The sequence below is a fragment of the Emydura macquarii genome, unplaced genomic scaffold (genome assembly GCF_026122565.2).
Source record: "Emydura macquarii macquarii isolate MOO-44397 ecotype Brisbane River unplaced genomic scaffold, CSIRO-AGI_Emac_v2 contig_1146, whole genome shotgun sequence".
Lineage (NCBI taxonomy): Eukaryota > Metazoa > Chordata > Testudines > Chelidae > Emydura > Emydura macquarii.
Window position 1 is genome coordinate 22,404,764 of NW_027131283.1, and position 261,426 is coordinate 22,666,189.

At 41.2% G+C, this 261,426-nt stretch overlaps 1 protein-coding gene and 1 long non-coding RNA gene across 2 annotated transcripts; both read right to left on the bottom strand.

Annotated features, from left to right (window-relative positions):
- Positions 1-106,705: 106,705 nt before the first annotated feature.
- Positions 106,706-160,694, bottom strand: LOC137152238 (uncharacterized). Its single transcript, XR_010919499.1, has 3 exons — positions 160,573-160,694; positions 115,052-115,159; positions 106,706-107,106 (listed from the first exon to the last, which is right to left on the bottom strand). It is a non-coding gene; the product is annotated as an uncharacterized lncRNA (long non-coding RNA).
- A 4,108-nt stretch (positions 160,695-164,802) lies between these two features.
- Positions 164,803-240,991, bottom strand: MOXD1 (monooxygenase DBH like 1). The gene is made up of 12 exons (XM_067546798.1): positions 240,700-240,991; positions 226,930-227,076; positions 225,487-225,654; positions 225,275-225,358; positions 205,088-205,267; positions 197,200-197,302; positions 192,967-193,133; positions 190,923-191,114; positions 184,624-184,683; positions 180,646-180,788; positions 172,035-172,203; positions 164,803-165,288 (listed from the first exon to the last, which is right to left on the bottom strand). Exons 1-12 carry the CDS (start codon positions 240,955-240,957, stop codon positions 165,124-165,126), a joined length of 1,836 nt encoding a protein of 611 aa, XP_067402899.1. The 5' UTR covers positions 240,958-240,991; the 3' UTR covers positions 164,803-165,123.
- Positions 240,992-261,426: the final 20,435 nt, after the last annotated feature.

The window sequence follows — 261,426 nt, forward strand, 5'->3', positions numbered from 1 at the left end:
ACGCCAATGGGCTGGGATCAGTCACTGGAAAGTTTAATGAGATTTCTGTCCAAGATGTCGGGTGCCAAACTGAAAACAGAAATTGCACAGAATAGCATAAAATATTCATATTCAGCTCTTCAGTATTCACATGTTCTTGACTCACAGATCTGACAATGACTTAGTAGATTAATTATGGTGTCTAAGAGTTTTCAGTTGACCCTATCCATCTTATTGGGTCTTAAGAGACTTAAAAAGTTCAATCTATTTTTCATGAGCCAAGAGAAGATTAAGAGGTTATTTGATCACAGTCTATACATGGGGATGAGATTTCCCACAGCGGATGGCTCTTTAATGTAGCAGAAAAAGGCATAACAAGATCCAGTGGTTGAAAGTTGAAGCTAGATAAATTCAGACTAGAACTAAAGAGCACATTTTTAATCACTGGAACAACTTACTTAGAGATATGGTGGATTCTCCATCACTTTAAGCCTATAAATCAAGCCTGGATGTCTTTCTAAAAACATATGCTATAGCTCAAACAGAAGTTGTGAACTTGATGCAGAAGTAGCTGTGTTACATTCTGTGGCCTGTGTCACAATGATTATGCTGCCAGATTACCTGTTCTATGGAAGAACAGGGTTTTAATTTCTATATAGATATCAGTCTATCACATTTCATGAGCTATAAGTTAACACAAAATGAAAAGCTCAACTTCACTTACTGATTAGACTGCAAACTACTATTTGTCTCAATATATATAGTTTTTCACTGAGGTCCCAAATCACAAAGATAATTTAGGCAACTAAACCTGGGGTTTAGGCACTTTTAAAAGCCAGTTTTAGACTTCACTGCAATCCACAAAACTCCTGCCGAACAATGAAGGTGCCTAAAGTGCACACGTTTTCAGGGTAAAAGGCCCAGACCCCACAAAGGTATATCAGTAGTCCGTTGAAATCAATGGACTTCAGGAGCCTAAATACTGTTGTGGATCTTTGTGAATCTGGACCAAAGTTCTCTAGATGCCTATGTTTCTGGAAAAGGGGGGAAATGAACCTAGGTCTCCCACATCCTAGGCAAGTGTGCTAACAACTTAGAGAAAGATTATAAGGCAAGAATTTCTGCTTCTTCACGCCATTTTGTGTGGAGCGAGACAGGCACCTAACTCATTGTGACAAGAAACTACTTAGATGCCTAAGCCTCCTGAGTCCAGGAGACAGGTTCTTGTTCATGGATCGTCAGCAGAGCTGCATGGATCATCAGCAGAGCTGCAGAGCTGCAGTGAGGACTGAGGCACCTATTTCCAAGAAAGGTGTGGGGCTTAAGACATACCACTGCCATCAGCATCTCCCATTGGCTAGCATAGGCAGCTTCCCACCTAGCAGGCTGGCTTTTGTGGATTGCATTCTAAGACACCTTTCTCTCCCCATTCATTGTACAGAGTCCAACTCAGACATTGTGGGTCACAGTAGTGTTACTCTGATTTTCTAGGTGCCTGGAAGTTAGGCGCTATGATGCTGAGCATTGTTGCAATGCCTAAGTCCCTTTGTGGATTCAGGCCTAAAGACCTGGGATTTGACGTGAATTTTGCCATTGATTTCAACTGGAGTAGGCAGAGGTTCTGAACAAATAAGAAGTATATCTTTTGTTGAAATCATGCATTGCATCACGTGGTAATTCACATCTGAACTTATAGCACTTTTCACCCAAAGATCTCAACAAACTATGTGGCTGGTTAAGTCCTGTTATCAACATTTCACAGCTGGCAGGAGCGGGGCCAGGAATAAAATCTCACATTTTTTGATTCTGAGTCTACAGCCCTGCTGAGAAGATTCAGCTAGCCACATGAGCATTATGCCACTAGCTCTATGGAATCAAGACAAAGGTTATTGCAAAAGGAAAAATATTCTAAAGAGTTCAGCTGCTGATTTACTGTGGAAACTTCTCTTCAATGGGTGGCCTCAGTTTTTCACATATGATAGGGCTTTACTGGAATATATGTGTTCTGTCTTCAAAAATACAAATATCTTTATTTTAATATTGAATTATTTTGGTTTTTGGCTGAACTCGCCTGCCTGAGACTGTTGGGATACGTGTGTACATAAGCCAGAATGCTGTACACTTTCTGCCACATAACCGCAGCCAAGAATTCTAGTGCATCTAGGTATATTTATGAGCCGTCTCGTGTAGTCAGTGTTAATATTTACTATATGAAAATCAACAGGAAATGAATGCTAACCTCAGCAATTGCCTCTACAAAGATGTCATGTAAATGACTTGTACACAGCCTCCTTCCCTGGGGCACCAGGAAACAACTCTCTTCACTGCTTGAAACTTTAGCGGGCATTATTGTTAAATTGCAGTAATAGAGGCTTTTATAGTTGGAAAGGATTTGCCTTTTGCCAAATTCATATTTGAAGCATAATCTCCTCCTTTGACCCTATCCCACAGCATGATTTGCTATGTCTTGTTTGCTCAGTGTACATAAAGATACAAAGTCTGAAATTTGCTGTTACTCTTTGAGATAAATATTCATGTACTTAAGAACCCTAAAGAACACTCAAAATTATATACCTTTAATGTCAATGTCAGATAACAATTCCTTCAAGAACTAAAATGTTGAAGACAAGTGCTTTCATAAGATTACAGCCTGACACTCATAAAACACAGGGTTGAAAGTTTACTTAAGATCTGGTCAATGTAAATTACATGCTTCATGGTGTGTTGTTTGCTGAATTCTGAATAAGATACATTATGGCATTCATGTGGAGGGTTACCTTTAAGTTCCTTTGTTGCACCTTAAGAAATAAAAGGAAAGTATTGTGAAAGCTGCTTATTTCTCATGTGAAAATCAGTTTAAACTGAAATGGAAGCCATTCTATATCTTAACTGAACAAAGAGATGAGAATGGAATAGATAGAACATCAATAGAAATGAAACAATGAGGAGTCCTGAAAAATCTGGGGGTGAACAGGTCCTATTAGATGTCCCAAGTTATTGAAGAGAGTACATGTGGCATTGCCATAAGTTACTAGCATTTGGTTTTACCACCCAACAACAGATCTCATGGAAAATTGTGCAAGACTGTATCTATAAAATTATGTTTTGACCCCACTGTACATATGCGTGCTGAAAATAATTATATGAATTTGTCACATTACAGTATGGATCTTACACCTCTACATTTTTCATAGGCACCTTACACAAATATTTTTCAGTGGACATATGCATTATGATACAGTCTTTAATTATATGATCACATACTGGTTTTTTTCCACAGAACACAGGCTGGAACGAGCTTTGGAGGTGAATCATGGTTGTATAACGAATGAGGTTGTTCTGTGCAGGACCCTTGCTTCATTTGTTGCAGAAATTGGAAGGTGTGCAGTGTGTGAGGTGTGGTCTACACAAGAAAATTAGGCCTGTTTAACTATGTCAGTCAGAGGAATGAAAAAGCCACACCTCTGAGTGGTGTAGTTACGCCAACCTAAGCCCCTGTGTAGAATTCTTCTGTCAACCTAGCTACCACCTCTCAGGGAAGTGGAGTGCCTACATCGACAAGACAATCCCTCCCGTCGCCCTACATAGTGGAAATGCTACAGCTGTGCTACTGTAGCATTTTAAGTATAAACAAGCCCCGAGGCAGGGGTTCACAGGAAGAGAACAGATGCTCTCATGGTTAAGGCTGAATGCCACCCTGGAGAAATGGATTCTGTCCTTGCCTCTGCCACAGAATGCCTGTGCGATGCTGGGTAAGTCATTAAACCAGACTTGTCACAGATGGTCACTAATTGTGTGATCATTTTCTGTGCCTGACTTGAGGCCCTGAGGTCTGATTTGCAGAAGTGTTGAGTGCTCACAGCTGTAACTGAAGTCAGTGAGAGCTGTGCTTGACATGAAGTGCTCTATAAGGATAAAACTTTGAAAAATCAGCTCCTCCATATCTCAAATTGGTATCCAAAATTAGGGGACATTTTTGAGCTTAATCTTTCTGTGCATCAGTTCTCCCTCTATAAAATATGGGTAATGACACCTCCTTACCTCACCAAGAGTGTGGTGAAAACAAAAGCATTAATATTTGTGAAGCACACAGATGCTGCAGTGATAAGCACTATAGCAAAGCCCATGAAGAAATGAATCATTTGAAGTAGGAATTGAATCGTGTGCAGTAAATGAGGTCTGGGGCCCCACATTTGAACAATCAGAATAAAATAAAATATTGACTAGCGGCTCCTCCAGTGAGCACAGTCCATCCTGTGCCCTGAATGAAGCAAGGATCCTGTGGAAGAAGTAGTATGTGATCAAGCTTTTGATACGGTTTCTCACAGTATTCTTATCAGCAAGTTAAAGAAGTATGGGTTGGATGAAAGGACTATAAAATGGATAGTGAACTGGCTAGAGCATAGGGCTCAACGAGTAGTGATCAATGGCTCCATGTCTAGCTGGCAACCGGTCACAAGCGGAGTGCCCCAGGGGTCGGTCCTGGGGCCGGTTTTGTTCAACATCTTTATTAATGATCTGGAGGATGGGGTAGATTGCACCCTCAGCAAGTTTGCGGACGACACTGAGCTGGGGGGAGTGGTAGATACCCTGCAAGGTAGGGATAGGATACAGAGTGACCTAAACAAACTGGAGGATTGGGCCAAAAGAAATCTAATGAGGTTCAACAAAGAAAAGTGCAGAGTCCTCCACTTAGGAAGAAAGAATCCCATGCACAGCTATAGACTGGGGACCGACGAGCTGGGCAGCAGCTCTGCAGAAAAGGACCTGGGGGTAACGGTGGATAAAAAGCTGGATATGAGTCAGCAGTGTGCCCTGGTTGGCAAGAAGGCCAATGGCATATTGGGCTGCATTAGGAGGGGCATTGCTAGCAGGTCCCGGGAAGTGATTATTCCCCTCTATTCGGCATTGGTGAGGCCGCATTTAGAATATTGTGTCCAGTTTTGGGGCCCCCAATACAAAAAGGATGTGGACAAGTTGGAGAGAGTCCAGCGGAGGGCAACAAAAATGATTAGGGGCTGGAGCACAGGACTTATGAGGAGAGGCTGAGGGAACTGGGCTTGTTTAGTCTGCAAAAGAGAAGAGTGAGGGGGATTTGATAGTGGCCTTTAACTACCTGAAAGGGGGTTCTAGGGAGGATGGGGCTAGGCTGTTCTCAGTGGTGGCAGATGACAGAACAAGGAGCAACGGTCTCAAGTTGCAGGGAGGGAGGTCTAGGTTGGACATTAGGAAAAAGTTTTTTACTAGGAGGGTGGTGAAGCACTGGAATGGGTTACCTAGGGAGGTGGTGGAATCTCCATCCTTAGAGGTTTTTAAGCTGCGGCTTGACAAAGCCCTGGTTGGGATGATATAGCAGAGGTTAGTCCTGCTTTGAGCAGGGGGTTGGACTAGATGACCTCCTGAGGTCCCTTCCAACTCCAATATTCTATGATTCTATGATTCTATGTAACATAACACATACACACAAGGGGGCTAAAGAGAAGTTACAAAGGAAACCTTAATCCTGGTATTTCCTAACTTCTGAGTGCTTAACTTTGGAACCGTAATGTACTTTTAATGGAGTGTTTTTCATGTAATATATATATATTACATATATAGTATAAGTTCATGTATCATATGTCATCTGTTGTTAGCTGCATGTATGTTCTCGCTGTTTACCATCCCAGCTCTGCGCAGATAGCTGACACAGCAGACCTCAATCAAACTTCCCAATAAGTCCACAGACCCCGTTCAGTAGCGAAGGTGCTTGGCCAGGTTTATTGCCAACAAATCACGGTATTAGTGCCCTATACGTGCTATAAGTACACTTAATACATGTATGCCTGTGACAATGGTCCAGCTCAGTGAACGGCAGGACTTTCTGTTTCTCCCTAGGCCAAACAAAGGCCCTTTCTTTTATGCACTGATAAAAACAAGTTACATATTGTCCCTTTGAGATGATTAGTTACTGAGGTGGTACAGTTTACTTTGTACAAGTCAGTTCAATTAAAATATCATTATCACTATTGTCACTATTCGATCACTATTAAAACAACACATTACCCTGTCATCCTGACCTTATCTTTAAGAGGAGTGAGTGTGTCCCTGAATATCTTTGAGGAGTGTGTTTACACCATAACCTTGTATGGGGGTGTTCTGGTACTACCCTTCTGGAATGTGCTTACATGAATACTTAGTGCCTCAGAATACTAGTGCTTAGTGCTTGTGTTTTTGCAATGCCAGCCCCGTTCTTGCCAAGTTCATGTATCGGATAGTGAACCTGCCAGCAGGCATCTGCTTGGTAGGTGGGCCTGACTTTTGCTGATAGCTTGACTCTTGCTAGCTTTGCTTTATCTCAGCAGAGCCTGACTTTAGTTTAAGACTTAGGCCTCATAACAGGCCCCTTATAGCAGGCCTCATGTCTCAGGTTCTCTCCTTTTACTGCACCATATATTTTGGAACATGTAGAACTTCTATGTGTATAAACATATGAAAACCTAAGTAAAATACATATTCCTTCCTGATGGGTGTTATGTTTGCTTAACACTTTTGGGCCCACAATGTTATCTATAGGTCTTACTGTGGTACTGTTCTAGAGGGAAGATTGCAGCTTTTCCTATGCCCTTGATTTATGCATTAGCTGTCACATTCACCTTTGCCTCTATTGTGAGAGCAAAGATCTGTTCCCCTTAAGAGTATCAACTAATATGTTCCCCAGATATAGTAGTAAATCCCAATTCAATTTACATTAAGCAAATTAAGTATGTACTGGCAGTGTTCAGTAGGAAAAAACAAAAACAAAAACTGGGCTGGTTTTCGAGGCACACATTAGCTTTTCTCAGGAGATGTCACTTGTGGAATGCTAACAGGAAACAGCTGAGGCAGAGATTTAGGGTTTGTCTACACAGTGGGGTAATGCGTTGAATGGGGATGTGATAATGTGTTACACTTTGATTGATCTGTATGAACTCCACTCTGAAATAAGAAGAATATAGATGATAAATATCTGAAAGGAGACAATATAATGTCCCTTCTAACCAGCCTTATACCTAAATGGCAGAATATTTGTATATTTGTATTTGGTTCACTATCAAATGGAAAAATCTAAACTTTCCAGCAAGCTAAAGGCTGGTCTGCATGGTGGGGTAATGCCTATGTGGGGATGTGATTTCTAAAGTGTCCTAAAATGTTGCGCATTAATTAGTCTGTGTAGACCTGCTGGTGTTCTTAAAGTAGTGCTGTTTAAAACAGTACTATGATGTAGTGTGCTAGGGACCTTTAGTGAGCATAAGCAGAGTCCATACAGATCAATCAAAGTGTAACACATTAGTGCACTTTGGAAATCACACCCCCATTCAGCGCATTACCCCACTGCATAGACAAACCCTAAATCTCTGCCTCAGATGCTTCCTGTTAGAATTCCACACGTGACATATCCTGAGAAAAGCTAATGAGTGCCTTGAAAACCAGCTCAGTACTTGCTCATCCCCCATTTGATACAAAAGCGTCACAATCTCTAAAATGTGTTAGTTCATCTGAGGTGTATTGAAACACTTTTTTTTTTTTTTGACTAAAACTTCTTTTCGTTTGAAGAATCTCAGTCTAAAAAGTTACCCTTTCCTTGCTGTTGCAAAATACATTGCTATGTGGTGATGAGAGCAATTTCATGAAAGCAACAGCAGCAGTTGGCTGAAGTAATATTGACTCCCTGTATGAAGGTGCTCATTCATCATTTGCTATTGAAATTCATGATGTAAGGATCTGGATAAATTCCCAACTGATTTTAGACAATCAAGCAGCAGCAGTGACCTATCTAAACATCTGAGATTTCTGTCCATCTACATCTGGCCAAGACATTGTATCCTTGTCTCCCAGATGTAAAATGATGATCTTTTCTCACTCCAAGGTTAGACTGTTGCAATGTGCTTTACATGGAGCTGCACATCAAAACATTTAGCAGCTGATCCTCATAAAAAACGTGGCACACACCGCCCCTGCTGGCTCCTCCCCAGAACTCACTAGAAGATTGTCTGGTTGCCTTGTGATGTCTGCCACTTTCACATCTGGTAGGCAAGTCACCAAATGGTCTCATATTCAGTTACTGACATTTCTAATGATCTAACACCTTAACCTCGCAGCCTGTCTGTGTCTCACAGTGGTGTCTGAATCTTCTGAAGAGACTTCCGGTGCATGAATAGCAGTCAGTTTCTGTCACAGTCCAGGGCAACCGCACCTGCATTTTCCCTTAGTGGTTTAGCAAGGGCAATCCCTCTCAGAATTCCAGCTCACTAGTTATTGCCTTTTTTGGGTGGAGACAAGCATCGCTCTCCCTTCTGACCAGGATATCTCCAGTCTGAACAATTCCCAGCCTTCACTGTGTACTCCCTAATAAAAGACAGACAGCCTAAGTTGACTTGCTTGCTTTCTCTTCAGGGACTAAGAATGCTGTAACTGTCCACAGTTAAGTTACCACACAGTTCTTTTAAGCAAGCATATTTTTAGGCTGGGCAGGATCTGATTTAAATTGATAGGCGTCAGGAAACGTCAATTTCAGCTGATGCACTGAAATGGACAAAAAGTAATATCAGTCAGCAACAGTCACTGGGTGTGAAGCCCCCCAACTACACCTTGCGCCTGCAGGGATCTGGTGTCACCAGCCCTGCTGCAGCTCACAGAGCTGTCTGCAGCCCTCCTGTCATGGGAGGGAGTGAATGGAACCGGGATAGTTGAACTGCAGAGGACTTCCTGCATGGCCAAGGAGACACGAAATCCCTGCAGGAGCAAGTGCAGGGAAGACCACAGTTCTGGCAGGGCAGAGACTCCTGGCCAGGACTGCATCAAAGAGGAGAAGGGTGATCCCCCAGCCACTAGGGAGGCCACTCTTTCATGGGAACCATCATGAAAAACTTAGTCCGCTCTTAATACAGTTTGGAGATCTTTGAACTGGAGTTTTCAGGAGCAGGCAATCAGTAGAAAATCGGTTTCTCTGCTCAAAGTGTTGTTTCAAAAGGATAGATTTGAAGTGGGTCATTTGCATTCCCCACACTCCCAAGTATTTCCTAGGACATCCACTTCACATGTCTTGTCCCAGAAAGCCCTTTGAAGTTCCTTAAGTCTCCCAGAGATTGCATTAATCCTGTCTTCCTGCTAAAAAACATTCTGTACAATCCCACAATAGTACATAAACATTTGCATTGTTAATACAATGAACTCCAAAGATGTTAAATTAAACTGTACTGAATTAAGTTTAATTCAGTAAGGTTTGCCCAGGATGTTACAGGATATTGCCGTAATTGTCTAAGCCTCCTCTACCTCTTTCAGAAGGTGAGTCCCAATCTAAGACAGTGTGTTCCCTCCACTCCACCATGTTCCCTGCTATCATGAGACTGGTTATAACTGGAGACATGAAGCTGCCACTTCTGAGGTGGACTAGCTCCACAATCTTACTATATGACATCTCTCTAGATAATTCTGCCTCTCTCTGTTCTTCCAATTCCTCAGATGACCTCAAGGTGTTATACTTAGTTCTGAGGACATGAGCTCCTTGCACTGGGTTACACACACATCCTGAACAATGTGTTACTGGTCTTCTACATGCATTTGTTTTACTGGACTTTTCACTCTGTGCTGGAGTATGACTTTAAACTAGGTTTTATTTCTGAGATGTCATCTCAGGTTGCTTACAGTGAGTTCTGAGCTTCCAGCATGGGTCCCAGCAGGTTCACAGCTGGACCTTGATGCATCCCATTCACTGCAAATTTACCATTACTCTGGGACTTCTCCATCGCTTTCAGCCCAGAATACATTGCTCCACTCTCCAGGACCACTCAGTGACTTCCTGTCAGAAGTTCGGACTTAGTGGGAGAGAGCAAGGGGGACATTCAGAGGCTAGGTAGTCCAAGTTATTTTAGAAAGACTCTCCCAACTCCTCTGCTTCCACAATGATGGCTCCATTCAGGGATCAGTGTATGATCTTACTACCATACTTATGTGTGCAACGGTGCAGGAGTTAAAGTACTAGTACAAGGCCAGATTTTCAGGCCTTAAATTTGAATTTCTGTAGCAGTTCACACTGGACTTTGCCCATTACTTACAGTGAATATAACGTTGTTTGTAGTTCAATACGTGTAATGTTAGGCATCTTTTCAAAGCTGCTCTGATCTGCCTACACAGAGAACACCATGCAATGCTATCTAACTCATAAGAATAAACAAACCATTCAAGTCTTTTGTTTGTCTGTGAGTCATGAAGGGGCAGCTCACTGGAGTATTAAGAAAGATAAACATATGGCAAAACTCTAAAGCCTATTTCTGGAAACCTAACTGGAGGGAACAGCTAATCCATTGTTCAGAATCTGCAAAGTATTAGAAGACTGCAGTGGGAAATGGATGTAGGGAAAGAACCAAAAAAACAAAAATCCAAGAGATCAAAAATTCAGAGTGGTTGTAATTACCCACATAGGCATAGGAATTCCTGGCAGGTGGTGGAGGATAGGTGGCACAAAGGAGTTGTGTGAGGGGGTGGAAAGTGGAATAGTGAGAGTAGTTATATCACTATGTTTGGCAGAAAGCAAAGAATAACATACAAATATTTCCCATTGGCCTGAAGGAAAGACACATTGGCTAGACACATTACCAACATTTTGCTGATTTCAGTTATCAAAAAGATAGATGCTATAATGTCATCAATAGATTTCAGCGATAGGGCCAGGGGAAAATTTATACATGGAAATCAAAGTTCTCAGAGTTGGGCTTTTTGACTCATCCTGTAAAAAAATATATATATATTAAAAAAAGGACATTCCTCTCCCCCCTCCTTTTTATCTTTTGCTGCTTCAGCAGTTCCATTAGTTTTTGCTGTAAATAAAAGGTCGTTTCATAGAAATAACTGTAAAATTCACAGCTGTGAAATTTAATTCAGCATTACCCACCCGTGTCCTCTCTGCAGGGTAACACTGCGGCTGACTCAGCATTCTCTCTTAAAAAAATACCTGATCTCTCTTCTGCTCTACTCAAAAGTCTTGAAGGCAGCCCTGGGACAATACAATACATCATTTTACTGCTGCAAAATGACTCTGATCACCATATACATTTGTGCTTGACAGCTGGTTTATATTCATTTCTTTGTTGCATTTAAGTGTAATATGAGTTACAGAAATAGGGGGAAAGGATATGCTAATAAAATAATTACCAACATTAACGGGAACAGTATGAGTTCAAATCTTTCACTATTTTTTATTGTATCACAAAAAGTCGGAGAATCTAGCTGCCAAACTCCAACAACCCTCTCCTAGGCATGTGTCAACTAAGCTTTTCAGGGGCTTGTGAATGTGGTCTCCAATCCAAATCCTCACTTGGGATCACCTACTGGCCTCAGACCTTAACCTAGCCCAGCGCTGACAGCAAGCACAAAAACCCCACATGCACACACCTAACCTTAGGATGGGAACCCCTACTGGCAGCCACCTGAACTCGAACCCATTGACCCCTACCAAGCCCAACCCTAACCCTAGCCATTAGCACCCAAACAGCAGCAAACCCAATCCTAACTTGGGGACCCCTAATGGCCCCAACACTAATCCAAGCCCAGGGCCCCCTACTAGCTACAACACTTATTGAAGCACAGGGGCCCCTACTGACTGCAAACCTATTCCTATTGCGGGGCTCTGTGATGGCCATAAACCTTACCTTAGCCCGGGGTTTCCTCCTGGGAATAACCACAAACCTAACCATAGCCTGGCCCCTCTGGAGGCCACAACCCTAATCCAAACTGTGGACACCTTGCCAGACCCAACCCTAACCCTGGCCTGGGGTGCCCCGGCCAGCAGAAGCCATAACCCTAACCATAGGCTGGGCCCCCTACCAGCCATTGCCGCAACCCTAACCCTGAGCCTGGGGTCCCCAGGGACCCAAACTCTGGCTCACTTTGAGCTGTAACAGTTTAAGCCTCTGTACATAGGGTATCTGGAACCTTTCTCTTTCCTGCCAGCCCTACTAAAATACCTTTTCAGTTAGCCATGTTTCTGAATAGTTATTGGGACCCACCAGGGCTAGGGCCTATGTGGTACCTACAGTGTTTGCATCCAAGTCAAAATACACCTGGCATGCTACTAACACCCTAGGAGTCTGGGGGTACTGAACAGCCCCAATAATTACACAAAGAAGCAAAGGTGTCATGGAGCAAAGTAGGGGAGGATAGTAATATCTGAAAGTGGAGTCACCCTTTCCTTGCATGGACATAGAGGAGAGAGCAAAGGAACAGCTGGGACAGAATTTTCCTGCACCTTTAACTCCTTTAGTGCACAAAGGGAGGGGTCCCCCACCTCCTCATTCTCTCCACATGGCCCATGCGGTCAGGATTCTTCACTTCCCTCATCTCCCTCCAAAGAGCCAGACACGCTAGTGACAATAGGAGGCAGCATGGAGCGTTGACAAGCTCTTTATTCCCCAAATCTCTCTCCCAAACAAGAGTAGCCCTGAGCTGCAGCAGAAGTGGGTGCAATTCTCTCCCCTACCCCCTTCTCGGAGTTCTTGTGATCCTAGCGAAATAAGGAGAAAGACCAGGGGGTGACGTGGCCCATGTGCTCACCCGCCAGAAGCGCTCTGTGAGGGTCTGCAGCTGACAGGGGCACACATACTCTTTGGTATTATGGATAGCGATTGTGAACCCCCAGCATTCAAAAATCATGAGATCTGTTTAAAAATCTGACATCTTTTAAAAATGATATAATATGTTTTGTATTCTCTTGATTTGCCTTTTGGTTTCTGAGCCTTCGGGAGACACTCAGGTCACATTTTCAAGATTTGTTCCACCCACAAGGGCTGAAAATGTACCTCTTTTTATGTTCTGGAAACGAAAGCTGAGAGTCTCAAGTAATCATGTGACTCCAGGAGCTGAAACTTTAAGAAAAATACCCAATATTGTGAGTCATGATAAAATCTCAAGAGCTGGCAATACTGTAAGATGTCTGGGGGCAGCGATGTCTTTTCATCATACATGTATTCCGTGCCTAGGACAATGGGGCATCATTCAGACCTTCATGGGAATGTCTACACTGGAATAAAACACCTGTGTCTGGCCCGTGTCAGCTGACTCTTGGGCTGCAGGGCAATAATATTACAGTGTACACGACTACACTGCAGGTTTATAGCCCCAAGGCCCAAACCTGAGCCTGCAGCTGCAGGTGTTTTATTCCAGTGTAGACATAGCACATAGGGTATCTTTCTACAAAGAACAACAACAGGTGGGTGCAGGCAGCTCTTTCACCACTGTCTCCACAATCACCCCACCAGGCCCTGGGATGTAGTAGCAGCAGCAGCAGCAGGAGGAAGCAAGAGCAGACCACTTGCCCCTTCTTTCAATGAGGCTGGCATAGCATGGAACTCAGTGATCCAGTTCAGGCCAGCTGATCCTGCTGTCAAAACCAGACAGGCTCCCTGGTTGCAGTTTGTTTGGGTGGCAAAGAGCAACAGGGTAGAGTAAAGCAATCTTTCAAAGGGGAAAAATGCCATTAGAAAAAGTAGAATTAAATGCGGATGGGGGCCAGCTGGGGAAGGAACACTTTACAAAATTGCTTTGATGTCACTGTGGTGAAACTGACTAAAAGTTTCATGCTGACAGCATCCCTTTAACTGACAAACTCTGATACTCGCAGTGGCTTACTCTTTGTAAAAAGTGCTCTTGGCAAGGTTCTTCTCTCTCTACTAGTGACGATGATTTCTTCAGCGTTTTCATTGGGCTGCTTGTCATCAACAGTGTCTGCCTTCCTCGCCTGTGGAAATAAAAGATATGGGCAGGAGAAGAGACATATTTGGTAATGTTTCAGTTCAGAACTTCCTCTTCACAAGGTTGCCTCAGCTGCAGAAAGTTAAAGGGAAAAAAAAAATCTTGGAAATAATTCCAGACAGACCCTAATGCCTGCAAATTTTTATAAGTAAGCCAAGTCCAGAAAAGCAGAACATGAAGAAGGTTCATTATTTGACTGCTAGGGACACTCAAATAACCAGACACTCCAGCATTTATGATGTTCACATTTCAGACGGATCGTCTTTCACATCACTCCCCCCTCATTCTCACATTCCCCTCAGTCTCCAATGCTTCTGCCACTTTTAAAATCCTTTATAGAACATACAAAAGGAGAAATATATTCTTTAAAGTACTTATAGGGAAACAGTCTGTTCACCCAGTACTTCACTCATATCAGGGCACTCGTAGCTCCTTTGATTACTCCAATCAGGTGGTTTGTGCGATTAACAGAGATCTCTGCCCCAAACAGAGTAAAACTCCTCAGTTAATCACATCATTATTGATTGGCTGGGATTTCATCAAATTCAGGATATTAGGTAAAGGTCCCTGATTCATGGGTCCATCTGAGCTGCATTCGTGGCATGCCCTGGAGTGGCTGTATCCCTGATTTGGAGGCTGCTGGTGGTTAATTCAGCACCCAGCATAATTTAGAGCAACATGAGGGCTGCTCTATTCTACACACACCTACAGTGGCCACAAACAGGGCACAATTGTGGCAACTGGGGAATTGATGGAATACAGTATTACTCTGGTCACATCACCTCCCACATCATGCCCCATATATTGGGCACTGTGAGGGAGGGTGGCATCTTCAAAAAAGGGAGGAAAGAGGATCCAGGGAACTACAGACCGGTCAGCCTCACTTCAATCCCTGGAAAAATCATGGAGCAGGTCCTTAAGGAATCCATTTTAAGGCACTTGGAAGAGAGGAAGGTGATCAGGAACAGTCAACACGGATTCACCAAGGGAAAGTCATGCCTGACCAACCTGATTGCCTTCTATGAAGAGGTGACTGGCTCTGTGGATGTGGGGAAAGCAGTGGATGTGATATACCTTGACTTTAGCAAAGCTTTTGATACGGTCTCTCACAGTATTCTTATCAGCAAGTTAAAGAAGTATGGGTTGGATGAATGGACTATAAAATGGATAGAGAACTGGCTAGAGCATAGGGCTCAATGAGTAGTGATCAATGGCTCCATGTCTAGCTGGCAACCAGTCACAAGCGGAGTGCCCCAGAGGTCGGTCCTGGGGCTGGTTTTGTTCAACATCTTCATTAATGATCTGGAAGATGGGGTAGATTGCACCCTCAGCAAGTTTGTGGATGACACTGAGCTGGGGGGAGTGGTAGATACCCTGGAAGGTAGGGATAGGCTACAGAAGGACCTAAACAAACTGAAGGATTGGGCCAAAAGAAATCTAATGAGGTTCAACAAAGAAAAGTGCAGAGTCCTCCACTTAGGAAGGAAGAATCCCATGCACAGCTATAGACTGGGGATCGACGAGCTAGGCAGCAGTTCTGCAGAAAAGGACCTGGGGGTAACAGTGGATAAAAAGCTGGATATGAGTCAGCAGAGTGCCCTGGTTGTCAAGAAGGCTAATAGCATATTGGGCTGCATTAGGAGGAGCATTGCCAGCAGATCGCAGGAAGTGATTATTCCCCTCTATTTGGCATTGGTAAGGCCGCATTTAGAGTATTGTGTCCAGTTTTGGGCCCCCCCACTACAGAAAGGATGTGGACAAGTTGGAGAGAGTACAGCGGAAGGCAACAAAAATGATTAGCGGGCTGGAGCACAGGACTTATGAGAAGAGGCTGAGGGAACTGGGCTTGTTTAGTCTGCAAAAGAGAAGAATGAGGTGGGATTTGATAGCGGCCTTTAACTACCTGAAAGGGGGTTCCAGGGAGGATGGGGCTAGGCTGTTCTCGGTGGTGACAGATGACCGAACAAGGAGCAACGGTCTCAAATTGCAGTTGGGGAGGTCTAGGTTGGACATTAGGAAAAAGTTTTTCACTAGGAGGGTAGTGAAGCACTGGAATGGGTTACCTAGGGAGGTGGTGGAATCTCCATCTTTAGAGGTTTTTAAGCTGAGGCTTGACAAAGCCCTGGCTGGGATGATATAGCTGAGGTTAGTCCTGCTTTGAGCAGGGGGGGTTGGACTAGATGATCTCGGAGGTCCCTTCCAACTCTAATATTCTATGATTCTAAGTCCATCTGGCTCTGGCTGTATGCCACTTGGGGATTCCCTGAGGTGAGAGAAATCTTCATCTTACCACTTAGGTCAGGTTTAAATCTGCTTATTTGCCCCAAAAAGATGCAAAGTGGAGTTGGTTGAGAAATGAAACTTACTTTCAGGAAAAAAAAGGTTGAAATTTAAAAGTTGTCTTCATTTTTCCTTTTATTTTTAATGTGTGGGGGGATTTTTTATCAAAAGATTTGACCAAATGTTATCAAAATGGTAACAGAATATTTTGTTTACTTAATTTTTAGTGAATGAAATACTTTGATAACTATTTCCATAACATTTTTGACTTTTTTAAAATATCAAAAAGAATACTTTTTTGTGCCTTTTTTTTTTGTTTCCATAAAAGGCAACTCAAATATGAAATTGCAGAGCTGCTAACTGTGGTATATAACTTATTATTTAAATCAGCTTCCATACCAGATGACTGGAGGATAGCTAATGTGATACCAATTTTTTTTTAAAAAAAGGCACCAGATGCGATCCTGGCAATTACAAGTTGGTAAGCTTAACATCCGTACCAGACAAACTGGTTAAACCATAGTAAAGAATAGAATTATCAGACACATAAATGAACATGATTTGTTGGGGAACAGTGAACATGACTTTTGTAAATGGAAATCATGCTCACCAATATATTAGAATTCTTTGAGGGGTCTACAAACATGAGAACAAGGCTGATCCAGTGGATGTAATGAAGCTGGACTTTCAGAAAACCTTTGACAAGGTGGCTGTGATGGGGTGGACTAGACCCTGAGGCCCCCTGCTGGCAGCCTCATGGCCCTGCCACACCGCACCAAGAAAAGGGCAATGGAAAGGGTCCTCCAAGCTGCCTAGAGTGGCTGCAAGGGAGGCAGCCAATCAGGAAAGAGGGAACAGGGAGCAGCCAATCAGGGCCCCACAAGCTCATATAAAAAGAGCTACAAGGCCAAAGTGAATTCAGTCTGCTGGCAGGGACAAGGGGAGCAAGATGTGCTTCTGGTTGGCTGCAAAAGCTGGACAGATCATTTGCAGGTTGGGACTGGAGGAGCAAGGAAGGAGCTCCTGGCTGGTTGCTGGGGCTGAAGCAAGTGGTTTCTGGGGCTGAAGCAAGCAGTTGCTGGCAGGGACCGGGAGACCGAGAGACTAGCTTCTGGCTGGCTGGCTGCCAGTACTCAGCTGAGACAGGCTATGGGGAAGAGACTCGGGGACACATACAGCAGCAATTTGTAAAAGGACACAGCATGAGGCTGCTTTACTAAAAGTTCCCTGGGTTGGGACCTGGAGCAGTGGATGGGACTGGGTCCCCACACCAACCACTGGGGGAAATGGCTATGCCCTAAGGAAGGGAATTAGAACTGTGGCAGCCCAGGGAAGGGCTGGGGTCAGGGAACTGAGTGCAAAAGGGATGGCTCAGCAGGAAGCTGGGCTCACTGAAGACTTAAGTAGAGGCAATGAGTCCCCAGGGAAGAGGAGCAGGAACCTTTGCAAGGCAGCCAGACCCCAAATAAGGGTGCCGTGATGGGCTCTGTTGGATTGACTGACTAAAGACTGAGCTCAGGGAGGGTTACAGAGAAGGATATGCCCATCTGGGGTACCATGATGGGCCCTGTTGGACTGATAAAAGACTGATCCCAGGGAGCACTGCAGGACATTTTGGATTTATACCCCAGAAGGGGTTTGTTTGTCCTGCAGACAGACTGCGTGTGACTTGGCCGGAGGGCTGAGTCACCAAACACAGTGGCTGACAGGGGGCACCATGAATGGAGGAAATTGGAAAACTGAAGGCACTAACACACCTGACCAGGAGATGCTTGCAAGTGGTGTATGCCACACCATTACAGTCCCTCACCAAAGGCTCTTAAGCAAAGTAAGCCATGCTGGGATAAAAGGGTAGGTTGTCTGATGGGTCAGTAGCTGCTTGAAAGATACAAAAGAAAGGGTCAGTTTTCACAATGGAAAGAGGTGAATAGCAGAGTCCCCCAAGGATCAAAACTGTGAACAGTGCTGCTCAACATATTCATAAATGCAAGAAGGTGTAAACAGTGAGGTGGCAACATTTGCAAATGATACAAAATTACTCAAGACAGTTAATTCCAAAGCAGAATACCAAGAGTTACAAAGTGATCTCTCAAAACTGGGTGACGGGGCAAGAGAAAGACGGATGAAATTCAATGTTGATAAATGCAAAGTAATATACATTGGAAAACATAATTCCAACTATACCTACAAAAGGGGGTCTAAATTAGCTGTTACCACTCAAGAAAGGTCTTGGAATCATTGTGAATAGTTCTCTGAAAACCTCTGCTCAATGTGCAGTGGCAGTGAAAAAAATCTAACAGAATGTTAGCAACTAGTAGGAAAGGGCTAGATAATAAGACAGAAAATATCATAATGTCACTATCTACATCTATGATTGCCCACATTTGACTACTGTGTGGAACTCTGGTCACCTCATCTCAAAAAAGATATATTAGAATTGGAAAAGGTACAGAAAAGGGCAACAAAAATGGTTAAGGGTATGAAGCAGCTTCTATATGAGGAGATATTAAAAAGACAAGGACTTTTCATCTTAGAAAAGAGATGACTAAGAGGGGATATGATAGAGGTTTATATATTAATGACTGGTATGGAAAAAGTGAATAAGGAAGAGCTATTCACTCCTTCACATAACACAAGAACCAGGAGTCACCCAATGAAATTAATATGCAGCAGGTTTAAAACAAACAAAAGGAAGTACTTCACATAACGCACAGTCAACCTATGGAACTCGTTGCCTGAGGTGGTTGTGAAAGCCAGAACTATAATGGGGTTCATAAAAGAACTAGATAAGTTCATGGAAGATAGGTCCATCAATGGATATTAGTCAAGATGGTCTAAGATGCAACCATGTGCTCTGGGTGTCTATAGCCTCTGATTGCCAGAAGCTGGGAGTGGACGACAGGGGATGGATCACACAATGTTTGCCTGTTCTAGTTCAGTCCCTCTGAAGCACCTGGCATTTGCCACTGTCAGAAGACCAGATCCTGGCCTAGATGGATCATTGGTCTGACCTAGTATGGCCATTCTTATGTTCAAAAAAAGCCTTTCAACACAAAACATTTTCAGTTTGAAAAAATGTGAGCACATCTAGTGGAAAGTAGACTCACTAAGGGCCAGGATCTGTCCCATTAAATTCTGTAATACACTGGATTGCCCATTTTTGCATTCATTGACCTCAAATAACAAGAAGGAGAGGTCAGAATGTAAAACCAGTTTGTCTTAAAATTTTTATTTTTATGACTTACTAGATTTTTGAAGCTTCCAGTGTGCTGCAGTTTGTCAAATCACTGCTTTTTGTCATTATATATATATCAATATTTGTTTTTTCCCCTCCAGAACTGCTACCATATTCTGTACACATTTTTAAAAAATTCCAGAGCCAGAAAAACTGGCACTCTTTTGGGTTATTTTTTTCCCTATCATTGCTATTTAGCATTATCTTCTTACCCCACCTACCACAATTAGAGCACATTTTCTTTTGATTTCTGACTGGATGACTTATGGAACTAATCAGCATGAATTTCATATTCTAAAAAAAGAACATGCAATTTGAACTTTGTTTTCAGCGACTATTTTAGTGTTCAGTTATAACATTCACTGCCTTTAGTCTGGCTGTAGCAAAGCTTGACTGATTGAATGTTTATCAAAAGCAAACAAAGTAGTGAATACAATCAAACAAATGGGTTTTTGAAAGTGAATACATAATTGCAAGAATTTTTTCCACTGTTTGTTCAAATCTTCTTTTGAAGTCCACCTATACTTATAAATAGATTCCCGATAATTGTCCAAAGTGGAGGTTATAACAAGATTAGAAAAATAAGTAGCACCCTTTGCATCTTACTACATTGCATGTGTCCTATTACCTCAAGTGACTTTCAGTATAATGAGTTACTCTAACAGAGTAAAAATGTACGGCAGTAAATAATGTTAAATGTCTGTATACTAATGCAAGAAATAGGTGAGTAAACAGGAAGAACCAGACATACGAATGGATAATAACAATTATGACAAGTGGCATCACAAAGACTTGGTGGGATACTTCACATTACTAGAATATTGGTATAAATGTTGTTCCGGAAGGACAGACAAGGGAAAAAGGAGAATGTATTGCCTTGCACTTGCACCGAAGCTGAGACAGAAGTGGGAGGCAGACCTATTGAAAGTCTCTGGGAAAGGACAAAAGGGGTAAAACGAGGATGATTTCATGATAGGGGTCTACTACGGACTACCTAACCAGGAAGAAGACATGGATGAGGCTTTTTTTTTTTAAACTAACAAAATTATTCAAAAGCACAAGGGCTTGGTGGTGAGGGGAGACTAACTATCCAGAGAACTGTTCGGAAAATAATACTGCGGCGGTTGGGAAAATAATACTGCGGCTGTTGCTCGATGTGAGAATGATGTCTGCCAGGAGAAAGTCATTGAGCCTTAAGACAGCTGAGGACTCCAATTCATGCTCTACAGGTTTCTCCAGACATGTGACAGGTAGTTGTTTGGAGAGAGCAAAACTGCTGGCCAGGAAGCTGTACACTTTCCTTCCTCCTCTGTCATTTCTCAGCGTCTTGAGCAAGGTGATTCTCTTCAAAACGGGCTGAGGCAGGAACAATCAATTGCACAAATACAAAAGTGCTGCAGAAAAGGATCTGGGGGTATAATGGATCACAAATGAGACATAAGTCAACAATGTAATGCTGTTGCAAAAAAAAAAAAAAAAAGCAAACAATATTCTAGAACGTACATTAGCTGTAAGCAAGAAATGAGAAGTTAGTTCTACCACTCTGTGCAGTACAGATAAGGCCTCAACTGGAGTTCTGTGCCTAGTTCAGTGCATCACACTTTGGGAAAGATGTGAACAAATTGGAGAAAATCCAGAGGAGAGCAACAAAATGATTACAGGTCTAGAAAATACGATCTATGAGGAAAGATTGAAAAAATTGGTTTTGTTTAGTTTGGAGAAGAGAAGATTGAGGGGGACATGATAATAGTGTTCAAGTACATAAAAGCTTGTTATAAAGAGGAGAGTGATAAATTGGTCTCCTTATCCACCAAGGACAGGACAAGAAGTTATGGGCTTAAATTGTAGCAAGGGAGGTTTAGGTTAGACATTAGGAAACATTTCCCTAAGTGTAAAGGTAGTTAAGCAATGCAACAGATTACCTAGGGAGGCAGTGGAATCTTCCATCACTGGAGTTTTTTAATAGCAGGTTAGAGAAACACCTGTCATGGATGGTCTCGGTGCTACTTAGTCCTGCCTGATTACAGGGGACTGGACTAGATGACTTATTGAGGACCCTTCCAGTCCTACATTTCTATGATTCTGTGATTCTAACCAGCAAACTGTTTTGCTTTGTATTTGATGACTCTGTTTATACTGCTTAAATAAAAGGTTTTTAAAAATAGATTCATACAGTTTAAAGTCAGAAGTGACCAATAGATCATCTAGTCTGAACTTCTGCATAACACAGGCCATAGAATTGGATTCTTTGGCCAGTGAGTAGCAAAGTTTTACATAATGACAGAGTATCTCTGTCTGTAAATGTGAAGTTAGACAAAATTCAGCTCGTCTCCCTCCTCCTCCAGTAGGCCGATGAAGAAACTGCAGTCTAGAAATTATTTTGTAAGGAAACTGTTTATGTTATGAACAGAACAGATAGAAATACAAGAAGACCTTTGGGGCTGACAAAAATCTCAGTTTTTGAAAGCTCAATCCTTAGGTTTTGAGAAAGTACTGTAGGAAAAAATGTTGTTTAAATGAGAATTTCTGTCTCACCAAAAATAATTATTCCCCAACATAAAATATTTAGCGGAACTCCCTGCAGTCCTCATTGTTAGGGATAGTCTATGTGGCACCCCCCTCTTCTGTCTGGTTGTGTAAATTCTTTTCTTTGACCCAAATTCAGGAGTTTGTGAGGCAGATGTAACTCCTAGGTTACTCTAGAATATTTACTGCTCTGTGACTAGGCCTAAATCCAGCCCTGTTATCCTCCCTAATTCACCCTTTTCACAAACATAAAATGCCTGTGCATCCTGAGTTGTCTCTTAAGTGGCTTGATCATTGAAGGTGCTGAGCACCTCTTGCAAGGCCCAAATACATCCAGCTCCCATCTACTTCATCTTACAGGCGATGCCTAGAACCTTGTAGACCTAAATCTTATGTGATAACCTCAAGAAGAGTATTTTGTTTTCAGTAGTGAGCATCAATTAATGAGCATAAGGTTAAAAACTCCTTTATTTTAATGCTGTCCTCAGAGATATTGGGCCATATCCTCATCCAGTATAAATCAGCATAGCTACACTGACTTAAATAGGTCTAGGATAGCTTAAAGTAACTGAGGGTATAGACCCCTATCTCTCAATGGAAGAAAATCATACTTACAATTCTCAGAGGCAGCTCTTCATTTCAGATCCCTCTGCTATCAGAACCACCTCATCCTTAATTTTGGGAGGAAACGGACTTTGCTTATTTCCCCTTTAAACTGCTTACCGCTATTGTTTTGTTCTCATCTTCACATCCATCTAATACATGAGACAGAAGCTTGGGTGGCTGAAGGGAATATATATATTTTCCCGTCAAGCAGTAGTTTTTTTATATACCATGGGATGAGCCTCCCATTTATTATATGTGTTACTTTCCATTAGCTCAATAGAAAACAACTGGTGTTGGTTCTTCCCACAATCAGGACTGCTCTCTTCCCCCATGGAGAGATAAACAAGGGGGAACAAATTAATACAATCATGCACATATGTTTATGCAATTAAAACACTATTTTATTTCCAGAATATTATTTACTTGAAAAAGGAAGACATTTAAATGATGCTTAATATTCCCTTCCTCTGTTTTATTACCTCACTCATCTTCCTTTTACACTGATGTTCTCTGACTGTTTGTGGGCCAGATTCTCTCACACTTTTGCACACTGAATACTGCCTTATTTAGTGATTAGCTCCTTTGAAATCAGTGAAACTTCTCAACATGAATAAATCTGGCAGAATCTGGATATATATTAGCAGTATGTAATAGACTGTAAGCTTCATGGGAAAGGGCTCTTATATAATTTTATACAGGTACACACCTTTATAGGTATTTAATAAAGAGGCATTTATGACCTTGGTTATGTGTGACTATGATACTACTGCATGGGTAAAGTGGTGTGTGGGGTGGTATCTAGAAGTTAAAATTTGAGTGACCTTCAGGTGTGTTGCAAGAGGTGGATGTGTTTATAAGACAGTAAAACGTTATTGGGAGAGAAATTCCCTTAAGTGACTGCACAGAGTCAATTATCTGAATATTTTGAGGATTTATTGGGGATCAATTTGGATAATAAAGGTAACTGAAGGAATTATCAGTGGGCTTAATATTCATGGATGGACATGTATCTCATTAAGATAGTAGCAAGTTTCCAAAGACTGAAGCATGGATAATCAAAACTGTACTGTATATGTCATGTTGCTGTATGGAAGCTTAAACAAAATGTGATGTGCAGTACATAAAAAAGCAAACAAGCAAAAAACCCACTCAGATCTTGCAAAGGAAGTTTCCCTTAGCAGCTTGACTGCTTCCTGAAGTTCAATAGACATTCAGGTAGACTCCACCTGCTGTGTTGTTAAAATACTACACCTTCTTCATCCTACTAGTGATTAGGATGATCAGAACATCAAAAAGTCCTGCAGTTTGGATGATCACATAAATAGCGTGGTTGTTTAGTGAACTTATCCAAGACTGTTCTAGAATTTAGGCTTGCCATTTCTCACCAACAGACATAAAAAATTACAAAATTGCTCATAACTATTCTTTGTATCAAAGCCACAAATACCCCCTAAAATAACTACTTGTATTTTGATACTTAGGCTTCTTGGCTACGCTAAAAAGTAAGACTATCTGAGGCACACACAAATGGAAAAGTTAGGTGAACTCTTTTTAACCTTAAAAATAAGTTTGGTTTTAGGTCTGGGTGAAGGTTCACATCAGTTTTTCTTGTAATTGAACCAAACAGGTTTGCTCATCTGCTGCCCTAACATTTAGTTGATTACAACATCATGTCAGCAAAGCAGCAGGTGCTAGGGAGGGTTGACAGTGAAAGCATTAGTGAGTCAGGCGTTGCAAGAAAAATCTAGTCCCTAATCATCAAGGGTTCAAAATAACCTTTGAAAACAAAAAATACTGGCCATGACTGGGAGACTTTTTCTTTTTAGAAGCACTTAGGCAATGGCATCACGGGTACATTTATAGAGGGATGTGGGACAAATTAAAGCACACAATCTCTAATAACGCCCAGTGTACAGAATATTTGCCCCAAATGGTCATCAATTTGAGACTAGTGTAAGAGAAGAGATTAAAATGAATCATTGAGAAGGAAAGGTTATATTCCAAAAGGTAAGCATGCTGGAATCTGAATTTACCTGTTGTACATCTGTACCTAATGGACCTAAGGTTTCCCAAGAGCTCATGTATACCGAATAGCCCGATCTTTCCAAGTCATTGTGTAATAGGTTAAACCGCTGAATGAATGATGGCTGTGCTATGCCCAAAGAATGCTTTGAAGGTGACAAATGGTCTTGTCCTTAACCCACTCAGGTCAATGCAATGGCAGCCAAGACTGTATGACACTGTTACTAGCACTATTATTAAATTTATATGAGATGTCTGTTCGAAAAGAAGCAAGATAATCTCAAATTATGAGACCCATGATAAATCAGCAGACAGCTTCAAAGCAAAGCAAAACAAATACAAGAGATTTTCTAGTCTGGTATTTGTTTACCTGCGTAAGGAAGGTCTGAAAGCCTTATGTATTTATTACACAATTTGGCAGCATTTGGGGGCAAACATGGAATGCACTGAACTTTCTAACTTTTATCATACAAAGACAGCCTTTGTCCCTTCCTCACTCCCTCCTCTGTCTCCTCACTCCCTAGAGTACAGAGCTGTTCCGTTTCTTTTTTCATTCATTTTTCTTCCTTCAGTTTCTTTTACCCCTTTGCACCTGTTTTCAAAATGCTAAGAGAAGTTATTCCTCACCCCTGGGAAACACAGATGGACTCAGACAGTCCTAGTCATGGAATCTTCCTTAGTATACGGGGATAGAAATAGCTTCCTCCAAATAAACTGTAGCTAAACACAAATGGCTTCTTCAGAAGGGGACCTGATGACTTCAGAAGATGGGCAGTACCGCACACACACTGGATGAGTAAATCTCAGACTGTGAATCCTCCTGCAGGATGTCATTACATTGAAGACAGCCCTTCTGTAAAAGCAAACTTTGTTCAGCCATCAGCCTGGGGTATATGGCGTAACTCTCTGAATCATCTCAATTGCAAAAGCCACAGACCTTGCTAAAAGGGGCTGGAAATTTTCTGCTAATTGTCAATGTGAAGTTCAGCAAATTTTTGCCCCTGAATTTATTCATTTTAAAAGAAATCATTCGATTCTCCTATAAAATGTATGTTCTGGTTCATACAGTATATTTATATTCTATTTCCTAATGTGAAATAACTCTCCTTTGTTTCTTTTTGTGTTTAATTGGAGAAGACAAAGGGACCTACACTCTCTCGTGGAATGGTAGCAGATACAGCTGTAATTCTTGACTTTCTTATTTTCAGAATTGTGTTTAGCACTTTACAAAGACGAGAAGGAGCAACAAATAACTCTGAGATAATGTCCTCAGTGTCTGATATCCATTCAAAATGCAAATAGAGACACAATAATGATATGCCACAGAACCCAGTTCAATGTTTGTTTCACAGTTTGCAAGTAGTCTAAAATTAAATGGTTTATTTTCCAGTATCTGTTGTTGTCACATTCTGGAGAGCAATCCAGATAGGTAAGGGGTTGTGTCACCACCTAACCTGAAATCATGGGTGCCTCAAATGCTTTACTGCTATGGCTCGCAGCCTGGACACCAACAGCCAGCAGACAAGCATGCATTGAAGCTATGAGTCAGTAACTCTGATTCCAGTGGTCTGCTTGTTACACCCCAGCCACGCTCTGGTATCTACCAGCCTTGGTCACTGCTAACCAAATGACACCAATGCACTCCCACTTCTGAATTTTCCCAAAACCATATGCTCTGCAATGTCCAGCCCTTTCCTGGACCATTCAGAAGAATATAAAGATTCATTTGCTCCTTTAAAGAGTCAATACCCAGAGGCTTGCCACGTTAAGTGGAGTTAACAATCACTTCAATTCAAATGCAGCACTGGATTGGTTTAGATTAAATGTAAAACAAGTTTATTAACAAAAGGAGATAGGATTTAAGTGAATTCAAGTATAAAGGATAGAGTTAGAAATGGTGACAAGAAAATAAAGTGAAAAACACTTCCTGGTCACTATGACTTAACAAAACTACAGTCTTGGTTCAAGGTCAGATTCTTATCACATTTCCTTCTCCCAAGACCCCCTTGGTCCGGATCTCCATAATGCCCACATCCTTTGACTTCTTAGGTGAAAGATAACTTGAGGTTCTTTCTCCCTCTCATTTATAATCCAGTGAACCTTTGAAATGGATTCTTCTGAAAGGTACCCCCAAAGGAAAGTTCATTCAAGCTGTGAGGAAGGGGACATGGAGTCTGGTGGCGAAGGAAGTTCCATGTTTGTTTCTTCTATACTGGCAGCTGCTATAATGCAAATTGATCTGTTCCTGCTGCAAGTGAAGCGCCACTTGACGTGATTGCCAATCAACTCTGATGACACCTGACTGTAGGTGTTGGCTTGTCCCTTGACGGTAAACAGGGTTCTTCAGACACCTCCCATTTCTCTGGTAAACACATTTTAGTTCCACATTTCCTTCTTATTAGTATGGTACCATGTATACACCACTCAAGAATATTCATGATCAGTGGGTTATTAGTTTTCCAATGATACCTTACATGGGACATATTAGATGCAGTTTTTGATATTAATGAATTGAAGTACACTGAACTGGTTAGGCCAGCTGAAACGCACTACCAGATACCAGTGAGTCCCTTGCCCTGTTGCACTTGCACTGTTGTTAGGGTCACAGATGGGAATTATTCACTAAGAAAAATAAGATGATTGATTACTTATCATTAATGGTAGTGGTTAGAATAGGTGAATAGGAGTCAAATCTTTTGGGATCTATTCTCAGCTCTGTCATTAGCTTGCTGCTACAGCTGTGTCGAAATCACCTAATCTGTCTGTGCTTCAGTTTTAACAATCAACTTGGCTTAATATATCTACCTCCCAGGTGTACTGAGAGAAGTACTGAAGTTTGTAAAGTGTGTTGAGGTTCTCAGAGGAAAGGCATGATAGGAGCACTAAGTATCATTAGATAGTTGGATTTATTGTTGTGGAGAATAAGAAGGTCCATAGAAATTGTCTTCAGTGAAGCCCATAAATGCATACTTCCTATAAATATTTAATATCTCATTTGTTTTCCATCTTTGGAAAAAAACAAACCCTACCAAATCATGCAAGTGGTTTGCTTTTTTGGAAGTGAGAAATGCACTTGAAAGCTCACCAATTTTAAGACCCCACATACATGCCCATGAACAACTTACCAGATTCAAATATGTGCAAATAATTAAAATTTGGAGGGGAAGGGTAAACTTTCTTTTAGTATATTTTATTACTGCAAAAAACCACAACAATACATGGGTAACTTAACATGCACACTTACCTAAGAGAGGGTCACTTGAAGTTCCGAAAAGAGCCAGTTTTGGAATGTGGATTCAAATGCTCTGATATGTCTTTTCAAATACTCCTTTTATCCTGCAACGCATCCAATAGAAGATATACACATCCTGAGTTAGAGGTCAGCCTGAGGGACAGTGTGTGATTCTTTAATAAACCTCTTGAACCTGTGGATAAATATTTTGTTCATAATGAGATAATCTGTTTAAGCCATCACTAGCTGGGAGAGAGACTTCGACTAGCATAATGAAACAAGCAAAAGAATTGTACAACTTAATATTACTTGTTTAGTTTTATATTACAGATAGTTGTCAGATCCAAAACTGTGCAATTAATTTAGTGAGGAGGTTTTGAGGAATGATGAGAGTATTAATAAACATGGCTGCATTTATTATACATGGAAATAAGCTAGGCTGTATGGAGCCAAGACAGTTGCTTATACTCCCATTACATATTGCCTTTCTGAAGCACATTATAATTTGTCTGTGTTTGAACTACTGACCCTCAACCAGCATGGAAAACGTAGCAGCAAACCGTGAACAAAGCAAAGGTAAATGAGGAGTGGAGGGCAGCCATAGAGGGAAGATTCAAAGGCAGACTGCCCAGGAGATGCAATACAATTCTAGTTAAGAGTGAGAATTTAGGATGTAACAAAGGGAAATGGAGGAGATAAAAAAATTACAGTTCCCCACTTCTCACATATACCATGACCTTCTGTGAGAAAAGAACCAAGGAAGCTAGTCAGAATAAAGCTCTCTGGGGAAAAAGATCCATTCACCCATCCATTTACTACAGATAATCTGTATGATGCCTTTGTTGTACACTGAATGAATAGTGTGGAAGTTGTTCGGTTACTTTAAGAATGCCCCTTTTCAGAAGTTTCTTCTACCTCACAGAACCTGTGTAAAGCCCGAATGACCAACAGGTTGGTAAGGGATGGATTGAGGCTGACTGGGCCAACGACTGACATTTGAAAGCTGGAAGGAAGCTGGAATTAAAAGTTGAAATGCATTTAGATGTTTGTCTCTGTATTATTTTAGGCTCACCATCGCTTACACATACAATTGAGTCAGACACATGTCCAAGATCAGTTACAGAACAATTAAAACTCAGTGAGACCCCATCCACACTACCCTGATTCCGGAAAGAATTTAAATGTGTGCTTAAGTCCAAAACAAAGCAGGAAAGAACGTGCTTAAAGTTAAGTGTTTCGCTAAATAGGGATACTTTCTTGAACTGAGGACTCTAGGAGTGAGTGGTTTATATATCCATATTTGTTCCATCCTTGGTCTCTTCGCTGAATCTGCCAGCAATTATGGTAATGAATGCCTGCTGAGGCAGTTTCTGTGATGCAGACACCACTTGGAACCCAACTGAGACTAACAACTCATTTCATATAAGCCACGAAACAACTGTCATCCCAGTAACATATCCTGGGATGTTATGCTGTCACATTTACCTTTCTAACTGAAATTTTGCATTTGAGCAAAGTCATTTCTCCCCACATCCTCTTATATTATGGCCATCAAAGGCTTTGCTGCAGTGAGAGTGTCTCTGTAAGGATATAGAAAGTCCAGGGGAAGTGGGTTTATTTTTAAATGTTGTTTTCCTAAATATTTCTCAGACTGAAGCAAATGAACCTCAGTCCTTCAATGAATACAGGCTTCCTGAGGTTTTCCCATTCCCCTGCCTCTAAAATACCTTTACGTACCTGTAGTCAAAAGGGAATTGTTTTTGAGGTATAACCATCATTTTAGGATTTTATTCATTGACTGATGTTTACAGTCTTCAAATTAAAGTCAAAGGAAATATGTATTTATTTTTGGAAACAGAAGTTAAGAAATCATCATACCAGGAAAATGACTTTTTACAATGAATCAGATTATTATGATTGACTATACTTGTTTGTTCATTAAAAAAAGGAAGCCGAACGATCAGTTTCTGCCAAGTAAAACACTTTCAGCCATTTCAATTACTGTTTTAATTGGCCAGACCTGCCTGCCAGATTATCCTCTAATCCGTACAAGAATGTTGTTTGGAAAAGATAAAGTATGCCCAATTTCGAGGCTACATTCATCACTTGAGCACATTCTGGTACGAATAACTTTCCCTCAGCATGCTGGAATCACACTGGACTGAAACTGGCAATTCTTGGATCCAGTTTAGTCCATTGATCGCATAAAAAGCCTAATTTGCCACCATTTTACTAAAACGTCTGAAAATACAGGTGGTGTCTTGATTCAAGGTAAAGAAGAGTGAGAGAACTCTACCCCCCAAAAAGGCTGGTTTGAATTTGTTTATACATCAATCACAAAGCTGTCACGTTTGAGTTTAATTAATATTATGTTAAGGACTAGAGCCAAGTGGTCTTTGTGAGAGTTCACAGCTCTTAAGATGACCTTCAAAGCTTTTGAGTTATTATCCAGTATTTCAATTTCTATATCTAGTGGCTGTAGATTCCAGAATCCCCTCTATGAATAAGCACAGAACTTGGGGTCGTAACTGCTTTCAGTTTCCAACTTTCAGAAGAACCAGAGTACGTGCTCACACTAACGTGAGGGCTGCTCTTTAATCCAGTGGTTTTGTTTTCTTTGCACATGCCTGAATCATTTGAGCCTGAGCTGAAGACAGAGGTTTGTTTGTTTGTTTGTTTGTTTAAAGTCAAACAATGTTAAGGAATTTCAAACTATTCTTGTGGTTAAGGAACAAGATGGGGGGACTAGGAAGATTTGGGTTCAGTTCCCAGCTCTGCCATAGCCTTCTTGTCTGATTTTAGGCAAGTCACTTAATCACGTCTTGCCTCAGTTCCTCCCCTGTAAAATACAGACAATGATATTTCCTTTGTCCAGCTTGTCTATTTAGATAGTAAATTCTTCACTGACACTCATTTAAGAAGACCTGTAGAGCTAGTCTTAGGCCTAATGACCTAGCCCTACTATTGCAAGTTGGGTGACCAGATAGCAAGTGTGGAAAACCAGGACAGAGATGGGGGGCAATAGGTGCCTATGTAAGACAAAGCCCTGAATATCGAGGCTGTCCTTATAAAATCAGGACATCTGGTCACCCTAATTGCAAGCGCCCTGCGCCGCCACACACCCTGATTCATCAACTAGTGTGTCATTGATGTGGACACAGAAGCAAAATGAGGACAGACACGTGCATGGAATTATGCGGCAGACCACAACTTTTATTTAATTTTAACGCAAGGGAGGGCCACTGGTTGCCCATCACCCATATTCTCCTGTACCAGGCATTTAACCGGTTCTAGTGCAGGGGTTAGAGGGCTCCTTACCATATAATCCATAACACAGGATATGCTATCCTCAGACTAGCCCCAAGGACTCAGCTCTCTCTGAGTCCTAGAACCTCCCCCCCACACATGCAGGATACAGAGGGTGCAGCAGGTTGGGGATCTCTGCCTGAGAAGGCCACAAGGTCTGACTCTGTCCCATGAGCCCAAGGCCCATCATCAGAATTCCAGGTATTTTATCTCTGGAACCGTTTATTTTATTCTCTTAACTGCACTGGAAACCAGCCACGAGTTGTGACGAGTAAACAACATCACCCCATTACCTCAATCAGGTACCATGAACCTTCCTACTTTATCTTCTGTGGCTTCCAGGTGCTGCAAGGAAGGCAAAAAGTTCCCTGGCCCTCTGCCAATTGGCCCATGGGAGAAAAATTCCTACCCCTAAACAGGTGATCAGCTAGTCCCACAGCATCTATCAGGCAGGGTTCCCATTCCAAATTCAGGTGGGTAGGGTGGGCTGCTGGAACAGAGCCCAAAGAAGATCTACATGGCCCATGTGCTGGGCTAAATCCTGGGAGCTGGGGAATGCTGGTCAATCAGCACCCTTCTCTCCCAGCTGGCCAGTGGATGCCAGAGACTCTCAGGGGAGAAGCTACCTTTTGTCCCTTGGTGACTATCTCCCTCCCTTGTGCTGGGACTGTCCCGCTTTCACCACTGGCCCCATAGTTTTCCCTACCCATTGATGCAGGCAAGTGGCATTTCCCAGTTGCTTGGGTCCCCTCCAGCCCAATTTGACACTATCTCAGGAGATTGAATTCCCCAACTTCCCTTCTGTAAACTTGCTTGCCAGCCTGGAGAATTATTGGCCACACCCAGATCAGTTTTTAGCCCTTGCATCTAGGCTCCATTTATATCCAAACAACCAACAAACTCACAAAAGGAAAAACAAAACTTTCACCTGGGGATTTCTACCCAGCCACGATTCCCAGGGCTTCCCACCTGGCATCTCTTTTCATAGAATCATAGAATCATAGAATATTAGAGTTGGAAGGGACCTCAGGAGGTCATCTAGTCCAACCCCCTGCTCAAAGCAGGACTAACCTCAGCTATATCATCCCAACCAGGGCTTTGTCAAGCCTCACCTTAAAAACCTCTAAGGATGGAGATTCCACCACCTCCCTAGGCAACCCATTCCAATGCTTCACCACCCTCCTAGTAAAAAACTTTTTCCTAATGTCCAACTTAGACCTCCCGCCCTGCAACTTGAGACCGTTGCTCCTTTTTCGGTCATCTGCCACCACCGAGAACAGCCTAGCCCCATCCTCCCTGGAACCCCCTTTCAGGTAGTTAAAGGCCGCTATCAAATCCCCCCTCACTCTTCTCTTTTGCAGACTAAACAAGCCCAGTTCCCTCAGCCTCTCCTCATAAGTCCTGTGCTCCAGCCCCCTAATCATTTTGGTTGCCCTCCGCTGCACTCTCTCCAACTTGTCCACATCCTTTTTGTAGTGGGGGGCCCAAAACTGGACACAATATTCTAAATGCGGCCTCACCAATGCCGAATAGAGGGGAATAATCACTTCCCGTGACCTGCTGGCAATGCCCCTCCTAATGCAGCCCAATATGCCATTAGCCTTCTTGACAACCAGGGCACACTGCTGACTCATATCCAGCTTTTTATCCACCGTTACCCCCAGGTCCTTTTCTGCAGAGCTGCTGCCCAGCTCGTCGGTCCCCAGTCTATAGCTGTGCATGGGATTCTTCCTTCCTAAGTGGAGGACTCTGCACTTGTCCTTGTTGAACCTCATTAGATTTCTTTTGGCCCAATCCTCCAGTTTGTTTAGGTCACTCTGTATCCTATCCCTACCCTCCAGGGTATCTACCACTCCCCCCAGCTCAGTGTCGTCCGCAAACTTGCTGAGGGTGCAATCTACCCCATCCTCCAGATCATTAATAAAGATGTTGAACAAAACCGGCCCCAGGACCGACCCCTGGGGCACTCCGCTTGTGACCGGTTGCCAGCTAGACATGGAGCCATTGATCACTACTCGTTGAGCCCTATGCTCTAGCCAGTTCTCTATCCATTTTATAGTCCATTCATCCAACCCATACTTCTTTAACTTGCTGATAAGAATACTGTGTGAGACAGTATCAAAAGCTTTGCTAAAGTCAAGGTATATCACATCCACCGCCTTCCCTACATCCACAGAGCCAGTCACCTCATCATAGAAAGCAATCAGGTTGGTCAGGCATGACTTTCCCTTAGTGAATCCATGTTGACTGTTCCTGATCACCTTCCTCTCCTCCAAGTGCCTTAAAATGGATTCCTTAAGGACCTGCTCCATGATTTTTCCAGGGATTGAGGTGAGGCTGACCGGTCTGTAGTTCCCTGGATCCTCTTTCCTCCCTTTTTTGAAGATGGGCACTATATTTGCTTTTTTCCAGTCGTCAGGGACCTCCCCCTGTTCCCACGAGCTTTCAAAGATAATAGCCAACGGCTCTGAAATCACCTCAGCCAACTCCCTCAGCACCCTCGGGTGCATTGCATCCGGCCCCATGGACTTGTGAATGTCCAATCCTTCTAAATAGTCTTGGACCCGTTCCTTCCGCACTGCGGGATGTTCGCCTCCTTCCCATTCTGTGCCACCCAGTGCAGCAGTCTGAGAGCTGATCTTGTCTGTGAAGACAGAGGCAAAAAAGACATTGAGTACCTCAGCTTTCTCCACATCCTCCGTCACTAGGTCGCCTCCCTCATTCTCTAAGGGGCCCACACTTTCTCTAATCTTCCTCTTGTTGGCAACATGCCTGTAGAAACCCTTCTTGTTCCCCTTCCTCAGGGAATACTGCAAGAAACTATCCTTTACTTTTAGCCAGTTCATGCATATCTTCCTAGGGAACACCTGGCTCCCCAGATCTCTGGCCCTTAAAGGGACAGGTCATGCTATTATACCTCCCCACTCTACAGCCTGGAAAGCTGTGCTTCAGCTCTCCTTCAGGCAACCTGAGCCATGTAGGTGGGTCACCAATGAGCCCTGAGCTCAAGAAAATGAGCAGGGTAGAGAGAGGCTTGCCACAGCCAAAGCAGGGAAAGCAGGAAGGAGATTGCATAGGTATGCAGAAGAGGTTCAGAAGTGCCTGACCTAGGTGCTCAGATCATAATGACAAGGAGAGAGCTACTAAAAAGCTAGCCTTGAAGATTTGTATTAATCATTCCTGACTCCATCACTTGTGGCAGAGAGTAGTCATCTCTCTCTTTCATTTTATACGTGCGCGCACACACATATTTGGCTATGTGAAAGTATAAAATCAAATACAGGGTTGACAATACTGATCAAAGAATCATAGAAGATTAGGGTTGGAAGGGACCTCAGGAGGTCATCTAGTCCAACCCCCTGCTCAAAGCAGGACCAACCCCAACTAAATCATCCCAGCCAGGGCTTTGTCAAGATGGGCCTTAAAAACCTCTAGGGATGGAGATTCCACCACCTCCCTTGGTAACACATTCCAGTGCTTCACCACCCTCCTAGTGAATTTTTTTTCTAATGTGCAACCTAGACCTCCCCCACTGCAACTTGAGACCGTTGCTCCTTGTTCTGTCATCTGCCACCACTGAGAACCGTCTAGCTCCATCCTCCCTGCAACACCCTTTCAGGCAGTTGAAAGCTGCTATCAAATCCCTCCTCAGTCTTCTCTTCTGCAGACTAAACAGGCCTAGTTCCCTCAGCTTCTCCTCATAAGTCATGTGCTCCAGCCCCTTAATCATTTCATTGCCCTCTGCTGGATTCTCTCCAATTGGTCCACATCCTTACCTGTAGTAGGAGGGTCCATATGTGCCATCATAGAAACAATGTAACTTTACCTTTCCATTAGAAGTACTTAGGGAAGGGGAAAAGTATGCAAGGAAAAATTACAATGACAGATAAATCTGATCTACACACATAAATATCAATTGTATTTTATCTGCTGTCCCTACCAATACCAGGAGTGTGGCTATATCTAAGCCCCAATCCTGTAACTGACAATGCATGTGCACAGCAAACTGACATCAATGGGTACATGTACACTGCGATAAAAGAGCACCTGGCCCAGGTCAGCTAACTCAGGTTCACGGGGCTTGGGCTGCAGGGATCTAAAATTGCAGTGTAGATGTATGGGCTTGTGCAAGAGGGAAGGGTCCTAGAAGCCAAGACTCCAGCCCAAGCCTGAATGTCTACACTGCAATTTTTTATTCCTGCAGCCCAAGCCCCGTGAGCCCGAATCAGCCAACTGGGGCCGGCCACATGTCTGTTATTGCAGGGTCGACATACCCAATGGGGCTCTGGTCCCCAAGGTGTGCATTTTCACTAACAGTTGCAAGATCAGGGTCTTATAGTATGCCTCACTGCTGAAGAATGATTAGATCTAATTGTAATCCACACTAAGAATTCCATAGGCAGGAATATTAAGCAAAGATTCTGCATTTATTATCCTGTAGAATACTAAGTGAGATAACCTAAAATTTAGCATTTTGTTTTTCTCTGTCTTTAAAACCATATTTCAATTCCAGACTGAGCAACCCCACAATGAACGATCTTTGAGCCCCTAATACAGTGACTACAGAAAACAGATTACTGTGCAGCATTCAGTGTAGTCATGTCAAAACATAGGTAATGGAACAACCAGTGCCTGACGATAGTACTAAAGCAATAAACAACAAAAATACGCCAATAAACTGAATAGGCAAAGGGCCAGAAAGCCTCATGCTCATCTTCTACCCTAATGATATTTATATTAATTTGCAACCATAAAGCATGAAAGGATTTTTTTGCTAATCCAGTAATAAATTATAGAAAGAGGTTTTTATTTTTCATACTTTATTTAATTTGAACTGGCCTTTTAAAATTAATCTGAAATCCCTCTAAGGAAGGCTACATTTAGAACTGTTTTCCAAATAACAGTTTAAACTTTAAGCCAGATTCAACATTTCGTTTAAGTCTTTCATCTTTTCTATGACATTAATGTTCTGAAAATAAATCAGGGGATTTTTTTTAAGGAAAAAAAAGTAATCATTTCCCAGTAAATCACCATACCAATCCCCCCCCCCCCCACTTCTTCTGCCCACTGGGCACATATCATATGATAAGAATGGCTGAGGATGTGGAAATCAGGAGCAGCAGAAAAATAAATGAAATTTTTATCTTTTAACCATTTTTTATTTTTAAGCACTAAAAAAATTTTAGTTTTTATACTGTCGGTTCAATGTTCTTTCTTGTTTACAGACCATATGTTTGAGGATTCCTAATTCTAATGGTTCCAGGAAGACCCCATGAACCAATTTATGCTGTACTTTACTCCTGGATTTCAAGATCTGGCAGTAGAACCTAATGTATATATAAAATAAGAAAGGAAACAATTATGTGTTAAAATTGTATTTGATACTCGTTTTCACCCATTGTGCTGAGACTGTTTTCTCTGCCTCTCTCTCTTAAGAGTTCTATAGTTACACCCATCATTGTAATATCTGCAGACCTTTTATGAAAAATCAATTGTAAAAGCAAATTCCCCCATGGAATCTCTAGCACTTCTCCTTTTCCAGGGGGAAACTGCTTGGGGAAGGGTTTTTCGGTTTTGATATTTTAAAAAAATGTATCAATCTATATTTATTTTATTTTTCGGGCTAATTAGTTTCAGGATTTTTTTCCTTTTGATTGGTTGGTTGTGTGGTTTAGGGTAGAAGGGCATGTCAGTGTTGTGAGCACCATTCTTATGGTGCAGAGGTCTTTCTGAAAAGGAAGATTTTGCAGCCTTTCTTAAAGATGGTCAGAATCTGGGTTTGCCTAATGTCCTCTGAAAGTCTGATGCATAGCCAGATCCCTCAACCAAGAATGTTTTCTAAAGACATAATCACAGCATCACCTATCCAGTGGTCAGGGATGCAATGATTAGAGCAGGATTATTTTTATTATTTCTACTGTGGTAGCACCTGGAAGCCCTGGTCAGGAAATTAGGGCCACACAGAGCCTGACAATGCATAAATGAGTACAAAAAAGTCAGTTCTTGCTCTAAAGAGTTCATAGTTAGGAGATCTGGATTTTATTCCCAACTCAACCAGTGACTTGCTCTCTTATAGGAAATTCATCTAGTTACTCTGGACCTACTTCCCCATCTCTATAGTGCAGATAATAATTTTTACTGATGGTCATAAAGGGCTTTGAGATCCTTGGAAAGAAGGTGTTTATAAGCAAAAAGTATTGATAGAAATGGTAGCAATTTGTGAAGCTAAGCTTGGAGACACTTTGTTTAGGGAGGGTAATTGCCAGCCCCCCCTCCTCCCCAGCAACAAAAATTGAGCTGTACTATCAGAAAATTGGGATGGAAAAAAAATTATTGGGAATAAAAATGCAGTCAGATCCCTTCTCCCCATCCCCCTTATTGTCACTCCTGCCACTAAAAGCATTTTTGATCACACAACACTTTCTCAGCTGGACATCCCTGGGGAGCATGTGGGCAGACTTTCTACAATCAGAGTCTATCAATCAGAGACTCAAATTGTTGCAATTTCACCTTTTGACCTGTTCAGCCCAACAATGAAAAAAAATTTTCTTTCATGAACCATTGCACAACTTTTTTTTTTAAGCCAGTTCAAAGATTTTTTTCTTCCCCCAACAAAGAAGCATTATGAAGTCAACAGAACTGTTCCCACATCAAGGACAGACTTCCTTGGCACAAGATTTAGTAAAAAATAGGCCACTAATCTTTAATCTTAACTGTTGCAAGTGTTTCATATACATTGTACAATGTCTAAAATATACTAAAATACAATCCTCAAAAGTGTGCTGAGACTTCTACAGATAATAAAAGGACAAGATCTTACTATCTTAATTTGCATATATGTAACATATGAGAGTTACAAACAATTGAAGGGATTGGGATGATGAAGAACAGGGATTACAATGAGACCATGTGGTTACTGTTTGGATACATGCATATCTTGATGATTCCATTATTATTATTGTTATTGTAAACCCGCTTCTTGCAGGTGACACAGAATTATGATTTTAGGAGGAATTTTATTTTATAGAGTTTGATGGTTTAGACGCTTATTAAGCAAAGCACTAAAATTAAGCACATGCTTAAACAAGCCAAGGCTCAAGATATAGGCAGGGACAGAGCTGTGCAGTACCTTGAATTCCAGAAAAAAAATTGGAAAATGTGCATCTATATAGAAAGACTGGATAATTGATATGTTGTGGAAGAAGAAGTGGCAAGTTTTGGTCACAGCCAGGAAGTGAGGGGAAAAGGAAAGAGCGGGTGTAAAAGAGAATGACAAAGCTGTGTGTCTAGGTGACAAGGAGAATGGTATTGTTGTTGGCAATAATGGAAAATGGAAGTGAAGAGGTTTTAGGAGGTAAAATAAGGAGCTTGGTTTGATGATGTTCATAGTATCTTTATGACGTGCAGGCCAGTGTCAAGAAAAACCCTTTATCAGGGACTAGATACAGAAATGAGGTAATAAACTTTCTACTATTTTGTGTAGCTGCAGCCTGCAACTGCCCCATGCTTGGCTTCTTTGTTTTTGCCCTGGCAAGAAGCATGTCATGAATGGGAAACCAAAGACTACATCTAGAGTATATAGAAAATGTGGCATCTCTACACTTCTTGGAGGACTTACTCTATAGCACAATGTTGAGCTTGAGCTGACATTGAGTCATTCAGGATGAAATGTCAGAGAGAGCGAAATGTGAGGCTGAACAGAGGGAGACAGGTTTAGAGTGGAGAAATAGAATTGATATAGAATTGTCAGCATAGCGATGATAGCTGAGTCCATGCAAATGGTTAGGATCACTGTAAACGTGCCCTTCTGGGGACAGCGCCTGGGGTTCCCCTCTGAATCCTTTCTAGAGGGGGACCGCTCCTCCTGACTCTCCCCTGCGGGGAGATCGCCTGGTCCTTCGCCCCGGCCCTAGGCAGGGCGGGCGAGCCAACAGTCTTCCGCCCTGGCCCGTAGGCAGGGCTGGTAAACAAGCAGTCTAGCGCCTGGGATGGTAAGGAGGGTAAGGTTCTCCCGGGGTGGCTCCTTCCTCCCCATACCAACAGGTACCTGATTCCTCCAGGTCGCCGGGATGTGGTAGTCCCATCAGGCCCTCCTCATCCACTGGTGGCAGCTCCGGCAACTCCATGGGCTCCTCCTCAGAGGGGAGCTCCTCCAGGTCCTCCGGCCCCCAGGCCGCTGGTAGGACCGGTAGGTTCTCCGGGTCCCAGGCTCGGTACTGCTCAGGTCTATCCTCCCTGGCAGCGGGTAGCCTGGGCGGGCCCTCCTCCGACTCCCAGGCAACGGGGGACTCAGGTAGGTTCTCCGTCAGTCCCCAGTCTGGGGTTAAGACGGGCCTTTCCCCTTCAGCGTGGGCCTGGTTCTAGCATGGAGCCTTCAGGGAGAGGCATCCTTCTCCCTCGGCTGTCCCCACCTGACTGAGCTCGCAGGCCGGGGTTTTAAAGGCCTGACCCCGCCTCCCTGCTTCCGGTCAGGTGATCTTCTTCTAGGCTCTAGCAGCCAGGGTGGGTTCAGTTCTCCCTCTGGGTCCCTCTCAGAGGGGAGCTATCCCTCCCGGCTACAGTCACCTAAGGATAAGGTGCAGAGGAAGAAAAGGAGGGTAACAAAACCATATGGGGACTCTGCATAAGGGTTCACAGCTGAGACCTAATTATGAGTTAAACCCATCCATTCATGGTACAGAAATTCCATCTCACTTAAGCAAACGATCACAACTAAGAAAATAATTTGAATTTTGAATATTCAGAATCAAACAGAGGGAAAAAGTGTAAACAACATTCACAACAAATGTAAAATAATGAATTCAAGGAAATTCAGATCACTCTGTTGACATTCCTCAAATGGAAAAAGAGATACAATTCATCTAATTCATTATTTGTTATGATTTATTCACTCAGCTCTAATAAGTATTCACTTCGAAGAAGCTGAGAAGCTTAATTTAACATGCTGAATGGGGTCCGAGATCTTCATATGAAAGACCCTAGACAAGAAAAAAACTAAATTATATGACTTGTGACTATGGAGTTGTAAGGCAACAGCCATTGTATCCACCTTATGAAATTAAGGCCTTTATTCAGGAAATTATTTATATTCAGGACAGCATTTAAGCATGTACTTAAGTTCCATTGGCTTAATTCGGTCCCATGTGCCTTAAGCACTTGCTTAAATTTAAGCACATACTTACGTGCTGTCCTGAACTGAGACTGATTTGGGTGCTTAAGTGCTTTCTTTGAACCAATGCCTAGGCCCATACATTAGAAACAAAACTGATTATGAACAAACACCAGATTATGTCACTCATAGCTGCAGTGCTTTACTCAGCAAGTAGCCCTAGTGGTTTCACTAGGATTCCTTGTGTGAGTAACCGCTTGTTAATATTATCTAAAGGCTAGGAAGTCACAGTCTAGGTCAGCATGCTAGAAGATCAATATCTTTTGAAGCAAAATGCTATCAGACTGTTACATTTTAAAAATGACATCTGGGAAAAGCATGCAGGGAGTGGCTGGTTTATTAACACTATTTTTGTGCATATGACACGTGCTGTTTGGGAAACTGTACCCATTAATATTTTTTTACTTTTTTTTTTATACTAGAGTTAAAGATCTTAACACTATTTATAAAGCTGTATATTTTAGCATGCAAAGCAGTCAGGAACATTCCATAGACTTCTGCTGGGCTATGGATTGCTGGATTGCCAGCTTTCTGTGGGTACTATTTTTTTTTTTTACTGCAACGAAGAGAATTCCTTTGAAAAGAACAGGCAAATATGTGTGTGTAGTTTACATACTTTTGCGGTTCACATATTTTGTGGCTAAAAAAAGCCCATATCCCACCTTCAGATTCAGACTTGGAAGCAGACCTAGTCGCAGAGTACAGTTCTTGCGTGCGGCTCATCTTTTCTTGTGTCTGAAAATAATATATAAAAAAAGAAATCTTAGACCTTAGAATCTGACTTGGCATGAGCATTCTTTTCTCAGTTTCATTTAAAAAGATGATTGGTCCATCTGTCTCTATATAAGGAAAAACATGAAAGCTTGGATGGTGAAAAAAAAAATCTGAATCTGAAGACTTCCTCAAATCTGATATTTGAACTGACCAAACAAATAAATATATACATTAGCTGGCATTAAAGATTGCAACCTCACAGGAACAGACTTTTCTGGCTTGTTGGAAGGTTAGCCTTCCTTGTACGTACTTTGCCACTGTGAGTTTCCCAACAAAAAAACAACCAAAACATTTTTACTGTGGAGTTTAACAAGAGCTATGGTGAAATTCCTGCAGTGTTTCAATTGGAAGAAGGGATGGATTAAGTGGTCAGTCAAGACCTTCATTCTCTTTGTTGCCAGTTGGAAAAAGTAGGTGAGGATGGGAAGTGTAAAAAAAGTTAAGAAAAAGTTAAGAGATAATATCCCTTTCTGGGAGTCATACCGTCACTTCTCTGCCAATTTGAGCTCCACAGCCATAAAGGGGTCCTCACCATTCACACTCAACCTCGGATATTCAAACTGAGAACATTTGATTCCAAGCACCCACATTTAGGAACACTGAGTTTACCATACCAGATTAGATCATTGATCTATAAAACCTAGCAGCTACTAATACATAATGCTTCAGATGAATCAAAGCACATGGTAATTCATGTAGACAACTGTGCAGTGCTAAACATACAGGAATAATTCCTCCCTGAACCACATGGCAATTAATTACCTTACACCCTGCAACATATGCTCCTATGCAGAGAATTTAACCTGCTTTCATATGTGGCTTTCCAGAAATAGCCATTTTAATAGGTGGTTTGACCTATCATTTGCCCCATGAAGATTCAGGCAGGGTGTAGATTTTATTTTAGTTTACATATCTGAATCTCACTTGTCCAAGCCTGTATTCAGGTGAAGTAGTGGGTTCATCCACCTCTTACAGACATTGACCATCAGAAAATAGGTGGTGCTGGATTGGAAAAGGAAAAAAATCCCTGCCTGAGCTATGAAACAGAAATGTAATTGTCATTGATTTTCCCTTTGCATTGGTTAAGTCTCCCGAGGCTTTACTTTCAGTAAATTTCTTGTGCTCATCTATCTGACACTCTACTGCGGTTGCATTTTGCAGGGCTGGATTGGCATTTCCAATCTATCACATTTTATGGTCGTTCAGCATAGGACGTGACTTTTCTGTGTAGTAACCAAAGTAAAAAGCTGCTGTCCATTGGATAAATCTTATCCACTATTCCCTTGCCATCGGAGACCTCTGGCTGGGGAATAGGTGCATGGAAATGACCTTTGAAGGTTCTTCCACAGAATCAGACTTAGTAAAGGAAAACTAAATACTAAACATGTGGCCTATCCATGATCCCAGGAACCCCCAAATTCCCTCCTGAAATGCAATTCAATTAATGATGTGACAGATATATATGTTAAAAGTACAGGCATGCCCTTATTGGAGGTCATCTCAGCTCTTTGGGAGAGGGGGAGCTGAGTTAGCAAAGAGTGGCAATGTTGGCAAGTTATGGTTACAGGATGGATTTATTGTTCTCACTGTTCAGTATTTTATATTTATGTATGAAAACCACAAAAAAATATGATATTGAGATGGGCCAGGTGGTATGACCTGTAGAATATTCATAGCCTTTTGTACCAATACAGGTGACGTGTATTTGTGTGTTCCTGGCACACAGAGAGGTGGGGAGGGGGTGTTCCTGTGGAATCCGGAACCAGTGGGGGGGAGATTAATGCAAAATCTCAGGACTGGCTATGCAGAAAGGCTCCAAAGGCTGGGTAAGCACCTGGGGAACGGGGGAGAGATGGGCTTTACCTATTTTCAAGAGGGTGGGAGGAAAAATTTTGGGGGATATAAAGGCTGAGTTTAAACAGACACAGGGGGCCTTCTTTCCACGCCAGCAAATGGGCATGATTTTTTGTGCAAAAAAGAACGCCAATCTACTGGGAGATTGCAAAAGCAGGAACCGACAAGAGTCTCCCTAAGATTGATGGAGGGCTACTGGTAAAGTGGTTAAATACATTTTTTATAGGTTTTCTCTATATGTTTTTTAAACTTGTACTCCTGAGAAAGAGCTATGGGCTAATGGCTGGCAGAGCCCTCGCAGAGAAAGCAAAGCACAGGCGCTGGCCTCTAGGCAGACTGGCTTGCTGGGGATATCATAGAGAACTATAGGCGACTGCAGCTTGAAACCTCGCTCTCAAGAGAGAAGAGATGTGGGTTCCTGGGTAGAGAGAGGTGAACGCTAGAGACCTGAGATCTGGACAGCCATTCCTAGAGTAGCCCATGGTGGAGGTTAAAGTTGCAGTTACCCTAAAATCTTGACAAGCCCTGTTTCCAGTCTCTGCCAGTAGTCACTCTGTTGCTTCAGAGGAAAGTTAAAAATATATATTTTGAAAAGCCCCCACATACAATGTTCCTACCCAGTTGTGCAATGCTGTACATGGAGAAAATAAAATTAAACAAAACAAATTCCTTCCTGGCCTCTGCAGGTGATCACCTTATGCCATCAAGCATGAGATTTCATTATCCTTATCATGGTTTTAGCTTGCATAACTAGAAATGTTATGAATGATCATAAAATTATCCAATCCTTGTTCAAATCCAGCCAAAGTATGTGCCTCAAAGACCTCCCGTGGTGGTGAATGCCACAGGCTGCCTCACTCCGTACTGCCTAAGGAAATATTTCCTTTACTTGTTCTAAATTTACTGCCCGTTGATTTAATTGATGTCACTTTGTTCTGACAAATTGAGGAAAGGCTTTTTCATAACACCTGATGTTCTGCTAGTAAAATGTGATTCATGTTTCTTTATCAGGTTCTAAGAAACGTCAGGCCCATGACCTATTCTCACCTCAGTTTCTTGTGAGAAGGCTCCCTGAATAGGAGATTGAGTTTTGGCCTGGCTTTGGATTGGAGGGAAAACCCCAATAGATCTTAGTACCTAGTAGTTTAAAAAAATGAATTATCATGCCTTAAAGAAACTGAGATAAAGGGGATAAGTAGAAGAGAAAGAAGGGCAAGGATTTACTTGTGGCCTAAACACAATACCACCTATTGCTGAGGTTGAAGAGGAAAATCTTTTCTTTTCTGAAGGGCTTGGAAAGGCTTCCCAGCTGGCAATGCTTAATTTGTAAAGGAGGGGGTGCTGGGACTCTAGCAGTTAGGCACCAGGACTCAAGCAATGTTTTTTACATTCATAAGTGATGCAGCAAGCCCAGGGGTGCTGGGGCCATGAACTGGCAAGCCCTGGCACAAATTAAGCACTGCCTGTTGGTAAGGCAATCCAGAGGTGGACTGCTGAAACATCTCCTTTTAGAACCTGAGATGATGTTCTGTGAGGAGCTGATTGAACCAAATCCCAGATATCTGGCTCTGGCCAGTTGATTCTCTAAAACTTCATCTGCCTCAGAACTAGAGATCAGTTCTTTCAAAGGGCAAATCAATTATTTTCACTTGCACTGCTTTGAAAAGACCTAAATTCCAGAACCAAGAGTGTCTCATGAGAGATACAGCTGTGGCCAAAAACCTCAGAGCTATGATAGATATATAATAAGAGGTCCTCAGCAAATGATTAAAGACCCCTTGGTAAAGATTTGGAGGACTAACTATCTTGAGTACTTATATGGCTCCCATCAATGTAATATTTGAGTGCATTGCAATCTTTAATGTATGTATCCTGACAACACCCCTGTCAGGTAGGGAAGTGCTATTATCCTCCTTCCCAGATGGGGAACTGAGGCATAGAGAGACTAAACAAGTTTCTCAAAGGTCGCATAGGAAATCTGTGGTAGAGCAGCTATTTGAACTTGGGTCTCCTACGTCTGGAGCTACCACCCCAATCACATCCTTCCATTTAAGGAGCTGCTGTTTTTTGTCTTCTGACATGAGTTGGGACCAAGAGGGAAGCTTAGACTACAAGGACGAGTTTTATGGTGCCATGATAGCCTTGCAAAGAGTGTCTGCCAGAAAGGGTGCTGCAGAGAAATGAGCTTTCTTACCAAACTTTTCCATCTTTTTAGATTCCAGGACCTCTGGAGTAGATGCCATAGCATTTTCTAACTTCACTTGCGGCAGAAAACAAGCAAGCATGTGAGAGGATGTTCCATGAATAACACAAACCCCATCCCTTGGGACTTAGTAGAGAGAATACAGGTACGTAGAAACCACCCCAGCAGAATGGTCTGGAGGAGTGAGCACAGTGTGAGGAGTCAGGGACCTCTGAGTGTTATTCCCTACTCTGCCACTGATTCATAATATGGCCTTGGGAAAGTCACTTCGCCTTTGTGTTTCACTTTTCACATCTGTAAAATGGGGATAATGATACTTACCTCCCTTTGTAAAGCACTTTGGGATCTACTGATGAGAAGTGCTATATAAGAGCTAGGTATTATTATCCACCTACCTCACAAAGGATTAGCTATTTAATGTCTGTATCATGCTAATATTATTATTATATTATCAATGGAAAGGCATTACCAGACCTCTTTGACTGGTTTTAATACATCCCCTACATTCATAAATGAGGATTTTTTCTTTGTCTTGGAAATCCAAAATACCAAATAATGTATTTGGTTTCCTGATTTAAAACAAACAAACAAAAAGCCTAAATGAACCTCTAGAACTTCAGCCATCTCTTAAGCCTTGCTTTCCTAGCTAAGTCTGTCATGTGGGGCAATGCATGAGGCCACCCCAAAACAGCAAAGGGTTTGACAAACAGTCGAAAAACTACAACAATCAAACAGACTCTTGACTAGAGTTTAAACCTAAATGTAAACTATCAACAGCGATTTACAGAAAACTAACATGATGGAGGAAGGCAAAGAATCCTTTCATAATATCCCTGGCAGCTGGACAGCGAGGAGCTGAAGGACCACTAGAACAGGTGAAGTATTTATAACCTCACCTATGGAATGTAGAACTCAAGGGAATTGAAACACGGCCCCAGCTGGCAGCCGCTGTTTCATAAAGCTTTATGGCCACATGGCTAGGCCTAGAGTGAGGTTCTGTGGAGGCAATGTCACTCTATATTCAGTTGTTATTTTATGATAGTCCTTTTGTTCCATTTTCAACTCTCCTTTTCTGCTCCAAGATCTGTTTCTGAAGTAATTTTTTTTATATCCTAAAACAAAGAATAATCATTAATGACAGCAAGGTCAAATATAGAACTTCAAGCAACATTTTGCATAAACATAACTTAGGAAGGGTTTTTTTTTCTGGTCAGTTCAGCATGCTAGAGGCCAGGCACATGCTTCTTCAAAAACAACTCGGATTGTACTAAGGTTATGTGAACAGTGTCTGTGTTTAAATGATCAAATGTCATGCAGTGTGGGATCACCATCTGGTCCACTGAGCAAATCTCAGGCTGTTCCATTCATATACACCTGTGGAATTCACTGTCAGAGGAGGTCATTGGTTCAAATATACCATGGTTGCATTTATAAAAGGGATGTGTAACTTTATGATCAATAACATCTGTGTGATACAAGCCATGACAAAGTGAGAAAAAAGCTCCTTTTTCAGAACAAAAGATAACTGCTGCTCCCAGTTCAGCCAGTCAGAGCATTTATTTTATCAATGTAAAAACATGCAAGAAAAAAAATATAGTTTGCTAAAGGTTTGGCAAACCCTCCAAAATGCTGCTCCTATTTTTCATAGTTTGAAACATCATCAGATTGACTAATATGCATGATATAAATCAATTTGGTGACAAACACAGGACAATAAACAAAGAGAAATTAGCTAACAAAAGATTTGCACAGTTTCTAGCCTGCAATGCTTTAAAGTTATGGCAATAAAGCCTCTTGTTTTCTTTCAGTTAGTCCCCCAAATAACTGCCCAATGAAGACTGTGCTTCATTCAGGAATGCTTGCCTGGAAAGCCCAGACAATAAAATGTCATGTTTCTAGCACAAGCAGTAGCAGAATTTAGCATATCAGCAGCAGATCAAGGAGATGACATGCCATTACTGAAAAAATTCTCTCCTATGGCTACTCTTCACTCTCCCAGTGGGATCCTTCCAAGGGTAACAGCTGAAAGCTGTTTGTATATTAACTGCTTCCCTTTTAGCTCAAGCAGGCTGACAGGAATCATTCCTACACTAAAGACCAGAAAGTAAACTGAGCTGATCTCTCTTGGAGTGCAACTCACAGCTTTGCTATAGAAAAATGGCCCTCTAAAGAGTGGGAGAGAATAACTTTCAAATATGCACACATCTTAAATACAACAAAATTGAGTCTGCATTCAATGCAGACATGGGAACAAAATGCAGTGTACCATTTATATGTGGTAGTGGGTGTACGGCTTAATAATGCTGGCACAAAACTGGGTAGAGAATGGGAGCACATGGTACACCCTACTGCATTATGTGCACTATTTTCAATGGGCAGTGTGTGCACAGTTTACAGACAGGTGTACACATTACACATAATGTTCAGAATGTAACAGGATTTGCTCAAATACATTTGAAAATGTAGGCTTGAAAAACTGCCATTTGTTTCACGGTGCTCTCTGGCAAACTGATTTTGAGCCAAATATTGGCTTATCTCAGGGAGAAGTTCTGAAGAGAGGAGAAGATGCACTGTGGCAACCCAAGCCATTTTATCTGTCCAGAATAGTTACAGGCGGAACGGCTCAGGAATCCCAGAGCATCACATTAAACAGTGGTGCTTCCTTTTGCTTCAGAAATTAGAGCCGTGCACTCTAAACCCCTGTTGCTGGAAACCAGTAGGTGAGTAGGGAAAGGAGGAAAGAGTCCCAGTGCACTAACCAAGTGGCTGACCAATTACTCAGGAAGTGCCAGCAGAAGTATTCTGCTTGTGTCTGGTGAAGGTATGCAAAGGAGACAGTAGGTTCTACTTCCTCAGTAGAGATGGACAGGACCAGTCAGGCAATGTGGTTTAATAGACAGGGTCCTGCACCGAGATGAAGAAATCCTGGCTCTGATTAACTAACTCGCTGTGTGACCTTGGGCAAGTCACTTCACCCCTCTTTGTGCACATGATGGAGCCTTTAAGTGCTACTGTAATATAAAAACTTTCTGCTTGAGATTCTTATAAAAAACTACACCTAATCCTGAGTATTATCAGTTTGAAACTCAAACCACGTTCTACATCAAATTTGCTGTTGTTTATTTATTTATTTATTTATGTATTTTTATAAACATAAGCCCAGTTCTCCGGAAACCTGGCTCATTTTACACATTTGTTTAAAAAATCATGTAAATATGTGAATTTTGCATGGTTCTGAGATGAAACTTGGCAATATCATTTGAGTTTTGCTTTGAGATTTCAAATCAATTCAAATGTGAAGCTCGAAATGCCAATTATGGGATGGAAACCAACATGAGTTCAAAAATGAAACGAATGAGTTCCCATGAATCTCAGTGTGAAAGGCTGATTTTCATACAGGTCTAGTTGTGCCTCATTTTTACTGAAACATCAAGCAATGCTTTGTCTTCCTGAAAAAGAAACATGGTAAAGATACATATAAATCCCATCGTTTAAAATAGTTCCATGATGGACCAATATATTGTACATAGAAATGCAAGGCATTGTGTTTTAATCCACACCAAATTGGCTCTGAAAAAGGCTATATATCAAGACCATGGTGAGTAAACAAGATGGCTTTGAAAATTCAAGTTGGCAGCACAGAGTTCATGGAGTTGTGTTGCTCTTGATGGGCCAAATTTTACACAATGGTCAACTGTGTTTCAGGTGTATTCAATTGTTTTCAAGGAACAAAATTCCCCAGAAAATAAAAGCTTTCAGTATACAGAGTGCTAAGCATAAAAAAAAAAGACATTCCAGACTTTTCTTGGGTCTTTGATGATTGTAAGAGGTCTCTGTTCTATAGTTATTGATTTTGCTTTCTTTGTCTAATTCCTTTAAAATGCACTTAATGTTTTGTAACACTTCAAATTCTGATGTGTGATTTGTGCTAGGAGGTTAAGAAAACAGAGAAGGCAGGGAGATCATAAAACAATCTATGTGGTGACACTATCTAAAATGCCTGTCAGTTTGTCTATTCTCTGGGTGCTGGTTTTGTTGCTTTCTCTCTGTTTTCAAGGGAAAGGGTTTTACAAAGTGAAGTATCTTAATGCAGCTCAAAATAACCACTTATTTTGGTAAAATTTATAACACCAAATTCTACTTTTAGCCAGGAAATGCAGACAAAGCTTGGAGACAGCTTGTTCCCTGACCCCAAATTCATTCCATGTTGCTATAGCATCACTCCTGAGAAAATGGGACTAGCTCTTTTCCTCTCCTTAGACCTACTCAATGGGCTTTTGTCAGCTGTTGAATTATAGCATTAAAATTTAAATACTAGGGATTTAATGGAGGATTATTATGATACCCCAGTGCATTCTTTGTGTTGCTAATGGCAACAAAACCAAGGAATAAGTGAAAGAAATAAAAACGAGAAGCTGTCCTTTTAAAATCATGCTGGTGTTACTAGATATTTCAGAAGGAGACTGGTTTCCCACCTTTGACAATTACTATTATTGTTACACCCAAGGTGAACATATAGCAAAATGGGTCACAAGCTCTTTTCAGTCAGTAAGCATCAATAACAGCTGGCCTCTCCTCCAAAGCTGTTATCATTCCCTGGAAGACTGGTTTCCTTCTACCTTGTGCACAAAATAAGTTCATCATCAGCTGGGAGATGTGCTAGCGCTAAGCAGCAATGCATCATTTACCTTCTCCCCCCTTGCTGGCTGAATAATGAAACTGCTTTAGAAATACTGGGTTGTCAAAAAAAAAAGGCAAAGTAAATTTTTTTAAGCAGCAGCTGAGTGTTTTGGCCATGTATTCCTCATGTCTGTACGGAAAGTCTTCAGAAAAATAACCTTTTTTGATGAAACTCAGAGCAAAAACTGCTAAGCAGAAATGAAAATGATGTACTAAGGTCTATAGATTTCATGAATTTATGTAAAAAGGAGTTCTTAAAATGTATTTCTTGGGGGTGAAAGAGACATTTTGCTTCTTTGTTAAATGACTGTGATGTTGCTATAATGAAAGTGTTATTTTAGGTTACCATTTTGTGACTGATTAGCTTTGGATTTAGTGGTAAAATGGTTAGTACTAGACTATATAACCAGGTCGGCTTAGAGATACATCAAAGGACTCCCATGTGGAGTTCACCTTTTATCTCTTTTTGATCTTCACCACTCCCTCAAAACTATTAGGGTCAAATACATTCCTGATGTAACTATACTAACTTCCATGGAGTCACACCAGGTATAATTCTGACCCATTTTCTTTTTCTAATTATATTAAGTGTGTAAAAGTGTGAGTAACATATAGAAGATTAGAAACGTCACTTAATTTAAAACGTTCTGCGACAATACTACTTTGACTAAAAGATTTAGACAGCAACTCAGCATATCCTTACTATACCTTACAACAAAATACTTAAATTGGTATTCAAGTGACCTGGCAGAAGCACATATCTGAGACAAATTCCCATACAGTATTTTAGAATGTAATTGCAGCTGGGGTGTAGTTATCTTTAACTCATTTTCATGGGACAATGGAAATAGGACCAGGGCAAGAACATTAAACACTGCACTAGTCCACTTGTTTTGGCTAAGAAGATTAATAACAAGTCCCCCATTGGTGAACACAGATAGAACGAAGAGGGTAATAGAAAATAAGAAGAGATAGTCAATAAATGTCATCAACAGCAACAAAACGTATGGGCAGACACACTTATTTTGGAATTCAAGAGGACCTAAGAAAATTTAGTGAGGACAGGGTCTGTTAAAGGGGTCACTTTGGTGTTTTGCATTCATGAACAAAAGATTTGAGATACTATATCTGACCCTGTTTTAAAATACTGTCTCACACACAATCATGCAATCTCAAAAAGCTACCAGTCATGGGTGAAACATAAAACCAGAAGAGATCATTTGTACTTGATTACAGCAGACTGGGCATTAAAGGAACTGCTGCCTGTGGTCATATCATATCCTATAATTTTGTATTCTTGTCATTATTTTAAGTGCAGAATCTTCCAATTTCATGAGGAACAAATGCCTCACAGATTACTGATCTCTTCTGCTCTGCTGGGTGACCAAAACTGTGCCAATGACAAACTGTTATAAACTGACATGACTAAGCACAAAACCATAATGGATAGCAGAGCTTACATAATACCCTCTGGAAAAACATGACATATTCAGAAGAAAATATGAAGATCTGGCCCAATGATTTAACAAGAGGCCCTATTTTTTTAATGGTCATTTTTCTGCAGAAAGGGAATGTCTGAAAAATTCAAATAAATTTGGGCTGACTTTGTAGAGGTCCATGATTAACATAGATCTTGAAGATAGATATATTGCTTCCCCTGCCCTCCCTTTATCCTAACTCTCTTTATTTACTTTGTGTATTCTAATGAATCTGGTATTTTAGTATATTTGTTGTATTTGGAAAAAAAATATAAATAAATGGATCATTTGGTCAGCATGAGATGGACACACAATTTCTATCACTGGCAATGTGAACATTGCTACCTTCCCTTAGACACCTAGCTGGTGTCTTTGTGAAACTGTATTTATTAGTAAAATATAATTGTTGACTGATCTATTGATTGTTTATTGATTAGATTATTGATGTAAAATACTCCAAGGCTACTCTAAACTGGTACAAACTGCCTTTTTGCAGTCACCTACCAGCAGTTTGTAATACTTGTGATTATTACAAAACAATAAACAAAGTTTTATGCCATCTTGTGACTTAAGGTCACTGTTAGTTTACTTACTTATGCTAACTTATTAATCAAGTACTCCTACTCAAGTTGTAGGGCCTTATATTTATGCTAACTGCTTATGCTAGTTTTATTAGTCTAGGCCGATAGGTGTCTTGTATTTCTGCTATCAGTTGCTTACCCCTTTATCTTATGATTACGGCTATAATGACTAGATGGCTACACAATGGATCTGATCTTGCCGACAGCTCAATCACTGGAAGCAAGAGATGGCCAATAATGAGAATTCAAAGAATAAAAACAGCATTCCCAGTCTGCAACTGAACTTTCATTCTCCCTATGGAGATATTCTCCAACTTGTTGGTCACTAGACTTGCAGGGAAAGGTCCTTTCAATGCACTTTGTGAATTTGGTATCAGTAATTTTCTTAATGCATTACCATTAAAATAATTAGGGTAAAATGGTGTCCTTGTCTCACTAGGGAGTTTCATCTGTGGGTCAAGGACACAGTATGGCCCACAGGCTCTGAAAAAGTGTCAATTTCACATGTTTAACAGCTGTTTATTAAATCCCATTAAACCTCAGGCTGCTGCTATGATTTTCCCCCTTTGTATCCACAATATGGTTGAATGCCCACAGATATTCATAGTGCCAGGATCTGTTGTGACCACAGGGCCTACAAATTTACTCCACTTGTGAGCCTAATTGCGGGAAAGTGGATAAAAGTTTATAAAGTGTCACAATAACCTATATAGATAAATGTTGATGGGGAAAGGTGCTAAAGGTAGACAAAGGGTGAATGAGTCTAAACAAGTAAGACTCAGCAACAGAGACAGAAGCTGTATTTTCTATCTTTTCTGTTCTTATCTTCCATTTTTGTGTGTTTGTCTTGCCCTCTACAAGACAGAAAAGGGACTTTAACAACAACAGCAACAATGACAGCTCCAGCCCATCTCAGCTAATGTCTTCCCTTTTCTCCCAAGGACTGTTATTACCATCTTTTATAAGATCTAACAGGCTTCCAGAAAACTGAAGTTTCTTTCTAAAAAAAAATCCAGCTAAAGGGAAAGGGACCAAGAAATGTTGTTAAAATGAAAGCCTCATTTAATACTTCACATTTCAAATGTTTTAACTGTTTTTCCTTTATTTTTTCCTGTATCTTTAATATAACATTAAGAGGATTTTTTTATTGGTGTGTTTGCCATGGTACTAACCAGGCTGAGGTCTCTGTATACCATCCCCCGAACCTTGTTTGACACTGTTTAATGTTGGACAATGACTGGGTTATGTTAACGCCTTTGAGTCTTTGGGCCCATTTATTCCATCTAAATTAATACAACAGATGCCTCTATTTTGAAAACTGTGTGTGCGGGTAGAGGGGAGATGAAATTAAGAACCACAATTCCCACAACATACCTAAGAGTCCCTTAGCTACATATACATTTTAAACCAGATTCTGATCTCATCTACACCAATGTCAATCCTGGTTAACTCTACTGAGATCAGTAGAATTATTCCAAATGAGATCAGAACCAGGGCCTTTGGCTCCATTACCAGTTCTGAAGGAAGAGACATTCATGCTGCAAAGTTAACAATCCTCCTTCTTTCAACAAGAAACAAAAGAGAACAGTGTGAAAAATATCTCAGTTACCTGGCTGACCTCACAGAAATTCTCCTGGTGAGATGAGAAAAAATGGCGGTTTCTGCTGGTGAGACTCTTTTCCTCTTGTCTTCTCGGAATGTGAGGTGTTAACTCTAACAGGTGCCACCTGTGAAAGAAACAAATCAAATCAGTTTTTAAATACAAATCTTTCTGTGGGCTAGAAATACTTTTAGTCAGAACATGGGTTCTCCTCTGCCCTTCCTTCATGAACAGAAACAACCAAAGGAAGACAACACCGACAGGCGCACCTTCTTGTCTTGTGAGGAGGTTTTCACCTGAACCCAGTAGAGTCCACACATTGCAGAATTAATGGGGTCATTCTGAAAACGAATGGCAGCCTACAAAATGCTCCCTCAGCTCTGTGGGGTATTAGTGCATTTGTTTTAAATTGACTCGGGCTAAATTCTGTTTTCACATATGCCCATTAAATTCACTGGGGTTGCCCAGGTGTCAACGATGGGAGCAGAAATCAACCCATTGTCTCTTGTCATCCCCAGCTCTGCCTCCATTTAATTTATTTACAGGCATGCCCTGCATCATGTAAATGCTCTGACTAGTGATCTCATCCTTCTGCCCACCCTCTGCCTTCCTTTCTCAGTAGCCATTTGCTTCCTGTTTCTTCCAGTCAATCAATCTAGGAAGACGTCAGTTCCACGGTTAGTACCACTCCCCCTTTACCCCTTCAAATCTGTCCTCTCTGAACTACAACACATCTCCCTTTCACAAATAATTACATTTTAACTGAACTATTTACTGGCCATTTTCTCTGCATGGCGCCATAACTCAGCTTTTAAATGGTTTACAGTAATTTGTCGTATGGACAACTGCCCTGTAGTATTAGTCAAAAAAGAATTATTTCCCTTGTGGAATTAAACCTTTAGGGTTTTACATAATAATGAAGAATATATTAGGTACTGTCATTTGTTATTTTGTACCACAGTATTGCCATGAAATCCCAGCTGCCTGTTGAGGAGCCCATTCTGTGAGGCTCATACGAACACATAAGAAACCCTCCCTGCCCCAAAGAGCTTAAATTGTACACAGACAAGACAGCAAAGGGTGAAAGAGAAACAGAGGCACAGTGAGGTGAAGTGACTTGCCCAAGGTCACACAGCAGATAGGTGGCAAGCTGGGAACAGAATCCAGATCTTGTGTGTCAGTCAGGGCTGGTTGAAAAACAGGGAAACATTTTCATGAAAAATATCATTTTAAAATTGTTTCCATTTCAGTTGACCCATTTTCTGCTTTTTGTGTAATTTTTTTATTTATATTTTTGTCAAAATTGTTTTCTATTTGTTTGGTTTACCAAAATCCTGCTTTTCAGTAAAAACTCAGTTTTCAGTAGGCCAAAAGGGAAAAAAACCAACAAACAAAACTCTAATGAGTTTGAAAATGATTTATATAAAAATCTAAGTAAAATGTTGGTTAAAAATGTCACAGAAAATTTTGTGAAAAATGGAGAAAAGAATTGATAATGTCAAAAAATTGATAAGGGGCCATTTTTTTCCAAATGGTTAGTACAAAAAATTTGATCTGGTTCGAGTCTCAGTCCAGAACCCTGTCCACTGGACCATACTCCACATATTTCTGCAATATAGCTCACAGAATGTCACAGTAGGTAGGGTAATCTGTTCACTATTAATATGTTTGTTTGAAACCACCATCTGTTTGTCCAAAACTAATATCTGGTTCTTGCTTATCCTGTTTGTAAAGTTACCAAAGATCATTCTGTAAAACTGTTGCTATTATTGAAGTACACATTTTAAAATCACTGCTTAAAGTCACATCAGCAAATGTTCTAAAACAAAAATATTCAATGTTAAAATAAGAATGTTTTGTAATAATAGTAAATGTTTTAAATAAAAAAAAGCTATTGTTTCTGAAGAACACTTGTGTCTTCCAGTTACAAGTTTTAAGTAAATGTTAAAAAATTAGGGTTTAAATAAATAAATATGTAATGTGGGTATTTAAAACCAGAGAGTAATGAAAAAAGGCACCAGCCTCGAATGTTCAAAAAAGTAAAAATACCAACTTTTACGATCCAGACGGCTGAAGACGGCGCACCCTAATAACCCTGGGATCCACCTCGAATAACAAAAACAAAATGAACTATAAAAAATAACAACAATGGTCATGCTTGCAAAACATGGGTGATTGATAATCACAGCAGGATGCAGATGCAGCATAACGAAGGAGAACCCGTGAAGTGGCATAAGAGCTTACCCCTATAAAAAGGGGACAAAAAAGAAGGACTTTGGGTTTGGTTCTACAATCATCCTTCAGGAGCATCGGAGTGCACCGACAGACCCCTGCTCCCTCCCTAGTGCTTAGCCACCTGAGCAACTAAGGCTAGTAACTATACTCCATCTTTGTAAAACATTGTGTGTGTACGTGTGTAGGCAATTGCTTTTTACAATTTTTGTATTCACAATAAACATGGCGTATTGCCTTGTCCCCCTAAATAAGATCCTGCTGTTTATTTTATAAGCATAACATGTTTTGGTCTTTCCATACTAGGAATCCATTTAAAGCATTTGATGTATCATGCTTTTTGCTAAGAAATGTCCTAGAATGAAATTGTGCCAAATAGCATTCTGAGAACTTTGTCTTTACTAATGTTTAATGCCATGTGAACTGCTATCTTTGTCTAATCTGACATGACAGTAAAACCACTGTATCTAAAATGCTCAACCCAGTGGGCCAAATTCTGTCCACGAGGGCAGAATTTAGCTTGCGGGCACTTCAGAAGTTGTATAGCAATTTGTAATGTACTTGCTTTGACTTTATTATGGTCTCTTGGGTCTTAACAGAACCTTATTTTTTCTGAGTTCTTTTTAACAACTGTATCTGCTACTGTTTTTTCTACCTTGGTGATAGCTTGCAATTCTTGTTCGGAATTCATCTCCAGTTTTGGTAGCAGTGTCAGTGGAATGTTTCTAGGTAAATGCATTGCTAAATACTTGCTCTTTTGAAACTGCATTTGGTAAGCCCCTGCTAATAATCCAAGCCTTCAGGGGGGGAAATAAAAGCCAGTTTCCTGCTACAATAATGTTTTTGTGTAAACCATTTCCTTCTGCTGAATTAAGAATGACTTTATCTGTGACCCATTCTTTGCTCGTTTTATAACTTAGGTCTGATGTAATGTCAGCATCAACAATATAAATACTTTTGGACACTGGCTTTCCTTTGCATGAGCAAATTGTCTAGTCTACCAAGGATAAGTATTAGTTATTTGTCAAAACAGCTTCATTTTTATACTCTTTTATGGTGTAGTAAGCATTTCTTTAGTTTGGCCCATCTACTGAATTATTTACTCAGTTCATATTCAGGCAAAACTCCCATTGATTGTGTTTTAGAAATGACATATCTCACCATGACTCAGTGCCTGCCACAACAATTATATATTTCACAGTCATTTTCTTTTGCACAGTTTTCTTCCAGTCTAGTGCAGCTAATTTATTCCACTCATTTTGTTCTAGTTAATCTGATTTTACATACCCTGACAAATTTCCTCTCCTGTCACAGACCAGGCATATCTTGTCTAATACGGAACATTGCCTGCCATTGTCATTTAGCCTACCACATCTTGTATAGTTTCCCACCTTGAAATTTCACAGGCCATTACTATTGCAGTCTTTAGCACATCACTGATTGGGTGTGAGATCATAGCTTATTAGAGAAGACTATGTCTTCTTTGTTTCTCATCTTTCTTCTAACAGCACGTTTGTCTTTGCTAATATTTACACAATGTATTGGCACATTTCATGTCATCTTGCTATCTTTAAAGTGGAGTCCCAGTTTGTGATGTTCCTTTGCCCCAGTACACAGCTATATGGGGGTCACTATTTGGTCCCTGTGAACGTGATGGATCCCCAAAGGAGATCCAGCAGTATATTAAAAGGCCCTGGCCCTTTCCAGAATGGAAGGACCAGAAGAAAACACAGAGATCAACTGATTCCAGGGAACAACAAATGAAAAGCAGGCGAGGGGGTGAGAGTTATGGGCAGGTCCCCAGTGGGGAATACTGAACAGAGAATCTGGGACAGTGCTCTCTGCTCCTTGAAGGAATCCAAGGACCTAGTTGACACTGCCCAGTGGAACACCGCCCGCAGATGTGAACGGTTGCTCCGCGGTTGCAGGGATTCCCCACATCCAGACCCCTACTCCTAGACTGATAGATGGCCAGGCTGGCCAGCACCAGGAGAAGGTTGGCAAGGAGAACCTGTGACTTTGTGGGGCTGCGGATGGGGAGTGTGTGAATAAAGAGGTGCAGGGAGAAGTGCAGCCAGAATTTCAACAGGAAGTTCTGGAGAAGGTGGAGTAAGGGCTGCAGCCTGGCACACTGTAAATATGTGTGCGCCAGGGTCTCCCTCTCACTAGAAGTAAAACAGGTATCAGGGGAGTCTTGACAACTGCATCACCAACATGCCTGTGCTCATGGCTTCATGTAAGAGCCACCAACTGGTATCCCCAGCAGGCTGTGGCACCACCGTGGAATAAAGGCTGGCCCACTGGGGTTCCTCACCCTCCATAGATGGTAGTAAGTCCCACCATTTCATAGCAAGATGGGATGTAAGAGCAAGGAAATGAATAGTATGGAGCACAAGCGCGTAGAGCTGTTCTCATGATGTGGCTTGGAAGCGAACCGGCCAGATTATACTGAGTTGGCTCACATGAGAGGTTCTAAGAGGCTGGGGGGGCTCGTGGGACATCAAGCACAGGAGGGCCAGGAAAGATGAGTGGGCGGGGAACCCCCTGAGGCAGGACTCGCTCAAGGAAAAACTACAGAGGCTGGGGGCCAGGCACCCTTAACCTACTGAATCACATGGCAGGGGACGTGTGGGGTAGATAACCCAATTTGCTGAGTGAGCAGCTCAGGTTTCACCCAGTCCCACCAAGTGAAATCCAGGAGGTCTTTGACTTTGGTGACACCAGTCAGGACCAATCTCCGGCTCACTGAGGGGGCCTCCACCAACTGTGTCGCGAAATGTGGATTGTGGAACAGGGGTTCAGCGAGGAGGCTCGTATCCTCCGTGGCTGTGATAGACCTGACCACAGAGATCAACCTCCAGGTCCTGAGGAGATCCTGGTAGAAGACCGGCAGCTCAGAAAGCTGCTGCTCATATTGGAGCCCTCAGAGGTGGCAGAGGAAGACGGTTCCAGGCTGGACTACAAGCACTATAAAGGAGCCTCCACAGAGCCTGAAGATGGAAAGTAGGTCCTGGCTGTGAATGCATACCAGGCTCTGCCCTCCCTTTTCCAGGGGAGGCTCAGAACACCTGAAGAGACCCAGTGCTTCCCTAGCCAGAAGAACTCCACGACCTTCCTCTGCAGGTTGGTACATGTGGGCGGGTTCAAGGTGTTTAGCCAGTGCCAGAGCATGAACAGGACTAGTTGGTTAATAACCAGCACTCTCCTCCGAAGGGAAAGGCACTAGAAATACCCCATCCACTCCGCAACTGATCATACACCCTGGTCTCCAATTCAGCCCCTATATGGGGTCATGTCCTACAGAATGGTTTGAAACTCTACAATAATTTGATTAGAGTCTCATTCATCTGCAGAAGTAAATAGGATTGTGAAGAGGTGCCACTGTCACAGGAATAAGAGAAAGGGAAGTGTGACAAAAACTAAGAACATTTATCAGCTTCAATGGAGGAAGATACAGCAAGGAGCAGTGAGCTGCAAAACGGCCACTTTAAGGGCTGCAGCTTTTGGTCTCTGCCACATTTAAAGGCACAGCTACCAGTAAAGCATGCTGAGAAAGGTCCTTCCTGTTAGAGGATGAGTCTACACTGGGAAGTTTGAGTAGTAATCAGCCAGTCAAAGAAATATGCACTTAGGGAAAGAGCTATATTACTGCCTCTCCCAAGGTCCAAGGATTTAGTTTGAAGACCTCCCAGTGATTTTCAAAGCTGTAGCCTGATGTTTGGAATAGTTAAGGTTTGTTTGTTTTCCTTTAATATTATATTTCAGAGGTGAGGTATTTTGGGGGGACATCAACTGCTTCCTGTATTTAGCATGTCTCCACTAACTCACAGACATGTTCAAAATGAAGGCAAGGTCAGTGGTTCAGGTCAAAGCACCAAGGTAAAAATCCTAAGCTCTCTGACATTCCTGCCACCCCCATTTATTTCCATAGGGTGGCATGGGTTTAACTGAGGTTAAAGTGTAGCCACTAGAAAAAAAAATACAGAAATGTATTAGAAACAAGTTGGAGTGTTACTGGAGTTGCATTGATGTTTTGCTGGATTAATATGCAGTGCTCAGGGTAATTCCAGATTTTAAACTTTCTCTTGTCCAAATTATTTCTAGCCAGACTTAATTATTTTTAGTGAGCTCATTTAAATATTTAATTTTGTTCTCCAATTCGCAGACTTCTGGAATATTAAATTTAAATTCAGCTCTTATTTTTCTTTCACTAAAAAGTCCATGTTATTCCCAGCCAGATAATCTTGCAGAGATATGCAAGAGACACTTTTCTGCAGACTGGAAAACACTCCTCCTTTTCCTTAGTAAAAAAATACAGCATAGTAATATAGGTACTGCCATATTAGATCAAACCAGTTATCTATCTTGTCCAGTATCCTGTTTCCAACAGTGATCAGCAACAAATGCTTCGGAGGAAATTGCAAGAAACTCCAGATTTTTATTTTTGCCCAGAATTAGGTTTAATATCCCTTTTACAAACAGCTTTTAAATCTTATCTAAGGCCCCAGTCCTGCAAACATTTATGCACATGCTTAATTTTACTACAATAAACTGTGTTATTCATTGTAATGGAAATGCTCATGATAGTAAAGTTAAGCATATGCAGAGTATTTTCAGGATCAGGACCTAATGTAAATGTTCTCATTATCCATACAAATGTCTATTTTTTTTTAATCTTTCTAATCCATTGGCCTCAACAATAGCTACTGGTAATGAGTTCCAGAGGGGTAGCAGTGTTAGTCTGTATACAGCAAAAACAATGAGAGTCCTGTAGCACCTTAAAGACTAACAAATTTCTGCAGGCATAAGCTTTCGTGGGCTGCAACCCACTTCGTCAGATGCATGAAATGGAAATCACAGATAGGAGGTATATATATATATACACATCCATGGGTAAGAAACAACAAGGGGGAGGGCAAGTGCTAACAAAGTCAGTTCAGTTAGGGTAGATGAGGCCTATTCACAACTGTTGATTGGAAGGTGAGGATGTGTGAACAGTGACAATTACTTCTTGTAATGAGATAACCATTCCGAGTCCCTATTCAGACCCAATCTGATTGTGTCAAGTTTGCTATGAGTTCCAGCTCTGTATATGAAAATAGAGCTTTGGCCCTGGTTAGACAGCAGAAAAATAAATAAATCTAAAACTTGACCCTGGGTTCTGTACATGTTCCTTTCCTCCACTTTTGGAGACATACCAGTCTACCACTTCCATGATTTCTAGAGTAAAGGAAAGTTCTATTTGCATGTAGTAGGCTGAATCTGCCCCTGCAAGAATAGGTAGGTGCAAACTGCACTTTCTGAGTAACTAGGGTCTACTGTGCCAGGGGAAGTGTAGGAGTGGGTGGAATAAGTCCCTCCTGGTGGGATCAGATGTTTTTTCTCCTCCCTCAGGAACAGGACAGTTTTAAATTGAAGTCCAAATGTCACAGGAGGTCGTTGGGAGAGGATGTGCTGAATTAGCACATTCCCCTGGCCACCACCATCTACTTTAGGCTAAGAGTTCTCAGGTAGATTCAGTTTTGAGTTGTAATCTGTTAGTTAATGAATGATTGAAGTGTTACTCCTTTTAACTATCTGAATGGTAAATAGTACTGGGCAAACCTCAAAAGGGCTGAACTGAACTTCATTTTTATTTGGATAAGCACCTCCAAGTTCCAGAGAGCCCATTGAGTCTGAAAAATTGATCCGGAACTCTCACAAATTTTGGTGAGATTTGTGCTATGTCCTTCTGGCAACAGCGAAAATACTGCAAGAACATGCTGTCTTGCTGTATTCTGTCATTTCCAAATATAGTTAAAGTCAGGAAGCACAGAACCAAAAGAAAATCAAGAGGAAGGCAAATTAGAACTTTACAGAAGGTATGTTCTTATTTTATCTAAATTGATTTTGCTTCCCTCTACCACTAAGTGATTTCAAAACTACTGTACCTTTAAAAAAAGGTATTGCTGCTATTTCTAACACTAATCAATGCAGTTAAAGTCATCTGATTAAAGTAGCGTAACTTGGGTGCTACCTGCACATGTTTATTTCTTAACGACACGAATTGCACAAAGTGCACAAACTCCTCATTTTCCTGACCTGAAATCCCAAAATAGGACCAAAAACACCACCGAAACCTGAGTTTGGCACTAACCAGTCCAATAATACATCCACTTCAAAACCACATGGACTTAATAATAAGTTCAACAAGCTTCTTTAGTCCCAGCTTGCTCTTAGCAACAAGCACTTCGAATCAGTACATGCTGTTACGGATGCAAGCAGGATAATTGAACCACTGACTAAGATGTCAACTTTAGAGTGAGGATTAGGCTATGAAGAAAATAAAAATATTAAATGAAGTGTCCCTGATAAATATTGACTCTCTGGCAGGTTTGAAGCCCTTAATGCTAAATAAAAATATGTGGTTTCTTAGTGACACTTGACCTATGAAGTCATCCCCAGTAATGTTATAATACATTGGAACAGGAACAAAAAACAAATGAACCACTTACACTGGGCCAAATGATTACAACAGCCTTTGACTAATTCTCTCCACATTACCTTTTTCTCTTGCTATTTACCACCCAGTGTCTGAACCTTGTCTTCCTTGTTATAAGTGTTTCTCTGTTTCCTTGTTGTAAGATCACAGAATAATAAGTGTAACCAGACATAATGGTTAAATAGCAACAAGAAAAAAGCAAGTAATAAAGCAATGTGAAAAATAGAGAGGGGGGAAAAGCAATAATACAGTATATCATTGAAACACTTTCCAAAAAGCAAAAAATTCTTTGTGGGTATTTTAGCCAGGACAATGACTATGTACCTTGTGTAAGCAAGCAAACTCATTATCTTATTTTGGTATAAAACTGCTTCCTTCACCCATACAGTTACTGATGTAATCTCTTCCTGTGAACTGTCATGAGATACAGCGGTCATACTTACAAAGCTTATTTTGTCTGAAATGATTCTACAGGTTGGAGAGAGAGTCCAGCTGTTTAAAAGGAGGGAAACTGGTTGAAAAAGTAAGCTGCCTCAAACCAGCTGAAACTTTGTAAATGCTCTCACTGCATCTAACCCTGAGCTCAATTCTGCAAACACTACCAACCTGCAATGTTTACAGTGGGCCCATTTCTGCCATCCTTACATTTACTAGAACCTCATTCTGTAAGCAGTACCATTGAAACTAATGGGACTAGTTGTGGAGGAAGGTATTACTCAATATGAGTAAGGTAGAATAAAAGTTCCTTGAGGAAGGGACTGAGGGACTATTAACCACTAGGTTACTGCAGTTTTAAACCAGTGTAACTCCACTGATTTTTATTGAGTTTCACCAACATAAAATGGGAATGATACAGTGGTGATTCAGTCCCCTTGCCTTTATTCTCTGTTGCTAAAATTGTGATTTAAGGTATGTGCCCATGCAGGAGTTTAAGAACCGCACCCATTATGTCCTTTTATGGGCTACCTGACTGATAATCTCCCCTTGAGAAAATGGCTAGGGAGTGGCCAGAATTTGGCTCCACCTTCCACTGGCCAGCACAGCTGAACTGGTGGGGAATGTCATGTCAGCTGCAAATTACAGCCCTTCACCCACTTGAAGCAAAGGGGAAGCTAGGCAGGAATTGTGCTTCAGAAGGATGTCTGAGGCACAATGCTCTCCAAAGTCTACCCTATGCTCAGGACTGTGGCTCAAGGTACAATCTATCCCTAAGTAAATACTAGAGTAAATAACAGAGTAATAATAACAATGATCCAAATTATGCTATTACCTTGGGTGTTTTGTACCATAAAAAAGCTGCCAATTTGGCCTGATGCTATGGTATATGACCTAGGGCAGTCCCATATATACTACTGATTATAAGTCATAGATGTAGTACCTAAGACTATACCGGGAAATTCCATTGTGTCCTAAGCTTTCGTTTTTTCACATAAGCACAATTTCTGCAAGTAACTGTCACAATAAAAACCTAACAACTATTAGTTAAAAAATTTGAGTAGAGATCAGAAACACTTCCCACTGGAAGGAAATGGTTGATAGAACCAGCAAAAATAATCTCTATAAAAATACTCTTTAAAAACAGGAACAAAGAAGCAATTTGGAAAAAAAAAAAGAAAAGAAAAGAAAAGAAAATGGTGCCTATTTCAAACATTCCATTGTCATGGAGAATCCCTCTTAAAACCTGAAGAGTCACACAAAACAAATTAAATATTAATAAAAAGGATATTATCTGTAAATTAAGCAGAACGGTAAGTACTTAATAGACTACAAAAGGAATTCTCCCCTTGACGCCAATAAAAAGCATCAAACACTATTGGGCCAATGTTCATCCCTGACCTTTTTGGGATTAATTGCATCCGCTTTTTCGCTCCTACTAGTATTTGCAGGCACTCAGATACTATAATGGTGGATGCTGTATAAGTACCTATATATATTATTATTGCTTGTTTCCTGTAGCATCCACAGTGCACCAGGTATTGTGTAAACATAAAGAAAGCCACGGTCTCTGTCACAGAAAGCATACAATCTAAAACAACAAACAGACAGATTTAAAAAAGGGTAGGTGAAAGATATACAAGTTGCCAGTAAAGTGGTCAGATGATATTTGACCAGGTGTTGGTATTCCATGTTTTAAAATTGGATACAGAGACTATCTCCAATCAATGTTGCCATTATTAGTAAGATAGTTTCTCATAGGCATCATGATAGAAATGGATCTTCAGGAAGGATTTGATTGCAAAGATTATAATGGATGGATTGGCAGCCAGACAAATCCTATCCTTTAGACGTAAAAATACAATTCACTAAAAAGGATGCCAAGTTTAGGCCCATTTAGAAAATCAGGCCTTGCGTACAGACAAATGTCACAAGTGTCCTATATTTGTTTTCATTTGTTCTGTGTTGGTTAATGTATAGTATTAGAACGTCAAAACTGCCACACTGGGTCAGACCAGTGGTCCATCTAGCCCAGTAACCTGTCTTGCAACAGTGGCCAATGGCAGAGGAATGAACAGAACAGGCAATCATCAAGTGAGCCATCCTGTCATCCACTCCCAGCTTCTGGCAAACAGAGGCTATCGATGTCACTGGTGCCTGATCTTGCTTTCATTGAAGTCAGTGGCAGTTTGGAGGGATATTATAGAGGGCTCCCATTTTCCTTTTTAGAATTACAGCTCATGCTCACTCCATTGCTGTTTTTCACATACTAGCAGGTCCTGTCATCACCCCCAATTTGCTTATTTATGTCCCTACTTTGAGTTGTCAGACTAATGACCATTACTAGCTATGGTAACCACACAGGGATCACAGTGGTCTCTTTTTGTCTTATAACCTACAAAACCAATCTTTCTCAAGAGTTCAAGAACTGGCACTGTAGCTTCCCCATGTGTGGCTGTAGCATGGAGGGGGGAAAGGCTTCCAGCATGAGGACAGAGAGAATTTAGCCCTTTAAGTGTAATATAAGCCCCTGTTTAGTTAAGAAAAGAAGCCTGAAACCACCAAGACCCTCCTGCTGTCCTGAATGATCTGAATCTAAACAAAATAAAATAAATACATAATTAATTGATTTATGCCATTAAAAAAGAATGTGCCTCAAGTCTAAAAACCTGTCTGCCAAGTTTTCGCCTGACATGAATTAAAATGTCTGGGTTATAAACTAACTGCAAAACAGGATTTATAATGGAAATAGCAATTGACTCTTGGCAATTACAGCACTAAGCGCTGTTGCTACAATATTAAGTTACAACTCTGCTCCCTGGGCACAGCCCTACAAGTTATATAACAGTAACTATTGCATGATTCCTCAATTCCTTTACCTAACCCTAATTGCATACTGGACTTGTGGTTCCCATAATAGTTCTCTTCTATGACATGCTCAGAGAAGATGTCCCTGATGCCATCAAATCCAACTGTTTCTGCTTTTAAATAGACCAATAATATGGTGCTTACTAGTACCACCTACCTTAAAGGACATTATTTTGTTTTCTCCCTCTCTCCTTTCCTAGCTGGCAACAGATTCTGACCAAAATGACCTAGTCCTGGAAAAAATTCTAACAAATAATAGATGCATAAGTTACAGGTACAGTACATACTGTACTTTAATTCTTGGCATACTTGTGAGACAACCATCCAGCTGGAGAAGCAGAGAGAACAAACCATATTCAAATGTGTGAAACAAGGCTTTATTTTTACTCAGGGTTTCTGGAAATAATTTAACCATAACTGCAAATCGTGTGTGGTTTTTATATCTCACTAGATTTAAGACACAAACTTGTAATATTCACAATCTGAGAGGATTTACGCCAATATTTTCAAACTTGGCTGCCTAAAGTTAGGTTTCCCCATCCATGTTTAAGTGCCTAAATAATGGTCCAATTATAAAAAATGCTGATCATCCTGTAACTTCAATAGGAGCTGCTGAGTCCTCAGCGCTTTTGAAAATAAGGTCACTTTTTAAGGTACCTAAACAAAAGCTTAATTTTCAGCACCCATTTTTGAAAATCTCAACTCAGACTTTCAGAGATTCTGAGCATCCACAAACTCATACAAACTTCATTATTAATATTATTGCTTAATATTTACATTGCAGCAACACTCAGAGGCCTCCAGTCTGGACAGAGGCCCCTTATACTAGGCAATGTACAAACAAAGAGCAAAAGGCAGGCCCAATAAAAAAAATCTCTCTCTAACCAGAGAAATCTGGCTAAACACTTTAAAATCCTCAGTCTACTCTCACAAGATACCTTATAAAGAAAGAAAAACTTCTGAGTACCAGGTTGAATAATAAGAATGCAGATCACTGACAGAATAGAGACAACAAGGACCCAGAAATGGAAAAGAGACTCTTTCTCATTTCATGGAACTAAACAGTTCAGTGCTCATCCTGAAAGCAACCACCTTGCAAGACAAATGCAAGCGCAGGAGAAATTTGGACCACACAATTTAACACATTGAATACAGATTCAGCTTTCTAGCAAGTCAGAATGGACAAAGAATTTAACTACCTCATGACATTCAGCATGTCTTCTGTCAGATTGAGATTTCTCATGGTGCTGTTTGGCACAAATTCAGCACAGGAAACATCTGAGTGGAAGGCACTGGATAAGTTCAGTGTTCTAATTATTATCTATGAGAATGTCAGAAATATATGGTATTTTGAGAACATACTGCTACCCCTTTTGATGCAAGCGGTTAGCCAATAGTGTGGATTGTTTCCATCAGAGGGAGAAATTGATGATGGAGTCAGGTATCTTTCTGTTTACTTACAAAAACTACAAACAAATTCCTGTTTCACGATAAGAATCAAACAACAAGAGGCCATTCTGTTGCCTCTTTCTAGCTAGCACACTATCCAAAAAACTCTCTTTTTGTTTTCTCTCAGGGTAATGTTACCAATGCCTTTCTTTCTTCTCTCTGCCTGCCTCTAGCTGCTTCTGGCACACAAAACTCCATCGAAAAATACCCCCCAGTGAAACCCTCCACCCACACAGCTCAGTTTCTGACAGTCTTGCATGTGGCCTGCATTTTGGATGGTGGCTCCCATTGATCCAGCTATCTCACTCCAAATAGGATCTTAATTGCTTTTTTTGTTTGTTCTGAATAAAAGGTGGCTGTCACGCATGCAACCTGCATCATAACAATACCATTTTTTTCTTTAAAAATTGTAGGGTGAACATTGTAAGGTAGACAGGACTCTGGAAGAGCTGCTGATTGAATCACCACAAATATTGTAGTGTGTGCAGTCAGTGAGGCAAGGCATTTGCCTCATCCATTGAGCATCTTGTATATAAATGGCATTCATGGGCTCTGTTTCTTGGGTATAGATGGGGCAAAGATGTGTGAATCTATTCTTCCATCCATCTAGCTGCTGCTATGTCACTAATCATTGTATCATCTGAACACCTATAAAGTAATGAAAAAGTAACAATACTCATTACAAATTCTCTTTGTCTCCCTTTCCCACCTACTGGAGTAAATTAATTTATGAATATGTTTAAGAGGGTGAGGTTGACAACATGTATGTGAGTGAAACACTACTAAGGGAAAGCTATGTTGAAGACCTGTATTTTGCAGTTAGTTCTGAATGTTGTGAGATCCGTGGTCATTCTAAAGATGTAGAAAGAATACTGTAGTATTCTATTGGATCATTCAAGAAACAGTATGTGATCATGTAATTACAGATTGTTTTCTAATGCATACACACTACACCTGCACAGTTAAAGTTGCATATTTAGCATTACCTTTGTTCACCAGGCCTAGTAGAGTATTTGGATCCAGGGGGTATAGCCAGCTGGGTTGGGCATGTGGGGATGGGCTTGTCTCTCTGTGTGCCTGGAGCCAGTGGCAGCACACATGCTCTTTTTAAAGAAGTAGCATGAGAACTGAATTGGCCTACAACTATCCTTTGCTCAGGGAATTAACACTGCCCGTTACAGTCCTCTACTCACCTCTCTGTCAGCTCTTCCACTAGAGCTGGGCAAATTATCCATGGGGAATAATTTATCTGAGGGATTTAGCTCTACTTTCTGTTCACCGATTACCTGAAATAAACTTCAATTGTATTAACTTACTTGTTATTAACAATAATTGATGAGTATGTTACACAAATTCTGTACTCTTCGCTAAATATTTGCTGGGCGTATTGCTTTGAGCACTCACTCTTCATAATTTGCTGTTCATAATAATGGTTGGTCGACTAAGTCATATGGTATTGCTCCTGTGGTCTCATTGGATGACTCACTTTTAGAAACAGGCGAAAGCTTGAATAAGTTACAGACTGCTTAAATTGGTTTAGAGATGGCAGCACAAACCTGTGATGAAAATATATTTGTCCAAGTATTCATGAGGCTTTCCTTTTGTGAGAAGAGTCCCAGAAGCAAGTCTAGCGTGGAACTATGATAATTGACCCCATCTGCGGATTGACCCTCATATATTTGGTCCTAAATGATGCAAGGGCAGTGAGATACACGTATAGTAGACCCTCAGAGTTACAAACACCAGCGTTATGAACTGACCAGTCACCCACTCACCTCATTTGGAACCAGAAGTACACAATCAAGCAACAGCAGAGACAAAAAAAAAAAAAAAGAAGGCAAATACAGTACAGTACTGTGTTAAATGTAAACTACTAAGAAAACAAAGGGAAAGCAGCATTTTTCTTCTGAATAGTAAAGCTGTATTAAGCCAATGTTCAGTTGTTAACTTTTGAAAAAACAACCATAACGTTCTGTTTAGAGATAAGAACAACCTCCATTCCCAAGGTGTTCGTAACTCTGAGGTTTCACTGTATAATCATCAGGAAAGGAGTGACAAGCAGGAAATCTGATGGTAACCTCTTCAAGAGAGGGACTGTGTCTACCAAAGTGCATTGTGGAGCCCTGATCCCGACTGGAGCTTTTGGGAACTGCTGCAATACAAATCATGGCTAATAACCGCAGCAGGACAGTGAACACCTGGGAATCGGGATTTACACTAATGAATGCATTGCTGCATAGGTGCCAGGTTACTTCTGCCACATAATGTAGCAGGCATATGATCAAAGGAGAGAAGGCATTTCTTCTTTGGGTCTTCTAGGAGAAAGCAAAACGGCAAAAATACAAAGATAATAAAATCACAGAAGTCTCTATAAGCTTTTGGAAAGTTAATGAGATTTGTTTTCTCAAATGTTGGTTTATAAACCTCTCTGGTAATAGCTAGGATTGATCTGATAATGATACAATAATGATAATGATAACTGATGATAAAAACCAAGCACTATTAAAATGTCTGTGCATGCCAGCAGCCTCAACCAGCATTCACTTGGTTAATGTTTGTACAATACCTTGAAAATAAAAAGTACAATATAAAACCTAACATTAAAAAGAGCAACTGGATTTGAAGGGGCAAGGCTTGAACTCACCTCAGCTGTCATCAGTTGCAATTCTGCCTTTGCTGGCTCCTGCAGCATCACAGGGCTAGATCCTCAAGTCCTTTGTTTTTATTCATTCTTCAGACAGGCAAACTTCCCTTGGCTTCGGTGGAAGTTTGCCTGAGTGAAAACTGAGTAAGACCTCATTATTTTGCTCTTAGAAATTAGACCTGTTAGGTTATCTGACAGAACACTGTACCTTTTGTCTATAAAGGTTACAATTAGAACTAGATCGATGAGTACGGAGCTACAAAAAAGAAGCCCATCTCATATGAATGATTAAGCACAATCAGACTGTCCATACAGAATTCACGCTTTATGCTGAATTCATATCCATCATCTCTGCACTGCAAGAGTGTAAGTAAGCTCCATTGTAAGAAGGTGTTTACTTCAACCCCAATCTCCATTTCTAAGTGCTTCACAGAAGCATTACTTCATAGCCTAGATATCTACTATCAAGCAAACAGCTTGGCCACCCCTCGAGACATACATAGTACTCAGTCAATAACTGATTGCAGACATCTGCAGTGTGCAGGAGCAGCATTCAGTGATGTTTGTATTAAAAAGCTTTTGTGGCTAGACAGCAGGACTGACTTATTTAGAATCTGTTACCATAACAGTCCCTCAAGGCAATGACGCAAAGCTGTAGAGAGGAAGCAGGTTCTCTCATTTGTAAACCATGCTCTCCCCATTAATCCCTGCCAAACAGCCTGAGTGTCTAATTGCACCTTATAAAAAAAAGTCTCTATAAGAAGAACAAAACAAAGTTATTCATACATTCAGATTGCAGTTTACACAGCTTCATGTGTTTGCACCTTCTGTGTTCTGTTGTTGACTTGCACTTTATGGGCCAGATTGTGGCATTTAGCCGAGTAAAGGACAGTGCAGACCCACATTACCCCCACAAAGAGCTCAGAAGGGGATTGGGCTTCAAGGCGACGGAGTCCTTTCCACAGCTCTCTGGAGGCAGTTTTCAGGCTGCACCATCCTTTAGCACTGTACCCTTTAGGATGGTGGAAGCTGCTTCCATCAGCGTGTCTGGCCCAGGGAAGGGTTGTTGGGGGCCTCCCTGTCCCCTTTGGACTATTTGAGCTCAGGTCTCTGCTTTGCACCAACCAACATGTGGTAAGTTTTTGTTCTCTGACCAACAGCAGCAGAAGGACTCAGGGGGTTCCATCAGACTCTCACAAGCTGGGACCTTAGTAGGGGGCCAGATTCTGATCTCAGTTACACTAATGTAAATCGGGTAACACCAATGAAGTCAAGGGGGACATGACAGTGGTCTTCAAATACTTGAAAGGCTGCCATAAAAAAGATGGAGAAAAGTTGCTCTCTCTTGCCATAGAGGGCAGGGCAAGAGGTGATGAGTTCAAACTACAGCACAGCAGTTTTAGATTAAATCTCAGGAAGAACTTCCAAACAGTAGGACAACGGAACAGAGTGCCTAGGAAAATTGTGGAAGCTCCTTCCCTGGAGATTTTCAAAAAGAGGCGGGATAGCCTTCTGTCTTGGATGGTTTAAACACAACAAATCTTGCATCTTGGCAGGGGCTTAGACTAGATAACCCTAGCAGTCCCTTCTAAATCTATTGTTCTAGGAGTCTATGATTTGCTTTGGATTTGCAATTGCAATTTGGATCAGTGTAAATGAGATCAGAATCTGTTCTTTTGTCTCTTTACAAACGCAGAGTTTGAGCAGAGCAGATATGGCTCAATCTGCCTGTCGCCTGGTGTTGCTTTAACGACTCCATTTTACAACGGTAGCACAGCCATTACCTGAAACTAGGAAACAAGGTGAAGAATTTAATTAAGAGGTCAAATGTATTTTTTTTTTAAAGAAAACATAAAAACAATGGAGGAGGACCTTTCTGATCTTGGATAATTGTCATGTGTCCCTGTCTTTTCTGGTTTAGGTCAAAATATGAAAGTTTCAAAATAGCAAAAGTAGAGTTCAGTGAATTGTATGTTGCAAATAAAGAACTTTGGAAATAATTAGTTGAAGAATTTTGTTCTTTTCATGAATCTTTTGCAGTTGATCTTGATTTCTGCAGGTGTATTTACAAGTAGTAAATATTAACCAAATCGTTGGCAGTATTATTCATCCGAATAGGATTTTTGTGAACTGCTCACTTTGCCAATTCAGTGTTCACTGTTGTGGTATGTGACTGGTCCGCTAAATCGTGTACGATTCGTTTTGTTACCTGATTGGATGACTGGAGTGTTCTATGCAGTATCACGTTACTCCTTTTTGACCAGATTGGCTAGTCAAAGTTTGGGGCCTTGTAGTTTGTTCTAGTTGGGAGTAGAAATTGATGCAGTTTTGTTTATTTACAGGGAATGTACAAAGTCCTTTTTCTGTAAAAGCAGGAAGAACCAAAAACAAAAGGAGTAGTTCATTAGCTTGCAGGCCTAAGCTTCTCTCAACCAGCATCCTTGACCAAGAATTTCTCTCTAGGCTTCTTTGAAGACCACACTGAGTTTCCAGCTGCTGCTTGGCTTTCTTACTCTGCCTGAGTCTCAGTTTTTTGTATGAACCCCAGTTTGTCTTTTTCACACACTTAGTCACATATACAAAAACAATACCCACGTGGTGCTAGTTTCTGGACAGATGCCACTATGCCTTGTTTTATTGTGGCTCCTTAACTCACTCTGACAGCTCTCTCAGTTGAAGGGCACATCCACACCCATCAGTTTCAACAAAGTTATTAATTCAGCCCATAACGAGGTTTAACCCAGCTCATAATAATCATAATGAGTGACAATAGCAAACATTCTTGTTTATGCACAGGTAGCTTTTCTCACATGTAAATATGACTAAGAACCATTTCCCAAACACTGAGGGGAAGAATATCACTGGTGTTGAATGTTGGTGTACGGGAGGCTGTTGGCCTCTTACTGAAACTTAGTGGGAGGTGGGGTTTGGTTGGCCCTCTCCCAATAATACCAAGAGAAAAGTGAAGGGCCGAAGAGGAGTCATGATCCTGAGACTGACATTCCTCCAGGACAATGGGAAGAGGACACAGTTCCAAATCAGCCAGATTGACTTGGTGGGCAGGCCAACCAGGCAGTCAAGAGCCCAGTGGGCCCATCCTCTGTGTGTGTGACATGGGGTGGCCAGAGTACAATAAAGCAGAGCCAAGGCGGGAGCGGCAGTTGGAGATGAGCTGGGGAGAGAGCAACAGGATGGAGTCAAAGGGGCCAGAACAGAGCTGGAGAACTGGAGCAGCAGAGACCAGTCATGCCGACAGTGAGCCAGGGCCAAGCTACAGTGGGGAGTTGCAGGGCCAGAGCTGGCAGAGCAGAAGGCTGGCTGCGTCACATGTAATACTGGAGCTGAACATGGTGAGCAGCTGGAGAGAGCAAGGTGTTACTCCGAGCACCAGGGACCCCGTGGAGAGAGACATTGCCAGACAAGAGGGCCTTGAAGGCCAGATTTGGAGGAGGGATGTGAACCCGACAGAAGGCCTCATACTGGGGAGAAGGGGCCTGCCACCTAGATCCTGAGGGTATGTAGCCTGCCACCAGAGCAGGTGTCTTACCTGCAGTATCTCCACAGTGCAGCCAGGGCCTGGGAAGGAGGTCTGGCATGTGTAAGGAATAGACTGTGAATCTCCTTGAGTTCCAGACATGACTGGCTCCAGTGTCCCCCTGCCCATAGGGTGTGGTTCCTGGATCCTTTAATCTTTTCAATTTTTCCCTTGTTTACAATTGCTGTTTAATAAATTGTATGTGTTTTAAACACAACGTAGTGATTGCTGGGTCATGGAAGTAGCCATGGGAAGGGAGTACCCCAGAGTGGGGACACCCTAGCCCTGAGTGACCCACAACAAGGCTGGGGATTAAGCCCCCCCAGGGATGCAGGGACCAGCCTCATTGGGGTTATGAGGATTCTGCTGCACAGGAGAGTGGAAGGGGAGTCCTCGAAGTCAGACAGGTATCTGGGTAAAGGGAGTTGAGGCAGGAACTCAGATTCTTTCGCTATCCAATTCCACTGGATAGCATAAAAACCAGGAAAGTTTCTGACAATCATTCCCCTGCTCACACTGGCAACTAGTAAATAGAAAGGATTACAAACTTGGTCAAATTGAGCTGTCTGGAATGTGAACAAATGTTGGCAAACTCTGTGTTTGCAGTAGTCAGTCATCTCTAACCCCTAGAAAGGCAATCGCGCCAGGATGTACTATACTCACAAGTCGGATCTGGCAAAATTTCCACACCAAATAGGTTCACATAGTTCGGATACATTCTGGATAAGCATCAATCTTCTGGATGCTTATCCAAGACAAATTTCGGGAAACGTTTAGCGGCCCTCATTGCTACTAATTAATCCTTTGAGTTAAAGCCAGCACAGCTGGGTTTATGTAATTTTGCAAGAGAATTATTATATAACAAAGGGGGTTATCAATAAGTGATTTTTAAAAAAAAGAAGTAAGAGTGGGACAGACTTATTTAATGATCATGTTTAGTTTTCTGAAGTTGTGGTTATAATGAACTGGAATCACTATATCCTACCAGGTTAAGTACTAGATTAGAAGGTGTCTGCATAAACTTGAGCTGTTCTGAATCCAAAAGGTCAAGCCTTAAATCTTGCTCCACTTTATGCTAAAATTATATACTACATGTGATGATAATATACCCCTTCTTCTTTCTGTTTGGCAGTGAAGCCCTGCTTTGAGAGGGCATGTGACTCATAGACTGTGAGATCAGAAGAGACCATCATGATCATCTAATCTGAACACCTGCACATTGCAGGACACAGAGCCTCACCCACCCACTCCTGTAATAGACCCATAACCTCTGGTTGAGTTACTGAAGTCCTCAAATCATGATTTAAAGACTGCAAGTTACTGAGAATCCACCATTTACACTAGTTTGAACCTTAAAGTGACCTGTGCCCCATGCTGCAGAGGAAGGTGAAAAAACCCCAGGGTCTCTGACCTGGGGGAAAATCCCTTCACAGTTCTTGAGGATACCCTGCAACTTGTTGCATATTTGCAAATGAGGCATTCGTTTGGCACAATGGCTTTTTGAGAATTCTAAATTTACTTTTCTCTTATTTATATGACTTGATTTTGAAAGGTTGTTCCTTAGAGCTTCTGTGTTGCTATTTTTTTTATCATCATCAGTGGAGGTTTCCCATTTAGTGCATGAATGCCACTCAGAGTTTAGCTACAGGGTGTCACTTTCGAGTGATGCAAGGTACTCCTTTTCCAGGGAGTGACTATGCTGCCTTGACAGCCTTCTGATATCCTCCTTGCTTGAGGAGCCAGAGAATAGGCCAAGAATAGATCCGAGATAGAATTCTCTGAAGGTAACAATTCCATTTCATGGAAACTTCCAAGATTTTCATTCTGGACTGAAACAAAAACAAAAATTTTTAATGAAATGGAATTGTATGAGTCCCTGCTATGCCTGAATAAGAGCACAGTTCTTCATCCCAGATCACTCCAAATCAGGCAGAGCAGGGACTCACACCGGTATCTCCCACATCCCTGGCTACAGCCACAACCAGCATGCTACAGAGCATAAGAGCCTCTCAACTTCATGAAATATTTTGGCTTCAACAAACGGACCAGTTCCAATCCCATGTGTCTCATGTTGGACCATTTTCTGATCAACCAGCCTTAGTGTGTCTATATTTCTGAAGAATAAACTAAACGTAGTTTGTATCCTGGGGCCAGATTTCCAAACTTCTGTACTTCAGTTGTGTCTGCAGAAGACACACATCTACACCATCACCTACAAACAATTCTAGCTCAAGAAATTCCAGAGTCTGGAAAAAATAAATACCAAATGACTTGCAATAAGAAAAATCACTATCATGAACTTTTTCATAAAGTCATATATTCCAAGGCCAGAAGGGACAAATGTAATCATCTAGTCTGACCTCCTGTATAACAATGGCCATAGAACTTCCCCAAAATAATTCCTAGTGCAGAACTTTTAGAAAAACATCCAATCTTGATTTAAAAATTAGCGGTGGTGGAGAATCCACCATAATCCTTGGTAAATTGTTCCAGTGGTTAATTACATTTGTGTCCAATTTATACCTTATCTAGCTTCAACTTCCAGCCATTGGGTCATGTTATGCCTTTCTCTGCTAGATTGAAGAGCCCAATATTTGTTCACCATGTAGATACTTACAGATTGTAATCAAGTCACCTCTTAACCTTCACTTTGTTAAACAAAATAAATTGAGCTCTTTGACTCTATCACTATTTTTCCATTCTCTTTTATTGTGTATCTTCTAGGTATACTACACGATGAAACATGAAATCATTTTTATTATATTTCAGGAGGTTGTATTTTCCTCAAGCCAAATCCCATAGTTTTTATTCACGTCATCGTCAGACAAAACAGCATTGTGCAGATGGGGAAAATGAGACACAGAGAGGTGAACTGATTTGCTTGAAGTCACACAGCAGGTCAGTATCATAGCAGAGATAGAACCCAGCTCTGACTCCCAGTCTAGCACCCTGTTCATTGGGCTATGCTGCCTTTCATGTACTAACATCCCAACAATTACTTATCTCAGCTCTCATATACTTCCATGAGAGTGTTTTTTTTCCTCTTTTAATTATTTTTCTTCATGATAATCAAAGCTTATAAAGCTATAATAAGTAGAGGTGTGCCCAAGCTGCAAAATTTGCATCTGAAGTCGGGACTGGACTTTAAACTTTCTCACCCCTTAAATCTGTGGGTGTCTGGACTCAGGGTTCCAATAGAGCTGATGATAAAGAAAGATCCTAACTGTGCCATTCAGGTTCAGGTCTGGGTGTGGATTTCAAAACAAAAGATTCGGGAGTATTTGGGTTGCGGTTTCTAGGTCAAAGCCATCTCTAATACTGAGGCAGGATTTATGCACATAACTTACCCTGTCATGGCTGACTACCGTGTGAGGTTTCTACCCCAAGTCCGCAGGAAGACTCAAGTGATTTGGACAGTTTCAGAAGCATTGGATAAGCTTCCAAAATGTCACCTGAACTCCCAACTTTTCGTCCATCAGTCCTTTCCTATGATTGTTGGCTAAGTTTGCAAGGCCTTACACTCAACTCAATGGCATTTCTCTGTCTGTCTGAAATGCGGTAACTTTTGAACGCCCATCTGACCAACTCCAAAATTTCTGGGAATGTTCTAGGCATCAATGGGCAGAGCCCTATTGATTTGGGGGGAAATCAGAAAACCAAAAGAGGGAAACGGAGGACACAGGGTGTCCATGCCGTCTGATTAGCACAAGCAGCAGCTTCAACCACCTTGCCAATTGTCTGTAGATCAAAGAACCGGTTGATGACAGCCATTAATGCTTTCCATCATAACAGTACCGCATCTCAGCTCTGCTCATCTTCTCACTAAAGTTTAATGTTGGCACCTTGAATGACTCATCTCCCAGACAGAAAGAAGAAAATTAATAATAGTGGCCTGGGGAGGAGAATGGGGAAATGCACACAGTCCCTGGCATAGGGAGGAAAATGGGGGACCCTGGTATGGGGGAGAGGCAAATAAGAAGACACAGCCACTGCAACAGGGGAAAGGGAGGAATGGGGAACACACAGAGTCCCAGGTGTGAGAGGGGAGGTGGGGAAAGTTGCCGGGAATCCTTGAAATGGAAGGGGATGGCGCACAGGGAGCTAGTGGGCAGTGGAAAATGTAGGGATGCAAAGAGCCCATGGTGTGTACAATAAGGTTGGCCTACAGAAGCTATGAAGGGTGCAATGGCCCCCAGTTATTGTGTCTAATACTACTAAACGTATGTAGCGACAGGCTTTATTGATGACAGTCTGTTATGAAACAGTCTAGCTAGACCACGACAGGCAAAAGAGATACTGGTTTGGTTTCAGTAAAGACCACCGTTTTGTGTAGGCAGGCAAACTGAAACCCAGTTAATCAAAATCTCACTTTTCCTGCATTCGCTTGGCTGTAACACTGTGATTTACATGGGCTTCCAGCTGCCTTGTGTCTCTGCAGCTAATTAACATGCATACACACAGGAGTACACCTCAAATTAAACCCTTACAAAAGCTGCTTGCTGAGCTCTGAGATGACGTGGAGGGAGTAAAATCTTTCTAATGCTTAAATTCTCCTCCTGATTCAGACATTCAGCAACTCATTAGCTTGAGCTGTTTGTTTGATAGAAAGTGTCAGTTCACAACAGGAAATCTAGCACATCAAATGTGAGGGAGCGTCTGTCTCCATCTAGTGTTCATTATTCTGCATTCACACCCAGCTGTCCTACATAATGTGCAAGTCAAATGTTCTGAACAGAGAAGAGGGAGGCGGGGGCATGCTTTTCCATGTTAATTAGCCCTCAAATTCTAACCGCTAATGTGTGAGACATCAGAAGAAGGGCACATTTACTCAATGCAGAGATAACAACTGACAATTAAATCCTGTTAACATGTTGACACAAAGCCAGGAAATTCAGAAGGATACTGATACTTTCTTTAACTTGTGCAGAGTGGGGAAAAAATGGCTGTGAGATACGGAAAGTTGTTTGGATTCACTTTGAGTGTCCTGGCTTTTCTTAGTTTGTGCATCTGACCTTAATGTCAACACTTCTTTTTTCTCTTTTAACGCTGAGCATTTCTCAGTTTCAGAATGGAAAATTTTAACAAAGTGGAAGTGTGTGAAAACTAACATGCTAAATAAATAATAACAATCACTTCAATAGATTCTTTCACCAGTAACTTCCAAAAAGTACTTTAAAAAGCATTAATTAATTGAGCCTCGCAACACTCCTGTGTGGTAGTGAAGTACTAGTCCATTTTGTAGATGGGAGAAGTTGGGGGGGGGAGACATTAGGTGACTTGACCAAGTTCATATAGGCAGTCTGTGGATCAGTTGAGGACAGAGTCCTTCCAAAGCAATCCTCCATTCCACAGATCTGATTCTCCATCTCCTTGCACCTTGTATGGTCATCTACAGCTGTGGAAAGTGGAATTCATTGCTTCTGTTTGCTACCTGAAGGAGAATATGTAACTCCAGGATTACCAGCCTAATGTTGTGTGCTCAGAACTTTGCTGGATCAAGCTCATAGGGCACGTTTCATCCATATAGCTAAGTAGTGCTATATCCATTTCACAAATGCAGAAACTGAGGCTGTGAGGTGAAGTGACTTATCCAGGTCATCCACTAGCTCAATGGAGGTAATAAACCAGAACTCTTGGTTCCCAGTCCAATGTCCTGTGTATTGGACCACACCGCCTCCCGAAAGATTATACAAATATTGCTATCTTTTATTGATTCCTTAGTGCCTCATGAATAATGGCCTCCTTTTGTGCCCCTTCTCCCCACAGCTGAGGGGATGGTGAGCTACATTAGAGAGGAGAATCTTTTCCAAACAACACCTCCTACCATGAAGGGCAGAATCTTCCTGAAAGCCCCAAGCCAGTTCAGGAATGCAGCTTGTCGCTTTGATCCTGACCTGCTTGCAACTACAGTTCTTCCTTTCCACCTACCTTTTTCCCAACTGCTGGCATGAATATATTCCCTGACAAGGTGGTTATCTATATAAAGACACACTGAAAACCACATAAAGCACATGCTACTGTTTAAGAACTGCACCAGATGACAAGTTAGTGAAATTCTTGCACCTGAAAATGAGACTGGTGGAATGTATAAGAGGAAAGGCCCAGACAAATCTCATTGGCTGCTGGCAGTTTCCTTAAGTCTGAGGAAGCCTTAACCTGCGCTAACTTCTGCCTGTGGTGTAAGTCCAAAATGCCAAAAGGCCACTTTAGGATCAGCCTAAATGTCTGTGCTGGCAAAAATGCCCATTCTTCATCTGCTCCACCTCCGCTAAAAAGGCCCTGCATCAGATGGAGGAAGACCTGACAGCAAAGAGAGTGCTATGGTGTCTTGTAGTCCTCTTCATCACAACAGGATTGGACTGGGAGCCGCCTGAACTTGAGATAGGTCACTGGCAAGATTATAAGCAAATATTACACCATATGGAAGGTGCAATTTGACCACAGTACACTCTAAGACTGAGCCTACTTTGCACAGGCGTAAATGTCTACACACATGGTGCAAAGTGATGGAGAATCAAGCCCTTCCACTCTTGCTATATCTTTCATGACACCCTCAATATTAGATACATATATTTACAAATATTTTAACACACATAACTGTAGAACAAATACATGAAGACGGTACCTACAGGATGCGTGCAGAGCAGAGTTATGTGAATAACCAATTTTTTTGTTCAATGGTTGAACCAAAAAAGTCAAATTGTTTTGGTTGAACAAATCGCTTTGTTTGAGTTCTGCTACCTCTTTTCTAAAAAATAAATAAAATTGAAGTAAAATTTAAAACGATATGTCATTTTTGAATGAAGAAGTTGAAATTGTTTAGACTTGGACTAGGAAATGTTTAGACTTTTTGGATTTGTTTTGGTTTTTTTACCAAAACAATTTGACAAACACCACAAATTTGCAAAATGTTTTGGTCAGCCTGAATCTGCATTTTTCAGTGAAAAACAGTTCCATCTGAAAAATGTAGCCTAGCTCCAGTGTCTTCAAAACTTTCACTCTGACCATCAGACTTTCCCCTACGCTTAGATGCATGCATGCTTTGTCATCCCCGGCTATGCTGGGACCTGCCTTTCTGGTTTGTTTATGAAGTGAAAGTGCTATGGATACCTAAAGCACTAAAAGATTAATTGGCTAAGCAAGCCAAGGTCCTTCTCTCAACTTGATGTCATGTCTCTGTTTCTCTGTTTCTTTGTAACATGATAACTTTTGAATATTGCATCCAGTCAATTCTAAAATGTTCTAGACATCAATGGGCAGAACCCTATCGATCTTGGTGAGAACTGGAAAACCAGAAGGAAGAAATGGGGGGCACAGAGCACCTGACATAGGGGTAGAGACCCAGCAGCTTCAACCACCTCTGTGATTGTCGATAGATCAAAGACGCTGATGATGGCAGCCATTAACACCACAACAGTGCCTCCCCCCATCTCAACTCTGCCTATCCATCCAATTCTTTTTAATTTCTTATTCATTTTAAATGTTTACACCCTGACTCCTCTCCTAGGCAGAAAGAAAAGAAATAAGGATGGTGGGTGAAGGAGGCATGGGGGTGCACACAGAGCTTCTGGCATGGGGGAATGTGGGACCCTAGCATGTGAAGGGAAGGGGAAAAGGAGGGGCGCACAAGGCTTCTGGTTTGAGAGAGTATGTGTTACAGGGATTCCCTGAAATAGAGAGGGGTGGGAGGGTGCACACAGGGAACTTGTGAGGAAAACAGAGAAATGCAAGTAGCCCCTGGTGTGTGCAATGAGCTCAGCCTACAGAAGCAACAAAGCATGAGACCCTCTAGAAAATAAAAATATTCTAGGTGCCCTGATTTATAGGTGGACTTGGAAGGATTCGATTAGATTGTTATTGGTAAATATTGATTTAACCAGAAACACACAAATAAAGATATATTTCCATCAATTATAATCAAAATTTACTGATAGGCCAGGGAAGAAAAATGTGATTTGAGAGTTAATTAGAGTTTGATTTCAGGATATTTACTTTGTATGTTTTGATGTGTTCTTGACAATGTGTTTTAACATTTATAAAGCTTTAACTTTTTAAATCTGTGTCAGTCATTTAATAATTCTTGTCTGACCTAGTCTATTGTCTGACTCCCCCAATAATTTTCTACAACTGTGAACATTTAAATCTATAAAAATAAAAAACTGCTTAAAATAAATGTTGATATTCATAGGTTCCAAGGCCAGACGGGACCATTGTGATCATGTAATCTAGTCATTGAAATAATAACAAAATAAAAATCCACTTCTGCCAAGCCTTCTTACAGCCCTATGCTTTTAACTCCAGCCTGTCCTTGATCTGAATCTTTTGAATCAGTCTATCATATATGTATTTTTAAAGTTACAATAGACAGAAATATACTAAGGCTAAGTATTGACATAGAGTTGTGTGAAATTCAGTATTTGTGGTTTAAAAGGATTCATGCAAAACTTTCCTTCAGTTTCAATTCATAAGGGTTCAAATCCCTGAAATTTACTTTGAATTTAGGGTTTGAATGAACCACCAAAACTTGGTTGAAACACTTTCACTGGGGTTAGGACTAGATTGTGCTGTTGGGCACAGTCCTGCACTAGGGGTGGTGCATAAGCTACACCTCCTCGGGGGTAGCCACAGGAGGCTTTGGTTACTTGAAGCACAATACCCCTTTGCCTGCGGGTTGAGGGCAATGCAAACATTAACAAGCCCTTCAATGAACAAGGGCAAAATTTAAACTTTATGACAAAACCAGATGACTTTTTCATAGTTCTGGGTTCCACAGCAACAGTTTCACACAGTTCTGATTGTTGGTAATGGAAAAGAAGTTCAATTAGGTTAAGCATCTAAAAATGTGGATGCTTTTATGAACCCCTTTGATTTGGATTTGGAAATGGGCAAGCATTCTTATCAGAAACGGGTTTCCTGCAAATCTCTCTGTGCTCTTCAGTTTCAGCCAGCCCAGAGATGGTGCAAGAAGAACCCTTATGGCATTTTGATTTCACGTCCCTGGCTGAAAACAAGAACACATACATATACAGAGGTGATTTTTTGTTTTTATTTGCGTGTTTACTAAATGTTTCCAAACCTCTAAATGTTTGAATTCTGCGTCGGTCATTATTTATCTGAACCAGTTCACTCACTGTGAGGCATTATTTACCTAATGGAATAATAATAGCTTTGTTGACTGGGTAAACACATAGTTGGTGGTGTACTAATAATTTAAAGTGAATGTTGTGTTGAGGAAAAGCAGCTGTTAAGTCCTTTATATTCGTGGAATGGTTACAGCACATGCACCAGCAATGCAAGACTCCTCACATAACCCTGCTAATATGCCTCAAGTCTATTCTGGAGGGAGTACTTTTAGGAATCAGTTTCCACGGCCATTTAATTCTTAGTCTCTCTACTAAGATCATCAGGAATGCCACTTGTGGTATCAATGCCCTCAGCCCCTCAAGTTTCTCTGAGACAACCCGCTCTGGGTGATTACAAGGGCAGAGACAAGAGATCCTGAAGTTTACATCTCACCTCTCTTGAGTGGAGGGAGAATCCTCAGGAGGCAGAGCTCAAAGATGGGCTAGGGAATGGGGACAATAGTTCTGGGGCACTCAGAAATCAGAGGGTCTCAGACTCTCCTCCTCCTCCCCCACGATATTATAAATCTTAGTATTGTAGCTCTTTTTAATCTACTTTCCCCACAGCATCTTATTTAGCTTAATTGCAGGCTGACAAGTTTCATTTGTAAGCTGATGCCATTTTGAGTTAAACCAGTAAAATTCTGGTTTTTGCAGTTATATAAAATAGGAACCAAAAAATTGCCTTGAGTCACCTTGTATTTTAAGATTCAAGCAGTGATAATGCAGTTTTAAACCCCGAAAAGGGTGTGATGGGGTTGTCATTTCAGTTCATCAGCAGTTATGCAATAAGTCACTAGTTTACTTAAACTGTATATTATCCACTTTAAAAGTAAAATTCTGCCCTTGAATGCATGCATGTGAATCCCAATAAAGGCAGCTGTGATATTTCAGGGCAGACTTTGGCCCTAGAGAAACAGTTATGAGATAATGACTGGAAACATCAATGATCTTTGGGAATTTTACCCAGGTCTGTAAAAACTGCTGGCTCCTTTCCCCACAATAATGAACACCAGGTAGGAAAAAAAAAAATCTCAGATGCCAGAGGCAAGACTTCCTGAACTTATGGTACCATGTCTCCTGACCTTGTTTCAAGCCCATGGGATGGAGGGTTAAACCACTGCACAATGCTGGCAAATTGCACTGGAAGCTACCTCTCATTGACTGGCAAATATCAGCTTGTGCTGTGAAAGAAGGCTTGAATGTTTATGGACTATTCACAAAGTTAGACTAACAAGAGCTTGGATACAGAAAAGCATCTGGGCAGACATCCCATAACGTTGGTGGTACAGCAGCGAGAGTAGCTGCCTTCAGTATTAACACTCTCATATACACATGGGTACTTCACATGGAGATAGTCTGCAGAAGCCTGAGGACCTCGATGCTATGGTGAGAACACTTTCTGGCAAAGAGCGGAGGCAATATTTCAGGGAGTCCAAGGAAATCACAGGCACCCTTAGTCATCTCAGATTTGTTGGCCAGAATTCCTCTCCCACCCATCAGTGAGGCCAAGGAGAAATACTAGCCAAGAAGCAAGTGTATACTTATAGGTGCCTGGCTTTCAGTGGCATAGCATATGCCAAGTTAGAGTGCTTGGCCTTACGCTGAGCAAAGCCAAACACAAGCTGCAAAAACCAACAGGCTATTGTAGGGTCCTGACGCAGAGAGCCGTCCTGCCAGTATACTCTTTGGAAAACCTTGAAACTAGGGGCATTTTATTCCCAGTGGCCCCAGGTCCCTTCACACACATGAATCCTTAGCATGATTCACCAAGGCTACAAAACACTTTTCAGAGAAATTCCTTTCAATTGTCATCCCTCAAGATTGCCCTTGATTTGGCCATGGCAGACGCCAACAAATTATTCTGAGGAGAAAGAAGGAATAGCAGAGGACATACCACAAGCAAGAACGGTGCTTTCCATCACTTCAGAGAGAGTCAGAGTGGTTTTCAAAAGACTGCCACACCACTTTACATAACAGGATAGCAAGGATCCTACTGCATGATCTGGATGGTAGATTTCCCACTACCTAAAAATCACTCATCTTGGAAGATCTGCAACAGTTTCCAAATCACAGAAAGCCACTTTAGCCATCCTTCAAATGTTCTGGGGAAAAAGTCAGATCTTCCTCCAAACCCCTTCTCATCTATCTAGAGACTTATATATGGTCTCTCTCATTACGATGCCTCACAAACACGAATGACTTCATACTCACAACATCCCCATTTTGCAGATGGGAACTGAGGGACCAAGTGACTTGCCCCAGATCACACAGTAATCATTTGGCAGAGCTGGGAATTGAACTCAGATTCCCCAAATCCCATCCCAAAGCTGAAACCTCTGTAGTAGATAAGCATTTTGATTCAGAAAAATTGCTATTATCCTCCATATCCAAGTGTCGAGTTTGTTTTACCTTGTGAAGAAGCTAGACAGATTATCTGATGTATTATCGCCAGTGCTCTGGGGCCTACAATAACCAGAAGCATAAAGTGGGTGTTCCTAAGAATTAAGGACAGCATTGGCTGTGAACTGGGAGTCAATGGGTCCTTTCTCAGCACACACTAAGACTAACACTTCAGTGGAGGTGACGCCCCTCCTGAGAATGAGTCAGTGCCAAAGATAGTCAGCTGCTCACAATAAAGCACAGGGAGCACCGAAGCCTTCAGCTTGTCATGGTGAAATCCATGCAGAAAATCTGGCTGATTGCTTTAATTTGCTAGAAACAGAGCCTCTGGGACCACCGTGGCACCAACACTGAGTATCAATACCTAGTGTAGGATCTTGATTCTGGCTTGTTTAAGGATTAAACCTCTCAGGACTTCTAATCAAAGCCCATCCTGGATTTAGCAGAAGTGTCAGAAAAGGTCATGAGGAGTTTTAGGTGCTCCCTTACCCCCCAGAACATTATATCTCCCAGTGACGTGTGAGCTTACTCACAGCTTTGGCAGTCATGGTCCTTACTGAGGCAAAGGGCATACAATTTCTACCGGTTTATAAGATATACTATTGCCTTTGGGACATACTAGCTACTAGATAGTTCTCCGTCTGCAAAACAAAAACTGGAGGGGAAAGAGTTATTTTTTAAAAAGTTGGTACAGGTTGTAAGACTGGTATAGCCCTCCTGGGTGGGATCCTGTTTTTCACAATGATAGGTCTGAGAGTACTCAATGGCCTTTAATAGTGAGAGACTGTCTCATAAGAAATCTGGCTTGACCCTGTAACAATCCGCTCGGAAAATATGCAGCATCAGGGAAGTAGCCAATTTTCCTTCTAATTTACATTTGTCTTTGAAACAAACATAACATCTCTGCCACAGTGGGAACATGTGTGAATATGAGCATCTTTGCAGGAAGGCACAGAATACATGGTTCAATGGAGCAGAGTTTTGAGAGGGCACACTACCTTTTATTCTTACAAACTGGGAAAAAAAATTCAAATAATTGTTTGAGTGCAATTATACTAAAGAAATTTGCTGACACATTTTCACTCAAAATGTTCCCTTCTGCCAATCCCAAGTGTTCATTAGAAAACACTCTTGTGATGCCAACAGATTGTTTGTAGGAAGCTTTAATAGAAAAATATAATTGACGTAAAAAAAACCCAAAACCCTTTTAATCAGTTTCTCATGCCAAAGATTACCAGTGATCCTATCATGTGCAACATAATCAAACAGTTATAATCAAATCCTAGCAAGGGCATTAACTCAAATTATTTTCCCATTAATTAGCCTAAATTTATTTTTTTCCATTGAGTGCTGATGGAATAGGCAGAAACTCGGTCAGTTTATTGTGCACTTGTCTTCAGGAGCCCGGTAAAACAGATAGTGGCAAGTTTGACAATGGAACTCAAAGCAGCAGCAAGTGGGAAATTCAAATGGAGACTGGACTTCAGGTTTCATGCTCTCAGGTGGAAAGCTTGCCTGCCTCCTCCCTGAACAGGCCTTGGCCTCTAAGGATTCACAAATGCTACAACCCTGAAAAGATCGGAATGGTTCGGTGCACAGCCACCACATGAAGGTTTGCATGGTTACACACCTGCTCCTTCCAGGGCTGCCTGCAGACTCATGGGCTGACCCCTAGGTCGCTGAAGTCAAAGGGAATCTTTCCATTGACTTCAGTGAGCTTTGGATCAGCCTCTCAAAGTGCTGTCCTGCAATTTGTTTCCCCCTCAGCATGGTGGAAGCATAGCAGTTTTGTGGGCCTTCCATGGACCTTACATGCCTCTGGCATTGGCTGAGACAAGATCCGGACCTGTGGCAGGACGACTCTAAAACTGAAGAATAACTTTGCATTTAACCTATTGCATCCTCCAGTTTTAACAGCATTAGACATGTCCCACACTGAGGATTATTTTCTTCCATTTTACTATTCATGTGCTCTTAGCTAATACCTTTATGAGAAAGTCTTTTAGAGTTTAATGGAAAATAATAGCCTTTCTATATAATTTTTAAACTGTCCTCTAGAATTTAATAGAGAATTATATAGATCACTATATAATGTCTATAGAACCCTATTCAATTCTATAGGTATTTCCCTAGGGGGTAAATGCCATCCCATTTCTCTTTGGCTTTTCCACAACCATGATAGCTGACTAAGCCACTTGCAGAGATCAGGTGGCTTGATCTTCTGGAATTCACTATCTTTTCTAGTGTGAATACGAAACAGGTCCTCCATCCTACCACCATAAAATCCCTAACACCGAGGGTTCTGGGGTCAGAACTCTATAAACCTCACTCCTCTGATGCCCCAGCAGAACCGGGGTGGCAGTAGCAAAGAGAAGGCAACATTACAGCCTCCTGACTTCAAAATCTACCCCTTTGATCTTTGAGTCCTCCATTTAGTGGACATTTTTGGTGCCATTTTCAGGTATTACTTGTTCTTCTTAGTGATCCCAGCTCTCAGCCTCCTGAGAGGCTGACCTTTCTCTTCCCATGCCTACATCCTTTGCTTCATGCCTCCCTGTCTTCCTTGTCTTCTCTCCTTCCCACATGTTCCATATTTTCCTCACCAACTATTAAATAAAAAAAAAGAAAGAAAATAGAAACAACTGGATCTTTAAAAAGAGAAAAACAGGCACCAGGATTAAAAACCTCAAAGAATATCATGGTTTAAAGATTCAAGTCTTATCCACTGTTAGACTAAGTGCAGGATCATATGAATACTAACCACATCCTTCACCGCAAACTCATTTGTTACATCTTGCATCAAACTAGAGTCCCCACCTGTTTTACCTGGCACTTTTTATCAACCATTTTGTGGATCTCAGACTAAAAAAGGTTGAGAACACTAAACTGGACTGTAAGCTCTTCAGAGAAGGGTTTCTTATGTGTTTTTACAGCACCTCGTCCAACAACACAAATGCCTCTACATGCTCCTGGAATATAAATAATCAATGTGTAATAGTGAGAACATGCAATCTATAATGGGTTCATATTAAATATCTGTGAATTTATAAAATCAAATATCTGTGAATTTAGCTAAACACCAGGGAAGCATTGTGGGAACAGCAGTTCCTGAAAGGAACCAAGCCAACTACTAAGTCCCTTTGCAAGAAATTTTATCCCAAGTGTTTTTCAGCATAAAAAAAATTGTTTATCTCACCTGGTGTTAAATGTTCACAAAAATGGAAAGGTAGACATCCGGAACCTGAGACAACAATAACTTTGCCTCTGCATGACCACCTATGCTCTACCCTAGATCATAAAACAAACTTACACCCGCACACTACAAGTCTTCAGCACTGACAACATGAGCCACATATCCTCATTAGACTGAATGTTATTTAATAGGGCAGCATACACACCATACTCCTACCGAACAAGTGTCGCTGAACAATCACAGACTATCATCCAACTCACCTTCATTGATAAAATAACTCTAACGTTCTTGCCCCTCACACTTCACATCCACCTCCATCCCACCTTCCCAATATAGTTCTTTCACTGGGAATTTCATAACTATTTAAACCATTACTGTCCACCACAGTCAAAATTCTTGCATCTTAAACACTGAGGTTTGACTAGTTATACGCTGAGACATATCACAATGGATGTGGTTAAATGTGTCAGCAGCTTCAGGCTTCATTAAGTCCATATTGTATGTGACCTACCAAAGTACACAGAGCGGAAGGTCCTTAGCACTCAGGGTTCATGGCCAAACTGTCAAGATACACAGGAAACAATATACCACGTAACATGTAGGTTGCAATCACCAGGTTGTAGGAATACTGGTGCAGAGATTAAAAAAAAAAAAAAAGGACAGCATTGTTTATATGTAATAAAATGTTCCTATTTACAATCACTAAGAGTATTTTCAATTACTCAACAGCAAAACGCCTCAGCCATTACTGGTAAATGGAAACAAAACACCCCCATCTCCACCAGCCCAATGCCTCTCAATCCCCCTCACAGAAAGACTGGCTGAACAGATAGATCTTGTAGAATGTCTTGGAAGTGAACAAACTTGTTCTTTTGGACCCACAGGGGGAAAACCTGAGAAAACCCACATACCCAACATATAAAAATCCAGGACCGAGTGTACCAGCCAGGGACCCCACTTGATGGGGGGGAAAAGCGTACACTTTACCAGGGCCTGGAGGGGCCCGGCCCAGGCTGCAATCCCCATGGGTATGTGTGTCAGAGGGGACCCGTGTTACAAGTTTGTACTGGGCTGGAAAAAATTATGCTTAGGCCCTGGTACCAGCTGATCTCAGCAGCTGATATGAAACATCCCCTTGCCTTTAAGATACACAGGCCCCAAATCATATAAGGCTTATAGGTCAAAAATAAACTTGAACTGCACTCAGAAACAAAATGGAAGCCAGTGTAGGCTCTGGCATGTGGATGTAATGTGCTCCAAGGGCCTGAATGCTAGGGCAATAGACAGCTGTGTGCTGGACCAGCCAAAGTTTCTGAATAATCTTCATGTCTTTCCTATGTAGAGGGCATTGTACTAATCCAATCTGAAGGGGACAAAGACATGGAAAACTGTGGCAAGGTCCACAATTAGAGAAAAGATTGCAGCCCTTCTGTTTGACACAGCTCGAAAAATGACACACTGTTACTACTGATGTAAGAGCATCCAGAAGTGATGAAGCATCTAAGGTGATCCCCTGGCTGGATATGAATTATAACTCACAACTAAGCACACACACCCTCCATCAAGGGGACACATATCACCTCCACTATTTTGTCCAGCCTATCAATATTACTTTGTTCTTGGCAAGAGATAGTATAGATATCTTCCAGGGATGTGGTGTGGGTTTTATCTTCCTCTAACCCTAAACAGGTTGATGGTATCCTTTCAAACTATACATCTGAAATGGTGTGACAATTACCATGCACAAAAAATGAAGTATGCAATATTTCTGGCACGATGCAAGCTACTTGGTCCTGGATAGTAGTTCCCATAACAGATGCAGAATGGAGTGAGTCATGCTACACAATGCAGGCACCCATGTAGAGAAGGGCAATTTTTCCTGAATGCACTTTTCTGCTTCCACCAAACAAACCTATACATTCATTCCCTTGATATTATTACTCACAGTAACTGATGATGGTACCACTCAAGTCTGGCTATTAACATGTTTCCTCTGCTAATTTGGCAAGAACACACACACATTCTGAGGTTCAGTTTAAACATCATCTTGTGTAAGAGGATCATCAGAGAATGATTTGCAGTACACTTCCTTTGTTTTATGAAGCGTCCTTCTAACAATTAGCATCTGTAAGTATGGTTTCCATTTTGCTCTTGAAATGTGGTTCAAGCAATCTTGCCAAGACATTCTTTCCTGTCACACCCTGCACTTGTCTGTAAATGGCGTATGAGCACTACCTTCTGTTTAGCGCCACTGTATGATTGGGTAACAGCAACTGTCAAGTAAGTATTCTTTAACACAGCTCTTTCTGGTTCAGCAAGCAATGATTGTCCCTTTCGCAGTTTATTAGAACAGCTACCTGCAAGACCACAAGGATCACACATCAAGTCTCGTTTGTTTGTGTTTCGTGCACACAAGTTTAGCCACCATAGGCCTGGGGACACAACTCATAGGCTAAATCAGTGGTTCCCAACCTGTGGCCCATGGGCCAAAAGGGGCCTGTGTGGTCTTTCACAGTGGCCCACAGCTCCTCTCCCACTGGCTGCAGAGGGGAGCCACTGCATAAGTACCCAGGTGGAGTGTGTGGCTGGTGCAGGCCCTTGCTGCAGCCAAGAAGACGGGAGATCAGTGCTAGCCTCTTCTTGGCTGTAGCAGGGAGCACGGCAAAGTGCTCCATGTGGGTTTCTAGGCACTGGGTCCCTGCTGGAGCCAGATGGAGGAGAGCACTGATCTCCTGTCCCCCTGGCTGCAGAAGGGAGCCACTGCCTAGGGACCCAGGCGGAGTGCACGGTTTCCCTGCTGCATCCAGGAGCAAGGGAGATCCTCCGCGCTGAACTCTTTCCCTCTAGCTGCAGGGAGGAGGGAGAGGACAGCAGCTGCTGGCAGAGACTTGTGGCCCTTCAGGGTTGTAAAAATTGTATTTGTGGTCTTTGAGCCAAAAAAGGTTGGAAACCACTGGGCTAAATCCACTCAGAACATACATCCATTGGTAGGATAAAGAAAGCTCACTTTGCTCTTTATTTATTTATTTTTGCACTGTACAAGCCAGAGATACAGCAGAGAAGTGGCAACACATCTTAAACTTGCATCATCGACACTAAGTTCTCTATAGTCACTGCTGCACCACATCATGCTCTTTATCCCCATAGCTCAAAGAACTTGTAGATCTCCCTGTTCATGCCACCACACACACTAAACTCTAAAAAATAAATCAAGGTTTTCAGAGATCTATGGGTTGGCAAAATAACCTGCTACCTACTTACTGATGTTTCTCAGCATGGGCACAGCTAGGTTGTCTCCAGTTTATCTGATCTCCTGTAACCCTAAGACCTTAATGCCTATTGGCATAGGGTACACTGTCTGTCATCAGACCCAACCAACTCAGTACATCCAGCATTCTGTTGTCATGGTGTTCATCCAAAAGTTAACAACATACTGGCTGTTTATCATTTTAAAATGCATATGATAACATTGTATGTAAAGCTATTAATTCCCTCTGTACGATGTTACTAGAACATGTTTAAGACCAGACAGCCTAGGCTAGGTAAAGGCGATAAACAGGTCTGACCAAGACAAAGGAGTGTGGTTTACCTCAGCTTACATATTATAAGTAAACAAACTCATCAAGCTAAACCAGCAGGGGTTATCCTGATCCTGAACTCAAGTGACAGAGAATTAACATAGCTCCTGCACCCCAAAGAGACACAGGAGACTGAATTCCCAGGAGGCCTTCCTAAATTGTGAGACAAAGACATCCCTTTGGGATATAAGGAACAGAAAGAGACACCATCTTTATCCTTCACCTTAGGAGACAAAATAACAAAGAGAATTGATCTCTCTGATGTGTCCTGTCCAGTAAAAGCTGGACAGAAGACAGCGGGTGAGAAAAATCATCTTGAACAAAGACTGTATCTTGCTAGATTAAGTTTCAGTCTTTTAGATGCATGTTTTCATGTTTGTTTGCTTGTAGACATCTCTACCTTTACCCTTTTATGTGGTATCACTTAATCCATGTTCTTGTGTAAATAAAATCATTTTGCTTTCATTGTAAATCCTCGGTGCCATGTAAGTTCAGTAAAGTGTGTGCATCTAGAAAACTGACAGGTTGGAGTGTTTTATTGTCTCTATAGAGGCAGTGAACTTAATGCTTTCTCTGTGAAGGTCCAGTAACAGGGAGGGTCACTGCAGTAGGACCATTTGGGGGCAAATTCAGGGTTGAAGGGTACTAAGGTCAGTCTGTAAGGAATAACCAGGTTGGGCAAAGCCAGGGTGAGGCGTGTGGGCTGCTGGCAAGCTGTTGGGGTCAGAGGGCTAGACCAAAGCTGCACAGCCCCAAGACACCCAGATGTTGACCGAACCCCTTAATGGCTTGGATGAGTCCCAACAATGTCACATTCACATGTAACATCCATGTGCTACAGGCAACATACTCAATTACTAGCTGAATCAGAGACGTAGCTGGGTAGCAGGGATTGGAACCCTAGTACTTCAGCTCCATAAAATTCACCAGTGCTACTTGAACGATCAATCTGCCACAGCTGCATGGAGAATAGGTCTATCATCCTCTCTGTGAACCAGCTGCTAGGGGGCAATATGAACATGCACATATAGAAACATGAAAAGATAGTACATTTCTGTATGTGCCCATAGAATAGGTGCATACTTCAGAAGAAGCCATAGCTCACTGATGTATGCTGTCTCTCTTATCACTGAAAACATGAGTCAAAAGTTCTCACATTTTTTCACAGTGGGGGCTACATCTTAATAAAGAGATTGTCTCATGGACCACCTCTTCCCCCATTTGCTACCGCACAGAGCGCCTCCTCCCATTCCCGATCACATAACATTCCTATGGTAAGTCTAGCAGCTGCTTACATGAAAAAGTAATAATAGAAAAATATTTCATAAGTTTTTAATTTCTTTTTATGTGATTCAGCTACTGGAAACAAAGAAGAAAGCTAGCACCTTCGGACCAACCAACTCTCTATGGACCACCAATAAGGACTTTGTGGCCTAACAGTGGTCCCCAGACCAGAGTTTTGGGAACCAATGATATATGGAATAACTGGGTGTAAAGAGTAAAGATGCCATTTTATCCCATGAATTATGTTACTATGTTACAACAGGCTGTGTAGTGACTAGGAAAGTGGTGGAAATCAAATTACTTGTTGCATTTAAAATTAAGCAAAACTAAAACAACTAACAGTACACCAGTAAATATAAAATAAGGAATAATCCTTCATGGGCAGCAAGATGGACTAGATGAAATAATAAATCTCATCCCATACTTCTATAACTTCTTAACTCACAAGTGGTGAATTCAGTGGTGAGTTTTAATAGATCATAATTAACAAAATGAAAAGGCATATCCATCACTGCTGAGGTTCTCAGATAGGATTCTCTTTATATTCACACCATACAATGCACAGTGGGACAAATTCTACTCTCAATTTGGAGTAAACTCACTGGAATCAACTGTTCTAGACTGTTTGATGCTGATCAGTATTTTAAACTTAACTTACTATATTTAATGTTTGAACTCCCTCGGCAGGTGAGGTGGCAAAATTTGCAGACAATTCAAAATTAAGATAGTTAAGTCCAAAGCTGACTGCGAAGGCTTACAAAAGGATCTCTCAAAACTGGGCAACAAAATGGCAGATGAAATTCAATGTTATACGTGCAAAGTAATGCACATTGGAAAATATAATTCCAACTATACATACAAAATGGTGGGGTCTAGGTTATCTTGGAGTCATTGTGGATAGTTCACTGAAAACATCCACTCAGTGTGCAGCGGTAGTTAAAAGAGTTAAGAGAATGTTAGGAAAGGGATAGGTAATAAAACAGAATATATAATAATGCCATTATATAAATCCATGGTACGCCCACACCTTGCATAGTGTGTGCAGTTCTGATCACTTCATCTCAAGAAAGATATATTAGAATTGGAAATGGTACAGAGAAGGGCAACAAAAATGTTTGGGAATATGGAACAGCTTCCATATTAGGAGAGACTAAAATGACTGGGAGAGTTCAGATTAGAAAAGAGATGACTCGGAGGGGGGCGGGGGGGGGGGCGGAAGATTATAGAGGTCTATAAAATCATTAATGGTATGGAGAAAGTGAATAGGGACATGTTATTTACCACTTCACATAACAAGAACCAGGGGACACCCAATAAAATTAATAGGTAGCAGGTTTAAAACGAACAAAAGGAAGTATTTCTTCACACAATGCACAGTCAACCTGTGGAACTCTTAGTACCGGGGAATGTATGAAGGCCAAGAGTATAACTGGATTCAAAAAAGAATTAGATAAGTTCACAGAGGCTAGGTCCATCAATGGCTATTAGCCAAAATGATCAGGGACACAATCCTATGCTTTGGCCATCCCTAAACCTCTGTGTACCAGAAGCTGGGCCTAGATGACAGGATGGATCACTCGATAATTGCCCTGTTTTGTTCATTGTCTCTGACAGTGGCCACTGTCAGAAGATAGGATGCTGGATTAGGTGGTGCAGTGGTCTGATCCACTATGGCCATTCTTACGATCTTATGTACAGCCTTCCCTGCCCCCCACAGCAGGCCCCTTTTAATGTTACCTTTATAAAAAAAAAACCCAAAGTTCTAACATGTGTATTTTAATAGACTCTTTTGTTAAGGGTCCCCCAATATGAGGCAGTTTAATCAGCATGAATAAACGGTGGATTCATTAATTGCTGGCTCACCATCATTAATGGGCTCAACAGATAGAGCAATACTGGTTCGTGGTTTGATCATATTATGCATTGTTTTCCAATTAGTTGTAAAAGGAATGGAGGATGAAAATGAAGTCAAAGCATATGTGGTAGGAGAAGTCAGTGAAATCTTTATTTACTGTTCTCCAGCTCTCTCTAAGACCATGTTAATGAGTCAGTTTAACTGAAAAAAGCAACTAAAAAGCATAAATATATATATCCTATTGAAAGATCCTGTACTGGCAGCAGGCTGGACTAGATAAACCAAGGAGGCTTTTCCATCTCTAACTTACGTGGGCCTATGACTTCAGGCACATAGGTACAATGTTGGGTAATGCTGTATGTGAGGAATCTCAATCCTATTTACAACTTCTCAACCACATCAGCAACACAGACAAAATTATTGACCGCCTGCTCTGTGTAGCAGGTGTGCCAGTGGGGAGGGAGAGGATGCAGGGACACTTGACTTCCCATCTTCATCTGCATAGGAAGCAGCCAAAATGCAGCTGCCTGTGATCTATAAACAGAAGTGTGCTGCTCTTGAAAGAAGCACTGCTGGCACCATTGCATGCCAGTGGGCGGGGGACATAGAAATGGTACTTTTTGTACAGGTGTAGCAAGTGCTGTTCCTGACTGTACTTCCTTCAGGGGCTCCTTGAGGTATTATGCTTTATACAGGCATGATAGCTCCCTGCACTGCTGTTCAGTGCTATAGTCCCCATCCTTAGCACTCCATTGGCTCTAAGGTACAAACTATGTGGAAAACATCAGCTGAAATGTATCATACAAATTACATAATGCATAGGGGAACCCCATGTAAATTATATTGAAGCATTACCTTTCACCACACTGGAAAAAAAAAAGTTATTTGTTGCAGTTTTGCCATTTTTCTTCTCAAGGTGTATGTATCATGGACTGAGATGTAGGCAGTCTTGCCTAGTGGTCAAAGCAGGTATCCAGGTTGGATAACAAAGCCAAGGTCAGCACCAGAGTTAACTGCCAAAGGTCAAGCCAGAGCCAGGAATCAAAGCTAAGGATCAGAGCCAGGGTCAGATACCGAACGTCAGAGCGGAGGGTCAAGCTAGGATCAGAGGCAGGACTGGTAAGTGATGGTTAGAAGCAAGGCATAAAGACAGGAACCAGAGGAGATACAAAGATCAGGCACCGAGAAGCAGCACAGCGGAGACAGCAGCAGAGGCAGGACTGAGACAGGAGCAAGCACCAGACACTACAGGAAGTCACCTAGTTGCTCAGACAGTTTCCTGTGCTGAAATATTGTAGTTGGACCAATCGGTGGAGCCAGGCAATCTTCCAGTCAGGGGTCCCATAGGCAGTGCCTTGGCTGAGGTAACAGTCCTACTAGCTTCCTGGTTCACCCCCTTTCAGTAGAGAGTGGGTAGAGGCTAGGATATAACAGCTGTGTTGTAATGCAAGGCCTAGGTTCAAGACATGAGACATCATAGTATCTAAATTTTACATTTTGCTTATCTTTAATCCAAAACCAACCCAACTGACAAACAAATGTTTAGCCAGAAAAAAAATCACATCTGGAAATTCAGGAGTATGTACATTGCATGATTCATGTTTATTCTGTACTATTGCAAAAGAAATAGACACATTTCACATATCTAATATTATATACATCATGACTGATGTGGTTCTCATGTTGTTCACAAGATGTTTATGTGGACTTGATGTGGTTCCTGTATCACTGATGTGGTCTACCTGAAATTTAAAGGAGTTTTTCATTTATTTTTGTTCAGGGAGGGATCCATTTGGAGTTCCTTTTAACCTGGAGTACTATATATTCATCAATACTGGGAGTTCCTAATAATATCCCGGCGTATTAACAACAGTTAGCAAAACCCAGATATATTTTGAAATATTTCTGTCCTTGAAGAATAACTAAAGACCAACTTGTCCATTGAGGTTATTTTATTACATGGCCTTGCATTCTCAAAAGCACTGTGAGACCACCCACATATATACTGAAACATACAATTAAATCTGCATGAGTCAGGTGAGAATACACTGTACACTGTGATCCAGATGTATATCTTGCAGACTCCCTTTGGGCTGGAAAGCAGCCTACCTGAATGCATGCCCATCTTTATTTTTGTGGAGAAGATGAGTTGAAACTAGGGCTGTCAATTAATCACAGTTAACTCAAGTGATTAACTCAAAACAAATAAACATGATTAAAACTGCAATCAATCACAATTAAGTTTTTTAAACAATTAAACAGTTAAACAATAATAAAATACCAATTTAAATTTATTATAAATATTTTTGGATTTTTTCCACATTTTCAAATATATTGATTTCAAATACAACACAGAATACAAAGTCCACAGTTCTCACTTTATACTATTATTTTATTACAAATATTTGCACTGTAAAAAAGATAAACAAAAGAAATAGCATTTTTCAATTCACCTCATACAAGTACTGTAGTGCAATTTCTTTATCGTGAAAGTGCAAGGTATTTACATGCCAGATATGCTTAACATTTGTATACCCCTTCATGCTTCGGCCACCACTCCAGAGGACACGTAAATACCTTGCAACATCAGCTACAACAGTGCCATGTGAAAGCCTAGTCTCACTTTTAGGTGATATTGTAAATAAGAAACAGGCAACATTATTTCCTGTAAATGTAAACAAACTTGTTTGTCTTAACAATTGGCTGAACACGAAGTAGGACTGAGTGGACATGTAGGCTCTAAAGTTTTACATTGTTTTGTTTTTGAGTGCAGTTATGTAACAAAAAGTCTATATTTGTGAATTGCACTTTCATGATAAAGAGATTGCTCTATAGTACTTGTATGAGGTGAACTGAAAAATACTATTTTATCTTTTACAGTGCAAATATTTGTTATAAAAATAATATACTGTATATTTTGTATTCTGTTTGTAATTGAAATTCCTGTTGAAAGTCAGGATACTAGGTTAGATGGACCATTGGTCTAACCCACTATGGTCGTTCTTATGAAATCAATATATTTGAAAATGTAGAAAACATCCAAAATATTTAAATACATGATATTCTATTATTTAATAGTACAAGTAAAACTGTGATTAATTGCACTATTTTTTTTAATCTCGCGATTAATCATGATTAATTTTTTAATCATTTGACATCCCTAGTTAAAACCAAAGCTTTGAAAAAATATGGTATAATCAGAGCAAATTTAAAAGAGCCATTTCTTTGCCTATTGGTTAACTGATTTCTGAATTCCTACAAAGAAAACTTCTGTTGGATTGAAAAACATTGGGCAAAATCCATGTTATATGATACTGCAATTCCCTGGAGCAGAGAAAGGTGAACGATTCAGCTCCCTATGTTATTCAAGTGTTTTCATTAGTCACCTGAGAATGTTTGTGCAATGTGTTTTAACCAGTTCATTAGAGACTCTTTTCATCTGCTCGATATAACCAGTGTAAGTCAGTTTGAGTTGGTTTAAAGAAAGCATAACTGTTACAATATGTGCTGTTCTGCACATTTCTACTGTAGCATATAGCTAGATATGTTATGATTATGTATTAATTTTCAATATCAAGGATGGGATACTTCAGTTCATTTGGCAGAAAGAAACCAGAAAGTGGGTTTAACCAGCCACCTGCAGATTCCCTCTGTGTGTCTTAAATCCAGAGAACCGCAGAGCTGATACTACAGGTTCTAATACTAGCATCTCCCATTCCCCCACATACAAGTCGTGGGCAAGGCATTCCTAAGCCTGGGTAAACCTTGGCTTCAGGAAAGATCCATAGTGGCTGTGGGCCGCTGGGTTTTAGGTAAGCCCAGGCTCTATTTTACTTGTTGTTGTTTGTCCTTCGAGTTCGAAAATGACTACCACATCACTGATTGGTTTGGTTTCTGTGAACACATGAGTTGCTGATCAGGCCAATCTGAGCTTTGAACTGTCTGTGGCACACTGAACAAGAGATGCTGCTATGGGTTGCTTGATTAACAGCGGACATGCTGCTGTTAAGAGATTTACGCTGCTGGTGCTTCTGCTCTGCCTCAGTAGTTCTCCTCTGCTCATACACCATGGCTCCAGTATGGATGAGACTTGGCCAGGTAGAACAATTTTGAGAAAGATCTTCCCAAAACTCTGGCTCTAGGTTGAAACACCTCCAGGATAACTTGAGGGAGTCTTTGAAACGTTTCTTCTGGCCTCCCTGAGAGCGCTTTCCCTCCTTTAGCTCACCACAGAAGATCTACTTTGGCAGTCGCTCATCTGACATTCTGGTGACATGGCCTGCTCATCTCATCTGCGATTTCATCAACAGAGTATGGATGCTTGGCATACCTTCCTCTATGAGAACCTCAGTATCTGTAACCTTGTCTTGCCATCTTATCCTCATCAGTTTCCTCAGACAACTCATGTGACAGTGATTCAGCTTCATAACATGGCATCTGTACACCATACAGGCTTCGCATGCATGCATCAAAGTTGGCAACACGATGGCTTTGTAGACCTTTTTGTTTGTTGACTACTGCCTCTGCACTCCCACACATTTGCACATAGTCTGCCAAAGGCCACACTTGCTTTGGCAATTCTAGCGCTGGTTTCATCATCCATGTGAACTGCAGATGACAGTGTACTGCCGAGATAGGTGGACTTGTCCACTGCCTGGAGAATTTGGCCATTCAATGTGACAGTAGGCTCTACATAAGGCTTTTCTGGTGCAGGCTGGTACATCACTTCTGTCTTCTTGATGTTGATTATGAGACCAAAATGGTCACAAGCTGAAGAGAAATAGTCCATACTCCGCTGCATATCAGACTGAGATTTGGGAAACAGTCATCAGGAAACAGAAGTTCACGAGCAGTCACTTCCTGTATCTTCATCTTTGCCTGCAGTCTCCTCAGATTGAAAATCTTACCATCAGCCTAGTAACTGATGCCAAAATCAGTGTCACAGTCACAAAAGGCATGTGTAAGCATGGCAGAAAACATTGTACTGAAGAGGTGGGGGCCAACACACAGCCCTGTTTGACTCCATTGGTGACTGGGAATGGTTGAGATGACTTACCATCATCCATAACACAAGCGAGCATGCCATCATGGAATTGCCAAACCACTGAGATGAATTTCTTTGGGCAACCAAATTTTGTCATGATCTTTCAAAGGCCCTCCCGACTGACTGTATCAAATGCAAGGAGATTAGAATAATTTATTAATTTCTCTATTTTTATTTAGATATATATAACTACTTAAAATAGCACAGTCACCAAGCAGTTAATGTCCTGACGTTATGGATTAAATACTCTTTTAGGATGGAAAGTAAGCAGATAGATACAAGCCAAGACTTCTTGAGCAATTCTTCTTCTTCAGTGGGAATAGGATTAGGTTTTCAGCCCCCGATACAGGTGCATCACATGATAAACAGATAAACTTGATCCTGGGCCAAGAGTAAATAACAAAGACCTCATTAACTAAGATTTTGCAAGTTTCTAAATTTTACACTGCAGCCTTTCACTACTAAGTGGCAAAGAGAGCAAAATGCAAACAGTCTGTATTTTCAGTGTGACATACCTAACATATCCCTTATACCTCAGCAAAGTTTATGAAAATATAAGCAAATCTTTGTTAGTCAGGTCCAATTAATTCAACCTGATTCCTTTCTGAGATTTTTTTAAATAATAATCTTGGTGCTTTCCCTGGGAAATTCTTGCTCAGATATGCGAGTGAATTATTATTACTTATACAGATATGAAAAGTGTACACAGTGCTTTTCAAACCTGTAAAAAGACAAGCTTTCTGCATGGAAAAGATTGCAGTTTAACTTGGACCAATATGATACATAAAATAAGGCCGAAATCCAGCAAAGCATTCAACTTTAAGCATGTGTAACTTTAAGCATGTGAGTAATCACTCACTTTGGCATGCCTACATGCTCTGTTGGACTGGGGCCTAACAGTTCAGGAGCAAGAATACAGGCTTAAGTGCTTTCATATCCTCCTACCAGACTGCAAGGAACACCTCTTTCATTACACTAACTCACACCCTTGCCCACATTCTTAGACAGCCCCTATCACCTAGGCATTCCCTGAATTGTCTAACCCACCTGGAGATACCAAGTTCCCAACAGAAGAGAAGATCTTCCCTAAAAGCTGAGGATTGAGTCCCAGATAAAGATGAAGGCCAGTTTGGCAGAAAAATTCAATATCCCTGAGACAATTAAAAGTGTACTCAATGCAATTTTATGCAAATACATGCCAAGATATACAATTATACTATTTGCCGCCCCTCATTTGAGGATGCTGGCAGGTGTGAAAACAAGGGGAAAAAGACCTTTCTAAGGTCTATTTTTACAACAGAGAGCTTTCTAAGGCAAAAAGCAAACACCATAGCAGTTTCTGTTATTCACTGTACCTAAAGCAATTGGACCTTGACAAACCATGTGAGTTCTCTGTCACTCCTGTTTGCATGGAAGTCTGCCTTTAGAGACCTGATACTGTGTCCCCAATTATTAAAGAAAGGAGAAATTGGTCTTGTGAAGATCCTCTTCTGATGAATTTTAAAGGCTTTGAGGACTCTGGGACAGACACACAAGAGAGAGACATAGGGCTTTTACTTTACATATCCATGTAGAATGGAAAAAAAATCCACCTTTGTTATAAAGTGATCTGGTATAAAATTTTCTTAGATGGAAAGGCCTGTCGCTGTCGGACTGAGGGAACTGTTTTAACATAGTAAGTGCTCCTTTTCAGTGTTGTAACCAGGAAAATTTACTTCCCTCTCCCCCAAAAGAAAAATGCAACACACAAAGAGGATGACAAGGAGACACTAGAATAATAGTGAGGATCTAAATCTTACTCAGCCTTCAGACAAGCCTGGGTGTCTAGCTGTCACTAGGTACTGTCTCTCCCCTCATGCTCATTATCTCTTTTTCATTTTCCACCTCTGTTACTAAAAAGTATAGAATAAAATTATGATTATCTAGGATGACTCTGGAAGGACAGAGATCAGAAGAGATTGGGTTCCTCAGATGACAAAGGCAAACACAAATTCAGATCCAGGCTTAGTCTACACTGCCGGCAAAATACGTAGAATAGTTTGCGTATCTCCCGTCGACTTCCTAACTTCTACATAGTGCAGCTTCCCTGCTATGCTGCACTGACGCGAAATGCCCTCCCAGTGACACAGCATTAATCTTTTTGCAGGGATGGATTAACACCGTCGACTTCCGGATTGATTAAGCAGGTCTCTACTGCTGCTCAATCGATCCTGCAGAATCGATGCGTCCCAAACTTGCTGATTTCACCTATAAAGTAGGAATGGGATACTGGAGCACAGGTCTCTTCAGAGCCAACTGTGTGGGGGCTGGCCTTCTCCTCTTTCTGTAACTCAGTAGGGTGATGTCAGATAATGACACAATATACTGTGCTGTAACAAAGGGGCAACTCTACTGCCTGATTTTACAATCCCTCCATGCACGGAATTCTCATGGTCTGCAATGGGACTTCTGTGAGCAAAGGATCTTCAGGATTAAGACTTATATTTGTTCAACTTCATAGCATCTAGCTTCTGTTTGCAAACTCAAATGTGGCTGATTTAGGAGCTGTCTCCAACTTTCACCAGAACAGTTCATCCAGCCCTACTGAATTCCCATTCATCCCACTTGTTAATATGGCTTAGCTCACTTTCATAAATGTTGATCTAACTTTGGGAAAGATAGTGGGAGATATCCATGTTTGTCTTCTGCTTCTATTCTTCTTTTTCAGACACTGCATTCTTGTAAACAAGAATAACATCTTTCTTAACTCCATTAAAGCTCTAGTCAATCATATGTATCTCTCACTTAGTACCAAGACAAGCTCCCATCTCAGTCACCAGCATGTGTGTGTGTATGTTGAGAAATCTTTGTTTTAATACCAAAACCTATGTTAAGTTCATTGCACATCAGAATCTTAGCCCAGGATTGTTTCAAACTTCTTTTAATTGGGAGTGATTTACTGTGTGACACAAATGACTACATTAGATTTCAAGCCATAAAAAAATAAATAGAAAGACTAGCTGTCCAAAGACCAACAGGTCTTTTGCTTAGTCCGAGAATCAAGGCGGCATGCAGATTCTGCTATAGGATTTCATCTTGCTTTAGATATACCATTCTTTTTTATACAGACATACTTTCTAAAGACACAGATAGCATTCTTTCCTCTTCCTCCACAAGAAATTTGGGTAATATTGTTATAGAGTTGAAAACATGCCTGAGTCATCTTGTTTTCTATCTCTTCCTGCTTCTGGATGATCTAGGTCTGGTAAGTCAAACTGGCATATCTCTTCCTTGCCTTTATCTATCTGCTCCTGGAATGGAATGGAAGATGAGAGTATACTTGGACAAACAAAACAACCAGTAGCAATGAATTCTACTGTGTTGGAGGTCTTTTTGGTAACCTTTTCTCTGTTGGGCCATTGATTAAGACTAGCGTTACTAAGAAAATCAACAACAGCTCTTGGACCTGCTCCTTGAAGATGGCATTTCTTCAATAACTGCAGAAGAATAGTGGAATTATTTTCAGAGGCTGGCTGAAGATACTGTGGGTTTAAAGTTTCAGCCAGTGAAGAATCTGTGATGAAATTCCAAGGAGCCTCTTCCAAGCATTCTCCTGACAGATGTGCCTTCTATAAAACATTCCTGGTGAAGTTTGAGGCCACAATCATATTCTAAGAACACTTTGAGCAGTTCCAAACTAGACCTGCCATAAGTTTTATGAAGTATTTTACAGGAAACAAGTCTTTTCGTGTGCTGAAGTAGGTCTAATTTTGCAGCCAGAGACAGAAGCATCTGGAGAAAAAACACATGCCCAAACAATTTATTTACTGTTATATACAGGAGGTGCCACTAAAAAACATTCTGAGCTGAGTAAAAATTAAGGATTCATCCCATGTAGTGAGGTTTTCTGTGAACTGTCTCCCCCTTTTTAAAAAAAGAGCAAGGGATTAATAGCACTGGTTCAAAACATGGAAAATGTGAGCAGACAATGTGCAGTATTCTCCATATCAATTTCATTCAGTTCTTGACCACAGAATTGTTCTTAGGGTTCGCAAAACAAGAAGATCAGGTTGTTGCCTATGATAGTAAATTATTAAGAGCAGCAGCATAGTTAGTTACTTTTCCCATTGGTGCCTTGGTTCTGAGAGGATTGAGCGGTTTTAGTTTTGCCTAAAACCTTAATAAAACCTTAACAGCAGCAGTGAATGTACCAGATTGTTTAATGTGTTTGTTATCAGGACATATTTCATCAGAAACAAATTGAGGTTATTAAACTCTCATGACTTGTGACCATAAGTTAGGCCTCTAGACTTTCCTATTTCTATGAACAGCACTTCATTAAGAAAAAAAATGTTCAAAAAGTTTTTAGCAAATTATTATTAGATTTGCCTCAAAGAGCTCTCCATCCCGCCATATACAGGCCCTCTTCCCTGGCACTTATAAGTACCTAAATGTTGACTATGTATTTGAAATGAGCTGAGGCATCATGATGGCATTCTGTATGTGGAGTATCCTTAGTCTGCTTTTACAGCATGAGGACAGGTGGGGTCAGGTATGTCATTTTTACAACTGTTTTCCCCAGATGAAGGATTGTCTGGAAGACAGTGTTTATGAAAACATTCCTAAGCTGACTGTCTGTATCCTGCACTGGGCAGGCATTATCCACCAAAGAATTTAGGAGACTGATCAGTGAATAAATCTCTTCTTGGCACTGTTGAGCTCGCTCCTCAATAAAGTGACTATAACCTAGGAATTGGAAAGGGATTTGATGGCCTCTGCTCTGTTTGGCAGCATTTACTCTTATGATCACAAGATCCAGAAAATGACAAACAATCATATTTCAGGCCAAGGTAACTTGAATTGCCACGGCAGTGTGGGAAGCTGAAAATGCAAGCCACACAGTCTTCTACCCAGCCTGTGAATAAACAAATTTTTGCTTCCGGAGTTAGCCGTCCCCACGTCACCTTTCAGCAATCCAGAATTCATTCTTAATCTCTCAGTTAAAAATAAGAAAAGAATACTCTTTAAGTGGCACATTACCTGTGTATTTGTAGGGTCCCATATTGACAGCGAGGACCTGATTTTGAAAAATAGGCATAGGCATGTTTCTCCTTAATTTGCATGCACAATTAATACAACTTTACACACAAGTAACAGGCCTTTTGTGCATCCAAATGTCCACTTGCTGTGTGCAGTCAACTGCTATAGGTTTATGCAAATGAGGCACATATTTGTAAACACATTTTGTGCACACAAATGCACTTGGACGTTCTTAAAAAGGTTCCTTGAAATCTGCATAGCAGCTATTTTTACAACAGTAAGAAAATCACTTTCATTTACAAAAAATGTACTTGTGACCCAGCCACAAAGATTTGGTACAACTTACCCATATTCACAACCCAGAAATGTGCAAAACTAGTGCTACAAATATTTGCACATTACGTATAATATATATGCGTCACTTGCATAGGCAAGTGAAATAGTACAAATTGTTGACAGTGTCATGACAGACGCATATGAATGGAACATGATTTACATGGCTCACAGCTTAATGTCAAAACTTCAGAGTAAATACTGGAAGAGCTATACGCTCAGGCAGCTATTGCATCTCCAGATCTCTCTGTCCCCTGCAAGACTGGCTGTAACTACCAGGGGAATTCAGACTAATGATGGGTGAAGTCTAAAAGTGTTTAAGGATTCAGTTCTGGAAAGCCTCAAGTCCAGATGCTTAGTTAAAGTCTAACAGGACTCAAACTCCTGTGTCCACAAAATTGGGCTGGAAGTATCACAGGAACTGGCACTCCCCTAAGAAGAGCTGGTCGATTTATTTTAAAAAATATCTGTTGCAAACTTAGATCTTCCTAAACCCACTCCTTCCCTATTTGTGATTCTCCTATGAACCCACACTAATTTTTGCAAATGTATTTGTTATTCATGACTACATGCTGGATTGTTCGGACTAGAGATGGAGGAATAGTGCTTTAAAAACACACTCATTTATAACTATTCTCCCAAAGAAGAGTGCCAGGTTTGGTTTGCTACAACTTTTGAAGTTGTATTATTTGTTATTGGCAAGTATTTTGGTGACCACTAATTATTCCTGAAAACATCTGTGATTCCTGAATATTTCATGTATTTTAGCAAAAATGTTTATTCATCCAAAATAGGTATCCATAGTTTTCATTTTCATCTTTTTTTTAAAAAATGGAAAAACATTTCACTTATCCAAGTCAGGAGAAGGAAAAATATCATGTAACTTCAGTGACCAACCGCCTAGCACAAATAGTGAAAGTCAAAGTGAACATAAGCTGAAAAATGGTTGAGTGGTTGCACCTGCAATCTGCTATTAAGGGCTGTCAGCAGAGGGGACATGAAGCAATGGCTCCTATACAATATTTCCAACCCCAAAAGTTAAAAAATCTTGAGTCAGACTCCCCAGAAATGTGAGATTGGCCCCAAAACCATGAGATTTTTTAAAAAAGCATTGCATGATGGTTTTTGCTGTGTCTTCTGACTTTAACTCCCCCTGCACACCTTCAATGTGTGTGCGCCAATTAGTGCTGCCAGCTCTTTCACAAATGTATGCAGCACAGTGATTTTGATTCCCGCTTTAGGATTTGTATAAAGTGCTGCCTGATGGCACGGAGCTTCTCCCACAGCCCCAGAATGCCAATTAATTCTGTTCTTCCATCTACTCCCACATCTGCCCCAGCCCTCAGCCTCCACGTTCATTAACTTTTTGCCCCCAGCCTCACATCAGCCCCTTGCCCTTCAGCACACTTTTACTCTTGCAGCACCAGGGACTGTTGATGCCGGTACTCCAGGCCTGTTAGGGCAGTTCCAGTGAGCATCCTCTTCCCCCTCTTCCCAGCCTGATGTTGCAGGGAACAGAGGAGCAGGGTGGAAGGATGAACATCCCACTTTTTCCAAGAGGGGAGGGAGAAGAAGGGAGCAGAGCTTCTGGGCTCCTGCAGCTCCTTTCTTCTTCCAGCAAACCCTCTTGTGAAAATGGTACTGGCTGCTTCCTCTCGCCTACCTAAAAGTTTCTGTCTGACTGAGGAAAAGAGAAGAGAACTCAGTCAGCCTTCTTCAGCAGCTGAGATTGGCTGTTCTTCCCTGCGAGGCAGGCAGCCAGTGAATGGAGGTTCCTCTATGGAGCTCTCAAAATAGAATAAAGGCTGCAGCTTCCCAGGTCAAGATGAGACTGCCTGAAGCAGGGGCCAAATTCAGGAGGACCTCCCATTCACCTCCCCTTAGTGAGAGGGCTGGTTCTAGCACTTCAGTTTAAAAAAAAATCACAGGGCATGATTCAGAGACCACATTTTAATTTATAATCAAATACACATTTTATCTTAAAACAGGGCCCTTTAGGACAACAATTTAGAGTCTCGAGGGTCACAAGCCATCCTTGGGCCACAGGTTGGCTATAACTGGCTTAGAACCTCCCTGCTGCAGGGATAAAGAAACAGAACTCATTCTCATGTGTCAGCAGGATGCATTTACATTACTACACCACATAGCATACTATAGGGCCTGAATACCGGACACCTGAAAAATACAGAGCCTTAGCTGTGACCGCCCCTCTATTAGCATCATCTGTTTGTTCTGACACAGAGTCAAGCTTCCAAAACAGCAATACACGGTGGGGCAGATCTGTGCAGACAAATTCACAGGTGTCATCTCTTTGTGTTTATCTTCAAGGATTCCATATGTTTCTGTAAGTATAAATGTATTACATTGAGTTCTTAGCAGTTCACACAAAACATTCCCATAGGTAAAACAATTGTGAAGCTGCAGGTTTAAGCTTTCTTATAAAACACTGGATGACACACTTTTCCTCTTTAAACAGTGCTCACAAAAAAAACGGACCTAAATTCAAGTTCAAAAACATTTATCTGTTGGAGATCTTTCTGTCAGTGGGGCAGAACACTTTTCAGAATATTCTGTTCTATTATAATTCCTTTGGTTAAGCTGTTTTTATTGGATAGCTCGTGGGCGATTGGAGGAGAGTGTTCATGGTCTGTCAGACCATGAAATGAGACTCCTATAAAGTTACAGACCTCCACCCACTCAATCCCACTTGCTAGTTCAGTGAGATTTTATCACAATTCCCAGCTCCTTTTTTCCTCCCACAGAATTCTGAGGGCCAGATTGTGCCATTTAGCTATTGGTTGACCCTGAGGGTGGTATGAAGACATATCGCCCCACGGGGATTTCTGGAAGGACTGTGCCTCCGCCCAGAGATTCCCCAGTATGTGTGTGTGTGTGTGTGGGAGGGGTGGACTATTACAACATTCCTTGAGATGGTCCTCCCTTCTCCTTCTGGGGTGATTTGCAACCATTGGGCAGACAGAAGCTGAAGTTCCCATGTTTCCTGGAATGCAGAGACTATACTTATCCACAGCCTGTGTGCAGGTTGGCACAAGAGGACGAAAGCTCTTTGCACAGTCACTTCTCCCCTGCAAGTTCCATAGACAACCTGCCAGGGTTCAGTTTTCAGATTTGGGTGCCTGAATCACATGGCCAAATCCAACCTGCTGACATATAGTTTGACACTTGATCGATACATGTTTATGCACATCGGTATCAATTTGATTGTCCTGGTGCAGGGTTTAGGGACCACATTTAAAAATGACTTTACAGAAAGGAAAAAAATGGTATTCAGCCCTAAGTATGGCTTGTGGCTAAAGGACAGAACTGAGAGTCTGAATATCAGCGTTCCACTCCTATCTGTGTCACCTTGGGCAAATCATTTAAACTTTCCTTGCCAGGAATATGCAGTGTAGATTATATCATTACAATAACATGCTATAGATATGCAAAGTATTATATTATTATTATTATTACTACTGTTAGCTGCTATTAAAACATCTCCCTTTACTATCATTTAAAAAAAATAATCACCCATCTATACAAAAAAGTCAAAATGATATAGTTTTGACACTAGTTAACAGAATTGTGAGATTGTATATCATTATAAGAAGGTTAGCGAGGATATGGCTTCAAAAATGCTGTGTCGGAGGAACAATGCTATACAAATTCAAAATATAAAATAAAATCTGGATTACCAAAGTGATGGGCAAACTTCAAAAAGTGCAGCAGTTCACATCAGATAGCTGTCTTCCCTGGACTATTCAAAGCTCATAAATTTGTAAAATTGAGCTGGGAATCTCATGGACACAAGTTTTCTCATCCCTAGTTAATACATTATGCAGAACTTCTTCCATTTCAAAAGAAACTGACACTGACCACAGCAAAACAGCAACAACAATTCACCTGGAGGTAGCATCAAATACATATTATATTTAATTGCAAGGTTAATAAAGGGCATGTAACACTCATGTAAAGGATAATTTGTGAAACTACAGAGTAATGTTTTTTCTGCCTTTTAAAATCAAATATAAGCCCTGACTTATATTAACTTTTCCTGATGCTGTGCACAAGGCCATCTCCATATGAATGAACAGCAGGTTGAGAAGCAAAGACATCCAGGGAATTAAATTTGCTGTACTTCCCCAAAGAACCCCACACTGTTCTGAAATGCATCAAGAAGAATGAATAATCTGGAAAGAAAAGTTGTTGATGTCTCTCTTCCCTGAAGGTACTTCAAACAGTAAATGAACACACAAGATCTGTGTTTATTTTCTTTTAAATATATTTTTGAAAATATTATGGGGTCCAAAATATGTGGTTTTGATTTTGCGTGCCATCGCTCGGCATGAGTGATGTATTTTATCCATATTCATAACAGTGTACAAACTTTCTATTCATAGCTCTCCCCACAGTATAAATTTTGGTGGGCATGCTGAAATGTCGTTCTGAGGCATATGGTGATCCTTTACCTGAGGGCTTGCTCCAAATAAAAGTTTACATTCCTGTGACAGCTCACTTCAGATGTAAAGGAACGAGGTATGTGTGTCTTCCATTAAATAGCTGACTACATTTACATGTTCTAAGGAAGACAGAACATAGTGTTCTTACACTGTACTGGCTGCAGGAATGTCCAACCCTATTTCCTCTCATAAATATTTCATAATAGAAAAGACTTTAAATACATGCCAGTTCAAACTGTGGCGTGACCCTTCCGACTCCAGGTACGGTAGCTAGGAGAGATTGAAATAAACACCACAAACAAGTGGTTGCCTACTGGTGAGATGTCATCTATAGCAACCACACCCTCCTCTTTGGTCTTAGGGAAGATAATTTCATTTGGAGGCTATTACAAGAAGGTGTGTGGTGAGAGGTAAAGGGCAGACTTCAAAAGGTGTAAAGGAAGTAGGGGAAAAATTTTGGATGAAACTTCCAGGTCTGAGACTCAGTTTTATTTTACTCCACCTACCACAAACAAATAACTGCTTCCAATGTCTTCTTTTTTCTAAATGTGATGAAAGAGTACAACACCAATGAAAGTTTGCTGTGGGTAAACTAAACAAAGTAGTAAATAGGATAAATGCCTCTAGAATCCTGGACTATGTATGATATCTAGCCAACATACTCGATATGCCATGGCATCTGTGCCTCTGGCACGTTTTGATGATACTGACCCATCACACGTGTTTAACTTTTAATAGTTATTCATATCAGAGTTTTTTCTTTGGCACAGTTACCCTGAATTGCCATCAAGCTGAAGCTGATCAGCTACCAAATATCCATTAGAAAGAGCAATGTAGAAAAACTGGAATGGGTTTGTTATTCTGCTGAAACCCAACGCCAGTTTTGTCTGGATATTCCTTTCCTCCTTCCTTGGCAATTTAGCCCTAAGAAGATATCCTCTTGGTGCCTTTGATTTCCTTTTATGAGGAGACATGTTGTGTAATCCCAGGAGGAAGCTAAATCTCAGAAGACTCTTTCTCTTCAGTAGTGCTAGTGACATTCCAAAACAATGAAACGGCAGATGTATTTTTCTCTCGTGTTTCCCATAAGTGCTTGTTAGGAGGACCATATTTTTTACCACTCCTCCTGACTTCCATCAGAGCCACTTGTAACCCTCTATTAATGACCATAATGAGCATGTGCAAATTTGACAAGTATAAAATTAGTATGTTCAATAATTATCACAACAATACTTTTTCACTACATAGTATCTGTTCTCCGGGGAACTTACATTGCTTTTATAAATATTAATTAATTTAGCCTCCCAATACCCTTATGAGGCATATGTCATTACTATCTCCATTTTACAGTTTTGGAAACTAAGGAACACACAAGTGATTTGCTCAATGTCAAAGAGAAAGTTGGTAGCAGCATTAGGAATAGAACCAAACAGAGCCTGAATTTGGCCCTAAGTTACCTGACTCCTAGTCCTATGCCTTAAACAAAAACTCATCCCACTCTCAACTTTCTCACGAAAAGCCTGTGAAAATAGATAGCAACGTGCCCTGAAACCCTTCTGCCAGGTATTGATGGCAGGAAAAAAAAAAAAAAAGAACTGGGTTCAATTTTCCAGGGATTTCCTTAAAGATTTAATTAACACTAGCTCAAGTCCTTATCAAGAAACACGGGAAACTATATCTACCCTCCACTAACAAGCAATACTTCCCCACTGGCAAGTAGTCCAGGGATTAAAACAAAGAGAATTTTATTAAAGAGGGAACAGAAGAAACTTGGGAAAACCAGCAATTAATAAATTCTATGAGGTAACACTCCCACCCTAACAATAGTCCCAATCCTCCAGGCAACTGGAAGTGGCTACTCACTTCCCTCCTCCCCAGCTCTGACTCATGGTTAGCTGTCCTGGGTTGGAGATGTCCAAGCATTTTACCAGGTCAGTGCTGCTTGGGCCATTTTGGGGGCTTTGCCACCCAGCTGGGATGATTTCAGCTTTAACTGCTAGGTAGGGAGGCCCACCCCAGAGTCCCGTAGGTAGGCTAGTCTCTCTCTTACTTTAGCCCAAGCTGCCTCAGCTCAGCTCCAGCCACTGCTGCTCTGCACTATCTATTGCTTCAGTGCTGTCCTCAGCTCTCCACCATTCTACAGCAGTCTTAGCTCAGATTTTTATGGAGAGATCAGTAGTGTCCAGACCCCTGTACTGAGTCCTCACCACCAGAGAAACACTCCCACCAAAAGTCAGGAGCTTCTTCCCCCTCTCTCTCTTCTTTTTAGTGCCGTCCCAGCTCCCTTACATAACTGTGTCAGACAACAGTCTTGGTCAGAGTGATCCCAGGCACATTCAATACCAATATCTTGTCCTTGTATTTCCCAACAAGTTCCATTGCGTTTTATTGCCACCCAAGCTCAAAATGTAATTGTACTTTAATGAAAAATGCCCCAAGCAGTCACATAACTAAAATACAAATGAGGCCTGGCCCATTCAATCAATTCCCTTTATTCTCCAAAAGACGCTGGCAGAGAGTTCTCTCCCATCTGCAGTTCTTATAACACAGCTCTGAGCCGCCCATCACGCACGTCACAAACAGGCCTCTCTCTCAAAGGCTTCAGGCCACAGGGCTTGCAGTAACATGCCCTGAAAGTCAACAAACTTGGTGTCTGTCACATCAGTGGGGAAGCAAATTATGGAATGGAAGGCATCCATGAAAATACCTGGTACATTGAGAGAGAAACCTACACTGAAAGTTTACTTCCTCACTCGAGAAAGATCAAAGCCTTGGTAGGGAAAAAGTCCTCAGACATCATCTTTGAGGTCATAATTTTTTGCTGGTGCTACAAAATAGTTCCAAGAATTACGTGAAATAAGCAGAGTAGATTTTCATGGCAAGCATTAAAAAGATGAAAATCTCATCTATCAGATATTAACATTCTGTATATTTTTCTACAGAAAACAGTAAAACAAAGTAATCCAGATTTCCTTTTCTAAAACCATTAGTAGATTTAGTTACCTTTGATCCAATGTTAAGCTTTTTTGTACAGAAAGGAGATGGCGTAATTAACTGTGTGTTGAATAATTGACACATTCTAATTCACTATTTGAATTACTTAAAAATTTAATGGCTTCCTTGAAAAGTTCAGAGACATTTAGAAATTGCCACACTGCAAGACAACAATAGTCCTTCTAGTAGAATATCTAGTCTGTTACATTGGTCAGTGCCAGATGTTTGAGAAAGGTACAAGAAAGACCATAATGAATAATTACGGAGTAGCCTGCCTATAGAGGAAATTTCTTCTTAACACCAGTTAGTTGTTGATTTATACCCTGAAATATGAGAGTTTATTCAGTTATTCATATCATATCTAATATTCTTGTGGATGTCCTCATTAGTCATACATATAAATGTCTAATCCACTTTTGAATTCTACTAAGCTTTTTGGACTCAATGATCTATTTTGGCAGTGAGTTCCATAAATTAATTAGACTACGTGCAAAAAAATGTCCTATCAGTTTTAAATTTATTGACTTTCACTTTCTTTAACTGTCTTCCTATTCTTCTATTATGAAAATGGATAAACAGAAATGTTCAATTTATCTACTCGAAACCATTCATTATTTTGTATATAAGTGTCTTGTTGTTGCTCTTTAATTCATTTTGCTCCAGCAACCCATCTTTTCACACCCACTTCTGACTGGCACATTGATTAACTGGATCAAAAGCATAAATACCAAACCAACATTTTTTTCTGATTTACAGGAAATTTTCCCATTTGAAAATTTGTTTTCATTCCAATTTAGAAGGCCAACATTTTGAAATTTCCTGTGAAATGAATTTTTTAAAATTGTTTGAGGACAATTAAAACATTTCATAACATTTTTTTAAAATATATTTTTATAATATGAAATAAATTTTGAAATGAAAAGTAATTTAAAAAAAAAATTGAAACATTCCATTCCAAAAAATGGAAGAATAGAACATTTTGACCTTATTGAATCACTTTAAAAAGAAACCTAAACAAAATTTTAGCATCAATACGTTATCCCACAAATTTCAGTGATCCAGCATTTTCAGACAGACAAAACATTCCATCAAATACATTTCAATGAGCTGTAATAAATACATTCGCATATTGTCACTTTGCCATTGACTGCAGTGAGTTTACATGTCATAAAGTCTGGTTATTACACTAATACCTGAGAACTATGATGTGTTACTGCAGCAGTTTTAAAAAAATGCGGATAAGTACCTTTTCTCTTCATTATAACTGTATTCTTGAGCACCAAACGTGTGTTGTTATTTATTTTATTTTTAAAATACACTTAATCATCACTCTAGGCATATCCTAAAAACATTTACAAGTCACATCAAAGAAATAATTAATTCCCTCTTAACTATTCTGCCATTCAAAATTAAAGAAAAAAAATCGTTTCTTCCACCCCTAGCTTAACACCCTTTATTCAGAAGCCTGAGAAAACAAATAATCCTTGCAGTGTGCCCTGAAAGTCAACAGACTCAAATTCTTAACTTTGGTATTTCCTGATTTACCACCTTAACATTCTCAACGTCAATTTTTTTAAAGAACTTTTTTTTTTTTTTGGTGGGGGGGGGGTTGTAGTTTAAAGAGGAAAAAATAGAAAAATGAAAACAATAAAACCATAAAAAGCAATATCTTCACTCTCCAAATCTGAAGCTCTTCTGGGAGGCCAAAACTGACAACAGCACATGTAAATTTCGTAACCCCATTCTACCCACACACCTTAGAAGGCTTGCAGGAGGGTGCACCTTTTCTGTGAGCTTTAGGAGCTGCACAGCTAAGACCTGGTCTACACTGCCGGTGGCATCAATGGGAGATGCACAAGCTACATAGCTTGTGCATCTCCTGTCGACTTAGTAACTTGGACTTACCACTGCATCTCCACTGTGCTGCGCCGACGGGAGACGCCCTCCAGTCGACGTAGACTTATGCTTTTCATGGGGGTGGATTTACAGTATCGACTGGAAAGCACTTCCGGGATTGATTGAGCGGGTCTCCACTGCCCGCTCAATTGATCCCGCGGTATCAATCCGGCAGTGCCGACACTGCCATGGTAGTGTAGACATGCCCTAAGATAACCCAGAGGGAAACTCCCTCCCATGTACCTTACAAAATGCACACAAGCCCACCCTCAACTCTATGCCCTTTACAAGCTGTGCAGAAACTGAGGAAGAGCAGCCTATGTGCATCAGTACTACATTTTTACTGCTAAGTGAAGGGGTAGCGGGTGACCTAGGCTCAGAATTTAAACATTTACAGGCGTAACATCAAACTAGAGCTGGTTGAAAAACAATACCAATGTCATAGGAAATTTCAAAACCACCTTCAATACAAAATGGAATGAAAGATCACAAATGTTGAAATTTCCTATGAAACAAAAAGTTGTGATAATTCTAGATAGGAAAAGTGTCCTTTAGTCAAAAGGAAAAATAGCAATGATGTTCATTCCAAAGGGAAAAAAATGTCAAAATTTCCATTCGAAATGTTGACCCAGAAGAGGATATGCAAGGATGGCCATTTTGCATTTATTTTTCAGTGTGGCAGTTAACCCTTGTTTATAACTAACAGCTTTTCCACTTAAGCTAAACCCAGCAGAAAATATTAACACAATAGACAATTAAGAAATCAATAAACTTGGGAGGTACCAGATAGTAAGGCAGTATGCTACATGCTGGATACATCTAACCCACAGTTTTCTATTGTCCAGATACAGAACTTTCTGTGAGGAAGTTATTTTGACTGACTACAGTGGGAGCTTTGGGCAGAATTTCTTCCTTTATCATTAAAGATTATACTTACTGTTCTTGAAGCATAGTACAATCCTGGCTGTAGATTAATTCTACAAAATAGCCAACTGGGATCAATGCCTCTCTGTGAAACCGAGCGCCTCCCCAAAACTGCAGGTACCTAAGAATAACAAGATATTTTGTTCACAGCATGATCTGTTAAAAAAAGAAAGGAAAAAATACTTTTCATCTCCAGAAGTTTCCCAGCAGCATCCTTGTATTGATATGTTTGGATTTAGATTATATATTGAAATAAATTCTGATCTCATTTACTTAGTTGAAGCCCTTTTTAAGATAATGGATTCTGTATGCAAAGTCAGAAGGCTTACCAATGAAGGAAGAGTTATAATCTGTTGCAAGATACTTCTCATAATGCCCAATCCTGTGATGCGCTCAGGTGCTCTTTGGGGTTGCTGGACACCCTGACAGTGTCAGGCTCAGAAAAGTGCCAGTCAGATTCCTGTACTTGAACTTTATTGTCTTCCTTCACACTTTCCAGAACATGAACAGCTTTTTTTCGAATCCCCAACAATAGGCCTATTAGCCATTGAGGCTAGAGAGCGAGTCAAGATGTTAGATAACCAGGCTCAATCAATTTATTGATCAGAAGTAAAGTCAACAAAAACATCAATATGTTAACCAGTGTGGAGAACAGTCTTGCAGAGGTTACATCTTCACAATATTCCAAATTATTAGCTCAATTTTGCTCATATTTGTATTCCCCTTGTTTATGACAGATGATTTAACAGATCCCACTTTATTACCACAGACCTTACACACCTTTTATTATCTGGTTTTGAACATAACATTCCAGATGTCAGTAGACCATAGAGACATCTGCACTAACTGTTCCAAGCACACAGTTCATATCTGGCAAACCTCGACAGAACATACATCTTACTCTCATAAATTCTACATGTACAAGGAACAGAGATTACAACAATTCAATCACTAGTAAATTTCAACAATAAAGCTTAACAATACTACAAAATATTCTGGGAGATTTTAACTAGATCAGTGAGCTAACATGCCTTTACGCTCAAAATAATCCAAACTTTGAAAGGAAATATTACAGATGCCTCAATCCCTTCAACTGCCAAAATCTTGCCAAATATTCCTAAATTTGCTCTTCTTTGTTTGAGTTGGAGGACTGAAGTCAGAGATGACTAAAATGTTCATCTTCCATATTCCAGCTCCTTTGAAAAATTTGATACCTACAACAGTTTCTTGTGGTTTCTGACATTGAAATAATAGTTCCTTCCACCTCCCCTATACTATTTTTTACCTAACATGGAGAAAGTAACTTTTTTCAGCATGTAATGGGGTCATCCATTGAATTGATCCCCACGAGTTCCAGTAGAAAATTTTCCAAAAATACTGTTAGGTATAAGTCCTGCTGGGATTCCAATGATTCTTTTGTTCCACGATCTGAGCTAGTTCAAGACTTCAACCTTCTCTCCAGAACAGCACCAGTCTTAACTAAAGCCTGAATATAGGATGCTGCACATCAAAGACAGCCATTGAATCATTCATTTTAAAAGAAACTTTTCCTACATTAGAATATAAGAACACTATATTGTGAGGTGAACTTGGTAATTCTAGTTCTACCAATTAATTGGTAGGTACTTCCAAGTCCTCAGATACCAGATTTTATCTATAGGAAATAAAGATAAGTCAGTAAAGTACTGAAGTTATTTGCATACGTGTAAATCTCAGTTTCCAATAATTTTCTCAGAATCTATAACCCTTCATCACTTCATTTTACAAATATTGGAAAAGTTCCCCACTCTGCTGAAGACAAGGACGTTGTGCCAGCATACAATTTGGCCAAAATTCTGTGCCCATGGCCTTATTTTCACAGTCCCTCATTTTTTTCCTTCTCTTTCCTCAAATCTATATTTCATCATTTCATTGTTACATCTCCTTTTGCAACTCTCTCCCTGTCCTACCCATTAACGACCTTTTGAAAAATATATTTCTCACTCTGTCTTTTCACCAAGTTAGCTAAAAAGATCCCATTACTTTCTTATCAGGTGGAAGCTGAAGGACAATCATGAGTCAACTTTTCTAAGCAGATGATTTTAACTCTCTGGAATTTTAATGGATCAAGATCCATTCTGTAGTTCATTCAAGCTGTTGTATGAGTTGGCATTAAAGAGCAGACATCACTGCTGGTGGAACTAGTGATCTCATTTACAGTGACAGGAGAATCACAACACCCGGTGGCCAAGGAAGCTGGGAGTTATGAATGTGCTGTAATTTTTAACTGAAGAAGACCACACAACCACACAACACACAACCATTCCTGCTGGCTGGAAAAATAGCATTTCTGCTTACGTATGTATATTAGCTTGGGGAAAGTTCCACTACTAAACAGAACGTGTATGGTTTTTAAGAGAGCTAAATTATCTTTGTGCCTTATGATGCTCTCTCTATTAATTCACATTGAATTAAATCATAGGAACTTGTGGCAGGGCCCATAGCCTGGACAGTAGCCTACAGTATTCAGAGCTAGCCATCTCTATTCAAACAGATGTTTCTGTCATTATAAAATGTTAGAGGGATCACGAAAAGACACATCCCTGTGCCTTCATCAGCTAGAAAACCATTCCTCTATAAATACAAAGGAACCTAGCAGGATCTCAGATACCATTGAACTTGAATAAGGATATAGAAAGTCAGAAGCAAGCACAATATGCTGAGCCATTATAATATCTTTTCTGTTCACTGTGATTCAAGAAGCACCACATATTACGTTTGCATCAGTGGGTGCATTTTCATGGAAAAGTATATTGCTGACTAACCATAATGTATGAGAAGTAGAAAAGAATTCTCTGTGCTCTGTACTTTTCTTGAGGAGATCCTCACTATGACGACAAAGCAGCATTTTAGTCTTCCAACAGACAGTGTTCTAGCATTTGTGACAGTTGTGACAGTGACTTGTTTTGCTAAAGAAAATGCTTTGGGAAGGCATTCTGACTCAGCCTGGCATAAAAATCAAGTGCCCTAATTCCTGACAATAACAGAGGTTAGGTGTGTGGGTCTTTCTGGTTGTGTGTTTATCGCACCCATTCTGCACTGCAGAACGTAATACACACAAACACCTTAGGGAAACCACTGGCTTGAACTATTTGACTTCAAAGTGAGACAACATTGTTCCAATGGAAAAAAAACCTCAGAACATCAGAATGCCTACGTGATCTGCAACACTGTGTGTGTGTGTGTACATATCTGCTGCATATTCATGACCTTTTTTTCATGTTAGCATTTAGCCAAGTTTCTATTACAAACTCCAGATACAGCAGCTTCCTGTATCTGATGGATCCCAGTTCACTGTTAGTTCTTCGCTGTGGTAAAAAAGTAGATTTACACTACACAGAAGCTTTTGTTTTGCACAGCCGTGGATTAAAATAAGGGATCTGTAATCTTGAGAAAATATTAAATTAAAAAAGTTATGAAAATGAATTCATCACAGGCAGAAAAACACAAAAGTTATGGAAATAGCAAAAAAAACCCAAAAACAAAACTTTAAATATTTTGTGGGTTAAAAAGAAACTTGCTATAAAACATGAGGTGCCAAATCCTGATCCCGTTGAAGACAATGGGAATTTTGCCTTTTCAGTGACTTCAGCATCCGCAGGATTTGGCTATAGTGGCTTTGTTACACCTCTTGCCACTTTGAGCTATGGTGCTTTTTGAGAGAAGGTGCCCTACCTCAGCAGAGGTGTCTCTAACCATTGGGCCACATTCTGCTCTTTGCTAGATTGGTGAGAAACCCCCTCGCTAGTCCCACTGCAGTCAGTAAATGAGAACTATGTGGCTCAGATTACTTGAATCAATTCTATGACTCAGATTACCACCTGTGAATAAAAATGCACTTTAAAACATTTGTTTTGATCTGTTCTCTGGAATTTAATCAGATGTAAATCTTTTGGCAGTCACAATCATTGTTTTCCCCACTAAAATAGATGGCAAATTACTTTGGAAATATACCCTCTTAGCCTAGCTTTAGTCACAATTTATAATGTATGCAGTCTTGCAAAAACAGGAAAACAATCCAGAATGGCATATATGAGAATCTGAAATGATATGGAATTTCCTCTTCGTCATTCACTTTTGGGCTAGATTGCAGGGAATCTGCTGTAGCCATTCTTCCGACTCCACGCTGCCTCGTGGGTCTCCCTGATTCCATTTGATTCCTGAATAGTGTGGTTTATCAACCAGGGACTCCACTGCCAGCCCCAGAATACCTCTCAGGCCCAAAAGGAGTGGACTGTGGGCAGAGGCCACAGGCAGAAGAGGTAGGATGAGGAGTTAGCCTCCCCAAGGGGAAGCTGTCACCCTGCCGCCCATAGCCTGGGCCTCTTTTAAAGATCACCAGGCCCCTGGGCAATTGCCCCTTTTGTCCCCTCTCCCCGCCATCAGTAGGCCTGATTACAGGCCAGGCAGTGACAGGACACCTACTGATCTGGGCAATCCCCAAAATATCAGAGGGTATGCAGAGAATTCAGTGCTGACTTTCTATTACTTTTTGAGTTGAATCCCCACAGGTTTGGTGAGGGAAAGATGAGTGGAAAGCATGCATCCATCCTAACCTTTCCCACTCCCTCTTCCCTAGTCTATCCTCTTCCCATCTGTGGATCAAGATCCCTCCCCACCCTCAGTGTCTACTGTTGGACCAGGGGAATTATGAGGAATAATCAGATAGAGTTGACATTCCACCTTCTGCTAACCCCAGATAAGCATCAACCACGTTTTCATCCCCTCCACCTGCCGAGTCAAAGGATGATTTGGGCCTTAGTTCCTTACCGGGAAATACTTTTCATAGCGGAAGGGTACATTGTATAAATAATTAACTTTATCCTAATCTCAATAAGCCATTCCACTGGACGGTGTATGTTAGTAGCCTATTAACCTTCAACTTCATGCCTTGCAATGCATTCAAAGTATGCATGGGCCGCTTATGAATGTACACACGGTTGTGACTTATTGCTATAGTGGATCCTACTAAATTTAAAATTCCAAGAATTCCATCTAGTGTTTAAGAGAAGGAAGTGAGCAAGGGAAAGGAATGAGAGGATATCTCCTTTACTGCTGAGGGTATAAACTTAATTTTGAATAACACAAGTCACCAATAAATAAATAAATAAATAAATAAATAAATGATAATCAGGAAATGGACCAAAAGTAAAATTAGTCATCAGCCTTAAAACTGTACAGTCTTCAATAGTATGTATTCATTGTACGCTTCCAACAATCTGCACAGTTAGTCCAAACTAATAATCACCAGGCCTTACACAAATATGACTGATATGGACCGCTCCTAAGTGTAAATGAAACAACAAAAAATTTTTTTAAAAAATACCTGGAGCATAAACACATCTGCTTTGCCAGCAGCCACATCTGACTCTTTAGCAACCTCTTCTTTTTCTGTTTTCTTAACTTTCTTTTTATTCAATTTTTAGAAAGCTTCATACAGTAATGTATTCATCAGTTAGACCATTACACCTCCAGGAATTCTTAGTATCAATATAAACAGTTTTAAGTTATACACAGCTTGTTCCCAGAACAGGGAGCGACTTCCTCATTTCACAGCTTAGAATGAAAGAAATAGGACACTAGAAAATGGAGCTCAGTTAACAATTTCACCTATACAAACATCAGCATAAAGAGATGAAGGGAGGAAATGTAAAACCCAGACCTCTTCCTCTATGTTTTAAAGGGTAAATTTCACCTACCCATGTTTTTTACAGAACTTGGCCAAATGTCTTGTATCAAGTAAAATTTTAATAATTCATGGAGCATGTAACCTGCTTCAGAATATTTCAACCTTGATAGCGCCTGAGATTTTCACTAGCTGGTTATCAGTACTATATAGAGTAAACTACGTGCCAACAAGAAAATAATCCTGCCTGTAGTCTCAATGTATCATGTGTGTTGCAGAGAGAGAGATCTTATCACCCTCCAGTAGCTGGCTTAGATAGGGATAATTTCCATTTGCCCAAGGAGTAGATGTTCATGTTCATGTGCACGTGTGTGGTTTGCAACTCGTGGATTCATTCACCTCTTGTGCTCTCATCCTTCCAGATGGGCTCCTAATGCGTAAGATCATCCACAGCAACATCCAACATTGTAATATTCCAGTCTTTGCTCTGAGCAATAAAGTTATTTGCAAATTTATCCATTGCCACACTTACACATAAACAAGAGTAAAACAAAAACTTGGAACCATATTGTTGACGCTATCTTGTACCTATGTTGACAAGCCTCTAGCAGGGACAAAAGTAAAACAAATCCTCTACCAATCTTTTCTGGGAGTAGTGTTTTAGTACCTTCTTGGACTTCAGTTCTCTTGGCAGCCATGAATTTGCCAGCTTCCCCTTCTTTCCATCTCAGATTGGAAATTCAAGATAAAGGGTTTAAACCTGCTCACACTGAAGTCAATGGCAAAAGGTCCCATTGATTTCAATGGGTCACAATCACTGCCAGGCCCTAACGTTTTGCTTCCAGTTCTGCTGCGTTAGCAATACTGTGACTTTCACGTCAATCCCATATGATTCTTCACAGGAACCAAGGGTGCATCTGCACAACAAAAAAGACTGCGCAGCAGTGAGTCTCAGACCCCCAATGGGCTCGCAGGGCTCACATTGTGGGGCTAATAAGAACAGTGTAGATGTTCGGGGTAAAGCTGCAACCCAGGGCCTGCGACCTCCTCCCCTCACCCGGATTCAGAGCCTGGGCTCCAGCCTGAGCACAAACATCCACATTGCTGTTTTTAGCCCCAGAAGCCCCAGTCAGTTGACCAGGCTTTGACACTCGTTGGCATAGGTGTTTTTTTGCTGCTTGGACGTACCACAAGAGGCCTAATTCTGAGGTCAGATTGGTGGGAATCAGGAGTAATTTCTCTGAGGTGACACCAGTGTCAAACAGATATAAATGAATGAAAAATCAGGCTCAAGAGACTTATATGACTGAAATCATACTTGCTCATGGCCACCTTTGTCTGATCTCATCAGCTGCCCTAATTAAGCATGGTCAGGCCTGCTTGGTAAAGGAAACTGCAGATTCTGCATAAAGCCACATTGATGGGTGGTGCTGTTGTAAGACCCTGACTAAACTAGATTGTGTTAAGAAACTACTTTTTTGTCCAGTGTGGAAAGGGTAATGTGATTTAAAGGTTTGTCACAACCATTATGGCGATTAAGTAAATGTACTCTCCTGTGCATTAAGACGGCAGTTTTACCAGTTTACCCCCTCTTAAGGGGTATTGTACCTAGGGCTTACAACAATGATGTGACGGTATTAGACCACATCTTAGCAGTCAGAGGTTGAAACTGTTCCATCAACACTACCTTGTTGGCAGTACTTCCATTGCCAAAGATGAAATAAACTGGTTTGGCAAACTTTGCGTATTCATTCATATCATTAAGTTTTTGGAAATTGTACAGCTTTTCACATCCTGCCTGGCATAGCTTCTCACTCGGTTTTCAACATCAGTTCCTGTTATGAGATGAATGTGGCCCACACCCCGATGGGCAGCAGAGGAATTAAATTCGTTCACTGGATAAAGGGCAGAGAATCTGCTCCACCAAAGAAATGTTGCCTTAGCTGTCAGGTATGGAGGGAAGGGGCTTCAGATGTGATTCCAAGAAGCAAAAGGTAAAACAAAAGGAGTTTGTTTTAGCAGTCGGCTTCTAGTTAAAAGTAGCTGAGCTTCATCTTTACAGACAAAAGAAGATTTATGACTATATGTCCTGAAGCAAAGGGACCAGATTTGGTTTCCTGTACTCGATCAGAAAGGGGAACATTTTATTATTATTAAATAAAAGGACCACAAAGCCTTTATAACCCTCACAGACCCCCTATTCCATTCATTTCAATAGAATTGGGCCCATTGGTTATTTTTACTGAGTTGCAGTCACAATGTGTCCTCGTGAAATCAAAGACTCAGAGGTAAATCCATATAAATCCAGATGTAAATCCACAGTTCCATAAATAACATCCCAGGAAATAAAACCTCAAGGAATGAGGCTGCAGTACTTAAAATGCTGATTGCTAGTCTCTGAAGTACCGGGAGCTGACATGTAGCTTGTTTTTAACCCTTTCCTTAGTTCGGTCTCCTTTTCTTATTAAAAGCTGGTTAAAGCTAAGCAAAAAACCAACTTTTTATTTCCTTAACTAAGAGATCATGATAAAACCTACCCTACTTTACATTGTACTCCTGGAAAGACAAAAAGCAAGTAGTGGGAATAAGGTAGTCGAGACCTTTTATCAACTTTTGAATTTTTTGAACATAAGAATGGCCATACTGGGTCAGACCAATGATCCATCTTGCCCCATATCCCATTCTCCAGCTGTGGCCAGTGCCAAATGCTTCTGAGGGAATGAACAAAACAAGGCAGTTTATTGAGTGATCCATCCTGTGTCATCCACTCCCAGCTTCTGGCAGTCAGAGGCTTAGGGACACCCAGAGCATGGGGTTGTGTCCCTGACCATCTTGGCTACCAGCCACTGATGGACCTATTCTCTGTGAAACTCATTTTAAACTCATTTCTAGTTATTTCAATATATAAACCAGATTTGAGAAACTTAGTTAAAACACAATTCTCCTGTTCTGTAGGATGATGAGTCACTCCTGTGCTAGGCTCCAGCCAGTCCAAAAGACAGGAACTGGTCTGGTGACTCTCAGGGCAAGTATATAAGCCCCACAAGAGGAACAGTAGCTCAGTCTGCTCAACATCATTCCAGAGCTTGTAACTCTCTCCTGCCTGACAGTGGCAACCATCTTCCTAAGCTTAGCCTGTTCCAGCCTTGCTCTTGCTCCCACTCTGTTCCTAGACCTGCTCAGCCTTGCTCTCACTCCACCCTCACTCCAGCCCTGCTCTGCTCTGGGCTCCTGATGCTGGTGCTGATCCCTGGCTCTGACCACTAGGCAGGACTGCCATGATTCTAACCACTAGGCATGACCATCTCCATCATAGTTTGTGACATGTACTTATCTGGACTCCATCTAGCAATGGCCATTTTTAGTTATTTTTCTCTTTTTAAGAGAACAGACTAAAGTGAAAATCATAGTCATAGAAGTGTAGGGCTGGAAGGGACCTTGAGAGGTTTTCTAGTCCAGCCCCTGAACTCAAGGCAGGACTAAATATTATCTAGACCATCCCTGACAGGTGTTTGTCTAACCTGCTCTTAAAAATCTCCAATGACAGATGCCCCAACCTCCCTAGATAATTTATTCCAATGCTTAACTACCCTGACAGTAAGAAGTTTTTTGTAATGTCCAATCTAAACCAGCCTTGATACAATTTAAGCCCATTGCTTCTTGTCCTATCCTCAGAGGTTAACAAAAGCAATTTTTGTCCCTCCTCCTTGTAAAAATATTTTATGTACTTGAAAACTGTTAACATGTCCCCCCTCCGTCTTCTCTTCTCCAGACTAAACAAAACCAATTTTTTCAATCTTCCCTCATAGGTCATTATAAGCTGGTGGCACGGTCCAGCCAGGGCATTGCGACCTTTCCTCGGGCCCAGGCTCCAAGGAAGGCCACAGCACCTTGATCTAGGGGAACAAGCTTAGCGAATTACCAGTCTTTAATCCCAGCCACAGGCAGGGCGGACTTCTCTCACAGTCTGTAGCCCCCTGTCCCTCCCGTAGGGCAGGGCTGGTAAGGAGTCTGGTGCCCCCAGTCCTCAGACAGGGCGGGGCAGGCGGAGGCATCTATAGCCCCTGGCTTTCCAACAGGCGAGGCTGGCAAAGGAGTCAGGTGCCCTCGGTCCTCAGGCAGGGCAGGGCAGGGAAGCAGTCGATAGCCCCGCCTTTGGGAAGGCTGGGGGCTAGCAGCAGTCTATTGCCCTCAGGCGGGCAGGACAGGCGAAGCAGTTAACAGTCCCTGGCCCACAAACCGTGCAGGGCTGAGGAGTCAGTCAATGGCCCCCAACCCCCCAGCAGGTGGGGCAGGCAAAATAGTCTGGAGCCCCCAGCCTTGCAGGTAGGCGGGGCTAGTAGGGCTTGGTATCCTCTGCCTCCAAGCTCAGAGGGTAACAAGCACTCCCAGGGTGGTTAGGAAAAGGGGGAGGGTGATGCAGGCCCACCCAACTCCACTGCGTCCCTGTCCAGGGTCCTATCAGTGGCAAAGCCATTTGCCACTGAGTCAGCAGGGCTCCAGCCATAACATACTGACAGGGATTAGCCCAACTCAGCCACTTGCTAGTTGGCTGTCCCTGGGCCACTTCCTCCCACCCTGTCCCCAGGTACCTGCTGGTAGCAGTCTCCCTCCAGGTCACTGGGGTACACGGCAGACCCACAAGTCCCTCACCATCAACTGGTGGCAGGTCTGGAAACTCCTCTGCGTCATCAACGAAGGGCAGTTCCTCCAGGTTCACAGGGTCCAAGGGGTTCCTCCAGTCCACAGGGTTCAGTCCACTCCAGGGGGTCCCCAACATCAGGCAGCTCTTCCAAGTCAGGGCTGGCCTCAGGGGGTTTTTCCCACCCAGTAGTCTCAGGTGGCTCATTCTAGCTACTAGGGCCCAGCAGCCCTCTCCAGTCACTCGGGCCCAGCAATCCAGGCAGGCTTTGTAGGCTCCGGTCAGTGGGTCGATTGCTCCAAACAGCCGCAGGACCTGGGTCAGGCCTAGACCACAGCCTCTAGGAAGACACATCTGCCTCCAGCAGTAGCTTACCCCGACTGAGCTCCTGGGCCTGCCTTTTGTACTGGCCCTTCCTATCCTGGCTCCGCCCCTTTTCTCCTTGGTTGTTTGGCCTGCAGGGCCTTGTTCTGTCCAGCAGGGGTGTCGCAACCCTTCCTCAGGCCCAGACTCCGAGGAAGGCCACAGCACCTTGCTACAGTCATGTTTTCTAGATCTTTAGTCTAGAGAAGAGCAACAAAAATGATTTTCTCCAATTTGTTCAGATCTTTCCTGAAATGTGGTGCTCAGACCTGGACACAATACTCCACTTAATGCCTAATCAGGGCAGGGTAAAGCAGAAAAATTACTTCTTGTGTCTTGCTAACAACACTCCTGCTAATACATTTCAAAATGATTGCTTTTTTTGCAACAGTGTTACACTGTTGACTCATATTTAGCTTGTGATCCACTATGACCCCAGATCCCTTTCCGCAGTACTCCTTCCTAGGCAGCCATTTCCCATTTTGTATGTGTGCAACTGATCCTTCCTAAGTGGAATACTTTGCATTTGTCCTTCTTGAATTACACCCTGTTTATCTCAGACCATTTCTCCAGTTTGTCCAGATCATTTTGAATTTTAATTCTACCCTCCAAAGCACTTGCAACCCTTCCCAGCTTTGTATCGTCCACAAACTTTATAAGAGTACTCTCTCTGTCATTATCTAAATCATTGATGAAGATATTGAACAGAATCAGACAAACTACTGATCCCTGAGGGACCTTACTCAATATGCCCGTCCAGCTTGACTGTAAATCCCTGATAACTGCTCTCTGGGAATAGTTTTCCACATTATAGTACCTCCAGCTAGGTTGTGTTTCCCTAGTTTATGAGAACATCATGCAAGACAGTATAAAAATACCTTACTAAAGTCAAGATATACCGTATCTACCACTTCCCCCCTCTCCACAAGGCTTGTTACCCTGTCAAAGAAAGCTATTAGGTTGTTTTGACATGATTTGTTCTTGACAAATCCATGCTGACTGTTACTTATCACCTTATTATCTTCTAGGTGTTTGCAAATTGATTGCTTAATTACTTGTTCCATTATCTTTCTGGGTACTGAAGTTATGCTGACTGGTCTGTAATTCTCTGGGCTATGCTTATTCCCCTTTTTATAAATTGGCACTATATTTGCCCTTTTCCAGTCCTCTGGAATCTCTCCTGTCTTCTATGACTTTTCGAAGCTAATCGCTAATGGCTCAGATATCTCCTCAGTCAGCTCTTTGAGTATTCTAGGATGTATTTCATCAGGTCCTGGTGACCTGAAGACATCTAATCTCTCTACATAATTTTTAACTTGTTCTTTCCCTATTTTAGTCTCTGATCCTGTCTAATTTTTCCTTGTATTCATTAAGTTAGATGTCCAATTGCTACTAAACTTTTTGGTGAAAACTGAAAAAAAAAGTCATTTGCACTTTTGCCATTTCCACATTTTCTGTTATTGTTTTTCCCCCTCATTGAGTAATGGGCCTATCTTGGTTTTCCTCTTGCTTCTAATGTATTTATAGAATGTTTTCTTGTTACCCTTTATAGCTCTACCTAGTTTAATCTTGGTTTGTGCTTTGGCCTTTCTAAATCTGTCCCTATATACTTGTGTTATTTGAGAAGTTTGATGTGTTTTTACTTTATAAAAAAAAAAAAAAAGAAAAAAAAGTGGACGCTAAAAGCAGTGTAACTGAAAGGGAATTTAAATTATCACTGAAATTTGTGGCCACTTTTTTCAAAAATGAGTGTCTAAAGTTAGGCACCTTTCGTAAGTGTTGAGCACCTACCCACCCTTCGATTGACTTCATTATGTCACACAAACCAAGGAGAGGGGAGAGGTGCTGAAGATTCATGAAGATCAGGCCACTTATATAGATACCTCGCATGAACCCTTAGTTTCCAGCAATCTGGTGTTTAAAATTACCTTGAACTAGCCTGCCGCACATTCAGGGTATGTTTATACTACAATGTAAGCCCAGGGTTAGTGGAACTCAAGTCTGCGAACATTGGGTTTGCAAGCCCAGGGCTTGAGCATCCACACTGCATATTGACCTCTATGGTTAGAATTTCTGAACCCACATCCATACCCAGGGTTCCTGTGCCCCCACTGCACCATGCAGACCTGAGTCAACCCACCATATCCCAGGCTTTCTAGAGCCCTCCCCACCTGTGGCTCTCTAGCTCTTGGTTCATAGTCAGTGTGGTAAAACTTGACTGCCCAACCTGCATGGTACAGGCAGTTGTCACAGCCTGCCAACTTCCCAACAGCTCCTATGGAGCCATCTTTTACATGCTCCTGGTAACTGGAGCCAGCAATATGGAAGAGTTGTCATTTAAAGTGCTTTTCTTGCTTCTGCTTTCATTCCTGTTTCGGCAAACAGGAAGAACTTCCAAGAGACATGGGTGGAGATTCCAGCTGACCTGTCGAAGGCACCTGACAGAGGAGGAGGAGAACCATTCAGGCATGGAAGACACGGACATATGAGGATGCTGATATCTGTGCTAAAAGTTCTGTTGTGCACTTTGCGCTACTCCGCTTTTAATGGGAATAGAATAAAGCATAGTATAGAACTTGTGTGGGGGAGCAGAGTCCACATAGACACAGTGCACAGATTTACACCCTAGCTTGCTGCACACTGAGGGTATGTCTATACTGACGGCGGCAAAGTCGCTGCCGCCAGATCGATCTTTCTGGATTGATTGAGCGATCAGTGGAGACCAGCTCAATCAATCAGGAAGTTGACTAAGTAGTGTAGCGCTGCATTGATGGGATCCCGTCAGTGCAGTGCCATGAAGACGGCGCGCAGAAGGGAAACAGCAGTCGATGGGAGTTACGCAAGCTACTATGCTTAACTCCTATCGACTGCCACCCAATCTCCAGGTAAGTGTAAACCAGGGCTGAGTGTTCATACAGAATAAAGGAGCCTAACTTTAGGCACCCATTTTTTAAAACTATTGGCCTGTGAAAAGGGAAAAAAAATTGGAAAGGGAAACTTTAAACATTGGTTCACTTATTTAAAAAAATACTACATTAATCTATGTTAATGCGTCAAAACACCAGAGTTTACTACAGAATTATTAGCATAAGTTTGATGATTGTGACAAAATCCTGGTCCTACTCTCTCACCCTGAAGAAATGTTGTTCTTATCAGCTGGAACCCTTCCCCCTATCTGGGAAAGATCACTGAGAAGGTTCAGGGTGGGTCAGCTCCAGCCCCCTCTGACATCTTCCAAGTTTATACAACGGAATCTTTCAGGCTTCAGGCCTGCTCATAACAAGGCAACGGCTTCAGTCGTTGTGGTCAACCATCTCCCTTGAGCAATGCACAAACGTGTGCCGTCCTTACTGATTCTGTCAGCTCTTTCCTAGCATGTATATTGAGAAACTTCTGAATCAGTCAGGAATGGACAGAATAGCTTTATAATGGTGCTCTCTATTCTCCTCAGAGACCTCCATCAAGGTGGGGAGCAGCAATTATTCTTCCATCTTGAAGGTTCTTGCTTGTAAATGGTCTACAAGTAGTAAGGTCCACATTGTCTTCTATCATCATCGTCCACCTCCTCCTCTTTTGTCAGGTGCCTTTGATAGATCAGAAACTGCCACTGGACTACACACATGAATAAAGTTAAGCACATGCATAAATCTTTGTGGGATTAAGATCTTAGGCCTTGATTCAAGCAGTACTTAACTTTATGCACATGCTTTGAATTCAGTGGGGCTATACACTTGCTTAAGATTAAGTACTTTGCTACATTAAGAGTAATATTTTCAAACGCACCTAAGTGACTTAGGAGCCTATGTCCCATGGACTTTCAATAAGTCCAGGTCACGTTGGCACTTTTGACAATTCCACCCTACAGCCTTAGATTGTAAGATCTTCGGGGCAACAGACATTGCTACAGTACACCACTGCATAAGTAAAACAACAACAATACATACCATTTTTGGTCAGCCCCCTTACTATTATTAAAAATATAACAGTGCATATTTTGAAAGCATTTGTTTCTTTTTCAAGCTTCATCACTGTTCCAAGCTGTTACATTTATTTTTCAGTTTGTTGAGCAAAAAGTCACATCACTATCTCCCTCCAATGGTAAACATTGGTATTTTTTTTTTTTTTTTTTTAAAAACACAAGAAAACCTCTAAAGGAGATTTTTAAGAGACATTATTTACCAAGACTGTGTGTCTGGTCCATTGAGTAAAGAGAGGTATTTATAATTTTAAAAAGGTAAATACTCATCATAACATGATGCAACATTTTAAAGAATTTTAGTTTATTTGAATATGCATTTATATGTTACTTATACTTTATTAAAAATATTAGTTAATTATGTGCCAACATTTTTCTCAGCACTATATTAATTTATAAGGAGACATGATCTCTGCTCCAAGGAGCTTACAATCTAGCACAAATGCAAAGAGAGCAGTTCAGAGGCATATAGAAAAGTAATCATGTAGCAATAGTATCAGGTGATAGTGAATATATTACATGCAAATCTACATATGCACTGTAGGCCAGCTTTTCTTCTGTACCAAGATCCACCAGGCATGGGAACTATGGTCCTCTTATCCTCAAATAGGACACTGCACTCTGTTTTAAAAGGAATAGATGACACTAGAGAAGGTGAAGAGAAAAAGAAGAACAGAAAGGAGAGAAGGTGGAAAGAGCATGGGGGAGGAAATGAAAAACATAACAATTAAAGAATCAGGACAGCCTGCAGGCAGGTGCTGGCAGTCTGGGAGAGGATAAGGACAGCCAGACCTTGCAGCCTTTAGTTTGTCAGCCTCCAAAAAGAAGGCCAACATCCTGAAGGGGACCACTTTATTCCTTTTCCCTGAATGTCTGTGACTTGTAACTTGCAAACTCCTTAGAAGAGGGACTTCCTTGAGTGAGTTGTGACAAGGTTTTTTAAGTGACTGTGTTGGGCCTCCTTTACCCCTTCAGACAAACCTCACAACAACCTATCACATCTGTGGTGTCTAAACACAAGAGTACAGAGACTGCTCCTCTCTGTTCTGCCAAGGAATGTACTCCGTCTCAAAAGGGCTCAGAGGTGAGGACATTGAGACCATGGTCCTTCTCTGCCTTGTAAAAAGAAATTTCATGATGTTTGAAGGTAGTAGCAGCTGGCATGCGCTCCCAGGGGCCCTGATCTCTGCAATGATCCTAGTGTAGGCCAGTACCTAATGGTACATCATTATGGCTTGAATAGAAAAAAAAGTGATATACTATTATTTTATTAAACTAATTTTAAAAAAAATGTCTGAGCTTGCAGACAGGCCACTGCTTTTGAAAGCTCAAGGTATTTATTTAATATTATAATAGCTCCTTATTTAATACACAGTTAATTAGCAAAAATTATTCCTAGAGATGCCTGGTCAAGGTACAGCATAGGAATGAGGTAAACACGTTCTGAACATTTTGGAACTAATTAAATATTTGTAATTTTAGGGCTCTGAAGATAGTTTTGAAGTGTGGCAAACTTTTACGAACTTTGTGGCTAGAACCAGAATCTCTCCAGTTCTGCCAACCCTTTGGTTAATTCCATAGTCTGTTAGTGTCACATGACTGCCTCCCTTCTGTGACACTTGAGTCCGAGAAAAGGAAATAAGCCAAAGTCCAAAAGGATCGTTATTTAAACCTAGTGGGAGTATGAAATGATATCTGCCTGTTGCAATAGATTGTACCAGGGGTTTGCTGACCCCTCCTGGAAGCCTGGCAGTCTCAACACACCTGCCTACAGAAAGTGTCCTTTTGGGGAAAAAAAGAGCACGGAATAAAGCCCTAGACTACACTACAGAGTTAGGTTGATGAAAGGCGGTTTACATGGTCTACCCTACAATGCTCCTTCTGCCGCTTTAACTCAGTTATTATGCCACCCTAATAAAATCACCTTGACAAGGGGCGTAACGCATGGGTTGACAGTTGGGGTGACACGGTGTCAGTGTAGACACTGCGTTGTTTACATCGACCTAAGTGGCCTCCAGAAGGTGTCCCATAATGCCCCCCGTGACTACTCTGGTCACCATTTTGAACTCCACTGCTCTGCAGCCAGGTACACATGTATACACCCCTCCCCTTTTATAGCCCTGGGAAGTTTTGAAATTGCTCTTCCTGTTTGCTTACTGTGGAGATCTCCCCTAGCAACTACCCAGCTGACCATTCTGACTCCATGCAGCAAACGCGCTCCCGCCTGGAGAACACGAGAAGTGGTGGATCTCCTGGTTCTGCGGGGAGAGGAGGATGTGCAGTCACAGCTCCACCCCAGCCACAAGAACTTTGACATCTGCAGCCAGATAGCCCTTCTCCTCCCTCCCCTGAGTTACGATAGGGACATGCAGCAGTGCTGCATAAAAATCAAGGAGCTGCGGCAGGCGTACCAGAAGGCAAGGGAGGCAAATAATTGCACTGGTGTGGAGCCACAGACATGCTGCTTCTACAAGGAGCTGCACGCCATCCTCGACAGCGACATCACCTCCACCGCCAAAAGCCCCCTGGATACTTTGGGGTGGGGGACTGGAGTCACAAGTCACATCGGAGTGAACCCTGAGGACAAGGAAGAGAAGGATGGGGGACAGGCGATAAGGAGATCCAGTAGCATGGCAAGCCAAGAGCTCTTTTTGTCACCTGAGCAGTTGAGCCATTCCCAGTAGTTCAGCTCTGGTGAGCCTGATGCAAGAGAGTAAATCTCTGGTAAATACTCATTTTGCTTCAATACTGCAGGGACACATCTGTGCATGTACTACTTTTTTAAATCAGGCTAGAAGAGGTAGTGAAATAACCAATACAGGTACAGTTGCTATTTGCTTCTCATTCCTTTCCACAGCTAGGCAGAGGGGACCCTACAGAATAGTTTATGTACACTGGGATGTCCCATGAATGCTTCAGAGAGATCTCTAAAGAACTTTTCTGGAGGTAGTCTGCAATCCTCTGCCAAAGGTTTCCTGGAAGGGCCGCCTTGTTTCGTCCCCCCCATGGTAGTACACTGTGCCATGCCACTCAGCAATTACTTCAGCAGGCACCATTGCAGCGCACAAGCTAGCAGCATACGGACCCAGTCTGCAGCCAGATGCATTCAGGAGTTGCTCCCTTGCAGCCTTGGTTACCCTCAGGAGTGAGATATCAGCTACAATCACCACTGCCTGTGGAAAACGGTGCCAGTAATTCAGTACACTGGACTTATGCGCTTGTACTGATACCTCAATGGAACCTCCCCCAATTGTCCCCACTGGCCCCCTTCCTCCCCAGGCCGTACTCACCATGGGTTGAGTTGGGGCTGCCACCCTGTTGTATGACTCAAGGAAAAATGAGCATGTTGTGCTTGTAACTTGTTTGGATCAAGGGATGTAAAGGCACTGACAATAGTACCTCTGTCCATTGTTTCTTTAGCAGCTGCGGATGTGGCCTTGAGGGTCTCTTCAAGCACTCCAATGGAGCGGTTCGGCCAGATAAGGAGAAAGAAGAGGACTAAAGAAAACATGTTCCAACGGGTCCCACAGGTCTCTGGTGCTTCGGATTGTGAGCAGAGAGCTTGGAGGGAAGATATCAATGACAAAATGCAGATGGATAGTGAGAACAAGAAATACAGGCAACAAGAGATGACAGCGCTGCTGAGAGAGCAGACAGACAGACATGCTGCAGTCCCTGATTGGACTTCAGGCTGATCATATCTGTGCTCACTGCTCCTGCAGCCCATAGAGAACTGCATTCCAGGACCTCCCTACACACATTCCATGTATCTTCCCAGGCTGCAGCAGTACCCAAGGCACTCCACCCTGCGGGAGAGAGCACACAACAGCTACATATACACCCAGCTGTGAGAGCCTCATTGGTGTGTGTGCTTGTGAATTCCCTGTTCCTTCCCCTTTAAAGATACTTTTCGCTCTGCGCGCACGTGTGTGTGTGTGTGTGTGTGTGTGTGTGTGTGTGTGTGTGTGTGTGTGTGAAGTTGACCTCAGCATTACATAGGTGTGTTTGCATGGGTGTGGAATAAAAATCTACTTATGGAAACTGAATTTATCTTTATCATTCTCCAGCATATGATGGCTGCTGCTAATATTCACAGGCAACAGTAGTAAGTGCATTTGCATTTTCCTAGTAATGCACACGCAGCAATGATTACAAAGTTCATACCAGGGTGCAAAGAAACAATGCCAAGCTCAACACATTACAGCAACATATATTACTGCGGCTCATTGTTAAAATGCTTCTTCAAAGCTTCCCTGAGCTGAATCGCTCCCTGTTGAGCTCCTCTTATAGCCCTGGAATCTGGCAGCTCAAAATCAGCACACAATCAATCAATCCACCTCCACGCTCTACCCCTGGGGAAACTTCTCACCCTTGGCTTTACAGCTATTAACAAGCACATAGCAGGCAGCTATGACCATGGAGATTAGACCTCGGGGAGGACAGTCTCCCCTGAGGAGATAGCACCAACGACCCTTCAAATGGCAGAAGCCTCATTTGATCATCATTCTGAACCTGCTGAGCCTGTTGAAGTGTTCTTTGCTGCTGTCAAGGTGGCCGGTGCACAGCTTCATGAACCATAGAAGCAAGGGCTAGGCTGAGTCTCCCAGGATCACAACTGGCATCCCCAATGGTAATCCTCTTGTCTGGAAAGAAAGTCCCTGCTTGGAGCTTTCTGTACAGGTCTTTGTTCCTAACAATGCATGTGTCATGCACCTTCCCTGACCAGCCCACACTGATGTCAGTGAATAAATACTGCTGATCCACCAGGGCTTACATACAATACCATAGAAAAGTAGCCCTTTCTGCTGATGTTCTCCATCATAAGGTGGTCTGGGGCCAAAACAGGGATATGCATACCATCTACCACAGCAGTTAGGGAACCCCATTGCTGCAAAACCATCCACTAAGTTATGCACGTTGCCCAGAATCACAGTCCTTCATAGCAGGAGGCGATTAATGGCCCTGCACACTTGCATCACAGCAACTCCCACAAGTGGAATTCCCAACTCCAAACTGATTCCCAACTGATCGGTAGCAGTCTGGCATTGCCAGCTTCCACACAGTGATCACCACTTGCTTCTCCGCCTTGAGTGCAGCTCTCATTTTGGTGTTATTGCGCTGGAGGGCTAGGGCTCGCACCAAACACCATTCCAGGAAGGTGGCCCTTGAGCGTCTGAAAGTTCTGCAGCCGCTGCTCATTATCCCCTACCTGCATACGGATGCAATCCCACCACTCAGTGCTTGTTTCTTGAGCCCAGAACCGATGGTCCACCATGTGCAGCTGCTCTGTGAATGCCAGCAGCAATCTGGAATGGTTCCTTTCCATGGCACACAGCAAGGCAAACACCAAGGCATCGTCATGCAAATTCACAGCTCATGAAATAGCGCACCTGATTCTGCAGTATGTTCATAATGCTCCGCACAATTGTGGAGAGCAGTGCAGTAATCAGGTTTTCTGACAGAGACGGTGGGCGCACAGGTTACAGGAACTGTTGTAAAGTAGTACGAAACATACTAGGATGCCCATAGAATGATGGGATGGAGAAAACTGCATCATGGGATGCTGCCCCATGAGGCATTGCAAACCCTTCCCAAAACACGCTGCAGAGACATGGCAAGTTGCGTAGTGGGATATCTAACCACGGTGCACTGCTCTGTGTCAGTGCAAGAGCTGCTACTGTGGACATGCTCCATAGACACAAGGAGCATAGTTTGGACATGCAACAGCGGTTTAATTACAGCAGCAGCTATATGTTGACATAACGTACGTCGACTTAACTTGGTAGTCGAGACAAGCCCTTAGTCCTCCAGGAGCTTCCTAGACAGGCCATCCAGGATCAGCGAAAGATGGAACCAATGAAGACTAGTCCTCCAGAGGTTTGAATGGCTGAGGGCAGGCAGGAACCAGTCATGACCCAACAAGCAAGTTAAAAATATGGCATCTTCCAGAGGCCTGTTCTGGATGAAGGTAGGGCAGAGGAGGAAGGATCTCTCTCTCAACCCAAGAAGCCAGGTCTGCTCAGGGCCTAAATCTGAACTGCACCTTTTTTGTTTGAGTTAACAAAAAACAGTTTTGTTTACTTTGCAGAGTGTAAGGCCCAGGCTGGCCATCCTGAGTTGAACCTTAATTTCATGATGTAAGAGTAGGACATCTTTCTTTGGGAAACACTTCACTGGCTCAGGCGAGCCCATGACAGTTACTCACATTGTTCAAGAGTCACAGAATTTCAGAACTGCAGTACTATTTTTACACCCATAAATAAAGGTGAATCCAGCTTGTGAAGAATCCAGAATGTGAAGAGGACAATAATAAATGAAAGTACATATTAGGTAACAGGAATGCAAAGAAAACTCTACTAGCTTTGGATCTGTAATTTGAAAATGTCTATTATAAACTGAAGTTATGCAGGTCATTTCATATAGGGACCACATTCATTCAATAAAGAGTGTCTCTCTATTGGGTTTAAGTGATCTTTTTAATGATGGCCAGTAGGGACCAAGGATATAAACAATATTTAAAAAGTAACTTGAAACTGGCTAATTGTACACATAACTAGTCTATGGCCTGGTCTGCACTTACCAGCAAATTTAGCTGCAGTCAATGGGAGATACGCAAGCTACATAGAGCAACTCTACGTAGCTTGCATATCTTCCGTTGACTTCCTAAAATCCATTCTGTGCGCCGTCTCCACTACTCTGCGCCGACAGGAAATACGTTCCTGTCGATGCAGCATTATTCTTTTTCTGGAGGTGGTTTTATTAGATCAACTTCCGGATCCATTGAGCAGGTCTTCACTTCCGCTCAATCAAGCTGGATAAAAATCGATCTGACAGCGGTGAATTTGCCGCCACCAGGGTAGACATAGCCTATGTGATTGTGACAGGATGTACCTTCCTCTCTTGCCAAAGGGGAAGCCCTTAGCTTCCTCATGGGCCAAAAAGGACCCTCCCAGTCACGCACGCTGCACACATCTTGGCAGGAGATGGGGCTTAAAAGTCTAGCAGGGGCCTCAGATGGCAGGAGGGCGCAGCGGGGACAGTAGAGGAGAGAGTCACTTCCGGAGCCCGCCAGAAGGGGCTTCAGGACTGCTTTACTGCTCACCACTGCTGTTTGTTAAGCCCTGCCATGCCCAGGGGGGGCTTCAGGATCACCTCCTGCTGAGTCCAGGTGGGTTGTTGGGCCCCACTGCACCCAGGAAGCTCAAACAGTTGTGTTATAGGCAGCCAGAGGCCAAGAACAACTCTTCAGAGCCTGCATGGGACGGAAGATGTACCAACACCCCCCTCCCTTTCTACGGGAGCCCCTAAGCACCATCTGTCAGTGATATATTCTTAACATTGTAATCATGGTCTGTCCTCTTTCATCCACTCAGATTGTTATAAACTAATTGAAACAATTGTGGGTAAACGCTTTGGGCAGAGTTCTTCTCTTATTACACGTTTGAACAATGTCTAGTGCCATGGGGCTTCAACCCTTGAGTATGATCTGAAAGTACTACTTTAGATACACGTTTTTTAAAAAGTAGCATACAAAAAAGGGAAGAGTGTCTAAACACAAAATGCCATGCTTAAACAGTAAAAAGGTCTGTGATGGGGTGTCTACCTCCACACAAGGCCTGAAAGGGTTAAGGTGGTCAAGTAGGCCAATTAACTGCCTACTTTGTGCCTGAAGAAGGATCCAAGGAGGACAAATTAAAGAGAAGGCTCAGCTGGACAGGAACAGGGGTGCCTCTATGAAGCCCAGTAGCTGAGTGCAGAAGGGGCTGCAGAGAGAAACTGTAGTCTCTCAAGATGGGAGAAGGTAAAGTTGGAAGTAGCACAGGGCTACAGCAGTGAGGTGAAGGACTGTGCAGACCTTGACTGTTTGTTGTAGGGTCCCTAGGCTGAAACCTAGTGTAGAGGGTGGGCCTGGGTTCCTCTACCAGCCATTGGGCAGTGGCACCAGTAAGGGGTAGAGAAAGGAAGGACTGCCTGGGCCACTGGTTCCCAAAAGACTTTGATACCCCACAAGGGTAGAACTACAGTGACCTGCTGGAAGACCAAACCATGAAGCGGGAGAAGTCAACTCCCAAATGACCAAGATAGGGAGAATGACGGAGTGAGCAGGCAGGATATTGGTCTGGCAGAGCTAATTCCCCAAGTAGAGCACCATGTGACAGGTCTTAATGAAACCTGCCATAGAATCCCTACTCAGCCCTTTGAAACACATCACAGGACATAGTGTTCTCTATTGCAGGTTCCCACAAGGCATACTACTGAGCAAATGTTTATTTCACAAATTTGGAACAGGTGGAGAAATAAATATTTTCTACCTTGCTTGTAGCAGACTTTCACAGATACAATAGCACATTTCTGAAGAATGACACAGGGTAAACTGTGTACCGAAATCTCAATGTGTTTATATACACCAATAACTTTATTTAATAATCTTTGTGTTTTATATTCAAGTAATGATAATCCACTTATACATATAGGTGTAACCTCTAGCAGAGTGTTTGACCACTCTGAGTATTTTGACCACTGGCCAATGACATCAATATTGTACTGTTTACGGTCCTTTACTCACATTCATAGTCAGGCCTGGAGCCAGCTACACTTGGAAAGTTCAAGTGGACTGGGTGTTCTTGGCCAAGGGTCAGGTGTTTTTCCCATAGTTGGGACGGGAAGGAGTCAGGCAGTTCATGAATGGGAGGAGAAACTGGATTGGTTTTCACAGCTCAGAGGAGGCAGTTCTTGATCAGAGGAGAAAGCTGGAAGCAGAGGAGTAATGGGATATGTACCTCTCTCAGGGAAGGAATGGGAAGGGTTTCTGTCAGATCAATACATTCCCCCCCCCCATGAAAATCTGATATTTGAGATGCCAAACAGAGTTCTGAATAGAGGGTTTTTTGGTATTCATATTCATACGCTTCTCTAGATATACCAGGGGGTTTCCACAGCTGGTTGAGAACATCAGGCTGGGAACACTACAAATGTTGGGATACTATCATCCTTCACCCTCAGGAGTATATCATTTACCATATTAGAAGAATCAGCTGGTCCAATTAATCCAATTTCCTGTCTTAGAGGTAGTATCTGCTGTTTCCAATGCTCACCATGTAATAATGCATCAAGCCAACCAGTACAGTAACAGGAAACTGAAAGAAATACCTCCTTGACCCTAATAAGCAGCCATTTTATATCCTAGAGCAAGATATTCAGTTGCCTTAGCAACAAAATGTTTGAACCTGTTTTAAATTTAACCATAACATTTGACTCTAACCTCCTATGGCGTGGATTGCATAGGCGGACTGTAAACTGCATAAAATTTGTTCTTAAATTATTACACATAAATTAGATCTAATAATTCTTTGTTCTCATATATGACATACCAGTATGATGAAGCTATTTATAATTGTCTTTCTCCAGCAAGTCCCTCTGACTCATCCCTTTTCCAGGCTAAACAATTCTTACGAAAGTTTTTGCTATCTTTCATCATAAGCAAACCCTGCCATAAATATTTGTTGCCCTTTTCAGAGTCTTCTCACTCTATGCTATATCATTTTTCAAGTGAGGCGATTAAAACTGGACACAGTAGACCGGATTGTGTGCTGTGTCTCTCAAGAGAAGTTGGGCCACAAAGATGGCCTTATGCTAACTGTGTGCCTCCTGGATTCTGAGGTGCTCTGGAAGTCAGAGCAGCCCACAGCATAAGTTAGAACAGTCCTAGGGGTTGCTCAAATTTACAGCAGCCTTACCCACGCTGCTCCTATGCCAGGAGCTGAGCAGGAAGGTAGCAAAGGACCTGATATATCAACTCTACTTTGCTCCTGCATGGAGGGTGTGGTACTCGGTGTGTTGGTCACCGATGTTTATCAGTGTAGGCTGCGTGCGTGTGTCCCTGTGTAGATGCTGTCCCAGCTCTGCCCAGGAAACTGAGACGGCTCTCACGATCGAATGAGTCGACACGACCACAGATTAGCTGAGTAACGATGGCGCCCAAGCCGGGTTTATTGCGTGCGGCACAATGAGAAATGACTCGCAGAGTATCTCTGGGTCAGTTTCATATCGGCGGCGTTACAATGGTCTCGGCCCAACGGCGGGACTTTCCGTTATCCCCTAGACCGGACACTGGTATTCCCTCTGACATCCTCTTTTATACACTGTTACATACACTTTCGGTCTGCCCTCTTTCACGTAGGTAGTTGCTACCCTCCTGACGTAGTCTAATACCACCTTTTTCCGTTGATTGGCTGATTTGGGCACCGCCACTCCATGTATCATTTCTACCCATCAAAGTGTCATTTCAGAGAGTTAGTATCTTGGTACCTCTTATACCCACAACATATTTTAGTAATATTTTGGCAGTCTTACAACCTTGCAGAATTAGCACTTTCCTATACCAGTCTCAGTTAACTTGAGTGACCTCTTATACTTCTGTTCACTCGGCTTTTTCCATTTAGGCCTTAGCCTGTTTTACAGGCCTTAAGCTCTCACTTCTTACTACAGAGGGAATTTCCTCAGCAGCGATTAAGGCCCCTGGATTACTGTAAAGGAACTTCAGCTGGGGCCTGAATGTGGCGCAGTACTCCAGATGAGTATTTCATTGTACAATAGTGATTGTGTAATAGAATGCTGGCGTGCTTTCTGCGTTAGTTTGCATCCATTTTAATGCACGCCTGGATCCTATTGATGTTTCAAGTATTGCTTCTGTATGCTGGAAGATCATCTTTCATGAGCTTTCAATAATGACTGTTTTTCTTCAATCCACTAAAATATGAGACGCTTAGATTCTTTTTGCCAATGAGTACCACTTCGCACTTCTCCAAACTAGATTACGTTGGTCATATTTTAACTAACGTTTAAAATGTAACCTTCTTCCATAAGGAAAGGTTACTCAGCAGTTATATCACTGATGCAGTCCTCTTCCCTTCCATCCTACACGTCAACAACCATAACAGACAATGAGCTGGCTCCACCAGGAACCAGGTTGCAAAGTTCTGTCTATCATAATTAGTATATATAACAACCCCAGTCCATCCATTTCTCCTTAGTGGGAAAAACTTCCAAAGCCTGACAACAGAATTCTTTGAGTACAGAATAGAGGCAATAAAATAGGTCTTAAATCTGTTGTAAGATCTAATGGTGTTTGCACAGTGCCCTGACACTGATTGGCTCTGAATAGATAAATTGGATGGCGATCTTGTTAGTGAAGGCTTCCAAAACCCAATGTATCTGTGTTATCTAATGAGGCAGAGCGAGCTGTGGCTAGATAAGGTCTGGAGTATAAAGTTGTTTGCTGGATAAGTGCATATTGCTATAAGTCATTTGTAGAATTTTAGTGCTAGAGCCACAAAAGGATTTAGGCACCTAATTGCCACTTTAGGCCCCTAAATCCAAAATGTAAACCCTCAAAACCCCTATTCAGCTGATGCCTAATCCTCTAGGTGCCTAAAGTCCCTAGCCCAGGAAAGTCCCCCCCCCACAGCATTATTTCTGCAAGTAGGCATGCGTAAGGTTACCTAAGCTCTGCTGCCACCAATCTGCTCAGCACCTGAGCCCAGGCAGGATCCTCAAACTAGATGTTCCTCTGCCTACCTCATAGAAGATTAGGGTTGGAAGGGACCTCAGGAGATCTAGTCCAACCTCCTGATCAAAGCAGGACCAACCCCAACTAAATCATCCCAGCCAGGGCTTTGTCAAGCCAGGCCTTAAAAACCTGTAAGGATGGAGATTCCACCATCTCCCTAGGTAACCCATTCCAGTGCTTCACCACCCTCCTAGTGAAAAAGTTTTTCCAAATATCCAACCTAGACCTCCCCCACTGCAACTTGAGACCATTGCTCCTTGTTCTGTCATCTGCCACCACTGAGAACAGCCTAGCTCCATCCTCCCTGGAACCTCCCTTCAGGTAGTTGAAGGTCACTATCAAATCCCCCCCCCCCCCCCACTCTTCTCTTCTGCAGACTAAACAAGCCTAGTTCTCTCAGCCTCTCCTCATCTGGGGGGCCCAATCCAGTAGGCATTTTCAGAGACTCCCTACCAGATAAGGCCCCATACAAAATATAGGAAGAGGTGCTGTTAGGTCTTCCACCTCCTAGCCCAGTGATTAAAGCACTCACCAAGGATGTGGGGAATCTGGAATTCACAGTCCCTTTCTGATTTGGGGTAGGGATTTGAATCCAAATCTCCCCAATCTGAGGTGAGTGACCTCACTCCTGGGCTATAGGGGTGCACCTCCTCTGCTGAAGCTTTTTCCATTTTATAAGTAGTCAGTGGAGCAGGGACTAAACCTGGGTCACTCAGGTGGGGGCCTTAAATACTGGCTTATAGGTCATTTTCATTCTCTCTCTGGCCTAATGACTATCAACAACAAGGTATCTAAGTTTAGATTCAAAATCCAAAAATTTTTAAGACCAGTTTTGAAAATGTCTGACTCTGTATATGCCTCCATTTCTCCATGTGCAAAATTGAGTGCTAATAACATACTTGTCTTGAGTCCCTTTTATTTTTTTTCCTAGCCTCTATTATCTGTCTTATTTTCTAATCCATGACACTACTTGAATTCTGACCTCAGGACTTCAGTCTGCAGGTGTGACCACCCAACCACACCTTGTGTGTGTGTGTGTGTGTGTGTGTGTGTGTATCATCATTCTCAAGGCAGCAAGCCACTTGATTTGTATATGGCCTCTGTAATATATGGTGAGTTATGCAAATATTAATGAGGGTAACAGGGAATTTAATAACAAATGTCATTTAGCTTTGCTGCTCCTTTCAAAGGACCTATTAGGCAAACCACTGCACAAAGCAAATATTTTTCCCATTAGACTGCCCCACCAATCCCATAAGCATTTTCCATATCAAAGCTTTGAGCAAAATATATTTCTGCAGTTTAACAGGATATGAAAAGCCCCTTCATGTTTTCAGACAACTTTACACTATACTGGTGTCCATCTAGGCCATCATATCAAGTTCTCGGATTATTCAACCCACTGTGATCTGCGTAAGTTGTTTTAACATTCATGTACCAACAGTAAACATTGGCCTTTCTCCTTCCTATGTCACTGAGCTTCTCCCTGTACCCAAAAGCAACTGGCAAGCTGCCACAGACAGTAGGCTCACCGTCTTGACTCGGTCATATTTATTAACTCAGTCTGGATAAACACAGCTGATCAGCAGCAGCCAGTGTACTTTACTCAGCTTTTTTCCTGACAAACTCTAGCCATAGAGGCCAACTGTCTTGTTTGAAGTTGCTATTTCAATAAAGCTGTGTAGGAAGCACTGGTGTCACTAAGTGAAAATAGTGCAAACAAGATTCCAAAACAAACTTTGTGAATTTTAAAAGCTCCTAGGCAATAACCTTTCCAGCTCAAATTAAGAAAACATAAGTTAATAGGGCTGGGGCTTAATTGGTAAACAGGAGCCAATGAAAAGTGACATCTCATAGCCCTACCCAGTAAAGGGAAGAAAATAAAACTGAAGAGAACAGATTACAGCCAAAGGGCAGGATTCTCTTTAGGGAAGCTTGATTAATTAGCTGAGTGTTACATTTAATAAATATTCCATGCTAGTCAATACTGCATTTCTTTGAACGACACACAGAGGTTTTACAGGACACATAGCACCCTTCAAACTTCCATTAGTAACTTCAGATGGTTGAGTGGCCAAGCCAGTGTTGGAATTAGGTTAGGGCTGAACCTTCACAATTGAAATAGGAGCCCTGGTACCTCTCATAATAGAGCAACCTAATGAAAGGTGGGGGGGAGATGTTTGCCATCACTGCCTGGAGTGATGCTCTGTATTGCTTTGTGTAGGACAGAGCTCAAATTAAACAGGTTTCCCAAAGGGAATATATTTGTGTAACTCTTCTGCCAGACAGTCGGCAGCAGCAAGGGCCGGGTTCTATATCTAGGGGTCCGTCAATGAATCAACATCAAACTCGCTCAAGCCCCGACCCGTCACCTGGGAAATCACACACTATCCCCTGGGCACCCCAAAGGGCAATATTTCCCCTCTCGCAAGCACAGAGTCTGAGTGTAGAAAGAAACCTTTTAATAGCAAAAGAGGTAACGCAGCACTGGTTTGGGAAACAGTGCAAACAGAATTAACTTAATGAGCCAAACCTAAACCCATCCCATAGGACGGGGCGTGTCCTTCGCCTCTCCCTTCCTTCTTTCCCCAGAATTGATCATCATAGTTGCAATGTCCACCTCTTGGGTGTGGCTCCACCCCTTATGCAGGCTCCTGTCCGACACAGCAGCAGAGGGGGCCTGGTCAAGCCTGTCTCCTAACACCTTCAGGCCTTGCCGAGTCCCTGCCCACTGACAGCAACCACACCTGGTTCCCACTGACCGCACCAGGTTGGCACTGACTGTTGTTCCCTCAGCTCTGTTACTTGTCAGGCAAGGTTTCCCAGATCCTCTGCTAGTTCAGCTCTTAATGGATTTCAGCTCTTTAGTAAATTTCAGCTCCTGGGTAAACCTTCTGCTGACACACAGGCAATATCCCTGCTTTCAAGAAACAAAAGACTCCAAGAAAAGTAATTCATTCTATTTTTTAACAATGGGAGGAGATAGTCACTCTATGCCTGGGGGTTGCCCTTTGCCAGGGCTGGTACAACCCCAATAAGAGACTCTTCCCCTTTACAATGCTTAAACATCTGTCCGCCACCCTTCTGGATCTCTATTTAGTTCAGGGTGAAATACTGTATCATAACAGGCTAAGCACAGTTCTGTTGATACCTGTCCATACAATTGAAGGACAACATTTCATTACCCTGGCAGTTAACACAAAAGTGGTTTGTAGCCCAAACCCAGCCCTGCTAACCATTTCCCATTACACTCAGCACCTACGTGTGCTTATCCAGAATTGTACTCATGCAAATACAAAGCCAATGCAAATAAAGCACCCCCCCCCCTTTCAGCTGACTGAGCAGGGGGAGTGCCACTCAGACCTTGCTTACATCTGGATATCCAACTAGTCAGCAAAAAACCTGCATTTACTAACACTGTCTGCTGTTTAACTTCCTATCTCTGCACTGAATTATCCCCCTTTGCATTTCCAGGTTTGTGTGTGTCTTAAAATATGAAATGGTCTAGCTGAGGGCCAGAATGCTCTATGAATTGGGCTTTAAATGATAAGTTTGCCAGACATGCCCTTAAATAGAGGAATTATTTTGATGGCTCTGCTTAGAGATTACATCTGTAGCTTTGGACATTCAGCACCTTAGGGGGAAAGGGAATTTCTCCATTACTGATCTCTATATTATAAAACTGTTACATATTTGCTACATTGTGTTTAATTGCTCTTTGACTTGCTTATCTAGATTTAAGTTTCTTCTTTGGACTACTAGCTAGGGCTAGATTTTGCCACCCTTACACTGAGTTGTACCTTCCTCCACAAGTAGTCCCACTAAAATCAGGGGGCTAGATTCTGTCCTTGTTGTAATTCCCACCCTAACCCTCTCCATGGACTCTCCAGGCTTTGGCTCCAGGTGCATAAGAATAAGATGCTCTGTTCCTGTTTGCCTACCCATGGAGTAGGTGGGTGTGAGACAGGCATGGTGGGAAGGGAATAGGTAGAGGGAGGGCCAGCTTCTAAACTTACCAACGAGCCTAAGTATAGAATTCTGTGGATTTTCCACTAGAATCCAATGCAAAATATTATCTTCTGATCTGTGACTGCTAGTCCCTCGAGTCCCAGTCTCACTGTTCTGTTGCAAAGCTATTTGGCTTCAGTGAGGAAGCCCTGGACGGGGGAATAACAATCCACAGCCTGCCTAATATCAGGACAGTTTGTGAATGAGCTATGTTCCCAGGCAGGGAATGAAATGAATGAGGATCAGCAGTTAAGGGCAGGTGTACTGTATGCATACTCACAGGAACTCTGAATTTTCCAGTGGACCTTAATGTCATTTGAGGACAACACATTAGAAACTCTATGCACTATTTTTCAAGAGAGCTTTTCCTTCCTATAGCTTTTTTAAACAGGAAGATTGTCTATTCCTGGTGTTTGTCCCCTTCTTAACTAAAATGAATGTACGGAAACAATAAAAAAAGAATCGAAATTGACCAACCCACAGCGGCTTTGTGAGCAGTTTTTTGTCTAGTGCTTATATTTCAGACTCTAAGCTTACATTAAAATAAAAGTAGTGTAGGACATATGATTGTCAAGGGAGAGGAAATTGGGATTGGGAGTTGGTGTGGGGGGTGGAGCATGGGACTGGCTAGGCAAGGAGACTGGGAGCTAGAGAAGATAATGGCCTGGGGGGACTAGAACCAGGAGTGAGGGGAAAGATCAGATAAGGAGACAGGGGAGAATGGGGCTTGCTGTGCCAAGGGACTGGGATGAGATGCCTGAGGAATAGAGAGCGCTGACTGGCTAAATGAGGGGAATGGGACTGGCATGAGAAATCAGGGTGGGGAGGAGACATCTTAGGGACAGATTGGAGGGGATGAGGCAGAAGCAGTCTAGATAAGGGGAGCAGGCACTCTCTGCAACCTGTAGTGTACATTTCCCTTCACAGTCTGAAATGGAATACAAGGTTCCCAAATCTCACAGTCCTCTGCTGTCAGACAATAGATGTGAAACCCACCAGCAAAGGGTGTCTCATCCCCACCCCCACGTGATGGTCCACATTGAAGATTACAACCTACTACTGCTACCAGTTACTCTGTTGGCTCAAGGTCTGTGGCCAAGGCACAGGTCTGTAAGGTGGCTCTAAAGGTTCTAATATGCAGCTCTGAGAGGCAACTCTAGAGGTTCCCATCCCGCTGGTGAACCATGCTGCTGTCAAGAGTATGCAATGTTTTTGGTTTTGTTTTAGTTTGTTTTGTTTTGTTTTGTTTTTTATTAAAGTCTAGGAAACTGCACAACAAACTATGTTAACAGAACATTAAGATGACTAAAGCCAAGCACTCAAAAGTAAGGAAATGCAGAACTAAGGTTTGCCTGTGCTCACGGGAAGCCAGAACTAAGGTTTGCCTGTGCTCACGGGAAGATGCAGGTATTATAGCAGATAATTTATGACACATAATTCAGAGGCAGAGAGCTTTTAAAAGCTCCCATCAAGCAAGTAATGAATTCTTACGGTATTTAAATCTTCTTGCTTTTTCTCCTGCCCCCTCTTCCAATTACTCCACTTGGTGCTGTCAATTTCAAGTAAATTTTGCCATATGTTTCAGGAAGGTTAGAGGAATGGCATTAGTGGGCTAGATATTTCTCATTTTGCAGCAAATTCAGTGCCACAAGAGGGCACCCTTGTCTCCAACTTGGACATATGGAGTTGTTGGCATTGAGAATTGCTCCTGTACCATCCGAGCAAGCTTGATATGTTTTTCCAAACGGTGTAGACTGAAATGTTTCACCAAACCTGCTTATTTGGGACTGGAGATGAAACCAGGAATCTCACAATGAAGTTGCTCATTCTGAAGATGGGCTGGAAATTAACTTCCCGGAATAATCTACGGAGCAGTGTGCCTTTCAGGCAGTAAATCTCTCCTGATACCAGTAGAGGGCAGCTCCTTCATTCAAAATGAAAGTTCTTTTGCTAATACATTATATTTCAGTTACAGTCAATTCCTTTGTAAATTTCTTTGGTAAGCTTAAATTTGGATTCTTCCAGACTTGAAGAGCTCTGTGGAGCTCAAGACCTCGTCTCACCAACAAAAGATGGTCCGGTAAAAGATAGTACCTTAATCACTTGGTCTGAGTCCCAGTGTCATGCCTGATTGTAAGTTTTCCACAAGCCAGCAGAGAGCACTAGTCACTAAATTACTAGTTTGCTAGATTTCCATAAAAGACGAAGTACAAAGAAAAATCAGGTGACCCTCCGTCCATATGGAGTGCCCTCCATCTTCTGCCAACCAGGGTCTAGTACCCAGTCAGCATATAAACAGTTATGGGCCCTAAAGAGAAATGAACAGCCTTTTGGCCCCCTGTACAATCTATGGGGCTCATTTGTCACACGTGAACACCTAAGCTGGCAGGATTTGGGCACACAAGTGGGTACTTTAGACCTTGATCTATATTTTCTTAGAAGTCAGTAAGTCTTTCCACTGGACTTCAGTACATATTATACTAGGCTCCCAGCTGACTGAATAACTATTTTATGCCTTTGTGTGCCAAGTCTGAAAAGAGGATTTGGGTTTTCCTCTTAGGCAAATTTACAGATTAGGCCTCAGGACATAATAGCTACCAGGAATCTGCAGAAGACTATGAAGTCAGCCCCATGAGGATCAGAAAAATCCTTATTTTTAAGTACTTCAGGCATTTTTTGTAGTAACAAGGCCATATCATTTCAAAAAGGCATTTTTAAAAACCCACTTAGATTTGGGATGAGGGGAAAACTGCAGAAGGTGTGTGTATGAGAGGGTCCAGAGAGAATCTGAGAGTGGGGAATAAAGGTGAAGAGCTAGAGAGAGCTGGGGGTTAGAGGGGGAAGCATCAATGAGTGTAACAGCGGGGAGGAGAAGTAGCAGTCAGAGGGAGGTCAGCAGGAAGGCAGGTTAGCTACAGGGTCATCAGATGGATGGGAACAGAGGAATTATAGGATCATAGTGCACAAATAAGATCAGTTAGGAGATAGATGGGTAGGCTAGGAACACAGCAGGGTGATTGGCTGGGAGGCATGTACCGCAAGCTAAAGAGGAGAAGTTGCAGTCACTGGAAGGGAGCAAGAAATCAGCTGTATAAACAAAGCCTGTGTTACCAAAGTTAACCCAGAGTCCAAGCATCTGAGAAGAGAAGTCTCCTTTTCCCATTTATGATGATATGGAAGTTTAGCAGCTCTGATGCAAGATATTAGAAAGATGCTGCCCTCTTCTCTGAGAAAGTATAATCTTCCTTTCCACCATTCTTCCTCCTTAACAGGAGGAGTCAAACCCACATGAAATTTACTGTGAATTATCTTTCAAAAAGAAAGATTTATAGGATTAAGCTACAAAATAAAGCAGAAAAGGAATATAAGAAATATTTTAATACAAATGAAATTCAAAAACAATTCAAAATTATGTTTTTAGTAGCAATATTACATCAGCAATTTGTCCCGACAGATTTGAGGGCCTCATTGTGCAAGGGATTGTGCATGCTCATTTAAGAGACAGTTCCTGCCCTGAAGAGTTTACTATCTAAATAGCAAAGACAAAGAAGGAAATTTTAAAACCCATTTTACAGGGGAACTGAGGCACAGAGAGAATAAGTGACCTGTCCAAGCTCACACAGGAAGTCTACAGTCAGAATCAAACTCAGATCTCCTGATTCAGCAGCTTGTGCCATAACCATCTGACTGAATTGCCTCTATTTTATATTTAAAATGTATCCCCTTAATAAATGTGATTAAGTTGGAAAAGAAAGCATAAAAACCCTTCCCAAATTGTCCTTGCATGTGCACCTGAGGAAAACAAAATGAGTCTAAATAAATAATTCCTTTAATATTGAAATGCACAATTTAAGCTGATTTGCCATTAAACACATACAATGAATATATACTTGTGAACTTAAATATAAAGCCATCCTTCCAGGCCCACCTGCTTTTTCCACATGTTCATTTATTAAATCAGTAAATGCATACACTGCTACATAACTGCTAAATATTATTGTTAATGCAAGCAACAGTATTTTACAAGTGTATGCACAACATGCATATTCACATCAATCCTAATAGGACATTGCTCAGCTTCAAGGTGCAGCTCAGACGTACACATCTATGTGAATAAAGTCTCACCATTAGTAAAATAAAATCAGATATTTTGCCTTTCTTCATTCTGAGGACAGGGGAGAATGAAAGGCTACTTTCCATTCTCTATCACCCCCAATTCTCCCTCAGACCCTGTCTCTCCTGTCAGGGTTGGGGGGAGCATGGGCAAAATATTTGGTGTGAAATACTGGCTCCATTGAAGTCAATGGCAAAAACTCCCATTAACTGCAGCAGGGCCAGGATTTCACCCTATGATTTTTATTGAAAAATAATGATGGTGAGATGTGTTTGCATTTTGCAAATTCCACCATTTCTGCCATGAAAAGCTGGTGAAAATGCTCAAGCTGCTTTTTTTTTTTTTTTTTAAATCTGGAGTCAGTTTATTTATTTATGAAAGATTTCATGAAAATTTCAACACTGGCAAATGACTATTCCTCACGGAGAAGCTAGCCCTGTCACCCAGCTCTGGCTGTGAGTGAAATGCTTGAAGATTACCACAGAAATGGAAGAGACCTATTTGGTCACCTTACCCATCCCCCAGCCAATGTAGGCTTGTTCCATAAAATATTTTCTAGCATTTTGTCAAGTCTAATGATACGTATCCCAGTCAATGGAGTTCCCACAACTTTCCTTCTGAAATTATTCAGAAATCTCACTATCAGGAAATTGTGGAATATTCAGGGCTGGTCTATACTAGAGAGTTTTGTCAGCAAAAGTCAGCTTTTGTCAAAAACAGTGCTGGTATACACATTGCAATCACCCCTCCCCTCATGCCATTTTTTCGACAAAGTAAAACCACCTCAAGGAGAGGCATAGGACTTTTTTGTTGGCATTGTTAAGGCAATGCAGTGTCACCATAGACACTGCTTCCCCTTACACCCCAAGCAGTGAAATTGACAAGGAAGCCCAAGCCCTGGGCCCCTGGTTCCTGATCCAGGCTGGCAGTGAGGGGAGAAGCCCAGGCTGCTTCAAGCCGGGGCAGATTGAATCCGCCTCCTGGCTGTGAGCTGGGACAGGAGAAGCCGCAGGTGGCTAGAGCCTGGCTCCCAGCTGCAAGTCGGCAGCTTCTCCACCCCACTCCTGCCCAGAGCTGGGCAGCCTTGTCAATTTCACAGCTGAGCTGTGAAATTACAAGGCTCCCAGCTTCTGGCAAGGAGCAGGCAGCAGAGGGGTCAAAGCTGGGGCAGCAGGATACCACTCCCCAGGGGCGAGAAGCCCTGGGCTACTTCCCCCTGCAAACTAGTGGGGGAGAAGCACCTGGCAGCTTCTCCTGGCTCCTGTTGGGGAACAGGGATGGGAGAAGCCTGGGGCTGGGGCACCTGGCAGGGAGCTGAGAGTCCAGGATCTCAACTCCCCACATTGCCCCTTTTCGGTCGGTGAAGTGCTTCTGGTGAGGTGCTGGACGTGATCCTGGTAATTACTGCAGCGGTTGTAAGTCGACACATATCGACTTATTTTTTTTCTGTAGACAAGGCCTCAGTCTTCCACACAGTTGTATTTTATACCATTGCTCCTACAGCCTTTTGAACGATGCTGTCTCCTCACCCGCTGTTATATTTTATATACACACATTTTTCTGTGGTTCTCACCCCTGTGGAATCCAAGCCTCTTTCACACATTAATAAATTTATGCTCCCATCCCCACCTGCAAGGCAGGGAGATTATTATTCTCCCAACTTTACAGAGGAAGATGAGTAACTTTCCCATTTTCACATAGGAAGTTTGTAGCAGAGCTGGGAATTGAATCCAGAGAGCTCTTTAGGCCCACTTCAGCACCTTACCTGTAACACCATCCTTCCTCTCCTTTACAACTTTCAAATACATGGAGACTTCCCTTCCCCCCGATTCCCCCTTAAGTCACTACTTAACTAAAAAAAAAAAAAAAATACATATTTAGCTCTTCAAACCTTTCCTCATACAATAATTCCTCCAGACTCTCTCTCTGAACTCCTTCCAACTGGTCTACATTTTGCTGGTGTTGAAGGGCCAAATTCTCTGCAGACGTAAAGTGGTGCAGCTCCACAGGGGAGCTGTGCTAATTTAAACCATCAGAGAATTTGGCCTGTCATGTCTAAAAATGCATTGCAAGTACAGTATTCCAGTTTTTATCTCAGAGCTGCAATGTCTGGGAATAGCATCTCCCAGATTTATTACCGAAACTTAGCAGTTTTTATGGCCTTAGCACATTGCAAACTTGTAATTTTGTGTCCAATAGCCACTCTAGGTCTCTTGCACAATTACTAAATTACAGGATCCATCTTTCCCATTAAATTATATCCCCAGTAACTTTCCTCAAAGAGGCAAGTGTGCACTTTTGAAATAAATTCATTTAATTATTTCCTGACCATATTTCTAACTTCTCAAAACCACCACATGATTGGGAGGCCCAGGCTGAAACAACAGGGAGAGGTACAAATAAGAACTGAAATACAATTGCTTTTCTTTCCACTAGCACTGTATTAACTCATGGGTTTGGTTTTTTATTTTTATTTTTTTTAAGTTGCCATTAAGAAGCAGGCACAATTGAAATCCTGAGGACAGAGTTAGTGCTGAGAATGTAAAATATGGCATAACTCTAAATAATATCTCCTGCAAATCATTTGTGACAAAGACAAACGTAATGTCAGACAAAGCTTGTTTGTTTTTACTGGGTTGCCCAATGCATCAATGTTAACAGCACTTGAGTGTGAGAGCTATTTTAACCACCATTCTGCATCTGCTCAGGATATCAGCAACTCTTTGCTTCATTTGAAGAGGCTTCATGTTTAAAAGAGGGTAAGTTGATCAAAACAATGCACAGGTTTATGGGGGTTTGTTGCATTCCTCAGATGTTCTGCAATAGGCATTACAGCTAACAAAGATTTATGAAGAAGGTTTTAATCACATCCAGTTACAGATCTCAAGATTTCTCCCGATAGCAAGAAGGTTAGATAATTTAGGCTTCATACAAGCATCCAAATTACTGAGCACTTATCTGAGCTGAAATAAACCCAAATGGTTTGCAGGCTATTTGAAGTTCACCTGTCAAATAACTACATAGAAAGAGTGCATTGTTCACTAAATTATATAAAGTTCTACCTCCTTTTTATCTTCCCCTGTCTTTGTTCAGAGTACTGGCATTGGCAGACAGGCTTGTATGCACTGACAGAGAAAGATTTGCCTGAGAGGATCATTATCTGGGCTAAGTAAATGTTCCTTTCAATAGGATTAGAGATTGCTGGTGAAAAGTACTGTATTAGTCTTAAAAATAACTGAGGAGAGGAAAATTAGTTAACAGTTAAGTTCTGACAGCATGCTGAGAAAATGATTGCACAGGGTCAATAAAACTAAGACATAGCTGCATAGTGATTGGGGGGGGGGGGGGGGGGGGGGGAATCAGTCGTGCCACTCTTTTTTTTAAGAGGGGAATTGCAAAACACTTGTAATAAGATTGGCCTAGTGGTTAATTAGTGAAAGAGCCAGACTGCAGCTCTTTGTAAAAGCAACAGGTCTGCAGCTCTGTACCAAACTGATTGTTGGCCTCCCTGGCCTTCTGGTATGCCTGCCACAGCTCTTTGGTTTTCAGGTGGCACTGCAGCTGGTCCTTGTTGTAACCATTCTCCTGTATTTGTTCAGATTTCAAAAAAAATCCACCCGGATGGAGATCAGAAAACCAGAAGAGGTCATATCTGAGAAAACCTGGACATATGGTAACCCTACATAGATGTCCATGGTTCTATGGCTGGATTGGGGCTGTGCCATCACAGCCTCATCTCCCCAGAGACCCAACACCTCCTATGTACTCCTGCCTTGAGTACATCTGCAGCATGTAACCTGCATGGTCAGCTGCACTCAACAATGAAGAGCTGCTAGGTGTGCTTTCTGAACTGGGCAACCAGGAAAAGGAATTTTAAAAAAATTTAAAGGACTTCAAAGGGGAAGGTTTGCTTTCTGTCCACCAGGCCTCCTGGGCAGCAGAGTTCACAACAATAATCAGAGCAGCCAGCTCCTGGAGGCCAGTACCAGTTGACATCAGTAATGCAGTGTCTATACCAAATCGCATCAACCTAACTACATCGACACTGCACTGCTTGGGGAGGTTGTTAAGTTGGCGTATCAGGGCAGTTATGTCGGCAGGGGTGAAATTTAAGTACAGACACATCCACAGCTAGGTTGATGTACACTGCCTTGTGTCAACCTAATCATGTAATGGCGACCAGCCTTACTCATTAGAATGGAAGTGGCTAGAAGTATTTACGTAGGTGATATATTTAACCCTATGGGGACAGACTGGCAACACTACCCAGCAGGGGCATCGCAGCCCTTCCTCAGGCCCAGGCTCCGAGGAAGGCCACAGCACCTTGCTTTAAGGGAAAAAAAGCTAGTGGGTTACAAGTCTGTAGCTCCCGACCCCCAGGCAGGGCAGGGCGGGGCTGGTGAGAGTCTGTAGCTCCCCAGCCCCTAGGCAGGGCAGGGCTGGCAAGGAGTCTATAGTCCCAGTGCTCAGTATCCTCTGTGGCAGCAGGTTCAGAGGAGATGAGCACTCCCAGTATGGCTAGTGAGGGGGGGGACACAGGACCACCCAACTCCACTGCATCCCAATCCAGGGCCCTATCAGTGGCAAAGAGCTCTGCCACTGAGTCAGCAGGACTCCAGCCACAACACATTGACACTAGTGCAACCTCAAGCTCAGCCAAACTATAGTCAACTTCCCCAGGCTACTGCCTCCCACCCTGAACCCAGGGGTCTTCCTCCAAGTCTCTGGGTTAGAAGGCAAGCAGCAGGCCCACTAGTCCCTCACCATCAGCAGGTCCAGGAACTCCTCAGGGCCAACAGCAAACAGCAGCTCCTCCAGGTCCCAGTGAGTCCTCCAGCACATAGAGCTCAGGCATCTCCAGCAGGTCCCCAGCAACAGGCAGCTCCTCTAGGTCAGGGTCAGTCTCAGGGGATTTCTTCCAGTGAAAAGCTTCTGGTAACTCTTCCCAGCTACTAGGGCTCGACAGCCCTGGAGGCTCCAGTCAGCCAGGTGTTTGCACCACAGGGCCTAAGTCAGGCCCAGACCACAACCTCAGAGAAGACACATCCTTCTCCAGCAGCAGCTTCTCCCTGAGTGAGCTACTAGGCCAGCCTTTTATACTTCCCCTTCCTGTCCTGGCCCCGCCCCTCTGCTCCCCGGGGTATTTGGCCTGCAGTGTCCTGATCTGCCCAGCAGGGGCGTTGTGGCCCTTCCTCAGGCCCAGGCTCCGAGGAAGGCCACAGCGCCTTGCTACAGGGGGATATAAAGAGGAGGGAACATTTACAAAAAAGGCAGTTCTCTTTGCAGTAACTCTCTGAATACCCAGGGCTATTTTAAAGGTATTGTATGTGTTTCAGAATAAAAATTTTGTCCCTCACAGCCCATCTCAGTCCCACAATGAAACCCTGTTTTGGTGAAATCATAATCTGTTGCCATGAGAATGAATGTGATGTCCCAAATTCAGCATTATTACCTCATGGCAAGCAAAAATAAGGGGAGGAAAGAAAATGTTGATGATAATTAGCAAAGATGTCAAGGAAAGTCATGGAGAAAACACCAAAACAGAATCACAAACCACTGCTCCCTAGTATAGAATCCAGCTTTAAGGAACAATTGTGTCTTCCAAAGAAGCTGTGTTCTGTCCAATCCTTCTCTGCCATAAAGAGGGCAGTCATCATACATAGCCTGAGATGGACTTAAATTGGGGTGAAAATAAGATCACTCAGACCAATTTCAAGAGATGATGAGCCCACAGGTTTTCAAACTGAATTCAGTAGGATGTGGAAGTGCACAGCACCTCTGAAAAAAGCAGGCCTATTGGAACTTTAATATCATCCTAAATACAAAGATGGGAATTAGAAAAGGCACCAGAGGGTTAAAATACAAGAGGCGGCTCCTATTAAAGGATTTGAATGATATTGCACATCCAGCATCCCTTTGAATGGAGAAATGATTATAGGTAAATGGTATTTCAATATGTTCAGTATCAGTGCAGTCAAGACGAAGATACCAAAAAGAAAGTAAGAAAGGCTACATTATTTGTCTATAGAGTGTCACAGAGGCAAGAAAGGCTGGTTGTTATAATATTATCTGGTTAAGAATGTAAACAATTAAAACAAAACAAAATAAATGGGAACAAATTAAACAGAGACATCTTGATTCAGATAAAACCGGTGACCTGAAAGCTGTTTCCTTGCTACTCTTTGTGAACCGCAACTATTTATGCCCTTCTTGTCTATTCTGAAAACCTCTAGTCAAGCAATCAACCCATGAATTCACTGAACAATGGTTTCATTTTAAGGAAACAATGACAGGGATTCATTTTCCTCTGATTCAGGAGTGTTGCCATCAGAGCTGGATTTATACCTTACGTGCCCCTAGGCACAGCATCTTCAGTGCCCCCTGCTTACAGTTGACCTTCGTGTTTTCTGCATGGTGGGAGCAAGGGGGGGGCGAGAGGTGTTGGCCGGGCAAGTGACACACGTGGGCTGAGGGTGGGGGTGGGGAGAGGAGAAGAGCTGGAGGGACCGGCTTGGCCAGCTCCAGGCAGAGGGATTTTATTCACCCCTGGGCTCCAGACTAGCCAGGGGGAGTGGCCTCAAGGGGAAGAGGAGGAGCAGGGGGTGGGGCCAGAGTTCTGGCACTCATACAGGGCCCCCAAACTGGCCAGGGCCCAAGGGCCCTGTTGGCCCGTGTGGTAATCTGCCACTATTTAGGTGCTCCTAGAACTCTAGCACTCCTAGGTATGTGCCTACTGTGCCTAATTGGAAATCCAGCCCTGGTTGCCATTTGCCTTTAAGAATGTTGGTTATAAATTCCAAGATGTCAGAGACTGGGCCAGCTCCTTTTAAAGTCCTCTATTTATTTAGATTTTTAAAAATAACTAAAAAGACACCAATCCATGGCTAGTCTAGATGCTCTAACACACACTAACAATACAATTTCAATCTTAGCAGCATGAAATAATCACTTCAGCAAGAGTTCCAGCCAGCCAGCCAGTCACCTACAAAACCTCCTTTCATCATCTAGGAAGCATAGTCAATGGCAAAATTCCCACTGGCTTCAATGGAATAAGATTGTGTCCATAATGCAGCCCTAACAGCCTCCATTATAAAAAGCATTTGATTAATGTATAATGTGGGCTGCACAGTAGTCTCTTTTACATTTCAAAGGAGCCACACAGTGGTCTCAGCCGTGCAGTTCCCACTAAATGCAATAGGAGTCACATAGTGAAAATCCCTGCAGTACTTTGTCAATGTAGCGGTACAATCTGTTGCAGTGTAAAGTCCATGTTGAGTTTTAGAACACAATGTTAGTAATTTATTTGACTAAATTCAAACAACAAAAGAATTTGACCCAATTCTTGCCATTTTCCTTCAGGCCTATAGAATTTTGCATAACATCAATGAAAACTCACAAAGATCTGGCCAGTTTTAACTCTGCGACATCTTGGCAAAATTATAAGCAGCAGCAGAGGCTGTCTGCCTACAGATTTAAGAAGCCAAGACTAGCATTACATTTAGAAGGAAATCTTCAAAACCATAAGGACTAGAAACTTAATGGATTTTAAATGACAGCTTGGTTTCTGCAGAAGTTGTTGGTACTGATCATCAGACTTGCCCAAGAAAGCTTTATACTCATTATGGACTAGTGTGTTCTTGCAAGCTGTGAAATGTAGTACAGAGAGATATATCTGATAGCACAACTTACTGTGTTAGGTACTCTGATTCACCATTTCCCTGCACTTTCTGTGGTGATTTACACCCGTGCAAATTGGATTTAAACACTATTGTCAGAATGGTAGCATTCTCACTAACTTTGCACAAGTGTTAAAGACTACACAGGAATAGGACAATAGTGAATAGGGTCCTCCATGAGCGTTTTCGCTTATGCACTGACTATCAATTTATCTTACCTTGAAAAAGACCAGGTGAACAGGAGAAGCAATTATGAATCTAGAAAGAAATATTTGTATCTATAAATAACACACAGTGAAACTAATAAGAACTCTAAATACTGAAGCAACATATAGAATACAAACCCAGGCAGGTAATTGGAAGAACTGAAATTGATCATGTGCGATGTGCCCATGTGATCCTAGTTATCCTTCCTCAGTGACTCAAGGAAGTGGCATGTCAGCTCTTGGAACTGAATCATAATTTTACTGTGTCTCGCTCTTCATGTAGGCAGGGAGGAAGAGACTTGATTTTAGCTAATCTGTAGGCAGACCAGTATAAGAGCAGACGGAGTTGCCTACTCTCTCACTCCAAGTCTCATATTTTTAGATTATTTTCTTAAGGTGTCTCATGATCTTCTGCCACATTCTTGCCAACTAGAGCTGACCAGCAATCAAGAATTTCACTTCACACAAAAAAAATTGAGGTTCAAAATGTGTTTTTGTTCCAATGCAGAATTAAACTGAAACCTTTTAATTTTTGTCTGTGAGAGACATGAGAGAAGAAGGGTAGATAATTGAGCCCCACCCCAGACGATAGATTGGTGGTTCTGGTATTAACTTGGGAGACCCAGGTTTCAGTCCATACTCTGCCTGATTTTGACCAAGCACTAGAACCCTGATCTCCCATATTCCAGGTGAGTGCCCTAACCAACAGGTTATACAGTCAGTGTCTCTGCTAAGTGAATGTTAATCCAAAGTAGAACAGATCCAGTGGGTAGGAAAGACTGACTCTATAGACCAGTGTTTCGGGCACTCTGCTAGGATGTGGGAAACCTTATGACATCAGAAAGTCCTGAACAGCTCTATTGCCAGGGTTTGCCCTTATTCACAGTGGCCACCATCTCCCATAACTGTCAGCGAGACGGAAGTCAGGCTGTCTCTTGTTTTTTAAGTCCAGACAGGAGACAGTGAGTGGACAAGGGACTGTTGTGGGAAAAGGGATAAGTTGGAGACTGTGGGAACAGATAAAGAGATTGAGGGGGAGAGTGAAATGTGAGAGAAGGGAAGATGGAGGCTGAGGGAAGCTGAGAAAAACAGGGAAATGGGGACAGGATCATAGACTAAGGAGCAGGAAGATAAACTCTGAGGGTTGGGAGATATAGCAGAAAAGGGGGAGAAATGAGTTGGACGGAGGACGGAGGGGGAACGTGAGGGACATAATATTACTAACAAAATCATGGGTCAGGACACCCCAAATCAAGAGATTGGTAAGACTCACAACAAAATCATGTGTTTACAACAATGGCAGGAACAGCAGAGCGCAAGGCAGGGAAGAGAGGGGATGGAGAAGGAGAGTCCATCGATTTCGAGGGGCTTCCTCTACCTTTGCCTCCTCTGCCGTGGCATCTGAGCAGCACACAATCCTTAATGCATCTCTAATACCCCTGTGAGATCGAGATGTGCCATTATTCCCACTGGAGGCACAGGGAGGCTAAGGACAAAATTTCCAAAGGGATTAGTTCCCTAAAGATGCAGATAGTGGGATTTTCAAAAGTGCCTCAGAAGAGCAGGGACCCCTCTTTCGATGAAATCAAATGCCTACATTCCTTTGAAAATCTGGCCCTAAGTGACTGGCCTAAGGTCACGCAGCAAGCAGGGCAGGAAAATGAACCCCTACCTAACAAGTTCTGAGTTGGCACCATGAGCGCTGGACCATCATTCCCCTCCAACAGCTCAAAAATCAGAGGCCAGTCCAAAGCAGTGATTTTCAAAATATATACATTTTAAAGCCAATTTCCTGATGCTCTGGGATCTGATTTTTGACTTTTGAACACATCAGGTTGGCAACACAGGCAGCTCTGTTCTGGCATTACGCAGCCTCGGGTGGTGCTGTAATGAGCAATCCTATTACAGAGTGCTGCACAACCTTCCCTGTGAGCGCAGGGGCCTAGACATTGCCGCGTGCCTCCCCACAAACTGGACTCATTCTTCATCTGCAGTGAACTTCCTTACTTCTGCAAAGGAAAAAGGACAAAAGGGTAGAGCTGTCCGTCAGGAGGGAGTGACGTGGGCGCACCACATAAAGGGATGGTGTGGTGAGTGCTTAATACTGGGAGAGGGAATGAAAACAAAACAGGCAGGGGTGTGAAATAGGCGAGAATGTAAATAAATAAAATGAAAAGTATAGACCAGGCTTCTTAAATAATGTTAAGGATTATAAAAGTATGGGCTGAGGAAACATTGAAAGCAACAGACATGGGATCAAACATATGCAAGGAGAAAAGAGGCAGAGTTAACATAAAATAAGCATTAACTATAAGGAACAACCTCAAAAGGTCATTAGACAGGCAGTTAAACAATCAGATGTGATAATTAGGCTTGAGGTCAAATAACTAAAAAAATCATGCATTCCTTTCCTTTGCCCTCTTTATTTTTAATAATCTCTTTTAGATTGTAATCTCTTTGGGGTAGGGACTAGTCTGTGTACATGTCTGTAAAATGCCTAGCATGATTTAGGGTATGTTATGAAAATCAATTAATAAAATAAGAATAAACAAGATGAGTGGTCTTAGCATGTGGATGAATCAGTGAGCCATGGGGATATCCCAGATGAAACAAACAAACAGGTAACTAGTTTGCAGACTCACCATTTACAGTGTTCTGCCCCACACATTTTACCTACACTCTTTCCAATCTTAAGAGTTCAAAAATCATGAGTCATAATCCCAAAATCATTTCTTTTCAAACAAACTATGGATTTTGTACCACGTTCTGGTTTTTGAACTGCCCTGCCCATCCCGCATGTGCACCGTTTTCTGGTGAAAAGTCAACCTCAAATGCATAAATTATGCACACAAAATTGCAGATCCCAACTCCCTGATTTCCTCCCCTTGCTGCCCAGCATCCTCCCCTCTTGCAAGCTCCCATAACCCCTTGCTCCCCCAGTAGGCCCGCCCATCCCCCAACGCATGGCTTTCTCCAGTTTACAGGAAAGGGTCTTTCCCAGGGCTCCTCTGAGATACATTAATCCCTCTTCCTGCGCTATGGGGGGGAGGTGAATCCAGCTGCTGCTACCAAGCTTGAAGGGGAGGGGGCAGCTCTGTTGTGCTGCCCTTGTTCTTCAGACAACACAGGAGTCACTACAGCAGGAAGCTGATACAGTTACCTGCAGCGAAAGGGGCCTCAGGTGGCCAATACAGGAACATTTCCTGAGCTGCCTGTGTTTAATTCACCCAGAACTGGCCCCAAATCACTACCCAGTGAGATTCAGGCACAATAGAGACCCATAGCACATTAAGGCACTGTTATAATAATACTGACCTCCTCTGAGATCTGCTGGTGGAAAGTTCTGCATAAGAGCTAGGGATTATTAATCATCAGAGAGTCCCTGGTGTTCAGGCAGTCCTCCAGCTTGACTAATGAGCAGGCCAGCAGGGGTTAGTTAGCCTACTCTTGCTGAGAGCCAAGTCCAGCCTTCCTTTCTCTCTCTCTCTTTCAGTATTTCCTGCTCCCTCTCTATTAAAGACACACAGCTGGATTTACAGGTTTAGTGTGCTGCACCTTGCAAGCAATATAGTAACATCAAAATGCACTGCTGTGGTAAGCATGGGAAGAGGAATGGAGATTTTCATACATTCTCTAAATAATGTGTTTAGTCTAAAAGTATGGCAAGTCACAATGTAGGATTCAGGGGAGTGTGGGAGAAAGGAGTGAGGGAATTTTAATTGTAACAGATCATTTCTATTTCTATTTTAAAAAATGGGAATGTGAAATAGCCTGTCTGGTTAATTAAAAATGGACAGCTCTTCCAAGGGAAGGGGGTTTAGGCCTACCAAAACATACCAGCTGGCTACAACTATGGGCCATGCAGTGTACTCATGCAACACATGCAACTTGCACAGAGGACGCTGTGATTTACTCACAAGTGGTTTGCATTTGTATCATATAATAGGCCTTGCAATGAAGAGGTAGGAATGGGGAATGACAGACTCCTTACTACGGGCAAAAATTGAAATATTATATAAAAACCAAATGCTACCTTCTTGACATCTTTATATTCTGATAAAGTGAAAAACAATCTCTCAAATAAGAATTCTAGACATCTGCGGCGCTGAGTATCTCAGATGTTTAAGACGAACCATATTTTCATTACTTGCAAACTTTATTTGGATTAAACAGCATAATAGGAAAATGGTAATATTTCATTTTGAGGATGCAGGTGGAGTGCAGTTGATCTATATTTCACATGGGTTCTGATGAAGAAAAGTGTTTTATACCCCTTTTTCAAAATACAAATGTTTACACACTAAAGTATTAGATACAAAGCTGTTTACAGATACAGAACAGGCAGAGATTTACAAGCTGCTCCAGAAATGTCTGAAGTTCTCCAATCACTAATTATCACACAGGATTATTTTAATCGCAACTTCATTTGAGAAAGAAATAGATTTAGCCAAGACATTTTCTGTTCACTGTCTACATCTCACTTTTGTCAACTATTCAGTATATAGTCTTCACACACTCCCCCCCCATCCCCTCCCCACACACAGAGAATGTTTTAAGTACAATATTTACTGCATTTCTCACTTAAATACAACTACTGTTAAACTTCTAAATAGCTGTATATTGTAAACATATATGCTGCCGTTTAAGGTAATAGAGCAGCAAATCATAGAAATTAAAACTGTACCTTCCTTTTGGAAAGCTTTTTGTGTACAAGGCCAAAAGCTCTTAGCCACTGCTGCATATGCTTTTCCTACATTTACTTCCTCAATGTCCTGGTGTTCACTTCTGGTACTTTTCACCCAGTTTTTGTTTTGATTTTTGGCAGTCTCAGGCCAGACACCCAGCTTTTTTGCTCCATTGCAAATCTAGTTTGTAATGCAACATATGCATATTTGCTCCCCACTCTTTCTGCTGGAAGTATGCTGGATCTGTATCGCGCACCCATATTTTATTTACTAGTGAAGCAAACTTTCCATTCTTAACCCTTCTAGACATTTAAAAGCAGAGACAGGCCAAGCAGAAACAATCCATTAGAGCATACAGAAGCTCTTGCTGCCTGATATATTGGCAGTTGCTTCTCACAAACAGCCTATCCTAGCCAGCTTCATTTTATATCATAACATAACATACTGGTTGGCGGCAACAACAACATTTGTTAAGATATCATTAGGTGAGGTGCCCATAGAAAGAAAATCCTCTCACATAAGAAACTGTATCAAATCATACAGCATTAACTTATTTTGCATGAATGGAAAATAATCATATGTTTGTTTTACTTATTTTTATTCCATACCAAGTCAATATTGGCTTGAGGCCAGAAACACACATCCACTAACAAATATAAGAGTGCGCTGTGTTTAGAAAGACACGCCCAGCTCAACATTTATTTTCTTTTCTCATTTCATGCTGTATTATCTTTTCTAAAAGAAAAGGTGAATAAAATATGTTCAACTTTAGTGATTTATGTGGCTGTATGGAAAGGACAGGGCATTTATGGACTCCTTTTATAACTGCTGCCCAGTTCCAGCATTAGAAATTCCTTCAGCATTTGATAAGGATTCTCTTCTCTCTCTGAGTGAAGGTTGTATCATAGAGAAATTCCCTTTGGAACTCCCCTTATAATGTCTTATTTTGAATGATGCTGCCTTGTACCTTATACTCCATAGATAGGTCCCTATATATCTCCTAAAGCCTAAATCTGGCTTTGGTTCAGCTGTGTACTCTCATCTTCTCACCCATGCTTCAGTGCCTCTCTTCATTTGGAAGTGGTGTTCACACTGGCCATCATTTTGGCTCTTTACACAACAGACTTAGCAGCCCTGCAATGTGTTCCTCCAGGTTTTATTATCTTCGCTGAAGAGAAAGGGGTGCTTAGGTCTGGTCCTAGTTTTCTCCCAAAAGAGATATTATCCTTTCACATGAGACAGGACATCATCCTTTTCAGTATCTGCTCTCGTTCCAAAGCAGAAGAAAAGAAGCTACTATAACCCCTTTTGAAGTACATCAGTTTGTGGAATGCTGGACTGAGCCTCTAAAAGTACTTTTACACTGCAGTAAAACACCCACAGCTGGCCCATGTCAGCTGATTTTGGCTTGCAGGGCTTGGGCTGCAGGGCTATAAAATTGCAGTGTAGTCTGGATCCTGGGCTTAGGGACCCTCCCGCCTCATGAGGTCCCAGTCTTCAGCCCAAGCCTAGACATCTACACTGCAGTTTTATAGCCCCACATCCCAAGCCCAAGTCAGCTGACATAGGTCAGTCCCAGGTGTTTTATTTCAATGTACACATAAGCTAGGTGACCTATCCTATGGACCACAACAAAAATGGCTCCAGAGCTTCTGGACACCGTTTTCCAGCATGCTTAGAATCTAGGACTGGGACAGAGTAGACTGACAGCACCTGCAAAAGCCAATAGGGAGGCTTCTGATGGTGTGATTTATACAGATGGTTTTCTGGGCCAATGAGGAGCCAGGACTGCTCAATTCCCTCAGTGGGAGGGGACAGCCTGATTCGAGACAAAGAAACAAGATTTTTTAGGATTAGTTTTGGCTTTTAATTTTCGAGCCAAAACATCTCCAAAATTAGTTAGTTTTGGCTTTTAATTTTGGAGAGAGAAGCAGAACAGAGTCTCTGTTCCAAAGGGTGTGAACTGCTGTGGGATCTAGTGCATGGGTCAGGCAGTTCCAACCCTGTGAAGACCAGTGGCCAGAGAGGCAGCCAACCTGGTGTCAGCTACCTAAAGGCCACTGGGACCTCCAGAGGACTCCAGACCAGGGAGAGGACTCTGCTCCACTCAAGCATGTAAACACTGTACGAGTATTTATTCTCTTTAAGTTGGCCAACGTTTGCAGTACTGCTACACTGATCTCTGGACTCATCCTAAGCATTCCATCTGCAGGGGAAGGTGCCTGAGGAGAGCTAGGGGTTGTGGTACAGTTGTGAATGTTGGGAAGTGGGGAATTTGATGTATTATTAATGTATATCTTAGTTAACCATAACCCATTCCCTCCTAGAGCCTCTTGTTTCCTGTCACCAATAAAATCCTCCTTTGTTACACTGTTATTTTGGGTATGGCATTTCATTTGTTGGAATTTGTATGACTATATTTTGTTTCTTATATACTGTGTCGTACTCCTTGTTAACAGTATAGTATTATCCCTGGTCTACACTTAAAATTTAGACCAACCTAGGTCTGTCATTCAGGAGTGTGAAAATTTTACTACCCCCAAGCACCGTAGTTAAGCTGAACTAACCCCCAGTGTAGACATAACTAGGTCAAAGGAAAAATTCTTCTATTGACCTAGCTACTCCCCCTCAGGGAGGAGAACTAATTACTTCAATGGACAAACCCCTTCTGTCAATGTAGGAAGCATCTATACAACAGTCCTATGGCACCATAGCTGCAGCTATGCCCTTGTAGCATCCATAGTGTATGTAGTGTATGTTTGTGGAGAATCCATTTTGTGATCTATGCCAGTCTTCATCATTTACACGTCTTAAGAACAAAGACAAAATAATACAGCACACTCCATGTTGATTAAGGTGAACTACGTAAATTTTAGTTTATTAATTTTATCCAGATACAGAGCTGTTTCTAGAAACATTGTGCAAAGAGCCTGGATAAGCTATAACAAAACTGTAGGGGAAACAATTTTGATAATGTAACATAGCGGTGTACTTACTGTTCTTTATACATACTGTACATTTAAAAACCAAATAAACAGAGTTTTCAGAAGAAGTAAACATTTTATTTTTAACTAGTAAATTTAGTTTATTAATATGTAAAAAAATAAATCTACAGTAGCAACAGTGCAAACATATCAGGAGTTGCATGGCATACAGAACATACATGAAAACAATTAAATTATTATACAAAGGGCCCACTGTTTCCGAGGGTACTGACTGTGACACATGCAATGAACAACAGATTAAAGGATAGATTGCAATGTAAATAGGAAGATGAGGTACATATTACTGGCTCTGTCCTGTATGGTCTCTCAATTTCAGGAGGTAAAGCGGTCATGCCTTGGATCTACAATTAAAAATAATATTGAAAATGATCAGATTTTATGTCATATAAGATAAATAGCTTCTATTTTATTAAGTAGCCCAATGTTTGCTTCAGGACCTGTTGTTAGTTAATATTTATACTGCGGTAGTACCTCTTACTCTGTAGTTGTCAAATTCAATCAACACATCAATATATTCTGGATCAGATTCTCAGCTGGTGTAAATCAGCGTAGTTCCATTGCAGCCAGTCCATTTAGGGCAACTCCACACAAAAAGGGCTGGGGGGGGGGTGGATATTGTGATATAGGTCTTTCTTGATCTCTCCTGTTGAAGTTTTTCCACTTTAATTAAATATTAACTGGGCCAGAGAAAAAAAATCACTCTCTATAGCCCAATGGTTAGAGAACTCACCTGAGAGGTGGCAGATCCCAGATGAAATCTTCTAATCAGGCAGAGGGGCACTTGAACTGGGAATCTCCCACATCCTGGGTGAATGCCCTAATTGCTAGGGTAAAGGTGATGAGGGAGGGCCTCCTTTACCACCACCCCTTTGCCCCCTGACTGTTTTGTGTAGAGCTAGACAGAGAGGTTAGGCAGAGGGCCATCTATTTTTCACTGATTCATGGATCACATTGGGGCTCAGGTGGAAGATAGGCAGCCAGGCACCTTGAATGATGCAGCAGTGCACTTGCCCAGAGGCAGAAACTTAGGTGCCTACAGAACTTTTACAGCAAAAATTTTAGGCACAACATGAGTTTAGACACCTACAGAGTTAGGCGGCAGTTCAGTGAGGATTTTGTAGATTAGCAGCAGTACTTAAAACTGGGACTTAGGCATCTAAAGCTGGGATTTAGATGCCTAAGTCCCTGCGTGGATCTAGCCCATGGTTTCTTCAGGAGCAGCAGCTTTCATGCTGTCTTTACTGGCGGTTGCCTCTGCATATCCCCCTCAAAGGGTGAAATGGGGGAGGACTACCACACAAGATAATGATAATGGAGTATAACCTTCAGGGAGTCCTTCTTATGAATGCAATGTCATTGGAATGCAGATCCCACAACCACCTGTCAGCCCTTGCTTTTATCTAAGAGTGGGGAATGGTGTGTATTGCTTGGTTGTCTGTTTCCTGCAGTGGGCTCCCCATTAACATGAGCAACTACTTGAATTAAAACAAACATGAATCTGTTTGAGATAAATAAAGGAATTCCATGAAAAATGAGAAACCCAGTAGCTCAGAACACACATTTTTAAGGCTTTGGAAATGCAACAGATGAGCTCATGGTGTTTTGATTATGCTGAAGTTGCTCTCCCCTTACACTGCTGAAAATAAACAGTCACTTACACTTGATAAACACAATATTTAAAATTAAGACTGATTGCGACGACAACCCTAAAGAAAGATTAAAGCATTTTCAATTACACCCTCAGCGTTAAAATTTTCTTTCTTTCTTTCTTATATCAGCTCATGACCTTTTTGCCATTCAGCCCTCATCAGTATCCATGAATCTGTTGATTTACTCCTAAGTGGAACACAGGATTTAGTTCAAGAGGAAAACTATAGCAGAATTGCTCAGTAATAGTGATCATAATGTAAATTTAACGTCCTTGTAGGGAGGTTAATACAAAAAACAAAACCACCATAGTAACATTTAACCTTGAAAAGGGGAACTATATAAAACTGAGGATGCTTGTTAGGCGGAAACTAAAAGGGGCTGTCACAAGAGTGAAATGCCTGCAAGCAGCATGGGGTATATTTAAAAACACCATAATAGAGTCTTAGACTGAATGTATACTACAAATCAGAAAAGACAATATGAGGACCAAAATGCCACCATGGCTAAATAGCGAGTAAAGGAGACTGTTAGAGGCAAAACGGCATCATTAAAAATTTGAAGTCAGATCCTAGTGAGGATAATAGGAAGATGCACAAACACAGGCAGGTTAAGAGTAAAAGTAAAATAAGGCAGGCCAAGAAAGAATTTGGGAAGCAACTTGCAAAAAATGCAAAAACTAAGAGTAAAAATTATTTTAAGTGCATCAGAAGCACAAAGCCTGCCAAACAGGAAGTGGAAGGAAGACAAAGACTTTGCAGGGAAGCAAAAAATGAATTCTTTCCCATATTGATGTGTCAGTAGAAGAGGTTTTAGAACAAAATGTTAAATTACACAATAAGTCACGAGGACAAGACGGTATTCACCCAAGAGTTCCGAAGGAACTCAAATATAAAATTGCAGAACTACTAACTGTGGTATGTAACCTATCACTGAAACAAAACTCTTTACTAGGTGACTGGAAGGTAGCTAATGTAATGCCATTTTTTAAAAAGGGATCCACACACAATTCTGGCAATTACAAGCCAGTAAGCCTAACTTCAGTACTGGGCAAACTGATAGAAACTATTATAAAAACCAGAATTATCAGACACGTAGACAACACAATTTGTTGGGAAAGAGTTAACACTGCTTTTGTAAAGGGAAATCATATCTGACCAATCTATTAGAATTCTTTGAGAGAGTCAACAAGCATGTGGACATGGGTAATTCAGTTGATACAGTGTACTTGGATTTTCAGAAAGTCTTCGACAGGGATAACAGGGAAGATCCTCTCATGGATAAATAACTGGATAAAACACAGACAACAACAGATAGGAATAAGTGTCAATTTTCACACTTAAATGGTGAATGGCAAGGTCCCTTAAGGATCTGTACCAGGACCTTGCTGTTCAACATATTCATTAATGATCTGGAAAAGGGAGCAAACAGTTGCAAAGTTTGCAGATCATACAAAATTATTCAAGACAGTTAAGTCCAAAGACGACTGCAAAGAGTTACAGGGAATCTCAGAAAACTATGTGTTAGGGTAAGAAAAAAGCAGATGAAATTCAGCATTGATAAGTGCTAAGTAATGTACACTGGAAAACATAATCCCAACTATACATATATAATGATAGGGTCTAAATTAACTGTTACCACTCAAGAAAGAGATCCTGGAGTCATCATGGATAGTTCTTTGAAAACATCAGCCAAATGAGCAGCAGTAGTCAAAAAGGCTAACTGATTGTTAGGAACTACTAGGAAGGGAATAGATAATAAGACAGAAAATATCATAATGCCAATATATAAATCCATGGTGCACCAACACCTTGAATATTGTGTCCAGTTATTGTCATTCCATTTCAAAAGGGACATAGTAGAACCTGAAAAGGTTCAGAGAAGGGCAACACTTTACTCCGCGCTGATAACGCCTCAACAGGAGTATTGTGTCCATGTCTGGGCAACACATTTCAGGAAAGATGCAGACAAATTGGAGAAAGTCCAGAGAAGAGCAACAAAAATCATTAAAGGTCTAGAAAACATGATCTATGAGGAAAGATTGAAAAAATTAGGTTTGTTTAGTCTGGAGAAGAAAAGACTGAGGGGGGATATGATAACAGTTTTCAAGTACATAAAAGGTGATTACAAAGAGGAGGTGAAAAATTGTTCTCTGAGGATACAACAAGAAGCAACTGATGAGGGGCAATTCTGAGCAACCAGTCGGGTGTCCAAGCCACTACTAATTATTGGAATGAACTATCAATTATTTTGCTTATTGCATTTAGTAGGCCTTTGTACCAGCCTTAGCATAAATAGATGGGCCAGCAGAGGAGATGGAGTGACCATGAGAATTAAGCATGATACTGTGCCATCCTGTCTTGCTTCTTTCAAACTGCTGAGGTAAGCATCTATGAATGACAGGAAGTCTGTCTATATTTGACTTCTGGTGCATGTGTGTGTCAGGGCCCATAAGACTTCAGACTCTGCAAAAATACATCTGTATAACCAACGGCTTAAAAGTTCTTGCTTAATGGTTTTTTTTTTATTGACATTTTGTTCATGTAATTATAGTAGTTACTAACATAAGAGGGGGAGACAGGACTGAGGAATTTGATTTGACCTCTAGATATCTCGTGGAAACCCCAGCAATAGGCGGATAGCTGGCCACTTGAACCTTTTCATTTGATCACTCAAGACCCCTCCAGACCACGGGTAACTATTGTTTGGTGGTGCTCCATAACCTATTGTGTTTGTATGTGTTTGAGTCTAAACAAAGCAGAGACTTTGAGTAAAGGCATTCTTGTGAGAGTGCTGGAGACTAATAAACTGAAGGCTTTAAGTGAAAGCACTTGATTCTGTGTGATTTATGCCAACCACATAGCAGACGGAGGTGCTGTATGTCCCTTGGTTTATTTCCTGATACCACCTCACAGAGAGTAGAGTTACTGAGAGCTTTGGATATGAGGAACGTTGGGTAACACAATGAGTTAAATTGCAGCAAGGGAGGTATAGGTTGGACATTAGGAAAAACATCATAACTGTTAGGGTAGTTAACTGTTAGGTTAGTTAGGGAGGAACAAATTGCCTAGGGAGGTTGTGGAATCTCCATCATCGGAGGTGTTTAAGAACAGATTAGACAAACACCTATTAGGAATGGTCTAGATATTACTTAGTCCTGCCTTGAATGCTGAGGTTAGGCCTAGATGACATACTGAGGTCCCTTTCAGTCCTAAACTTCTATGATTCTATGATCAAGGGTATGGAATGGCTTCTCTATGAGGAGAGATTAAAAAGATAGGGCTCTTCAGCTTAGAAAAGAGTTGACTAAGGAGGAATGTGGTAGAGGTCTATAAAATCATGAATGGTGTGGAAAAAGTGAGCAAAGAAGTGTTATTTACCTTTTCCCACAATACAAAAACCAGGGGTTACCCAATGAAACTAATACACAGGAGGTTTAATGCAAACAAGAGGAAGTACTTCTTCACACACACCACACAATTAACCTGTGGAACTCATTGCCATGCAATGCTGAGATGGCCAAAAATATAACTGGATTAAAAAACGAACTAGAGAAGTTAAATAGCTATTAACAAGATGGGAATGGATGCAACTCCATGCTCGGGAAAACCATAAACCTCTAACTACCAGAAGTCAGGAGAGGAAGAAAGGGGTGGATCACTCCAGTTGCCCTGTTCTGAACACTCCTCATGAAATTCTGATGTGGGCCACTGTCCACATTAATTATAAAATTAATTATAAAAAATATAGAGCCAAGCACCCTCAGCTCCTACTGAGATCACACTTGGATTTGGTTTGTAATGCTGCAAATATTGCTATTGTATTCTGCAATATAAAGGGAACAGCGCTGTCCAATAAGAGTAGAGAAAATGGAAAATCCTCCCCATATCTAATATAATTTTCCATATATGATTTCCACCCTCTATGCTAGCACCCCAAAATAATAAAGAAACTATTTTCACTATGCATTTTGTGTTTACTATTGATTTAAGTAGGTTAAAGCAGCCAAGCTATTTAACCATGAACAGTGAGCATTTTGCATATAGTGTCTGTAGCTACTTTTCATAGAATTCCAACAGTACAGCAAACATTAGGATAAAATCAGAACTTTTACAGACATCTCATAAAAATCTCTCAGAAACTATAAAATTTCAATGAATTTTCCTCATATTTCTAGTGATATCATACCATGCATAGTGAGAGCTGTATTGATGGTGGACCACGTATTATTTCAGTTTCATCCCAAAGACATGCCAATCTGGTCAATGTTAGTTTCTCTTATAAAGTATGAATATGATAACCCTAAGGATTCTAGAGACATTGAAGGCCAGATTCTGCGTTATACTCCTGCCCTTTTGAAACCCTCAGGAAATATGAGGGGGTTAGATTCTAGTAAGCGGAGATCTCCCCCTAAGGATGGAAACTCCTCTAATGGCATACATCTCCTATGCCAGTTGTCCCCACTGTTACTGGCGTGGGAGATGGAGGGGGCTATTCAGGGTTGGAGAGTGCTGCTTTGCCAATACATCACTGACATCTGTGTGCTTACAGATCATATCACCAATGACACAGAGTAGCACCTAGGCTGCTCTAACTCATGCCCAGGCTGGGTAAGCCCAGAATCAAGCAGCCAGAACTGAGTCCATGATGCATTCCTCTATCATGTTGAGCAGAGTTCAGACACAGAGGAGAATCAATCCCTGAATCGTTTATAAGGGAGTCAAAGATGCAATACAGTGTCAGTGCACATTTATTTTTTCAGTGTCTCCTCCACTGATGATACTTTGGTGTTCTAATGGTGCTTTGTCAATGCAAGGTCAATAGCCATGTCAGAGATGATCATTTTCTCCCTGTTAAAATGTCAATAGACATTTAGAGCTGCATTTAACACAGTGGCGGATTACTTTTTTACTTTACATTTCAAAGTGAATTTAGTGCTCAAGGAGAATCAGAAAGGAACATCCCTGGAAACTGAAATCCTGCAACCGTGCACAGAGACAATACAGCACAAGCAATGTAAATTTCCCTTCCCTCGCCTAGCAACACACCCCATCCCTGAGCTAGAAGATCAACTCCCAGGGCGAGAGATGTAGTCTTCATGAACTATGGTCCAGAGGTGATGAATGGCTTCTTACTCCATTATTAATCCCATGTGACATCTAGGGTCCCGATTTTTCAGTGTTTTAATATCCTGTCAGTGCTCAAGTCAGAGGAAAAGAGTGATAATATATTCCAACTTTTCCTAAACTCTTTTTTCAACTGTTTTTCAGTAGACATGAGAAGTGGGGGGGGGGAGGGAAGGCATATAGCCAACTACTTATTCCCCATCATTTCAAGCACGGTAACTCCCATTTGCTTTAGTGAGATTGGATCCCAGTGTATTTATAGTATTATTACTTCTTCAGTAGCACTTGGACAGCAAATGTAGGGTTAGACTTACCGACCATTCTGCATTGTCAGTCTTTGAGCATCTCATGTTCACTGGCAGCTTAAGAACAAGCTCATTGTAGGAGAGACCTTCTGATCTGGACCATTTAAACTTGTCCATCGCATCCATGAAAGATAGATTTTTATATTGCTTTGGACTCTTGATAATGAAAGGCCATGTCCTGAATAAAAGAAAAATCCCCACTACATTATTATCATTCATAAGCAAAGGCACATACAATACCTTTCTCATGAAGGCAAATTGATTATTAACATTTTTTTCTACCATTTTAAAATTTCATTTTGAAAGCAACTAATACTCAATTTATAGTCAATGGCAAAAAAATATATTCATGCAGACTGTTTGCTGGTATGTTCTCCCCCAGCAAAATGCTGAGCTGAGCAAAACTCAAACTTTTGGAAACCAGGAAATATACAATTAAGGTTGCCCATGCAACCTTAACTCTGCCATCTTTCAGCAATGCCCCAGTATGCCTCATTAACACATATACCTTTTACTCTGCCAACCTCATAGCTGCTGAAAGCATAAAATCAGTGAAGTGTAGGGATGGAAGGGACCTCAATAAGTCATCAAGTCCAGCCCCCTGCAGTGAGGCAGGATCAAGTAAACCTAGACCATCTGTGATAGGTATTTATCCATCCTGTTCTTAAAAACCTCCAGTGATGGGATTCAACAGCCTCAGTTGGAAACCTATGTGAGAGTTTAACTATCCTTACAGTTAGAAAGTTTTTCCTAATAGCTAACCTAAATCTCCCATGCTGCAGATTAAGCCCATTACTTCTTGTCCTACCTTCTTTGCACATGAAGAACAATTGCTCACAGTCCTTTTTATAACAGCCCTTAACTTATCTGAAGACTGTTCTCAGGACCCCCACTCCCTTCCCTCCCAGTCTTCTTTTCTCAAGTCTAAACGTGCCCAGTTTTTTAACCTTTCTTCATAGGTTAAGTTTTTTAGTCCGTTCATCATTTTTGCACTTTCCACTGGACTCTCTCCAGTTTGTCTACATCTTTCCCAAAGTGTGATGCTCAGAACTGGACACAGTATTCCAGCTGAGGCCTCAGCAGTGCTGAGTAGAGTGTGAAAATTACCTCCTGTATCTTACATACAACACTTCTGTTAATACGTCCCTGAATTATATTAGTCTTTGTGGCAACTGCATCACACTGTTGACTCATACTAAATTTGTGATCCATTAACCCCTCCCCCCTCCCATCCTTCTCAGCAGTATTACCGCCTAGCCAGTTATTCCCCATTTTGCAGTTGTGCCTTTGATTTTTCCTTTCTAAGTGAAGTACTTTGCACTTGTCTTTATTGAATTTCATCTTGATGAATTCAGACCAAATTCCAATTTGTCAAGGTCATTTTGAATTCTAATTCTCCCCTCCAAAGTGCTTGCAACTTGTCCCAGTTGGTGTCATTTTCAGATTTTACAGCATACTCTCCACTCAATTATCCAAATCATTAAAGAAAGTATTGAATAGTACCAGACCCAGGACTGACTCCTGCAGAACCTCACTAGATACACCCTCCCAGTTTGACAAGAACCCATCAGTACCTACTCTGAGTATGGACTTTCAACCAGTTATGTTATAGTAATTTCATCTAGATCACATTACTTTAGTTTGCTTATGAGAATTTTGTGTGAGAATGTGTCAAAAGCCTTATTAAAATCAAGATATATCATGTCTACAAGCTCTTCTTTTCCTTCTCCTGCTTTTACTACCCATTCAGTCTTATCCACAGGATTCCATCTAACACTATTAAAGGATAAAAATTAAAAATAAAAACGTTGCCAACACCACCTTCCCTCTTTGGGTAATACCTCAACATGCACATAGCATATACTCACACACAAGAAGGTGCAAATCACAGATCTCCTCATGTCATAATGACAGCTCTGTCACACTCCTCAGAGTAATCCACACATGTCCACATATCAAAAACACACCTTTACCAAACAGGCCCAACTACTGCCTCCACCATTTAGTGTAGGTACACCTAAACCCTGATTGCCTCTGGAGTGTATGCAAATAATTCCCAGTGGTGACTATCATCTCCAGAGGAACAGAAGGAATGTGGTATGGGCAACCTTTACTTTTCTTCTTTTTCTCCTTCAGTAGTGTTAGCTGGAATCTTGTGAGTGAGAGTGAATAGGTTGTAAAAGGAGGTGAAGAGCTTGTATGTTTCAGTAACTGTGAAGTTGGAAGAGTAAAGGTGTGTGTATGTTAATGGAGCATATTGGGTCATGCTGAAAGAGGCTTAGTTAAGGCTTTCAGAAGTTTGAGATTTGCTCAGCTCAGCATTCTGCAATGGGACGACATATCACTAAGCAACTTTAACTTTGTGTTAACATAGCTTTTTGCCATTGAATTTCCTAGGTTTCTGAACAGGAAAAGATATGTTGTTGGTAGGAGTTGGGAGTCATTTAGGCAGTTATATGTATCATGTCCCACAATTTGCACACCAAGCCAGCCAGCCAGCCCCCACACACACGTCAGCTGCACCCAATCACCCCTGCTTCAGCACGCCTCCCCAGCCATGCCCCTGACCCATTCACTGCATTCCACCTCTAACCTGGCCCCTCCCTATTACTATACCTAGGACCCCCCCCCCAACAAGCAGGGAATGTATCTCCCTAAAGTTTTTAATCCCTGGTATACAAACATTTCTATTGCTGCCACTCACCCCTCCATCCCTACTCCTATAACCTGACTCACATGCAAGTGCTGGGAGGGAAGGACAATGATGTTACAGTGGAGTGATGTTGCTGGTTAAGTTTCAGAAAGCTTGGTTGGTGGAGTTTGTGGCAGGGCTAGTGACAGAAATCATAGACAGGGCTTCTGTTCCAAATTACTGACAGTTTTATGTTTGAGAGACAGATGCTCTGAACCCTGTCCAATAGATGTACACCATCTCCGAGAAACAGAGGGGTGTCAGAGCTTGAAGTATTTCTAAGACATACAGGACACATTTTCTGGCCAGCCATGAACTCTCTAATTTCCTGATTAATGTTCTTCCAAAACATATTCATAGCTTTCACATTGATCTGCCAAATTAGAGAAAACTATCACAGCTCCTGGGCACAAATTATCCCAAAACTACTTTCAGACATTGCATGAAATGTACACCAGGAATAAGGCCCAGCACTTTTCTGCCCAAGTGAATAACCACGTCTAGTAGATAATCTCTTAAATCACTGGTTAGATGCTGCAGAGTAGGCAAAACATGCCAATACAGGCCATCTTCCTTCACCCAAATCAATCAGGTCATGATGTTCTCTCTCCTTGCTCTGGAACAGAATGGAAGCCCGCCAACCATTTTTCTGTATTGGCACATGCACACTGTAAAAATGTACATTTTCTTAAATCCCATTCTCAGTTTGGGTCCCCCAAAGATTTAGTGGGTGCCATACACTACATTGGTTAAACTCGACAGATTGAGACCACGTTGACCTGCATAACATCAACAGTTTGATCTCTAGCTTTAGGCAACAAAAAACCCAACCAACCAAACAAAAAAAATACCTAGAAACTTTTTGAAGAATGGTTGTTTTTATCAGGGCTTATATCTCTGCAGCCCCTTAGCTTTGACCCCTAATTTGGGTAATTAATCCTACCCTGCATCCTCCTGAGACACACCAAATTTCAAAGGAATCTGACTAAGAATGTGGATTTTAGAGGATTTAGAAAGGTCAACTTTTAAACACATGTCATTATACAACCTTAATTATAGTAGCGCTACTGCACCACTGTATTATGTTACCTGGAGACATATGGGAACAGATCATCAGACAATGTAAATTCTCATAGCTCCACTGACGTCAACAGAACTATGACAGTTTATAGCGTTGAGGATTTGCCCCATCAAGCTTTGGTAAAGGGAAGGAATATTTCTAACGTGAAAAACCACACAAAAAAGAAATCACCGCAGCTTCTACATAAAATATCTACAAACTGAACAAGAAGAAAATAAATTCAGTGGAAATCTTTGCCCTCTAACTTCTCAAAAGACAATGGGGTCAGACTTTCCATTGCATGGAGCAGACACTTGGCACAGATGGCAAGAGGATAGGTGCTGTCAGAAAGCTAGTTACAGCTTCCTGATTCTTGTCCTATTCCTAGCCTCAGAAGAAACTAGAGCTGCATGGGGGCTGATCTAACATGTGCCAGTTGGCAACAGTCCTAAAGGGACTAAATAAGGACAGTCAGAGCACAGCACATTCTGGACGCTTTTCCTTTCCTCCCTGCTCCTGACATGTTCCAACAAGACCCCCAGCACACACTCTGCCCAAGGACTGTGGGAAAAGGTGGCATAGAAGTTCGCTACACTGGCTCTGTGCTCTCTGAGGGCTCTTCCATACCAGGGGAATCCGCAACAGGAGAGCTAGGGCCTGATTCCATACCCTGTGCACAATCTGAGATTTGCAAAGGGGATGGAGTGGGAAAAGAATTTGGCCCAATCAAACTGGATCTTCTGTGACTCTTCTAAGGAAGAGAGAGGGTATAAAGCATTAAGGGTAGGCATAAAGAAAACTTTTTCTACAACTAGCCTTCTTTAAAGGGTGCTCACAGAGAAAGAGTGGAATGGAAAATCATATGGTATGGATGGCATGCTTTTAAACAGAAATCTGAATTTTGTTAGTGGAGAACTGATTGCGATTAAACTTTACTTAACACAGATTAAGTCCAATTAGTTTTTTGGATGAAGTCATGATTTCATCTGTTTAAAATGTTTTAGTCAGACCTGTGCCTTCTGCAATAAAACTATATCCCATTTGCTATCTATACTGTACTGCCTCTGCCATACTCCCATCCCACGGCCATAGTTGGAAGCAAAGGGCATGATTCTGCTCTCACACCCTGTTGTACAACAATGTAACAACGGTTTCACTTGAACTCCTCCTGATTTACACCACTGTCTATGAGGTGTAAATTAGGCACAAAGAGTTATAATCTGAGCCATCAGAGGCTTGACTCTGATCTCAGTTTCACTGGGGTAAGTCAGGAGTAATTTATCTAAGTCAGTGGAGTTATACTAGTGTAATACTGATTTAAGTGAGATCAGCATCAAGCCACATATTCTTATAGGCTGACAATGCTTAATGAAATAAAAACCTGTAGATTAGGTCATGGTTACTAGGCGCATTCATAATCTCTTCTGTTAATTACTGTTCCATCTCAGGCACACAGTCTGCCTATTTAAGATATTCAAAACATTCTTCTTTCCTCAGACCAAATGTGCATTTTCTTTCTTAAGAACAGTGATTACGAATGAACACTCAAGATAACACTTAATTTATTAGACTATTTTGTTCATGAGATCAGAAAGATGATTTTGCGAGTACTAAATTAGAAAATGTGTTCGTCTAGCTGTCAAAAGAGATTGTGATTAGTGACAGCTCGAGAGCAGCAGTAGATATTATATTGTGAGATCCTTCTTATTCCTGTGCCCCAGACACTGAGTTTAGAATTGGTCTCAGTAATTTTGTACATCAAAGCTCTCTGGAATAGTAATCTTAAAAGCTTTTGTGAGAGTTTACTGGATACATTGCCTACTGCAAAATCACAAATTTTAAAATGTAAAGTTAAAAGGGACACTGTAAGGCTACTAATCACATTTTAAAATCCTTACCGTACCTTAGCTTATTGAAAATAAATTTTAATAACGGTAATTTACTTGTCAGCATTTCATTGTTTGTTTACTTTTCTGTATTTCACTTAAGTTGGGCAGTGTAACTAGACTGGAACATTTTCACTTTTGTTTTGTAATCAATTTCAGTTTCTGACTCTCAGTTTTCCTTTTTGGATTCACAGTACTGCAAGGAACATTTAAATGCTTTAAAAATTGTTTATTAATTTCATTAATCTATTCATAGTAGGTCTAGGAACCTAAGTTCCTTCCCTCTTCTTTTAATTAACAAAACCTACATGTTGTTCTGTGCTGGAAAACATATAATAACTTTAGATTCTGAATGCCCAATTCTACCATTCTTATTCCTAGAGAGTAAAGCTTTATCTTGCAAGTTGTCCCATTGAAATTAAAAGCTGTAGGAGTCAGGTCCAATGGGATTTTTTTTAAATAGCTGTTTTTATTTTAGTTTAAAAGTAATGTAGATGCTTAATTGTAATGATGAATGGCTGGTTATAGAGAATTTCTTCTCCAAACTACCAATATGATGTGAAGCTTTTGTTTTCTCTGGTACAGGCCAATAAATGTCCTGACAGCGTAACAGCCAAACCACAATAAATAATTTAACCTTATGAGTGCCACACCCACTGCAAATTCATGGGACTGGTGGTTTACCCCACATCGACATCAGCTGAATATTCTGTGGAATTTAAGGATGTTTGACAGAAGTCCTTAGTGGCTAAAAGGGTGACACTTTTATGGGGGTATGCTGAATGTCTATAAAGCACCAAAGTGATTAGAACCACAATAAAACAAACCCCTTTTGACCTGAGTGGGTAGCCAATATTTAGGGCCTTGCAGGTTGTTTCTGTTAGGAGAAGAGATTGATTTCAGTTCAGTATTTCTTTGGTTCAGTGATGTTTATTTACAAACAATATATGCAGAGGCCTGTTTCCATGAACATAATAGGAATCAAAACCCAGGAAACAGTTTCTTTGCTCATTGTTCCAAGCCTCTTTCAGCCAACACTCTACTCCAAAAGCTCTCCAGGCTTTTTCTCAGGGCTATATTCCCAGGGGCTGTGCTGGCTGTCTCTTCAGCTTTCTGCTACTTCTCTGGTGTTTCTAGTGCTTCTCACCTCACACTCTCACCACACAGTTCTAATCAAACCAATCTTCCGTCCCTGCGTTTGTTATCAGATCCCCAGGAAACTCCTTGCACCGCATGGCTCAGCCACTGCACAGGTTTGCATGTGGTCTAGTCCTTGGGTGGTGGTTTTCCATTATTTCAACTGTCACTAACGAAGGAGCATTTAGTTGTTCCCTTATTTAGCCTGAACTGAAGGCAGCTACAACTCCCAGCAGCTTCAGTGTGGTGGTGTACATAACAGCGTAACAGTAACAAATTGCTGCTTAGGAACAATGTTATTGGCAGCTTGACAGGAAATAACCTTTTCTTTTTTTCTTAATCTCTATTTTTTTTCCCTACAAACATTTTTGCTTTGCAACACTAAGTGTGCATTTTGGTAAATCAAGGCAGCGTATATGCAGCACATACCCAATCAAATTTCATTTCAGAAATGGTTTGAAAATGAACAGATCACACCAATGACAATAGGCAAGAATCTTGGAAGCAACATTTTGCCTTGCTTTATGACCCTTATATAACTTGATTTTTCTCCTCCTCTTGCTCCTAAACTTCCTAATACCTGAGTGGGCTGGTCTAGATGCAATGCCCATTGGCTGTGATTCTCAAGCGGCACTTTTTGTATTGGGATAATTTTTTTGCTTCTACCTCTCCCATTTGCTGTCGTTTCACTCTCTTCCTGCAATCTCTGATCTCTTTTTCTCAGCCCTTTTCATCACTATTTTCTCTGCACGTTCTCTTATTACTTGCTATTGTCCTGCCCTCCTGTCTACCTTCTCTCCACACCTCTTCACAGCCCCATTCTATCCTTTACTATGCACCACTCTCCCTGTTCTATCAGCCTTTCTACCCTACTACCTCTCCCACCATCACCCTTTCTTGTCATTGTTTCCAAGATGTTTTTAGCTTTTGAATGCTAGCAGCAGTTCTAGGGCCCAATTCTCCTCTCAGAGAACTGACATCAGGAGTTACTGACTTCTGTTTTAATCAGAGGACAATCAGGTTCCCATAGGGCCCATAAACACTGTGAAAATGACCAGTTTTTGTGCAAATAACCTGTTTTTTAATGTTTGTCAGCAAAAGGTGGCTGTTAACCCCTTCTCAGCTGGTGTTGCTAGTGATGACAGATCTTACCATGGAATTAAGTGAAACATGGTTCGATCAGGCTTTTTGTAATGACACTGAAAATGATTTTGTTCTGTCTACTCTACCTGTCAAATCTTTTTCAACACCAGTGGAGGAGGTAGGTGTCTCATGCCTGACAACGACGATGAGCAATTTGTCATTTTTCTACTCTAAGCACGCCTTAGAAGAAGTGCAACAATTACAAGACATCAGGTGCAGGAAACACTTAGGGTATGTCTATACTGATGGCAGCAAAGTCGCCACCATCAGATCGAATTTTCTGGATCGATTGAGCGAATAGTGTAGACCTGCTCAATCAATCAGGAAGTCAACACAGTAAATCCACCCCCTCAAGTGGTGTAGTGCTGCATTGATGGGAACGTGGTTCCCGTCGGCGCAGTGCAGTGAAGATGGCGCGCAGAAGGGAAGCACAGCAGTTGACGGGAGTTACACAAGCTACTCTGCGTAGCTTGCGTAACTCCCGTCGACTGCCGCCGAATTTCCAGGTAAGTGTAGACCAGGGCTCAGTAACACTTTGTGTGTTTAATTCAAGTAGTGTCAGTGATGCTGGATGGGACAGCATACTATCTTATTATAAGAGGTTAAAAAATCATATGATGTATGTGTGCAGTGATCCCACAGCCCAAAATTAATTAATGAATGAATACAAAGTGCACACCCACTTGTATTTCCCCTGCTTACCTGACTGGTCTATATATTTCCTTCACTCCAATAAACTGGAGTTGCTCCATTATATCTGGAATACTTGCACATCGTGTAAGATTGATTCTTGGGTAGTACAGTAGGTAGGACAGACACATTTCATTTCTGGTGCTCAGACCACCCTGAAGATGAAGATGTTTTAGCAATATAAGTTTATGATTTCCCAGATAAAGACAGTGATGATAATTGATATGTTAGCTAATGAACTCTATGTTAGAAAAGAAAAAATGGACCAATGTGGGCAAGGTTACTCTGCATAGTCGATTATCAAGGAACAAAGAGTCTCTTTGTAATGTAACAAAATACTCAACGCTCTTATCAGATGTAAAAATAAATGTCAGCAAAAGCAGCTACCTGTATGTTACTGACAGTGAAGTCAGAAAAACCTTCCTGCTATTTTACAACTTTGCAGTCTTTCATGAACTCTTGTTTTGACACTATTTTCCAAAGTGAGTAAAAGGGAAGTGGGATAAATTCACACTGGGGTGTTGCGAAGCCTGCTGCAGCAGGAAGAAGCAGTTGACAACTGTGCATCTGTGGGTACTTTATTTTAACACCCATCCATTAGTTGCTTTTCTTGTTGTACCCCACTTCTAGTTCATTGACTTGTAAGTCACGCTTATTTTGCCCACCCACTGAATGCCAAGTTAGTGGAACTATATAGTTCCAGAGGGGTAGCCATGTTAGTCTGTATACAGCAAAAACAACAAGAGTTCTATGGCACTTTAAAGACTAACAAATTTAATTTCAGCAGGCATAAGCTTTCGTGAGCCTCAGCTCACTTCCTCAGATGCAGAAGGTAGAAATGATACATCAGATAGGTAACATATATAGGATGCATATACAAGCACATAGAGAACAATGGGGTAGGTGGATAAAAGCCGGGTACTTGAGGCCTAATTACAACCATTGAGTAGGAGGTGAGAATAGGTGATCAAAGCAATTTACTTCTTGTAATGAGAGAGCCATTCCAAATCCCTGTTTAAACCCTGTTTGAATGTGTCAAGTTTGCAGATAATTTCTAACTCAGCAGTTTCTCTTTGAAGTCTGTTTTTGGAGTTTTTTTGGAGAAGTACAGCAACTTTCAGGTCAGCAACAGAGTGCCCTGGGAGATTGAAGTGTTCTCCGACTGGTTTATGGATGTTGTTATTTTTTATGTCTGATTTGTGTCCATTTATCCTTTTGTGTAGCGATAGTCTAGGTTGGCCAATGTACATGGCAGAGGGGCATTGCTGGCATATATAACATTAGTGGATGTGCAGGTGAATGAGCCCCTTATAGTGTGATTGATGTGGTTAGGACCAGTGATGCTGTCACTAGAGTTGTGTGGGCAGAGCTGGCAATGGGGTTTGTTGCAGGGGTAGGTTCCTGAGTTGGACTTCTTGTACACCCTACTATATATGTTATTTATTTGCTGTATCATTTCTACCTACTGCATCTGAGGAAGTGAGCTGAGGTTCACGAAAGCTTATGCCTGCTGAAATTAAATTTGTTAGTCTTTAAAGTGCCATAGAACTCTCGTTTTTGTTTTGTTTTTATAATTATAGTATAGCACTTGCTTCCTTTTCATTCCCATACTATTTGTGTAACCAGGAAATCAAGAGAAGTAGCTAAGATATTGAAAAAGAGAGTGCATATTGCCTGAATACAAGAGACAAAATGGAAGGGGTTGAAATCCATGAACATTAGTGAGGGTTACAAGGTAATGTGTCATGGCTCAGTAGCAAAGAGGAATGGAGTAGGAATAATTACAGGATAAGGAACCTGGACATTCAAAAGAAGGATGACCAGCTGATGAAAGTTAGAATAGCAGTGAGCAGAGAACAAATATTTAATGTTATAAGCGGACATGTACCACAGGTTGGTTGTACAATTGAGAAGAAGGAGGAATTCCAGATAGTGCTAGACCAAGTGATAAGTGAAGCTGAGTGCTATACTGGAGCAGATCTCAACAGACATGTGGGAGAACACAGTGAGGGCTACAATAATTGTCATGGAGGACAAGGCTTTGGAACCAGAACTGAAGCTGGAGAGGATATCTTCGAGTTAGCCAGAATTGATGGCTTGATGGTTGCCAATAAGTACTTTGTAAAGAAGAAAGAGCACTTAATTACATACAAGAGTGGTGCCAGCAGGTCACAATTACTTTCTGAAAGAAGACAAGACAAGACAAAAAGACAAGACACGACAAGAAGAAGAGATCTAAAAAACCATGAGAGACAGTAAAGTGATTCTGGGAGAGCAGATTGTGGAGCAATGTAGACTGCTTGTATTGGGTCTCTGTGTGAAAAGGCTAGTGGAGTACAAAAGATAAACTGGTGGAGGCTTGTGGAGAGGAAAGTTAGTCTGAGATTTAAGGATGAGTTTCCACAGAGGTTGGACAATAACGAAACCTACTGCGATGATACCAATGAGGTTTGCAGGAAAATATCCAAACATATCACAGAAAGCGCACAAGCAGCCTGTGACCAAATAAAAAGAGGGACATTTTATGGTAAGGAGACATGGTAGTGGTGGTCCAGTGATGTACAGGAGGCAGCAAAGTAAAAGGAAAGGCTTAAGCCATGACAGAAAGTCAGAATGGTACAAAATTACAAACTTTGTTTGCAAGGGGAAGGGGCCAGTGCCAGAGAGGAAGAAGCCAGGGGTTGGCACCTGACGATCTGTGGGTAGTCCCAGTCATAGTGCTTAAGATCTTTAGGCATCCATGTACAGTGGAAGCCCCTCTTGCACAGCTCCAGGCCCCAAACTTCCTTCATCTTGATAGCCAGGCTTGATTTCCCTGCTACACCTGTGTTCAGGACCCCTCTGATGAGACTCTAATAGTACGGGGAGACTTTAACTGGTGGAAAATCCTCTCAATCTGGAAGGCATCATGTCCTCTGGAGTGGCGGCTCTTTGAGCTCAGCCTCCATGACTCAACATGTTTCACGAACTCACCCAGCCCCATCTGCACAATATTCTCATGTAAGAGCTTCCACAGGCTCTCCAGGAAAAGGTTGCCTATGTGGTGCTCCCCACTTTTACATGCATTGGCCACTGTCCCCAATCCTGCAAAGTTTTACTCAGGTGCTTAGATCAATAGGATTACATAGATTGTGTAAAATTGATCATGCCCATGAGTCTTTGCAGAATTAGATCCTTGGATGGTATTTGCATGCTTTCACTCCCTCCATATAGGGCTTATTTGAGCCTAGCATGATACTTTATTACTAGGTTGAGCAGTAAACATGGACTCAAATACAACAGCCTAACTACCAAGACTATGTAGTGCCTAAACATATACACATTTAATTGTCTAATTACTATGAGTCAGACTCTGGCTTTGGAGTCCCTATTCAGTCTTTTTATTAGGCAAAACATCCAGATGAAATCAATGGGTGTTTTGTCTGAGGACGGACTAAGTAAGGATTCCAGAATTTGACTCACATTAATTAGTCAGTGCACATATTTTCAGGCACTAAATAGATTTGATAGTTAGGAGCTCATATTTTGATTCTATGTTTACTCCTCACCCTAGTAATAAAATATTATGTCAGTCTGCCAAACTTCCCACTTTTGTGTTATATGGAGGAGAGCAAAATGCATGTAAATATCATCCAATTGTGCTCATATATGGATGTTTTGCATGGGGATGGGTTTTGTAAGGGCAACAATTGTTTCTTATTTTAATGAGAAATAAAAAAGGGTGAGAACAAGCATTGTCTCATGAAAGATCAAACTTCTAAAGAGAAGACTGGTGCCTTACTTGCAAGCTATACAGTTACAATTAGAGAATGTTAAATGGCATTTAGTCATCTCTGCATAAATCCATAAATAGCTTTAGTGTTATCAATTAATAATGCTTTACTCTTTACAATACCAAATTATTTTTGCTTCCAAATGAGAACATATCATTTATGTATTTATTTCAAAGAAATATGCCTTTTGTGTCAATCCATTTGAAGGTTTCCTTACCCATGTCATACGTTTTCGTTCTATAGTGCTGTAGCGACATTCTGTGATTAAATTATCCCCCTGAAATACAAAACATAAGAAGTTCACAGTTACAAAGTTTAATAACATTTGGTTCAGGTGATGATTTTCTATTGCAGAAGTTTAATAAATAATGGTCAGAACAATGAAGTCCAGGGATTTGAATTTTTGAAGGAACAGAGGATTAGTACATTAGCCCAGACTAAAACTTTGGTAGTTTGATTAATTCATTATTCATTATCCTCAGTGGGTGTAAATCCATGTAGCTCCATTGATTTAAATGAAGGTATGTCAATTTACACAAGCTGAGAAACTCGTCCATTATTGGTACTACAATAGCACCCTAAGGTTCCAGTCATGATCAAAGCCCTATTTGTGAAGCACTGTACAAACACATAGGAAGACCTGGTTCTGATTCCCAATTTCTTACAATCTAGGAGTCTGGTTATTTTGTTTGTGGAAATGATCTCACCAATTTCAATGGGACTATCCCACGTGAATAATGAAAAGATTTGCCACATCATAAAAGCACCATATTATTTGCCACGACTGGCAGTCTCTCCTCAAGAGATCCCCCAGCTTGGTATGGCAGGAGATGTGGCGAGCTGTGATTGAAATGGATGGACAGATTTATTTGGAGAAGGTTGCACATTTTCTGTCTCAGGGATACACAATTAATTCTTCATTTTCATGACAACTAAATTGATCTACAGTGTTTTTAAATAATAAAAAGCAGCAGTTAACAAAGAAAACAATCTTCTGTACCAAATCAAATACAGTCTATATGTCCCTATGCAGAGCAATATAGATCAGAAATTAGAACATTGGACTCATGAGGGGTGCAGGAGTACTGGCTTGACACATTTGCATTAGCTTTGTGGGCAATTCCTATTTTGACCTTTAATTAGAGGAGTGCAGGACACTCAAATGCTTGTTTTTTCACTGACTGAGTTGTTTCCTGATTACTAAAAAGAGGGAAGCCTACATTCTCTGAGGAATATTTTTTACGACTTAAAAAAGATGGTGCCAGAGTGACTGCCACTGCCTCTGGCAAAGCAGTCCTAGATTTGTGACTGAAAGATTTGAAAAATGCAATGTCAGAAGGCATAGGCCTGCTACATAAAAAGGGTGTATTTTGTTAGCCAATAAAGAGAAGGGGAAATTGAAGGGACTGGGTAATAGAATAGTGGATTTAGAAAATTCTTCTTCTGGCCTCAGTGATTTAAAAAACAAAACAACAACAACAACAACAACAAAAGCCCACAACTCTCCCTATAAGTGGAAGTGGAGAACAGGATAAAATTAGAAATATAATACTTTGGGAAATTCCAGAGTACATCGAATCAGGGGACTTTTATGTTTATTTGCACATGAGTAGCTGAGTTATCTGTCCCTTACCATCTGCTGATTTAATCTCTCTTTAAATAGTCAGGAGATTACCTACCAGAAGTTCTGAATCCACCTCTCCCTACATAGTTCTGATAGTCTGTGCACCTTTACAGCTTTGTAATAAAATTCTGTAATTAATTGTGAAATGGATAACGTGGACTTATTGGTTCCAAGAGCAGTCATTATCTTAACTATACTCTGACTCTTTGAAGAAGATATATATATACTTGTTCTTTGGTACAGAAGGAGGTGAGAGGCAGATCAGTAGAGAGTCTCTGAAAAAAGGGATAAAAAATAGGGGTGACATCATGGTAAGGGTCTGCTATAGACCACCAAAACAGGAAGAAGAGGTGGATGAGGCATTTCTAGAATAAACAACAGAAATATCCAAAACACAAGACCTCGTAGTAATGAGGGACTTCAACTACTCAGACATTTGCTGGAAAAATAATACGGCAAAACACAATATTTCCAGTAAGTTCTTGGAATGTACTGGGGACAACTTTTTGTTTCAGAAAGTGAAGGAGGTAACCTGGAGGGCAGCCATTTTAGACTTGATTCTGACCAACAGGGAGGAATTGGTAGCAAATCTGAAGATGGAAGGCAATTTGGGTTAAAGTGGTCAGGAAATGATAGATTTAATAATTTTAAGGAAATGAAAGAGTGAAAGCAGCAGAATAAGGACAACTGACTTCAAAAAAGCAGACTTTAACAAACTCAGAGAACTGGTAAGTAAGATCTCATGGGACGAAAAAGGGGAAAAAGGAGTCTAGGAAAGCTGGCAATTTCTCAAAGACACAATATTATAGGCACAACTGCAAGCTATCCTGATGTGAAGGAAAGATAGGAAGAATAGAAAAAGGCCAATATGACTCCATCAGGAGCTCTTTAATGACCTGAAACCAAAAAGAAATCGTACAAAACGTGGAAAGAAGGACAAAATGCTAAGGAGGACTACAAAAGAATAACACTAGCATGTAGGAACAAAATCAGAAAGGCAAAGGTGAAAAATGAGCTATACCTAGGAAGGAAAATACAGTAAAAGCCAGTAAGAAGAGATTCTTTCAATATATTAGGAGCAAGAGAAAGATAAAGGGAAGTGTAGGCCTTCTACTTAGTGGGGCAGAAGAGTTAATAATTGATCAAGAGAGCTGAGGTATTAAATACCTATTTTGCATCAGTCTTCACTAAAATGTTAATGGTGACCAGACACTTTTCACAATTAATATTAACAACAAGGGGAAAAGAATGCAAGCCAAATTAGGGAAAGAGCAGGTTAAAGAATATTTAGATAAATTAGATGTATTCAAATCGTCAGGGCCTGATGAAATTCATCGCAGGGTACTTCAGAACTAGCTAAAGTAATCTTGGAACCGTTGTCTTTGAGAGCTCTTGGAGGATGGGTGAAGTTCCAGAAGACCGAAGAAGGGCAAACATAGTACCTATCTTTAAAAAGGGAAACAAAGAGGACCTGGGGAATTATAGACAAGTCAGTCTAAATTTGATACCTGGAAAGATCCTGGAACAAATTATTAAACAATCAATTTATAAACACTCAGAGGATAATAGATTATAAGGAATAGCTAGGATGGAATTGTCAAAAACAAATCATGTCAAACCAACCTGATTTCCTTCTTTGACAGGTTTACTGGCCTAGTGGATGGGAGAACTAGTAGATGTGATATATCTTGATTTTCATAAGGCTTTTGACACACCCCACATGACATTCTCATAAGTAAACTAGGGAAATGTGGTCTAGATGAAATTACTATAAGGTGGGTGCACAATTGGTCGAAAGGCCATACTCAAAGAGTAGTTATCAATGGTTCGCAGACAAAATGGGAGTGTGTGTTTAGTGAGGCCCCACAGGGTCAGACCTGGGTCTGGTACTATTCAATATTTTCATTAATGACTTGGATAATGGAGTAAAGAGGATGCTTATAAAATTTGCAGATGACACCAAGCTGGGAGAGATTGCAAGCACATTCAAGGGCAGAATTAGAATTCAAAATGACCTTGACAAATTAGAGAATTAGTCTGAATTCAACAAGATGAAATTCATTAAAGATAAGTGCAAAGTACTTCACTTAGGAAGGAAAAATCAAAGGCACAACTACAAAATGGGGAATAGCTGGCGAGGTGGCAGTACTGCTGAAAAGAATCTGGGATTTGAACTGAATATGAGACAACAATGTGATGCAGCTGCGAAAAAGGCTAATCTCATTCTGGGGTGTATTATCAGGAGTGTCATATGTAAGACACAGCTTATTGCCCTGCTCTACTTGCTACTGGTAGGCCTCAGCTGGAGTATTGTGTCCAATTTTGGGTGACACACTTTAGGGAAGATGTGGACAAACTGGAGAGATTCCAGAGGAGAGCAACAAATATGATAAAAGATTTAGAAAACCTGACCTACGAGGAAAGGTTAAAAAACCGGGCATGTTTAGTCTTGAGAAAAGAAGACTGAGGGGGAATCTGATAACAAGTCTTCAAATATGTTAGGGGCTGTTATAAAGAGGAGGGTGATCAATTGTTCTCCATGTCCACTGAAGGTAGGACAAGAAGTAATGGGTTTAATCTGCACCACGTGAGATTTAGGTTAGATATTAGGAAAATCTTTCTAACTGTTAAGGTGGCTAAACTCTGGAACAGGCTTCATAGAGAGGTTGTGGAATCCCCATTATTGGAGGTTTTTTAAAACAGGCTGGACAAACACCTGTCAGGGAAGGTCTAGGTTTACTTGGTCCTGCCTCGGTGCAAGGGGCTGGACTTGATGATTTCTTGAGGTCCCTCCCAGACTTACACTTCTATATATCTATGTTTCTAAGATGATTCAGCTCTGCATCAGCTAAATGAAGATTGAGAAAACTGGAGGCCTCAGTGTAAGTTAGCAAAGCTCCATTGACTTCAGTGGAACTATGCTGATTTACACCAGCGGAATACACGACTCTTGGAGTACAGGTAGTTCTATAATCTCCAGCAAAGCTTTCTGTAGGTGGTGATTAGCTCTCTCAGGTTGAAATTCATCAGAAGCATCTAATACTTGCAGAGAACAAATAGTATGAAGTTCATAACTCCAAGGAACAGCATATGCAGGAACAGACAGAGACTGATAGGAATGTCTGAAGAAAATACTTTGAATTAATTGTTCTACCACAGTGCCAGTAAGCAATATTATTAATTATTAATTATTATTAGTAGTAGTTATTTGTATTGTGGTAGCACTAACACTGGAATCACTGGTGTTAAATTATGATAATTCAGATGCAAGTAATTCATATTATAGCAGGCACAGGCAAGGGCCACTTTAGAGAAGTTGAATTCCAACTTCCATTCTAGCCTTCTCTTTTTGAGTTGTTCATAATATTCTCAAAGAAATGTGCTTTTTCAGTCTCTTCCCAATCTATTGCCATTTATTCTTTTCTTTAAAAAGACTCTTTTCATTTGCATCTATTCTGCTGACAATATGACAGGCTTTTTTTATAAAGGCATCCAAACTTCTAATCCTCTCCTGGCCCCAACTTTCTCCTTTCCAAACCCCTGCACCCCTTCGTGGAGGTGGAAGCAGTGCTTTCTCTTTGAGTGTTAGCAATCAGGCTCCAAAAGGAAAATGCTGCTTTTCCCTGCAAGCTCAGCTGCACCGGAGAGGTGACCAGGCTTTGCTGCAGAAATTGAACTGGAAGCTAAATGAAGGTTCTCATTTCAGGTTTTTTTTTTACCTTAAAAGGGCAAGTATCAAAGGAGCCTGGTGTGGGGGAGGGGAGAGAGAGCTGAAGGGGATTCTGTGGGGGAAGACTGACAGTTGTAAGCCAATGTTGCCACATATCACATGCACAAACCTCAGTCACTCTAGTGGCCTTTTCTTGCCACTTTCAACTCACTTTCTGTTATAGGCCCCAAATCTGAAAAAATTACAAGGTGCTTAATTTAACCTATCAGAGTAATCCCATCAAAGGCAATGTAGATAAGCACTTGCTTACATGCTTTGCTGGGTCATGACTGGAGTGCTCAGTGCCTTGCAGAATCACACCCTCAGTCTGTAGCCTCTCTGCCAAGACTACCAAAAAAGGTGCCAATCAGAGCTAACAAGAGCTAAGTGAATAATCTGTAATGAAGTTAGACTCTTTCTTCTCGTGAAATGTCTGCATACAGATGATGATTGAATTTAATTGATGTATTATAAAAAAAAGTTGATGATGTTTGTATTTTTTAAAGTGTGCATTATATTATTATATATTTTACAATACTCAGGAGTGTGCTAAGTGCCTCAGAGTGAAGATAAGACGTCATGATTTCTTGCCCCGCGGAGATTTGGTTACTCAATGAAGGTCAGTGCAGAGCATTATGGAGTAATGAATATTTTCCCCTTTAGCAACAAATAAAAAATTTAAAATAACTGGAAGACTTGGTTGACTGATTTCCTGTCTGTGTGTGAGGCTGATCATAAACAGCTCTTTGCAAGAATTTGATATTCAAGATGTGTTGTGTTAGTTACAATTGGTCAAAAAGGCCATATAGTATTGTTTCCTTTTCCTGATTGGATGAATGCCCCCCCAAAATTGGCACAAACAGTCAGATATGTGAGTTTAAAATTGGCTTTCCCCAAACGTTTGTGATAGTAAAACTCAATTGCTCAAATATTTGTGGAAACCAAACACAAACAAGATCAGAAATATGGCCAAAGCAAATTATTTAAAAATGTAGGTAATTATTCATGAGCTTTTGTTTAGAGTATTTGCCCAACTCTAATATAATGATGGTTTTGTGATAGGCAGGAAAGTAAAAAAGACAGCAAAGTCATTTCACAAGAAAAATTAGTCCTAACTACGAACAAAATATTAGTCACTGTGCCTCCAAAACTACTATAAGGGGAAGAATTAATGGATTCATACAGGCAAAATAGTTCTTTCTTCTTTTAGATATTGAAACTCCTGGAAATTGAAGTCAAACTCATCGTCATAAGCGAGCAGCTTCTGTTCTTCACCCTTGCGGAAGTGACGCATCCTGATGGCTCTGCCAGCAAGATGGGCATGGAGAAGAACAGCAAACACATGAATCCCACTTGGCCTCTCAGCACCCAAGGCCTGACAGAGGGAAACAGACAAAACTGTCAGTATATCACAAGCACAAAAGTTAAACAGATGAGTCAGAATGTTAAATCTATAAATGCACTGTATGTTTCCTCAGTTTAAAGTAACATAAGCAGTGTGCAATACAGAGAAACAACAAATCTAAAACACCAAATGAAAATTGAATTGCCATTGTATAATAAAAACAATTATTTAGGAGATACTTGTAAGTCTTTGATGCACACATGTAGCTCTCATTAAAAGTAATTACTTTGCCACATACCTAAGACACAGCCAATAGAATCTGATCTTTAGAAAATACAGTTTTTAAAATGGTATGTTCTGTTCGTGGCTATGGGCTGCTGCTGCATGTGTGTGTGTCTTTTTTGTGACAAATGATTTTCAGCGTAATTGTGAATAATGTTACCACATTACTAGAAAGCACATACAAAAATAGACAGTTTAAAATGAAAGTTTGGAATTATTGCTTAAAATGTTCTGCCCAACTGCAGGTGAAGTGATAACAGAACACAATAGAATTAAGTCTAAAGTTTTCGTTCCAGGTCTAAACAATTTTAAAGCATACTTTGACAGATTAGCACAGGAGATGGGACTCAATCAGATCTTACAAATCTGGCACACCACATCCCCAAATTCCAAGTGAAGTAAGTGCTTCAGACTCAGATCCAAACTTACCCTGTGGTTCTGATATCTGGTTAGAGCCAAGACTGGAAAGCACATGTTCTCCAGATTCATTTCACATGTGGCCTTAGATGGCAGCAAGTTCACAAGAACAGATGATGAAATCTGTTTTTCATTTTTAGGCTGAAATCTTGCTACCACAACAACCACCATCAACATTTTGCTACTGTCAGTTGCAAACCCAAATCCTTGCTCTTGTTTGGCCTTAAATCAAAATCGTGGCTTAAAATTAACTATACATCCAAACTTGTCCCAATTCTAGATAGGACAAAATATCAATGAAAATATTACATGACACCTTAATCACTGGTTTCATTCCATATCTCAATAACTTACAAAGTGGAATAGAATCCTCTCCTCAAAATTACATTAAAGGTCTTTTAACAAAACTGAGACTGTATCATTTAATTCTTTGGGACTCACAACAAAACCTAACTACCAGTATCTTAATCAGTCTTCACTGATCAATCTAGCACTGTTTTTCAGACTGTGACTTCAATATATAGAACCTTTTGCTTTTGTATAATTCTTAATTAATTTCTGTCCACAATTCTTCTTAGTTAGCTTTCTTTCGCCTTCCTCTGTAGCATGGGGCACAGGTCACTTGCTGGTGGATTCTCTATACCTTAAAGTCTTTAAACCATGATGTGAGGACTTTAATAACTCAGTCATAGGTCAGGGGTCTATTACAGGAGTGGATGGGTGAGGTTCTGTAGCCTGCGTTGTGCAGGAGGTCAGATTAGATGATCTTCTGACCTTAGAGTCTGTGAGTCTATACAATGATGCCTTTGCTCTGCAGAGTGAAATGTTTTATCTAGGATTATATTTAAAAATGTACCAAATAATTTAATATTTTATATAATTCTTCAATATATATATATATCAAAATATACAATTGGAATATTGAATGTTAGGATATCAACTTCATAAAATAGTCTCAGCACAGAGAAAACTATAATTTAAAGAATACTAAAAGTTCCACTGCTTGAAAAGGAGGTACTAATATCTGGAAAGGTCCAAAGTTTGGGTGCCTAGTAGGTGGCAAATGCCTTTGCTCAAGTGACTTTAACCAATATTTGTTATTCTTCCCAATAAATGAATTTTAAAATGCTATCACAAATTAATACTGAGACCGAAACCTAAACATATTAGACAGGACACATACTTCTTCCAGACATTCCAGAGTGCAGTGACCTTCTGACATGAATTCAGGCATGCCTGGTGGGATATTGTGGAAGAGGCTAACCCAAAGACCCGCTTCAATAACCCCAGCATCATATTTCCGTAAAACAGAAGTATAAAATAGCCGCAGTCCAGAGTTATCTATCAAACCTGCAACAAAAAAGCATTGTCAACTGTGCAAATAAATCAGCATAAAAAAATCCAATCACAGGGTTTCTCTGAGATTTGCTCATAAATTTTTACATGAACATCATGCAAAGGGAGGAGTTTAAACTGGAAATGGGTTAAAGATTTTACAGGAATCAGGGAAACAGTAAATAAAGGTAACTCACTAGAAGGTTGTTAAATAGGGTCTGTTGATATTTGAAGCACTTTAACCTCTATGAAAAATGTGTGTCATGCTCCTCTTAGTCGTTTAACATGGAAATTGGAGGACACAAAGGCAGATTATGGGCAATCTTTGAAAATGAATAATAAAATCTCAAAAGGCAATATGTGTGATTTTAAAATAAAATATTTGAAAAGCAGTTCAAAGTATTTTGGGTTATTTTAGGTAGTAGACATCTATTTTCATCCAGTTGTGAGTTTCTTTATCCCGTCACTACGCCAGTAGTATTTTTCCTCTCTGTTGGCTTGACTGTAGAGAAACTTTTCAGATTGCAGAATGCCATTGAAGACCAATCAAATCTCTTTTGCAACCTCTCTGATCCCCACCACCTCAGGGAGCCTTTAATGATGAACATGATTATCCACTATATAAATCCCAGGTAGAGCGGGAGAAGAACTTAGATAAGGATTTTTTGGTGCAACAATTAGGGACATCTCTAGATTTTGGCTATACTCTGAACACCATTGTTTTGTGATAGTGAATGTAGTGTGTGTCTGAGCTTCCTGTAGAAGTTCTAGGGACATGTAGTTTTCCTAGTCTGGCACATGTCTACATTAATATGAAGTCATTTAAGGAAGCTAAACCTCATGTATAAAGACCAACAATTTGTAAAAGTCAAATTGATGCTTGTCCATGACCTTTTCATCATCCAAACGTATAATCATATTTATGTATTTGTTTACCTAGTCACAATTCATTCCAGTCAAAAGTCAATTTAATGCCTCTGACTATATCTCTTTGTATTAGGTATTCTTATTAGACAGGATATGAATATAAAAGAATATGACCCCCCTTGTATTAATTTTTTTTATCTTTTCTGTCACTTCATTCTTTGATTTCTTCCCCTTCTTTCAAAGATTTGCCTTAGAAAATTAAAAATGCAAGTAAATTAACAAGGATGTCAAAGAAGGCAAGAAACTTTCCAGTGACCTGTACAGTCCTTCTAAGAAACATAACAGACATGATGCCTTCAATTTTATATTTTATCAATATAATATGATTAATTGGATATGTTAAGACAGATCTTTCCATATCTACCCATAGTTTTTCTAGAGTGCCCATTCACCAAAGTAGGCAAGATCTAAACTGTGTCATTATTTGGGGACCTAAAGTATCATCTGGGGCACCAATTTTTAAAATGTTGAGTTGGCAAACTGAATGTAAGATGTGTCCTGCTTTCTCCATTACTATGCTACACATGACCAATTACTATTGTTGATCTACTGTACAATGCGCCTCTTATGACCTCATCAGAGGTGACAAGACAGCCAGCAACATATTGATTTTTAATACTTGTAGGACTTGAGATTATAAATTGACTATTTTTCCGAGCTACTTGTAGGGTCTCGTCTCTTTGGAGCACCAATGTATTCTGGGTTTGGGGTTTGGGTTTTTTTTGAGGGGGGGTGATCTCCTTCTTCTGAAGCATCAGAGATGGCTACATCTGGAGATGGGACACTGGATGGGGTGGCCCAATGCTCTGAGGTGGGTCTGAGCATTGGCTTCCTCAGGGACTTACTGGGTTGTTCTTGATGACATGCTCAGGATCTATCTGATTGCCATATGTGGGGCTGGGAAGGAATTTTCCCCTAAGTCAGATTGGCAGTGACCTTTGGGGTTGGGTTTGTTTTTTTATTTGTTTTTTTGCTTTTCTCTGCAGCATGGAGTGCAGGTCACTTGCTAGGATTATCTGGGTATATCTCAGTTGATCAGTTCCCTGCCATTGCGAGGGCCTCAGGCATTGATGCACCTTGTTCCCTCTTATTCTCTGCTTGCGGCAAGTAATAACTTAGTCTCCTGTGGGCTATAATACTTTGATATAATTTTGGTTGCTGGGTTTAACGTGCAGGTGCAGGTGCTGGATGGTGTTAATGGTCTGTGATTCACAGGAGGTCAGACTAGATGATCTGGTGGTCCCTTCTGGCCTTACACTCAATGATCTTCTTGCTCCATAGTATGGTATTCTGTACAGTCAAGCCTTTTTATCATCAATATGTCACAACATTTTCTGACAATATCTGAAAGATTCCAGTAAGATTTTCAAATAAAACCTTTCTCAAAACAAAAATTAAGGGTAAAATTATCACAATTGCCTAAGTGACTTAGAAGTCCCATTTTTAAAAGTGGTTAGGCACGTAGGAGCATAAGTCTTATTGAAAGTCAATTGTTCTTAGGCTCCTAACTCACTTTTGAAAATGTTACCCTCAATCACTAAGTGGAGGCATTGGCTAAGATTCTGTTCTGTGACTCCAGAAGGCACAGCACAGAAAATATAATCTAGAAAGAGGAAGCACAAATGTGGCTTTCTGAAAATTTAAGATTCTAGTCTGCTCCAGTAGCCGGGAGCTGTTCTAATTGACAGCATCTTCTCCATAGTATCATGCACTATGGGCCCTCTCCCCCTTGCCCCTGGCATGCTTCCTGCAGCAGGGCATGCAGTGGTGATGGGCGGAGGGCAGCACAGGACCACCTTTGGTGGTACCCATATTCTGCCTGTGCAAATTTTCCCTTGTTCCTTGCTATCTATTTATGGCAACATATAGGGGCCAGAGCAGGAGGCAAAATCCCTCCTATTGCTTCCAAAGGTAAATCATCATTCCAGTCTGTCCATGTCCTTATTTCACTTTTTGTACAAGTCACTTAGAATAAAAACATAAAATTATACAATGCAGTTATTAAAATGAAACACTGGGTCTGTGAAGAATAATTACCATTAAGTGCTCTTCTCAAAGCTTGAAGTCTCTGATTTTCAGTTGATATTTAATGGAAAATCATTCAATGTCAATGATATTAATGGAGACTCTGTATTCAGTGCAAACTGGTTTTGACAATATCTGAGAGATTTTCAGAGGTTTGCAGAATGGAGTCAGTCCTCAATTAAATACATTTATTTTAGGTGGACTTGATTGTATTAACACAAAAATAAGAGAAGTGACAGAGAGATAGGGTCTCTTAAGCCATGAGGAGAGGATTTAATTTGGACATGTGAATTTACTAAGGATGATATATTCATCTTAAGTGAGAATTAAAAGCTGCCCCAGCCATTTGCTGTGGTGAATTTTACCCAGTTAACATTTTGCCAGATAACAGTAAATTCTCAGGTAGCTCAGCACATTTTTGTTTAAGATTCAAAATGCTTTATTAATCTTTTCAGAAGTTAGTTTTTAAGTGTCTTCGATTTTTCCAGGTTGCCTTTGATTTCACAGCAAATTTTCCTTTGTTTCTATTTAATTTATGTAATTTTCTTCAACTTTTCTGATAAAAATACAAAAATAATATTACAAAAGAAGAGTAAATCTTTCAAGATATGCATCCTTTGTGATTTGTCTAGCATCTGAATATTCAGTTTTGCAGAAACTGCCCTCTATTGTGGTAGCTGACTTATTCTTATTTTAAATCTTGTTCCCTGATTTCTCTACTGGATTCAAAAAAGCTAAAACAAAATATTATGTATGCTTCAAGGTCATTCGATGCAAACTAATTAATGCTAGTCATCTTTCAGCATGACTAAAAGTTATCAACAAAAGGAACAGGATACAAACAGACACAATATGAAGAATTTAGTGATAAAATAGTTATATATTCTTCATGATGAGCCTGATCCAGAATTCTTTGTGCATCCAAAACTTCCGTTAATTTTGGTCAAGTCTTCTGGTGTGCAAGGAATGAAGGATTGGATTTGATAATGAATACAGACAATATCAGAGGAAAATGAACTTCTATTTTGCTGTTAATTTGGTTCACCTATTCTAGTGAAAGGGATGAGATACATCAGCATGTAGTACATTTTGTAATCCTGAATATTATGGTTAAGATGAATGAATGTACCTTCTTGATATGATGGATTGTCATAATGGACTTCCATAAGCACATACTGAGGGTCTGATGCTGTGCCAATGGATAAACCAACATGAGGAGGATATGTAAAGCCCTGTAATTTGAAACATGCATATTCGGTTAATAGAGTTTCTGTCTTGACCACGTCAGTTTTGTTTTGATCAATATACCTACTGATATTAAAACAATGATAGAACAATATAAATAAGAATTATATGAACTTTGGACAAGCAACAATTCATTCTTTTTAAAACTTACTGTACAGTACTTACTATACGGCATCATGGAATGATATATTCCATTAAATAATAACACATGCATAAACCAAACCACTAAACCCATATAAAATATTCAGCTTTGCTGCTTTCTAAAGGATTATTCATCCTACATTTGTTGACTTAGCTGCAAAGGGAAATTAAATAAAAGAGTGTCAATATTGCACCATCAAGCAGGTTACTTGGAAAATAAAATCTTTATGAAAATTTGAATCTAAAGTAAAAATATTCCCAATTTTTAAAAGTAATATTTTCCAGATAAAATGTTGGTTATATTACTTTAGGCCGTTCTTTCTTACCCAAACTGTTGTATTCTCAGTAAAATTATCTGAGCCTCAAAAGTGATCCTATATCTACTAGGAGAAGTCATTTATCAACTTCAGTCCTATGGGAAACCAAGGTGCATTGTCTCTCATATCCAAATAATATTTTTGCATTCTAGGATCCCAGCATTCTAGTAGTTTACACTAATGAATTAAGCCTCACAACACTCCTATGGGCAGTAATACATATTAACATCCCTATGTTGCACATGAGGAATCTGAGGCACTAAGCAGTTTCATGGCAGAGCCAGAATGGACCCAGATCTTTCTTTTCCTACTCCAGTGCTTTAACAACAGGACCATCCTTGCAAAGACTGTCATAAACCTTGTTAAGCCAAATTTTATTTATATGGGTTTCTTATGTCACTTGGACCAAGGTAGAGGAAAGTTACAAATATGAGGCCAGAATGTAGAATTATGGCCAAAATGCATAGAGCACATGTCAGGAGTGATGTGCAAAAGTGGCCTAAAGTTGTCCATTGGACTACCCTGATTCTGGTGCTGGTCTGTGCATGGAAGTTCCAAGTGCACAGTGTCACACAGTACCATTAGGACTGCTCTAACTTTAACATTTGCAAAGGGCAGAGAACATAGCCTAGAATTGTCAAGACATCAGGGCTGTGCCCTTTTTCCATAGTCATAAGAACAGCCATACTGAGTCAGATCAATGGTCCATCTAGCCCAGTATCCTCTCTTCCAACAGTAGCCAATGCCAGGTGCTTCAGTGGGAATGAACAGAACAGGCAATCCTCAAGTGGTCCATCCCCTATCACCCACACCCAGCTTCCAGCAAACAGAGACTAGGGACACTCAGAGCATGGTGTTGCATCCCTGCCCATCCTAGCTAATAGCTACTGATGGATCTATCCTCCAGGAACTTATCTAGTTCTTTTTTTAACCCTGTCATAGTTTTGCCTTCACAACATGCCCTGGCAAGGAGTTCCAAGGTTGTGCACTGTGTGAAAATGTACTTCCTTTTGTTTGTTTTAAACCTGTTGCCTATTAATTTCATTGGGTGACTCCTAGTTCTTGTGTTATGTGGAGGAGTAAATTACATTTCTTATTCACTTTCTCCACACCAGACAAGATTTTACAGACTTCTATCATATTCCTCCTTGGTTATCTCTTTTCCAAGCTGAAAAGTCACATCCCATTTCCACAGGTACCACAGGACCATAGAAATGTAGGGCTGGAAGGGCCCTTGAGAGGTCATCAAGTCCAATCCCCAGCTCTGAGGCAAAACCAGTTAAGCCTAGTCTATCCCTGCCTGATGTTTGTCCAAAAACTCCAATGACGGGGATTCCACAACCTCCCTTGGAAGCCTATTCCAGTACTTAACTAACCTTATCATTAGAAAGTTTTTCCTAATATCTAACCTAAATCTCCCTTGCTGCAGATTAAACTTCTTGTCCTACCTTTAGTGGACACGGAGAACAATTGATCATAATCCTCTTTAGAACAGCCCTTAACATACCTGAAAACTGTTACAGGTCCCCCTTCCCTCTTTTTTTCTCAAGACTAAACATGTCCAGTATGCTTGCAGCAGGAAAGGTGTGTGGCATACAAGGCCCTATCTTGGCTCTATACCAGTGCAGGACCTCCCTCACAGTGGGGGTGATACTTCCTGGTCTGAATAAATCAGGATTACAGCCAAATTACACCTGCCATGTGGTGTAAAGGAGAAGCAGTGCACACAAGGATTTGTCCCAGTGAAATCGATATAATCAATCGCTATTTTTATTTGACGAGAATCCTCATCCTGTCCTTATCTAGTTTTCATCAGTAATTGTGGGCAGTGGAGTTTTTTCCATTTCCTTCTGAAGCACGAGGTGGTGGCCATTGCTGCAGGCAGGATTCCAGACTAGATGGGGCAGCCTGATATGGCAAAGCCTATGTTCCCAAGTCATTTTTTTCCACAAGTGTCAGCACTTTCTACATTATTTTCACTACCTTTAACTTAGAACTTAAGTTCCCTATCATGTTTTATACAGAAAAGCGCAATAAGGACACTTCGCTATTGTGGCTATATCTTTTTTTACAGAAAAGAGCATAAAGGTCTGAGATCCACAAAGGGACTTAGGCCTTGTGACACTGAGCATTACAACACTGCATTTTTAGGGTGCCTAAAAAATCACTGGAACACATTGCATTCCACAAAGCCTGAGTCAGGTGCCTAGACTCCTTATCCAATCCATGGAGAGAGGCAGGGTGACGAAGAACGGGCTCCACAAAAGCCTGTGCTCTAGGCAGGGAGCCGCCTAAGATAGCCAATGGGAAGTGCTGGGGAGTGGGAGAGGGAATGTCCTAGGTGCCTGAGTCCAAGCTGTTAGCCCTGGAGTCAGGTGGCTTAGGCCTTAGACCTAAACCTTATTTTGTGAGAATGAGTTAGATGCTTGCTTCACTCCACACAGAAAGGATGGAGGATGAGGTGGTGGTGCCATCTACCTTAAAACTTTTAGTACAGTGGTTAAAGCACTCACTGAGGTTTGGGAGACCCAGGTTCAATTCACACCTCAGGCAGAGAAAGGATTTGAACAGAGGTTTCCTACCTTTCAGGGGAATGCCCTAACCACGGGGCTATAGGATATACTGATGCAAGGCTCCCTCAGTCTCTCTTGTTGAAACTGTTCCACTGTGTTTAAATAATTAAACAGTTATTGGGACAGACAAAGAACGAGAGAGCAAGAGAATGAATCTGTAGTCCAGTATTTACAGCACCTAGCTGGGAAACAGGAGTCCCAGAGCAGAAGGGACAATAAGAGGAAGGGTAGTGTAGATACCAGTTTAATAGATGATATTGGCAGTAGAATGACTGCCAAATCAGGTAAGGTACATGAGCGAAGCCAAACAGCAACAATTAAGATGTCTGTATACCAATGTGAGAAGCCTGGGTAACAAAATGGAGGAACTAGAGCTACTGGTAGAGGAAGTGAAACCAGATATTATAGGGATAACAAACATGGTGGAATAGTAGTCATGACTTGTGTACAAGTATTGAAGGGTATGTGCTGTTTAGGAAAGACAGATATAAAGGCAAAGGTGGTGGAGTAGCATTGTATATCAATGATGAGGTAGATTGTAAAGAAATCAGAAGTGATAGAATTGATAAGACAGAGTCTATCTTGGAGAAAATCACATTGGGGAAGAAAGCTACTAGAGCATCCCCTGGGATAGTGCTTAGGGTGTGCTACAGACCAGCAGGATCTGATTTGGACATTGATGGAGACCTTTTTAAGGCTTTTATTGAAGTAAATACTAGTGGAAACTGTGTGATTATGGGAGACTTGACTTCTACGATAAGGTATGGCGAAGTGGCTATGAAAGAGTCGCTGAAGGCAGATATGTAAGCCTCAGATTGGTCAGAGCCCTGTTCCTGGCCAGCTGGGAAGGGGTAACATTAGGCTAATGAGACCACCTGGGGCTAATTAAGGGCCCGCCCAAGACCTATTAAAAGCTCTTGCTCCAGTCAGAGTGTGATGGGAGTTTGGAGCTGTGAAAGTGAGGAACTGAAGGAAGCAGAGTGACAACCTGAAGCAGGAGTGGACTAGGGGGACAGAACTACGGTAGGGGGAAGCTGCCACTACCAGGAGGGTGGCTACTAAAGCCCAGGAAGAGCAGTGTGGGGAAGCAGCCCAGGGAAAAGACTGTAGCAGTTCAGGAGCACCGGCAGCGGGAGGCTGCTGCCATCAAGGTCCCTGGGCTGGTGTCTGAAGAAGAGGGAGGGCTCGGACACGACCCACTTGCTGCAGCTGGGATGGCCAAAGCTCTCCCCAATGAAGATGTGAAGACCCCATGGGCCCCAACTGGGGCTATAGGCTACAGTGAGGGCTGACTACTGAGGGAAGCGCTGGATCCAGGGGGGCTGGGTGGATGCCACATCAAGTGCTGCACCACACTTCCCAGATATAGACTGGAGGACAAGTGCTAGTAGTAATAATAGGGCCCAGATTTTCCTGGATGTGATAGCTGATGAATTCCTTCACCAAATAGTTACTGAACCAACAAGAGGGGATGCCATTTTAGATTTGGTATTGGTGAGTAGTGAGGACCTCATAGAAGAACTGGTTCTAGGGGACAACCTTGGTTCAAGCGACCATGAGCTAATTCAGGTCAAACTAAATAGAAGGATAAACAAAAATAGATCTGTGACTTGGGTCTTTTACTTCAAAAGGCTAACTTTAAAAAATTAAGGGAATTAGTTGGGGAAGTGGACTGGACTGAAGAACTCATGGATCTAAAGGTGGAGGAGGCTTGGAATTACTTCAAGTCAAAGTTGCAGGAACTACCTGAAGCCTGCATCCCAAGGAAGGGGAAATAATTCATAGGCAAGAGTTGTAGACCAAGCTGGATGAGTAAGCGTCTCAGACAGGTGATTAACAGAAAGCAGAAAGCCTACCAGAAGTGGAAGATGTGGGGGATCAGCAAGGAAAGCTACCTCTTGGAGGTCAGAACATGTAGAGCTAAAGTGAGAAAGATCAAAAGCCAAGTAGAGTTGGACCTTGCAAAGGAAATTAAAACTGATAGTAAAAGGTTCTATAGCCATATAAATAGGAAGAAAACAAAGAAAGAAGTGGGAGCGCTAAGCACTGAGAATGGGGTGGAGATTAAGAATAATCTAGGCATAGCTGAATATCTAAACAAATATTTTGCCTCTATTTTTAATGAGGCTAATGATGAGCTTGGGGATAGTAGTAGGGTGGCTAATGGGAATGAGGATATGGAGGTAGAAATTTACTATATCCGAGGTAGAAGCCAAACACAAACATCTTAATGGGACTAAACTGGGGGGGGGAATAATCTCCATCCAAGAATATTAAAGGAACTAGCACATGAAATTGCAAGCCCATTAGCAAGGATTTTTAATGAATCTGTAAATTCAGGGGCTGTACTGTATGACTGGAGAATTACTAACATAGTCCTTATTTTTAAGAAAGGGAAAAAAGTGATCCGAGTAACTACAGGCCTGTTAGTTTGACCTCAGTAGTATGCAAGGTCTTGGAAAAAATTTTGAAAGAGAAAGTAGTTAAGGACATCGAGGTTAACAATAATTGGGATAAAATACAACATGGCTTTACAAAAGGTAGATCATTCCAGACCAACCTGATCTTTTTTTGAGAAGATAACAGACTTTTTAGACAAAGAGAATGCAGTGGATCTAATTTATCTAGATTTCAGTAAGGCATTTGATATGGTTCCACATGGAAAATTATTAGTTAAATTGGAAAAGATGGGGATTAATATGAAAACTGAAAGTTGGATAAGGAACTGGTTAAAGGGGTGACTACAACAGGTCATGCTGAAAGGTGAACTGTCAGGCTGGCAGGAGGTTACTAGTGGAGTTCCTCAGGGATTGGTGTTGGGACCCATCTTATTTAACCTTTTTATTACTAAACTTGGCACAAAAAGTGGGAATGTGCTAATAAAGTTTGTGGATGACACTAAGTTGGGAGGTAGTGCCAATACAGAGAAGGATCGGGATATCATAGAGGAAGATCTGGATGACCTTGTAAACTGGAGTAATAGAAATAGGATAAAATTTAATAGTGGAAAGTGCAAGGTCATGGATTTAGGAACTAATAACAAGAATTTCTGCTATAAGCTGGGGACGCATCAGTTGGAAGTGACAGAGGAGGTGAAGGACCTAGGCCTATTGGTTGATCACAGGATGACTATGAGCTGCCAGTGTGATGTGGCCGTGAAAAAAGCTAATGCGGTCCTTGGATGCATCAGACGAGGTATTTCCAGTAGAGACAGGGAGATAGGTGTTAGTATCGTTAAACAAGGAGCTGGTGAGACCTCATCTGAATACTGTGTGCAGTTCTGGTCCCCCATGTTTAAGAAAGATGAACTCAAACTGGAACAGGTGCAGAGAAGGGCTACTAGGATGATCCGAGAAATGGAAAACCTGCCTTATGCTAGGAGACTCAAAGAGCTGGGCTTGTTTAGCCTAACCAAAAGAAGGTTGAGGGGAGATACGATTGCTCTCCACAATACATCAGAGAGATAAATACCAGGGAGGGAGAGGAATTATTTAAATTCATTGCCAATGTAAACAGAAGAACTAATGAATATAAACTGGCCATCAGGAAGTTTAGACTTGAAATTAGATGCAGATTTCTAACCATCAGAGGAGTAAAGTTCTGGAATAGCCTTCCGAGGGGAGCAGTGGGGGCAAAAACCTAGCTGGCTTCAAAGCTGAGCTTGATAAATTTATGGAGGGGATGGTATGATGGGACAGCCTAGTTTGGCAGTTGACTGATCTTTGACTTCTGGTGGTAGATATGCCAATGGCCTGTGAAGGGATGTTAGATGTGGTGGGTTCTGAGTTATTACAGAGAATTCTTTCTTGGGTGTCTGGATGGTGAGTCTTGCCCACATGCTCAGAGTTTAACTGGTCGCCATATTTGGGGTCGGGAAGGAATTTTCTCCCAGGGCAGATTGGCAGAGGCCCTGGCGGTTTTTTGCCTTCCTCTGTAGCATGGGGCACGGCTCACTTGCTGGTGGATTCTCTGTACCTTAAAGTCTTTAAAACATGATTTGAGGACTTTAGTAACTTGTCATAGGTCAGGGGGTCTATTACAGGAGTGGATGGGTGAAGTTCTGTGCCTGCATTGGGCAGGTCAGACTAGATGATCATATTGGTCCTTTCTAACCTTAGAGTCTGAGTCAGTCTCCCTGGTCTAACTAGTGGGCTAAAAGTTGTGGATTTAGGCCTGAGTAACCTGCTAAGATATTATCTAACTTCTTCCTGAAAAACTGAATTTACATCTTGGCTATCAAAATAAGAACCCCAGGCTTCCCATGTTTTGTTATGTGGGGGTGTCATTTACAACAATCATTTATTGACTTTTGGGGGTTGGAGAGGCAGAGCTGAGATTCCACCTGCTCTCCATCTCTCCCATCACTACTCTCCCAACAGTTGCTCTCAAGAGAGAGCCATTTCTCCACCTAACCCCCAACACTTCCTTACCCACTCTCTAGCAGTGGCTTCCAGGAGGTGGCATCCAAGGCAAAGTCCCTGCACATCCCTAAGTGCCAAGGCTGCAATGCTATGTAAGGGGGGAGCACAAGTTCTTACTCCCTCTTACACCACTGTGCCAGGCGTGTAGTGGCAGATCATTATTTCACACATAGTTTGCAAATATGGTAAAAGCCCTAGTGATGAAAATACTATAACATGACATCCAATGTACTAATTGTCAGTATCGAAAAGCCTTCACTCTGACTCATATTTATTTGAAGCTGTATTGATAAATAATCCCAGGTAGCCATTCATCCTACCTCTCCTCCAATGGCCCAAGCAAAAATGATTGTCTCACATGTGAGAAAAGAATCTGGCATGTTGGGGTGGTAGCATTCATGGCCGTAGTCCAACACGCTGTCATTCAAACTGCTGCTACACTGATAAAGTAGGATATGGTGCACCAGATTCCCATGGCCCGTATGTATCAATGGTTCAACCTGTTAACATAAAAAAAAAAAAGATGGCATTTTGGATGGAACCATTTTAAGTCAGAGCAAACAACTAATATAGATATGTAGACAGCACCCAAGGACATGGTGGGTTTTTATTTTAATGGAGAAGGCTTTGTTGTAAAATGTAGCCTGATTATAGTGGTTGAAGAGCTACTTCAGCACTCTGCAACTCAAAGAGGCAGTACTGATAGGATAAAGAATATGATAGCTCAACAGTATCCATGGGACACTAGACCCAAGACTGGTCAGTTTTGATACAGAATCATCCATAATTTCCATACTTCTAGAGTGAGTATAAACCCAACATCCCTCAGTATGTAAGTAGACACTTCCAGTTACCACGGTATTTGTAAGGAAACAGAATTAATTTTACAAACTATACAAATATAAGGTGCCACAAAACTCTGGTTTTACAAACTATGTTATTCAGAATTTGTTACACGAAGTCACCCGTCACAGAATAGATGCTGCAATATGTTTGCTGCAATGGTGTGCTGGAAGGTTCTCAGGAGTGCCTGGGGGCCCTTAGTTAAAATTCTGCCACTGAACTGAAGAGAAAGCTGGAGTGATTTCACTGCAGTCTAATGGAGTTCTTCCTCTATCTGGATCTACTAAATCATCCCTGAGATGACATCCCTGGGGCAAACATGAATGTTTCTGAAGAGGAATTTTTTTTGCTTTTTGAATAGACCAGATTCCACTAAATGTCAGGCTATCGAAAAATATTCAAAGGCCTCACTATCTTTTCGAGGTCTGCACCCCACCCCACACAAGCCTTCTTCAAATTACACAAGAGAAGCCCTGTGCCATGCTATCGGTATGCTCCGTATATATTTCAGGGGCAAAATATAATCACTTTTGGCATGTAGTGCTTAATATGTTTGTTTTCCAAATACTGTTGCCTCCTTTTAATATTGTTTTGAGAATACATTTTTTTTAAATGGGAAAACAAGTGAACAGATTCCCAAGTCCTGCACTTCTTCACTTGCAAGCATATGCATCCCCGTTACAGGGGGCTTATAACAGTGACAATACTTTTGTGGGAGCCTCTTGTTAAAATATTGGGAGCATACTACCAGTCTCCAGAAATTTATGTCACTGGACCTTATTTGAATTATTGAAATGAATGCATACAAACCAGGCCACACAGAGTCTGCACACACCAAAGCCAACTTCCCAGTTGATGTAAATTAGCGTAGTTCTATTGAAGTCAATGAAACTATGATGATTTACATTACCTGAAGATCTGTTGTACCAGAGTTTACTATTGATGGCAAGTCTTAAATACTTCCTGGTGTGGAAGTATCTTCTTCATTATTTCCCCCGTTTTCCTCTATTTTGCCACTTGCTCAAGCCACAAACTACAGTACAAATACTAAATGTACATATTGGAAAAGGCGTTAGGGTAATGCAAGCAGTTTTCCCACACTGATGAGATTTCCACCCATATTATCTCCCCAGGACTAATGATTCAGAATTCCATCTCAACCTGATGTTGTTTCCCCCACCCAGCTCCATGCAGAGTACCGACCTGCACGACTGTCCAAGAAGTGCAAAAACCAAAAGCACTCCACACCACCGTGGCTTAGAAGTTAAATAGGAGCAGATGCCCCCAGCACTCAGAATCTCTATTTAAATTATGAATGGATTCAGTGAATTGGTTATGGGAAATATTTTCTCTATATATACCATGGTAATAAGGGTACTCTTGTCCAAACATTTGATATGCCTGGCTGCTGCTGTAGGACCCCAGCACCTGCTGTGCTTAAACTCACTACTTCAAAAACTATTTCTTTTCAAAGCAATGGGACATCACTAAAGTTAGAAATACACATCCTGCCACTGACATCTTATTGTCAGTTATCTAAACAATAACATTGTTTCAAACAAATATTTTTGGTTCAGCTTTCTTTGACCTTTTTTTAAAATCTTTTTAAAAACAAACAATTTAAAAACCCTTCAGTTGTGTCTCTGCCGTGCATTTTGTGGGAGGTTTTATAGTCTGAAGACAGAATTATAAATGTACATTGTTAAAAGTGTCAGTGCAATCATAATTATATGCATTTCTTATTACAATGCAGGTAAAGAAGTGACATCCACCTCAGACTCATCCTTATTTTTTTAAAGTCAATTATGGAGAAATAGGACATAAGAAACACTGGTGAACAAAATTTTCAAATTTGGGCCGCAAATCCAGCAAAGCATTTAAGCATGTAAACAGTCCCATGTGTTTAAAGGTTAAGCATGTGCTAAGGTGCTTTGCTATAGTACGCACATAAAGTTAGATATCTGAAATCATATTCAGGTGCCTAAATAAGAGTGGTCTGATTTTCAGAGGTGCTGAGCACCCGCGGTGCCCTTGGACACCTATGGTAACTTTGCTGCTCAGCGCCTTTGAAAATGGGGCCATTTTTATTCAGACAACTAAAAATGGACTTTAATGCCTAATTTTAGGCACCCAAGTTTGCATATTTGGAACAATTAATTTATAAATTCTGATTTTCCAATTGTTTGAACTTTTTAAAATGGAAAGTTAAAATTTGGCTCTTTACCTTTTAAAGCAAAAACCAAGGAACCTGAAACTAGGCTACTTTAGGTTCTGTTCTTCCTTTACAAAACACCAGTCACAGAAATAAACCAATCACTCCAGCAAATGTGTCATGCTCATGAGTGTCAAAGGCTATTAATTCATTCTGGTGAACTTGAGAAAGGAGGAAGCCAAATTTTGGAATAATTTAGGAAAAATGGTATTCATTTATCATAGTAAATTTGGGCAGGGGAGCAAAGTCCTGGAAAAACTTATGAAAAGTTAGGCATATTCTGTGTTGACTAAACAATCTTTGTAGACCTATGTCACTAATTCATTTTAGATCTGATTTTCATTTACACAAAAGCCCCTTTACCCAGCTCTAACAGTGTAAATGAGCCTTAAAATTGCATTTATGCCCATTTCCTGATACCTATGCACTGCCAGATCCGTGTGAAGGGGCTGTAGTATAAATGAGACTCAGGGCATTTATTTGTAACATTTTAGGATATTTGGTTCCTTCTCCTTTCCTTGCTGATTCTGACCCAGTTCTTGTAGCGAATTTTGGCCATCCAATAGTTACTATTATTGAAAGTGAAAGAGGAAATGGAGGGGGAATTCATTTATAGTTACCTATCCTGTTACCTTCCCCACTTTACCTCATTCATTAGTTGTTTATCTGTGGTATTTTAACTGTTGCTGAAATGCAAGTGAGAAGCAGCTGTCAGAGTTGATCTGTATGCTCTATCATGAATAAGCCTGAAGGAGATATTGTACTATCAGAGCACGTCAGTCAGGTCTCTCCCCAAAGGCAGACGAATTTTCTGCTTCACATACCCTCCCACCAGAGGCTTGGGGAATGAGAGCCCCTCCTCCCCCGCATCTACCCCAAATCAAAATGCCTAAAACCCTTTGTTGGGAGTGTAAAAAGTATTAAAAAGTCCTTCATTGCTCCTACTTTTCACAAGAATTAAAAAAATTAACTGCCACTTCCATATTGCCGCCACTAATTCATGCTCACTTCCTTTCTACACTACTCCATCTGTAGCATGAAAGTTTAGGTACAAGATTTTTCTTCCTACTAACTGAAATGGAAGGAATTCCCTTCACTGGAGAGGTATGTAATAATCTCCCCACTCACAAATGGAAGTAGGAGTTTCTCAAAAATGATTGACTTTGTGCAAAATATTAAGAATATATACACAGTTGAGTGCTTCCTTTTACCATCCATTACAAATATTATTTGATATTTACAGTGGCTTTTTAATTATTTTGATGTTTTTCTACTATAAACCATAGGAAATGTAAGGCTCTGGATTGGATTTATGCCAGCTATTACTGTAAAAATACATCTTCAGAACAATATGCAGTACCTGTCAGTATCATTATATTTATTAAGCTTCAAAAAGATGCTCACTGATGATCTCTTGATGTGTCACAACAAGTAGGTGTCTTTTCCAAACTTCACATTTTCAATGTTTCACTAAAATTTCTTGATAACTGTTTGTAGCAAATGTTGTTAATGCAGGGGGAAAAGGGTTTTTCTCTTCCTTAGGAGCTTCTTTGTAGGCTGATCAAATTTTGAAGATTACAGTTTTTTAAGTGAATGCCCAGAACAAAGCAAGAACATGCCTTTTTGCCTCTAAATAGTTGGGTTATGAGTTTGACCTACATGACCTGTCATGAGTGGGCATATTAAGTCTTTTAAATTGTTCACGCAGCCAAAGAGCTGAAGTTTGTGAAAGCCCATCTTTGTTACAGGATTTAATAATTCACTTCAGACCCCTTAGAAGCCTCCTCTGGCAGCGAATGTCTTTAACTTGGCAGCCATTAAACCTTTGTTGCCATCTTTCATCATAACGTATCCTCTTAGCAACAGCGACAAGACTGACTCCCAAAGAACTGTCACTGTAAGGTCAAACTAGAATTAATGGGCCAGATTCTGACCTCAATCACACCTGTGTAAATCCACAGTAACTTAATTAAAATCAATGGAGTTACTCCATATTTGCAAAAGAATAACTAAGAGCAGAATCTGGCCTTTGATTGTCCACTCATCAGTGCCTAATAATTATTCAGATAAATCCTTGTGCTCTTTTGCATGTTACCCATTCACTATTGCACAAACACAACCATACTATTTTTCTTTATATAGCCTGATATTTTTTTAACATAGAATTATAAATAGGGGGCTGCATTCAAACTGTTGTAAACCATCTTAAAGGTACTGATGGGATTAACATTAAACAGAATGAAATTTCAAATTGCTCTAATGTGCCAAGATATCAGGACTTCTGGTAGGGAGAAATCTCATCAGAAAGCTCACTCTTGTTTATTATTATTTTCCATCTCTTTTTGTTTGCTTTGCTTCCATTGAAGTTACAGCTGTAGCTTGTTGTTAATGGCTGTTTGTCCAAATGACCCAAGCCAGCAAACTGCACCCATCCTCCACCTCAAAAATATCTCACTAGCAAATCTGGTCAACCAAATTTAGCAAAACAATTTTTGGATTTCTTTGTTGTGTAAATAAATGTCAACCAGTTTTTGCTCCAGTGGAGTCTTTTCACTAAAATGAAAACAACATCAACCAAAAACTAAAGCTCTATTCAAGTGTTCAGATGCAAAAGCTGGTTTCCATTTAATTTTTATGTTTTAAATTCTTCAAATAAAATGTGCTTGTCATTATTGCATATTTCTGTAGTGGCTTCCAGCCCAATTCTGTACCTGTTTATGGATGAGAAATTCCTAAAATGTAGTAGTACAGTAATAGTGTTGCTAAACTCCACATTCATTAACCAGATGCAGAACTTCCACAATCCCTGCATTGATGCAAGCAATCTTGGCAGTGCAGGCTGCAAAAAGGGGCTTTTCTGGAACAGAGTAAGTGTGTCCTGGGTCTGCTGCACCATGCCCCATAGTGCAAGTGTGTACAGGGGTTGCTTCAGCACAGGAAAATAAATCCAGGTCCTTCCCTGGAGTAACAGTCCCTCCACAGCATCAAGACTAACAAGAGGCCCATTACTCCACAGAGCTGTATAAACCATCCACATCTCATCAAACCACATAGTACCCAGAACCTCCTTTGAGTGATCCACGGCTAGCAAGGCACTATAGGAGGATGTACTCTCCATGGTAAATGCCACTTAGCAAGGCCATGGCTTTACATAAAAGCTATGCCATTTGAACGTGGCACCATCAGCTGCCCATAGTGGATAAGTCAATGGGCCTGAATACTTTTCTGCAGTCTGAAAAAGTGGATTAGAAAAAGACTTGAGATTTTGTGTACTTGCTGTTGGTGCTCAGGATGGTTGAGGATAGTTGTCTAATCAGGTTCACCAAACCCATGAATGCTTTTTGAAAATGAGTTCTGGCTAATTTTTACCAGGCAGTTTCAATGATGGACATACAGATGTTTTGCTTCCCTTTTGCTTTTGACATGTAGAATTACTTTCTCGTTTACTTTTACCTTCCCTGCTCCTTCTATATCAATGATAATTTTTCATTATTTGTTGATCTGCCTGTCTAATTTAGATGATAATCTCCTCACGTTAGGGACCATGTTTTCTTATTAGAGTTGCTTGAAGATTTTTTGTTGAAACTTTTTTCAACAAAAAATTGGGTTTGAAACCAAAATTTTCATGAAAAGTATCTGCTTCCCTTGAAGGTTCCAGATTTTTCTTCAGAAAATTAAAAACTGAAAATATTTGTCCGTAAACTGAAATGTTTTGGGTTTTTTGATGGAAAAAGTTGACATTTTCTGCTGAAAACTTTGATGAAAATTATGTTGTTGTTTTGATCTAAATTTTCTGCACAACACCCCTTTCCCCATTTTCTGACCTGCTCTACTTATACTTATATGCAAAGCACCATACAAGCCAGGCCAGTTCTACTGAGCAGTAGCCCTGTGGAGCTTAGACCTACAGCGCTGGGGTGGAATCCTGACTCTACTGAGGTCAATAGGATTTTCGTCCTTGACTTCAATGGGGCCAGGATTTCACCCCTGGAATCTATTTTCATGGTGATTCCAAGGAATCCAAGGAGTTTGGGGACCACACTTCTGTCCCCATTGTGGTCACGCAAACACCTCCACTCCGTGAAGAGCATTTGTCCGAAGCTGTGAAATTAAACTCACAGAATAGCCAGAGTATCTGGCCACCTTCCATTTGGTATGCTGTAAAACATGCTTCAAATACTGAATCTTTACATAGGCCTGAATTCTGCATAGACTTACAACACATGCTTAGTTTTACACCCGGTGAGTAGTTCAATGGATTAATCACTGTGTATAAAGTTAAGCATGTGCATATGTTTTGGTGACATTGTCATGCAGTCCACCTAAATTCCGTCCTCATTTCTAACTAATCAGTTTTGAACTCTGCCCTCCAGAAAGAGTTCCAGAATTTATGCTGTACCAAATATATATGCATCTTTTAAAAGTATGTGATCTTGGAGTCAACTGTGCTAGGCATAACAAAGCCTTTATTATAGTTCCACTCAGACCTATTTATATATGACACTGAGTACCGCTATGTATCTTGATATTTTTTCAGATTAAAAAAAAAAAAGATTCCATCTAAAACATTTTCTTACATGAGCCATACTCTGGATGTGGGGAAAATATCAATTACATTTTGTTGTTGTTAAAATAAACTGTTTCTTACAATAATTTATTTCTAAAACAGCTTAGATGGGGGTGGGGGAAAGCCCAGCCTTTAGTAGAAAGAGCCAAATGATGTGATTAGATACATTTTCCTTGGAGGATGGGAAACTCCACACAACTCCATTTAAACTTCCATGATTCCATCTTTGTGCATGCAGAGTTTATTCAGTGACAGTTTCAAATGAAGAACTTAATCTCAAATGGAAATATCAGTGTTTTGTTTATATATATTTTTAAATGTGTTCTTGGAGTCTGGGGGTACCTTCTGAGGGTAACTTAAACCATCTAGCAACGTTATAGAACAAAAATTCAGTCATCACTGTGGGGAACAATGTCTTTACCATCTGAATGGAAAATATTATTCAGAGGATTGACATTTCCTGTTTATGGTTAAAAAGGGACATTTGTTTGCTGATTGACCCATGCTGCCTAATGTAATAAGAAACTCATTTAAATTTCACTATTATACCTCATTAAGACTTGATTAGTGTACTGTAGCTTGAAACTGTAGGATTTTCACTGGAATACACATGCAGTTCTAGCTAAATCCTACTCTGCTTTTTGCATTTCTAAATTCATGTTTTCCTTATTTCCTCACAGATTATCATAATTAAGGTAAATAATTATAAATTCATGCTATCCCCCCACCAAAAATCATCATCATTAAAGTAAAAAATCCTAATGCTAACTGTTATGCCTCCAGAAACCCAATAAGCAGCCATGCAACCATAAACTAAATACCTTTAACTGGGTAAAAAGAAACAAACAACAATAAAATAGTAACAGCAAAGATTTTAGAATGAGCACAGTGGGACAACAGTTACAATCCAGTCCACTCATAAATTCCTACCTAATTTCTAACTCACCAGTTTGAACTTACCACCTAGAAAGCATTCCAGAACTTAAAAGCCATTATAGTCTAAAAGAAACATATATCACAATGTGCATTCAGAAAGAATTGTTTCCCCCTCAGGTATGTCCACAAGCTGTTAAGATAATAGATTGCAGTAACAGAGTAAAAAATGCAACCCTCACGAGTAAACTGATAAAATGTTTGGGTCAAGAAAATATATTCTTCATTCAGTTATCTTGCTCTATTTTTGTAAGGTAGCTGTGATACACAGTATGACCACAGAATCTCAGTGCAGCTCACACACACCACACAAAATTAATCCAGAAGTAATCAGTAACGTCTTTGTGAAAATAATGAAGTAATAATGTAATATGTAACTGATTATGGTTCAGATTCAAAAACCAGTACTGGTAATTAGCAAGATATTCTTTGCTAGAATTGTGCAAATAATTTGCTGTGAAAAAAATGTGTTCAATTAATGTTCTCTCTTTTTCACTCATGAAAGACCCATGAATAAACTATGATTTCTTTTTATTTGTCTGCTATTAAACAATAATTGACTTTTTTGGCAGGAAGCTTTTTTAAAAAAACTTTCTGGGGTGACTGACAGTTCTCTATGATGAGTCAGTTTAGGCACATAGTATTTTTTCTGTTCCCTAAACCAAAACTATTTCCTGAATCAACCTGAATTCAAGAACCATTTCAGTCTACCTGAAACTGCATTTTTTGGCAAGTAAACTATTCACTGAAAAAGTTTTGCCCAGCTCCATTCTTTCTGAAACACCAAAAGTTTATTACAACGAGAATTCTGTGGCACTTTAAAGACTAACACATTTAATTTTATCAGGCATAAGCTTTCGGTCACGAAGCTTATGCCTGCTAAAATTAAATGTGTTAGTCTTTAAAGTGCCACAGAACTCTAGTTGTTTTTGCTGTATTCAGACTAACATGGCTACCCCTCTGGAACTCAAAAGTTTATTAGGTACTGTTGCAAAGAAAAAAAAAAATAAAGACATGGGGTACAATTTTCAAAAGCACTTATATTCTTGAACATGGGATTTAGACTCCATCCTATCACGTAGGCACTTTTGAAAATTTTACCCATGATCCCTCCAAAAGCTTACATTCTAAAGGGGTAACATGTAGACAAGAGAAAAGGGCACAAAATGTATGTGGCTGAGTAGTGTGATAAAGCACACAGCATGATACTTCCATGAAATTCTCATTTGGGCCAGGTTCTGATACCCTTGCATTCGGCAGCCCCTTGCTCCGTAAGTGATCCCATGACTTCAGTGGAATAAGGTACTACGCAGCATCGGTGGAAACATAATAAGGGCCAGATTCAGATAATACTACTTTTTCAAAGTAATTAGTACTATTTGAATATTATTTTCATTCATATCTTTTCCAGCCATCAAAAATGTGGCAGACACTTCATAAAACAAAGAGAGAGACATACTCCATGCCTAAATATCTTAAAATTTAAAATTATTTCAGATACATCAAGAAGAGAAAAAGAGGGGGATGGGGCAGCAGATGTAACCATGAGGAGCACATCAGAAGCTTTATAGAACTTTGTCTTTGTATGTTTCATCAGGCCAGAGATAGTTTTTGTTTTTATATTTTAAAAATTATATAAAGAGCTAGACCTGCTAGAACTATACTTAGCCAAGTGTAATTTCACTTGGGTTCTGGTGCAGAGAAGGCTCAGCAGTCAACAGTGATCCAGCTGTCACCCGTGGTGTACTGAGATGTTATATTTGTGTGGCCTCAGCAGGAATTTGACTGATGTGGCAGAGTGGTTTTGCCTGAGTTATTTTTCCATGGTTATATTAATGTAGTCTTGTTTGTTTTAACTTTAAGGTTTCATTGGAACATATGGATTCACAGTGCAGTAGCAGTTTCATTCATTGGGCCCTGAAATAAGCAGCCTTTGGAAAGATGGGTTCACAGCTGGACTTTGGGGTCACTATGTCACCTCATTCAGAGGATATTCTGGAAGCAGTTATTCCCATCTCATTGCTCGATGGGGTATTCTCAGATCATAATTGTTCATCTATGGAGAATAACCTGACAACTAGGATTTGACTCCAACTGAATTCCCCAGGCTGTGGTACCTATAAACCTCACTGGAGTCAACAAACATGCTTCTAAGGAGGCTCTATCAAGGATACTAAGCTTATCTGGCTTGCCTGGTCTAGAAAATTGATCAATAGGGAAATAGGCATGGTATTATTAGGACCTAGTTGGGCATGCTATTCAGTGTGGTCCAGATAGTGCCACCCTTACTCACTCTCAACAGTCCCATTGATATTTTATTACCTACCTACAGACTAGCTAGGCTGGTATTTGCACAAAGGGTTATATATACCTGTCCACTGCAGGCAGGACCATGGCTGATAAATATTTCTGGTTACTGGGATGTTTTATTACCTACTTTGAGGGGGAGAATAATCAAACTAATTGCAGACATTCCTGTAACAGGATTTCCTTTCATCTTTGGTGCACTGGTTCAGTGGTGTAGTGATTAAAAAAAAAAGTAGGTTAACTCCCAAACTAAACTCCATATCCCCCTAGTAAGAAGGGGGTAACTTCCATTTACCCATGTTTACCCTCAACTACACTAGTGCATTGGTTAGTCACTACTATATCCCCAAAATCACAGAGCAGAGAGTGGAGTTGGGGAAGAAATGAGGTAGGAGATCAAATGTAGGAAAGAGGCCTTAATATCAAGCACAGATTGAAGATGGCCCCACAAGACAGACCAATTCCTCCAGCACTGAAAAGGCCAATTAGAGGATTTTGGGATTTGGGAGCTGAATCCCAGGGGTTCAGGGTACACATATTTGTGCCCCTTCATTATGCTGGATTTTAAGAAAAATTTTAAGTTACGATACTGATCATTCTCTTTATGAAAAGTTGTGGTCCAGGTAAACCAAAAGGTCTGTATGGAGTATGTAAACGCTTACTGAATGATGACATTGTGAGTGCACCAGTATAGAGTTTGAGTGATCATTTAATTAGAAAAGAAGGTGATTAGGTGATAGAAGCAAGTGAATACAGATGTTCATGTTCTCCAGCTGGCCACAATTGAATGGGATCTCAGCATACAGATTAACATCGGGCCAGCTACATAGAAGGAGCTGCACACTTTACATATTTTTTATTAGAAAGGAATACAAAAGAAACTTCAGTAGAGGATTACACTCACTGAGAAGTGTAGAGTTTGGCTATGCAACCAACTCTCATGTGGCTATAGAGGCCACCATTTTTGCTCACAAATTTGACATACACAAACACCTACTACATGAAGGGACAGTGCCTGCATTGTGCAAGGTGTAAATCGAAAGGGGTTTACTTAAAAAAGTTTGAATCTCCTACCAGTTCAGTCAAGTGGTTTTTGACACTGCATACTCTAATGTGCCTGTTCAGGCTTGCAAGATGAAAAGAGAGCCCACCAGATCAAAGGGCAGATAGCCTGCAAGCTTTGTGGCACATGATGAACCCTTTGCTGACAATCTAATTTTATAGGGATGAAATTGTTGTGCACATGCAATGTACATGTCAATACAGAACTTTTTTGTTTCAGACTGTATGATGCAATTTGTCAGAGTTATGACATTAAGCAAAACACAAAAGTTCAGGCCAAAGAACAACAAGAAGTTACTGTCTGGTATCATTCAAGATAAAAATCAGCGCCCCCATTTAGGTACCAAAGGCTACAAGCTGCCTCTCTGGCTTATAATCAATCAGTCTCTTAAACTGAAGTCCCTTTGTGTTTTTCACACTAGAGTCTTTGGTATTACTAAAGCACTCTCATGTCAAAAAGCCTAGTCTCCCTTGGCAACAAGATTTTTGAGGGATTCTGCTTTCTAACCAGAGATTACTATGAATCTGAAAATGAAGTTTAAGCAGCAGCTGCTAGCCTGCTCCAAGGCACATACATTTTGGTTTAAAAGGCACTCCCTTCTTGTTGTAAGGCCAGTATTGGAAAACTGGTTACATATTTTATGCACGAGTGTGCTTGAACTTCAAAAATGTTCACTGTCTGATAACTAGCCTTTTCCTGGTGATATATATATATGGCCTGAGTTGAGCTTTAGTATTATTACACTCATCTTTTGATGATGAAAAGCAAAAATAATTGTCTACGCAAAAAATGCAAACCTCCTAAAAGCAGACTTTCAAAAAACAAACAGTTGTTTTTTTTCTGAAATAGGATAAATCAATCAATGGGACCCAAAGTGATTTACTTCCCTAAGAAATTTGAGTTCAAAATCATTTATCAGTACCTTCTCTGTTATCCAACATATTGATAATGATGAAAAAAAGTTTATTTGTGGTCAATGTGCTGTCTGTTTTATTATACATGAGACACTCAGAGATACTTGATATTTGACCAATCAGATTAATTTTTGATTGTGTCTTATGGATTCACCCATATAAACCCTAAACATGGTATTTCTCCCATTCCATCATTGGCCAACATGTTTGCTCCATTCTCATGGAGAATGAATAGTGAATGGAGACACATGAAAGGGATGGTTTGGATTGGCATCCGCAAGTTTGACTCTGTATCCAAATATCATCCTTACTCTCAGAACTTCTGCAGAGTAGCAAAATTGTGCTGCAAATCTCATAAGAGCAGGCTCTTTAATAGGATTTGCAGTACTTTCTGGTTCTATTTGGCCATGGAAATAGTGCAGCCCTTCTTCCAGTATTTTGGCAGTTCTGTTCTGGTCCAGACAGAACCTCCAAGTGGCATGAAAATTAATGGCAGGGCAGGAAGGGGAAAGAAACACATTGGCTAGTTTCTTTGTATCTTCAGCAAGGTCAATTCCAAGTTCTGAGTGAAGGGTCCAAATTCTGGGTAAGTTAGTTCTTATTTTACACAACCTGGTTTGCCTATCCTTAATACAAGAGAGACAAGGTAGGTGAGGTAACATCTTTTATTGGACCAACTTCAGTTGGTGATAGAGATAGGTTTTCACGGGCTTTGTGTAAGCTTGAAAACTTGCCTCCTTCACCAGCTGAAGTTGGTCCAATGAAAGACATTACTTCACCCACCTTGTCTCTCTAATATCCTGGTACCAACATGGCTACAACAACACTGCAAACAACAATGGAAGATATCCATAATACCAATATTCACTTTCAGACAACTTTTTTTTCTGCCTATTACTACTACACATGGGGTTGCAGGATTGGTTCCCAAAATCAAAAAAATCCTACTTTAAGGAAGTTAAGAAAATAAGAAGGAAAAATGGATTGGATGTTAAAACTAGTATGGTCATGTTACATGTTAATGCTGACAAACCTTCAAGCAAAGTGATTATGGAGTTCCTGGCTTCTAAAAGATACATTCTTTCACCAAGAGATGTTATAAATTGTCAGACGTGTGTACACACTACTCAAGTATGTGAAGGGAAATGCAGATGTGCCAGGTGTGGTGGGAGAACATGTGTATAAAGAATGTAAAAGCAGGTAATACTGTATTTAAGTTTTTTAACTGCAGTGGAAAACACAATGCTGCATTTGGGAAATCTGAGGTCATCATTTAAACCTATGAAGCACAGGGCCAAAGTAATGAATAGTATAACTTTGGCTGATGCTGTTAAATTAATAAGTAATCCAATTAAAATAAATCTTAGGAAGAAAGAAAGCACTGAGGCCTAAGCTAAAAACAGTAAAATAAATTATAACTGAAGAAGCATGAACAGAAAGAAATGAAAGCACTAAAACAAGCTTCAAAAATATAACTTCTGTAGAGCTGTTTCGAATGAATTTGACTCTGTCATTTTCATTACATAGGCAAACGTGTATGATGCAAGCGCCGAAAAAATAAGGTCACCAAATAAATTGAAAAATAAGACAAAACAAATTAATAGATGTGCAAAGGGTGAAAGAGATCTTGTGCCATTTTTTATATATTGTGACAAAGTCAGATTTGGCAATTCTGGAAGGGTGGTTGAAGGCAGGTCTTAAAATGATTAAAGCCCTTTTTCCTATGAATTGAAAGAGGTTACCTCAAGTTAATTATGGACACCTGAGTCTAATTAAGGGCAGCCTGCGCCTTTAAAAACCTCTTCCAGGGAGAGGGATAAGAGAGGATGGATGAGAAGCGGCTGCAGAAAGGTTGTGTGGAGCAAAGGGAAAAAGTTTCTCATAGGTGAAGAGCTAATTTTCCTTATAAGGGGAAATTTGTTTATTTTTGTTTGGGGAGGGGCCCTTGGTTCCCAGCGTAGCTGGGCCTAGGGTGGGTTAGAGAGGTGGTTGGCAATTGGCAGCTGACATAAGCAGAGGCAGTACTCCAGTTCGTGTTAGAAAATGTAATTTTTTTGTTTAAAGGCCAACCCTAAGGCCTATCCTGTAAATATTGTAAATAAACTGATGTGAAGTATTATACCTCCGAAGCCAGACTGTTTTATCCCAGGCCCCCTCAACACCAGAGGGAGAAATTCTGAGTCCTGATGTGACAAAAGAGATGTGTTGTCACACGATGTATAAAAAGCAATGGAAATCAGAGGACATGATGGTACTTAAATGGATTTCAGGAGTTTCAGTGCGCCTCCAGGGGAGAACTCTTATATAGAATGAGCAATAATAATTTTTTAAAATGGAATCCTTGACAAGATAAAATGGCATAACCTAAACTGATCCTCTAATTACCTGCAGAATTCCTGAGTATTCAGGCTCCAGGCAGGTGGAGAACAGAGCAATTGGGGGTGTGGAGCTGCTATCTATCTCTTACTGGCACAGCTCCTGTTCCAACCTAAGGGTTGCCATAGCACCAGTGGCTCTTCTATGCCAATTATCCATGCACACAAAATCCACACTCAGTGTGGCTTATACAGGATGGATGCAGAGATCTTTTCATGGGACTTAAGAGTGCATGGGCATCCCTGTGTGACTGCCCTGTCAGCAGACCTACCCCACCCCCACTCATTCTCTATGAGAAGCTTATGTGGTGTAAAGGACTTTGCCTGATGCATATGATACTCTTTGTATATTCATTTCAATAAAAACATATTTAGAAAAAGTAGTGAGAGAAACAAACATCATTTTCAAGAAAGGCTATTTAATAATTGTATAGAATCTGAATAATCAATAGACCTAAACTTATATTTTAGAAAGTCTTGGGTAACAAATACAATACAGAGATTGAGCCCCTACATTTGAGAAAACTCGGGGCTAACTTCTGTATATAAGAAAAATAAAGATATACGCCATGGTAGAAAGCCCCAAGCATGTGCCACATCCTGGAGCTGCAAACAGCAAGACAAGCAAATGCACATTTAGCTGTGGGAGATTTTTGCAGGCAGAAGGTGATGTACATTGCTCCTGGGGTTTCAGAGCTACTGTACAGCCATCTTGAAGGTCCAGCTTGTGGATTAAATGATGCCGGACATACTCTATCTCCAACATGACCCCTTCTTCTCTTCCATCTATTGTTATTTTTAAAATTTGCCTGTCACACTGATATTTAGTACTGCAGACAGAAAGTTAACAATGGGGGGGGAGGGGGGAAGGGTGGCGATAAAGGCTGAACAAACCCTTAGAAGTTTAGTGAAACAAGAGGAGATGGTTCTACTGGGTAGACTGGTTGAAGCTGAGAAGTGGCCTATTCCAGAGGATCCACAAAAACAGTTCAGAGCCGGGTACTGAATCGGGTTCAAATAGCTTCCTCTCTATCACTATATATTGTTGAAAGTATACTATGCATTTATGACAGGTAAATTGATCATTGTTATTATTATTTGTATTGTAGTAGCTCCTAGAGGCCTCAAACAGGAGGGTTTAGTAGGGCCTGCACAAACATATAGGCAGACACAGTGTTCCAAGAAATATAAAATAAAGGAAAATTAAAATGAGAAATCATAACCCTGATTCAGTGTCCCATTATTGTACTTATGCTCGGCGCTCTGTTAGTGGATATGCTGTAAGGCAGAATTACTTGCTCCTGTCCTCACAGTAACCATTGATTGAATCCAGGAGTAGTCTTGTCTGCTACATAATTTACCTGTGGTATGCAGTGTAGTTGTAGCCATGTCGGTCCCTGGGAGCTTAAATTCTTAACTCTGCTAGACACTAAAAATCATGGACTGAACAGCGACACTGGATTTATGGCTTATTACAACGATCTGTAACCCATGAACCCCCTCTTTTTGTCCTTTGACTGCAGTGTGTTCATGGGCCACTCTACTTTGAATTGTCCCTGAGAATATGTGCTAACTACTTATGCTAAACAATCTGTTCCACATTGCGTTTAGCCATGACGTTCTACTTTCCCCAACCTGAAGAAGAGCTCTGTGTTTCAAAAGTGTGTCTCTCTCACCCATGGAAGTTTGTCCAATAAGAGATATTACCTCACCCACCTTGTCTCTCCAGTCATTTACCTGTCACTTGGTGCTATTTGTTCTAGGATATAGATGCAGTGAAGCAATGTTGATTTGCGCCAGCTGAGGATCCGGCCCGCATGAAACAAAGTGACTATTATGGGTTTTTTTCTAAATATGGCAAGACACAGGTTGCATTTTACACTGATTATAATACATTGTGTGTGAAATTCTGAACTAATAGAAAGAACTGTTAGTTCACTAACATAAGTCATTTCATTAACCTACCTTGTGGTAGGAAAAATGGCCCAAAGCTGCAAAACCTCATCTAGGGAAACACTCCCACTGGCTTCAATGGACTACTTGCGTGCATAAAGGTTTGTAGGATTGGACCTTAACTTCCTTAACAGGCATATCTCCAAAACAGCCTTTGAAATAACTACATTCCTTTGAACTAACAGCCACCACCATTAAATTTGGCAGGCTCTTCACCAAGATAAGAAATATTTCCTAAAAGCAGTTGGGGTAGATGGTGTCATTACAGCCCACCGTGAGGGTGGTGCAGAGCTACACTGCCTGGAGGGAACTCCTGAAGAGCATGGCATCTCTCCTGGGCATGCAGGGAGAACGAACACTTGTAGAAACCAGGAGCCTGCTCTCCACCAGCACAGCTGGACAGCTCTGTGTATGGGAACAGTGGACTGACGTCGCCTGCTGTGGGTGACCAGAACCACATTCCAGGTTTCACAGTTTTTTACAATAATCACTTCCATTTCTTCACCTCCCTCAAGCCAACAGTCCACAATCAGAGAATCTTAACATTCTTCGCTGCCTAGCTTCACTTTTATGTCTATTTCCCATGAGTCTTATTTACAGAAAATATTGTGCTTTAACATGAAAATTAACATATCTGAAAATAAATTAGTCAGCGGATAATAATAATTAACAAGAAGAAATGAAAGAGAGAGAGAAAAGGTGAACAATATGGACCAAATTCTACTTCATCTGGAGTTAGACAAGACCTAAACCCAGTAAAGTACTTAAGCATGTGTGCATAACTAATTGCATAGTCCTACTGAAGATGATGGAACTGCTTATGTACTTAAAGTTATGCACATATGGCTTAAATGTTTTGCTGCATCAAGGCCAACGCAAGAGTAGAAATGGGCCAAATTCAGTCCATCTGTATCCTTACTGATGCATTAGAATTATAGGAGGGACAAATTTGAGCCATTTTGTCTAAATCACTGCTTTTTCTCTTGCTAAAAGTGGGATGCATTGTTTGTATTGAACGTATACAATAGAAGGAACCATGAATCAACATCAACTTATGGACCCAAATGGCCCAATCAGTTTGTTGAAAGCAGATAATACATTTGGCTTGTCCTTTGTCCATTTCTATCTTTGTTTGCATGGCCCATGTCCTTTCTGGAGATCCATAATCCCATTCCTTTGTGTAATCAATAAACTTTTGGAAATGTACAATGTGTTTTCAAGGATACATCTGTATAAATACGCAAAAAACCTGTGTAAGTCAGTTGTACAGCTGTGTGATATATCTGAAAATTCAAGTTCTACCCTTGGAAAGAAATACTAAAATAGGGTTTTCACAACAATTCCTTTTTTCTCCTTCTCTCTGTAATTAGTTTAAGCCATCAGTGACCATTACACCATTTTAATTACAACCTTGCTTTCTTCCCCAAGTAAGAAAATTATTGAAAATAATATTAAAATTGTCAGCTATTTATAATAAAATATCAAACCAGAGATTTTCAAAAGATTGAGATTCTAATATTCATTATAAATCACAGCACAAGTAAAGAATATGAAACACCATGCTTCTGTGCAATCAATCAAAAAATAAGTTTCTGATTAAATTCTCAAGCTTTAGCTGGCCCTATATCACATTCATACTGTGCATCTATAGTAGCTGTCATGCAAGGCGTCTTAAAGCAATTTACAAATAAATATATACCTCCACAGCATCTTTTCAGGGAAGAATATGTATGTACAGATGTTAATAAGACCAGCACTGAAAGACATGCATAGGTTGTGAATATTCTGATCCTATATCATTTCAAAACAGATAGCAAGGCATTTTCACACATTAATACTGCAGGCCAAATTCTGTTTTACACATACACTTGTGTGACTAGTTACCATTAACTTCAATGGGGTTTACACACAAGTAACTGGGACACAATTTGGACCTAACAATTTCTCCAGTACTGCAACCCTGGAAAATTGATTAAACCCGTAGTATCTCAGAATAACCATTTATGTTTCTCATATACACATTACTGATAATGGGTCAAGTTCTCTTAGGGTATGGCTACACTGTAAAAGAACCCCATGGCAGTGAGTCTCTGAACCCAGGTCAATTTACTTGGGATCATGCTAGTGAGTTACAAAAGAGAAGTGTAGACATTCCTGCTCAGGCTGGAGCCTGGGCTCTGAGATCCACCCTCCAGCCCCGGCCGGATTTATTTACACTGTTATTTTTAGCCCTGTAGCGGAAGCCCCACGAGCCTAAGTCAGCTAACCTGGGCCCTGAGATGCTCTGCTGGGAGTGTTTTTTGCAGTGTAGACATATGCTTAGTTATTAGACCCTTGCAATCCCATCAAACTTATTGGAGATGCATGAGTATAACAGAGAAGCCCAACAACGGCAGTAAAATCTCCATGTTCTTACTTGAAACATCAATGGGTTTTATGAAAATGAAAACCTTGGGCCTGATCCTGCAACCCTTATTCATACATATGAAGTGTATAGTCCCACTCAAATCAAGGCCTAATAGCTGCAGAATCAGGCTCCTTTTAACTAGCACTATCTAATTTTGTTTCCCCAAGACTAAAATCTCTCTCAAATAATTCTTCCTTTTTTTTTTTTTAACATCTATTCACACCAATACAATCATTTTATGTTCCAGAGTATAGCCGTGTTAGTCTGTATACAGCAAAAACAACAAGAGTTCTGTGGCACTTTAAAGACTAACAAATTATGGTTATATATTACACACCTTAAATTAATGAGGAATGAATCTAAAAATGTTTGTTGATTCAGATAAGCACCTGAACGTCTGGATATTAATTTGATCTATCAGCATCACTTTGGTCTGCCTAAGTGGGACAGAATTATTGTGAGAATGGGCTCTTTTGTGAAATCTCAGGTACATCATGTTTTTTATTTTGGGAGGAAGAGTGTAAGCACCACCTTTTTCACCGTGTTTTTGTGCTTCTGGGTCCAGACTGAACCAGAAGTTACAAACGCTAAAAAATATGTAATATAGGGATAATCCTAACTGATTGCAGTTTTGAAACCAGTTTGAATGTGCTCTGAGCTTTATAAAAAGGCTTCTGGGTTTTTTGTTTTTTTTACCCAAATCAGTTCACTCTCTCTCTCTCTCTCTCTCTCCCTCTCTCTCTCTCTCTCTCACACACACACACACTCCTACTCCTGTTTTCACAAAAACATCTGAAAGATCTTGTTTTTGTTCTAGTGCAGAATGAAAACAAATTGCAAAACCTCAAACGTTGCTGCAAAACTGAATTGCTGTTCTCTGGACATCTTTAAACATAAGTGCATAAATTGGACTCTTTAGACAGGGTCACATACCTTTATCACATGATGCTTTTCATGATATATAGGTATCTTAAACATTTGGCACCAGTATGTCGTGTCTTTGTCCGGTATAAGCACCTGTCTTAATAAAAAGGGAAAGAAAACACTAATATAAAAGTCAAACTTTTTCATGTTGTTTCAGTCACCAAGATTCGCTCCCACCTCAACTTTAAGTCCAAATAAAAACAAAACCCAAAGTAACTTACGTCTTGGTTTGCCAAATCAAAGTATGGCAAAGAGGCAGATATAACATTCTTTTGCTCAGGGTTCAGTAAACGTAGACTCTTTGAGCCGCGATTTGATCCATGGTAATTTTGACCCGCTTCTCCCATGTCTTTGTGATGATAGGCCCATATCACCCTTACTGTGCTCTCCTTGAAAACAAAATCTTTTTTGATTAGGTATAGGAAGAAGTCCCTCCTCACAGTTTAGTTCACAAAATTCCCAAGGCAGATCCAGAGCTGGATCCACTGGAGTCACCCCTACCATTTTTAAAATCCACCCTCATGTTTCTACAATGACTGTCTTCCAACTATGTTTTACATAGACCTCCTGGCAAGGCTCAGTTGGCTTCAACTGGACTCATAGAGGTTTATTCTGCCATTGAGACATGTATGCTATCAAGGTAGGTGTGTCTTTCCCGTTAATGTTAGCAGGTTTTAGCCATAAAAAGCAGAATAGATCCCTATTCTGGATAGAACAGCAAATAAACAAGCAAATAAGGCAAGTCTCTTTTTAAAGTGGCTACCAGTGCTTCTCCTATGATCAGCTGCTAGAATAAGAATGCACCTTGGTCCCTCCTGTTCTCTGTTTGTGGCACATAATAGTTTAGCATCCTGAAGGCTGTAATACTTTGGTCTAATTCTGGTGGCTGGGCTCAATGTGGGGGTGACTGGGTGGTGTTTAGTGGCCTGTGAGGTCTGAGATCAGACTAGATGACCCGATCGTCCCTTCTGGCCTTAAACTCTGCAACACTGATTAAAAAATATTTCCTTTCATAGCAAATTTTCTAGAGTTCGAAGATTAACATACCAAAGTGAATGACTTGATGCAAGTCTTTCTGCTTGATCGGTCACTCACCTTTAATGCTATTGTCAGTGAGTACAAATTTTAAAGCTGCATAAAAAAATAAATACACTATGGCAGCCACTATGAAGTAAACAAAAGAACTTAACATGGACAATAATCTATAAAAACTGCTCTTCTTAAAGAAAAAGAAAATAACAGAAATATAAATATAGAGTATGTTTATCCTGCTATATGCACACACTTTCCAGAAACTCATCTTTGTACTGAGATCAAGCCTGGAAGACTCGGGACAAAAAGAATTTGAGAAAGGTCTGAGAAACAGAAAGAAGGGGAGGAAAAGAAGTTGGAATTTGACGTTAACTGCCATGCCTACTAAAACATACCCAAATATTGAAATTTTACATGATTAAGCTAAGCCCCAAAATGGAGCTTTTGGAAAGTTTGTGAATACAGCTTGATAAACACATTTGGTACTCAAATTTCTGTCATGTTTTTCTTTTTTTTAATCTGAGGAGTTTTTGATAACTGGCTTCAACAGCATGATACATATTTTATGTACTTGACCTATCTTATTTACCTGATCTATGTGTATCTCTTTACACAAAAGCAGAGCACCTTACCGTTATACTTTTATCATTTGTGTCACAAGTGTGCAGCTCTCTGCTAAAAGCCAATATTGTATGTGTACTATTTTCCATGGCATACTCAAGATGGTAATCCTGTTGAGAATCTCTCTTCAATGCTCTGTTTGCATCTGTAAAATAATCCTATTGAAAAGACAAAACAAAAGCAACTTACTGTAATTCACTATAAAATGATCTGGTATTAAATCCAAAACATGCAAAATATTGAAACGACACAATCATTTATTAACTGAATGATTGTAGATGAGATTGGATAATTCTCAGGGTAAAAACATCATCTAAGTCTTTTTCCAGCAGGTGAATCTTACTGGTAAACAGCTGAGGCTCTGGAACTTAACGCAGATCCGTCTTTAACAATAATATAAATATACTGCTTGTGCCCAGACACATAGAAACAATAAATAAGATACTTAAAAGACAATAAGCAGATTCATCTTTACTGTAACTCCACTGACTTAAGTTCACCTAACGTTCATAACAAAACCAATTCATTTTCCTCTCTCCCCACATCTTAGTCTTTTCTATTTTTTCCTTACAAAAATATTGGGGGGAAAAATCTAAAGGAACCAGTCACTCCGGCGTTAACTCCAGCTACAGTGTTTTCTGGAAAATTATCGTTAAACAAGAAAATGCATCTTATGATGCCATCATCTTGTATCAGTTTAAAAAGCCCACTTAAATGTTTTTAGTGTATTTTTTAAAAGAAAGGCGATCACAGTCTGCAGTGTACCAGATGTATCATATAATGCAGACACTGCTTCAATAATGTCACATCATTAACCTTTTCACCCCTGAATTCTTTGCTGCCATGTGCAGCTGCTTGCTAGCTGTGCCTCATTCCCCCAAGATGACACATCCTCTCATACTGACAGATCCCCCACCATGTGCTGTTCATGAAAAAGATCTTCCATAGGGACAAGGGGAGCAGCATAGTCTTAGTTGCCCTTCTTTGAGTTTTAGGCCTTTTCTGTGCAGATTTTTTGTTATTTGCTACTCTGTGCATTGAACCTTGGAGGGGAGCAGCTGGCCTCTGCTTAGGAAAACATCCAGAGAAAACTGCTTTCCCAGCACACACTAGTGTTCTCTCTGTTACCAGAGGATTTTATTTGAAGCAGAATTTTTTAACTAATAGATGTTCTTTGGGGCTAAATGTGTTTTATGTGGTTTCTATGACTTGTATGGTCCAGTCTCCACAGACAGAATCTCTTACCTGAACATGCAATTCAAAGAGTTTTAAAAGGGCACATGCAAGTGTTTAGAAATGATAGTCAATGCAAAATTTGAGGCTGAGCTCAAACCATTTTGAAAATCTGGCTCTTGGTGAACAGCAACTAAATCAGAACCTTAGGTGAAATCTCAGCCCCAGAAAAACTCGCACTTAATTAATGAGGCCAGGATATCACCACTCATTTCTGAAGTGTCCCTTTTTCTCTCATTATCGCCATAGTACTTGAGAGTGGAATTTGTCTCATTATGCATGTTATAGATTTATATGCATAATTATGCACACATATCTATATATCTTGAAAGGAAAGCACTCAAAAATTAGGAAATGCCAGATTTAATCCGGCACGTGAAAACTTAACTGGTCCGCCTTGTGTGAATGTACTATGATATTAATTACATGAGCATACTATTTTTTCCACAGGACCCCTGCCTCATCCAGTGCACGGGATGGACCACGTTAGAGGCATGAATCAAATCTGTGATGCGAAGAAGGCTATTGCTTGTAGGAACCCTGCTTCATTTGTTGCAGAAGTTGGATGGTGTATAGCAAATGAGGCAGAGCACAGCAGGAAGTGAAAGGATTGTCTCTTGGTTAAGGAAGTTGAATGCTGCCATGGAAAACTGGATTCTATTCTTGCATGTGCCACCGAGTTTCCATGTGATGCTTGGCAAATCAATTACATCAAACTTTTCACACATGGCCACTTTGTTTGGTGTCTATTTTATGGTGTCCAACTTGAGTCCCTGAGGTTGACAACTCACATTTGCAACTGACTCACAGAGTCAGTATGAGCTCTGCTTTGAAGAGAAAGTGTTTTGATAATGATTAAAATAATGTCCCCTCACCTCACAGGAGTATTGTGAAGATAAAATAATGAATTAATGTTTGGAAAGCACACAGATACTATAGCAATGAGCACCACAGACAAGCCCGGGAAGAAATTCACAGTTCCGTATGCAGAACAGGATTTAATAGTGTGCAGCAATAAGGCATGGGGCCACACATGGCACAATGAGGAAAACACAAAATATGGACTAGCTGCTTCTTCACTGAGCAGTGTCCATCCTGTGCACTGAATGAGGCCAGGGTCCAATCCACAATAAAACCAAATTTACAAACCTCATCCATTGTCACCAAATGAAATTCGTTTTTCTGGCCAGCCCTATGCATGGCTATGTGCAGATGAATAAGTGTACGTGCAAAAACGGGCGAGTGTGTGTGGATGAGAAAAGTCACAGAATCAGCAGAATCCTGAGATGAGAAGAGGAGCGGAGGAAGCAGCTGAGAGATCTGGGGCCTATGTACGTGTGCTGAGAGGAAGGGAATAAATAGATGGATGTGTTGGGTGGAGTTGTTTAGTAGGGCAGAATTGCTAGATTTGTTTTACCAGGTGGAATTAATGGATCTGCCTTGGGTCTGTATTGGGGGAATAGATGGATGCGTGTTGTGTGGAGGTTCGCTTGATGAACTGCGGTTTTGTGTTTAGTGATTAATAGATTTTTGTTGAGTGGAAACTATGGATTATTTTTTCCATTGAAACAGTCACAGGGAATAGATGGATTTGCTGTGGGGCGGAAGACCCACTTCCAAGTTTTGCTTGAGTCCCATCCAAAAATTAAAATCCTGTCCTCTGCATCACTGAATTAGGCATAAAATATGTCAATAAGGATAATTGATTATGATAATTTAAATGTCAACATAACTGTTTCATTCATCCTATATGAATGGAGAAAGAAGGTCACAGATCTGCTCACTTTATTGTGATGTCTCATTTACTGATGTCTCACTTTGACTCTACAGGGACATGAGGTTTGGAAAATACCATCATATCAATGTGTTTTTCAGCATCTAGCAAAGGTGAGCAAAGCTGTTTTCCGTCATTACCTGTACAAATCCATTCACTCATTTGCCACATTTGGCATTTGAAAAACCCAGTATTTAGTAAACAAATGTATTCAGACATTAGCTTGGGAACAATTTACATTTTTGGCTAAATCTTTTCGTCACGTCCTTTTGCCTTTGGAAGATCTGCCATCGCAATCATGGAAGACATGTGGATCTGGAGATGTACCTCTTTGGGGTGGGGGAATAAGAATAAACCATGCAGAGCCTGTTCCCACATTACTGATAGAATCAAATTTCCCACTGGCTTCTCAGGTTACTAGTTTGGAAGCTGTTCCCTAACACAGCACTTGTCCACACTTAGCCCTGGTCTACACTTACCTGGAGATTTGGCGGCAGTCGACGGGAGTTACACAAACTACGCAGAGTACCTTGCATAACTCACGTTGACTGCTCTGCTTCCCTTCTGCGCGCTGTCTTCACTGCACTGCGCCAACGGGAACAGCATTCCCATCGACACAGCGCTACGCTATTTGAGGGGGTGGTTTTACTCAGTCGACATTCTGATCAATTGAGCGGGTCTACACCTACTGCTCAATCGATCCAGAAAGATCGATCAGGTGATGGCAACTTTGCCGCTGTCAGTATAGACATGCTCTTACAAGTTTTACCTGTACAACTATGTCAGTTAGGGGCGTGATTTTTACCTACCCCTGTTGTGGACACAGTTATAGCTGTTTAAGGGTGCCTTAAACTGGTATATCTTATTCTACTTCCAAAACTAGAATAAGCTATACCAATGTAAGCACTTTAATGCCAGTATAATTGTGTCCACAGTAGCAGGGTTTTGCCACTTAAACTATACAGCTATAGTTAAAGCAGCTAAGCTTTCTATTGTTGACAAGCCCATATTGGTACAACTTATTCCAAATATTAGAGAGCTGCAACACAGATCTGTGGTCTGAATCAATCCCTCTGTATAAGATTTCTGTACCAGTTTTAACAGCATGGAAAAATATAATCTGGTTTACTGATGCTGCACTTACTATTGTTCATGCATTATAATATGGGTTTAAGGCCTGAATCTTTATTTCTTTGCACCTGTGGGAATATTTCCATGCAAAATAAGTGCAAAGTGGATATAAAACACTATCAAATCAGACTGGTAGTGTTTTATACCCACTTTACACAGGTGTAAATGATTACAGAAGGAGGAAGAGAATGAAGAATCAGGCCTTTTATTTGTCAGTGAAGTTTAGCTCCCTTGCCTAATGGAAAACCAAGCTTTGGTTGTTTATAGAATTTCTGCTGAAAACGTGCAGTACTATAGTTTAATCCTTTGGAAGTATGTGATATTAGTCTTGATACATGATAGTACAGACTCTTCCTTCTTTGGAACATTTTATACCCTTTGAAAATAGTTTAAAGTATCTGAAATGTAATACACTTAATTTTTTTGCATTTTCTATAGTAATATTGCATAACTCAGTTTTAGCAAACTTTAGCACAGACTTCACATCACTCAAATACTTAGCATTATCACTATATGCTGTTTAGAAATTAAAACAACATATGGAAAGTTAACAATCTCACAGATTATACCAGTTGTTGTGTATCATTTACAACAGATGAAGGCAATGATGTTAAATTGCTTCTCACGTTCTATTGACCTTTATTGCTTTCATATAAGAGCTTTGCAGCAGACATGTTTCTGATTGGCACTATACAAAACAGCATGGAAAGTAATTTCTTATAGATGTAATAAAAGATGCAAATAGGCTGTTTTATCCTTGAAGAATATAAGCACAGCTGCACAAGGAATCTTGAGAAAAAAAATATTACCAGCTGTCATCGCACACTTGAACAGGTGTTTATAGAGAAAAAACAACCCTCAGAATCTTTACAGTGCCCAAGACTGTTTTGTTTATGATATCCATTTCCTATAATCAATTTTATATATCACCTTTCAACGCAAAGCATCATAAAGCAATTTAGAAACTACGGCCCTATCCTCAGGTTAAATGTATGAGCATGGCTCTGCCTGCATGATGTATAAAAGTTGCCATGTTCTTCCCAGGGATCACTTAATTTCATTGCTGATTAAATTAGTGCAGGGTCAAGCAATGGGGAAGAGGCATGGGCAGAGGAAGATGCACTCCAGCTATTCCCAGTTTAGAGATCATTGCTAATTGGTGGAGGTTAGACCAGCCCTAAGATTGCTTCAGCTTGGGCCAGAGCTGGAGATGATCTGGGCAGAGAACCAGGAAGCTATAAATGAGCAGGAACTCAGCACATCACAGAATCTGCCTCAGAATATCTAGAAAGGATAAACTGCTCCAGAAAAAGTAAGAACTGACAAAAACTTTTTGTCTGAAATCTGCATCATACCAAACCTTTTTGAGATTCTGAATCATGTGCCTAACATTTTTATTATTTGTTATTTATTATTAATTATTAATTATTATTATTATTCAAATAGAATCCTGATGTTCATGATTCCAGCAGCCACTGCATAATATCACAAGAAAAGTCTTTTTCACAAGGTATCTGGCAGGAAGCAGATAGAACATAATTTTGCAAAAAAGCAAAACAAACTTTTTTCAATCTCAAATGAGTTCTTGAATTTCAGGCAAAAATTCTGTGACCAACAGAGCTAACAAGCTCTGCAACCATCAGTCACTGTGTCACAGTAAGAACATTATGAGATCATTCTGGTTGACTGACAGTGATGTAACGGATCCCAAATGAAAAAGAATATTCCATGGAAAGCCTAGATTGACAACAATCGAGCAACTGCAGGAGGTGTCCAAAGAAACTGTCCAATAGCAAGTTCATTTGCCACCTATACCTAATTTGTTCATGATTAATTACTGATGGTTCTTTATATAAACTGCTAGATTCATTAAACAATGCTTCACTGCTACAAAAGCATTATTTAGATGAGTAGTCCTAGCAGGCTATATTCATTACTGGTATAACTCTGATTAAGTTAGTGAAAGTACACCATGGTGAATGTGGCGCACTTACTTTACCGGAACTATCAGTTGAGTAAGGAGAGAAGGATTTTCCCCCAAATAAATAACTTAAGAAAAAGAGAGATACACACATACTTCTTCCAGTGTCTAGATTTATTTGGCATATAAGAATGATTTGTTTATAATGTATATGTGTGTGTACACACACACACAGAGTGTAAACAAACCATTCTTATATGTCAAATAAACCTAGAAACTAGAAGGCATCACTAATTTTTATTCTAAGTCATTTATCCAGGTAATTTTCTGTCAAGGATCTGTATACTCTGCAGCAAGATGAGCCTAAATTCTGAAGACCCCTCTTGGTTTCTGTGGCAATTGATGACATTTTGCAGCAGATTTAGATATTTTGATTATTATCCACACAGAGGAAAGATGGAGGGCACTTTGATTTAGCATACAAAGGCATAATAAGATCCAGTGTCTGGAAGTGGAAATAAGACAGTTTTTTAACACTGAGGATAATTAACCGCTGGAAGAGGTTCCAAAGGGATTTGGTAAATTCTCCATCACTTGGAGTCTTTACATTATGACTAGATATCTGTCTAAAAGATAGATTTGTGTTTAACAACAAGTTATAGAGCTAGATGCAGGACTGTCATTAAAAAAAACTAGACTGCACACAAAGCATGTGACAATATGCGTTAGGGAAAAAAACTTCATTAGTGGGAGTGCATGACAGCCTAAGATTCTTTAGTCTGCAGATGAAGTAAATGCTAGTCAAATGCCAGCTGAAGTGACTATCTTTCAGGTAGTCACTTTAGATGGCATCTTTCAGGTGGACTTAAGGTTGGAGATTTATGTGTACCTCTCAGCTGTTCCATATCATTAGGAACATCCCTCATTCTGAATCCAGATTTAAAAGGCAGACCTTGTCTTGTTTTTAATTACTTGAAATTATTATGAGGGAGACTTTCAAAAGCAACTAAGAGATTTTGGAGCACAGCTGTCAATGAGACTTGTATTCCAAAATTCCTTAGGTGCTTTTGAAAATCTGCTCCTATATATAGTTAAAATCCTTATTTTAATGCTAACTAAATCATTCCCACATTCTTTTAAGACTCCTGCACCACTATATTTCTTGTGTTCCCACTTAAGTGTTTTTGTTCACATTGTGTCCTATATGAAACTTGACAGGTTAATGAGAAACTATAAGAAAATCTCATCTCCTCCTTGTTTCATAAAGACAACCTAAGTATTATAAATAACAAAAGATTCAAAGCCTGCAAGGAAGAAGGGCTACAGAACTAATCTCAGCTTTTATTCTTGGCCTTTCTCCTCCTCACCCTATCAGCTGTAGTTCTGGGAAGGAGACCTAGTAACATCCATCCAGTGAGATAGATAAGAACATAAGAACTGCCATACCAGACTGGATCAATGGTCTATCTAGCCCAGCATCCTCTCTTCCGACAGTAGCCGATGCTATGTGCTTCAGTGTGAATGAACAGAACAGTGATCCATCATCTGTCATCCACTCCCAGCTTCTGGCACTCAGGGTACCAAGAGAATGGGGTTGCATCCCTGACCATCTTGGTTAACAGCCACTGACAGATGTATCCTCCATAAACGTATCTAGTTCTTTTTTTGAAGCCATTTAAGGTTTTGGCCTTCACATTATCCCCTGACAATGAGTTCCACAGGTTGACTGTGTGTTGTGTGAAGTAGTACTTCTTTTTGTTTGTTTTAAACCTGCTGCCTATGAATTTCATTGGGTGACCCCTGGTTCTTGTGTTATGTGAAGCAGTAAATAGCATTTCCTTATTCACTTTCTCCACACAAGTCACTATTTTCTAGACCTCTATCACATCCCCTCTCAGTTGTCTCTTTTCCAAGCTGAAAAGGCCTAGTCTTTTTAATCTCTCCTCATATGGAAACTGTTCCATACTCCTAATCATTTTTGTTGCCCCACTCTGTACTTTTCCCAATTATATCTTTTTAGAGATGGGGCAACCAGATCTTCACTCAGTATTCAAAGTGTGGGCATACCATGGATTTATATAGTGGTATTATGATATTTACTGTCTTATTATTTACCCCTTTTTTTCTTAACAGTTCCTAACATTCTGTTAGCTTTTTTGACAGCTATAGCACATTGAGCAGATATTTTCAGAGAACTATCTGCAATGACTTCAAGATCTCTTTCTTGAGAAGTAACAGCTAATTGAGCCACCATCATGTTGTATGTATAGTTGGGATTATGTTTTCAAATGTGCATTATTTTGCATTTATCAACTTTGAATTTCACCTGCCATTTTCTTGCTCAGTCACCCAGTTTCATGAGATCCCTTTGTAAATCCTTGCAGTCTACTTTGGACTTAATTATCCTGAGTAATTTTGTATAGTCTGCAAATTTTGCCATTTCACTATTTATCCCTTTCCCAGATCATTTGTGACATATGTTGAACAGCATTGGTTCCAGTACAGATCCCTGAGGAACACTGCTATTTATTTCTCTCCATTCTGAAAACTGACCATTTATTCCTACCATTTGTTTCCTGTCAACCATTTACTGACTCCTTATCCGACGACTGCTTACTTTACTTAAGAGCTTTTGGTGAGGTGATCTTGTCAAAGGCTGTCTGAAAGTCCAAGTACATTATATCCACTGGAACATCCTTGCCCACGTTTGTTGATTCTCTCAAAGAATTCTAATAGATTTGTGATGTATGATTTCCCTTTACAAAACCTATGTTGACACTTCCCCAACAAACTGTGTTCATCTCTGTGTCTGATAATTCTGTTCTTTACTATAGATTCAACCAATTTGCCTGGCACTGAAGTTAGGCTTACTGGACTATAATTGCCAGGATTGCCTCTGGAGCCTTTTTTTTAAAATTGGTGTCACATTTGCTATCTTCCAGTCATCTGGTACAGAAGCTGATTTAAGTGACTGATTACATACCACAATTAGTAGGTCTGCAATTTCATATTTGAGTTCCTTCAGGACTCTTGGGTGAATACCATCTGGTCTTGATGACTTGTTACTGTTTAATTTATCAATTTGTTCCAAAACCTGCTCTACTGACACCTCAATCTGGGACAGTTCCTCAGATTTGTCACATAAAAAGAAAGGCTCACGTGTGGGCATCTCCTCACATCTTCTGCCATGAAGATTGGTGCAAAGAATTAATTTAGCTTCTCCGCAATGGCCTTATCTTCCTTGAGTGCTCCTTTAGCACCTTGATTGTCCAGTGGCCCCACTGATTGTTTGGCAGGCTTCCTGTTTCTGATGTACTTAAAAAAAATTGCTGTTAGTTTTTGTCTTTTTCTAGTTGCTCTTCAAATTCTTTTTTGGCCTGCCTATTTATGCAGTGGTGTCTCCTTATGTCCCACACTAAAGTTAAAAGGGGCCTATTAGTCATCTAGAGATTTTTCCACATTGCCCAAAGGCAAGAAATACCTCTGACAAAACACCAACTGAAATATGTCAGGGTGACACACATTTTGCCTCTCCCCCTTTAATGCCTTTGAACTTGTTTTCTCATCACTTTTTTGTTGCTGTTGGCATGAGTGCACTTAAAAGCAGCATATCGTTAAACACAGAGAATGCTCACTGTTTTCTATTTTTTAAAATCCATTGCAAGCACTTCCCTATGAGCAAATAAGCTAACTCTATGGGATATATTTGATAACAGATATTCTTTAGTTTGGGTGAAAGGTAACAAGCAAGTCTGTAATGAATAATAAAGTACTTTTTAGTGACACACAGTCCCTATTCACTAATGATTTACACCCTAACAACTATTTTTGTGTAAATTCAACAGATGAATCTTACAATGCAACCCTCTTGTATAACTTGCATAAAATAGGCATTCATCACTGAGGATTACTCAAAATGGGGCTCTAAGCTGCTACGTGCTGCGGGTCAGGATGCACAGTTCCAGACAGGGGTGGAGACCAATGGAGAAGGCTTGGTTTTAGCATGAAAATGCATGCTGTGTCAATTCATGAGCACAAATGAGAGATGCACTTTTTAAAATATAGCTAGATGCAAAAGTTAAGGCTGCCCCAAACACTTTCATGGCAAGTAATCCATGTTGAAAGAGACCTTGGCAATAAAACAGGGGTAACATTTTTATAGGCGTGAGCTGTTCAACATTTTCTCCAATGGAGTCATAAGCAGCCCCCAGCCTTCCTACATCAGGCCCAATTGCTTTGTTTCACTGTTTGTTTGCTGTTTTTAAAAACAAACATGTTCACTGTAGTCCAAAGCAATCTGCAGCCATGCCACTGCAGTGCTCTCTGCAAGATGACAGAATACTTGGCTGTTGCATTGTCATTGATAACCACAGTTCCCCGCCTCTTCTCTGGCCTTATCTCTCTCTCCTTTTTGGTTTTCCACTCCCGCGTACAAGAAGGATTAAGTATGCTAAAGTGACTTTGCTATGAGACTTGTTTTCTGCACCCTTCCAAAATTGTTTACTACACTCCCACTCCAATAGCTGAACTCCTGAAATGCTGGCCACTAATGTATTGTTGCCCAATCATTCAAATCCCTTAGCCACATTTTAAAAAATCATGTTGCTCCTCTGTGCAGTTTTTTTCCTTCTATGATATAATTATAGTCTTCAGCCTGATTGAACTACTAACAGAGAGTTAACAGAATTGTCTTTCAAGTCCTTTTAGCTCTACCTTCACCACACCAGATATCCCTTCTGTTTCACTAATCCTCAGGTAAAACAAAAGTTGTAACATCAAAGTCCAAGAGACATTTAAAAATATACACAGTAAAATTTATATTGAAGAGTCAGGATTTGAAATACTATTTTTCCAAAAAATAGATTTTAAGGAAAACACTTTCTGGTGGTGGGGTGGTGGCTGCTGAGTGCACGTGTTGGAATGAACAGTGTATGCCATGGAAAAGATTTTTTTTCTGCTCTCTGGAAATCCTCTGCAGTCTTTTTCCACCTTGATGAACTGATCTTTCACAGGGCAGTAAACAGAATCTGGTTTTACCCTTATTGACTGAAGTAGTTTTGCTGTGTTTATAATGTCTGTTCTCAAACAATGACCTCTCTCTTCCTGTAACACTTTCTTTAAAAATAGAAGGGAGGGCAAAGAGTGCAGGGGGGCGGGGGGGAGCTAAGTGCTGAAACTTTCACATGGGACAAGTGATTTTGAGTGTCCACTTTGAATTTAAGGAACTGTCCCAGACTGAGGAGTCAGCAGAGGAGGTTTTGGAACAAATTGATAAATTAAACAGCAATAAGTCACCAAGACAAGAAGCTCCCAGCTGTGCATCGTGATCCAGCAGCCCCCCACAGGCCAGTGCCCCCTTGGTAGGCAACTGCCTGCCTCCCACCCAGTCCGGCGTAGAGCCAGGAGGCGGGCTGCAGTCACCCGATCCTGTTGCGTACCCCCTGTGGTACTCTGAAGTACCCTCAGAGGTATGCGTACCCCCGGTTGAAAACCTCTGACATAAGACACAGTCAACCTGTAGAACTCTTTGTCAGAAGATGTTGTGAAGGCCAAATTATAAGTGGATTCAAAAAGAGAATTAGATAAGTTAATGGAGGATAGGTTCACCAATGGCTATTAGCCAAAATGATCATGGATACAACCCCATGCCCTACGTATCCCAAAGCCTCCAATTGCCAGATCCTCGGACTGGATGCCAAGGGATGGATCACTCGATAATTGCCCTGTTCTGTTCATTCCCTGTAAAGCATTTGGCACTAGCCACTATCGGAAGATAGGATATTGGGTTTGATGGACAATCGGTCTGACCTAATACAGCCATTCTTATATTTTTATGTAAGTTCCCGCCTCATTTTACAAAAAGGTTTTAGGATGCAACACTGGGGAAAGGATGGTGGAGAAAAAGAGCTGCTGCCAGCAATAGTTTTTGGCATTTCAGCAAGACTGTATTTCATACTGCAAAAGTCATTCCACTTGGCATAGCATAGGTTTATAAATTTCCGAAAGTTTATAGGTTTCCGAAAAATAGCAGGAAGTTATTAGTATCACTTTTTCATTTCAGTTGTGATTTATTGTGGGTGACAATGAACAAAATTTTTTAAGGTTTACAACAGGGGTCGGCAACCTGCGGCACGCATGCCAAAGGTGGCATACACGCACTGACTTTGAGTGACATGCAGCGCCCTGGCCAGAATCACACCGCTTCCAGCCCCAAGGAATGCCACACCCCCCCTCCGCCGACACAGCCCTGCCCATTCTCCACATGGGCCGAGCGGCGCCCCTGGCCAGGAGCCAGGCTGGACCCTACAGGAACGGGCCCACGGGCCCACAAACCCACCGCCACTGCCCCCCTGCCACCGCCATGGGGAATGGGCCTGCAGACTTCCCCTCCGGCACTGGGAGGGGGTGGGAAGAGATCTGGCACAGCCTTTGCTGAAGGTTGCCAACCCCTTGTTTACAGGAATATTCCATAGAGTTCTGGTGTCGACATTTTAAAATGGATGTTGAAAAATTAGAGAGGCTGTAGAAAAGAGCCACAAAAATGATTCAAGAGCTGGATAAAATGCCTCCCAGTGAGAGACTAGAAGAGCTTGATCTGTTTAGCCTATCAAAAAGAGGATTGAGCAGTGGAGTATGAGCATGAGGAGTAAATACCTGGTACTAAAGGGCTCTTTAATCTAGTGGAGAAAGATAAAACAAGAACTGGCTGAAAGCTGAAGCCTAAAAAAATCAAAATAAAAATAAAGCACATATTTTTAACAAAGAAGAGTATTAACCATTGGAACAAACTACCAAGGGAAGTGGTCTTGAAATCAAGACTGGATGCCTTTCTGGAAGATATGCTTTAGTTAAGTACAAGTTATTGGGTTCAATTCAGAGACAACTGGATGAAATGTAATGTCCTGTGTTATACAAGTGTAGGAAATCCAATGGTCCTTCCTAAGCTTTATGAACCTAGGAAATACATTTCCAGATAAACTGGTCTCTTTTGATTTTGTGTTTTATTCAGAGATATATTTTCTGTAAATTTATGGGATTTCTATAGATTTTCTGTAAATCTATCTTCAGTTTGAAAGAACTTTGATTAAGAAAATCCCTTTTTACCTGAAATGATCAGTTAATATATGCCTGTACTTCGCGAAGCAAAATAACAAAATATTCCCAATATTAAACATACTACAAATGTTCCAAAATGTAGCTGAGGTTAGCAAGTTTGATCATTGATTATTTGATTATTGAGTTGATGCGACAGAGAAATTTTGGGGGCTTGATTTCTTCTGATGAACTTTTAGAGACTCTGTATGCTTCAAATAAAAGCGCCTCCAGTTTGCATGGGGTAGCTTCACTGACCAAATGCTTATAGACAGGGAAAAGTGGCGAGGGAAAGGAGCACGAGGAGAGGGCGATGAGGGAGCTCAGCAACGGCCTGGGAAAGCGAAGGGCAGAGGCGAGCGGAGCCCGGCAGGTCCAGCGAGCGGGCTGCGTCGAGGGAAGAGGGCAGAAGAGCCGGAGCGGAGCGAGAACTGAGCGGAGCAAGACCTGGAGCGGGCGCAGGACAGGGCAGAGCGCGACTGCCCGCAACGCGCCGTCCTCTCCCGCTTGCTCCCAGGAGCCGGGCGGCGGTGCGGGGGGCACGACCCGGTGCAGGGGATGGCGGCTCCTAGCCTGGCTGGGGAAGGGGCGGTCGGCCGGGTGGCGGGGGAGGGGAGGGCTGCTCCTTACCTGCAGATAGGGCTTGCCCCCGGCCACCCCTCCCAGCACGATGTCGGCCGACGCCATGGCCCCGGTGGGAGAGAGGCCGAAGCCCACGTAGCCCAGGGTGCGCACCTCCAGGCGCAGGGAGATGCGGCTGCCCTGGTGGCCCCACAGGAGGCGGTATCCGGCCGCCCCGTCCAGCACGGCGCTGTGCGGGTAGCGCCCGGGTAGCGCGGCGGCGAAGAGCCCGCACAGGAGCAGCTGCAGCAGCGGCCAGCGGCGCATCCTTCCCACCGGGGCGGGCGCGGGCAGGCTGGGTGCCGGAGACGTCGCCGGGCTCCAGGCAGCCCCGCTCCGCTCTGCTTTGCAGCCGCTGCGCGGCGCGGGGTGGGGGCCCTGCTCAGCCCGCCCCCATTGCGGGCGGCACCGGGGCGGCCAGCCCCGGCTGGGAGCTGGGAGGGGGCCGAGAAGGGGGTGGCTTTGTCCCCTCCCCACCCCCCGCCGGCGAGGTGATGGGGCGGGTCACGGAGGGGAGGGAGGAGCTGGGGGGAGGGAAGGAGGGACGCAGGGGTAAGAAGCAGCAGGGGGGAGCAGGGAAAGGGAGGGGGCGGCACTGGAAGGGGGAGGGGGATCTGGGGGACCGGAATAGGGGTGACGGGGAGAAGCGGCTGGGAACCCACGTGGGGTTTTGTTTTCTGCCCCCCCCCCCTTTGTTTCGGTGAGTCAGGCGCTCTAATCCCCCCCCCCACACACACACACACACACTGACCTCCCAATGAGCCCCTGGCCGGCTGCGGGGTCCCCCCCCCCCTTCTCTGGGACACTCCTGCCGGGGCCGCCCGCAGGCACCACACCTGGGTGAGCCGCCTGGCCAGCCGGCCCCGGCCTGACAGGACAGATCCCAGCCTCCCTCTGCCCTGGCGCCTGCCCAGCGGCCCTCCTGGGCTTGTAGGTCTCCCTCCCTCCCGGGGCTGCCGGCACGGGCGAGGCGATGCCGTGTTTGAACCCGCTCTCCCGCCGGCGGAGGGAGGCAGGGGTTTGCTCTGTCAATGCTCGGATCCGAGACGCGCTCTCGTCTGGAAACCTGCCCGCTTGAGACAGTCCCAGCCTCAGAGCCGCCGGCCACACACTTTCCTTTCCACCGCCCCGGCTACGGGACACACGGGGGCAGCCGCAGGGAACCTCCAGTGGCTGCCGCGATTCAATGAAAGGAGGCCACCGCCTAGTGTAAACGGAAACGCGGCGTTTCCCTTTCTGGAGATCAGACGCTCAATGGCCCCTTTTTAGGGCTGTGATGACAAACGGAGCAGCTGGGAGGAAGGTGGATTCTAAAGGCGCCCCGAGCAGCTACACCTGGGGGCTGGCGCTCACCGGGTGCTGCTTTCTGCCCACCCCCACAACACCACCGGCTTAAGGTTTGCATGTCAGCACATTAGGGCTCCGGGCAGGAGAAGTTTTTACAGAGACATCAGAGCAAGTGCAAGGTGGAGAACACGACTCTTATGCGCAAGGCGAAGGCTTGTGGGTGTGAATGGAAAACACGCCTCCCATAGCACCATTTGCGCCTAAATCGTCGAGAAAACCTAAAGGTCAACGTGATGGATCTGTTTTTGGAAAGGTGGGCGGCTTGAAGAGAATCGTGACTTGACAAAGTGGCATAAGCAGGGAAATAGTTTTTTTCCGCCTGGGAAGAAATCGGTGAGACCTAACCCCACACAGCCATATGCGCCCCATCCTTGTATATTGCTAAAATGAGCAATAGGAATGCCTCAGGTCAGGTGTTTTCAGGTGCCCCTTTAACTCACAATCTAAGGTTTTTGAGCTCTTTCTTGTTTTATAAAAGCTGCCCAAACACATATTCCAAAAGGAAACGTTCCCGTCCCAGGGCAGGTCATCTCCAGCGTTCTGTATCTGAAATCGATAGCGTAGGCTCCCTTTTCTCAAGGTTTCTGGTGGTAGGTTCAGCACACAGGGCAGATGTTCTGAAATGGAGGTCCCATGAGGCAGCGAAGAGCATTGCCTCCAAGCTACCAGCCTTGCTCACTTTTAAAACTACATATCCTTCACTGGCCATGTGTGTTAATTCGTTTGGAAGTCAATTATCATGACTATGCAGAGATGTATCCAGAGATGGGGTGAAAGGACCTCTTAAAAGAGCAGACTGGTAATTTCAGGCACTAGGAGGAGGGGAAAACTGAAAGATCGCATCAGAGCTGGCACGCAAGTACAGGAAGGTAATATACTTATTGATTCTCAGTGGTTTACCCTTTTCTTCCATCTGGCCTCAGCAACATTCCAGATCCATTCCCATAAAGGTGTTGGGGAGATATATAACACCTGTCTCTTGACTAACCAGGAGATGAGCCACAAAGCCATCCTTCCTCCCTAATAGAGTTGGGAGTGGGATTTCTGTCAAGTTAACCTGAATGCTTTAATTACTCCACAAGTTGCAGTCAGAATACAGTTACATTTCATATGCCACTGGAATATCAACTTCTAGCCCTCTATGGTTAGGAATGTCTCAGAGACAGTGAAGTCTACATTTCTCTTGGAGAAGTGTTACACCCCCATAAAGGCAGAATTAAACAGAAAAGAAAAAAAGCATAAGGTCAGATATGGCAAAGTCTTAGGACTTGTCTACACTTGAAATGCTGCAGCTGCACCACTGTAGATCTTCAGTGTAGACACTACCTATGCTGATGGGAGGGGTTCTTGCATCAGCATAGCAAATCCACCTCCCCAAGAGGAGGTTAAGTCAGTTTACCTACGTAGCTCAGGCATATGGAATTTTCACACTCCTGAGTGACATAGCTGGGAAGACCTAACCTTTTAGTGTAGACCAGGCCTTAGTCACCCAGATAGTCTCCTCTGGTCCTTAATTTTTAGTTGATAGAAAATCAATTTAAAAATTGAATTATTCTATTTTGTGCATTTGGATTAATTTGTGTCTCAGTGTAGATGGCTGTCTGCCAGTCAGATGAAATTTTATGAAAACCAATCAAATCAGTACATTTAGCAAATTAACAATGCCTTGTCTCTAGACTCATAAATGAGCTGTCCATCAATCCAACCATGACTCAACCATGACCAGCCCTTATGTTTAGCAAAAATATTGCACTAGCATCAACATAGAGCTTCCAGAATAACTCCGCATATTGTGAATTGCTGATGCATGGGATACAAACTAGCAGAACAATTCTAGAAAAGAAGAAGATAAAAAAACATAAGCAGTAATAATAATAAAAGCTAATGGGGAATGAGTGAAAATATAATTGAAAGCTAATTACCTAAATATCAATCAAATCCAAATAATTTAAAACAGAAATAAAAATAATCCTTGTGTTCTGTTCCTGCGCCCATTGACTTCAATAGTTCAAGATCAGGTGCCTGGACAGCAAGTCATGTAAAGAGAAAAATGAGATGATTAATGTTTAGATCCTGTTCCTAAGAGGTGCTGAGCACCCACACCAGCCATTCATTTAAACAGGAAGTAAAGGTGCTCAGAACCTCTCAGGATGAGGCTCTCAGGGCCCAACAGATCTTAAAACTACAACTATGTGAACACCATGGGAGTCACTAACATTCTGCACCAGCTCTAGTGACACAGAGAATGACTGAAACATACAACTGGTAGAAGAAGTAATTACCATTCAGACACAATGGGCTGCCAAAGACACATTAAAGGTTCTCACCGACCCATTTTATTAACATTTGGAACACAAAAAAACAAAACAATAATAAAAAAATAAACCTGCAAAACTATATTAGACTTCAATGACTTAATACTGTTTCCATAAAGCAAGATTGAGACCTAAAAATGTCTAAAATGCCTAAAAATCCTGCACAGAAAACAGGATATTACTATAATATACAGAGAGACATAACCGAGTACAGGTAACCCTATACAATACAGTGAATACTTATAAGGTTTCCAAATCTTTCTAGACAACCAGTGAAATGTGGGAATTCTTTTCAGATGCTTAGGGAGCAACTCTTGAAGTCAGTGTGAGTTCAGACACTAACTTTAATGGGAACAGGACTGGGCTTTTAGAATCTCTACACAAAGCTCCACATACAATCACACTGCTCTACAAAACATGAAATCACTATCTACACTTCTATTGAATTCCCCAGTCAAGCCAGAACAAATGGGAACAGTCAAAAGGCTCACCACATAACTACAGAACCCAAGAACTGTGCCATATCTGGTCAGTTCGATACACTCAGCCAACATTGCTGTAGCATCTGGAGCCTTAGACAAAATGCAAGGTCTCAAACTCATTTTGATCAACTCTGGAACAATAGTCAATAACATCTTTATGATCTATTATCTGATATTAGATGATTATACGTCTTTCAATCTCATATGAAAGAGGTTTCCTCAAAACAAAAACTCCACAAATTTCTTACAGACATCTCTATCTGATCTGTAAATCCAAGGATAAGGCCAGTCTTGGGAACCTGTTGCTATATGTACCCCTAAGAACAAAAATGTCCTAGCAGAACTACAAGAGACACTCTCTGGGCACTAATTTCTCAAAACATATTACATTAGGGGACTCGGATAGTCACACCTGTACAAGCCAAAAACTTCTGTTTTGCCCTAGCCACTGTGAGTTTCTCACAAAAAAAGATCTCTTGGAACAACTTGACATCAAGACACAGTCTGGATCTGAACAATGCCCTAGAGGTGGTCATAGAATCACAGAAATGTAGAGCTGGAAGGGACATTAAGAGGTCATCAAGTCCAGCCCCTTGCACTGTGGCAGGACCAAGTAAACCTAGACCATCCCTGACAGGTTTTGTCCAACCTGTCTCTAAAAACCTCCATATGGGAACAATCACATGACAAACCATCGTCTTCCCAAAACTGAAATTAATCCCACCTTTTGTCCTTACACAAATGTAGTCTCCCACCTAGCTATAAGAAGGTACTTAATCTAACTAGTGCTCAAAACCCAATCTCTCACTGCCATCACTCAAGTTGACCTACTGCCATGAGACATCATGGACTCAAATACTAACAGTATGCAGAAGATAGCTGTCTCTTCTCCTTTTTCAAATATCACAAATGTTTTGGGAAAAAATGCATATCAGCTACATAAAACATACATATAAGTAAATAGAAAACCTTTAACATACATTTTTAGTGCATTTTGTTCTTGAAGATGTTCCATCTATCTATTCCCAAGTCTACAAAACAACAAAGAAAAATTGTAGCAGATCACAGCTGAAACAGCTGAAATAAAACAACCTATGACCAGAAAGAATATTGGACCTTAGCCAGTGAACTTCTTGCAGTGTGTAAGAAACAAAATAAACAACTCTGGCCTAAAAATGACTCTGTATTACATCTAGAAAGTAAACCTTCATTTATATTCTGAATAAAATAACAGGTGAACAATTTCTGTGTATAAAAATGTTACGCTAATCATGTGGCCTTACTGAAGTATAATATTGTGTCGGTGATTTTCTGTATATATTTGTGTATAACAATGTAGCACCAAGAACCTGTGAATATTCTCATGAAGAACAACACTGCATCAATTACCTGCTAATACTTGTGCTCTGACCTGTCTAATACTATGCCTAAATCTATATACCTACATGTATATTATATGTTACCTGTGTACCGACCTGTAAATATTCCTATAAACCACAAATAGAAAAGGTACTTACTATACTGTATGCATTTCACTTACGTCAGGAAAAAAGCAATCCAGTATTGACACATTCCAAAACAGTGTGTCAAAAGTAGAAATGAACTAAAAGGGCTTGGATTCTTCTGAACGCTGGAGGTGAGGCTAATGCGTAGATTAGTATTATTTTACTTTTCTGATCTAAAATGTATATATTATATATATATATAAATAAAATTTATGGGAGACCCACTGATGATACTTTTTGGAAATTACCTCACAGTATTAGACTATATGAATGGCTGAAGTTGAGTGCTTCTGTGCTTCATCGTTCCCATCTGAAAAATGGAGATATAATACTTAAGAGAGGTATTGTGAGAATTAGCTACTGTTTATAAAGTGCTATTTATTAAAATGTCAGCCTACATGACACAAAGCTCATAATGAGAACAGTTGAAACCATACAAACCTTTGTGTATACCTGTGACATGAACAAATCATTAGGATACATATCAAAAGTGGTGTGAATTTTGTTTTTCTACAATAGTTAGTATACATACCAAATAGTAAGAATTTGTGGCCCATCAGCTCCACCAACCCGAAAGCAAGAACATACAGATAGGATATCAGCTTGTCTCTTCCTCCAACCCCTTCTCATATCAAAAAACAAAACAACCCCCTTCCCCTCACAAAAAAAAAATAGTTTATAGGCAACTATTTTGGGGAGGAACGATGACCTTGGGATGATCTCACTTAATCTCTTTGTACCTTAATTTCCTCATCTGTAAATTGAGTATAACAGTATTTCCCCACTACTCAGTAGTAGTGTGAGGCTAAATTAGTTAATGTTGTTAACATTAAGAAGAGCTCTGTGTAAACTCGAAAGTTTGTCTCTCCGATCAACAGACATTGATCCAATAAAAGATATTACCTCACCCACCTTGCCTGTTTAATTTTAGTAAAGCCCTTCAAGATCATTGGATAGAAGGCACTTCGGGACAGATCCAAAATCTAATAAAGCTTTCAACTGAGTCACATGGGCTTTGGATCAGGCCCTATATAAGTGCCAAATATTATTTTTTTGACAAAAATCAATGTCAATAACAGCAATTTAAAATCCCCAATATCCTTCATATTAGCCATTCTCTGAAGTCTTTTCATATTTTGAAAGTGGAAACATTTCTTTTCATTGTTTCTGTTCTGTTTCTGTTCACATTCCTGTTCACAGGAGATTTACATGCTTTACCACTTACTTACATGCTTTTCATATTTTGAAAGTGGAAACATTTCTGTTCACATTTCTGTTTCTGTTCAGTTTCTGTTTCTGTTCTGTTCACAAAAGATTACATGCTTTAATTATTTGAAAGGAGGATTCATAAGTTAATGCATCCCTTAGACAACACTGGCAGCGCCTGTCTTACTGACAAGTTTAAGAAGACTAACATGTAATTACTCTGTCACATAAAACTGTGAATATTTTAAAGAAAGATAGCATTGGGCATGATACCGCTTCCATGAAATCAATGGTAAATTAACAAGTGCAAGCAAGAATGCAACTCTCTTTTATGTCTGAGGAAGACAACATTCCAGAAGAATTTGTTTTTTAAAGTTTCAATATCTCTGTTGCACTAAGCACTTGTTTTTCCTCCAAATTTATACTTGTACTTATACAGTACATTTTGCCTTCTTGATAAACGGACAATAGGGGGAAAGATTGCATTTATGGAAGGAAGGAATATGGATAAAAGGGAGAATAATATAGGGAATGCACACGTGTTCTGGTTTGAAAGCATGCTTACTTTAACACACCCAAAAGATGGCAAAGGCCCACATACAATGGTCTTACAGTAAAAAGTCAACACTGTCCCAACTACTTGCAATAACTTGAAATATTCAGAAAACCCAATGTCATAGGTGGTACTGACAGGTTGCTGTTTCAAGTCAAACTGTTCATCCCTGCAAGAGACAAAGTCCTCTGAGTAGAGAAGAAGAGAAACATTAAAAGTGACACCAGATTCTGAAGTGTTAGAAACTGAAGAACAAGAAATTCTACACAGAAGGCAGGTAAACCTACCAATGCAAGAAGGAAAACAGGTAACAAGAGAGAAGGAAAATGAGTGAATGATTGAAGATGTCTAGTAAGCTGCATCTATGATTTCTTATAAATGTCCTCTTCAAAATAAATATTCAAGATTATTTTTTATTTGTTGGCTCATATATAAAAGAACTGCAGGTTCTGGCACTTTTAAGTCAGTTCTGTTATGGGAAGAGGTGGTTTTTGCCCCACAGCCTAGCAGTGTCTTGGAAAAATGAGAGATCTCTGTTTTTGTTAATGTTATGAGTCATATATGAAGAATTAAAGCCTTGCAGCCTACAAAATAGTCAATTACCTCTGTATGACCTTTCCTCCACTTCCACGCCCTTCCCCCCCTCAAAATTCCCTGTGGTTAGATTCATCTGACAGGTTATGCAATGGTCAAGGACTCAAATCAATTCACATCTTCACCACAAACTATTAAATATGGACTCAACTCAGCCCCCCTCCAAATATAAATATCTCCAGATGGACTTCAATAGGCATATGCAGGGTTGTTGTAGCCGGTCAGTCCCAGGATATTAGAGACACAAGATGAATGAGGTAATATCTTTTGTTGGACCAACTTCTGTGGGTGAGAGAGAGAGAGAGACAAGCTTTTGAGCCACACAGAGCTCCTCTTCAGATCTGGCACTGAGCCCTTCTATTAAGCTGGGCAACTCGTGTGTCCTTTCTATTTCAGTTTCCCCATTTGTAAACTGGGATGATACTAGTTACTGGCCTCAGAGGGCTGGGGCTGCTGAGAGGTTTCATTAGCACTTGAAAAATTAAAATGCTAAGCATAACTATGAAAATGGTAAAAATAAGACAAGAGAAGAAAGTAGTCAAACAAGCTAAAATGCCTAAAATTAAACAAATGTGACTACCTGTTGACCTTGATTGAAATAAATAACATGTCTCTGTCATCAGGACTGTTAAGCTGTGTTCATCTGAAACACATGCATTTTAATATAGCTAAATGCAAGGTCATATATCTAGGGAAAGATAACATAGGTCATACTTACAAGATAAAGACTGCATCCTGGAAAGCAGTGACTCAGACAGGGATCTGGGGATTGTGATAGATAACCAGCTAAACATGAGCACCCTGTGTAATGTGGCAGCTAACAGAGCAGTGTCAACACAGGATAATCCGGTAGAAGCAGGGAGGTGGTGTTATTAATGTGTATAAAGCATGATGAAGGAGACCATTACTAGAGTACTGTGTCTATACTTCAAAAAGGATGTTGAAAAATTGGAAAGGGTTTAGAAAAGAGCTACAAGAATTTTTTAAGTTCTGTAAAACTCTTATACTAAGAGACTAATGAAACTATGATGAGCGGCTAAGGAAACTCAAACTATTTACTTTTTCTAAGAAAAGGTTTAAGGGATGACTTGATTATAGGTTATAAATGCCTACAAGGGAAGAAAATTTCTAATAGTACTGTGCTTTTTAATCTAGCCGACAAAGACATAACAATGGCTGGAAACTGAAGCCACACATTTCAAAGCTAGAAAAAAATGTGTACAGTTTTAACAGTCAGGGCAACTAAACACTGGCAAGGCACCTTACCAAGGGATGTGGTGGATGCTGTGTCACTGAAAACCTTGACATCAAGGCTGGTTGTCTTTCTAAATGGCATGTTCCATTTCAGTCAGGCGTTGTGGGTTTGATGCAGGAATGAATGGGCAATATTCGATGACTCTTAGGCTACGGCTACACTGATGGTGGCAAAGTCGCTGCCATCAGATCAATTGCTGTGGATCAACTGAGCGGTCAGTGCAGACCCACTCAGTCGATCCAGAAATCGATGTACTAAGACCACCGTCACAAGTGGCGTAGCGCTGTGTCGATGGGAACATGGTTGCCATCGGCGCAGTGCAGTGAAGACGGCGTGCAGAAGAGGAGCCCAGAAGTCGATGGGAGTTACACAAGTTTTTTGCGTAGCTTGCATAACTCCCATCGTCTGCCGCCGAATCCCGGAGGTAAATGTAGACAGGGTCTTATAGTCGGTCCCTTCTGGTCTTGAAATCTGGGAATGATATGAAGACTTCAATATTTAATTCAGAAACTTCAGTTAGAAAGCTGAATGCAAATTGATTTATCATAACTTCATCACTACAGAATGTATTTATCAATACAGTAATACTCAATTTACACTTAGCTTTAGATACATTTTCCTAGTAGGAAGGCACTGCAGTCCAGGAGGTAGGGTACTGGCTAAGGAGGGAGAAGACCTGGTTTCTACTCTCAGCTCTGCCTGCCCTGACCTGCTGTGAGACCATAGGCAAGTCCCTCTCTCTCCCCTCCACCCTTTATCTATTTTGTCTGTTTAGATTGTAAGCTCTTCAGCACACGGACTGTTCTCACCATGTGACTGAGATAGGGCTCCAATCTCATTTGGGTCCTTATGTGCTACCATAACACAAATAATAGTGACAAGTTTTTATTTTTAATATTGTATGATACTATTTTGATAAATGTACTGACAAATTTATATACACACTTTTAAAAATCAATGCCATATTTTAAGATACTGTAGAAAGAATATTAATGGAGACACTGTGCAGAGTATGATCTGAAACATTATCAGGAAAATTAAACAAATCTAAAGAACAAAATTTAAACATTTGTGGAGACTGTGGGAAAATTCTGTATTTTATGAAAAAGACGGGTGACTTACTTTACCCCACTCTTTTCCAGAGATACTCCTTGTGCTAAAACAAGAGGGAGTGGCATCTGAGGCCTGGTCTACACTGGCAACATAGGTCGACGTAAAATCACTTATGTCGACCTATGTACCCCTGCGTCTACACTGGCGCCACTGTTAATTCGAATTAAGTCACCTCGAAAATCGACCTAATAAGACCACCTCTGCAAGTGGCGTAGCGCCTAAATCGAATTTGTTAATTCGATTTAGTGTCAGTGTAGACACAACTTCACTTAAATTGAATTTATTGGCCTCTGGGAGGTATCCCACAATGTCCCGTTTTGACCGCTCTGGACAGTTGCGCTGTGCTGCTCTCTGATCACGCTACCAGGAAATGTCCCCTCCCCTCAAGCCCCGGGAAGATCTGAATTTTCATTTCCTTTGCTGCCAGCATGTAGAGAGCTTTGTCACTGTTCTCCGCATGGCTACTGCAAAGCCCAAACGTGCTCCAGCATGGAGTTCACCAGAGGTCTTAGATCTCATGGGGCTGTGGGGGTGAGGAGTCCGTTCTGGCTCAGCTCAGAGCCAGCAAAAGGAATCTGGACATTTAGGGGAAGCTATTCCAGGGCATGCTGGAGAAGGGACACAAGAGGGAAGCTCAGCAGTACCTCATGAAGATCAAGGAGCTGCGCCAGTCGTATCAGAAAGCCAGGGAAGCTAACAGCCATTCTGGCTCCTTGCCCAAAACATGCCGCTTCTATGATGAGGTGCATGCAATTCTCAGTGGCTATCCCACCATGGTGCCGCTACGCAGCATCGATACCTCTGCTAGATCGCAGTCCATGGACAATGATGAGGACTCCATGACGAAGAAGAGGAGGAGGCTGAGGAGAGCAGGGTGCATGAGAGCATGCTGTCTGTTCTCCCTGAAAGTCAGGACATATTCCTGACCCCAGAGCAGTCCAGCAGCACACAGGACAGCACTAATGATCGTGGGGAAAGCACATCTGGTGAGGTTTTTTTTCCTTAGCAGTTCTGTCCTTTTACATTGGTTGGGGGGTGAGGGTGGGGGCACAAAGGGGATTTCAGGCGTTTCGGTGACTGTACTGGGGGGTTACCCCCAGAACAGTTTATTTATGTGATGAGAAATGCTACGTTTATCATCAGTTGATATCTCATGGAAACTTTCACATATGCAATCTGTTATCCATCTCAAAAGCTTTCAGGGGAGGGCTGCCTTGTTCCTCCCTCCATGGTAGGATACTTTGCTGCAATCAAAGGAACCTGCATCATGGCGGAACACTGCTAGTACCTTGCTGTGTCCAGCAAATCTTTGTTTTAAGCAGAGATTCCCCCTTGCCCCACGCTCTCTGCAGCTCCTCTCTGTAAGGGCAGAGGGAGCAGACCCTTCTGGGACGTCAGGAATGGAATGAAGCTGTGTTTGCCCTGTGCACTGCATGGCGATTATTGTCATTGTAGCAGGGGATTATTGTCTACATTGTTGCCGTTGTATCATTTTCTTCACTATGCTAACAGTGGCTACCTTGTTATTTTTTTTTTCATTCTGTAGACACCTTGGCCCCACCCTCAAGAAATACGGCGGAAAGACTATCACAGATTAGAAAGAGGAAAAAAAACCAAGAGATGACATGTTTTGTGAGCTCATGAACTCTTCAGTGGCCGCAGAGACAGAGCAAAGTGGCTCACCTTGTCCCAGAATATGGACATGGACAGGGAGACTTGCAGAGAAATGATGGAGCATGATTGCTGTACCACGCAGGAGATGCTGAGAATCATGTGGGACCAAGCAGACATGTTGCAGAGGCTTCGGAGGAAGGACAGAGTCATGCTGCAGCCCCTCCATAATGCTCCTCGACCGAGGGGTTTGATGCCCGCCCCCTCTCCCACCCCAAGCTGATCTCTGAGGAGACTGGTCAGGCTGCAGTACGTGCTTGCCTCCATCCCGGTGAAGGTGAGCAGAAAGCAGCGGAGGCCATGCTGACAGCTGGCAAGAAAGCTACCACCCTACCCCTTGAGACAGTGAATGAACACTCCCCTCCCTTTCCCCCATGACTTGAATGTTCATAAATAAAGTTAAGCATCATTTCAACACTTTTCTTTATTAAATCATATCTTGTTCTGGAGGGATTTGGCAGGTACAGATATTGATTTGGGGGAGGGAGGGGAGTGGTTTCACCAAAGGCAAACAACATACAGGAACAGAAATCAGTCCTGAATCTCATTACAGAACCTGGTTTTCAAAGCTTCCCTAATGCAAAGCGCTCCATAGTTAGCTCTCAGAGTAGTGCTGGCATCTGCCTGCTCATAATTGGCGGCCAGTCCTTCTGCCTCCACAGCCTAACCCTGGGGGAACCTCTCACCCTTCGCTTCACACACATTATGAAGAACACAGCAAGCAGATATCACAGAAGGGAGGTTCTTCTCACTCATGTCCAGCCTAGTGAGGATACGCCTCTATCTGCTCTTTAAACGCCCAAAGGCACATTCTACAACCATTCTGCAACTGCTTAACCTCTTATTAAAACACTCCTTGTTGCTGTCAAGTTGACCGGTGTACGGCTTAGAATCATCATTAACCAAAGGAGGGCTTTGTCAAGCCTCAGCTTAAAACCTCTAAGGATGGAGATGCCACCACCTCCCTAGGTAACCCATTCCAATCACCACCCTCCTAGTAAAAAACTTTTTCCTAATGTCCAACATAGACCTCCCGCCCTGCAACTTGAGACCGTTGCTCCTTGTTCTGTCATCTGCCACCACCGAGAACAGCCTAGCCCCATCCTCCCTGGAACCCCCTTTCAGGTAGTTAAAAGCCCTATCAAATCCCCCCTCAGTCTTCTCTTTTGCAGACTAAACAAGCCCAGCTTCATTAACCAAAGGAGCAAGGGGAAAGCAGGATCCCCCAGGATCCCTATGGGCATTTCCACACCCCCAATCTGAATTTTTTGGTCTGGGAAAAAAGTGCCCGTCTGCATATTAGAGAACAGCCCCGAAATACGCGCGCGTTATGCACCTTCCCAGACCACCCCACACAGATGTCGGTGAAATGATCCCTGTGATCCACAAGCCCCTGCAGGACCATGGAAAAGTACCCCTTGTGGTTTATGTACTCGGTTGCTAGGTGGGCAGGCACTAAGATAGGGATGTGAATCTCATCAATGGCCCCCCCACAGTTTGGGAAGCCCATTTTGGCAAACCCGTCCACTATGTCCTGCACATTTCCCAAAGTCACTATCATTCGTAGCAGAAGTTTATTTATGGCCCTGCACACTTGAATCACGGCAGTGCCCACTGTAGATTTACCGACTCCGAATTGATTCCCAACCGAGCGATAACAGTCGGGGGTTGCCAGCTTCCACAGAGCGATGGCGACTCTCTTCTCCACCGTCAGAGCTTGTCTCAAGCGAGTATTCACGTGCTTCAGGGACGGGGCCAGCTCCGAGCATAGTTCCAGGAAAGTTGCCTTTTGCATACGAAAGTTTTGCAGCCAATGATCATCATCCCACAGCTGCATAACGATGAGGTCCCACCAGTCTGTGCTTGTTTGTTGATGATGATTTGATGATTTGATGATTTGTTACAGCCTGCAGCAATCGGGAATTATTCTGCTTGATGGCTTGTAGCAGGGCAGCCTCGGTGGCATCGCTGTTGTGTGTGCTTCGGCTTCTTGCACTACTTCGAAAATACTCGGTGATAAGTCGCAATGTATTTGTGACTCTCACAATAATAGTGCAGAGTTGAGCTGGTTCCATGTCTCTGCAGCAATGGCGAGCGCAGGGAGTAAAAAAACGGCACAAAATACTTTTCCTGTTTGGGGGCAGAAAGGAGGGGGAAGCAGCGTTGCATCATGTGATGATGACACTCGTCCCAACAGCCACCGTGACTAGTTGCCCTGTGGGATAGCTACCCACATTGCACTGCTTTGCAATCCGAATTAAGAGTGCTCAGTATAAATGCAGGAGGGATCCCATTTCCAAAAAGAGACACCAGACAGAATCTGTGCCTAAGAAGTGTGTCAGAGAAGGATTATTTCGAAAGGCTGGACATGCACAAGTCCATGGGGCCAGATGCAATGCATCCGAGGGTGCTGAGGGAGATGGTTGATGTGATATCAGAGCCATTGGCTATTATCTCTGAAAGCTCATGGCAATTGGGGGAGGTCCCTGATAATTGGAAAAAGGTAAATATAGTGCCCATCTTCAAGAAAGGGAAGAAAGAGGATCCAGGGAACTACAGACCAATCAGCCTCACCTTAATCCCTGGAAAAATAATGGAGCAGGTCCTCAAAGAATCCATTTTAAGGCACTTGGAAGAGAGGAAGGTTATCAGGAATAGTCAACATGGATTCACCAAGGGCAAGTCATGCCTGACCAACCTGATTGCTTTCTATGAAGAGGTGACTGGCTCTGTGGATGTGGGGAAAGCGGTGGATGTGACATATCTTGACTTTAGCAAAGCTTTTGATACAGTCTCCCACAGTATTCTTATCAGCAAGTTAAAGAAGTATGGGTTGGATGAATGGACTATAAAATAGATAGAGAGCTGGCTAGATCAACAGGCTCAACAGTGAGTGATCAATGGATCCATGTCTGGCTGGCATCTGGTCACAAGTGGAGTGCCTCAGGGGTTGGTTCTGGGGCCGGTTTTGTTCAACATCTTCATTAATGATCTGGAGGATGGGGTAGATTGCACCCTCAGCAAGTTTGCAGATGACACTAAGCTAGCAGGAGTGGTAGATACCCTGGAAGGTAGGGATAGGATACAGAAGGACCTAAACAAACTGGAGGATTGGGCCAAAAGAAATCTGATGAGGTTCAGCAAGGAGAAGTGCAGAGTCCTCCACTTAGGATGGAAAAATCCCATGCACAGCTATAGACTGGGGACCGATGATCTAGGCAGCAGTTCTGCAGAAAAGGACCTGGGGGTTACAGTGGATAAGAAACTGGATGTGAGTCAGCAGTGTGCCCTGGTTGTCAAGAAGGCTCATAGCATATTGGGCTGCATTAGTAGGAACATTGCCAGCAGATTGAGGGAAATGATTATTCCCCTCTATTCAGCACTGGTGAGGCTGGATTTGGAGTATTGTGTCCAGTTTTGGGCCCCCCACTACAAAAAGGACTTGGAGAAGTTGGAGAGAGTCCAGTGGAGGGCAACAAAAATGATCAGGGGGCTGGAGCACAAGACTTATGAGGAGAGGCTGAGGGAACTAGGCTTGTTTAGTCTTCAAGAGAGAAGAATGAGGGGGGATTTGATAGCAGACTTTAACTACCTGAAAGGGGATTCCAGGGAGGATGGAACTAGACTGTTCTCAATGGTAGTAGATGACAGAACAAGGAGCAATGGTCTCAAGTTGCATGGGGGGGGGGGGAGGTCTAGGTTGGACATTAGGAAAACGTTTTTCACTAGGAGGGTGGTGAAGCACTGGAATGGGTTACCTAGGGAGGTGGTGGTAACTCCATCTTTAGAGGTTTTTAAGCTGCGGCTTGACAAAGCCCTGGTTGGGATGATTTGTCTGAGGTTAGTCCTGCTTTGAGCAGGGGGTTAGACTAGATGACCTCCTGAGGTCCCTTCCAACTCTAATATTCTATGCCAGAGACAATAGCTGGAGCCTACTGAGATGGAGGGGAGCTTAAAAAATGCATGTGGACTCAGCATCAATCCAAACACAGCAGCCTGGTGCATGCCCAACAGGGGGAGTTTGGCCAGGGCAGTAATAATATCTTTCTAAAAATCAGAGGAAAAGCAGCTGTCTAATATTGCAATGAAAGCACTAACGAATCTTTAATGTTCACAAGCAGAAAGGTTATCCAGTTAGGGCTTACTTAGCTAAAGCCAGCATCTTCCAAACAAAACTAAACAAATCATTGCTTGTAGGCATACAATACCAGTACAAGGCATGAATACATGTTATTTCAATTTTGACAAATGTGCTGGTTTAACTATTGGGTAGAATCTTGCAACCCTCACACAAATGTCTATACCTACTGAAGAGACATGGTAGGTAAGATAATATCTTTTAATAGACCAACTTCTGCGGGTGAGAGAGACAAGTGTGGCTCAAAAATTTGTTTCTCTCCTGCAGAAGTTGGTCCAACAAAAGATATTACCCCACCCACTTTGTGTGTCTAATATCCTGCGACTGACACAGCTACAATAACACTGCATATGCCTATTGACGTCCATCTGTGGATACTTATATTTGGAGGGAGTGCTGAGTTGAGCCCAGACTTAATACTTTGTGGTGGAGATGTGAATTGATTTAGGTCCGTGTCTGTTGCATAACCCATCAGATGAATCTAACCACAGGGAATTGCGGGAGGAAAGAAAGGTCAGACAGAGGTAATTGACTATTTTTCAGGCTGCTGTTGTAACCAAGGCTTTAATTTTTCATATATTAATCATTAAACCATTAACAAAAACAGAGATGTCTCATTTTGCCAAAACACTGCTAGGCTTTGGGAAAAGAACCACTTCTTCTCATAACAGCACTGACTTAGAAGTGCCAGGACATGTAGTTCTTTTATATATGGAGCCAACAAATATTCAAGGTTATTTTTTATTTCTTTCAAGAGGACATTTATTTTTAAAAAATACATACCAAGAAATTATAGATTCAGGTCAGATTCTGCATGGTCCCAACATGGCTGGTAATGGGGTGTAGGGAAAGAAACAAGGAGCCTCCCCACTCTCACTCTCTTACATGAGGACCAAGTGTGGGGATTGTCCTTGCTTAGGGCAGTGCAGGAACTGCTATCTCCCATTCCCCAGCAGTGCATTGCACTGCAAAAATGAGAGAGACAGACATGAAGCATACGTTTCCCATCCCCTTCCCGCAGTGCACCTGCCAGCAAAGCTGGTCCTCCTTGCAGTAGGAAGAATCTGCACCCTACAAAGATAATGAAATGCTCCCATTACAGAGCCAGAAACTTCAGGAGGCATGCTGAAGACTATGCATGCAGCTGCACATGCAATTAATACAAGTGCATACACAAATAGGTATTTTGATTTCGAAATATCCATTGTGCATACAAATATAGGCATGGAAAATGCAAACATGAGTGTGTATGTGCAGGTGGTCCTCTATCCACTGAAAGAAGTTCCCTAAGAACTCTGACATTTTCTGCAGAGGTTTTCCATTGTTCTTGACTAAAGTGTCTGCCTCCATCACTCCTGAGTAGTATTTTCACTTTTTTAAGCTTACAACTACATTTGACAGAATTTGATTTTTATTTTTTGATAATTTTGACAGATAATATTGATGAGACAAGGTGGGTGAGGAAATATTTTTAATTGGACCAAGTTCTATTGGTGACAGAAGTTTTCAAACTTACACAGAGCTCTTCTTCAGTTGGTCCAATAAAGGAGTTCTGTGTGGCTCAAAAGCATGTCTCTCTCACCAACAAAAGTTGGTCCAATAAAAGATATTTTCTCACCACCTTGTCTTGCTAATATCCTAGGACTAAAACGGCTACATCTGCCTTCAGATAATATTGATGTTTGTTATTAAACATATTTATAGATTTTTTTATTGTGAAATTCTCAGTTCTGGGAAATGGAAGGGGTTCAGACAATTTAATGACAGTTGATGTTGAGATTCTAAAAGTTAAAGCTTTATAACTATTAAATCATGAATTGTAAACATCACATCAAAATATACGAAGTAAATATTCTTAATTCAAACTAATAATTTCACAAGCAGTGTTTTAAAAAAACAGAACAAACAAATTAAAAAAACCCCCTTTGCCTGCCTGTAAATCATCGATGGAAATATTTTTTTTGTTGATTTGTATACGTACGGTGAAATCTATGTTTATCAACATTTACTGATAAAAATCTAATCCTTCCAAACCTATTTACAGTCCACAGTTGTTGTATTTCATTGTTGAGGTGTGATAATATAGCTCATGAAGTACCTTGGAAACAACAGACTAAATAAAGTAGTTCATACAGTACACTGGGGACAGAGCACAATTTTTCACAGCCTGAGATAAGTGACAGAATCAGCTTCCCTAAGCTACAGCATTTAGAAACCAGCTGCAATGGGGTGCACAGATCCTACACTTGGCTAGGGCAAAAGGTGGTAATGCTTCCATGGGGGTAAATTCTTGCCCCCATTGAAGGCAATGGGAGTTTTGCCACTGATTTCACTGGGACCAGAATTTCTCCCAAGGACTTAACTCTGCCTTGTCCTACAACACCTACTGGAAGAAGTGTCAGTCCTGGAAGGAGGTCCATCCAGCTGCAGTTAGTGATAAGGAAAGGAGAAAGGCAGGCCTTGGAAGTGGCTGCTGTTGTGTATTTTGTGTCTTGCCTAATTGCTTTGGTTGCCGTAGCAACAAAGCTTAGCTTGTTGCCATAGCAATAGAATTAGACTATTAGGGGATAGCTCAGCCAGTTTTGGCTGGTTTTAGTGTTAGTTCAATAAAGATGCTCTCTGTGTTCCTGGGCTGATTTCTCTCTTTGAATACAAGCAATTAAAAGAGACCCAGCATAACAGCTGCCATATCCTGGGGAACACACATCCTTAAAGAGTATTTGATTCAAAGGCCTGGGGACTAGAGCCAGCCAGCGGCACAAGGTGCTTTCCTGGAGAAGGGAAGGTTCCAGCAAAAGACCTAGATATGGATTAGATTTTTTTTTCTCCCCTCCAGAGCAGACACTAGTTGGTTGCTCGAGCTGGGCACTGGTACTTTAACTGCTTCAGTAAAGAAGGGTCCCCCACCTTGCGAGGAGTGGTGTTAGTCTGGCTATTTTATTCCATTGCCTACAGCATACACTCTAGCATCTATTAAGAGCAAATTAGTATTATTTGTGCTTTAACAACTTGCAAACTCTTAAAGCACTGCCCAAAACAGCATGAAGTTATTCTCTAGTGCAAGTTCATGGAGCAGAGTTGAGCTCTGGGTAAACAGACTAACTCCTAAAATAGATACGTTGAAAACTTGCCTATGAATTTGCATTCTCAACTTGGAATTTGCAAAACCTAAATTATTTTCCAAAACCCTGGTCCAGAATTAAGCAATATTTTCCAGCCATTGGTGTTTGATATTGTTGTTCTTTTACTTCCACTAATTAGACACTTTGTTACTAAGTAGTGGATTCTTCTTTGGACATTTTGTTCAGGAACAAAAATCTCTCATCTGTACCCTAAAGTAAACCTTCAATGGCCAGCAGACTGCTATGGCACCGTGTGAAATTGATTTACCCTCCCCTGTGGGCAGTCATTCTATAACCAGGGCAGTAAGATCTGGATGGGACTAGGATTGTAATCACAATGTTCACATTGTTACAATAACACAAGGAAAGCACATATGAACAGGACAGGTTTAGTCAATTTCCTTCATCAAGCCTGTCTGATAACCACTTGTGGAAAGGGAGACAAAGGCAGAATGGGAAGGCCAAGAGGGAGATACAAAAAAGGTGATTAAGAAATGAGAGAAGTACAAAAAAAGGAGTACAAACCAATACTTCTATGCCACACCCAGGATGCTGTCAGAGTTTAACAAACAAATAAGGGCTCCAGGATGTTTCTGATTTGATGTAATTTGGCTAGGTTAAATGAATGGATTTTGGGACCAATATATAATTAATAGAGAAGTCAGGAAGAGTTCAGGAAACCGAATCTTCTGCAATCATAACAGAAATGATTACACCAGAAAACTAAAGCCTTTTCGGATATATATGAAATACAATATGCAAAAATGCTATTGTGGTTTTCCTCCCTGACCCATAAAAATACAACTGCAAGTATATTTTCTGGCTGTAAAGAAAAGGGTGGCCTTCAAAACAATTCAGAAAGGGTAATTTTCAATATTTGACTCATCTCTAATGGAGGATAGTCAATCACTATTCTGTTCAGTAATCAACATTCCTTAGTGTTAAATAGAAGCTTCTGGAGCCATTTACAGCTCCTAGACACGTTTTTTTGGTTTGTTTGTTTCCACTTTTCTCTAATTAGAAACTACCAGAAGGTTTTCACCCCCCTCCGGATTGTTTTCCCTCTTTCATTTAGTTTTGTAGTCTTTATTGAATATTTCTGGGGTTTCAGAGCTCTCATGGTCTAGGCATATGGTTTAAAAATATTAAACTTTTTATCTAAAGCTGTGTTTATAAATGGGTGAATCAAAAAGTTCATCTTCTAGCCTTTTCCTTATGAAATATGTTCTGCTTGAATCTTTAAAGGAGCTTAAAATCAACTAGAATTATAAAAGTTGGGGTGGGGCGGGAGGGGGGAGAATAAGTTTTGAGACCAAATTTCCACTTGGGTATTAACACTCAGGAGTTTTATGTGGGGAGAGGAGGGGGGAGAAGACACCTATGGGGTGTTTTATAAGCCAAATTGGTACAAATTTCCCACATAGCTCTTCACTCC

Coding starts and splice junctions, on each gene's coding strand:
- MOXD1 (XM_067546798.1), bottom strand. CDS start 240,957: ATGCGCCGCTGGCCGCTGCTGCAGCTGCTCCTGTGCGGGCTCTTCGCC. Junction 193,134..197,199: donor CAATCCATCATATCAAGAAG/GTACATTCATTC, acceptor TTTTTGTTGCAG/GTTTGATAGATAACTCTGGA. Junction 165,289..172,034: donor CTGACAATGCAGAATGGTCG/GTAAGTCTAACC, acceptor TTTTAATTGTAG/ATCCAAGGCATGACCGCTTT.